At 43.0% G+C, this 256,194-nt stretch overlaps 3 long non-coding RNA genes, 1 pseudogene and 12 gene segments (V, D, J or C); 9 read left to right on the forward strand and 7 right to left on the reverse strand.

The window, feature by feature from the left end:
* The first annotated feature begins 5,081 nt into the window (after positions 1-5,081).
* LOC125738401 (Ig kappa chain V-VI region NQ2-6.1-like) lies at positions 5,082-6,191 on the forward strand. The segment is given in 2 exon segments: positions 5,082-5,225; positions 5,402-6,191. Coding segments are annotated over 2 exon segments (363 nt in total).
* An 870-nt stretch (positions 6,192-7,061) lies between these two features.
* Positions 7,062-8,617, reverse strand: LOC125738653 (uncharacterized; annotated as a pseudogene).
* Positions 8,618-9,276: 659 nt separating this feature from the next.
* On the forward strand, positions 9,277-20,351 carry LOC125738403 (Ig kappa chain V region K16-167-like). The segment is given in 3 exon segments: positions 9,277-9,581; positions 9,758-9,933; positions 19,910-20,351. Coding segments are annotated over 3 exon segments (363 nt in total).
* A 3,766-nt stretch (positions 20,352-24,117) lies between these two features.
* On the reverse strand, positions 24,118-73,549 carry LOC125738387 (Ig kappa chain V region Mem5-like). The segment is given in 5 exon segments: positions 24,118-24,524; positions 63,495-63,619; positions 65,228-65,264; positions 72,995-73,308; positions 73,446-73,549. Coding segments are annotated over 5 exon segments (714 nt in total).
* Positions 44,608-108,282, forward strand: LOC125738402 (Ig kappa chain V region 3381-like). The segment is given in 3 exon segments: positions 44,608-44,704; positions 58,758-58,889; positions 107,945-108,282. Coding segments are annotated over 3 exon segments (363 nt in total).
* Positions 58,399-112,969, forward strand: LOC125738404 (Ig kappa chain V region 3374-like). The segment is given in 2 exon segments: positions 58,399-58,581; positions 112,044-112,969. Coding segments are annotated over 2 exon segments (360 nt in total).
* On the reverse strand, positions 63,087-145,972 carry LOC125738393 (Ig kappa chain V-III region MOPC 321-like). The segment is given in 5 exon segments: positions 63,087-63,443; positions 105,770-105,945; positions 122,414-122,449; positions 145,391-145,705; positions 145,830-145,972. Coding segments are annotated over 5 exon segments (717 nt in total).
* LOC125738399 (immunoglobulin kappa variable 4-1-like) lies at positions 78,151-79,301 on the forward strand. The segment is given in 2 exon segments: positions 78,151-78,272; positions 78,449-79,301. Coding segments are annotated over 2 exon segments (363 nt in total).
* On the reverse strand, positions 92,439-148,382 carry LOC125738388 (Ig kappa chain V-III region MOPC 321-like). The segment is given in 5 exon segments: positions 92,439-92,846; positions 138,624-138,748; positions 140,334-140,369; positions 147,792-148,115; positions 148,240-148,382. Coding segments are annotated over 5 exon segments (726 nt in total).
* LOC125738400 (Ig kappa chain V region 3374-like) lies at positions 116,046-116,949 on the forward strand. The segment is given in 2 exon segments: positions 116,046-116,154; positions 116,331-116,949. Coding segments are annotated over 2 exon segments (363 nt in total).
* On the reverse strand, positions 120,645-160,178 carry LOC125738394 (Ig kappa chain V-III region MOPC 63-like). The segment is given in 5 exon segments: positions 120,645-121,177; positions 122,049-122,080; positions 150,198-150,516; positions 150,656-150,759; positions 160,160-160,178. Coding segments are annotated over 4 exon segments (714 nt in total).
* On the reverse strand, positions 143,238-143,843 carry LOC125738397 (Ig kappa chain V region 3381-like). The segment is given in 2 exon segments: positions 143,238-143,593; positions 143,721-143,843. Coding segments are annotated over 2 exon segments (384 nt in total).
* Positions 160,179-172,288: 12,110 nt separating the features above from the next.
* LOC125738390 (Ig kappa chain V-III region MOPC 63-like) lies at positions 172,289-186,585 on the reverse strand. The segment is given in 4 exon segments: positions 172,289-172,833; positions 174,357-174,392; positions 175,983-176,306; positions 186,506-186,585. Coding segments are annotated over 4 exon segments (723 nt in total).
* A 12,063-nt stretch (positions 186,586-198,648) lies between these two features.
* On the forward strand, positions 198,649-214,545 carry LOC125738405 (uncharacterized). 2 transcript variants are annotated; one of them, XR_007396825.1, is made up of 3 exons: positions 198,649-198,820; positions 213,778-214,247; positions 214,469-214,545. It is a non-coding gene; the product is annotated as an uncharacterized LOC125738405 (long non-coding RNA). The 2 variants fall into 2 exon arrangements; XR_007396826.1 differs by lacking the exon at positions 198,649-198,820 and adding an exon at positions 213,627-213,693.
* On the forward strand, positions 208,495-209,413 carry LOC125738407 (uncharacterized). The gene is made up of 3 exons (XR_007396828.1): positions 208,495-208,561; positions 208,646-209,115; positions 209,337-209,413. It is a non-coding gene; the product is annotated as an uncharacterized LOC125738407 (long non-coding RNA).
* An 8,322-nt stretch (positions 214,546-222,867) lies between the features above and the next one.
* On the forward strand, positions 222,868-225,794 carry LOC125738406 (uncharacterized). The gene is made up of 3 exons (XR_007396827.1): positions 222,868-223,288; positions 225,029-225,138; positions 225,720-225,794. It is a non-coding gene; the product is annotated as an uncharacterized LOC125738406 (long non-coding RNA).
* The last annotated feature ends 30,400 nt before the right edge of the window (positions 225,795-256,194 follow it).

Raw genomic sequence — 256,194 nt, forward strand, 5'->3', positions numbered from 1 at the left:
AAACAGGACCACAATCCTACTGGCTAGTAAAAACATTGCACGTTGGACGACATTTTTAACTGAACTAGCCCAGTTGGCTAGTAGCAAAAGTTAGTCTTTAGCAGATGCATTTAGAAAATTTCATTTATCCCAAACATGGTTGATGGGCCAAATGGCCTCTGTCACGATCGGTCGCGGAGGTAACGGCAGCGAGCAGCGATCGTGCAGGTAAGGAGCAGGCAAGCAAGCGGGATACGGGAAAACGGGGGTTTATTTGGAGGACAACGAGGTGCAGGGAACATCAGACGCTGACTTACATCAGGAAACATCAATGACGGACCAAGGACTAAGGTAAGACATGGACTGAAATACACTGGACTGATTGAAAAGAAGCAGACACAGCTGGGTACAATCGGGAAAGAACACGTGGGTAATCCGGGGGCGTGGCACACAGGAGGAGCGGACGAGCCGGGCATGACAGGCCTCCTCTCGTTTGTAAATTTCTTATGTTTTTATGTTATCGTGCTTCTCATGTTTACAACACCAGTACTGAATATTTCCCCTGAGTGGAATATATTATTAATGCTAATCTCAACATTCCCCAAGATGAGATTTCAGAATCTGCAGGAAGAAATTGATTAGAGAGCAAAAGGTCCATGGTCACCAATGTAGGTCAGAGAGTGAGCAATGAGGAAAACCTAAAAAGAAAAGAAATCATTTACCTGCCACTGCATCACGACACATCACATGTGGTGCAGTGGTTAGAACCTGGGATGTATTGCTATTTGAAATTCTGCATGTTGCCTGTAAATCACTTTGAAGAACAGTATGAGTCAAAAGATTTGACACACCTAGTCTTAGAATAGTTTATTTGTACTATTCACTACATTTTAGAATAATTATAAAAAAAGCATATATGGAATTATGTATTAACCAAAGAAGTATTAATCAAAAAATTAATAGTAATCTATTGGGGAAGGGGGCAGCTCTGTGATTTGGGACTCAGAAGGTTGCCGGTTCAAATCCGATGGTTGGCAGAGGGATCCCACCATTGGGCCTTTGAGCAATGTGAAGTGTGCAACATTCAAGAATACAATACTAATCTAGAGGGCTCCTGACTGAGTGGGGTGAGGGTCAGGGGGGATTCTTATTGTAGCATTTGATGGCTGCTGAATGTGCTTCTCTGTTTGACCAGGGTGTGATGCAGAGGGTATAAGGCATTGTACAGTATGGAGCAAATCGTATTAATTGTTCTCTGGGAAAATTCTGCTGCTATAGATAAATACATAACAACATAACATCATATAGCATCATAAAACATGCAGACAATATTAGTGCAGTTAATGAGATCACCCAGTTAATGAGTCAACCAGTTCCAGTAGTAATTGAGGTTAAGGCCTTGCTCAAGGGCCGAATGGTGAGATGACTTTGCTGACCTTGTGATTTGACCTGGCAACATTCTGAGTCCCAACCCACAGAGCTGCCCCCACTGTAAATGCAACAAATATAAATATATATAAATATAATTTGTTAATTGTGGCAAATAAGAATGGGACTAATGAGATGTTGTTGTCCTTCAGAATAGTGGTCTACTCAGCCTTGCAGTCTATCAAGACAACACCAGAGGTCATTACCAGAACAGGCCTGGTGTCCTCAGCCTATAGGCCTATCTAAAATTCCACTTGATTTTTTGCTTGTTAATTTTGCTTTTTTCTTATGTTAAATTAGTTACCTTGATTGTCTGACTGGGGAAACTATGAGGTCAACTCTTCTCCTGTTGGAGGTCACATTGGCTCAGGAAAGGCAGCTAAAATGTAACCATTTTTATGGATTATATTTTGTGAGTCTTCCCAGCAGGCAGACACTATGGACACCTAGGGTGGAGTGTTAGCCCAAAATGGACCCTTGGTCCTTAATGCTTTATTTGCACATCCTGGCAAAACTGGACCCATTACCTTAAAGAGGTGGAGGCCAGTGCTGTAGTGAGGCGACCAAGCCCCTATGATTGGATGCTGCCCGCATATCGATGGGGCACGCAGTCCCCCGGGTCAACACCACCTGGCAGAGTGAAGCACTCGGACTGCACACATTAGCATATATTTCACTCTGAGCTACACATTACATGGCTTTCCTTTCTAGCTGTGCTCTCATGCCAGATCGTACAGCAGTATCAGAAAAAGGAGCCTCAAAAACTGCATGTCCTACTCAAGGTATGAAAGCATTCAAGCCCAAATGCTTATAAATAGTAAACATGTCGGTTATATAGGTGTCATGGGTGATTTTTGACCCATTTTGCTGTCTCACAGCTCTAAGAAATAAATCTCATGGGTTGTCAGGAACATCTAATAAATTTCTTATAAATGTATTTTTTTTTAATATTATAAAGAAAACCAGAAGAGGGCACAGTGGAGCAGTTCCACCTAGCTCCCCAAACCAGTCTAACCAGTCTCTGGCAGACCACCTGCAAACCATGACCACCCGAGATTTTTTTGCAGAACCGAAGGGGTTCCTCGTGAGAAGTTCCGGAGTTAGTCCAGGGGTTCTCAAAGTGGGGGTCAAAGATGCCCGATACCGATGTGGGGGTCAGGGAGTGATTTTCGCAGTGTATAAAAATATTCCATTTTATCAATAATTGCGATTGTGATATTTCTACCTGTAAAATTAAGTTTGGGTCAGAAACCAAAGGCAGCAGCTGTGATAAATCAAGACCTAAGATCATATCTTTCTTGTTTAAGTATGCAGTGTGCAAAAGCATACTTGATAATGGAGACAAAGGCAAGCATGCTTAGTATTCTCAGTTACACACCAACAATACCTCATAGTATGTGAGAGGTAGCCCGGGGTTTTAAAGGCAGAGAACAGGTGTTGGTATTCAGCCGTTTGACATGCTCATGAGGGGGGTGTGACAGAACCCCCTCCCGCCCAAGGGTCACCTCGTGGAGGCCGAAGAAGATGCCTGGAGCAGCCCCAGGGCCGAACGGCCAGTTGTCGGAGTGGTCGCAGTGGAATGGGCTGCCAGTGAGGGGGTCGAGCCTGACCCCCACAGGTACCCAGGTTTGCTCCGAAGCCTTCCTAATCCACCAGGTACTGCAGGTTACCCTGCCGGTGTCAGGAGACCAGGAGTGGCATAGACATAAAGTCCATGCAGGAAAGAAAGCGGGACAGTGGAGAGGAGAACCAAAGGGCCTGGAGACAATGCTAGTCAGCATACTGTGAATGTTGGGGGGTGACTGCCCTAAAAGAACGGACACCTCCAATCTACCCCCCATACATATTTATGTATTTTTTCTCCTGTATCTTTGCTAATAAACTTGCCCTGAGGGGGGCTTTTCTACAGCTTTCTCTCTGCAGCCTTTTTGTCCATGACAACACCGTTCATTTGTCCTTCTGCCGCAGTATAAATATCTCTGCACTTGAAGCACCTCGCTTTGACTTTCCCACTGGGGCATATTAAGCACATGATTTTAACACAAAACACTAACACTGGATGTTGTCGTTTTTCTGCCAGACCAGTACATCGTACATTTTTTGCTCTGTATGTCTGATTTTGATGAGAATTCTTATTTTTTTCAGTAATAATTGAGTCTATCGAGGAAGTAGTGTTGACTGTCCATGACAGATCCTGTGAGATGTGCAGTTATTTGAAGTTACTTACTCTCTCTGCCACAGTCATGCTTTTGTTTGGAAGGCAGATATTACATTAAAGGGAGGTGCATTATCAAAGAGTTTTGGCGCCATCTTGGCCTGCTTACCTGTTACTGTAAGCATCAAAGTTTGAATACTTTTTTCCAAAGGCACTGCGCAACAACACAGTACACTCTAGTGCTTCAGTTGTACATTACTAACAAATTTTAGTTTTTTCTCTAATTACTTTTTTTTCAGATTGTATTAAAAAGTTCACTTAGGGAATGCTTTAACTACTAGATCTCCATCCTCTGGTAATTCTGATCTATACACTAATTTGATTGTTTTTTGCTATTTGACCCTATCTGGAATAATCAATTAATCCCATCATATGCTTTTCACTGCCCCCCAGCACGGCAGATATATATGCTATGTGCTGCCAGTCAGATACCTCTGTGAGTTCCAATGTAATGCAATGACATTCGCAGTCGCAGTAGAGTAATGGGAGAAAGACCAGCTGCCTCATCAACATAGACGAATGCAAGCCGCTTTCTGCTGAATTGGTTTATTTGTGTTTATGTTATGATTTTTTTAAGACTCTTCAGGATATACAGTAAAGGTCTTTTTTTCCATGAGAATTCCCATGAAAATTGGATAAAACCTTCATTCTAGACTGATCGGTTTTATTATAGAATAATCCATATTTAAATTAATATTAAAAATAAGTAAGCAGAAGCTTACAGACCACAGTAAGGACATTGGTAATATTCCTTAGAAGCCGTCGGGTCCCATGAGCAGCACTTTTTGCATAAAACAGCATTTATATCATCATAGCAACAGTATTCATGGAGTCCAATGAGACAAAAAGATAAGTGTGATTTCTGGTGAACTGTGCAGTCTGACTATCGAAGCCAAGCTTTAATGATGAGGGAGGGACCATATTGGAATTGAATGAATCAGCATTTTCTGCACGGGAGTGTATATGTTTATGGTGTATGTATTTTCTTCCCATAGTATTTTCATTATGTTTTCATTCTCTGCTCTTTCTTATTTTGAAAGGTTCTGTTAGTGAAAGATCGTAATTCAGCCATCAGTGGTTGTGCTGTTGGAGAGCCCCAGCCCAAGTTATCTCACACAATATTCCAAATGTCATAAAATGAAACGTTCTTGAGTTGCCAAATTGTCCATAGGCATGAATGTGTGTGTGAATGGTGTGTGTGCCCTGCGATGGGTTGTATCCATAGCTTCTGAGAGCTATGGATTCCTCTGACCCTGCAAAGGACAAACAGATGCAGAAAACGGATGGATGGATGGATGGATGGATGGATGGATGGATGGATAGATGGATGGATGAATGGATGGATGGATGGATTAATAGCTACAATAATAGATGCTCTTTAGTCCTACTTGTATTCTCAGTTCTCAGTTTTCCTGCTGGGTAGAGTGGTTACATACAGGAAGTAGATTTGCAAGATTGTGCTGCTTGACTGCATTAAACAGCAGCTGCGTGAATCTCAGAGAGGATTAAAGAGGGACATTCGAGTCACTTCACAGTCACTGCCGCACAGACATGATGGCTTTACTGGGAATGTTCCTCTGGACACTGGCCCTGTCTGTTCAAGGTGAGTGTCCTCACTATGAGACCAAGACAATGTCTCTCCTTTAAGAACTCATTCTAACTTATTGTACTTTAGTTCTGTGCTATTGTGTTAATCTCTAAATATTTTCACCAAGATATATAATTGTGCAGAGATATTTGTTATGATACAAAAAGATGATTCTCATGCTTTATTTGCAGGCTCTGGGGCTCAGATCATCCTGACTCAGAGTCCAGCAGTGGAATCGGTCACTGTAGGAGTCACTGTCACTCTGAACTGCCAATCCAGCAGCTCTTCAGTTGGGAGCTACATAGCCTGGTATCAGCAGAAACCAGGAGAAAGTCCCAAACTTCTCTTCTATTCTGTGGGTAACAAGGTGTCTGGGATTCCAGGTCGTTTCTCCGATAGCCGTGATGACACAAATTACAGGCTGAAAATCAGTGGCGTGCAGGCTGAAGATGCAGGAGATTATTACTGTCAGCAGGGTTATAGCCGGCCGTACACACAGTGACACAGGCCAGTACAAAAACCTCACTCAGTTCAAGCTCTTGGCTATTATAATTTACTGAATTTTGATAAGTCTTTAAACCCTGAGACCCTGTACTGGATATTGAGCATTCATTATTTTTTATTTGTTAATTATATTTTTTATTTGTTAACATTATAAAATGTTTACATCCTTAATTTATTGTGATGTACAGTATGCTTTAACTGAAACGAAACACCAATACTTTTTCCACTTTTAATTTCTGTGCTGAAAAAAATACTTTTAAAAGTATTAAAAAATTATTGCTGGCTTGACTGGTCTATCGATTTTTGTCTATCTTTGCAATTTATGCAGAGGTTTAGTCAACCGTTTAAAGGTGATATTGATACAGAATAGCATAACATATGTCAGCTTTGTACATATAATAGTTGTGTGGTAGAAATATCAAACTGATAAGTTACATCTTCCTTTGGAGACAAAATTAAAATACATTTTTTGTCAACCACGTACAGTATTGCTCCTCTGATTGGATATTTAATGGTTCAATGGAATTTCCTTTATATGCTTGTATGATTGTTATTATCATAGCTATTTTTAGTATTGGTGTTTGGAGGTGGGATACTGTGATTTTAGATGTTTTTAATCACAATCAGAATTCATTTTGTCAGGTTTACCTACATGTACTGGATTAGTTTTTTGCCACTATCATTAAATGCATCCAACAAAGAACATACATTTAAAAATGAAACAGATTTAAAATATAAGCGAAAGTGTAAATGAGTACAGATTTTAGTCAGTAACTCAGTATTTAATACTAATCAGAAAATTACCTGTTCATTGCTATTAAATTGATAAGTGTGTTATACCTACAGTATTAGACATTATCCCTTGGGCACTGGCTATCGGTTGGTAGTGCATTCTGATCACATCTAAGCTAGGAAAAAAAATCATGTGTAATGCTTGATCACCATTGTTTCACTAGATGGCGCACTTTTCAAACAATTATGATTGTGGGAGGAACTGTCCAGAGGAGACCCATGTGGACCCCGAGAGAACATGCAAACTAAAGTGGTTCCAAAAATCCTGTAATAAACACTAATATATGTACTATTTTCATTACAGCTATGTGTTGGTTTGTTTTCTTCCTTGTTACTTTATTGATGATGAGGCACTTCTGTGAAGATGAGATACATTTATAGAGGAATGATTAGGTGAGTGTGGGTTACTGTCAGTGAGGAAATCTGTGAACCAACCACCCACTGTAGATTAGCAGGTCTTTCCTAGATGATCCAGTAGGGCCAGACTAGCAATTAGCATCTTCCCGCTGAGTCTGACACAATGCAGAATTAGATGTAAAAATATAACCTGCCACAGAGTCAGCTGCTTGAGGTAATGTAGACATAATGCTACCCATCATCCAATGCAGCTGGTGAGTAGATAGATCTGCGGATGCGCTGGGACACATTATCAGTGATGTTTCCTGATATCCTCGGGTGTTTCGGGTCTCACAACATCAGACACCCTCCCTCAGGCGACCCAGCCGGGGCTGATCAGACCCCGAATTGTGTCCCAGCAACATTGGCCCACGTTTTGGACCTTTTTATCCAAATCCACCTGGAGGCTTTCTCTGCAGCCTCTGAGGTGGACTTGATGGCTTTCCTCTCTGCTGCTCCTGTGATGCCGAGGAGAGTGTAGGTTTTGCACAGGGAGTGGGCCGCAAAGCCCCGACATCCGACCTCTATTGGCTCACAACAGGTTTTCCAGCCTCTCCTCCGGCATTCCTCTATGACCTCGTTGTATTTGGGCCGCATGCGCTCATTGGCCTCTTCCATGTGGTCCTCCCAGGGGACTGTTAATTCCAATACAAGGACTTGCTTAGAAGAGGCAGATGTCAGCACCCTGTCTGGTCTCAAAGAGGTTGGTGTAACATACTCTGGGAACTTGAGCTGCCTGCCCAAGTCAACCCGCAGTTCCCAGTCTGATGCCGATGAAAGTAGGCCGGCTGCTGGTATTGGCTGTGCTCATGGCTTCTCTCCAGCTTTCACAAAAGGTACTGCCCTCTGGCTGCAGATGCATTTGTTAGCCACTGATTTGGAGATGGTCTCGGCCACTGTCTTCAGAACCTGGTCATGGCGCCAGCGGTAGCATCCTCCTCCGTGGGCTGCTGGGCAGCTGCTAAGGATGTGTTCCAATGTGCCCCTTCCTGGGCATTGAGGACATGTTGGACATGGCTTGGTAGCACGTCCTACACAGCATGGACCATGAACTTTATACGTTGTGGCGCTGCCTTCCACGCGTCATTCCAGGTCAGCTTCCTCTCCAGCGCTCCTTCCCACCTTGTTGATTCTCCCTGCTGCCGCATGCTCAGCATCCTGCTAGTCCTCACCTCCTTAACACCTGCCCGCACCTCCTCCGGGACAAGATGGCGTCTGTCCTTTCCCTGGGCCAGGTCGCACCGTGGCTGTGGGAAGGCCCCCAATCCTGCTTGTCCGATGGCTACCGTTCCCAACAAAGCCCTGTGTCTTAGTTGAGATTCAGCCAGCTGCAGCCCCTCTTCAGCTCTGAACTTCCTACCAGTCCTCACCACAATGCCTGCTGATGCAACTCTGGAGTCGCTAGATTCTCCATAGGCAAGTGCTTCTCCTATGCGCGCAACTCTGAATTCCTCTTCCAGGCTGCTAAAAGAAAGCTGAAGTTTGCTGCTCTTGCCATACAGCACTAGTAAGACTGCGTGGCAGGCCCAGCTTAGTGCCTATATGAAAAGTGTCCCACCATGAGCGAGAGTGAGTGCGTGTGAAAGGTGTGAGAGGATTACTGTAGGCTTATCCCTAACCCATTAAACATGCCAGAAAGCAGACAGCACCTGACTTTTATTAGTTAATTGTGCATAAATGACCTTTACATATTTCATACTTATATCCTGTACCATATTCTGTATGCACTACATGCAGTGTCTTTGCACTTTGTTTCTGCAGTATGTGTCTGTATCTCTGTACTACATGCAAATGAATGTCCACCTTGGGTCAATGAAGAATATATTATCTTTAAAAAATTCTGGAAAACTGTAGAACTTCATTTAGGTTAAATGAGTTGCATTGTTTAGCATCATTTAGGTCCATCTTTACATTAATAATTGAACATACAGACATTGGTTTGCATTTGTTTATTTGGGAGTGAAAAAAATGTTTTGTATGCTCTTGGGTGATTAATGCTACTTAGTGTTCACATTACATAGACAGGCAATATTTTTCAAAATCATATTTTGCATTAATTTGAATATAATTAAATTATAAACTCCGGATTAATACTGCAGACATCCCACATCTCCCAGAATTTCCCGGAATCTTCTGCAAATTAACAGCAGCTACCTGACACCTGCGAACGATGCACAGTGTCCTAGAAATATGTCTTTACATAATTCAGCGGCGGTAAGCAGGACTCTTATTGAATGAACATGAAGTGATACACAGTATGACCATATCACCTGGCATGCACCCCCATCCACCACCACCTCCTGCTTGTCCCTAATCCTCCTTCCCGAAATCAATATACTGTAACTAAGGCGGGGTGTCTGCAAATGGGTGTACAAAATGGATGGATGGATGGATGGATGGATATCTTTAATAATTGATAGTTAGTGGTTCAATAGCTGGTATATGAGATGTTCTTTAGTCCTACTTGTATTCTCAGTTCTCAGTTTTCCTGCTGGGTAGAGTGGTTACATACAGGAAGTAGATTTGCAAGTTTTTGCTGACTGACTGCATTAAACAGCAGCTGCGTGAATCTCAGAGGGGATTAACGAGGGACATTCGAGTCACTTCACAGTCACTGCCGCACAGACATGATGGCTTTACTGGGAATGTTCCTCTGGACACTGGCCCTGTCTGTTCAAGGTGAGTGTCCTCACTATGAGACCAAGACAATGTCTCTCCTTTAAGAGCTCATTCTAACTCATTGGGCTTTAGTTCTGTGCTATTCTGTTAATCTCTAAATATTTTCACCAAACTATATAATTGTTCAGAGATATTTGTTATGATGCAAAAAGATGATTCTCATGCTTTATTTGCAGGTTCCGGGGCTCAGATCATCCTGACTCAGAGTCCAGCAGTGGAATCGGTCGCTGTAGGAGGCACTGTCACTCTGAACTGCCAATCCAGCAGCTCTGGATTTACGAGCAGCTTAGCCTGGTATCTGCAGAAACCTGGAGAAAGTCCCAAACTTCTCTTCTCCTCAGTGGGTAGCAAGGTGTCTGGGATTCCAGACCGTTTCTCAGATAATCGTGATGGCACAAATTTCAGGCTGAAAATCAGTGGAGTGCAGGCTGAAGATGCAGGAGATTATTACTGTCAACAGCATGCTAGCTGGCCGTACACACAGTGACACAGGCCAGTACAAAAACCTCACTCAGCTGTGCATGCGCTCAGTCTAGGAAAACTACTATCAAAACTGGCAAGATATATTCAGACTACTGTAATTCACTGGATGCTAATGCTCCTTTTTACCCTGAGACACTGTATTGGATGGTGGGTGCTTATATATTTATTTTATTTATTTTTATTTGTCATTTTCATTGGGAGATGGTTTCATACTTCAATTTATTGGACTATGCAGCATACTTTTTAGCATTTATCTCCTATAATTTCTATGATGTAAAAATACTTTTATAAATCTGAATATTTATTACTGGTTTATCTGTTGAATTTTATTCATCTTTGCAATATACACGGAAGTTTATTGAACTGCTAAAACATGATACATACTGATACAGAATAACATAACGTGTATCAGCTTTTTGTACAGTATATAATAATTGTGTGCTAGAATGATCAAACTGATAAGTTATGTCTTCCTTTATAGACACACCTTCTTGTCATCCTCTTATTGAATATTTAATGGTTCAATGGACTGTCCTTCATATATGTTTGTTAATCTACTATAATATAATACAATGTAATAGTTATTTGTGTTATTGTTGTTTGAATCTGGGACATCGTGATCTTTGGTTTAATCACAATCAGGATTCCCTTTGCCAGGTATCCCTACATATACTGTAAATGTTTTTTGCTACTCTCATTGCATGCAACCAACAAAGAACATACATTTAAAAACGACATAAATTCAAAATACACGGTACAAACAAAAGTGTAAATCAGTACAACTTACAGTCAGTAAACCAGTAATTAATACTAAGCTAAACTGGAAAAAAATGTGTTTTCACTATTGGGTTGTGTGTTTGTTCTCACCATGTCATCGTGGGGTTTCCTCTGGTTTCCCACCACAGTCCAAAAACATGCTGAGGGACTGAATGTGAGTGAATGGTGTGTGAGTGTGCCCTGCGATGGGATGGTCCCCCATCCTGGGTTGTTCCCTGCCTCGTTCCCGTTGCTTCCGGGATTGGCTCTGGACCCCCCGCGACCCAGTAGGATAAGCGGTTTGGAAAATAGATCGATGGATGGAGTTGTATTTTATCCGCATTTCACTCTATCCCTCGTACAGTGGATGCCGATCGTTAATGCTGTGCAATCCCTGATGGATTCTGATCTCGGCTAAGCTTGGAACAAATCACATATTATTGTTGATCACAGTGTCTTTCACTAGATGGCGCACTTTTCAAAAGATTATTATTAAAGTTAAAACATGTTTTAACAAACATTTTCTTCGAAACGAAGAACCAAAAGAAAATGCGTTGCAGGCAAAGATAATACCACATGCAGCTATAAATAATTCCATTAGGGAAATAATAATCAAACTTTTAATTAGAAAAAGAATGTAGAGGTCGATAGATACTGACATACTGTATTATATAATAAGGAATTAAATATCCCTGTCGCTGTGTATACTGTATATTATTAATATACACTCAGCTGCCAGTGAATCTATACACAGCATCGCTATTTATCATCTATTAAATTGCATGTTTCCTTCCTGGCACTTTCAAGGAACAGCCAACTTCTTTCAAATGATGGTTTTAAGTTTTAATTTGCGTTTTGGTTTAAGGACATTTGTGAAAATGACTGTCGCTGCTGTAACTAAGATATATACTGAACAAAAATATAAACGCAACACTCTTGTTTCTGCTCCCATTTTTCATGAGATGGACTTAAAGACCTACAATTCATTCCAGATACACAATATTACCATTTCTCTCAAACATTTCTCACAAATCAGTCTAAATGTGTGATAGTGAGCACTTCTGCTTTGCTGAGATAATCCATCCCACCTCACAGGTGTGCCACATCAAGATGCTGATCTGACATCATGGGTAGTGCACAGGTGTACCTTATACTGCCCACAATAAAAGGCCACCCTGGAATGTGCAGTTTTTTGCTTTATTGGGGGTCTGGGGACTCAGAACCGGTCAGTATCTGGTGTGACCACCATTTGCCTCATGCAATGCAACACATCTTCTTCGCATAGAGTTTATCAGATTGTCAATTGTGGCCTGTGGAATGTTGGTCCACTCCTCTTCAATGGCTGTGCGAAGTTGTTGGATATTAGTGGGAACTGGTACACGCTGTCGTATACGCCGGTCAAGCACATCCCAAACATGCTCAACGGGTGACATGTCCGGTGAGTATGCTGGCCATGCAAGAACTGGGACATTTTCAGCTTCCAAGAACTGTGTACAGATCCTTGAAACATGGGGCCGTGCATTATCTGTCTGAGTGGCTGGTCTCAGACGATCTTGGAGGTGAACCTGCTGGATGTGGAGGTCCTGGGCTGGTGTGGTTACACGTGGTCTGCGGTTGTGAGGCCGGTTGGATGTACTGCCATATTCTCTGAAACGCCTTTGGAGACGGCTTATGGTTGAGAAATGAACATTCAATGCACGAGCAACAGATCTGGTTGACATTCCTGCTGTCAGCATGCCAATTGCACGCTCCCTCAATGCTTGTGGCATCTGTGGCATTTTGCTGTGAGACAAAACTGCACATTCCAGGGTGGCCTTTTATTGTGGGCAGTATAAGGTACACCTGTGCACTACCCATGATGTCAGATCAGCATCTTGATGTGGCACACCTGTGAGGTGGGATGGATTATCTCAGCAAAGCAGAAGTGCTCACTATCACACATTTAGACTGATTTGTGAGAAATGTTTGAGAGAAATGGTAATATTGTGTATCTGGAATGAATTGTAGATCTTTAAGTCCATCTCATGAAAAATGGGAGCAAAAACAAAAGTGTTGCGTTTATATTTTTGTTCAGTGTAGATTAATTCATTAATTCATAACCATGTCTTCAGTGCAGGGTTGAAGCGATAAGCCAATCCCAGGAATTACAGGACATGTGGCCGGGATCCCTGGAAAATGTCACTCCATAGCAGAGCACAGACACTCAGAGCGATTCAGAGACACCAGTTCAGCTAACTACATGTTTTTGGATTGTGGGAGGAAGGACCTAGAGGAGACGCATGTGGGACCAGAGAGACCATGCAAACTGCACACACTCAGGACTGCAGTCAGGAACGGACCCCGCAGCCTGGGAGGCCTCACTGCTGATTACTGAGCTAATGTGGTTTAAAAACCCTGCAGTATTTCATGTACTATTTGCAGTTAACCTTATGTATCTGCTTGTTTCTTCATTGGTTATGAGGCACTTCTGTGAAGATGAGACACATTTATAGAGGAATGATTAGGTGAGTGTGGGTTACTGTCAGTGAGGAAATCTGTGAACCAACCACCCACTGTAGATTAGCAGGTCTTTACTAGATGATCCAATAGGGCCACGCTAGCATTTAGCATCTTCCTTCTGATTCTGACACAATGCAGAATTAGAACTGAATATCTACCCTGACACACGGCCAGCTGCATGATGTAATAGAGACATAATGCTACCCATCATCCTGAGCAGCTAATTGCCCATGTGAATAGTGTCCCACCATGAGAGAGACTGAGTGCATGTGAAAGGTGTAACAGACTCAGGCTGTGATTGAGACAGATACAACACAGGAGTGTTAATTCTGCATTGTTTATTGAAACATTAAAAATTCCACATTTCCATCTTCAGGTATTGCCTTCATTTTTTTGTCATTGTCTGTCTCTAATATTAACATGTAGTCTGGTCCCTTTACATAAAATTGACTGTCCCTTTACAATTACTTAAAATGAATGTACTTTATACAGTAGATGAAGAATAACGATTTAGTGTGCTAATAAACGAGGCAAGTATTTTTAGTATTCTTAAAAGTATTTACTTCATCACTTGAGCACAACACGAAATATAACATAGTAGTATAACTCATACTTTCCCCAGGAGCCCGCGGCTCGTCTCCACCACTTTGCTGTTACCGTCCACCTTCCAGCTCAGCTTCCAGTCGGAGGGGAAGCCCCTGTTGGCCAGGCACATCAGGGTGGCCGTGTTCTTGCTGGACACCTCCACACTGGAGGGGGGCAGGACCGTCAGGGTGGGGGCTCTGTTACCTAGGGGACACCAAGGGACACAAATTTAGTTGAATATAACATGACATACAAAGTGCAGCATGACAGTCAGGACCGGATCTAAGGGGGGGGGGGGGGGGGGGGACCATGGACAGAGCTAGTAGAAATGTCGCCACCCCTGTTGCCACTGTACGGTATATAAAAATCATGAACATGAAACATGCATTAGTCATATGATGCGAACGATGCACAGTGTCCTAGAAATATGTCTTCACGTTATTCAGCGGCGGTAAGCAGGGCTCTTATTGACTGAACATGAAGTGATATACAGTATGACCATATCACCTAGCATGCACCCCCATCCACCACCACCTCCTGGTTGTCCCTAATCCTCCTTCCCGAAATCAATATACTGTAACTAAGGTGGGGTGTCTGCAAATGGATGTTAAAAAAAATGGATGGATGGACAGATAGATGGAAAATGTAAGATGTCTTTAATAACTGATAGTGAATGGATTAATAGCTACAATAGTAGATGATCTTTAGTCCTACTTGTATTCTCAGTTCTCAGTTTTCCTGCTGGGTAGAGTGATTACATACAGGAAGTAGATTTGCAAGTTTTTGCTGCCTGACTGCATTAAACAGCAGCTGCGTGAATCTCAGAGGGGATTAAAGAGGGACATTCGAGTCACTTCACAGTCACTCCTGCACAGACATGATGGCTTTACTGGGAATGTTCCTCTGGACACTGGCCCTGTCTGTTCAAGGTGAGTGTCCTCACTATGAGACCAAGACAATGTCTCTCCTTTAAGAACTCATTATAACTCATTGTACTTTAGTTCTGTGCTATTGTGTTAATCTCTAAATATTTTCACCAAGCTATATAATTGCGCACAGATATTTGTTATGATACAAAAAGATGATTCTCATGCTTTATTTGCAGGCTCCGGGGCTCAGATCATCCTGACTCAGAGTCCAGCAGTGGAATCGGTCACTGTAGGAGTCACTGTCACTCTGAACTGCCAATCCAGCAGCTCTTCAGTTGGGAGCTACTTAGCCTGGTATCTGCAGAAATCAGGAGAAAGTCCCAAACTTCTCTTCTCCTCAGTGGGTAGCAAGGTGTCTGGGATTCCAGGTCGTTTCTCCGATAGCCGTGATGGGACAAATTACAGGCTGAAAATCAGTGGAGTGCAGGCTGAAGATGCAGGAGTCTATTACTGTCAGCAGTATGCTAACTGGCCGTAGACACAGTGACACAGGCCAGTACAAAAACCTCACTCCACTGTGCATATGCTCAGTCTATCTACTACTATCAAAACTACTACCAAAATTGGTAGATTTCCCAAGATAGATCCTGACTACAGTAATTTACTGGATTCTGATGATCTTTTATACCCTGAAACCCTGTACTGGATGGTGAATGCTTATTTTATTTATTTTTTTTGTCCAATTTCATTCTGACATTTGGTAATGATTAATTTATTGTGCTAAGCAGTTTGCTTCAATGGATACAAAACACCACAACTTTTTTACTTTTAATTTCTATTTTGAAAAAATACTTTAAAAAGTCTGACTATTTCTTACTGGTTTGACTAGTCTATCTATTTTTGTTCATCTTTGTAACATGCAGAGAAGTTCATTGAACTGATTAAACATGATACGTATTGACTGACAGCATAACATGCTGTATATCCGCTCTGTGAATATCCTCCTGAGTCCCAAGGCAGAAACGTGTCCTTCAATTCTACATTATTTGTGATTTTCTATGTCTTTGGAGGAAATAAGACATCTAACAATTTAGATTTTTTCAAATTTATTTTTATTTTTTATTTCACAGCATGTCCTCTTTAGTGTACAACAGGAATAAATATGTTTCCTTACATCAGTGTCTTCATTTTTTCCACTGTCTTCCTCTCCCACTCACCTGTAGTGCAACCATATATTTCTGGGTATTTGGTTACTAAAAACCTTATGAAGATGATCTTCCTGAAACCTCACTTGTTTATTCCCATTGATAGAGTGAGACAGCGGACAGAACCACATTGCACAGGGCTGCATGGGCAGCGGATGGGATCTTTATTTGGGGATCATAAGGTTTTTTTTTTCACAGAGAACAGCCTGGGGTAGGGACTGGACAGACAGCACAGACTATGGGCGTATGAACGGGAGCTGCTGTTTCGCCAGGGGCTGAAATGGAAACCAAACGGGCAGGTGGGGGGCAGGAAGAGCTCAGACCATCCGGGGTTTCGGAAAGGATTGGCAGGGCTGTGAGGCCTGAGGTTTCGTCTGGTTCACTAGAGACGAAGGGCGAAAACAGAACAGAGCAATTTGAAGCCGTTACAGCAGGACAGGCAGTTATTTTCTGTGGTGGGTCAAAGCCGAGCTTCACCATGTCAGTGGGGGCCGTTCTTGACTGATTATTTTCATGTCCCTTCAATGCTATAATAGAAGACTCGGAGGGGCTCTTTTTGTGTGCCGGTATGGAAGTAGCAGTTGCAGTTTTTGATTATTCATGGGCAGGTGGAAGTAAAGAGTCACCCAAAGTGTTGCCTGATCGCACCTCCCAAGACTGGCATGCCCCCCTCCCACACTGGGAGTCCTCTGCGGTCTCAATGCATGAAATTGGCTTTGCCTTCACATTCAATTATTTTAAATAAACATGGCTTATAAACAAGGAAAAGTAAAACTTTTCTGTACTCATAAACGAGGCAAAGGACAGTCATGCTTCTCAGAAAATGTTATTAAAATTCTTAAATGCATTTAATTCATCATTGAGCGCCACACAAAACATGACACAGAAACAATCTAATCAAGGATATAAACATATTATATATAAAGGGAAACTAGTAAAAATTTATACTTTATGCATTTAAAGTACTTCATAGAAGCGTGTAGCAGAGCACAGTAAAAACACAGTAATCAGCCACTCATCACAGGTGACACTGAGCTCATCTGCTCTGAACAGTCGGCCCTCTGTAGTCCTGCAGGCAGACACCTTTCAATCTGACTCCGTAAAGCAAACAAGGATGCGAAAAAGCAACTCAGCGTAACAGTGGGGAGCAGAAAGGCGTCACCAGAGGCACAAGCCTTGATATGGTTCTGGGGACTAAAGGTGGCTCTACTTGGTACCATATAGGGGGACTTAATACAGTGGCTATTAAGAGCTGGACCCTGTTTGGACCTTTTTGAGTTCCATGAAAGCCTGGACTCAGGAGAAGGAAAGCAGTTGATGATTAGCAGACAGACCATCTGATTCTTATAACGTGTAATACAGCCATACAGTACATTGTAAAATCATGTATATATACAATATCCTTGACTGTGAAGTGACACGTAATGATCCAGTCGTTTAACCAGACTGCTGTGTGCTTAAAATGACCACATGGTGGAGCCAGAGTGCCGCAGCAACCCATCTCAGTATATCTATTTAGAATATTGGTGGATGATATATAATTAAATATTGTTGTAACTTCATCCAAAAGGAAGGGCGACTTAACGGACAGAACTGACATGACACAGGGAGAATATACAAGTGCCTCAGGTGAGAATTGAACTTCCAACTCTGAAAAAAGGAGGCAAGAATGTTATCCACAGAATTACTGTGTTGTCCATTTTAAAATAATACTAAATTATTTCCTTAGTGAGGTTCTGAAGCCCCCTGACCCTGCATTGAACAAGCAGGTATCAAATATGGATGGATGGATGGATGGATTACAACAAACAACAAACAAACAAATTTATTTTTATATAGCGCATTATCACAACATTACATTGTCTCAAAGCGCTTTACAGTATCCTCACCCAAAGCCCCCAGTGAGTAAGCCATAGGCGACAGTGGCAAGGAAAAACTCCCTAGAAGGAAGAAACCTTGAGAGGGACCAGACTCAAAGGGGGAGCCCATCCTCCAGGGGCCGGCAGGGATAGTCAAATAGAGAGAGGAGAGCAAGGAAGATAAGCCAATGCCGAAGCCGAGTCTTCTTCCAATTGCCAGGCAACCAGAGGTAAGGCAGCGGTCATACATGGAAGATCAGAACGGCGAGCTGGATGCAGGGACGTCACTGGTGGTGGTCGGGTGTGCTGGATATCTTGATAGATTGAGGTCTCCAGGCATCACCCCCCAGGAGGAGTAGGGGAATTACGGGTGTGTTTGTGTATAGTACATGTGCGATAGACATATAGTCACATCTCTCAGAAACGTCGGAGGGAAATTACACAATAGATAATCCCCAATCCTTGTGATTATTGATATTTTTGCACCAGTGGATACCAATCTCATGAACGTGCATCAAGCATAATGACATGAAGTAATTTGCCAAACTCTCAACCTAGGACACTCACTTAACCTGGAGTGTAACAGACTGATAAATGAACAGTTTGATTGTTATGTCCTCTTTATAGCTTTTATAATTTTTAAATACAGTATCCCACCTTAATTGGAACTCGAACGCCTCTTAACTTTACCAACTCAGACACCAAATGGATCTGTTGAATTTTTTTCACCTTGTACCTCGACTGAGATCGACAGTTCCTGCTAAACTTGTATGGGTTAAGAAGCGTTCAACTCTACTAATTCAGACCTAAAATGGGTTGGTTGAGAAGAATCTAACCGCAACTTGACCGAAAACTCAGAACACAACAAGACAAAACAGACCTGCTAGAAATTGTATGGATCGAGACACGTCTCCCCTCCAAACAATAACCCCCCCCCATCCCCTCCCTCCCCACCTGCCACTTCCAGTGTGCGATAAGGTCACCCCAATACTGGGAAATTGCTCATAAAAAGTGATATTTCTCATGATTATTGCTTTTGTATGTGTGTTTTCTCACATGTGTATTAGTTGATTGTGGATTGTTAATGCTTTTTAGTATTAGGTAGCTGGATGAGTTTGAATAGGCAATCATTTGTGACTCATGAATGGATGAAATTTCTTTACATTATTTCTTTAAATTCGACTTGGACCTCGACTAATCGCAACTCAACCAGCCATCTGGAAGGAATTAAGTTTGTGTTCCAAGGTACCACTGTATTTACAACAGTTTGCTGCATCACTAAATAGCCCATAATTGTGTGGGTGTCTGTCCTACAGTGGATTAGCCTCCCATTCAGGGTGTCCCCATTCTTGTGCCCTGTTGTTTCTTGGATAAGCTGTAGGAATCCTATTCACATAAATGAATGATAGATGCATCAATGATGGATGGATGGATGGATAGATGGATGGGTATCTTTAATAACTGACAGTAAATGGTTCAATAGCTACAATACTAGATACTCTCTGTCCTACTGGTGTTCTCAGTTTTCCTGCTGGGTAGAGTGGTTACATACAGGAAGTAGATTTGCAAATTTGTGCTGCCTGACTGCATTAAACAGCAGCTGCGTGAATCTCAGAGAGGATTAAAGAGGGACATTCGAGTCACTTCACAGTCACTGCTGCACAGACATGATGGCTTTACTGGGAATGTTCCTCTGGACACTGGCCCTGTCTGTTCAAGGTGAGTGTCCTCACTATGAGACCAAGACAATGTCTCTCCTTTAAGAAACTCATTATAACTCATTGGCCTTTAGTTCTGTGCTATTCTGTTAATCTCTAAAAATTTTCACCAAGCTATATAATTGCGCACAGATATTTGTTATGATACAAAAAGATGATTCTCATGCTTTATTTGCAGGCTCTGGGGCTCAGATCATCCTGACTCAGAGTCCAGCAGTGGAATCGGTCGCTGTAGGAGTCACTGTCACTCTGAACTGCCAATCCAGCAGCTCTTCAGTTGGGAGCTACTTAGTCTGGTATCAGCAGAAAACTGGAGAAAGTCCCAAACTTCTCTTCTACTATGTGGGTAACAAGGTGTCTGGGATTCCAGGCCGTTTCTCCGATAGCCGTGATGGTACAAATTATAGGCTGAAAATCAGTGGAGTGCAGGCTGAAGATGCAGGAGATTATTACTGTCAACAGCGTTATGAAACACCGTACACACAGTGACACAGGCCAGTACAAAAACCTCACTCAGCTGTGCATGCGCTCAGTCTAGGAAAACTACTATCAAAATTGGCAAGATATATTCACACTACTGTAATTCACTGGATTATAATGGTCATTTATACCCTGAGACCCTGTACTGGATGGTGGGTGCTTTTGTATTTATTTATTTATTTAATTAATTAATTTATTTATTTTATTTATTTAATTTGTTCATTTTCATTGGGAAATGGTTTAATCCTTTAATTTATTGGACTATGCACCATACTTTCTATAATTTCTATGATGAAAAAATACTTTTATAAATCTGAATATTTATTACTGGGTTTCTCTGTCGAATTTTATTCATCTTTGCAATGCACACAGAAGTTTATTGAACTGTTTAAACATGATAACCAGTATCATTGCATGCAACCAACCAAAAACAAAATTTCAGAACAATACAGATTCAAAATATAACGTACAAACAAAAGTGAAAATCGGTACAATTTACAGTCAGTAAACCAGCAATTAATACTATGCTAAACTGGAAAAAAATGTTTTCACTATTGAGTTGTGTGTTTGTTCTCACCATGTCATCGTGGGGTTTCCTCCGGTTTTCCCACCACAGTCCAAAGACATGCTGAGGAGTTGCTAAATTGCCCGTAAGTGTGCATGTGTGAGTGAATATTATGTGTGTGAGTGTGCCCTGCGATGGGCTGTCCCCCCATCCTGGGTTGTTCCCTGCCTCATTCCCGTTGCTTCCAGGATTGGCTCCAGACCCCCCACGACCAGTAGGATAAGCGGTTTGGAAAATGGATCGATGAATGGATGGATGTTTTAATGGATCGATGGAGTTGTGTTTTATCGCATTCACTCTATCCCTCGTACAGTGGATGCCGATCTTTAATGCTGTCCAATCCATGATGGATTCTGATCACGGCTAAGCTTGGAACAAATCACATATTATTGTCGATCACGATGTCTTTCACTAGATGGCGCACTTTTCGAAAGATTATTATTAACGTCAAAACATGTTTTAACAAACATTTTCTTCGAAACGTAGAACCAAAAGGAAATACTTTGCAGGCAAAGATGACACCACATGCAGCTATAAATAATTCCATTAGGGAAATAATAACCAAACTCTTAATTGGAAACAGAATGTAGAGGTCGATTGATACTGACATGCTGTGTATAGTCAGGAATTAAATATCCCTGTCGCTGTGTATACTGTATATTATTAATATACACTCAGCTGCCAGTGAATCTACACACATCATCAATATTTATCATATATTAAATTGCATGTTTCCTTCATGGCACTTTCAAGGAACAGCCAACTTCTTTCAAATGATGGTTTTAAGTTTTAATTTGCATTTTAGTTTAAGGACATTTGTGAAAATGACTGTCGCTGCTCTTATTAAGATATAGATTAATTAATTAATTCATAACCATGTCTTTAGTGCCGGGTTGAAGCAATCAGCCAATCCCAGGAATTACAGGACATGTGGCCCGGATCCCTGGAAAATGTCACTCCATAGCAGAGCACAGACACTCAGAGCGATTCAGAGACACCAGTTCAGCTAACTACATGTTTTTGGATTCATGCACTTTTGGAAAAAGTGCAGAAAATATGGGACAACCTGACCGTTACCAAGAACTTGATATCCATCCAAAATTGATTAAACAACAAGATGAAATCTGGTCAGGGAGGCCACCAGGAGGCCTAGAGCAACACTGAAGGAGCTGCAGGAATTTCTGGCAAGTACTGGTTGTGTATCATGTGACAGCCGACATGTGACAGCAACCTCCCGTATTCTCCGTATGTCTGGACTATGGGGTCGGGTCACAAGCCTTTCCTTACAAAGAAGAACATCCAGGCCTGGATAGATTTTGCAAAAAAAAAAAAAAAAAACACCCTGTCCGAAAATCATGTGGGAAAATACGTTATGGTCTGATGAAACCGAGGTTGAACTTTTTGGCCACAATTCCAAAAACAACACTCCGTATCACCAAAAGACCCCAGACCCACAGTGAAGCACGGTGGGGGCAGCATCACGCTTTGGGCTTGTTTTCTTCAGCTGGAACTGGGACTTTTGTCGAGGTGGGGGGACTTGTGGACAGTTCCAAAGATCAGTTTATTTTGGCACAAAACCTTCGGGTGTTTGCTAGAAAGCTGAAGATGATGATTATTTTCACCTTTTGTCTATATCAGTCCACGTCTCGCCTTGTCCAGTGTCCGTCATTGATGTGATGTGATGTGATGTGATGTTAGTTGATGTCAGTAATGTTCTGTCCTGCTCCTAGCCATTTGCTCTCTAATAAATCCCCAGTTTTCCCCTTATTCCGCTTGCCTGCTTCGTCCTTCCCTGCCTCCTGCCCGCCAGCCTGCCCGTCTCCACCCGCAAAACCTGACACAGTACACTTTTTATATCAAGTGCATAAATAATAAAAGGCTCCCATTTCTCTTCGCAAACCTGAGTGCTGTTGACTTGTTGTCATTATAACAAACCCACCTTTAGTGTGAAGCAGCAGTGATGCTCAGCAGTCTGATTCTTGTATAACTCATTTTCCTGAAAACAACTGTTAATTTACGTTGCATATTCACAAGCTACTACGACCAGTGCTTAAGGGCCTGACTCACATGGTTTTTTTATAGCTGATTACATGTTTTACATTGTATACTGGTATTATACTAATATTATAACTGAGGTTATTGCTGCGGGATGTGTGGCTGAGTGGGTTACGCCTCTGTGTCTGTGTTCAGCCGTTCGAGTCTTAGCAGAATCTCAGCTGGACCATTGAGCAAGATCTTTAACCCCCCCGAAGTACATCAGGGACACTGGATAAATTATAATTTACTCGCACGAATGGGAAATGATTTTTATATTTATACTAGTACTTTAATGATATTATACATAAATTATGATGATACCATAACTGATATTCAGGTGTCATACTGATTCTGAAGACTGATATTATATTCTAGTATAATTCTGATACTGTAGCTGTCATTATAGGCTGGTATGGCTGTGCAGGGCAGAATGGAAACGAAAGCACAGGAAGGCTGGTTTTAAATGCTGTCGGGTGCGTTTCCCCTTTTCACCACTGAGAAACGGAACTGAGACCAGCCCCACCCCCACACAGCTGTTCCAGCTTATTTTAAACCCTAAAACTGCACCGTGAGCCGTTAGGAGGCTGAAACTAAAATTTGCATGGACTGGCCAGGACCCGTGTGTCACCCCCAGAGGGGAGCATGCAAATGATCAGCCCCCCAAGGGAGAAGTGAGACCTCAACTGGCAACAGGAAGATGGCAATCGGTTCAGTATGGTTACAGTGAAATACTCCAGTAACATCCATGTAGAATAATATAATATAATATAATATAATATAATATAATATAATATAATATAATATAATATAATTGTGAAAATAGGTATAATAGGATTTAAAATATAAATTTAATAATTTGCTAAAAACCAAATGATTTTATGCATTTTCGTAAGTGAAATATCTATAAGCCATATAAATGATTAAATGTTGCACTTTACTGTTGTTTGTGACTGAAGAGTGATTCTGATCACAGCCAGTCAGCATGGGCTGCGAGGCCAGAGGCCTCATCTGACTCATTAAACTGGAAGGTGAAAAACGGAATACAGCAATTTAAACATTACAGCAGGACAGGCAGTTATTATTGAGGTGGGGGGGGGGGGGCAAATTCAAGTCAGCAAGAGCCATTCTGTCATGATCATTTTTATGTCCCATTAATGTTATAATAGAAGACTTACTGAGGCGTTTTTGTGTGCTGGTATGGGAGTAGCAGTTGTGTTTGTGATTATTTATGCGACATTATAGAGCGGCATTGGCCCCGGTCTGCATTAGAGGGAATGAGGGGCAGGTGGATGTAAAGAGTCACTCAAAGTGTCGCCTGACTGCACCTCCCAAGACCGGCATGTCCCCCTCCCACACTGGGAGTCCTCTGTGGTCCCTTTGCATAAAAATCATCTTTGCCTTCACCTAAAATATTTTTTTATAAATATACTTCATAAATGAAGAATAAAACTTTTGTAAATGAGGCCAAGAACAGGCGTGCTTCTCTGGAAATGTTTTTATTGTTCTTAAATGCATTTAATTCATCACTTGAGCACAATACGAAACATAACATGGATGCAATCTAATCAAAAACAGAAGCTACATTATGAATGAAAAGGATGCTAATAAAATGTTTAGTTTCTGCATTTAAAAGTAGTTTTTGGAAGAGTGTAGCACAGCACAGTACAAACACAGTAATCTCATCAGTGAGCTCATCTACTCTGAACAGTCGGCCCTCTTCAGCGTTTGAGTGACAGTAGCCTGGGAGCCCTGATTGGCCTCACAGACCACTGAGCCCGCCTTCTTCCACTCCTCCGCAGTGAGGCTCAGGCTGCTGCTCCAGCTGTACAGGCCGTCCTTCTCCAGGAGCCCGCGGCTCGTCTCCGCCACTTTGCTTTTACCGTCCACCTTCCAGCTCAGCTTCCAGTCGGAGGGGAAGCCCCTGTTGGCCAGGCACATCAGGGTGGCCGTGTTCTTGCTGGACACCTCCACACTGGAGGGGGGCAGGACCGTTAGGGTGGGGGCTGTGTTACCTAGAGGACACAAAAGAGGCTTTAGGTCAGAGTCCAATATAAACTTTGTTAATTATATATACTGCAATAACACACTGGGTGCAATAACACACTGGGTGCAAAAGCCACACTGGGCTCAATCAGTGTCGACAGCATTGCTGCTCCATAAATATGTAAAGCAGTGGTTCTCAACATTTTTTGCACTGCCATCCAGTTTTTTTACCATGCCAGCTCACCCTGATATAACTAAAAGGACTAAATTAACGCTATGATCAAACGGGCAGTGCACTCTGCAATTTACGCCAATCAATGAACATCACACAAATCTGATTGAATTTGCCAGTGAATTTTAAATGAAATAAATTACATGAAGTAATTTAAATTAATACGTGGTTTAGCTTCTTGGATTGGTTGAATATTCATTAGTTTTGCGCTAAACATATGCAGACCCAAAACCCGTTTACTCTGGTTAATTCTATAGGATTGGTTTTAAAATGCGTACGTTAAGTATTATCACCCGTAATTATGTTCAACTGATTAAACTTCATTAAACCGCATTTATAATCATTCAGATATATTTTCCGACCGTCGTCGTTGATCCACACATTTATCCACGATTTAACATAATGCGAAGTATATTACGCAACATAAAAACCATGTACAGTAAGTTGAACAAGTAAAGAAAATGCATCGGAAATATTTAAGTACAAATTAGTATCAACGCAACAACGATAATCGATATTATCCGCTCGCATTTTCCCCACCTGTCAGAATCGCATTATTTCGTTTACTCTTCTATATGTTAGTGTCGACATGCTATTGCTCATCCAGAGTTCCGACTGATCTCAATTAATTCCAGTATTCAAAGATTAATATAACAGAGAGACACACTTACTTCCAACATCCAGCCTGGTACCGCCGCCGAAAGTGAACCACAGTGATTCAGGACGCATTAGTCGCCGTACAAAAACCTCAGAGCAGCGCAGTACAGGCAACTAACAAACCGACATACCTAATATTTGTCTACTATATGCGTATAAATCTACCCAGATAAAATAGTATTTCCTGGCACGTAGGCAAACTAAAAATGCTTAAAATTGGCTGAAAACGTATTTATATTATTATATTATCAGCTTACATTATCTGATCATTACAAGTACTTCTTAGCATTAACAATAATAAAACTTAAGTGTATGTGTGTGTGTATATTAAATATTAATTTCTACTTGCATATTATAGATAAAAAGCTGGATACTTACTGCCAACATCCAGTCTGGTCCCGCTGCCGAAAGTCCACCACAGTGATTGAACCTGATTGAGACGCCGTACAAAAACCTCCCAGCGCTACAGCCGCGTCTCTAATTACATGTGCAGTAAAGGCATTAATGGGTCAATTAATACGCTATGAATACCCATAGTTAACAAGGAATCATGATAGTTATTTTTCTCAATTTTTGAACGCAGGAACAACTGTAACACTTTGACTGTTAAAACCAGTATTTCTTTTCATAACCGTAAACTGTGAATCTTGAAACGAATTCGGTAGATTAAAGTAGTTCCTGGTGTTCCGGTATTTCTTGATAATATCCTCTAAACTGATGCTTTATACTAATTTTATGCTATGCGTGGAGCCTCTCGGCTGCACCTTCAAACTAATATGCTATATTATTTCCTCGCTGACTTGCATATATTACATATTACACAGGAGGGAAATTGAATCTACTGTAGTCATCCAGTGGTCAAACCCTGACCCCTGGTGATCGGAGAGATTATAACACCAACGTAAGAACATAACTGGGTGTGCAAGATTTAAAAATCCATCCATCCATCCATACATCCATCGATCCATCCATCCATCATCTTCCGCTTATCCGAGGTCGTGTCGCAGGGGCAGCAGTTTCAGCAGGGAAACCCAGACTTCCCTCTCCCTGGCCACTTCGTCCAGCTCTTCCGGGGGAATCCCGAGGCGTTCCCAAGCCAGCCAAGAGACATAGTCCCTCCAGCGTGTCCTGGGTCTTCCCCGGGGCCTCCCCCCAGTGGGACATGCCCAGAACACCTCACCAGGGAGGCATCCAGGAGGCATCCTAATCAGATGGCTGTGCCACCTCATCGGGCTCCTCTCAATGCGGAGGAGCAGTGGCTCTACTCTGAGTCTCTCCTGAATGACTGAGCTCCTCACCCTATCTCTAAGGGAGAGCCCAGCCACCCTGCGGAGGAAACTCATTTCAGCCGCTTGTACTCGCGAACTCGTTCTTTTGGTCGGTACCCATAGCTCCTGATCATAGGTGAGGGTAGGAACGTAGATCGACTGGCAAATCGAGAGCTTCGCCTTTTGGCTCAGCTCTTTCTTCACCATGACAGACAGATACAGCTCCCGCATCACTGCTGACGCCGCACCGATCCGCCTGTAGATCTCCCGCTCCATCTTTCCCTCACTTGTGAAGAAGACCCCGAGATACTCAAACTCTTCCACTTGGGGAAGGACCTCCTCCCCGACCCAGAGAGAGCACTTCACCTTTTTCCGGCTGAGGACCATGGTCTCGGATTTGGAGGTGCTGATTTTCATCCCAGCCGCTTCACACTGGGCTGTGAACTTCTCCAGTAAGAGCCGAAGGTCACGGTCCGATGAGGCCAACAGAACCACATCATCTGCAAAAAGCAGAGACCTAATCCTGAGGTCACCAAACCGGACACCCTCAACACCCTGGCTGCACCTAGAAATTCTGTCCATAAAAGTTATGAACAGAATCGGTGACAAAGGGCAGCCCTGGCGGAGTCCAGCTCTCACCAAAAACGAGACCACTCATGTGGACCAAGCTCTGACACCGGTTGTACAGGGACCGAACAGCCCTTATAAGGCAGCCCGGCACCCCATACTCCTGGAGCACTCCCCACAGGACTCCCCAAGGGATGCGGTCGTATGCCTTCTCCAAGTCCACAAAGCACACTGGTTGGGTAAACTCCCACGCACCCTCCAGGACCCTGCTGAAAGTATAGAGCTGGTTCACTGTTCCAAGGCCAGGGTGAAAACCACACTGCTCCTCCTGAATCCGAGGTTCGACTATCCGACGGACCCTCCTCTCCAGAACCTTACCAGGGAGGCTGAGGAGTGTGATCCCCCTATAGTTGGAACACACCCTCCGGTCCCTCTTCTTGAAGAGGAGGACCACCACCCTGGTCTGCTAATCCAGAGGTACTGCCCCCGATGTCCACGCGATGCTGCAGATGTGTGTCAACCAGGACAGCCCCGCAACATCCAGAGCCTTAAGGAACTCCGGGCGGATCTCATCCACCACAGGGGCCCGGCCACTGAGGAGCTTTTTAAACAGCTCAGCGACCTCCGCCCCAGAGATAGGTAAGTCCACCCCCCAAAAAAATCACGTATCTCAGATTTCGCTGGCTCCATTTTAGCGGGATATTGAGATCCAATAGACCCCACTGCCACTGTCCAAATGAGCGAGAGTAGTATGCAAGATGTGTCAGTGAACCTAACTGGGCAATATGCAGACTGAATCGGATCAATGGTATATGCCGTAGCACCGAGAGTATTCATCGGACAGGGCAGCATGCTGGACTGGTGCCACCCTTGCAAATAATGTAAAAAAGTATGCAGGGCTGGCTGGGTTGGAGGGCGTCGAGAAGCTGACAGGACTGGAGGACTCTAGGCTGCAAGCAGAACCGAGGTGAAGGTAGAGCCGGAGAGGAAAGAAGAGGCCGAGGGGATTGCAGAGCAGGCGGGAGACGAGAGGATTGTATGACTGGAGAGTGATGAGGAGACTCATGGACAAGAACAGGTGGATGACAAAAACCCTGCAGGATGAGAGCATGGACGGGGGCAGGAACAGAAATGACGACTGGAACGACCGCCACAGCAGTCTCCCCTGGGCTGAGTTCCCCTGGACAGATGGGGAGCGCATCCAGGCCGAGTTCCCCTGAGCAGATGGGGAGCGCATCCAGGCCGAGTTCTCCTGGACAGATAAGGAGCGCATCCAGGTCGAGTTCCCCTGGACAGATGGGGAGCGCATCAAGACCGAGTTCCCCTGGACAGATGGGGAGCGCATCCAGGCCGAGTTCCCCTGGACAGATGGGGAGTGCATCCAGGCCGAGTTCCCCTGAGCAGATGGGGAGCGCATCCAGGTCGAGTTCCCCTGGACAGATGGGGAGCGCATCCAGGCCGAGTTCCCCTGGACAGATGGGGAGCGCATCAAGACCGAGTTCCCCTGGACAGATGGGGAGCGCATCCAGGCCGAGTTCCCCTGAGCAGATGGGGAGCGCATCCAGGCCGAGTTCTCCTGGACAGATAAGGAGCGCATCCAGGCCGAGTTCCCCTGGACAGATGGGGAGCGCATCAAGACCGAGTTCCCCTGGACAGATGGGGAGCGCATCCAGGCCGAGTTCCCCTGGACAGATGGGGAGTGCATCCAGGCCGAGTTCCCCTGAGCAGATGGGGAGCGCATCCAGGTCGAGTTCCCCTGGACAGATGGGGAGCGCATCCAGGCCGAGTTCCCCTGGACAGATGGGGAGCGCATCAAGACCGAGTTCCCCTGGACAGATGGGGAGCGCATCCAGGCCGAGTTCCCTTGGACAGATGGGGAGCGCATCAAGGCCGAGTTCCCCTGGACAGATGGGGAGCACATCCAGGCCGAGTTCCCCTGGGCAGATGGAGAGCACATCCAGGCCGAGTTCCCCTGAGCAGATGGGGAGCGCATCCAGGCCGAGTTCCCCTGGACAGATGGGGAGTGCATCCAGGCCGAGTTCCCCTGAGCAGATGGGGAGCGCATCCAGGTCGAGTTCCCCTGGACAGATGGGGAGCGCATCCAGGCCGAGTTCCCCTGGACAGATGGGGAGCGCATCAAGACCGAGTTCCCCTGGACGGATGGGGAGCGCATCCAGGCCGAGTTCCCTTGGACAGATGGGGAGCGCATCAAGGCCGAGTTCCCCTGGACAGATGGGGAGCACATCCAGGCCGAGTTCCCCTGGGCAGATGGAGAGCACATCCAGGCCGAGTTCCCCTGAGCAGATGGGGAGCGCATCCAGGCCGAGTTCCCCTGGACAGATGGGGAGCGCATCCAGGCCGAGTTCCCCTGGGCCAGGTGTGGCAGCAGCCTCTAAATTATCCAGTTCCAGGGAAGCGACAGGCACTGTGACCAGGATTATGGATACGACGGCAGTCTCACCGAGATCGGCTTTGAACAGCATCCTTTCCTTTTTGCCTTTGAATCACCTGGCAGATGCAGGCTCCCCCGGTAGCAGAGAGTTACTCAGTTGAGGGGGAGAGAGCAGTGTCCATCTTCCTCATCATAAGGATCATCTATCTCATTCTCTCCATGATCTCTTCAACTTCCTGAATCTGGAAATTTTCAGGCAAGCTGAGTTAGCAGCGCGGTCGCTTTGGAAGAAGCCTGAACATCAGGACTCTCCAGTAGCTTCCAGCACAGCCCCTGGAGGGTGAAGAGCTTCTTAGCTAAGGTGCTTGAGGATGGACTGGTTATACCGAGGGAGGAAGGCAGGGGGAGAGGCATCATAGGAGCATGGGAAGTTGCGGGCTAAAGCAGCTCACAGACCACGTCTCCCAAACAGCACAGGCTCGGATCGTCCAACTCTCCTTCCTGCTGCCTGCACCAGTTGGACTGAAATACCAGCTGTAATTCCCCAAAGGTAGAAGACTAACCGTTAAGGTTTCAGCTTGTGCGGGGGTCTGCCCAGTAGAGTCGCTGAAATGGGCATCCTCAGGGATCAGTTTAGGGACTCACTGGAAGGTTTATGACCGCTGCCTGCATGATCACATGTCAATGCTAGATGCCATGAATTTTGTATGTCAAGATATTTCTCCAGAGCAATGTCAAGGACGGATCAGGCATGCCAAGAGATACTACCCTAGATGTATCACTAGAGAGGACATTTGGAAAATCCAACTGCACCATTTGCTGTATGCAACCAGACTAGTAATTTCTGCTGCTGGTACACTGTACCTCGTGTGACGACTCCGGAAAAGGGCGGAGCTGGAGAAAGGTACACCAGTATAAAACTGCATTTTTAATTAAATATGTATGTGCTGCATAACTGAGAGGTTAATGAAATCAGATTGTTATTCAGCACTACTTGTGAATATCTCTGTGGTGATTAACTGCTTAAAATGAACAGAATGGCAGCTGTTTGGCAGAATGGCAAGACATGCAAACTCCACACACATGGAACTCTGAACTCTCGTCTCAGTACTAACCACTGCACCACCATGCCATCCTGTGTTTATATTATATTATATTATATTATATTACATTATATTATATTATTTTTTATTATATTATATTATATTATATTATATTATATTATATTATATTATATTATATTATATTATATTATACTAATTACAAATACACTTGAGTTTGGATTGGGTCCAGCGTGGCCCATTAACCTTCAGTCTATGGGCCTGATGGCCCAGGATGGTCATTTGCATAGAGGAGACACTTTGCATAAGCAGCACATGCTTCAGTGCCTTGATGGTGCTTATAATCCTCTTCATAACACTTCATGACTGACAGCTGTCTGTACTTCACAGCGACAGACACCAACAAGCTATGGCGTCTATCAGCATCTTCATTGTGGTCTTTGCCTTTTTCTATAAAGGTAAAATTCTGTGCTTTTTATTTGGAAATATATCACAGTTTTAGTTACCCATTTAGAAATTCAAAAATTACAGGTACAGCTCAATATACCTATCAAACCCGCTGTTTTCAGGCTAAATGCATTTGTTTATTCATTTATTGTTGAAAATTTAAGTTGATCATTCACATGTTTAGATATGCAAAAGCTAATATACAGGTTGCTTGGTATTACTTGCTGTAATTGTTTTTACATGTTTACATTTTAATCTTACTTTCAGAATCCAGTGGTCAGGTCACTGTGACTCAGACTCCTGCAGTAAAGGCTGTTCTCCATGGACAGACTGTCACTATGAGCTGTAAAGTCAGTCCTGCTGTGTATGGCAGTAGTCATTTAGCCTGGTATCTACAGAAACCTGGAGAAGCTCCTAAACTCCTAATATATCTAGCTAAATAACCGTTACTCTGGGATTCCGTCTCGATTCAGTGGCAGCGGATCTAGTACTGACTTCACTCTGACCATCAGTGGAGTCCAGACTGAAGATGCAGGAGATTATTACTGTCAGAGTTTACATAACATTGGTAGCAGCTGGCTGATCACACAGTGATACAGAGCCGTACAAAAATTGGTAGTAAAATTGGACATTGGTAGCCCGGGAGGTTGGCATATTGGGTCTGTTATGTCTTAGGCCTTATGCAAGAAGAGATTGTTTTGAATACTGTGTGACCTCGCTTCGCGATAGCTGCCTGCAGTAAGTTCTGCAGACCCAGAGGAAAGCTCGGACCTTGGAGAGGCAGACAGCGGAACCAAGGGGGGGAAGAAACCAATTGCAGGAAGAGATTCGAAGCTGCCCCAACTGGTGCACAGCCTGTTATAGCTTTATAAAATAGTTGTGGCGGACAATATATAGCAAGCTATGTGGTAGTGCAAATGTATAAGTAATTATGTTAATCATATTAATCATATGTTAACCATGTATTTGCAGTGATTCAATGACAACATGTCAATACGTTAATCATTAATCAAAGGACAACCAAGTATTTGCAGTGATTCAATGTCATGTAATCAATATCTATATTCACATCTCAAGTAGGAGCCTAGCATTCGAGACATGAGCTAGATGGGTGGATTTTACCTTGCCACCAAGGTTAACCAATAGAGCAGGAGAATTGTGTTTGTTATACGTCTGAGCTCGGTTTGTTGGTGTTTTGTGACCAATCAGGACTTAGAACTTATGGTTTATCAACTGGTTGCTCTGTGAGCTCTGTGTGACTTGGTAGCAAGTGCCAGAGTGTGACGGGAGCGATTTGCTGAGTTGCTAGAATAAAAGAGATTTCCTTTACCTCATCAAACTGAGAGGTCCGACTTTTATTCTAAGTGTTATATTTAAAATTTTTCTACCACACTGGCTACAGCCCTGAATCCATATATCAGAAACACTTCCCATCTCTACCTAGTTAAAACACATATGCAACATATAAAACACAACCAAGCATTTAACCATAGGCTATTTTTGTTTGAGAGACGCTTGAGAGATTTGATGATACTAGATCGTGAAGAATATAAATGTCTCCATGATTTGCCGTTCTGAGAGATTGCTACAGTGTACGTTATACTACTTGCAGTTCCATGGCTCATACATACTACAGGTGGGGCGTCTGATTTCCGGCAATCAGTGTTCTGAAGTAATGGCCGTGTCAAAAGGTGGCATGTCCAGTAGAGGAGACGCGCCCAAAGGTTATTTCTGTTGGCACTAAATACTGTCACTTACACATGCAATTTAGCATGACGTACAACAAAAATTACAACAATGCATTTAATTTATTCTAGGCATTTATACACTAATGCTACTAGCTAGCAAACTAATATTACAGTCACTTAGCTAGCGTTAGCATTTCAGGCTAGTTCAGCTATCTCTTTAACACCTTTCAGCACACAGGAGGTACATGTCATTTCAGAAAGAGGCCAGATATTCACCAGACATTGGTTAGGCTCAGGGTTGATCATATTGAGTATCATTAGCAGATATCTATAATTAAATGCCTGTTTCATACTTATTCATATACCATTAGAAGTTTTCCATACTTCTTGACATGAGCCACCATACTTGTAGAAAGTGCACAGGAAATTATTTGTGTGTTTCCACCTAGTTTGCAACACTCTCTCCTTGGCAACACACCCACCTTTTGACCTACCTACTGACCTTTCCATACGCCCATCAAACTTTCGACGTGCCCGGTACTCTGTTCTTCAGAGACGCACGTCTCAATCAACATCGCAATAACAAATGTTATATTGCTTTGTATAGCTCATAGATCATATTGTTTTGGATTTAACATAGAACATGTATTAGTTATCTGCTTTATAAGAACATAAGAACTATACAAACGAGAGGAGGCCATTCGGCCCATCAAGCTCGCTTGGGGAGAACTAAACTAATAGCTCAGAGTCGTTAAAATCTTATCTAGCTCTGATTTAAAGGAACCCAAGGATTCAGCTTGCACTACATTATCAGGAAGGCTATTCCATACTCTGACTACACGCTGCGTAAAGAAGTGCTTCCTTAAATCCAGCTTGAAATGTTCTCCCGCTAATTTCCACCTATGGCCACGAGTTCGTGTATTTAAACTAATGCTGAAGTAACTATTTGGTTGAACAGCATCCAAACCTGTTAGAATCTTATATACCTGGATCATGTCCCCCCTCAATCTCCTTTGCTTGAGACTGAACAGATTTAGCTCAAGTAACCGTTCCTCGTATGACATTCCTCTAAGACCAGGAATCATTTTTGTGGCCCTACGCTGCACCTTTTCTAAGGCCACAATGTCCTTTTTAAGATATGGTGACCAAACCTGCACACAATATTCTAGGTGAGGTCTCACCAAGGAATTGTATAATCTTAGCATTACCTCCCTTGGCTTATACTCCACACACCTGGAGATATACCCCAACATCCTATTGGCCTTTTTTATTGCTTCCCCACACTGGCGAGAATGGGACATGGAAGCATCAACATACACACCAAGGTCTTTCTCATGATCAGCTACCTTTATTTCAGTGACACCCATGAAATACCTGTACTTTATATTTCTGCTCCCTAGATGGAGTACCTTACATTTATCGACGTTAAATTTCATCTGCCAGGTATCGGCCCAGTCACTAATTAAATCAAGATCCCGCTGTAGCTGCTGAGCCACTAATTCAGTATCTGCTACACCACCCACCTTGGTGTCATCTGCAAATTTCACCAGTTTACTGTATATATTGGTATCCATATCATTTATGTAAATTAGGAACAATAGTGGTCCTAAAATCGAACCCTGCGGTACCCCACTATGAACGCAAGCCCACTGTGACATTGTGCCTCTTATAACTACTCGCTGTTTCCTATCTGTTAACCAGTTATCAATCCAGGTCGCTACGGTACCTAAAATACCAGTCGCTTTGAGTTTAAGTAGGAGCCTCTTGTGGGGGACAACATCAAAAGCCTTTTGGAAATCTAAGTAGATGACATCATAGGCCTTCTTATCATCAACTTCCTGAGTAGCTTCCTCAAAAAACTCCAACAGATTTGTTAAACAGGATCTACCTCTTCTAAATCCATGCTGGCTATCCCGCAAAATGTTATTGGAGTCCAGGTAATCTATCATTTTCTCTTTGATTATAGCCTCCATAACTTTACCAGTTATACAAGTTAGACTGATTGGCCTATAGTTAGACAAATTACTTCTATCCCCTTTTTTGAAAATAGGCGTTATGAAGGCGTGCTTCCAATCAGAAGGTACCACACCTTCAGATAAGGATTTTTGAAACAGTAAAGTTAAGGGTCGGCAAATAATATCCCTCATCTCTTTTAACACTATAGGTAAGATGCCATCAAGGCCCTGTGATTTATTTATTTTGAGCTTAGCTAGGCTTTGCAAAACATCTGCTTCAGTTATATATATATTAGCTATAGACAATGCTGGATAGGTAATAACTGGTAAATTACTAAGGTCCTCAACAGTGAATACCCGTGCAAAACTATCATTGAACTCATTTGCTATATCAATGTCGTTTACTATTATAAGAATGCCTCAAGCCATTATCTTCCCCCTCAGCACCTGCAGTGAGTGCAGCAGTGCAGTCACTGTACAGTCTGACTGAGGGAGGTTTTTGTACGGCTCTGTATCACTGTGTGAACACACCACCACTATGGTAACTCTGACAGTAATAATCTCCTGCATCTTCAGTCTGGACTCCACTGATGGTCAGAGTGAAGTCAGAACTAGATCCGCTGCCAGTGAATCGAGACGGAATCCCAGAGTTACGGCTATTTGCTAATAATATTAGCAGCTTAGGAGCTTCTCCAGGTTTCTGCTGGTACCAGGCCATGCGCTCGCCAGAGCTAGTACTATATACTGGGCTGCTGGTTTTACAGTTTATAGTGACTGTCTGTCCTGAGGAAGCTGATATCAGTTCTGGAGTCTGAGTCACAGTGACCTGACCACTGGATTCTGAAAAGAAATACAAAATAAAAGACATTTAAAGTTGAATTAACATACAAGACTGAGTGACACCAAGATGTCGCTGTCTAATGTTTCACAATTCATCAAGGAATTTGTTGCTAAATAGTCATCCTTGTTCTGTTTTACCGTGAGTGAGGATGAAGAGCAAGATGCTGAGGCTGATCAAAGTCATGTTTGTTTGGAGTCTGTTGTGATGAAGGGCAGCTGTCAGTCATGAAGTGTTAAACCTCCTGGAATATAAACCCTCCCAGAGCACTGAGGCATGAGGTGAGAATGCAAAGTATCGTCTGACTGACATCATAACTGCAGAGGTAACATGAAACGTGTTTTGTTTGAATTCATGAAAACCTCTCAATATGCCCATAGTAGAACTGTAGGTGAAATGGGTGTAAGAGACAAACAAGCAGAATAAATGCATTAAACTACAAACTTTGTGCTTTAATATTATAGAAGATCTTCTCAGACCTTTTAAGGCTGAAGGGATGATACCTGTAGATGGAATTATTGTTTTTTGATCGTCAAATGTCTTTATATTACATTGAAGACTCGACCTTGATCGTGACCAGTAATAACAGACCATTAATGATATTTCGATGTTTGTTGTCCAAATCAGCTGTTTTTTAACCACACATAGTTTAAAGCAGAGCTGAGACCCTGGACAGTCACAGAATCGGTAGGTTTCTGGGTCTGAACCTTTCAGTCCAATAGACTTTCTTCCAGCAGGAGTTACTAAATGATATGTAACAGTTGTTAATGTTATCGGATGATGATTGTTATACTTTTACATTATACCTTAAAATGGAGACAGTGAAAATGTATGTGTCTGAGCGCTGCTTGAAGCTGGTCGAAAGCTGTAGTGCAGGTGTCCGTCCATTCGAAACCGTTCCCCTTCTCTGTAAGATGATGAAGAGGCTTCACGTACGCATGGGCGATCGTCAGTGGATTTATTGCTTTTTGGAGCTACAAACGTTCCTGTTAACTTTAGGGATAACAAAAGAATAATGTCATGAGATTTACTGTAATAAAAATCACTTTCAAATAAAACGAAATGGGTCGCCATTTCCATAATGTTACAGCGCCTTTTAAACCAGATATTTCGGAGGTCCGTGGTGCATTGCAAACCTGTTTTTTTTAGATCGTTTATGAGATATTGTTTAAACAGAGACCGATCGTCCTAAAAAACTCTGTGTCCGTGTAAAAGCTAGACATGATGTGGGGAAGCTCCGACGTGGTCGTTTTGTCTGACGGCGTTTGCACTTGCCGCCTTAAAGTCTTAAACTCGGACCCATTGTCATTTGTAACGTTGCATTAGGGGCAATGGGGCGCGGCTGTAAGAGAGTGGTAATTTATAACAGAATAAAAATAACGTCAAACTTTCTATTCAACTTGGATTTATACGAATATGTATGTCAGGCGAACAGTTGTTACAGACAATAATAATAATAATAATAATAATAATAATAATAATAATAATAATAATAATAATAATAATAGTAATAGTGCCCTGCGATGGGCTGGCCCCCCATCCTGGGTTGTTCCCTGCCTCGTGCCCATTGCTTCCGGGATAGGCTCCGGACCCCCCGCGACCCAATAGGATAAGCAGTTTGGGAAATGGATGGATGGATAATAATAATAATAATAATAATAATAATAATGGTTAGTGTTGCATGCTTATAATTCTGCTTGCGTGTTGATTCGATGTTGATGGACTATCCGCCGGCCGGCAGGTTGATGATCGGGAGATTAACTAAAGATGTTTTGAATTATATGCACGTATGGAATGCAATCCAGCAGGTCAGGTATCGTGAACGAAACACTTAATTCTTAAAATTCTCAAGTTGATTCACCCCCCACCCACTCTAGCATACGCACACGTACGCAAAATTCGGTCAAATTGTTAGACCCCCCTCCGTGCGTACGTACTAAAAGTATGGCCCCTAATCAGGAATTAAATATCCCTGTCGCTGTGTATATATTATTAATATACACTCAGCTGCCAGTGAATCTATACACAGCATCGCTATTTATCATCTATTAAATTGCATGTTTCCTTCATGGCACTTTCCTGAAGCAGACATTTTCTCTCAAACGATGGTTTTAAGTTTTAATTTGCGTTTTGGTTTAAGGACATTTGTGAAAATGACTGTCGCTGCTCTTATTAAGATATACATTAATCAATCAATCAATCAATCAATCAATTAATTAATTGATTCATATCCTTGTCTTCAGTGCAGGGTTGAATTACGCGAGCCGGGAGCCAATTCCAGGAAATACAGGACATGATGTAATGGAGACATAATGCTACCCATCATCCTATGCAGCTAATTGCCCATTTAAAAAGTGTCCCACCATGAGTAAGACTGAGTGCATGTGAAAGGTGTAACAGAATCAGGCTATGACTGCGACATGCAAAGCAGGAGTGTTAGTTCTACGTTGTTTATTGAAACATTTAAAATGCCACATTTCTATCTTCAGGTTATGTCTTTTTTTCCAATGTCTTTCTCTCCTACTCACCAGTAGTTCAACCATATACTTCTGGGTATTTGTTTACTAAAGCCCTTATGAAGGTGATCTTCCTGAAACCCATCCATTCATCCATTTTCCAAACCACTTATCTTACTGGGCCGCTGGGGATGGAATGGGCACGAGGCAGGGAACAACCCAGGATGGGGGGCCAGCCCATCGCAGGGCACACTCATACACCATTCACTCACACTTGCACACCTATGGGCAATTTAGCAAGTCCAATTAGCCTCAGCATGTTTTTGGACTGTGGGGGGAAACCGGAGTACCCGGAGGAAACCCCACGATGACATGGGGAGAACATGCAAACTCCACACGCATGCAAATCCAAGCTTCACCATGTCAGTGGGGGCCATTCTTTAATGATTATTTTCATGTCCCTTCATTGCTATAATAAAAAACTCAGAGGGGCTCTTTTTGTGTGCTGGAATGGAAGTAGCAGTTGCACTTTTTAATTATTCATGGGCAGGTGGAAGTAAAGAGCCACCGAAAGTGTCGCCGGACAGCACCTACCAAGACCGGCATGCCCCCCTCCCACATTGGGTCCCTCTGCGGTCCCTTTGCATAAAATCGCCTGTGCTTTTATATACAATTACTTAAAATTAATGTACTTTATACATGAAGAATAATGATTTTGGATATTAATAAACGAGGCAAGAATTTTTAATATTCTTAAAAGTAATTACTTCATCACTTGAGCACAACACGAAATATAACATAGTAGTATAACTCATACTTTCTCCAGGAGCCCGCGGCTCGTCTCCACCACTTTGCTGTTACCGTCCACCTTCCAGCTCAGCTTCCAGTCGGAGGGGAAGCCCCTGTTGGCCAGGCACATCAGGGTGGCCGTGTTCTTGCTGGACACCTCCACACTGGAGGGGGGCAGGACCGTCAGGGTGGGGGCTCTGTTACCTAGGGGACACCAAAGGGACTTTAGCTCAGAGTCTGAAACAAATTTAGGGCAGCATGACAGTCAGGACCGGATCTAAGGGGGGGGGGGGGGGGGGGGACCATGGACAGAGCTAGTAGAAATGCCGCCACCCCTGTTGCCACTGTACCGTATATAAAAATCATGGACATGAAACATGCATTAGACATATTTGAGATATATAAGTAGACATTGTACCTCCTGCCTGCTCCCTCCACAGTTGCTGCCTGTACTAAAATGGCTAGAACAGATTCTACTTTCTGAGGAAGTTCTGCTCTTTGGATGTGTGTAGCCAGCAGGTGAGGATGTTTTACCTGCCCACAGTGGCCAGTACTTTGCTACCTTACGAAACCCATTAGGAGACCAGTTCCATCACAGGACTGACCGTAGACCCACTGGGGGCAGCTGCAGAAAAACAGATGCTGGAAAAATTGGTGAGCATCATGACCAATTCTGGACACACCCTCCAGGGGGCGCTCTATTGAAGCGCCATTAGCCAGCAGCTCATTCCACCACAGTCTGCTAAGAAGCTCTACTGAAGATCCTTCTTACCCGCTGACACCAGGCACTACAATGCCTCCTTCCTACCTGTCAGCCGCATCCCTACCCATTAAACATGCCAGAAAGCAGACAGCACCAGACTTTTATTAGTTAATTGTGCATAAATGACCTTTACATATTTCATACTTATATCCTGTACCATATTCTGTATGCACTACATGCAGTGTCTTTGCACTTCGTTTCTGCAGTATGTGTCTGTATTTGTGTGCTACATGCAAATGAATGTCCACCTTGGATCAATGAAGAATATATTATCTTTAACAGATTCTGGAAAACTGTATAAAAGGACATTATTTAGGTTAAATGAGTTGCATTGTTTAGCATCATTTAGGTCCATCTTTACATTAATAATTGAACATACAGACATTGGTTTGCATTTGTTTATTCGGGTGTGAAAAGTTTCTGTTGTATGCTCTTGGGTGATAGTCATCATGCAAAAATTCATGAAATTCATGGAAATTTTTTACATAAATTTAGTATAATTAAATAATTAGCTCTGGATTAATACTGCAGACATCCCACATCTCCCAAAATTTCCAGGAATCTTCTGCAAATTAACAGCAGCTACCTGGCACCTGTGAACAATGCACAGCGTCCTAGAAATATGTCTTTGCACTATTTAGTGGAGATAAGCAGGACTCTTAATGAACATGAAGTGATATACAGTATGACCATATTACCGCCCAACCCTAGCATGCACCCCCATCCACCACTGCCTCCTGGTTGTCCCTTATCCCCCTTCCCGAAATTAATATACTGTAACTAAGGTGGGGTGTCTGCAAGTGGATGTTAAAAAAAATGGATGGATGGACAGATAGATGGAAAATGTATGGATGTCTTTAGTAACTGATAGTGAATGGATTAATAGCTACAATGATAGATGCTCTTTAGTCCTACTTGTATTCTCAGTTCTCAGTTTTCCTGCTGGGTAGAGTGGTTACATACAGGAAGTAGATTTGCAAGTTTTTGCTGCCTGACTGCATTAAACAGCAGCTGCGTGAATCTCAGAGGGGATTAAAGAGGGACATTCGAGTCACTTCACAGTCACTGCCGCACAGACATGATGGCTTTACTGGGAATGTTCCTCTGGACACTGGCCCTGTCTGTTCAAGGTGAGTGTCCTCACTATGAGACCAAGACAATGTCTCTCCTTTAAGAACTCATTATAACTCATTGGCCTTTAGTTCTGTGCTATTGTGTTAATCTCTAAATATTTTCACCAAGCTATATAATTGCGCACAGATATTTGTTATGATACAAAAAGATGATTCTCATGCTTTAATTGCAGGCTCTGGGGCTCAGATCATCCTGACTCAGAGTCCAGCAGTGGAATCGGTCACTGTAGGAGGCACTGTCACTCTGAACTGCCAATCCAGCAGCTCAGTTGGGAGCAGCTTAGCCTGGTATCAGCAGAAACCTGGAGAAAGTCCCAAACTTCTCTTCTACTATGTGGGTAACAAGGTGTCTGGGATTCCAGGCCGTTTCTCCGATAGCCGTGATGGTACAAATTATAGGCTGAAAATCAGTGGAGTGCAGGCTGAAGATGCAGGAGATTATTACTGTCAGCAATATTATGAAACACCGTACACACAGTGACACAGCCCAGTACAAAAACCTCACTCAGCTGTGCATGCGCTCAGTCTAGGAAAACTACTATCAAAACTGGCAAGATATATCCAGACTACTGTAATTCACTGGATTCTAATGCTCCTTTATACCCTGAGACCCTGTACTGGATGGTGGGTGCTTATTTATTTATTTTATTTATTTTTATTTGTCATTTTCATTGGGAGATGGTTTCATACTTCAATTTATTGGACTATGCAGCATACTTTTTAGCATTTATCTCCTATAATTTCTATGATGTAAAAATACTTTTATAAATCTGAATATTTATTACTGGTTTATCTTTTGAATTTTATTCATCTTTGCAATGTAAACAGAAGTTTATTGAACTGCTAAAACATGATACATACTGATACAGAATAACATAACGTGTATCAGCTTTTTGTACAGTATATAATAATTGTGTGCTGGAATGATCAAACTGATAAGTTACGTCTTCCTTTATAGACACACCTTCTTGTCATCCTCTTATTGAATATTTAATAGTTCAATGGACTGTCCTTCATATATGTTTGTTAATCTACTATAATATAATACAATGTAATAGTTATTTGTGTTATTGTTGTTTGAAGCTGGGACATCGTGATTTTTGGTTTAATCACAATCAGAATTCCCTTTGCCAGGTATCCCTACATATACTGTAAATGTTTTTTGCTAGTCTCATTGCATGCAACCAACAAAGAACATACATTTAAAAACGACATAAATTCAAAATACACGGTACAAACAAAAGTGAAAATCAGTACAATTTACAGTCAGTAAACCAGTAATTAATACTAAGCTAAACTGGAAAAAAATGTGTTTTCACTATTGGGTTGTGTGTTATCCGCATTTCACCTTGTCGCTCGTACAGTGGATGCCGATCGTTAATGCTGTCCAACCCCTGATGCTTTCTGATCACTGCTAAGCTTGGAACAAATCACATATTATTGTCGATCACGATGTCTTTCACTAGATGGCGCACTTTTCAAAAGATTATTATTAAAGTCAAAACATGTTTTAACAAACATTTTCTTCGAAACGAAGAACCAAAAGAAAATGCGTTGCAGGCAAAGATAATACCACATGCAGCTATAAATAATTCCATTAGGGAAATAATAATCTTAATTAGAAAAAGAATATAGAGCTTGAATGATACTGACATGCAGTACTAAAGTATATAATCAGAATTAAATATCCCTGTCGCTGTGTATACTGTATATTATTAATATACACTCAACTGCCAGTGAATCTATACACAGCATCGCTATTTATCATCTATTAAATTGCATGTTTCCTTCATGGCACTTTCAAGGAACAGCCAACTTCTTTCAAATGATGGTTTTAAGTTTTAATTTGCGTTTTGGTTTAAGGACATTTGTGAAAATGACTGTCGCTGCTCTTATTAAGATGTATATTAATTCATAACCATGTCTTCAGTGCAGGGTTGAAGCGATCAGCCAATCCCAGGAATTACAGGACATGTGGCCGGGATCCCTGGAAAATGTCACTCCATAGCAGAGCACAGACACTCAGAGCGATTCAGAGACACCAGTTCAGCTAACTACATGTTTTTGGATTGTGGGAGGAAGGACCTAGAGGAGACGCATGTGGGACCAGAGAGACCATGCAAACTGCACACACTCAGGACTGCAGTCAGGAATGGACCCCGCAGCCTGGGAGGCCTCACTGCTGATTACTGAGCTAATGTGGTTTAAAAACCCTGCAGTATTTCATGTACTATTTGCAGTTAACCTTATGTATCTGCTTGTTTCTTCATTGGTTATGAGGCACTTCTGTGAAGATGAGATACATTTATAGAGGAATGATTAGGTGAGTGTGGGTTACTGTCAGTGAGGAAATCTGTGAACCAACCACCCACTGTAGATTAGCAGGTCTTTACTAGATGATCTGATAGGGCAACGTTAGCATTTAACATCTTCCTTCTGATTCTGACACAATGCAGAATTAGAACTGAATACCTACCCTGACACACGGCCAGCTGCATGATGTAATGGAGACATAATGCTACCCATCATCCTGAGCAGCTAATTGCCCATGTGAATAGTGTCCCACCATGAGAGAGACTGAGTGCATGTGAAAGGTGTAAGAGGCTCAGGCTGTGATTGAGACAGATACAAGAAAGGAGTGTTAATTCTGCATTGTTTATTGAAACATTAAAAATTCCACATTTCCATCTTCAGGTATTGCCTTCATTTTTTTGTCATTGTCTGTCTCTAATATTAACATGTAGTCTGGTCCCTTTACATAAAATTGACTGTCCCTTTACAATTACTTAAAATGAATGTACTTTATACAATAGATGAAGATTAACGATTTAGTGTACTAATAAACGAGGCAAGTATTGTTAGTATTCTTAAAAGTATTTACTTCATCACTTGAGCACAACACAAAATATAACATAGTAGTATAACTCATACTTTCCCCAGGAGCCCGCGGCTCGTCTCCACCACTTTGCTGTTACCGTCCACCTTCCAGCTCAGCTTCCAGTCGGAGGGGAAGCCCCTGTTGGCCAGGCACATCAGGGTGGCCGTGTTCTTGCTGGACACCTCCACACTGGAGGGGGGCAGGACCGTCAGGGTGGGGGCTGTGTTACCTAGGGGACACCAAAGGGACTTTAGATCAGAGTCTGATACAAATTTAGTTGAATATAACATAACATACAAAGTGCAACATGACAGTCAGGACCGGATGTAAGGGGGGGGGGGGGGGGGACCATGGACAGAGCTAGTAGAAATGTCGCCACCCCTGTTGCCACTGTACCGTATATAAAAATCATGAACATGAAACATGCATTAGACATATGATGCGAACGATGCACAGCGTCCTAGAAATATGTCTTCACGTTATTCAGCGGCGGTAAGCAGGGCTCTTATTGAATGAACAATGAACATGAAGTCATATACAGTATGACCATATTACCTAGCATGCACCCCCATCCACCACCACCTCCTGGTTGTACCTAATCCTCCTTCCCAAAATCAATATACTGTAGCTAAGGCGGGGTGTCTGCAAGTGGGTGTACAAAATGGATGGATGGATGGATGGATGTCATTAATATCTGATAGTGAATGGATTAATAGCTACAATAGTAGATGATCTTTAGTCCTACTTGTATTCTCAGTTCTCAGTTTTCCTGCTGGGTAGAGTGGTTACATACAGGAAGTAGATTTGCAAATTTGTGCTGCCTGACTGCATTAAACAGCAGCTGCGTGAATCTCAGAGGGGATTAAAGAGGGACATTCGAGTCACTTCACAGTCACTGCCGCACAGACATGATGGCTTTACTGGGAATGTTCCTCTGGACACTGGCCCTGTCTGTTCAAGGTGAGTGTCCTCACTATGAGACCAAGACAATGTCTCTCCTTTAAGAACTCATTATAACTCATTGGCCTTTAGTTCTGTGCTATTGTGTTAATCTCTAAATATTTTCACCAAGCTATATAATTGCGCACAGATATTTGTTATGATACAAAAAGATGATTCTCATGCTTTAATTGCAGGCTCTGGGGCTCAGATCATCCTGACTCAGAGTCCAGCAGTGGAATCGGTCACTGTAGGAGGCACTGTCACTCTGAACTGCCAATCCAGCAGCTCAGTTGGGAGCAGCTTAGCCTGGTATCAGCAGAAACCTGGAGAAAGTCCCAAACTTCTCTTCTACTATGTGGGTAGCAAGGTGTCTGGGATTCCAGGCCGTTTCTCAGATAGTCGTGTTGGCACAAATTTCAGGCTGAAAATCAGTGGAGTGCAGGCTGAAGATGCAGGAGATTATTACTGTCAGCAGCATTATGAATATCCGTACACACAGTGACACAGGCCAGTACAAAAACCTCACTCAGCTGTGCATGCGCTCAGTCTAGGAAAACAACTATCAAAACTGGCCAGATATATTCAGACTACTGTAATTCACTGGATTATAATGGTCCTTTATACCCTGAGACCCTGTACTGGATGGTGGGTGCTTATATATTTATTTAATTTTATTTCATTTGTTCATTTTTATTGGGAAATGGTTTCATACTTTAATTTATTAGGCTATGCACCATACTTTTTAGCATTTATCTCTTCTATAATTTCTATGATGAAGAAATACTTTTATACAGTAAATCTGAATATTTTTTACTGGTTTATCTGTCAAATTTTATTCATGTTTGCAATATACACAGAAGTTTATTGAACTGTTTAAACATGATACATATTGATACAGAATAACATAATGTGTATCAGCTTTATGTACAGTATATAATAATTGTGTGCTAGAATGTTCAAACTGATGAGTTATATCTTCCTTTAGAGACACACCTTCCTGTCATCCACGGACTGGTCCTCTTATTGAATATTTAATGGTTCAATGGAATTTCCGTTATATACTTGTACGATTGTTATTTTCATAGTTATTTTTAGTATTGGTGTTTGGAGCTGGGATACTGTGATTTCAGGTGTTTTTAATCACAATCAAAATTCACTTTGTCAGGTTTGCCTACATGTACTGGATTTGTTTTTTGCCACTATCATTAAATGCATCCAAGAAAGAACATACATTTAAAAATGAAACAGATTTAAAATATAAGCGAAAGTGTAAATGAGTACAGATTTTAGTCAGTAACTCAGTATTTAATACTAATCAGAAAATTACCTGTTCATTGTTAATAAATTGATAAGTGTGTTATACCTACAGTATTAGACATTATCCCTTGGGCACTGGCTATCCGTTGGTAGTGCATTCTGATCACATCTAAGCTAGGAAGAAAAATCATGTGTAATGCTTGATCACCATTTTTTCACTAGATGGCGCACTTTTCAAACAATTATGATTGTGGGAGGAACTGTCCAGAGGAGACCCATGTGGACCCAGAGAGAACATGCAAACTAAAGTGGTTCTAAAAATCCTGTAATAAACACTAATATATGTACTATTTTCACTACAGCTATGTGTTGGTTTGTTTTCTTCCTTGTTACTTTATTGATGATGAGGCACTTCTGTGAAGATGAGATACATTTATAGAGGAATGATTAGGTGAGTGTGGGTTACTGTCAGTGAGGAAATCTGTGAACCAACCACCCACTGTAGATTAGCAGGTCTTTCCTAGATGATCCAATAGTGCCACACTAGCATTTAGCATCTTCCCACTGGTTGTGACACAAGGCAGAATTAGATGTAAAAATATAACCTGCCACAGAGTCAGCTGCTTGAGGTAATGTAGACATAATGCTACCCATCATCCAATGCAGCTGGTGAGTAGATAGATCTGCGGATGCGCTGGGACACATTATCAGTGATGTTTCCTGATATCCTCGGGTGTTTCGGGTCTCACAACATCAGACACCCTCCCTCAGGCGACCCAGCCGGGGCTGATCAGACCCCGAATTGTGTCCCAGCAACATTGGCCCACGTTTTGGACCTTTTCATTCACATCCACCTGGAGGCTTTCTCTGCAGCCTCTTTGGTGGACTTGATGACTTTCCTCTCTGCTGCTCCTGTGATGCCGAGGAGAGTGTAGGTTTTGCACAGGGAGTGGGCCGCAAAGCCCCGACATCCGACCTCTATTGGCTCACAACAGGTTTTCCAGCCTCTCCTCCGGCATTCCTCTATGACCTCGTTGTATTTGGGTCGCTTGCGTTCATTGGCCTCTTCCATGTGGTCCTCCCAGGGGACTGTTAAGTCCAATACAAGGACTTGCTTAGAAGAGGCAGATGTCAGCACCCTGTCTGGTCTCAAAGAGGTTGGTGTAACATACTCTGGGAACTTGAGCTGCCTGCCCAAGTCAACCCGCAGTTCCCAGTCTGATGCCGATGAAAGTAGGCCGGCTGCTGGTATTGGCTGTGCTCATGGCTTCTCTCCAGCTTTCACAAAAGGTACTGCCCTCTGGCTGCAGATGCGTTTGTTAGCCACTGATTTGGAGATGGTCTCGGCCACTGTCTTCAGTACCTGGTCATGGCGCCAGCGGTAGCATCCTCCTCCGAGGGCTGCTGGGCAGCTGCTAAGGATGTGTTCCAATGTGCCCCTTCCTGGGCATTGAGGACATGTTGGACATGGCTTGGTAGCACGTCGTACACAGCATGGACCATGAACTTTATACGTTGTGGCTCTGCCTTCCACACGTCATTCCAGGTCAGCTTCCTCTCCAGCGCTCCTTCCCACCTTGTTGATTCTCCCTGCTGCCGCATGCTCAGCATCCTGCTAGTCCTCACCTCCTTAACACCTGCCCGCACCTCCTCCGGGATAAGATGGCGTCTGTCCTTTCCCTTGGCCAGGTCGCACCGTGGCTGTGGGAAGGCCCCCAGCCATGCTCGTCCGATGGCTACCGTTCCCAACAAAGCGCTGTGTCTTAGTTGATATTCAGCCATCTCTAGCCCCTCTTCAGCTCTGAACTTCCTGCCAGTCCTCACCACAATGCCTGCTGATGCAACTCTGGAGTCGCTGGATTCTCAATAGACAAGTGTCTCTCCTATGCGCCGCAACTCTGAATTCCTCTTCCAGGCTGCTGAAAGGAAGCTGAAGTTTGTTGCTCTTGCCATACAGCACATGTAAGACTGCGTGGCAGGCCCAGCTTAGTGCCTATATGAAAAGTGTCCCACCTTGAGCGAGACTGAGTGCGTGTGAAAGGTGTGAGAGGCTTGCTGTAGGCTTATCCCTAACCCATTAAACATGCCAGGAAGCAGACAGCACCTGACTTTTATTAGTTAATTGTGCATAAATGACCTTTACATATTTCATACTTATATCCTGTACCATATTCTGTATGCACTACATGCAGTGTCTTTGCACTTTGTTTCTGCATTATGTGTCTGTATCTCTGTACTACATGCAAATGAATTTCCACCTTGGATCAATGAAGAATATATTACCTTTAACAAATTCTGGAAAACTGTAGAAAAGGACTTCATTTAGGTTAAATGAGTTGCATTGTTTAGCATCATTTTGGTCCATCTTTACATTAATAATTGAACATACAGACATTGGTTTGCATTTGTTTATTGGGGTGTGAGAAATTTCTGTTGTATGCTCTTGGGTGATTAATGTTACTTAGTGTTCACATTAAATAGACAGGCAATATTTTTCAAAATCATTTTTTGCATGAATTTAAATATAATTAAATTATAAACTCCAGATTAATACTGCAAACATCCCACATCTCCCTGATTTTCCGGGAATCTTCTGCAAATTATCAGCAGCTACCTGACACCTGTGAACAATGCACAGTGTATTAGAAATATGTCTTCACGTTATTCAGCGGCGGTAAGCAGGGCTCTTATTGAATGAACATGAAGTGATATACAGTATGACCATATCACCTAGCATGCACCCCCATCCACCACCACCTCCTGGTTGTACCTAATCCTCCTTCCCGAAATCAATATACTTTAACTAATGTGGGGTGTCTGCAAGTGGGTGTACAAAATGGATGGATGGATGGATGGATGTCTTTGTATGTTGTACCTATTCTCAGTTCTCAGTTTTCCTGCTGGGTAGAGTGGTTACATACAGGAAGTAGATTTGCAAGTTTTTGCTGCCTGACTGCATTAAACAGCAGCTGCGTGAATCTCAGAGGGGATTAAAGAGGGACATTCGAGTCACTTCACAGTCACTGCTGCACAGACATGATGGCTTTACTGGGAATGTTCCTCTGGACACTGGCCCTGTCTGTTCAAGGTGAGTGTCCTCACTATGAGACCAAGACAATGTCTCTCCTTTAAGAACTCATTATAACTCATTGGCCTTTGGTTCTGTGCTATTGTGTTAATCTCTAAATATTTTCACCAAGCTATATAATTGCGCACAGATATTTGTTATGATACAAAAAGATGATTCTCATGCTTTATTTGCAGGCTCTGGGGCTCAGATCATCCTGACTCAGAGTCCAGCAGTGGAATCGGTCGCTGAAGGAGTCACTGTCACTCTGAACTGCCAATCCAGCAGCTCTTCAGTTGGGAGCAGCTTAGCCTGGTATCAGCAGAAACCTGGAGAAAGTCCCAAACTTCTCTTCTCCTCAGTGGGTAGCAAGGTGTCTGGGATTCCAGACCGTTTCTCAGATAGTCGTGATGGCACAAATTTCAGGCTGAAAATCAGTGGAGTGCAGGCTGAAGATGCAGGAGATTATTACTGTCAACAGCATGCTAGCTGGCCGTACACACAGTGACACAGGCCAGTACAAAAACCTCACTCAGCTGTGCATGCGCTCAGTCTAGGAAAACTACTATCAAAACTGGCAAGATATATCCAGACTACTGTAATTCACTGGATGCTAATGCTCCTTTTTACCCTGAGACCCTGTATTGGATGGTGGGTGCTTATTTATTTATTTTATTTATTTTTATTTGTCATTTTCATTGGGAGATGGTTTCATACTTCAATTTATTGGACTATGCAGCATACTTTTTAGCATTTATCTCCTATAATTTCTATGATGTAAAAATACTTTTATAAATCTGAATATTTATTACTGGTTTATCTGTTGAATTTTATTCATCTTTGCAATATACACGGAAGTTTATTGAACTGCTAAAACATGATACATACTGATACAGAATAACATAACGTGTATCAGCTTTTTGTACAGTATATAATAATTGTGTGCTAGAATGATCAAACTGATAAGTTACGTCTTCCTTTATAGACACACCTTCTTGTCATCCTCTTATTGAATATTTAATGGTTCAATGGACTGTCCTTCATATATGTTTGTTAATCTACTATAATATAATACAATGTAATAGTTATTTGTGTTATTGTTGTTTGAATCTGGGACATCGTGATCTTTGGTTTAATCACAATCAGGATTCCCTTTGCCAGGTATCCCTACATATACTGTAAATGTTTTTTGCTACTCTCATTGCATGCAACCAACAAAGAACATACATTTAAAAACGACATAAATTCAAAATACACGGTACAAACAAAAGTGTAAATCAGTACAACTTACAGTCAGTAAACCAGTAATTAATACTAAGCTAAACTGGAAAAAAATGTGTTTTCACTATTGGGTTGTGTGTTTGTTCTCACCATGTCATCGTGGGGTTTCCTCTGGTTTCCCACCACAGTCCAAAAACATGCTGAGGGACTGAATGTGAGTGAATGGTGTGTGAGTGTGCCCTGCGATGGGATGGTCCCCCATCCTGGGTTGTTCCCTGCCTCGTTCCCGTTGCTTCCGGGATTGGCTCTGGACCCCCCGCGACCCAGTAGGATAAGCGGTTTGGAAAATAGATCGATGGATGGAGTTGTATTTTATCCGCATTTCACTCTATCCCTCGTACAGTGGATGCCGATCGTTAATGCTGTGCAATCCCTGATGGATTCTGATCTCGGCTAAGCTTGGAACAAATCACATATTATTGTTGATCACAGTGTCTTTCACTAGATGGCGCACTTTTCAAAAGATTATTATTAAAGTTAAAACATGTTTTAACAAACATTTTCTTCGAAACGAAGAACCAAAAGAAAATGCGTTGCAGGCAAAGATAATACCACATGCAGCTATAAATAATTCCATTAGGGAAATAATAATCAAACTTTTAATTAGAAAAAGAATGTAGAGGTCGATAGATACTGACATACTGTATTATATAATAAGGAATTAAATATCCCTGTCGCTGTGTATACTGTATATTATTAATATACACTCAGCTGCCAGTGAATCTATACACAGCATCGCTATTTATCATCTATTAAATTGCATGTTTCCTTCCTGGCACTTTCAAGGAACAGCCAACTTCTTTCAAATGATGGTTTTAAGTTTTAATTTGCGTTTTGGTTTAAGGACATTTGTGAAAATGACTGTCGCTGCTGTAACTAAGATATATACTGAACAAAAATATAAACGCAACACTCTTGTTTCTGCTCCCATTTTTCATGAGATGGACTTAAAGACCTACAATTCATTCCAGATACACAATATTACCATTTCTCTCAAACATTTCTCACAAATCAGTCTAAATGTGTGATAGTGAGCACTTCTGCTTTGCTGAGATAATCCATCCCACCTCACAGGTGTGCCACATCAAGATGCTGATCTGACATCATGGGTAGTGCACAGGTGTACCTTATACTGCCCACAATAAAAGGCCACCCTGGAATGTGCAGTTTTTTGCTTTATTGGGGGTCTGGGGACTCAGAACCGGTCAGTATCTGGTGTGACCACCATTTGCCTCATGCAATGCAACACATCTTCTTCGCATAGAGTTTATCAGATTGTCAATTGTGGCCTGTGGAATGTTGGTCCACTCCTCTTCAATGGCTGTGCGAAGTTGTTGGATATTAGTGGGAACTGGTACACGCTGTCGTATACGCCGGTCAAGCACATCCCAAACATGCTCAACGGGTGACATGTCCGGTGAGTATGCTGGCCATGCAAGAACTGGGACATTTTCAGCTTCCAAGAACTGTGTACAGATCCTTGAAACATGGGGCCGTGCATTATCTGTCTGAGTGGCTGGTCTCAGACGATCTTGGAGGTGAACCTGCTGGATGTGGAGGTCCTGGGCTGGTGTGGTTACACGTGGTCTGCGGTTGTGAGGCCGGTTGGATGTACTGCCATATTCTCTGAAACGCCTTTGGAGACGGCTTATGGTTGAGAAATGAACATTCAATGCACGAGCAACAGATCTGGTTGACATTCCTGCTGTCAGCATGCCAATTGCACGCTCCCTCAATGCTTGTGGCATCTGTGGCATTTTGCTGTGAGACAAAACTGCACATTCCAGGGTGGCCTTTTATTGTGGGCAGTATAAGGTACACCTGTGCACTACCCATGATGTCAGATCAGCATCTTGATGTGGCACACCTGTGAGGTGGGATGGATTATCTCAGCAAAGCAGAAGTGCTCACTATCACACATTTAGACTGATTTGTGAGAAATGTTTGAGAGAAATGGTAATATTGTGTATCTGGAATGAATTGTAGATCTTTAAGTCCATCTCATGAAAAATGGGAGCAAAAACAAAAGTGTTGCGTTTATATTTTTGTTCAGTGTAGATTAATTCATTAATTCATAACCATGTCTTCAGTGCAGGGTTGAAGCGATAAGCCAATCCCAGGAATTACAGGACATGTGGCCGGGATCCCTGGAAAATGTCACTCCATAGCAGAGCACAGACACTCAGAGCGATTCAGAGACACCAGTTCAGCTAACTACATGTTTTTGGATTGTGGGAGGAAGGACCTAGAGGAGACGCATGTGGGACCAGAGAGACCATGCAAACTGCACACACTCAGGACTGCAGTCAGGAACGGACCCCGCAGCCTGGGAGGCCTCACTGCTGATTACTGAGCTAATGTGGTTTAAAAACCCTGCAGTATTTCATGTACTATTTGCAGTTAACCTTATGTATCTGCTTGTTTCTTCATTGGTTATGAGGCACTTCTGTGAAGATGAGACACATTTATAGAGGAATGATTAGGTGAGTGTGGGTTACTGTCAGTGAGGAAATCTGTGAACCAACCACCCACTGTAGATTAGCAGGTCTTTACTAGATGATCCAATAGGGCCACGCTAGCATTTAGCATCTTCCTTCTGATTCTGACACAATGCAGAATTAGAACTGAATATCTACCCTGACACACGGCCAGCTGCATGATGTAATAGAGACATAATGCTACCCATCATCCTGAGCAGCTAATTGCCCATGTGAATAGTGTCCCACCATGAGAGAGACTGAGTGCATGTGAAAGGTGTAACAGACTCAGGCTGTGATTGAGACAGATACAACACAGGAGTGTTAATTCTGCATTGTTTATTGAAACATTAAAAATTCCACATTTCCATCTTCAGGTATTGCCTTCATTTTTTGTCATTGTCTGTCTCTAATATTAACATGTAGTCTGGTCCCTTTACATAAAATTGACTGTCCCTTTACAATTACTTAAAATGAATGTACTTTATACAGTAGATGAAGAATAACGATTTAGTGTGCTAATAAACGAGGCAAGTATTTTTAGTATTCTTAAAAGTATTTACTTCATCACTTGAGCACAACACGAAATATAACATAGTAGTATAACTCATACTTTCCCCAGGAGCCCGCGGCTCGTCTCCACCACTTTGCTGTTACCGTCCACCTTCCAGCTCAGCTTCCAGTCGGAGGGGAAGCCCCTGTTGGCCAGGCACATCAGGGTGGCCGTGTTCTTGCTGGACACCTCCACACTGGAGGGGGGCAGGACCGTCAGGGTGGGGGCTCTGTTACCTAGGGGACACCAAGGGACACAAATTTAGTTGAATATAACATGACATACAAAGTGCAGCATGACAGTCAGGACCGGATCTAAGGGGGGGGGGGGGGGGGGACCATGGACAGAGCTAGTAGAAATGTCGCCACCCCTGTTGCCACTGTACGGTATATAAAAATCATGAACATGAAACATGCATTAGTCATATGATGCGAACGATGCACAGTGTCCTAGAAATATGTCTTCACGTTATTCAGCGGCGGTAAGCAGGGCTCTTATTGACTGAACATGAAGTGATATACAGTATGACCATATCACCTAGCATGCACCCCCATCCACCACCACCTCCTGGTTGTCCCTAATCCTCCTTCCCGAAATCAATATACTGTAACTAAGGTGGGGTGTCTGCAAATGGATGTTAAAAAAAATGGATGGATGGACAGATAGATGGAAAATGTAAGATGTCTTTAATAACTGATAGTGAATGGATTAATAGCTACAATAGTAGATGATCTTTAGTCCTACTTGTATTCTCAGTTCTCAGTTTTCCTGCTGGGTAGAGTGATTACATACAGGAAGTAGATTTGCAAGTTTTTGCTGCCTGACTGCATTAAACAGCAGCTGCGTGAATCTCAGAGGGGATTAAAGAGGGACAATCGAGTCACTTCACAGTCACTGCTGCACAGACATGATGGCTTTACTGGGAATGTTCCTCTGGACACTGGCCCTGTCTGTTCAAGGTGAGTGTCCTCACTATGAGACCAAGACAATGTCTCTCCTTTAAGAACTCATTATAACTCATTGTACTTTAGTTCTGTGCTATTGTGTTAATCTCTAAATATTTTCACCAAGCTATATAATTGCGCACAGATATTTGTTATGATACAAAAAGATGATTCTCATGCTTTATTTGCAGGCTCCGGGGCTCAGATCATCCTGACTCAGAGTCCAGCAGTGGAATCGGTCACTGTAGGAGTCACTGTCACTCTGAACTGCCAATCCAGCAGCTCTTCAGTTGGGAGCTACTTAGCCTGGTATCTGCAGAAACCTGGAGAAAGTCCCAAACTTCTCTTCTCCTCAGTGGGTAGCAAGGTGTCTGGGATTCCAGGTCGTTTCTCCGATAGCCGTGATGGGACAAATTACAGGCTGAAAATCAGTGGAGTGCAGGCTGAAGATGCAGGAGACTATTACTGTCAGCAGTATGCTAACTGGCCGTAGACACAGTGACACAGGCCAGTACAAAAACCTCACTCCACTGTGCATATGCTCAGTCTATCTACTACTATCAAAACTACTATCAAAATTGGTAGATTTCCCAAGATAGATCCTGACTACAGTAATTTACTGGATTCTGATGATCTTTTATACCCTGAAACCCTGTACTGGATGGGGAATGCTTATTTTATTTATTTTTTTTTGTCCAATTTCATTCTGACATTTGGTAATGATTAATTTATTGTGCTAAGCAGTTTGCTTCAATGGATTCAAAACACCACAACTTTTTTACTTTCAATTTCTATTTTGAAAAAATACTTTAAAAAGTCTGACTATTTCTTACTGGTTTGACTAGTCTATCTATTTTTGTTCATCTTTGTAACATGCAGAGAAGTTCACTGAAATGATTAAACATGATATGTATTGACTGACAGCATAACATGCTGTATATCCGCTCTGTGAATATCCTCCCAAGGCAGAAAAGTGTCCTTCAATTCTACATTATTTGTGATTTTCTATGTCTTTGGAGAAAATAAGACATCTAACAATTTAGATTTTTTCAAATTTATTTTTATTTTTTATTTCACAGCATGTCCTCTTTAGTGTACAACAGGAATAAATACGTTTCCTTACATCAGTGTTTTCATTTTTTCCACTGTCTTCCTCTCCCACTCACCTGTAGTGCAACCATATATTTCTGGGTATTTGGTTACTAAAAACCTTATGAAGATGATCTTCCTGAAACCTCACTTGTTTATTCCCATTGATAGAGTGAGACAGCGGACAGAACCACATTGCACAGGGCTGCATGGGCAGCGGATGGGATCTTTATTTGGGGATAATAAGGTTTTTTTTTTTCACAGAGAACAGCCTGGGGTAGGGACTGGACAGACAGCACAGACTATGGGCGTATGAACGGGAGCTGCTGTTTCGCCAGGGGCTGAAATGGAAAGCAAACGGGCAGGTGGGGGGCAGGAAGAGCTCAGACCATCCGGGGTTTTGGAAAGGATTGGCAGGGCTGTGAGGCCTGAGGTTTCGTCTGGTTCACTAGAGACGAAGGGCGAAAACAGAACAGAGCAATTTGAAGCCGTTACAGCAGGACAGGCAGTTATTTTCTGTGGTGGGTCAAAGCCGAGCTTCACCATGTCAGTGGGGGCCGTTCTTGACTGATTATTTTCATGTCCCTTCATTGCTATAATAGAAAACTTGGAGGGGCTCTTTTTGTGCTGGTATGGAAGTAGCAGTTGCATTTTTTGATTATTCATGGGCAGGTGGAAGTAAAGAGTCACCCAAAGTGTCGCCGGACTGCACCTCCCAAGACCGGCATGCCCCCATCCCACACTGGGAGTCCTCTGTGGTCCCAATGCATGAAATTGCCTTTGCCTTCACATTCAATTATTTTAAATAAATATGGTTTATAAACAAAGAATAATAAAACTTTTCTGTACTCATAAACGAGGCAAAGGACAGTCATGCTTCTCAGAAAATGTTATTAAAATTCTTAAATGCATTTAATTCATCATTGAGCGTCACACAAAACATGACCCAGAAACAATCTAATCAAGGATATAAACATATTATATATATAAAAGGATACTAGTAAAATTTATACTTTATGCATTTAAAGTACTTCATAGAAGCGTGTAGCAGAGCACAGTAAAAACACAGTAATCAGCCGCTCATCACAGGTGACGCTGAGCTCATCTGCCCTGAACAGTCGGCCCTCTGTAGTCCTGCAGACAGACACCTTTCAATATGACTCCGTAAAGCAAACAAGGATGCGAAAAAGCAACTCAGCGTAACAGTGGGGAGCAGAAAGGCGTCACCAGAGGCACAAGCCTTGATATGGTCCTGGGGACTAAAAGTGGCTCTACTTGGTACCATATAGGGGGACTTAATACAGTGGCTATTAAGAGCTGGACCCTGTTTGGACCTTTTTGAGTTCCATGAAAGCCTGGACTCAGGAGAAGGAAAGCAGTTGATTATTAGCAGACAGACCATCTGATTCTTATAACATGAGTAATACAGCCATACAGTACATTGTAAAATCATGTATATATACAATGTCCTTGACTGTGAAGTGACACGTAATGATCCAGTCATTTAACCAGACTGCTGTGTGCTTAAAATGACCACATGGTGGAGCCAGAGTGCCCCAGCAACCCATCTCAGTATATCTATTTAGAATATGGGTGGATGATATATAATTAAATATTGTTGTAAGTTCATCCAAAAGGAAGGGCGACTTAACGGACAGAACTGATATGACACAGGGAGAATATACAAGTGCCTCAGGTCAGAATTGACCTTCCAACTCTGAAAAAAGGAGGCAAGAATGTTATCCACAGAATCACTGTGTTGTCCATTTTAAAATAATACTAAATTATTTCCTTAGTGAGGTTCAGAAGCCCCCTGACCCTGCATTGAATAAGCAGGTATCAAATATAGATGGATGGATGGATTACGGGTGTGTTTGTGGATAGTACATGTGCGATAGACATATAGTCACATCTCTCAGAAACGTCGGAGGGAAATTACACAATAGATAATCCCCAATCCCTTGTGATTATTGATATTTTTGCACCAGTGGATACCAATCTCATGAACGTTCATCAAGCATAATGACATGAAGTAATTTGCCAAACTCTCAACCTAGGACAGTCACTTAACCTGGAGTGTAACAGACTGATAAATGAACAGTTTGATTGTTATGTCTTCTTTATAGCTTTTATAATTTTTAAATACAGTATCCCACCTTAATTGGAACTCGAACGCCTCTTAACTTTACCAACTCAGACACCAAATGGATCTGTTGAATTTTTTTCACCTTGTACCTCGACTGAGATCGACAGTTCCTGCTAAAACTTGTATGGGTTAAGAAGCGTTCAACTCTACTAATTCAGACCTAAAATGGGTTGGTTGAGAAGAACCTAACCGCAACTTGACCGAAAACTCAGAACACAACAAGACAAAACAGACCTGCTAGAAATTGTATGGATCGAGACACGTCTCCCCTCCAAACAATAACCCCCCCCATCCCCTCCCTCCCCACCTGCCACTTCCAGTGTGCGATAAGGTCACCCCAATACTGGGAAATTGCTCATAAAAAGTGATATTTCTCATGATTATTGCTTTTGTATGTGTGTTTTCTCACATGTGTATTAGTTGATTGTGGATTGTTAATGCTTTTTAGTATTAGGTAGCTGGATGAGTTTGAATAGGCAATCATTTGTGACTCATGAATGGATGAAATTCCTTTACATTATTTCTTATGCGGAAATTCGACTTGGACCTCGACTAAATCGCAACTCAACCAGCCATCTGGAAGGAATTAAGTTTGTGTTCCAAGGTACCACTGTATTTACAACAGTTTGCTGCATCACTAAATAGCCCATAATTGTGTGGGTGTCTGTCCTACAGTGGATTAGCCTCCCATTCAGGGTGTCCCCATTCTTGTGCCCTGTTGTTTCTTGGATAAGCTGTAGGAATCCTATTCCAGATAAATGAATGATAGATGCATCAATGGATGGATGGATGGATGGATAGATGGATGGGTATCTTTAATAACTGACAGTAAATGGTTCAATAGCTACAATACTAGATACTCCTCTGTCCTACTGGTGTTCTCAGTTTTCCTGCTGGGTAGAGTGGTTACATACAGGAAGTAGATTTGCAAGTTTGTGCTGCCTGACTGCATTAAACAGCAGCTGCGTGAATCTCAGAGAGGATTAAAGAGGGACATTCGAGTCACTTCACAGTCACTGCCGCACAGACATGATGGCTTTACTGGGAATGTTCCTCTGGACACTGGCCCTGTCTGTTCAAGGTGAGTGTCCTCACTATGAGACCAAGACAATGTCTCTCCTTTAAGAACTCATTATAACTCATTGTACTTTAGTTCTGTGCTATTGTGTTAATCTCTAAATATTTTCACCAAGCTATATAATTGCGCACAGATATTTGTTATGATACAAAAAGATGATTCTCATGCTTTATTTGCAGGCTCTGGGGCTCAGATCATCCTGACTCAGAGTCCAGCAGTGGAATCGGTCGCTGTAGGAGTCACTGTCACTCTGAACTGCCAATCCAGCAGCTCTTCAGTTGGGAGCTACTTAGTTTGGTATCAGCAGAAACCTGGAGAAAGTCCCAAACTTCTCTTCTCCTCAGTGGGTAACAAGGTGTCTGGGATTCCAGGCCGTTTCTCCGATAGCCGTGATGGGACAAATTACAGGCTGAAAATCAGTGGAGTGCAGGCTGAAGATGCAGGAGATTATTACTGTCAACAGCGTTATGACACACCGTACACACAGTGACACAGGCCAGTACAAAAACCTCACACAGCTGTGCATGCGCTCAGTCTAGGAAAACTACTATCAAAATTGGCAAGATATATTCACACTACTGTAATTCACTGGATTATAATGGTCATTTATACCCCGAGACCCTGTACTGGATGGTGGGTGCTTATGTATTTATTTAATTAATTAATTAATTAATTAATTTTATTTTATTCATTTAATTTGTTCATTTTCATTGGGAAATGGTTTAATCCTTTAATTTATTGGACTATGCACCATACTCTATATAATTTCTATGATGAAAAAATACTTTTATAAATCTGAATATTTATTACTGGTTTCTCTGTCGAATTTTATTCATCTTTGCAATGCACACAGAAGTTTATTGAACTGTTTAAACATGATACCAGTATCATTGCATGCGACCAACCAAAAACAAAATTTCAGAACAATACAGATTCAAAATATAACGTACAAACAAAAGTGAAAATCGGTACAATTTACAGTCAGTAAACCAGCAATTAATACTATGCTAAACTGGAAAAAAATGTTTTCACTATTGAGTTGTGTGTTTGTTCTCACCATATCATCGAGGGGTTTCCTCCGGTTTCCCACCACAGTCCAAAGACATGCTGAGGAGTTGCTAAATTGCCCGTAAGTGTGCATGTGTCAGTGAATATTGTGTGTGTGAGTGTGCCCTGCGATGGGCTGTCCCCCCATCCTGATTTGTTCCCTGCCTCATTCCCGTTGCTTCCAGGATTGGCTCCAGACCCCCCACGACCCAGTAGGATAAGCGCATTTCACTCTATCCCTCGTACAGTGGATGCCGATCGTTAATGCTGTCCAATCCCTGATGGATTCTAATCACGGCTAAGCTTGGAACAAATCACATATTATTGTCGATCACGATGTCTTTCACTAGATGGCGCACTTTTCGAAAGATTATTATTAACGTCAAAACATGTTTTAACAAACATTTTCTTCGAAACGTAGAACCAAAAGGAAATACATTGCAGGCAAAGATGACACCACATGCAGCTATAAATAATTCCATTAGGGAAATAATAACCAAACTCTTAATTGGAAACAGAATGTAGAGGTCGATTGATACTGACATGCTGTGTACTACAGTATATAGTCAGGAATTAAATATCCCTGTCGCTGTGTATACTGTATATTATTAATATACACTCAGCTGCCAGTGAATCTACACACATCATCAATATTTATCATCTATTAAATTGCATGTTTCCTTCATGGCACTTTCAAGGAACATCCAACTTCTTTCAAATGATGGTTTTAAGTTTTAATTTGCGTTTTGGTTTTAGGACATTTGTGAAAATGACTGTCGCTGCTCTTATTAAGATATAGATTAATTAATTAATTCATATCCATGCCTTCAGTGCAGGGTTGAAGCAATCAGCCAATCCCAGGAATTACAGGACATGTGGCCCGGATCCCTGGAAAATGTCACTCCATAGCAGAGCACAGACACTCAGAGCGATTCAGAGACACCAGTTCAGCTAACTACATGTTTTTGGATTCATGCACTTTTGGAAAAAGTGCAGAAAATATGGGACAACCTGACCGTTACCAAGAACTTGATATCCATCCAAAATTGATTAAACAACAAGATGAAATCTGGTCAGGGAGGCCACCAGGAGGCCTAGAGCAACACTGAAGGAGCTGCAGGAATTTCTGGCACGTACTGGTTGTGTATCATGTGACAGCCGACATGTGACAGCAACCTCCCGTATTCTCTGGACTATGGGGTCGGGTCACAAGCCTTTCCTTACAAAGAAGAACATCCAGGCCTGGATAGATTTTGCAAAAAAAAAACAAAAAAAACACCCTCTCCGAAAATCATGTGGGAAAATACGTTATAGTCTGATGAAACCGAGGTTGAACTTTTTGGCCACAATTCCAAAAACAACACTCCGCATCACCAAAAGACCCCAGACCCACAGTGAAGCACGGTGGGGGCAGCATCACGCTTTGGGCTTGTTTTCTTCAGCTGGAACTGCGACTTTAGTCGAGGTGGGGGGACTTGTGGACAGTTCCAAACATCAGTTTATTTTGGCCCAAAACCTTCGGGTGTTTGCTAGAAAGCTGACGATGATGATTATTTTCACCTTTTGTCTATATCAGTCCACGTCTCGCCTTTTCCAGTGTCCGTCATTGATGTTATGTGATGTTAGTTGATGTCAGTAATGTTCTGTCCTGCTCCTAGTCGTTTCCCCTCTAATAAATCCCCAGTTTTCCCCGTATTCCCTTCCCTGCCTCCTGCCCGCCAGCCTGCCCGTCTCCACCCGCAAAACCTGACACAGTACACTTTTTATATCAAGTGCATAATTAATAAAAGGCTCCCATTTCTCTTCACAAACCTGAGTGCTGTTGACTTGTTGTCATTATAACAAACCCGCCTTTAGTGTGAAGCAGCAGTGATGCTCAGCAGTCTTACTAACTCTGATTCTTGTATAACTCATTTTCCTGAAAACACCTGTTCATTTACGTTGCATATTCACAAGCTACTACGACCATTGCTTAAGGGCCTGACTTACATGGTTTTCTATGGCTGATTACATGCTTTACATTGTATACTGGTATTATACTAATATTAAAACTGAGGTTATTGCTGCAGGATGTGTGGCTGAGTGGGTTACGCCTCTGTGTCTGTGGTCAGCTGTTCGAGTCTCAGCAGAATCTCAGCTGGACCATTGAGCAAGATCTTTAACCCCCCCGAAGTACATCAGGGACACTGGATAAATTATAATGTACTCGCACGAATGGGCAATGATTTTTATATTTATAGTAGTACTATAATGATATTATACATAAATTATGATGATACCATAACTGATATTCAGGTGTCATACTGATTCTGTAGACTGATATTATATTCTAGTATAATTCTGATACTGTAGCTGTCATTATAGGCTGGTATGGCTGTGCAGGGCAGAATGGAAACGAAAGCACAGGAAGGCTGGTTTTAAATGCTGTCGGGTGCGTTTCCCCTTTTCACCACTGAGAAACGGAACTGAGACCAGCCCCACCCCCACACAGCTGTCCCAGCTTATTTTAAACCCTAAAACTGCACCGTGAGCCGTTAGGAGGCTGAAACTAAAATTTGCATGGACTGGCCAGGACCTATGTGTCACCCCCAGAGGGGAGCATGCAAATGATCAGCCCCCCAAGGGAGAAGTGAGACCTCAACTGGCAACAGGAAGATGGCGATCGGTTCAGTATGGTTACAGTGAAATACTCCAGTAACATCCATGTAGAATAATATAATATAATATAATATAATATAATATAATATAATATAATATAATATAATATAATATAAATATAATATAATATAATATAATAATATAATATAATTGTGAAAATAGGTATAATAGGATTTAAATGGTCCTAAAATATAAATATAATCATTTGCTAAAAACCAAATGATTTTATGCATTTTTATAACTGAAATATGTACAAGCCATATAAATGATTAAATGTTGCACTTTACTGTTGTTTGTGACTTAACCGTGATTCTGATCACAGCCAGGCCTCGTCTGGCTCACTAGACAGGAAGGTCAAAAACGGAACACAGCAATTATAGCTATTACAACAGGACAGGCAGTTATTTTCGAGGTGGGGGGGGCAAATTCGAATGTCAGAAAAAGTCATTCTGTCATCATCATTTTTATGTCCCATTAATGTTATAATAGAAGACTTACTGAGGCTTTTTTGTGTGCTGGTATGGGAGTAGCAGTTGTGTTTGTGATTATTTATGCGACATTATAGAGCGGCATTGGCCCCGGTCTGCATTAGAGGGAATGAGGGGCAGGTGGATGTAAAGAGTCACTCAAAGTGTCGCCTGACTGCACCTCCCAAGACCGGCATGTCCCCCTCCCACACTGGGAGTCCTCTGTGGTCCCTTTACATAAAAATCATCTTTGCCTTCACCTAAAATATTTTTTTATAAATATACTTCATAAATGAAGAATAAAACTTTTGTAAATGAGGCAAAGAACAGACGTGCTTCTCTGGAAATGTTTTTATTGTTCTTAAATGCATTTAATTCATCACTTGAGCACAATACGAAACATAACATGGATGCAATCTAATCAAAAACAGAAGCTACATTATGAATGAAAAGGATGCTAATAAAACGTTTAGTATCTGCATTAAAAAAGTAGTTTATGGAAGAGTGTAGCACAGCACAGTAAAAACACAGTAATCTCATCAGTGAGCTCATCTACTCTGAACAGTCGGCCCTCTTCAGCGTTTGAGTGACAGTAGCCTGGGAGCCCTGATTGGCCTCACAGACCACTGAGCCCGCCTTCTTCCACTCCTCCGCAGTGAGGCTCAGGCTGCTGCTCCAGCTGTACAGGCCGTCCTTCTCCAGGAGGCCGCGGCTCGTCTCCACCACTTTGCTTTTACCGTCCACCTTCCAGCTCAGCTTCCAGTCTGAGGGGAAGCCTCTGTTGGCCAGGCACATCAGGGTGGCCGTGTTCTTGCTGGACACCTCCACACTGGAGGGGGGCAGGACCGTTAGGGTGGGGGCTGTGTTACCTAGAGGACACAAAAGAGGCTTTAGGTCAGAGTCCAATATATCCATCCATCCATCCATTTTCCAAACCGCTTATCCTACTGGGTCGCGGGGGCTCCGGAGCCTATCCCGGAATCAATGGGCACGAGGCAGGGAACAACCCAGGATGGGGGGCCAGCCCATCGCAGGGCACACTCACACACCATTCATTCACACATGCACTCCTACGGGCAATTTTAGCAACTCCAATTAGCCTCAGCATGTTTTTGGACTGTGGGGGGAAACCGGAGTACCCGGAGGAAACCCCACGACAACATGGGGAGAACATGCAAACTCCACACACATGTGACCCAGGCGGAGACTCGAACCCGGGTCCCAGAGGTGTGAGGCAACAGTGCTAACCACTGCACCACCATGCCGCCCGAGTCCAATATAAACTTTGTTAATTATATATACTGCAATAACACACTGGGTGCAATAACACACTGGGTGCAAAAGCCACACTGGGCTCAATCAGTGTCGACAGCATTGCTGCTCCATAAATATGTAAAGCAGTGGTTCTCAACATTTTTTGCACTGCCATCCAGTTTTTTACCATGCCAGCTCACCCTATATAACTAAAAGGACTAAATTAACGCTATGATCAAACGGGCAGTGCACTCTGCAATTTACGCCAATCAATGAACATCACACAAATCTGATTGAATTTGCCAGTGAATTTTAAATGAATTAAATTACATGAAGTAATTTAAATTAATACGTGGTTTAGCTTCTTGGATTGGTTGAATATTCATTAGTTTTGCGCTAAACATATGCAGACCCAAAACCCGTTTACTCTGGTTAATTCTATAGGATTGGTTTTAAAATGCGTACGTTAAGTATTATCACCCGTAATTATGTTCAACTGATTAAACTTCATTAAACCGCATTTATAATCATTAAGATATATTTTCCGACCGTCGTCGTTGATCCACACATTTAGCCACGATTTGACATAATGCGAAGTATATTACGCAACATAAAAACCATGTACAGTAAGTTGGACAAGTGAAGAAAAATGCATCGGAAATATTTAACTACAAATTAGTATAAACGCAACAATGATAATCGATATTATCCGCTCGCATTTTTCCACTTGTCAGAATCGCATTATTTCGTTAATTCTTCTATATGTCAGTGTCGACATGCTATTGCTCATCCAGAGTTCCGACTGATCTCAATTAATTCCAGTATTCAAAGATTAATATAACAGAGAGACGCACTTACTTCCAACATCCAGTCTGGTACCGCCGCCGAAAGTTAACCACAGTGATTCAGGACGCATCAGTCGCCGTACAAAAACCTCAGAGCGGCGCAGTACAGGCAACTAACAAACCGACATACCTAATATTTGTCTACTATATGCGTATAAACCTACCCAGATAAAAATAGTATTTCCTGGCACGTAGGCAAACTAAAAATGCTTAAAATTGGCTGAAAACGTATTTATATTATTATATTATCAGCTTACATTATCTGATCATCATAAGCAATTCTTAGCATTAACAATAATAAAACTTAAGTGTATGTGTGTGTGTATATTAAATATTAATTTCTACTTGCATATTATAGATAAAAAGCTGGATACTTACTGCCAACATCCAGTCTGGTCCCGCCGCCGAAGGTTCTCCACAGTGATTGAACCTGATTGAGACGCCGTACAAAAACATCCCAGCGCTACAACCGCCTCTCTAATTACATGTGCAGTAAAGGCATTAATGGCTCAATTAACACGCTATGAATACCCATAGTTAACAAGAAACTCGTAATAGTTATCTTTCTATTTTTTTTTACATAAGAACAAGTGTAATTTTTAACACCTTGACTGTTAAAAGCAAGTATTGCTTTTCATAACCGTAAACTGTGAATCTTGAAACGAATACGGTAGATTAAAGTAGTTCCTGGTGTTCCGATATTTCTTCATGATGTCATCTAAACCGATGCTTTATACCAATTTTATGCTATGCGTGGAGCCTCTCGGCTGCACCTTCAAACTAATATGCTATATTATTTCCTCGGTGACTTGCATGTATTACATATTACACAGGAGGGAAAATGAATCTAGTCATCCAGTGGTCAAACCCTGACCCCTGGTGATCGGAGAGATTATAACACCAAAAACATAACTGGGCGTGCAAGATTAAAAAAAATCCATCCATCCATCATCTTCCGCTTATCCGAGGTCGGGACGCAGGGGCAGCAGTTTCAGCAGGGAAACCCAGACTTCCCTCTCCCCGGCCACTTCGTCCAGCTCTTCCGGGGGAATCCCGAGGCGTTCCCAAGCCAGCCAAGAGACATAGTCCCTCCAGCGTGTCCTGGGTCTTCCCCGGGGCCTCCCCCCAGTGGGACATGACCGGAACACCTCACCAGGGAGGCATCCAGGAGGCATCCTAAGCAGATGGCCGTGCCACCTCATCTGGCTCCTCTCAATGCGGAGGAGCAGCGGCTTTACTTTGAGCCCAGCCACCCTGCAGAGGAAACTCATTTCAGCCGCTTGTACTCGCGAACTCGTTCTTTTGGTCGGTACCCATAGCTCATGACCATAGGTGAGGGTAGGAACGTAGATCGACTGGCAAATCGAGAGCTTTGCCTTTTGGCTCAGCTCTCTCTTCACCATGACAGACAGATACAGCTCCCGCATCACTGCTGACGCCGCACCGATCCGCCTGTAGATCTCCCGCTCCATTTTTCCCTCACTTGTGAAGAAGACCCCGAGATACTCAAACTCTTCCACTTGGGGAAGGACCTCCTCCCCGACCCAGAGAGAGCACTTCACCCTTTTCCGGCTGAGGACCATGGTCTCGGATTTGGAGGTGCTGATCCTCATCCCAGCCGCTTCACACTCCGCTGTGAACTTCTCCAGTAAGAGCCGAAGGTCACGGTCCGATGAGGCCAACAGAACCACATCATCTGCAAAAAGCAGAGACCTAATCCTGAGGTCACCAAACTGGACACCCTCAACACCCTGGCTGCACCTAGAAATTCTGTCCATAAAAGTTATGAACAGAATCGGTGACAAAGGGCAGCCCTGGCGGAGTCCAGCTCTCACCAAAAACGAGACCACTCATGTGGACCAAGCTCTGACACCGGTTGTACAGGGACCGAACAGCCCTTATAAGGCAGCCCGGCACCCCATACTCCTGGAGCACTCCCCACAGGACTCCCCAAGGGATGCGGTCGTATGCCTTCTCCAAGTCCACAAAGCACACTGGTTGGGTAAACTCCCACGCACCCTCCAGGACCCTGCCGAAAGTATAGAGCTGGTTCACTGTTCCAAGGCCAGGGTGAAAACCACACTGCTCCTCCTGAATCCGAGGTTCGACTATCCGACGGACCCTCCTCTCCAGAACCTTACCAGGGAGGCTGAGGAGTGTGATCCCCCTACAGTTGGAACACACCCTCCGGTCCCTCTTCTTGAAGAGGAGGACCACCACCCTGGACTGCTAATCCAGAGGTACTGCCCCCGATGTCCACGCGATGCTGCAGATGTGTGTCAACCAGGACAGCCCCGCAACATCCAGAGCCTTAAGGAACTCCGGGCGGATCTCATCCACCACAGGGGCCCGGCCACTGAGGAGCTTTTTAACCAGCTCAGCGACCTCCGCCCCAGAGATAGGTAAGTCCACCCCCCAAAAAAATCACGTATCTCAGATTTCGCTGGCTCCATTTTAGCGGGATATTGAGATCCAATAGACCCCACTGCCACTGTCCAAATGAGCGAGAGTAGTATGCAAGATGTGTCAGTGAACCTAACTGGGCAATATGCAGACTGAATCGGATCAATGGTATATGCCGTAGCACCGAGAGTATTCATCGGACAGGGCAGCATGCTGGACTGGTACCACCCTTGCAAATAATGTAAAAAAGTATGCAGGGCTGGCTGGGTTGGAGGGCGTCGAGAAGCTGACAGGACTGGAGGACTCTAGGCTGCAAGCAGAACCGAGGTGAAGGTAGAGCCGGTGAGGAAAGAAGAGGCCGAGGGGATTGCAGAGCAGGCGGGAGACGAGAGGATTGTATGACTGGAGAGTGATGAGGAGACTCATGGACAAGAACAGGTGGATGACAAAAACCCTGCAGGATGAGAGCATGGACAGGGGCAGGAACAGAAATGACGACTGGAACGACCGCCACAGCAGTCTCCCCTGGGCTGAGTTCCCCTGGACAGATGGGGAGCGCATCCAGGCCGAGTTCCCCTGAGCAGATGGGGAGCGCATCAAGGCCGAGTTCCCCTGAGCAGATGGGGAGCGCATCAAGGCCGAGTTCCCCTGAGCAGATGGGGAGCGCATCCAGGCCGAGTTCCCCTGGGCCAGGTGTGGCAGCAGCCTCTAAATTACCCAGTTCCAGGGAAGCGACAGGCACTGTGACCAGGATTATGGATATGACAGCAGTCTCACCAAGATCGGTTTTGAACAGCATCCTTTCCTTTTTGCCTTTGAATCACCTGGCAGATGCAGGCTCCCCCGGTAGCAGAGAGTTACTCAGTTGAGGGGGAGAGAGCAGTGTCCATCTTCCTCATCATAAGGAACATCTATCTCATTCTCTCCATGATCTCTTCAACTTCCTGAATCTGGGAAGTCTCAGGCAAGCTGAGTTAGCAGCGCGGTCGCTTTGGAAGAAGCCTGAACATCAGGACTCTCCAGTAGCTTCCAGCACAGCCCCTGGAGGGTGAAGAGCTTCTTAGCTAAGGTGCTTGAGGATGGACTGGTTATACCGGGGGAGGAAGGCAGGGGGAGAGGCATCATAGGAGCATGGGAAGTTGCAGGCTAAAGCAGCACGTGGACCACGTCTCCCAAACTGCACAGGCTCGGATCGTCCAACTCTCCTTCCTGCTGCCTGCACCAGTTGGACTGAAATACCAGTTGTAATTCCCCAAAGGTAGAAGACTAACCGTTAAGGTTTGAGCTTGTGCGGGGGTCTGCCCAGTAGAGTCGCTAAAATGGGCATCCTCAGGGATCAGTTTAGGGAATCACTGGAAGGTTTATGACCGCTGCCTGCATGATCACATGTCAATGCTAGATGCCATGAATTTTGTATGTCAAGATATTTCTCCAGAGCAATGTCAAGGATGTATCAGGCATGCAAAGAGATACTACCCTAGATGTATCACTAGAGAGGACATTTGGAAAATCCAACTGCACCATTTGCTGTATGCAACCGGACTAGTAATTTCTGCTGCTGGTACACTGTACTTCGTGTGACGACTCCGGAAAAGGGCGGAGCTGGAGAAAGGTACACCAGTATAAAACTGCATTTTTAATTAAATATGTATGTGCTGCATAACTGTGAGGTTAATGAAATCAGATTGTTATTCAGCACTACTTGTGAATATCTCTGTGGTGATTAACTGCTTAAAATGAACAGAATGGCAGCTGTTTGGCAGAATGGCAAGATATGCAAACTCCACACACATGGAAGTCTGAACTCTCGTCTCAGTACTAACCACTGCACCACCATGCCATCCTGTGTTTATATTATATTATATTATATTATATTATATTATATTATATTATAAATACACTTGAGCTTGGATTGGGTCCAGCGTGGCCCATTAACCTTCAGTCTATGGGCCTGATGGCCCAGGATGGTCATTTGCATAGAGGAGACACTTTGCATAAGCAGCACATGCTTCAGTGCCTTGATGGTGCTTATAATCCTCTTCATAACACTTCATGACTGACAGCTGTCTGTACTTCACAGCGACAGACACCAACACAGCTATGGAGTCTATCAGCATCTTCATTGTGGTCTTTGCTTTTTTCTATAAAGGTAAAATTCTGTGCTTTTTATTTGGAATATATCACAAATATATAAATATATCACAGTTTTAGTTACCCATTTAGAAATTCAAAAATTGCAGGTACAGCTCAATATAACTATTAAACCCGCTGTTTTCAGGCTAAATACATTTATTTATTCATTTATTGTTGATAATTTAAGTTGATCATTCACATGTTTAGATATGCAAAAGCTAATATACAGGTTTCTTGGTATTACTTGCTGTAATTGTTTTTACATGTTTACATTTTTATCTTATTTTCAGAATCCAGTGGTCAGGTCACTGTGACTCAGACTCCTGCAGTAAAGGCTGTTCTCCATGGACAGACTGTCACTATGAGCTGTAAAGTCAGTCCGGCTGTATATAACAATAAGTACTTAGCCTGGTACCAACAGAAACCCGGAGAAGCTCCTAAACTCTTGATCTATTACGCAAATAGCCGTTACTCTGGGATTCCGTCTCGATTCAGTGGCAGTGGATCTAGTGCTGACTTCACTCTGACAATTGGTGGAGTCCAGGCTGAAGATGCAGGAGATTATTACTGTCAGAGTTACCACGAGATCAGTAGTAAAGCTGTGTTCACACAGTGATACAGAGCCGTACAAAAACCTCCCTCAGTCAGACTGCACAGTGACTGCACTGCTGCAGCAGGGACTCACTGCAGGTGCTGAGGGGGAAGTTAAACTAAAGTCCCCCAGAGCAGATTTAACCAGTGTGACTGAATACACACAGATATGATCTATTTCATTTATGAATTATATACTGAGGATGCTTGTATAGTATATGCATGTTCCCTGTCCTGTACCTTGCATAAAATATTGTAATTTCTTAATAAATTTTATGAAGAATTTCCACCTGGGATAAAGTTAATCTTAAGTTCTGTACAAAAATATGCAAAGTAATAATTGTTGGAGAACAAATGTAGTTAACTGAATATACTGTAGGATCCCTGCTGTAGGAGTCAAATGGAACTAAACCATCTGGAATGACATTTTGAAGTCGTCCCATTTTGATGTTTATGGAAGTTTTGCACAATTGTTTGTATGAAGTTGTTAGTTATTCATGTATTATTTGAGTAGGACAGTGTTTCGAACATCTCAGTGTTGTGCTACTATAAAAATATAACCTGTTACTAGCAGAAGGTGTAAACTTCTTAATGTTCAAAAAGACAGTCGTAAATTGAATAATCTAATGAATTCATGGGTAAAAAAGCAGGGGAAAGACAGGAGGATTGGTGTGGCATCGGCTGCATTATTCTGCTGTGGTAAAGAGAGAGCTGAGCCGAAAGGCAAAGCTAATGATTTACTGGTCGATCTATGCTCCTACCCTCAGCTGTGGTCATGAGATTTGGGGAGTGACCTAAAGAATGAGATTGTGGATTCAAGTTTCAGAAAATTGGTTTACCCTCCTTGACACATATATCCACCGGGGAGGAGACTCGACGCAGACCTGGGACACACCGGAGAGATTATATCTCTCAGCTGGCCTGGGAACGCCTTGGCATTCCCTCGGTGGAGCTGGAGAAGGTCACTGAAGAGAGAGAAGTTTGGGTATCTCTGCTTAGACGGCTGCCCCCACGACACCATCCCGGTTTGAAACCCAGACTAGTTGTTCCCTCCACTAAAACAGACATACAGCAACTCTGAACCCCAATCCTGGTAGGCCTAAATGAATAATAATATTATTAGTACTATAAGTTAGAACCTTGGCATTTAAAAAATCCTGGTGTGGAAGTAAAATTGGACATTGGTAGCCCGGGAGGTTGGCATATTGGGTCTGTTATGTCTTAGGCCTTAGGCAAGAAGAGATTGTTTTGAATACTGTGTGACCTCGCTTCGCGATAGCTGCCTGCAGTAAGTTCTGCAGACCCAGAGGAAAGCTCGGACCTTGGAGAGGCAGACAGCGGAACCAAGGGGGGGAAGAAACCACTTGCAGGAAGAGATTCGAAGCTGCCCCAACTGGTGCACAGCCTGTTATAGCTTTATAAAATAGTTGTGGTGGACAATATATAGCAAGCTATGTGGTAGTGCAAATGTATAAGTAATCATGTTAATCATATTAATCATATGTTAACCATGTATTTGCAGTGATTCAATGACAACATGTCAATACGTTAATCATTAATCAAAGGACAACCAAGTATTTGCAGTGATTCAATGTCATGTAATCAATATCTATATTCACATCTCAAGTAGGAGCCTAGCATTCGAGACATGAGCTAGATGGGTGGATTTTACCTTGCCACCAAGGTAAACCAATAGAGCAGGAGAATTGTGTTTGTTATACGTTTGAGCTCGGTTTGTTGGTGTTTTGTGACCAATCAGGACTTAGAAGTTATGGTTTATCAACTGGTTGCTCTGTGAGCTCTGTGTGACTTGGTAGCAAGTGCCAGAGTGTGACGGGAGCGATTTGCTGAGTTGCTAAAATAAAAGAGATTTCCTTTAACTCATCAAACTGAGAGGTCCGACTTTTATTCTAAGTGTTATATTTAAAATTTTTCTACCACACTGGCTACAGCCCTGAATCCATATATCAGAAACACTTCCCATCTCTACCTAGTTAAAACACATATGCAACATATAAAACACAACCAAGCATTTAACCATAGGCTATTTTTGTTTGAGAGACGCTTGAGAGATTTGATGATACTAGATCGTGAAGAATATAAATGTCTCCATGATTTGCCATTCTGAGAGATTGCTACAGTGTACGTTATACTACTTGCAGTTCCATGGCTCATACATACTACAGGTGGGGCGTCTGATTTCCGGCAATCAGTGTTCTGAAGTAATGGCCGTGTCAAAAGGTGGCATGTCTAGTAGAGCAGACGCGCCCAAAGGTTATTTCTGTTGGCTCAAAATACTGTCACTTACACATGCAATTTAGCATGACGTACAACAAAAATTACAGCAATGTCTTTAATTTATTCTAGGCATTAATACACTAATGCTACTAGCTAGCAAACTAACATTACAGTCACTTAGCTAGCGTTAGCATTTCAGGCTAGTTCAGCTATCTTTTTAACACCTTTCAGCACACAGGAGGTACACGTCATTTCAGAAAGAGGCCAGATATTCACCAGACATATTGGTTAGGCTCAGGGTTGATCATATTGACTATCATTAGCAGATATCTATAATAAAATGCCTGTTTCATACTTATTCATATACCAATAGAAGTTTTCCATATTTCTTGACATGAGCCACCATACTTGTAGAAAGTGCACAGGAAATTATTTGTGTGTTTCCACCTAGTTTGCAACACTCTCTCCTTGGCAACACACCCACCTTTTGACACACCTACTGACCTTTCCATACACCCATCAAACTTTCGACGTGCCCGGTACTCTGTTCTTCAGAGACGCACGTCTCAATCAACGTCGCAATAACAAATGTTATATTGCTTTGTATAGCTCATAGATCATATTGTTTTGGATTTAACATAGAACATGTATTAGTTATCTGCTTTATGAATGCCTCAAGCCATTATCTTCCCCCTCAGCACCTGCAGTGAGTGCAGCAGTGCAGTCACTGTACAGTCTGACTGAGGGAGGTTTTTGTACGGCTCTGTATCACTGTGTGAACACACCACCACTATGGTAACTCTGACAGTAATAATCTCCTGCATCTTCAGTCTGGACTCCACTGATGGTCAGAGTGAAGTCAGAACTAGATCCGCTGCCAGTGAATCGAGATGGAATCCCAGAGCTACGTCTATTTGCTAGATATATTAGCATCTTAGGAGCTTCTCCAGGTTTCTGCTGGTACCAGGCCATGCGGGGGCCATTACTATCAGTATACACAGAGCTGCTGGTTTTACAGTTTATAGTGACTGTCCGTCCTGAAGAAGCTGATATCAGCTCTGGAGTCTGAGTCACAGTCACTTGTCCTCTGGATTCTGAAAAGAAATACAAAATAAAGACATTTAAAGTTGAATTAACATACAAGACTAAGTGACACCAAGATGTCACTGTCTAATGTTTCACAATTCATCAAGGAATTTGTTGCTAAATAGTCATCCTTGTTCTGTTTTACCGTGAGTGAGGATGAAGAGCAAGATGCTGAGGCTGATCAAAGTCATGTTTGTTTGGAGTCTGTTGTGATGAAGGGCAGCTGTCAGTCATGAAGTGTTAAACCTCCTGGAATATAAACCCTCCCAGACCGCTGAGGCATGAACTGAAAATGCAAAGTATCTTCTGACTGACATCATAACTGCAGAGGTAACATGAAACGTGTTTTGTTTGAATTCATGAAAACCTCTCAATATGCCCATAGTAGAACTGTAGGTGAAACGGGTGTAAGAGACAAACAAGCAGAATAAATGCATTAAACTACAGACTTTGTGCTTTAATATTATAGAAGATCTTCTCAGACCTTTTAAGGCTGAAGGGATGATACCTGTAGATGGAATTATTGTTTTTTGATCGTCAAATGTCTTTATATTACATTGAAGACTCGACCTTGATCGTGACCATTAATAAGAGAGCATTAATGATATTTCGATGTTTGTTGTCCAAATCAGCTGTTTTTTAACCACACATAGTTTAAAGCAGAGCTGAGACCCTGGACAGTCACAGAATCGGTAGGTTTCTGGGTCTGAACCTTTCAGTCCAATAGACTTTCTTCCAGCAGGAGTTACTAAATGATCTGTAACAGTTGTTAATGTTATCGGATGATGATTGTTATACTTTTACATTATACCTTAAAATGGAGACAGTGAAAATGTATGTGTCTGAGCGCTGCTTGAAGCTGGTCGAAAGCTGTAGTGCAGGTGTCCGTCCATTCGAAACCGTTCCCCTTCTCTGTAAGATGATGAAGAGGCTTCACGTACGCATGGGCGATCGTCAGTGGATTTATGCACTGCTTTTTGGAGCTACAAACGTTCCTGTTAACTTTAGGGATAACAAAAGAATAATGTCATGAGATTTACTGTAATAAAAATCACTTTCAAATAAAACGAAATGGGTCGCCATTTCCATAATGTTACAGCGCCTTTTAAACCAGATATTTCGGAGGTCCGTGGTGCATTGCAAACCTGTTTTTTTTAGATCGTTTATGAGATATTGTTTAAACAGAGACCGATCGTCCTAAAAAACTCTGTGTCCGTGTAAAAGCTAGACATGATGTGGGGAAGCTCCGACGTGGTCGTTTTGTCTGACGGCGTTTGCACTTGCCGCCTTAAAGTCTTAAACTCGGACCCATTGTCATTTGTAACGTTGCATTAGGGGCAATGGGGCGCGGCTGTAAGAGAGTGGTAATTTATAACAGAATAAAAATAACGTCAAACTTTCTATTCAACTTGGATTTATACGAATATGTATGTCAGGCGAACAGTTGTTACAGACAATAATAATAATAATAATAATAATAATAATAATAATAATAATAATAATAATAATAATAATAATAATAATGGTTAGTGTTGCATGCTTATAATTCTGCTTGCGTGTTGATTCGATGTTGATGGACTATCCGCCGGCCGGCAGGTTGATGATCGGGAGATTAACTAAAGATGTTTTGAATTATATGCACGTATGGAATGCAATCCAGCAGGTCAGGTATCGTGAACGAAACACTTAATTCTTAAATTTCTCAAGTTGATTCACCCCCCACCCACTCCAGCATACGCACACGTACGCAAAATTCGGTCAAATTGTTAGACCCCCCTCCGTGCGTACGTACTAAAAGTATGGCCCCTAATCAGGAATTAAATATCCCTGTCGCTGTGTATATATTATTAATATACACTCAGCTGCCAGTGAATCTATACACAGCATCGCTATTTATCATCTATTAAATTGCATGTTTCCTTCATGGCACTTTCCTGAAGCAGACATTTTCTCTCAAACGATGGTTTTAAGTTTTAATTTGCGTTTTGGTTTAAGGACATTTGTGAAAATGACTGTCGCTGCTCTTATTAAGATATACATTAATCAATCAATCAATCAATCAATTAATTAATTGATTCATATCCTTGTCTTCAGTGCAGGGTTGAATTACTTGAGCCGGGAGCCAATTCCAGGAAATACAGGACATGATGTAATGGAGACATAATGCTACCCATCATCCTATGCAGCTAATTGCCCATTTAAAAAGTGTCCCACCATGAGTAAGACTGAGTGCATGTGAAAGGTGTAACAGAATCAGGCTATGACTGCGACATGCAAAGCAGGAGTGTTAGTTCTACGTTGTTTATTGAAACATTTAAAATGCCACATTTCTATCTTCAGGTTATGTCTTTTTTTCCAATGTCTTTCTCTCCTACTCACCAGTAGTTCAACCATATACTTCTGGGTATTTGTTTACTAAAGCCCTTATGAAGGTGATCTTCCTGAAACCCATCCATTCATCCATTTTCCAAACCACTTATCTTACTGGGCCGCTGGGGATGGAATGGGCACGAGGCAGGGAACAACCCAGGATGGGGGGCCAGCCCATCGCAGGGCACACTCATACACCATTCACTCACACTTGCACACCTATGGGCAATTTAGCAACTCCAATTAGCCTCAGCATGTTTTTGGACTGTGGGGGGAAACCGGAGTACCCGGAGGAAACCCCACAATGACATGGGGAGAACATGCAAACTCCACACGCATGCAAATCCAAGCTTCACCATGTCAGTGGGGGCCATTCTTTAATGATTATTTTCATGTCCCTTCATTGCTATAATAAAAAACTCAGAGGGGCTCTTTTTGTGTGCTGGTATGGAAGTAGCAGTTGCACTTTTTAATTATTCATGGGCAGGTGGAAGTAAAGAGCCACCGAAAGTGTCGCCGGACAGCACCTACCAAGACCGGCATGCCCCCCTCCCACATTGGGTCCCTCTGCGGTCCCTTTGCATAAAATCGCCTGTGCTTTTATATACAATTACTTAAAATTAATGTACTTTATACATGAAGAATAATGATTTTGGATATTAATAAACGAGGCAAGAATTTTTAATATTCTTAAAAGTAATTACTTCATCACTTGAGCACAACACAAAATATATCATAGTAGTATAAGTCATACTTTCCCCAGGAGCCCGCGGCTCGTCTCCACCACTTTGCTGCTACCGTCCACCTTCCAGCTCAGCTTCCAGTCGGAGGGGAAGCCCCTGTTGGCCAGGCACATCAGGGTGGCCGTGTTCTTGCTGGACACCTCCACACTGGAGGGGGGCAGGACCGTCAGGGTGGGGGCTCTGTTACCTAGGGGACACCAAAGGGACTTTAGCTCAGAGTCTGAAACAAATTTAGGGCAGCATGACAGTCAGGACCGGATCTAAGGGGGGGGGGGGGGGGGGACCATGGACAGAGCTAGTAGAAATGTCGCCACCCCTGTTGCCACTGTACCGTATATAAAAATCATGGACATGAAACATGCATTAGACATATTTGAGATATATAAGTAGACATTGTACCTCCTGCCTGCTCCCTCCACAGTTGCTGCCTGTACTAAAATGGCTAGAACAGATTCTACTTTCTGAGGAAGTTCTGCTCTTTGGATGTGTGTAGCCAGCAGCTGAGGATGTTTTACCTGCCCACAGTGGCCAGTACTTTGCTACCTTACAAAACCCATCAGCAGACCAGTTCCATCACAGGACTGACCGTAGACGCACTGGGGGCAGCTGCAGAAAAACAGATGCTGGAAAAATTGGTGAGCATCATGACCAATTCTGGACACACCCTCCAGGGGGCGCTCTATTGAAGCGCCATTAGCCAGCAGCTCATTCCACCACAGTCTGCTAAGAAGCTCTACTGAAGATCCTTCTTACCCGCTGACACCAGGCACTACAATGCCTCCTTCCTACCTGTCAGCCGCATCCCTACCCATTAAACATGCCAGAAAGCAGACAGCACCAGACTTTTATTAGTTAATTGTGCATAAATGACCTTTACATATTTCATACTTATATCCTGTACCATATTCTGTATGCACTACATGCAGTGTCTTTGCACTTCGTTTTTGCAGTATGTGTCTGTATCTCTGTACTACATGCAAATGAATTTCCACCTTGGATCAATGAAGGATATATTATCTTTAACAAATTCTGGAAAACTGTAGAACTTCATTTAGGTTAAATGAGTTGCATTGTTTAGCATCATTTAGGTCCATCTTTACATTAACAATTGAACATACAGATATTGGTTTGCATTTGTTTATTCGGGTGTGAAAAATTTCTGTTGTATGCTCTTGGGTGATAGTCATCATGCAAAAATTCATGAAATTCATGGAAAAAATTTTTTTTTTTACATGAATTTAGTATAATTAAATAATTAGCTCTGGATTAATACTGCAGACATCCCACATCTCCCAGAATTTCCAGGAATCTTCTGCAAATTAACAGCAGCTCCCTGACACCTGTGAACAATTCACAGCGTCCTAGAAATATGTCTTTGCACTATTTAGTGGAGATAAGCAGGACTCTTAATGAACATGAAGTGATATACAGTATGACCATATTATCGCCCAACCCTAGCATGCACCCCCATCCACCACTGCCTCCTAGTTGTCCCTTATCCTCCTTCCCGAAATCAATATACTGTAACTAATGTGGGGTGTCTGCAAGTGAGTGTACAAAATGGATGGTTGGATGGATGGATGTCTTCAATAACTGATAGTAAATGGTTAAAAAGCTACAATGATAGATGCACTTTAGTCCTACATGTATTCTCAGTTCTCAGTTTTCCTGCTGGGTAGAGTGGTTACATACAGGAAGTAGATTTGCAAGTTTGTGCTGCCTGACTGCATTAAACAGCAGCTGCGTGAATCTCAGAGGGGATTAAAGAGGGACATTCGAGTCACTTCACAGTCACTGCTGCACAGACATGATGGCTTTACTGGGAATGTTCCTCTGGACACTGGCCCTGTCTGTTCAAGGTGAGTGTCCTCACTATGAGACCAAGACAATGTCTCTCCTTTAAGAACTCATTCTAACTTATTGTACTTTAGTTCTGTGCTATTGTGTTAATCTCTAAATATTTTCACCAAGCTATATAATTGCGCAGAGATATTTGTTATGATGCAAAAAGATGATTCTCATGCTTTATTTGCAGGCTCTGGGGCTCAGATCATCCTGACTCAGAGACCAGCAGTGGAATTGGTCGCTGTAGGAGTCACTGTCACTCTGAACTGCCAATCCAGCAGCTCTGGACTTACGAGCAGCTTAGCCTGGTATCTGCAGAAACCTGGAGAAAGTCCCAAACTTCTCTTCTATTCATTGAGTAGCAAGGTGTCTGGGATTCCAGACCGTTTCTCCCACAGCCGTGATGGCACAAATTTCAGGCTGAAAATCAGTGGAGTGCAGGCTGAAGATGCAGGAGATTATTACTGTCAACAGTATTATGAAACACCGTACACACAGTGACACAGGCCAGTACAAAAACCTCACTCAGCTGTGCATACGCTCAGTCTCGGAAAACTACTATCAAAACTGGCAAGATATATCCAGACTACTGTAATTCACTGGATTATAATGGTCCTTCATACCCTGAGACCCTGTACTGGATGGTGGGTGCTTATTTATTTATTTTATTTATTTTTATTTGTTCATTTTCATTGGGAAATGGTTTCATACTTTAATTTATTGGACTATGCACCATACTTTTTAGCATTTATCTCCCATAATTTCTATGATGAAGCAATAGTTTTATAAATCTGAATATTTATTACTGGTTTATCTGTTGAATTTTATTCATCTTTGCAATGTAAACAGAAGTTTATTGAACTGCTAAAACATGATCCATACTGATACAGAATAACATAACGTGTATCAGCGTTTTGTACAGTATATAATAATTGTGTGCTAGAATGATCAAACTGATAAGTTACGTCTTCCTTTATAGACACACCTTCTTGTCATCCTCTTATTGAATATTTAATAGTTCAATGGACTGTCCTTCATATATGTTTGTTAATCTACTATAATATAATACAATGTAATAGTTATTTGTGTTATTGTTGTTTGAAGCTGGGACATCGTGATTTTTGGTTTAATCACAATCAGAATTCTCTTTGCCAGGTATCTCTACATATACTGTAAATGTATTTTGCTAGTCTCATTGCATGCAACCAACAAAGAACTTACATTTAAAAACGACATAAATTCAAAATACACGGTACAAACAAAAGTGAAAATCAGTACAATTTACAGTCAGTAAACCAGTAATTAATACTAAGCTAAACTGGAAAAAAATGTGTTTTCACTATTGGGTTGTGTGTTATCCGCATTTCACTCTATCCCTCGTACAGTGGATGCCGATCGTTAATGCTGTCCAACCCCTGATGCATTCTGATCACTGCTAAGCTTGGAACAAATCACATATTATTGTCGATCACAATGTCTTTCACTAGATGGCGCACTTTTCAAAAGATTATTATTAAAGTTAAAACATGTTTTAACAAACATTTTCTTCGAAACGAAGAACCAAAAGAAAATGCGTTGCAGGCAAAGATGACACCACATGCAGCTATAAATAATTCCATTAGGGAAATAATAATCAAACTTTTAATTAGAAAAAGAATGTAGAGATAGATACTGACATACTGTATTATATAATAAGGAATTAAATATCCCTGTCGCTGTGTATACTGTATATTATTAATATACACTCAGCTGCCAGTGAATCTATACACAGCATCGCTATTTATCATCTATTAAATTGCATGTTTCCTTCCTGGCACTTTCAAGGAACAGCCAACTTCTTTCAAATGATGGTTTTAAGTTTTAATTTGCGTTTTGGTTTAAGGACATTTGTGAAAATGACTGTCGCTGCTGTAACTAAGATATAGATTAATTCATTAATTCATAACCATGTCTTCAGTGCAGGGTTGAAGCGATTAGCCAATCCCAGGAATTACAGGACATGTGGCCGGGATCCCTGGAAAATGTCACTCCATAGCAGAGCACAGACACTCAGAGCGATTCAGAGACACCAGTTCAGCTAACTACGTGTTTTTGGATTGTGGGAGGGAGGAAGGACCTAGAGGAGACGCATGTGGGACCAGAGAGACCATGCAAACTGCACACACTCAGGACTGCAGTCAGGAACGGACCCCGCAGCCTGGGAGGCCTCACTGCTGATTGCTGAGCTAATGTGGTTTAAAAACCCTGCAGTATTTCATGTACTATTTGCAGTTAACCTTATGTATCTGCTTGTTTCTTCATTGGTTATGAGGCACTTCTGTGAAGATGAGATACATTTATAGAGGAATGGTAAGGTGTGTGTGGGTTACTGTCAGTGAGGAAATCTGTGAACCAACCACCCACTGTAGATTAGCAGGTCTTTCCTAGATGATCTGATAGGGCAACGCTAGCATTTAGCATCTTCCTTCTGATTCTGACACAATGCAGAATTAGAACTGAATATCTACCCTGACACACGGCCAGCTGCATGATGTAATGGAGACATAATGTTACCCATCATCCTGAGCAGCTAATTGCCCATGTGAATAGTGTCCCACCATGAGAGAGACTGAGTGCATGTGAAAGGTGTAAGAGGCTCAGGCTGTGATTGAGACAGATACAAGAAAGGAGTGTTAATTCTGCATTGTTTATTGAAACATTAAAAATTCCACATTTCCATCTTCAGGTATTGCCTTCATTTTTTTTGTCATTGTCTGTCTCTAATATTAACATGTAGTCTGGTCCCTTTACATAAAATTGACTGTCCCTTTACAATTACTTAAAATGAATGTACTTTATACAGTAGATGAAGATTAACGGTTTAGTGTACTAATAAACGAGGCAAGTATTTTTAGTATTCTTAAAAGTATTTACTTCATTACTTGAGCACAACACGAAATATATCATAGTAGTATAACTCATACTTTCTCCAGGAGCCCACGGCTCGTCTCCACCACTTTGCTGCTACCGTCCACCTTCCAGCTCAGCTTCCAGTCGGAGGGGAAGCCCCTGTTGGCCAGTCACATCAGGGTGGCCGTGTTCTTGCTGGACACCTCCACACTGGAGGGGGGCAGGACCGTCAGGGTGGGGGCTCTGTTACCTAGGGGACACCAATGGGACTTTAGCTCAGAGTCTGAAACAAATTTAGTTAAATATAACATGACATACAAAGTGCAGCATGACAGTCAGGACCGGATCTAAGTGGGGGGGGGGGGGGGGGACCATGGACAGAGCTAGTAGAAATGTCGCCACCCCTGTTGCCACTGTACGGTATATAAAAATCAGGAACATGAAACATGCATTAGACATATGATGCGAACGATGCACAGCGTCCTAGAAATATGTCTTCACGTTATTCAGCGGCGGTAAGCAGGGCTCTTATTGAATGAACATGAAGTGATATACAGTATGACCATATCACCTAGCATGCACCCCCATCCACCACCACCTCCTGCTTGTCCATAATCCTCCTTCCCGAAATCAATATACTGTAAATAAGGTGGGGTGTCTGCAAGTGGGTGTACAAAATGGATGGATGGATGGATGTCTTTAATAACTTATAGTGAATGGATTAATAGCTACAATAATAGATGATCTTTAGTCCTACTTGTATTCTCAGTTCTCAGTTTTCCTGCTGGGTAGAGTGATTACATACAGGAAGTAGATTTGCAAGTTTGTGCCGCCTGACTGCATTAAACAGCAGCTGCGTGAATCTCAGAGGGGATTAAAGAGGTGTAACCTTGGGCTGCAAGGTTACGTAACCCCGACTACGCCACCAGAGGCCCTGCCCCTCAGGACTTCAAATTAACCCCACGACTTCCCATTGCATGAACACACAGAGACACATATCGCAGGATTAAGACAGTTTATTAACAATAATTTAAAAATTAACCCTCCCAGTCAGTAAACAATTACCAGCATATGACACCACTAAAACACACAAACGGGGTTGAGAGCAACACACAGGTGCTGGTGGTCCAATACTATAATCACGCCTTAACCCCTTAGCCAGCCAGGGAAGGTGCTTACCTGGAAGAAGAAAAAGAAGGAAGGGGAAACACCACACACACATACACCCCAAGGGCACACATATCCAAGTGGGAGTTAATATCAAAATCACAGCAAACCACATCCTGGAGTTAATACTTCTCACTCACCCCACATTCACTCCATGCAGTGCAAGAATACAACCTCCAACCCCCAAACTCCAGCACCACATTCACTGGCTCTCCGCTGTAAATGGGGAAGAGACTAAACTACCCTCCAGACCTCCTACTATACCAGCCAGCACCCAGTTAGCCCCGGTAACCACGCCCCCCCCTTTATTCACAACAATGCCAGTACAACGCACAAAATCTTACAAAACGAAATCAACAACAGGCAAAACAGCAGTGACCAGCTCCTGAGCATCAGCATAGACCCGGGTCACACTTGTCACCCCAAACCCAGCCTAGGAAGAAGATCAACAGTCCTTACATACCCGGAAGAGAACAGAAATGCACTCAGCCACCCCGTCCAACCCCTATTACTCATTACCTTATGCCGCAGCCGGGACACGGAACCAACCGCTCACCACCATTTCCGTCGCTCGCAGAAGTATTGCGGCAGCAATCGAACCTCCCCCACTAGCGGCTTCCCCCCGCTTTTATCCACGCTGATCCCAATTCATTGGGTGTACCGCCGTTTTGACCCAATTAAGACGCCATCATGAACCGCCCCCCATTTACCTAATCAGCGTCTCATACATACCGCCGGATACGGGATCCGCGGATGATGTCATCCCTAGCGATCACCGGTTACAGAGGGACATTCGAGTCACTTCACAGTCACTGCCGCACAGACATGATGGCTTTACTGGGAATGTTCCTCTGGACACTGGCCCTGTCTGTTCAAGGTGAGTGTCCTCACTATGAGACCAAGACAATGTCTCTCCTTTAAGAACTCATTATAACTCATTGTACTTTAGTTCTGTGCTATTCTGTTAATCTCTAAATATTTTCACCAAGATATATAATTGCGCAGAGATATTTGTTATGATGCAAAAAGATGATTCTCATGCTTTATTTGCAGTCTCTGGGGCTCAGATCATCCTGACTCAGAGTCCAGCAGTGGAATCGGTCGCTGTAGGAGTCACTGTCACTCTGAACTGCCAATCCAGCAGCACAGCTGGGAACAGCTTAGCCTGGTATCAGCAGAAACCTGGAGAAAGTCCCAGACTTCTCTTCTACTCAGTGGGTAGCAAGGTGTCTGGGGTTCCAGGCCGTTTCTCTGATAGCCGTGATGGCACAAATTACAGGCTGAAAATCAGTGGCGTGCAGGCTGAAGATGCAGGAGATTATTACTGTCAGCAGTATTATAGCTGGCCGTACACACAGTTACACAGGCCAGTACAAAAACCTCACTCCACTGTGCATGCGCTCAGTCTAGGAAAACAACTATCAAAATTGGTAGATTTCCCAAGATAGATCCTGACTACAGTAATTTACTGGATTCTGATGATCTTTTATACCCTGAAACCCTGTACTGGATGGGGAATGCTTATTTTATTTATTTTTTTTGTCCAATTTCATTCTGACATTTGGTAATGATTAATTTATTGTGCTAAGCAGTTTGCTTCAATGGATACAAAACACCACAACTTTTTTACTTTTAATTTCTATTTTGAAAAAATACTTTTAAAAGTCTGACTATTTCTTACTGGTTTGACTAGTCTATCTATTTTTGTTCATCTTTGTAACATGCAGAGAAGTTCATTGAACTGATTAAACATGATACGTATTGACTGACAGCATAACATGCTGTATATCCGCTCTGTGAATATCCTCCTGAGTCCCAAGGCAGAAACGTGTCCTTCAATTCTACATTATTTGTGATTTTCTATGTCTTTGGAGGAAATAAGACATCTAACAATTTAGATTTTTTCAAATTTATTTTTATTTTTTATTTCACAGCATGTCCTCTTTAGTGTACAACAGGAATAAATATGTTTCCTTACATCAGTGTCTTCATTTTTTCCACTGTCTTCCTCTCCAACTCACCTGTTGTGCAACCATATATTTCTGGGTATTTGGTTACTAAAAACCTTATGAAGATGATCTTCCTGAAACCTCACTTGTTTATTCCCATTGATAGAGTGAGACAGCGGACAGAACCACATTGCACAGGGCTGCATGGGCAGCGGATGGGATCTTTATTTGGGGATCATAAGGTTTTTTTTTCACAGAGAACAGCCTGGGGTAGGGACTGGACAGACAGCACAGACTATGGGCGTATGAACGGGAGCTGCTGTTTCGCCAGGGGCTGAAATGGAAACCAAACGGGCAGGTGGGGGGCAGGAAGAGCTCAGACCATCCGGGGTTTTGGAAAGGATTGGCAGGGCTGTGAGGCCTGAGGTTTCGTCTGGTTCACTAGAGACGAAGGGCGAAAACAGAACAGAGCAATTTGAAGCCGTTACAGCAGGACAGGCAGTTATTTTCTGTGGTGGGTCAAAGCCGAGCTTCACCATGTCAGTGGGGGCCGTTCTTGACTGATTATTTTCATGTCCCTTCAATGCTATAATAGAAGACTCGGAGGGGCTCTTTTTGTGTGCCGGTATGGAAGTAGCAGTTGCAGTTTTTGATTATTCATGGGCAGGTGGAAGTAAAGAGTCACCCAAAGTGTTGCCTGATCGCACCTCCCAAGACTGGCATGCCCCCCTCCCACACTGGGAGTCCTCTGCGGTCTCAATGCATGAAATTGGCTTTGCCTTCACATTCAATTATTTTAAATAAACATGGCTTATAAACAAGGAAAAGTAAAACTTTTCTGTACTCATAAACGAGGCAAAGGACAGTCATGCTTCTCAGAAAATGTTATTAAAATTCTTAAATGCATTTAATTCATCATTGAGCGCCACACAAAACATGACACAGAAACAATCTAATCAAGGATATAAACATATTATATATAAAGGGAAACTAGTAAAAATTTATACTTTATGCATTTAAAGTACTTCATAGAAGCGTGTAGCAGAGCACAGTAAAAACACAGTAATCAGCCGCTCATCACAGGTGACGCTGAGCTCATCTGCCCTGAACAGTCGGCCCTCTGTAGTCCTGCAGGCAGGCACCTTTCAATCTGACTCCGTAAAGCAAACAAGGATGCGAAAAAGCAACTCAGCGTAACAGTGGGGAGCAGAAAGGCGTCACCAGAGGCACAAGCCTTGATATGGTTCTGGGGACTAAAGGTGGCTCTACTTGGTACCATATAGGGGGACTTAATACAGTGGCTATTAAGAGCTGGACCCTGTTTGGACCTTTTTGAGTTCCATGAAAGCCTGGACTCAGGAGAAGGAAAGCAGTTGATGATTAGCAGACAGACCATCTGATTCTTATAACGTGTAATACAGCCATACAGTACATTGTAAAATCATGTATATATACAATATCCTTGACTGTGAAGTGACACGTAATGATCCAGTCGTTTAACCAGACTGCTGTGTGCTTAAAATGACCACATGGTGGAGCCAGAGTGCCGCAGCAACCCATCTCAGTATATCTATTTAGAATATTGGTGGATGATATATAATTAAATATTGTTGTAACTTCATCCAAAAGGAAGGGCGACTTAACGGACAGAACTGACATGACACAGGGAGAATATACAAGTGCCTCAGGTGAGAATTGAACTTCCAACTCTGAAAAAAGGAGGCAAGAATGTTATCCACAGAATTACTGTGTTGTCCATTTTAAAATAATACTAAATTATTTCCTTAGTGAGGTTCTGAAGCCCCCTGACCCTGCATTGAACAAGCAGGTATCAAATATGGATGGATGGATGGATGGATTACAACAAACAACAAACAAGCAAATTTATTTTTATATAGCGCATTATCACAACATTACATTGTCTCAAAGCGCTTTACAGTATCCTCACCCAAAGCCCCCAGTGAGTAAGCCATAGGCGACAGTGGCAAGGAAAAACTCCCTAGAAGGAAGAAACCTTGAGAGGGACCAGACTCAAAGGGGGAGCCCATCCTCCAGGGGCCGGCAGGGATAGTCAAATAGAGAGAGGAGAGCAAGGAAGATAAGCCAATGCCGAAGCCGAGTCTTCTTCCAATTGCCAGGCAACCAGAGGTAAGGTCATACATGGAAGATCAGAACGGCGAGCTGGATGCAGGGACGTCACTGGTGGTGGCGACGTCACATGTGGCCGGGTGTGCTGGATATCTTGATAGATTGAGGTCTCCAGGCATCACCCCCCAGGAGGAGTAGGGGAATTACGGGTGTGTTTGTGTATAGTACATGTGCGATAGACATATAGTCACATCTCTCAGAAACGTCGGAGGGAAATTACACAATAGATAATCCCCAATCCCTTGTGATTATTGATATTTTTGCACCAGTGGATACCAATCTCATGAACGTGCATCAAGCATAATGACATGAAGTAATTTGCCAAACTCTCAACCTAGGACAGTCACTTAACCTGGAGTGTAACAGACTGATAAATGAACAGTTTGATTGTTATGTCTTCTTTATAGCTTTTATAATTTTTAAATACAGTATCCCACCTTAATTGGAACTCGAACGCCTCTTAACTTTACCAACTCAGACACCAAATGGATCTGTTGAATTTTTTTCACCTTGTACCTCGACTGAGATCGACAGTTCCTGCTAAAACTTGTATGGGTTAAGAAGCGTTCAACTCTACTAATTCAGACCTAAAATGGGTTGGTTGAGAAGAACCTAACCGCAACTTGACCGAAAACTCAGAACACAACAAGACAAAACAGACCTGCTAGAAATTGTATGGATCGAGACACGTCTCCCCTCCAAACAATAACCCCCCCATCCCCTCCCTCCCCACCTGCCACTTCCAGTGTGCGATAAGGTCACCCCAATACTGGGAAATTGCTCATAAAAAGTGATATTTCTCATGATTATTGCTTTTGTATGTGTGTTTTCTCACATGTGTATTAGTTGATTGTGGATTGTTAATGCTTTTTAGTATTAGGTAGCTGGATGAGTTTGAATAGGCAATCATTTGTGACTCATGAATGGATGAAATTCCTTTACATTATTTCTTATGCGGAAATTCGACTTGGACCTCGACTAAATCGCAACTCAACCAGCCATCTGGAAGGAATTAAGTTTGTGTTCCAAGGTACCACTGTATTTACAACAGTTTGCTGCATCACTAAATAGCCCATAATTGTGTGGGTGTCTGTCCTACAGTGGATTAGCCTCCCATTCAGGGTGTCCCCATTCTTGTGCCCTGTTGTTTCTTGGATAAGCTGTAGGAATCCTATTCCAGATAAATGAATGATAGATGCATCAATGGATGGATGGATGGATGGATAGATGGATGGGTATCTTTAATAACTGACAGTAAATGGTTCAATAGCTACAATACTAGATACTCCTCTGTCCTACTGGTGTTCTCAGTTTTCCTGCTGGGTAGAGTGGTTACATACAGGAAGTAGATTTGCAAGTTTGTGCTGCCTGACTGCATTAAACAGCAGCTGCGTGAATCTCAGAGAGGATTAAAGAGGGACATTCGAGTCACTTCACAGTCACTGCCGCACAGACATGATGGCTTTACTGGGAATGTTCCTCTGGACACTGGCCCTGTCTGTTCAAGGTGAGTGTCCTCACTATGAGACCAAGACAATGTCTCTCCTTTAAGAACTCATTATAACTCATTGTACTTTAGTTCTGTGCTATTGTGTTAATCTCTAAATATTTTCACCAAGCTATATAATTGCGCACAGATATTTGTTATGATACAAAAAGATGATTCTCATGCTTTATTTGCAGGCTCTGGGGCTCAGATCATCCTGACTCAGAGTCCAGCAGTGGAATCGGTCGCTGTAGGAGTCACTGTCACTCTGAACTGCCAATCCAGCAGCTCTTCAGTTGGGAGCTACTTAGTTTGGTATCAGCAGAAACCTGGAGAAAGTCCCAAACTTCTCTTCTCCTCAGTGGGTAACAAGGTGTCTGGGATTCCAGGCCGTTTCTCCGATAGCCGTGATGGGACAAATTACAGGCTGAAAATCAGTGGAGTGCAGGCTGAAGATGCAGGAGATTATTACTGTCAACAGCGTTATGACACACCGTACACACAGTGACACAGGCCAGTACAAAAACCTCACACAGCTGTGCATGCGCTCAGTCTAGGAAAACTACTATCAAAATTGGCAAGATATATTCACACTACTGTAATTCACTGGATTATAATGGTCATTTATACCCCGAGACCCTGTACTGGATGGTGGGTGCTTATGTATTTATTTAATTAATTAATTAATTAATTAATTTTATTTTATTCATTTAATTTGTTCATTTTCATTGGGAAATGGTTTAATCCTTTAATTTATTGGACTATGCACCATACTCTATATAATTTCTATGATGAAAAAATACTTTTATAAATCTGAATATTTATTACTGGTTTCTCTGTCGAATTTTATTCATCTTTGCAATGCACACAGAAGTTTATTGAACTGTTTAAACATGATACCAGTATCATTGCATGCGACCAACCAAAAACAAAATTTCAGAACAATACAGATTCAAAATATAACGTACAAACAAAAGTGAAAATCGGTACAATTTACAGTCAGTAAACCAGCAATTAATACTATGCTAAACTGGAAAAAAATGTTTTCACTATTGAGTTGTGTGTTTGTTCTCACCATATCATCGAGGGGTTTCCTCCGGTTTCCCACCACAGTCCAAAGACATGCTGAGGAGTTGCTAAATTGCCCGTAAGTGTGCATGTGTCAGTGAATATTGTGTGTGTGAGTGTGCCCTGCGATGGGCTGTCCCCCCATCCTGATTTGTTCCCTGCCTCATTCCCGTTGCTTCCAGGATTGGCTCCAGACCCCCCACGACCCAGTAGGATAAGCGCATTTCACTCTATCCCTCGTACAGTGGATGCCGATCGTTAATGCTGTCCAATCCCTGATGGATTCTAATCACGGCTAAGCTTGGAACAAATCACATATTATTGTCGATCACGATGTCTTTCACTAGATGGCGCACTTTTCGAAAGATTATTATTAACGTCAAAACATGTTTTAACAAACATTTTCTTCGAAACGTAGAACCAAAAGGAAATACATTGCAGGCAAAGATGACACCACATGCAGCTATAAATAATTCCATTAGGGAAATAATAACCAAACTCTTAATTGGAAACAGAATGTAGAGGTCGATTGATACTGACATGCTGTGTACTACAGTATATAGTCAGGAATTAAATATCCCTGTCGCTGTGTATACTGTATATTATTAATATACACTCAGCTGCCAGTGAATCTACACACATCATCAATATTTATCATCTATTAAATTGCATGTTTCCTTCATGGCACTTTCAAGGAACATCCAACTTCTTTCAAATGATGGTTTTAAGTTTTAATTTGCGTTTTGGTTTTAGGACATTTGTGAAAATGACTGTCGCTGCTCTTATTAAGATATAGATTAATTAATTAATTCATATCCATGCCTTCAGTGCAGGGTTGAAGCAATCAGCCAATCCCAGGAATTACAGGACATGTGGCCCGGATCCCTGGAAAATGTCACTCCATAGCAGAGCACAGACACTCAGAGCGATTCAGAGACACCAGTTCAGCTAACTACATGTTTTTGGATTCATGCACTTTTGGAAAAAGTGCAGAAAATATGGGACAACCTGACCGTTACCAAGAACTTGATATCCATCCAAAATTGATTAAACAACAAGATGAAATCTGGTCAGGGAGGCCACCAGGAGGCCTAGAGCAACACTGAAGGAGCTGCAGGAATTTCTGGCACGTACTGGTTGTGTATCATGTGACAGCCGACATGTGACAGCAACCTCCCGTATTCTCTGGACTATGGGGTCGGGTCACAAGCCTTTCCTTACAAAGAAGAACATCCAGGCCTGGATAGATTTTGCAAAAAAAAAACAAAAAAAACACCCTCTCCGAAAATCATGTGGGAAAATACGTTATGGTCTGATGAAACCGAGGTTGAACTTTTTGGCCACAATTCCAAAAACAACACTCCGCATCACCAAAAGACCCCAGACCCACAGTGAAGCACGGTGGGGGCAGCATCACGCTTTGGGCTTGTTTTCTTCAGCTGGAACTGCGACTTTAGTCGAGGTGGGGGGACTTGTGGACAGTTCCAAACATCAGTTTATTTTGGCCCAAAACCTTCGGGTGTTTGCTAGAAAGCTGACGATGATGATTATTTTCACCTTTTGTCTATATCAGTCCACGTCTCGCCTTTTCCAGTGTCCGTCATTGATGTTATGTGATGTTAGTTGATGTCAGTAATGTTCTGTCCTGCTCCTAGTCGTTTCCCCTCTAATAAATCCCCAGTTTTCCCCGTATTCCCTTCCCTGCCTCCTGCCCGCCAGCCTGCCCGTCTCCACCCGCAAAACCTGACACAGTACACTTTTTATATCAAGTGCATAATTAATAAAAGGCTCCCATTTCTCTTCACAAACCTGAGTGCTGTTGACTTGTTGTCATTATAACAAACCCGCCTTTAGTGTGAAGCAGCAGTGATGCTCAGCAGTCTTACTAACTCTGATTCTTGTATAACTCATTTTCCTGAAAACACCTGTTCATTTACGTTGCATATTCACAAGCTACTACGACCATTGCTTAAGGGCCTGACTTACATGGTTTTCTATGGCTGATTACATGCTTTACATTGTATACTGGTATTATACTAATATTATAACTGAGGTTATTGCTGCAGGATGTGTGGCTGAGTGGGTTACGCCTCTGTGTCTGTGGTCAGCTGTTCGAGTCTCAGCAGAATCTCAGCTGGACCATTGAGCAAGATCTTTAACCCCCCCGAAGTACATCAGGGACACTGGATAAATTATAATGTACTCGCACGAATGGGCAATGATTTTTATATTTATAGTAGTACTATAATGATATTATACATAAATTATGATGATACCATAACTGATATTCAGGTGTCATACTGATTCTGTAGACTGATATTATATTCTAGTATAATTCTGATACTGTAGCTGTCATTATAGGCTGGTATGGCTGTGCAGGGCAGAATGGAAACGAAAGCACAGGAAGGCTGGTTTTAAATGCTGTCGGGTGCGTTTCCCCTTTTCACCACTGAGAAACGGAACTGAGACCAGCCCCACCCCCACACAGCTGTTCCAGCTTATTTTAAACCCTAAAACTGCACCGTGAGCCGTTAGGAGGCTGAAACTAAAATTTGCATGGACTGGCCAGGACCCGTGTGTCACCCCCAGAGGGGAGCATGCAAATGATCAGCCCCCCAAGGGAGAAGTGAGACCTCAACTGGCAACAGGAAGATGGCGATCGGTTCAGTATGGTTACAGTGAAATACTCCAGTAACATCCATGTAGAATAATATAATATAATATAATATAATATAATATAATATAATATAATATAATATAATATAATATAATATAATATAATATAAATATAATATAATATAATATAATAATATAATATAATTGTGAAAATAGGTATAATAGGATTTAAATGGTCCTAAAATATAAATATAATCATTTGCTAAAAACCAAATGATTTTATGCATTTTTATAACTGAAATATGTACAAGCCATATAAATGATTAAATGTTGCACTTTACTGTTGTTTGTGACTTAACCGTGATTCTGATCACAGCCAGGCCTCGTCTGGCTCACTAGACAGGAAGGTCAAAAACGGAACACAGCAATTATAGCTATTACAACAGGACAGGCAGTTATTTTCGAGGTGGGGGGGGCAAATTCGAATGTCAGAAAAAGTCATTCTGTCATCATCATTTTTATGTCCCATTAATGTTATAATAGAAGACTTACTGAGGCTTTTTTGTGTGCTGGTATGGGAGTAGCAGTTGTGTTTGTGATTATTTATGCGACATTATAGAGCGGCATTGGCCCCGGTCTGCATTAGAGGGAATGAGGGGCAGGTGGATGTAAAGAGTCACCCAAAGTGTTGCCTGACTGCACCTCCCAAGACCGGCATGTCCCCCTCCCACACTGGGAGTCCTCTGTGGTCCCTTTACATAAAAATCATCTTTGCCTTCACCTAAAATATTTTTTTATAAATATACTTCATAAATGAAGAATAAAACTTTTGTAAATGAGGCAAAGAACAGACGTGCTTCTCTGGAAATGTTTTTATTGTTCTTAAATGCATTTAATTCATCACTTGAGCACAATACGAAACATAACATGGATGCAATCTAATCAAAAACAGAAGCTACATTATGAATGAAAAGGATGCTAATAAAACGTTTAGTATCTGCATTAAAAAAGTAGTTTATGGAAGAGTGTAGCACAGCACAGTAAAAACACAGTAATCTCATCAGTGAGCTCATCTACTCTGAACAGTCGGCCCTCTTCAGCGTTTGAGTGACAGTAGCCTGGGAGCCCTGATTGGCCTCACAGACCACTGAGCCCGCCTTCTTCCACTCCTCCGCAGTGAGGCTCAGGCTGCTGCTCCAGCTGTACAGGCCGTCCTTCTCCAGGAGGCCGCGGCTCGTCTCCACCACTTTGCTTTTACCGTCCACCTTCCAGCTCAGCTTCCAGTCTGAGGGGAAGCCTCTGTTGGCCAGGCACATCAGGGTGGCCGTGTTCTTGCTGGACACCTCCACACTGGAGGGGGGCAGGACCGTTAGGGTGGGGGCTGTGTTACCTAGAGGACACAAAAGAGGCTTTAGGTCAGAGTCCAATATATCCATCCATCCATCCATTTTCCAAACCGCTTATCCTACTGGGTCGCGGGGGCTCCGGAGCCTATCCCGGAATCAATGGGCACGAGGCAGGGAACAACCCAGGATGGGGGGCCAGCCCATCGCAGGGCACACTCACACACCATTCATTCACACATGCACTCCTACGGGCAATTTTAGCAACTCCAATTAGCCTCAGCATGTTTTTGGACTGTGGGGGGAAACCGGAGTACCCGGAGGAAACCCCACGACAACATGGGGAGAACATGCAAACTCCACACACATGTGACCCAGGCGGAGACTCGAACCCGGGTCCCAGAGGTGTGAGGCAACAGTGCTAACCACTGCACCACCATGCCGCCCGAGTCCAATATAAACTTTGTTAATTATATATACTGCAATAACACACTGGGTGCAATAACACACTGGGTGCAAAAGCCACACTGGGCTCAATCAGTGTCGACAGCATTGCTGCTCCATAAATATGTAAAGCAGTGGTTCTCAACATTTTTTGCACTGCCATCCAGTTTTTTACCATGCCAGCTCACCCTATATAACTAAAAGGACTAAATTAACGCTATGATCAAACGGGCAGTGCACTCTGCAATTTACGCCAATCAATGAACATCACACAAATCTGATTGAATTTGCCAGTGAATTTTAAATGAATTAAATTACATGAAGTAATTTAAATTAATACGTGGTTTAGCTTCTTGGATTGGTTGAATATTCATTAGTTTTGCGCTAAACATATGCAGACCCAAAACCCGTTTACTCTGGTTAATTCTATAGGATTGGTTTTAAAATGCGTACGTTAAGTATTATCACCCGTAATTATGTTCAACTGATTAAACTTCATTAAACCGCATTTATAATCATTAAGATATATTTTCCGACCGTCGTCGTTGATCCACACATTTAGCCACGATTTGACATAATGCGAAGTATATTACGCAACATAAAAACCATGTACAGTAAGTTGGACAAGTGAAGAAAAATGCATCGGAAATATTTAACTACAAATTAGTATAAACGCAACAATGATAATCGATATTATCCGCTCGCATTTTTCCACTTGTCAGAATCGCATTATTTCGTTAATTCTTCTATATGTCAGTGTCGACATGCTATTGCTCATCCAGAGTTCCGACTGATCTCAATTAATTCCAGTATTCAAAGATTAATATAACAGAGAGACGCACTTACTTCCAACATCCAGTCTGGTACCGCCGCCGAAAGTTAACCACAGTGATTCAGGACGCATCAGTCGCCGTACAAAAACCTCAGAGCGGCGCAGTACAGGCAACTAACAAACCGACATACCTAATATTTGTCTACTATATGCGTATAAACCTACCCAGATAAAAATAGTATTTCCTGGCACGTAGGCAAACTAAAAATGCTTAAAATTGGCTGAAAACGTATTTATATTATTATATTATCAGCTTACATTATCTGATCATCATAAGCAATTCTTAGCATTAACAATAATAAAACTTAAGTGTATGTGTGTGTGTATATTAAATATTAATTTCTACTTGCATATTATAGATAAAAAGCTGGATACTTACTGCCAACATCCAGTCTGGTCCCGCCGCCGAAGGTTCTCCACAGTGATTGAACCTGATTGAGACGCCGTACAAAAACATCCCAGCGCTACAACCGCCTCTCTAATTACATGTGCAGTAAAGGCATTAATGGCTCAATTAACACGCTATGAATACCCATAGTTAACAAGAAACTCGTAATAGTTATCTTTCTATTTTTTTTTACATAAGAACAAGTGTAATTTTTAACACCTTGACTGTTAAAAGCAAGTATTGCTTTTCATAACCGTAAACTGTGAATCTTGAAACGAATACGGTAGATTAAAGTAGTTCCTGGTGTTCCGATATTTCTTCATGATGTCATCTAAACCGATGCTTTATACCAATTTTATGCTATGCGTGGAGCCTCTCGGCTGCACCTTCAAACTAATATGCTATATTATTTCCTCGGTGACTTGCATGTATTACATATTACACAGGAGGGAAAATGAATCTAGTCATCCAGTGGTCAAACCCTGACCCCTGGTGATCGGAGAGATTATAACACCAAAAACATAACTGGGCGTGCAAGATTAAAAAAAATCCATCCATCCATCATCTTCCGCTTATCCGAGGTCGGGACGCAGGGGCAGCAGTTTCAGCAGGGAAACCCAGACTTCCCTCTCCCCGGCCACTTCGTCCAGCTCTTCCGGGGGAATCCCGAGGCGTTCCCAAGCCAGCCAAGAGACATAGTCCCTCCAGCGTGTCCTGGGTCTTCCCCGGGGCCTCCCCCCAGTGGGACATGACCGGAACACCTCACCAGGGAGGCATCCAGGAGGCATCCTAAGCAGATGGCCGTGCCACCTCATCTGGCTCCTCTCAATGCGGAGGAGCAGCGGCTTTACTTTGAGCCCAGCCACCCTGCAGAGGAAACTCATTTCAGCCGCTTGTACTCGCGAACTCGTTCTTTTGGTCGGTACCCATAGCTCATGACCATAGGTGAGGGTAGGAACGTAGATCGACTGGCAAATCGAGAGCTTTGCCTTTTGGCTCAGCTCTCTCTTCACCATGACAGACAGATACAGCTCCCGCATCACTGCTGACGCCGCACCGATCCGCCTGTAGATCTCCCGCTCCATTTTTCCCTCACTTGTGAAGAAGACCCCGAGATACTCAAACTCTTCCACTTGGGGAAGGACCTCCTCCCCGACCCAGAGAGAGCACTTCACCCTTTTCCGGCTGAGGACCATGGTCTCGGATTTGGAGGTGCTGATCCTCATCCCAGCCGCTTCACACTCCGCTGTGAACTTCTCCAGTAAGAGCCGAAGGTCACGGTCCGATGAGGCCAACAGAACCACATCATCTGCAAAAAGCAGAGACCTAATCCTGAGGTCACCAAACTGGACACCCTCAACACCCTGGCTGCACCTAGAAATTCTGTCCATAAAAGTTATGAACAGAATCGGTGACAAAGGGCAGCCCTGGCGGAGTCCAGCTCTCACCAAAAACGAGACCACTCATGTGGACCAAGCTCTGACACCGGTTGTACAGGGACCGAACAGCCCTTATAAGGCAGCCCGGCACCCCATACTCCTGGAGCACTCCCCACAGGACTCCCCAAGGGATGCGGTCGTATGCCTTCTCCAAGTCCACAAAGCACACTGGTTGGGTAAACTCCCACGCACCCTCCAGGACCCTGCCGAAAGTATAGAGCTGGTTCACTGTTCCAAGGCCAGGGTGAAAACCACACTGCTCCTCCTGAATCCGAGGTTCGACTATCCGACGGACCCTCCTCTCCAGAACCTTACCAGGGAGGCTGAGGAGTGTGATCCCCCTACAGTTGGAACACACCCTCCGGTCCCTCTTCTTGAAGAGGAGGACCACCACCCTGGACTGCTAATCCAGAGGTACTGCCCCCGATGTCCACGCGATGCTGCAGATGTGTGTCAACCAGGACAGCCCCGCAACATCCAGAGCCTTAAGGAACTCCGGGCGGATCTCATCCACCACAGGGGCCCGGCCACTGAGGAGCTTTTTAACCAGCTCAGCGACCTCCGCCCCAGAGATAGGTAAGTCCACCCCCCAAAAAAATCACGTATCTCAGATTTCGCTGGCTCCATTTTAGCGGGATATTGAGATCCAATAGACCCCACTGCCACTGTCCAAATGAGCGAGAGTAGTATGCAAGATGTGTCAGTGAACCTAACTGGGCAATATGCAGACTGAATCGGATCAATGGTATATGCCGTAGCACCGAGAGTATTCATCGGACAGGGCAGCATGCTGGACTGGTACCACCCTTGCAAATAATGTAAAAAAGTATGCAGGGCTGGCTGGGTTGGAGGGCGTCGAGAAGCTGACAGGACTGGAGGACTCTAGGCTGCAAGCAGAACCGAGGTGAAGGTAGAGCCGGTGAGGAAAGAAGAGGCCGAGGGGATTGCAGAGCAGGCGGGAGACGAGAGGATTGTATGACTGGAGAGTGATGAGGAGACTCATGGACAAGAACAGGTGGATGACAAAAACCCTGCAGGATGAGAGCATGGACAGGGGCAGGAACAGAAATGACGACTGGAACGACCGCCACAGCAGTCTCCCCTGGGCTGAGTTCCCCTGGACAGATGGGGAGCGCATCCAGGCCGAGTTCCCCTGAGCAGATGGGGAGCGCATCAAGGCCGAGTTCCCCTGAGCAGATGGGGAGCGCATCAAGGCCGAGTTCCCCTGAGCAGATGGGGAGCGCATCCAGGCCGAGTTCCCCTGGGCCAGGTGTGGCAGCAGCCTCTAAATTACCCAGTTCCAGGGAAGCGACAGGCACTGTGACCAGGATTATGGATATGACAGCAGTCTCACCAAGATCGGTTTTGAACAGCATCCTTTCCTTTTTGCCTTTGAATCACCTGGCAGATGCAGGCTCCCCCGGTAGCAGAGAGTTACTCAGTTGAGGGGGAGAGAGCAGTGTCCATCTTCCTCATCATAAGGAACATCTATCTCATTCTCTCCATGATCTCTTCAACTTCCTGAATCTGGGAAGTCTCAGGCAAGCTGAGTTAGCAGCGCGGTCGCTTTGGAAGAAGCCTGAACATCAGGACTCTCCAGTAGCTTCCAGCACAGCCCCTGGAGGGTGAAGAGCTTCTTAGCTAAGGTGCTTGAGGATGGACTGGTTATACCGGGGGAGGAAGGCAGGGGGAGAGGCATCATAGGAGCATGGGAAGTTGCAGGCTAAAGCAGCACGTGGACCACGTCTCCCAAACTGCACAGGCTCGGATCGTCCAACTCTCCTTCCTGCTGCCTGCACCAGTTGGACTGAAATACCAGTTGTAATTCCCCAAAGGTAGAAGACTAACCGTTAAGGTTTGAGCTTGTGCGGGGGTCTGCCCAGTAGAGTCGCTAAAATGGGCATCCTCAGGGATCAGTTTAGGGAATCACTGGAAGGTTTATGACCGCTGCCTGCATGATCACATGTCAATGCTAGATGCCATGAATTTTGTATGTCAAGATATTTCTCCAGAGCAATGTCAAGGATGTATCAGGCATGCAAAGAGATACTACCCTAGATGTATCACTAGAGAGGACATTTGGAAAATCCAACTGCACCATTTGCTGTATGCAACCGGACTAGTAATTTCTGCTGCTGGTACACTGTACTTCGTGTGACGACTCCGGAAAAGGGCGGAGCTGGAGAAAGGTACACCAGTATAAAACTGCATTTTTAATTAAATATGTATGTGCTGCATAACTGTGAGGTTAATGAAATCAGATTGTTATTCAGCACTACTTGTGAATATCTCTGTGGTGATTAACTGCTTAAAATGAACAGAATGGCAGCTGTTTGGCAGAATGGCAAGATATGCAAACTCCACACACATGGAAGTCTGAACTCTCGTCTCAGTACTAACCACTGCACCACCATGCCATCCTGTGTTTATATTATATTATATTATATTATATTATATTATATTATATTATATTATAAATACACTTGAGCTTGGATTGGGTCCAGCGTGGCCCATTAACCTTCAGTCTATGGGCCTGATGGCCCAGGATGGTCATTTGCATAGAGGAGACACTTTGCATAAGCAGCACATGCTTCAGTGCCTTGATGGTGCTTATAATCCTCTTCATAACACTTCATGACTGACAGCTGTCTGTACTTCACAGCGACAGACACCAACACAGCTATGGAGTCTATCAGCATCTTCATTGTGGTCTTTGCTTTTTTCTATAAAGGTAAAATTCTGTGCTTTTTATTTGGAATATATCACAAATATATAAATATATCACAGTTTTAGTTACCCATTTAGAAATTCAAAAATTGCAGGTACAGCTCAATATAACTATTAAACCCGCTGTTTTCAGGCTAAATACATTTATTTATTCATTTATTGTTGATAATTTAAGTTGATCATTCACATGTTTAGATATGCAAAAGCTAATATACAGGTTTCTTGGTATTACTTGCTGTAATTGTTTTTACATGTTTACATTTTTATCTTATTTTCAGAATCCAGTGGTCAGGTCACTGTGACTCAGACTCCTGCAGTAAAGGCTGTTCTCCATGGACAGACTGTCACTATGAGCTGTAAAGTCAGTCCGGCTGTATATAACAATAAGTACTTAGCCTGGTACCAACAGAAACCCGGAGAAGCTCCTAAACTCTTGATCTATTACGCAAATAGCCGTTACTCTGGGATTCCGTCTCGATTCAGTGGCAGTGGATCTAGTGCTGACTTCACTCTGACAATTGGTGGAGTCCAGGCTGAAGATGCAGGAGATTATTACTGTCAGAGTTACCACGAGATCAGTAGTAAAGCTGTGTTCACACAGTGATACAGAGCCGTACAAAAACCTCCCTCAGTCAGACTGCACAGTGACTGCACTGCTGCAGCAGGGACTCACTGCAGGTGCTGAGGGGGAAGTTAAACTAAAGTCCCCCAGAGCAGATTTAACCAGTGTGACTGAATACACACAGATATGATCTATTTCATTTATGAATTATATACTGAGGATGCTTGTATAGTATATGCATGTTCCCTGTCCTGTACCTTGCATAAAATATTGTAATTTCTTAATAAATTTTATGAAGAATTTCCACCTGGGATAAAGTTAATCTTAAGTTCTGTACAAAAATATGCAAAGTAATAATTGTTGGAGAACAAATGTAGTTAACTGAATATACTGTAGGATCCCTGCTGTAGGAGTCAAATGGAACTAAACCATCTGGAATGACATTTTGAAGTCGTCCCATTTTGATGTTTATGGAAGTTTTGCACAATTGTTTGTATGAAGTTGTTAGTTATTCATGTATTATTTGAGTAGGACAGTGTTTCGAACATCTCAGTGTTGTGCTACTATAAAAATATAACCTGTTACTAGCAGAAGGTGTAAACTTCTTAATGTTCAAAAAGACAGTCGTAAATTGAATAATCTAATGAATTCATGGGTAAAAAAGCAGGGGAAAGACAGGAGGATTGGTGTGGCATCGGCTGCATTATTCTGCTGTGGTAAAGAGAGAGCTGAGCCGAAAGGCAAAGCTAATGATTTACTGGTCGATCTATGCTCCTACCCTCAGCTGTGGTCATGAGATTTGGGGAGTGACCTAAAGAATGAGATTGTGGATTCAAGTTTCAGAAAATTGGTTTACCCTCCTTGACACATATATCCACCGGGGAGGAGACTCGACGCAGACCTGGGACACACCGGAGAGATTATATCTCTCAGCTGGCCTGGGAACGCCTTGGCATTCCCTCGGTGGAGCTGGAGAAGGTCACTGAAGAGAGAGAAGTTTGGGTATCTCTGCTTAGACGGCTGCCCCCACGACACCATCCCGGTTTGAAACCCAGACTAGTTGTTCCCTCCACTAAAACAGACATACAGCAACTCTGAACCCCAATCCTGGTAGGCCTAAATGAATAATAATATTATTAGTACTATAAGTTAGAACCTTGGCATTTAAAAAATCCTGGTGTGGAAGTAAAATTGGACATTGGTAGCCCGGGAGGTTGGCATATTGGGTCTGTTATGTCTTAGGCCTTAGGCAAGAAGAGATTGTTTTGAATACTGTGTGACCTCGCTTCGCGATAGCTGCCTGCAGTAAGTTCTGCAGACCCAGAGGAAAGCTCGGACCTTGGAGAGGCAGACAGCGGAACCAAGGGGGGGAAGAAACCACTTGCAGGAAGAGATTCGAAGCTGCCCCAACTGGTGCACAGCCTGTTATAGCTTTATAAAATAGTTGTGGTGGACAATATATAGCAAGCTATGTGGTAGTGCAAATGTATAAGTAATCATGTTAATCATATTAATCATATGTTAACCATGTATTTGCAGTGATTCAATGACAACATGTCAATACGTTAATCATTAATCAAAGGACAACCAAGTATTTGCAGTGATTCAATGTCATGTAATCAATATCTATATTCACATCTCAAGTAGGAGCCTAGCATTCGAGACATGAGCTAGATGGGTGGATTTTACCTTGCCACCAAGGTAAACCAATAGAGCAGGAGAATTGTGTTTGTTATACGTTTGAGCTCGGTTTGTTGGTGTTTTGTGACCAATCAGGACTTAGAAGTTATGGTTTATCAACTGGTTGCTCTGTGAGCTCTGTGTGACTTGGTAGCAAGTGCCAGAGTGTGACGGGAGCGATTTGCTGAGTTGCTAAAATAAAAGAGATTTCCTTTAACTCATCAAACTGAGAGGTCCGACTTTTATTCTAAGTGTTATATTTAAAATTTTTCTACCACACTGGCTACAGCCCTGAATCCATATATCAGAAACACTTCCCATCTCTACCTAGTTAAAACACATATGCAACATATAAAACACAACCAAGCATTTAACCATAGGCTATTTTTGTTTGAGAGACGCTTGAGAGATTTGATGATACTAGATCGTGAAGAATATAAATGTCTCCATGATTTGCCATTCTGAGAGATTGCTACAGTGTACGTTATACTACTTGCAGTTCCATGGCTCATACATACTACAGGTGGGGCGTCTGATTTCCGGCAATCAGTGTTCTGAAGTAATGGCCGTGTCAAAAGGTGGCATGTCTAGTAGAGCAGACGCGCCCAAAGGTTATTTCTGTTGGCTCAAAATACTGTCACTTACACATGCAATTTAGCATGACGTACAACAAAAATTACAGCAATGTCTTTAATTTATTCTAGGCATTAATACACTAATGCTACTAGCTAGCAAACTAACATTACAGTCACTTAGCTAGCGTTAGCATTTCAGGCTAGTTCAGCTATCTTTTTAACACCTTTCAGCACACAGGAGGTACACGTCATTTCAGAAAGAGGCCAGATATTCACCAGACATATTGGTTAGGCTCAGGGTTGATCATATTGACTATCATTAGCAGATATCTATAATAAAATGCCTGTTTCATACTTATTCATATACCAATAGAAGTTTTCCATATTTCTTGACATGAGCCACCATACTTGTAGAAAGTGCACAGGAAATTATTTGTGTGTTTCCACCTAGTTTGCAACACTCTCTCCTTGGCAACACACCCACCTTTTGACACACCTACTGACCTTTCCATACACCCATCAAACTTTCGACGTGCCCGGTACTCTGTTCTTCAGAGACGCACGTCTCAATCAACGTCGCAATAACAAATGTTATATTGCTTTGTATAGCTCATAGATCATATTGTTTTGGATTTAACATAGAACATGTATTAGTTATCTGCTTTATGAATGCCTCAAGCCATTATCTTCCCCCTCAGCACCTGCAGTGAGTGCAGCAGTGCAGTCACTGTACAGTCTGACTGAGGGAGGTTTTTGTACGGCTCTGTATCACTGTGTGAACACACCACCACTATGGTAACTCTGACAGTAATAATCTCCTGCATCTTCAGTCTGGACTCCACTGATGGTCAGAGTGAAGTCAGAACTAGATCCGCTGCCAGTGAATCGAGATGGAATCCCAGAGCTACGTCTATTTGCTAGATATATTAGCATCTTAGGAGCTTCTCCAGGTTTCTGCTGGTACCAGGCCATGCGGGGGCCATTACTATCAGTATACACAGAGCTGCTGGTTTTACAGTTTATAGTGACTGTCCGTCCTGAAGAAGCTGATATCAGCTCTGGAGTCTGAGTCACAGTCACTTGTCCTCTGGATTCTGAAAAGAAATACAAAATAAAGACATTTAAAGTTGAATTAACATACAAGACTAAGTGACACCAAGATGTCACTGTCTAATGTTTCACAATTCATCAAGGAATTTGTTGCTAAATAGTCATCCTTGTTCTGTTTTACCGTGAGTGAGGATGAAGAGCAAGATGCTGAGGCTGATCAAAGTCATGTTTGTTTGGAGTCTGTTGTGATGAAGGGCAGCTGTCAGTCATGAAGTGTTAAACCTCCTGGAATATAAACCCTCCCAGACCGCTGAGGCATGAACTGAAAATGCAAAGTATCTTCTGACTGACATCATAACTGCAGAGGTAACATGAAACGTGTTTTGTTTGAATTCATGAAAACCTCTCAATATGCCCATAGTAGAACTGTAGGTGAAACGGGTGTAAGAGACAAACAAGCAGAATAAATGCATTAAACTACAGACTTTGTGCTTTAATATTATAGAAGATCTTCTCAGACCTTTTAAGGCTGAAGGGATGATACCTGTAGATGGAATTATTGTTTTTTGATCGTCAAATGTCTTTATATTACATTGAAGACTCGACCTTGATCGTGACCATTAATAAGAGAGCATTAATGATATTTCGATGTTTGTTGTCCAAATCAGCTGTTTTTTAACCACACATAGTTTAAAGCAGAGCTGAGACCCTGGACAGTCACAGAATCGGTAGGTTTCTGGGTCTGAACCTTTCAGTCCAATAGACTTTCTTCCAGCAGGAGTTACTAAATGATCTGTAACAGTTGTTAATGTTATCGGATGATGATTGTTATACTTTTACATTATACCTTAAAATGGAGACAGTGAAAATGTATGTGTCTGAGCGCTGCTTGAAGCTGGTCGAAAGCTGTAGTGCAGGTGTCCGTCCATTCGAAACCGTTCCCCTTCTCTGTAAGATGATGAAGAGGCTTCACGTACGCATGGGCGATCGTCAGTGGATTTATGCACTGCTTTTTGGAGCTACAAACGTTCCTGTTAACTTTAGGGATAACAAAAGAATAATGTCATGAGATTTACTGTAATAAAAATCACTTTCAAATAAAACGAAATGGGTCGCCATTTCCATAATGTTACAGCGCCTTTTAAACCAGATATTTCGGAGGTCCGTGGTGCATTGCAAACCTGTTTTTTTTAGATCGTTTATGAGATATTGTTTAAACAGAGACCGATCGTCCTAAAAAACTCTGTGTCCGTGTAAAAGCTAGACATGATGTGGGGAAGCTCCGACGTGGTCGTTTTGTCTGACGGCGTTTGCACTTGCCGCCTTAAAGTCTTAAACTCGGACCCATTGTCATTTGTAACGTTGCATTAGGGGCAATGGGGCGCGGCTGTAAGAGAGTGGTAATTTATAACAGAATAAAAATAACGTCAAACTTTCTATTCAACTTGGATTTATACGAATATGTATGTCAGGCGAACAGTTGTTACAGACAATAATAATAATAATAATAATAATAATAATAATAATAATAATAATAATAATAATAATGGTTAGTGTTGCATGCTTATAATTCTGCTTGCGTGTTGATTCGATGTTGATGGACTATCCGCCGGCCGGCAGGTTGATGATCGGGAGATTAACTAAAGATGTTTTGAATTATATGCACGTATGGAATGCAATCCAGCAGGTCAGGTATCGTGAACGAAACACTTAATTCTTAAATTTCTCAAGTTGATTCACCCCCCACCCACTCCAGCATACGCACACGTACGCAAAATTCGGTCAAATTGTTAGACCCCCCTCCGTGCGTACGTACTAAAAGTATGGCCCCTAATCAGGAATTAAATATCCCTGTCGCTGTGTATATATTATTAATATACACTCAGCTGCCAGTGAATCTATACACAGCATCGCTATTTATCATCTATTAAATTGCATGTTTCCTTCATGGCACTTTCCTGAAGCAGACATTTTCTCTCAAACGATGGTTTTAAGTTTTAATTTGCGTTTTGGTTTAAGGACATTTGTGAAAATGACTGTCGCTGCTCTTATTAAGATATACATTAATCAATCAATCAATCAATCAATTAATTAATTGATTCATATCCTTGTCTTCAGTGCAGGGTTGAATTACTTGAGCCGGGAGCCAATTCCAGGAAATACAGGACATGATGTAATGGAGACATAATGCTACCCATCATCCTATGCAGCTAATTGCCCATTTAAAAAGTGTCCCACCATGAGTAAGACTGAGTGCATGTGAAAGGTGTAACAGAATCAGGCTATGACTGCGACATGCAAAGCAGGAGTGTTAGTTCTACGTTGTTTATTGAAACATTTAAAATGCCACATTTCTATCTTCAGGTTATGTCTTTTTTTCCAATGTCTTTCTCTCCTACTCACCAGTAGTTCAACCATATACTTCTGGGTATTTGTTTACTAAAGCCCTTATGAAGGTGATCTTCCTGAAACCCATCCATTCATCCATTTTCCAAACCACTTATCTTACTGGGCCGCTGGGGATGGAATGGGCACGAGGCAGGGAACAACCCAGGATGGGGGGCCAGCCCATCGCAGGGCACACTCATACACCATTCACTCACACTTGCACACCTATGGGCAATTTAGCAACTCCAATTAGCCTCAGCATGTTTTTGGACTGTGGGGGGAAACCGGAGTACCCGGAGGAAACCCCACAATGACATGGGGAGAACATGCAAACTCCACACGCATGCAAATCCAAGCTTCACCATGTCAGTGGGGGCCATTCTTTAATGATTATTTTCATGTCCCTTCATTGCTATAATAAAAAACTCAGAGGGGCTCTTTTTGTGTGCTGGTATGGAAGTAGCAGTTGCACTTTTTAATTATTCATGGGCAGGTGGAAGTAAAGAGCCACCGAAAGTGTCGCCGGACAGCACCTACCAAGACCGGCATGCCCCCCTCCCACATTGGGTCCCTCTGCGGTCCCTTTGCATAAAATCGCCTGTGCTTTTATATACAATTACTTAAAATTAATGTACTTTATACATGAAGAATAATGATTTTGGATATTAATAAACGAGGCAAGAATTTTTAATATTCTTAAAAGTAATTACTTCATCACTTGAGCACAACACAAAATATATCATAGTAGTATAAGTCATACTTTCCCCAGGAGCCCGCGGCTCGTCTCCACCACTTTGCTGCTACCGTCCACCTTCCAGCTCAGCTTCCAGTCGGAGGGGAAGCCCCTGTTGGCCAGGCACATCAGGGTGGCCGTGTTCTTGCTGGACACCTCCACACTGGAGGGGGGCAGGACCGTCAGGGTGGGGGCTCTGTTACCTAGGGGACACCAAAGGGACTTTAGCTCAGAGTCTGAAACAAATTTAGGGCAGCATGACAGTCAGGACCGGATCTAAGGGGGGGGGGGGGGGGGGACCATGGACAGAGCTAGTAGAAATGTCGCCACCCCTGTTGCCACTGTACCGTATATAAAAATCATGGACATGAAACATGCATTAGACATATTTGAGATATATAAGTAGACATTGTACCTCCTGCCTGCTCCCTCCACAGTTGCTGCCTGTACTAAAATGGCTAGAACAGATTCTACTTTCTGAGGAAGTTCTGCTCTTTGGATGTGTGTAGCCAGCAGCTGAGGATGTTTTACCTGCCCACAGTGGCCAGTACTTTGCTACCTTACAAAACCCATCAGCAGACCAGTTCCATCACAGGACTGACCGTAGACGCACTGGGGGCAGCTGCAGAAAAACAGATGCTGGAAAAATTGGTGAGCATCATGACCAATTCTGGACACACCCTCCAGGGGGCGCTCTATTGAAGCGCCATTAGCCAGCAGCTCATTCCACCACAGTCTGCTAAGAAGCTCTACTGAAGATCCTTCTTACCCGCTGACACCAGGCACTACAATGCCTCCTTCCTACCTGTCAGCCGCATCCCTACCCATTAAACATGCCAGAAAGCAGACAGCACCAGACTTTTATTAGTTAATTGTGCATAAATGACCTTTACATATTTCATACTTATATCCTGTACCATATTCTGTATGCACTACATGCAGTGTCTTTGCACTTCGTTTTTGCAGTATGTGTCTGTATCTCTGTACTACATGCAAATGAATTTCCACCTTGGATCAATGAAGGATATATTATCTTTAACAAATTCTGGAAAACTGTAGAACTTCATTTAGGTTAAATGAGTTGCATTGTTTAGCATCATTTAGGTCCATCTTTACATTAACAATTGAACATACAGATATTGGTTTGCATTTGTTTATTCGGGTGTGAAAAAATTCTGTTGTATACTCTTGGATGATAGTCATCATGCAAAAATTCATGAAATTCATGGTAAAAAAAAAGAATTTTTACATGAATTTAGTATAATTAAATAATTAGCTCTGGATTAATACTGCAGACATCCCACATCTCCCAGAATTTCCAGGAATCTTCTGCAAATTAACAGCAGCTACCTGACACCTGTGAACAATGCACAGCGTCCTAGAAATATGTCTTTGCACTATTTAGTGGAGATAAGCAGGACTCTTAATGAACATGAAGTGATATACAGTATGACCATATTACCGCCCAACCCTAGCATGCACCCCCATCCACCACTGCCTCCTGGTTGTCCCTTATCCTCCTTCCCGAAATTAATATACTGTAACTAAGGTGGGGTGTCTGCAAGTGGATGTTAAAAAAAATGAATGGATGGACAGATAGATGGAAAATGTATGGATGTCTTTAATAACTGATAGTGAATGGATTAATAGCTACAGTAATAGATGCTCTTTAGTCCTACTTGTATTCTCAGTTCTCAGTTTTCCTGCTGGGTAGAGTGGTTACATACAGGAAGTAGATTTGCAAGTTTTTGCTGACTGACTGCATTAAACAGCAGCTGCGTGAATCTCAGAGGGGATTAACGAGGGACATTCGAGTCACTTCACAGTCACTGCCGCACAGACATGATGGCTTTACTGGGAATGTTCCTCTGGACACTGGCCCTGTCTGTTCAAGGTGAGTGTCCTCACTATGAGACCAAGACAATGTCTCTCCTTTAAGAACTCATTATAACTCATTGTACTTTAGTTCTGTGCTATTGTGTTAATCTCTAAATATTTTCACCAAACTATATAATTGTTCAGAGATATTTGTTATGATGCAAAAAGATGATTCTCATGCTTTATTTGCAGGTTCCGGGGCTCAGATCATCCTGACTCAGAGTCCAGCAGTGGAATCGGTCGCTGTAGGAGTCACTGTCACTCTGAACTGCCAATCCAGCAGCTCTGGATTTACGAGCAGCTTAGCCTGGTATCAGCAGAAACCTGGAGAAAGTCCCAAACTTCTCTTCTCCTCAGTGGGTAGCAAGGTGTCTGGGATTCCAGACCGTTTCTCCGATAGCCGTGATGGCACAAATTTCAGGCTGAAAATCAGTGGAGTGCAGGCTGAAGATGCAGGAGATTATTACTGTCAACAGCATGCTAGCTGGCCGTACACACAGTGACACAGGCCAGTACAAAAACCTCACTCAGCTGTGCATGCGCTCAGTCTAGGAAAACTACTATCAAAACTGGCAAGATATATCCAGACTACTGTAATTCACTGGATGCTAATGCTCCTTTTTACCCTGAGACCCTGTATTGGATGGTGGGTGCTTATTTATTTATTTTATTTATTTTTATTTGTCATTTTCATTGGGAGATGGTTTCATACTTCAATTTATTGGACTATGCAGCATACTTTTTAGCATTTATCTCCTATAATTTCTATGATGTAAAAATACTTTTATAAATCTGAATATTTATTACTGGTTTATCTGTTGAGTTTTATTCATCTTTGCAATATACACGGAAGTTTATTGAACTGCTAAAACATGATACATACTGATACAGAATAACATAACGTATATCAGCTTTTTGTACAGTATATAATAATTGTGTGCTAGAATGATCAAACTGATAAGTTACGTCTTCCTTTATAGACACACCTTCTTGTCATCCTCTTATTGAATATTTAATGGTTCAATGGACTGTCCTTCATATATGTTTGTTAATCTACTATAATATAATACAATGTAATAGTTATTTGTGTTATTGTTGTTTGAAGCTGAGACATCGTGATCTTTGGTTTAATCACAATCAGGATTCCCTTTGCCAGGTATCCCTACATATACTGTAAATGTTTTTTGCTACTCTCATTGCATGCAACCAACAAAGAACATACATTTAAAAACGACATAAATTCAAAATACACGGTACAAACAAAAGTGTAAATCAGTACAACTTACAGTCAGTAAACCAGTAATTAATACTAAGCTAAACTGGAAAAAAATGTGTTTTCACTATTGGGTTGTGTGTTTGTTCTCACCATGTCATCGTGGGGTTTCCTCTGGTTTCCCACCACAGTCCAAAAACATGCTGAGGGACTGAATGTGAGTGAATGGTGTGTGAGTGTGCCCTGCGATGGGCTGGCCCCCCATCCTGGGTTGTTCCCTGCCTCGTTCCCATTGCTTCCGGGATAGGCTCCAGACCCCCCACGACCCAGTAGGATAAGCGGTTTGGAAAATAGATCGATGGATGGAGTTGTATTTTATCCGCATTTCACTCTATCCCTCGTACAGTGGATGCCGATCGTTAATGCTGTGCAATCCCTGATGGATTCTGATCTCGGCTAAGCTTGGAACAAATCACATATTATTGTCGATCACAGTGTCTTTCACTAGATGGCGCACTTTTCAAAAGATTATTATTAAAGTTAAAACATGTTTTAACAAACATTTTCTTCGAAACGAAGAACCAAAAGAAAATGCGTTGCAGGCAAAGATGACACCACATGCAGCTATAAATAATTCCATTAGGGAAATAATAATCAAACTTTTAATTAGAAAAAGAATGTAGAGGTCAGGGGCGGCATGGTGGTGCAGTGGTTAGCACTGTTGCCTCACACCTCTGGGACCCGGGTTCGAGTCTCCGCCTGGGTCACATGTGTGCGGAGTTTGCATGTTCTCCCCATGTCGTCGTGGGGTTTCCTCCGGGTACTCCGGTTTCCCCCCACAATCCAAAAACATGCTGAGGCTAATTGGAGTCGCTAAATTGCCCATAGGTGTGCATGTGTGAGTGAATGATGTGTGAGTGTGCCCTGCGATGGGCTGGCCCCCCATCCTGGGTTGTTCCCTGCCTCGTGCCCATTGCTTCCGGGATAGGCTCCGGACCCCCCGCGACCCAATAGGATAAGCGGTTTGGAAAATGGATGGATGGATGGATGTAGAGGTCGTTAGATACTGACATACTGTATTATATAATAAGGAATTACATATCCCTGTCGCTGTGTATACTGTATATTATTAATATACACTCAGCTGCCAGTGAATCTATACACAGCATCGCTATTTATCATCTATTAAATTGCATGTTTCCTTCCTGGCACTTTCAAGGAACAGCCAACTTCTTTCAAATTATGGTTTTAAGTTTTAATTTGCGTTTTGGTTTAAGGACATTTGTGAAAATGACTGTCGCTGCTGTAACTAAGATATAGATTAATTCATTAATTCATAACCATGTCTTCAGTGCAGGGTTGAAGCGATCAGCCAATCCCAGGAATTACAGGACATGTGGCCGGGATCCCTGGAAAATGTCACTCCATAGCAGAGCACAGACACTCAGAGCGATTCAGAGACACCAGTTCAGCTAACTACGTGTTTTTGGATTGTGGGAGGGAGGAGGGACCTAGAAGAGACGCATGTGGGACCAGAGAGACCATGCAAACTGCACACACTCAGGACTGCAGTCAGGAACGGACCCCGCAGCCTGGGAGGCCTCACTGCTGATTACTGAGCTAATGTGGTTTAAAAACCCTGCAGTATTTCATGTACTATTTGCAGTTAACATTATGTATCTGCTTGTTTCTTCATTGGTTATGAGGCACTTCTGTGAAGATTAGATACATTTATAGAGGAATGATTAGGTGAGTGTGGGTTACTGTCAGTGAGGAAATCTGTGAACCAACCACCCACTGTAGCTTAGCAGGTCTTTACTAGATGATCTGATAGGGCCACGCTAGCATTTAGCATCTTCCTTCTGATTCTAACACAATGCAGAATTAGAACTGAATATCTACCCTGACACACGGCCAGCTGCATGATGTAATAGAGACATAATGCTACCCATCATCCTGAGCAGCTAATTGCCCATGTGAATAGTGTCCCACCATGAGAGAGACTGAGTGCATGTGAAAGGTGTAACAGACACAGAGGCTGTGATTGAGACAGATACAAGACGGGAGTGTTAATTCTGCATTGTTTATTGAAACATTAAAAATTCCACATTTCCATCTTCAGGTATTGCCTTCATTTTTTTGTCATTGTCTGTCTCTAATATTAACATGTAGTCTGGTCCCTTTACATAAAATTGACTGTCCCTTTACAATTACTTAAAATGAATGTACTTTATACAGTAGATGAAGAATAACGATTTAGTGTGCTAATAAACGAGGCAAGTATTTTTAGTATTCTTAAAAGTATTTACTTCATTACTTGAGCACAACACGAAATATATCATAGTAGTATAACTCATACTTTCTCCAGGAGCCCGCGGCTCGTCTCCACCACTTAGCTGCTACCGTCCACCTTCCAGCTCAGCTTCCAGTCGGAGGGGAAGCCCTTGTTGGCCAGGCACATCAGGGTGGCCGTGTTCTTGCTGGACACCTCCACACTGGAGGGGGGCAGGACCGTCAGGGTGGGGGCTCTGTTACCTAGGGGACACCAAGGGACACAAATTTAGTTGAATATAACATGACATACAAAGTAATATACAGTATGACCATATCACCTAGCATGCACCCCCATCCACCACCACCTCCTGGTTGTCCCTAATCCTCCTTCCCGAAATCAATATACTGTAACTAAGGTGGGGTGTCTGCAAATGGATGTTAAAAAAAATGGATGGATGGACAGATAGATGGAAAATGTAAGATGTCTTTAATAACTGATAGTGAATGGATTAATAGCTACAATAGTAGATGATCTTTAGTCCTACTTGTATTCTCAGTTCTCAGTTTTCCTGCTGGGTAGAGTGATTACATACAGGAAGTAGATTTGCAAGTTTTTGCTGCCTGACTGCATTAAACAGCAGCTGCGTGAATCTCAGAGGGGATTAAAGAGGGACATTCGAGTCACTTCACAGTCACTGCTGCACAGACATGATGGCTTTACTGGGAATGTTCTTCTGGACACTGGCCCTGTCTGTTCAAGGTGAGTGTCCTCACTATGAGACCAAGACAATGTCTCTCCTTTAAGAACTCATTATAACTCATTGGCCTTTAGTTCTGTGCTATTGTGTTAATCTCTAAATATTTTCACCAAGATATATAATTGTGCAGAGATATTTGTTATGATACAAAAAGATGATTCTCATGCTTTATTTGCAGGCTCTGGGGCTCAGATCATCCTGACTCAGAGTCCAGCAGTGGAATCGGTCGCTGTAGGAGTCACTGTCACTCTGAACTGCCAATCCAGCAGCTCTTCAGTTGGGAACAGCTTAGCCTGGTATCAGCAGAAACCTGGAGAAAGTCCCAAACTTCTCTTCTCCTCAGTGGGTAACAAGGTGTCTGGGATTCCAGGCCGTTTCTCCGATAGCCGTGATGGTACAAATTACAGGCTGAAAATCAGTGGAGTGCAGGCTGAAGATGCAGGAGATTATTACTGTCAGCAGTATTATAGCGGGTACACACAGTGACACAGGCCAGTACAAAAACCTCACTCCACTGTGCATATGCTCAGTCTAGGAAAACTACTATCAAAATTGGTAGATTTCCCAAGATAGATCCTGACTACAGTAATTTACTGGATTCTGATGATCTTTTATACCCTGAAACCCTGTACTGGATGGTGAATGCTTATTTTATTTATTTTTTTTTGTCCAATTTCATTCTGACATTTGGTAATGATTAATTTATTGTGCTAAGCAGTTTGCTTCAATGGATACAAAACACCACAACTTTTTTACTTTTAATTTCTATTTTGAAAAAATACTTTAAAAAGTCTGACTATTTCTTACTGGTTTGACTAGTCTATCTATTTTTGTTCATCTTTGTAACATGCAGAGAAGTTCACTGAAATGATTAAACATAATATGTATTGACTGACAGCATAACATGCTGTATATCCGCTCTGTGAATATCTTCCTGAGTCCCAAGGCAGAAAAGTGTCCTTCAATTCTACATTATTTGTGATTTTCTATGTCTTTGGAGGAAATAAGACATCTAACAATTTAGATTTTTTTCAAATTTATTTTAATTTTTTATTTCACAGCATGTCCTCTTTAGTGTACAACAGGAATAAATATGTTTCCTTACATCAGTGTCTTCATTTTTTCCACTGTCTTCCTCTCCCACTCACCTGTAGTGCAACCATATATTTCTGGGTATTTGGTTACTAAAAACCTTATGAAGATGATCTTCCTGAAACCTCACTTGTTTATTCCCATTGATAAAGTGAGACAGCGGACAGAACCACATTGCACAGGGCTGCATGGGCAGCGGATGGGATATTTATTTGGGGATCATAAGGTTTTTTTTTCACAGAGAACAGCCTGGGGTAGGGACTGGACAGACAGCACAGACTATGGGCGTATGAACGGGAGCTGCTGTTTCGCCAGGGGCTGAAATGGAAACCAAACGGGCAGGTGGGGGGCAGGAAGAGCTCAGACTGTCCAGGTTTCGGAAAGGATTGGCAGGGCTGTGAAGCCTGAGGTTTCGTCTGGTTCACTAGAGACGAAGGACGAAAACAGAACAGAGCAATTTGAAGCCGTTACAGCAGGACAGGCAGTTATTTTCTGTGGTGGGTCAAAGCCGAGCTTCACCATGTCAGTGGGGGCCGTTCTTGACTGACTATTTTCATGTCCCTTCAATGCTATAATAGAAAACTCGGAGAGACTCTTTTTGTGCCGGTATGGAAGTAGCAGTTGCATTTTTTGATTATTCATGGGCAGGTGGAAGCAAAGAGTCACCCAAAGTGTAGCCGGACTGCACCTCCCAAGACCGGCATGCCCCCCTCCCACACTGGGAGTCCTCTGCGGTCTCAATGCATGAAATTGGCTTTGCCTTCACATTCAATTATTTTAAATAAACATGGCTTATAAACAAGGAAAAATAAAACTTTTCTGTACTCATAAACGAGGCAAAGGACAGTCATACTTCTCAGAAAATGTTATTAAAATTCTTAAATGCATTTAATTCATCATTGAGTGCCACACAAAACATGACCCAGAAACAATCTAATCAAGGATATAAACATATTATATATAAAAGGATACTAGTAAAAATTTATACTTTATGCATTTAAAGTACTTCATAGAAGCGTGTAGCAGAGCACAGTAAAAACACAGTAATCAGCCGCTCATCACAGGTGACGCTGAGCTCATCTGCCCTGAACAGTCGCCCCTCTGTAGTCCTGCAGACAGACACCTTTCAATCTGACTCCGTAAAGCAAACAAGGATGCGAAAAAGCAACTCAGCGTAACAGTGGGGAGCAGAAAGGCGTCACCAGAGGCACAAGCCTTGATATGGTTCTGGGGACTAAAGGTGGCTCTACTTGGTACCATATAGGGGGACTTAATACAGTGGCTATTAAGAGCTGGACCCTGTTTGGACCTTTTTGAGTTCCATGAAAGCCTGGACTCAGGAGAAGGAAAGCAGTTGATGATTAGCAGACAGACCATCTGATTCTTATAACATGTGTAATACAGCCATACAGTACATTGTAAAATCATGTATATATACAATATCCTTGACTGTGAAGTGACACGTAATGATCCAGTCATTTAACCAGACTGCTGTGTGCTTAAAATGACCACATGGTGGAGCCAAAGTGCCCCAGCAACCCATCTCAGTATATCTATTTAGAATATTGGTGGATGATACATAATTAAATATTGTTGTAAGTTCATCCAGAAGGAAGGGCGACTTAACGGACAGAACTGACATGACACAGGGAGAATATACAAGTGCCTCAGGTCAGAATTGAACTTCCAACTCTGAAAAAAGGAGGCAAGAATGTTATCCACAGAATCACTGTGTTGTCCATTTTAAAATAATACTAAATTATTTCCTTAGTGAGGTTCTGAAGCCCCCTGACCCTGCATTGAATAAGCAGGTATCAAATATGGATGGATGGATGGATTACGGGTGTGTTTGTGTATAGTACATGTGCGATAGACATATAGTCACATCTCTCAGAAACGTCGGAGGGAAATTACACAATAGATAATCCCCAATCCCTTGTGATTATTGATATTTTTGCACCAGTGGATACCAATCTCATGAACGTGCATCAAGCATAATGACATGAAGTAATTTGCCAAACTCTCAACCTAGGACAGTCACTTAACCTGGAGTGTAACAGACTGATAAATGAACAGTTTGATTGTTATGTCTTCTTTATAGCTTTTATAATTTTTAAATACAGTATCCCACCTTAATTGGAACTCGAACGCCTCTTAACTTTACCAACTCAGACACCAAATGGATCTGTTGAATTTTTTTCACATTGTACCTCGACTGAGATCGACAGTTCCTGCTAAAACTTGTATGGGTTGAGAAGCGTTCAACTCTACTAATTCAGACCTCAAATGGGTCGGTTGAGAAGAATCTAACCGCAACTTGACCGAAAACTCAGAACACAACAAGACAAAACAGACCTGCTAGAAATTGTATGGATCGAGACACGTCTCCTCTCCAAACAATAACCCCCCCATCCCCCCCCTCCCCACCTGCCACTTCCAGTGTGCGATAAGGTCACCCCAATACTGGGAAATTGCTCATAAAAAGTGATATTTCTCATGATTATTGCTTTTGTATGTGTGTTTTTTCGCATGTGTATTAGTTCTTTGTTGATTGTTAATGCTTTTTATTATTAGGTAGCTGGATGGGTTTAAATAGGCAATCATTTGTGACTCATGAATGGATGAAATTCCTTTACATTATTTCTTATGCGGAAATTCGACTTGGACCTCGACTAAATCGCAACTCAACCAGCCGTCTGGAAGGAATTAAGTTTGTGTTCCAAGGTACCACTGTATTTACAACAGTTTGCTGCATCACTAAATAGCCCATAATTGTGTGGGTGTCTGTCCTACAGTGGATTAGCCTCCCATTCAGTGTGTCCCCATTCTTGTGCCCTGTTGTTTCTTGGATAAGCTGCAGGAATCCTGTTCCAGATAAATGAATGATAGATGCATCAATGGATGGATGGATGGACAGATGGATGGGTATCTTTAATAACTGACAGTAAATGGTTCAATAGCTACAATACTAGATACTCCTCTGTCCTACTGGTGTTCTCAGTTTTCCTGCTGGGTAGAGTGGTTACATACAGGAAGTAGATTTGCAAATTTGTGCTGCCCGACTGCATTACACAGCAGCTGCGTGAATCTCAGAGAGGATTAAAGAGGGACATTCGAGTCACTTCACAGTCACTGCCGCACAGACATGATGGCTTTACTGGGAATGTTCCTCTGGACACTGGCCCTGTCTGTTCAAGGTGAGTGTCCTCACTATGAGACCAAGACAATGTCTCTCCTTTAAGAACTCATTATAACTCATTGGCCTTTAGTTCTGTGCTATTCTGTTAATCTCTAAATATTTTCACCAAGCAATATAATTGTGCAGAGATATTTGTTATGATGCAAAAAGATGATTCTCATGCTTTATTTGCAGGCTCTGGGGCTCAGATCATCCTGACTCAGAGTCCAGCAGTGGAATCGGTCGCTGTAGGAGTCACTGTCACTCTGAACTGCCAATCCAGCAGCTCTGCATTTCAGAGCAGCTTAGCCTGGTATCAGCAGAAACCTGGAGAAAGTCCCAAACTTCTCTTCTCCTCAGTGGGTAACAAGGTGTCTGGGATTCCAGACCGTTTCTCCGATAGTCGTGTTGGCACAAATTTCAGGCTGAAAATCAGTGGAGTGCAGGCTGAAGATGCAGGAGATTATTACTGTCAACAGCATTATGATTTTCCGTACACACAGTGACACAGGCCAGTACAAAAACCTCACTCAGCTGTGCATGCGCTCAGTCTAGGAAAACAACTATCAAAACTGGCAAGATATATTCACACTACTGTAATTCACTGGATTATAATGGTCCTTCATACCCTGAGGCCCTGTACTGGATGGTGGGTGCTTATTTATTTATTTATTTATTTTATTTTATTTTATTTACTTAATTTGTTCATTTTCATTGGGAAATGGTTTCATCCTTTAATTTATTGGACTATGCACCATACTTTCTATAATTTCTATGATGAAAAAAATACTTTTATAAATCTGAATATTTATTACTGGTTTCTCTGTCGAATTTTATTCATCTTTGCAATGTACACAGAAGTTTATTGAACCGTTTAAAGATAATACCAGTATCATTGCATGCAACCAACCAAGAACAAAATTTCAGAAAAATACAGATTCAAAATATAACGCACAAACAAAAGTGAAAATCGGTACAATTTACAGTCAGTAAACCAGCAAATAATACTAAGCTAAACTGGAAAAAAATGTTTTCACTATTGAGTTGTGTGTTTGTTCTCACCATGTCATCGTGGGGTTTCCTCCGGTTTCCCACCACAGTCCAAAAACATGCTGGGGCTAATTGAAGTTGCTAAATTGCCCGTAGGTGTGCATGTGTGAGTGAATATTGTGTGTGTGAGTGTGCCCTACGATGGGCTGGCCCCCCATCCTGGGTTGTTCCCTGCCTCGTTCCCGTTGCTTCCGGGATTGGCTCCAGACCCCCCACGACCCAGTAGGATAAGCGGTTTGGAAAATAGATCGATGGATGGAGTTGTGTGTTATCCGCATTTCACTCTATCCCTCGTACAGTGGATGCCGATCGTTAATGCTGTCCAATCCCTGATGCATTCTGATCACGGCTAAGCTTGGAACAAATCACATATTATTGTTGATCACAATGTCTTTCACTAGATGGCGCACTTTTCAAAAGATTATAATTAACGTCAAAACAAGTTTGTAGTTAATCTTGCTTTTAACAAACATTTTCTTCGAAACGTAGAACGAAAAGGAAATACATTGCAGGCAAAGATGACACCACATGCAGCTATAAATAATTCCATTAGGGAAATAATAATCAAACTCTTAATTAGAAACAGAATGTAGAGGTCGATTGATACTGACATGCTGTACTACAGTATATAGTCAGGAATTAAATATCCCTGTCGCTGTGTATACTGTATATTATTAATATACACTCAGCTGCCAGTGAATCTATACACAGCATCGCTATTTATCATCTATTAAATTGCATATTTCCTTCATAGCACTTTCCTGAAGCAGACATTTTCTGTCATACGATGGTTTTAAGTTTTATTTTTCGTTTTGGTTTAAGGACATTTGTGAAAATGACTGTCGCTGCTCTTATTAAGATATAGATTAATTCAGTGGAGGGTTGAAGCAATCAGCCAATTCCAGGAATTACAGGACATGTGGCCCGGATCCCTGGAAAATGTCACTCCATAGCAGAGCACAGACACTCAGAGCGATTCAGAGACACCAGTTCAGCTAACTACATGTTTTTGGATTTATGCACTTTTGGAAGAAGTGCGGAAAATATGGGACAACCTGACTGTTACCAAGAACTTGATATCCATCCAAAATTGATTAAACAACAAGACGAAATCTGGTCAGGGAGGCCACCAGGAGGCCTAGAGCAACACTGAAGGAGCTGCAGGAATTTCTGGCACGTACTGGTTGTGTATCATGTGACAGCCGACATGTGACAGCAACCTCCCGTATTCTCTGGACTATAGGGTCGGGTCACAAGCCTTTCCTTACAAAGAAGAACATCCAGGCCTGGATAGATTTTGGAAAAAAAAAAAAAAAAAACACCCTCTCCGAAAATCATGTGGGAAAATACGTTATGGTCTGATGAAACCGAGGTTGAACTTTTTGACCTCAATTCCAAAAATAACACTCCGCATCACCAAAAGACCCCAGACCCACAGTGAAGCACGGTGGGGGCAGCATCACGCTTTTGGCTTGTTTTCTTCAGCTGGAACTGGGACTTTAGTCGAGGTGGGGGGACTTGTGGACAGTTCCAAACATCAGTTTATTTTTGGCCCAAAACCTTCGGGTGTTTGCTAGAAAGCTGAAGATGATGATTATTTTCACCTTTTGTCTATATCAGTCCACGCCTCGCCTTGTCCAGTGTCCGTCATTGATGTGATGTTAGTTGATGTCAGTAATGTTCTGTCCTGCTCCTAGCCGTTTGCTCTCTAATAAATCCCCAGTTTTCCCCGTATTCCGCTTGCCTGCTTCGTCCTTCCCTGCCTCCTGCCCGCCAGCCTGCCCGTCTCCACCCGCAAAACCTGACACAGTACACTTTTTATAACAAGTGCATAAATAATAAAAGGCTCCCATTTCTCTTTGCAAACCTGAGTGCTGTTGACTTGTTGTCATTATAACAAACCCGCCTTTAGTGTGAAGCAGCAGTGATGCTCAGCAGTCTTACTAACTCTGATTCTTGTATAACTCATTTTCCTGAAAACACCTGTTCATTTACGTTGCATATTCACAAGCTACTAGGACCAGTGCTTAAGGGCCTGACTCACATGGTTTTCTATGGCTGATTACATGTTTTACATTGTATACTGGTATTATACTAATATTATAACTGAGGTTATTGCTGCGGGATGTGTGGCTGAGTGGGTTACGCCTCTGTGTCTGTGGTCAGCCGTTCGAGTCTCAGCAGAATCTCAGCTGGACCATTGAGCAAGATCTTTAACCCTCCCGAAGTACATCAGGGACACTGGATAAATTATAATGTACTCGCACGAATGGGCAATGATTTTTATATTTATACTAGTACTATAATGATATTATACATAAATTATGATGATACCATAACTGATATTCAGGTGTCATACTGATTCTGTAGACTGATATTATATTCTAGTATAATTCTGATACTGTAGCTGTCATTATAGGCTGGTATGGCTGTGCAGGGCAGAATGGAAACGAAAGCACAGGAAGGCTGGTTTTAAATGCTGTCGGGTGCGTTTCCCCTTTTCACCACTGAGAAACGGAACTGAGACCAGCCCCACCCCCACACAGCTGTTCCAGCTTATTTTAAACCCTAAAACTGCACCGTGAGCCGTTAGGAGGCTGAAACTAAAATTTGCATGGACTGGCCAGGACCCGTGTGTCACCCCCAGAGGGGAGCATGCAAATGATCAGCCCCCCAAGGGAGAAGTGAGACCTCAACTGGCAACAGGAAGATGGCGATCGGTTCAGTATGGTTACAGTGAAATACTCCAGTAACATCCATGTAGAATAATATAATATAATATAATATAATATAATTGTGAAAATAGGTATAATAGGATTTAAATGGTCCTAAAATATAAAAATAATCATTTGCTAAAAACCAAATGATTTTATGCATTTTTATAACTGAAATATGTACAAGCCATATAAATGATTAAATGTTGCACTTTACTGTTGTTTGTGACTTAACCGTGATTCTGATCACAGCCAGGCCTCGTCTGGCTCACTAGACAGGAAGGTCAAAAACGGAACACAGCAATTATACCTATTACAACAGGACAGGCAGTTATTTTCGAGGTGGGGGGGGGGGGGGGGGGGGCAAATTCGAGTGTCAGAAAAAGTCATTCTGTCATCATCATTTTTATGTCCCATTAATGTTATAATAGAAGACTTACTGAGGCGTTTTTGTGTGCTGGTATGGGAGTAGCAGTTGTGTTTGTGATTATTTATGCGACATTATAGAGCGGCATTGGCCCCGGTCTGCATCAGAGGGAATGAGGGGCAGGTGGATGTAAAGAGTCACCCAAAGTGTTGCCTGACTGCACCTCCCAAGACCGGCATGTCCCCCTCCCACACTGGGAGTCCTCTGTGGTCCCTTTACATAAAAATCATCTTTGCCTTCACCTAAAATATTTTTTTATAAATATACTTCATAAATGAAGAATAAAACTTTTGTAAATGAGGCAAAGAACAGACGTGCTTCTCTGGAAATGTTTTTATTGTTCTTAAATGCATTTAATTCATCACTTGAGCACAATACGAAACATAACATGGATGCAATCTAATCAAAAACAGAAGCTACATTATGAATGAAAAGGATGCTAATAAAACGTTTAGTATCTGCATTAAAAAAGTAGTTTATGGAAGAGTGTAGCACAGCACAGTAAAAACACAGTAATCTCATCAGTGAGCTCATCTACTCTGAACAGTCGGCCCTCTTCAGCGTTTGAGTGACAGTAGCCTGGGAGCCCTGATTGGCCTCACAGACCACTGAGCCCGCCTTCTTCCACTCCTCCGCAGTGAGGCTCAGGCTGCTGCTCCAGCTGTACAGGCCGTCCTTCTCCAGGAGCCCGCGGCTCGTCTCCGCCACTTTGCTTTTACCGTCCACCTTCCAGCTCAGCTTCCAGTCGGAGGGGAAGCCCCTGTTGGCCAGGCACATCAGGGTGGCCGTGTTCTTGCTGGACACCTCCACACTGGAGGGGGGCAGGACCGTTAGGGTGGGGGCTGTGTTACCTAGAGGACACAAAAGAGGCTTTAGGTCAGAGTCCAATATAAACTTTGTTAATTATATATACTGCAATAACACACTGGGTGCAATAACACACTGGATGCAAAAGCCACACTGGGCTCAATCAGTGTCGACAGCATTACTGCTCCATAAATATGTAAAGCAGTGGTTCTCAACATTTTTTGCACTGCCATCCAGTTTTTTTACCATGCCAGCTCACCCTATATAATTAAAAGGACTAAATTAACGCTATGATCAAACGGGCAGTGCACTCTGCAATTTACGCCAATCAATGAACATCACACAAATCTGATTGAATTTGCCAGTGAATTTTAAATGAATTAAATTACATGAAGTAATTTAAATTAATACGTGGTTTAGCTTCTTGGATTGGTTGAATATTCATTAGTTTTGCGCTAAACATATGCAGACCCAAAACCCGTTTACTCTGGTTAATTCTATAGGATTGGTTTTAAAATGCGTACGTTAAGTATTATCACCCGTAATTATGTTCAACTGATTAAACTTCATTAAACCGCATTTATAATCATTAAGATATATTTTCCGACCGTCGTCGTTGATCCACACATTTAGCCACGATTTGACATAATGCGAAGTATATTACGCAACATAAAAACCATGTACAGTAAGTTGAACAAGTGAAGAAAAATGCATCGGAAATAATTAACTACAAATTAGTATAAACGCAACAATGATAATCGATATTATCCGCTCGCATTTTTTCACTTGTCAGAATCGCATTATTTCGTTAATTCTTCTATATGTAAGTGTCGACATGCTATTACTCATCCAGTTCCGACTGATCTGAATTAATTCCAGTATTCAAAGATTAATATAACAGAGAGACGCACTTACTTCCAACATCCAGTCTGGTACCGCCGCCGAAAGTTAACCACAGTGATTCAGGACGCATCAGTCGCCGTACAAAAATCTCAGAGCGGCGCAGTACAGGCAACTAACAAACCGACATACCTAATATTTGTCTACTATATACGTATAAACCTACCCAGATAAAAATAGTATTTCCTGGCACGTAGGCAAACTAAAAATGCTTAAAATTGGCTGAAAACGTATTTATATTATTATATTATCAGCTTACATTATCTGATCATCATAAGCAATTCTTAGCATTAACAATAATAAAACGTAAGTGTATGTGTGTGTGTATATTAAATATTAATTTCTACTTGCATATTATAGATAAAAAGCTGGATACTTACTGCCAACATCCAGTCTGGTCCCGCTGCCGAAAGTCCACCACAGTGATTGAACCTGATTGAGACGCCGTACAAAAACCTCCCAGCGCTACAGCCGCGTCTCTAATTACATGTGCAGTAAAGGCATTAATGGCTCAATTAACACGCTATGAATACCCATAGTTAACAAGAAACTCGTAATAGTTATCTTTCTAATTTTTTTTACATAAGAACAAGTGTAATTGTTAACACCTTGACTGTTAAAAGCAAGTATTGCTTTTCATAACCGTGAACTGTGAATATTGAAACGAATACGGTAGATTAAAGTAGTTCCTGGTGTTCCGATATTTCTTCATGATGTCATCTAAACCGATGCTTTATACCAATTTTATGCTATGCTTGGAGCCTCTCGGCTGCACCTTCAAACTAATATGCTATATTATTTCCTCGGTGACTTGCATTTATTACATATTACACAGGAGGGAAATTGAATCTAGTCATCCAGTGGTCAAACCCTGACCCCTGGTGATCGGAGAGATTATAACACCAACGTAAGAACATAACTGGGTGTGCAAGATTTAAAAATCCATCCATCCATCCATCCATCCATCCATCCATCATCTTCCGCTTATCCAAGGTCGTGTCGCAGGGGCAGCAGTTTCAGCAGGGAAACCCAGACTTCCCTCTCCCCGGCCACTTCGCCCAGCTCTTCCGGGGGAATCCCGAGGCGTTCCCAAGCCAGCCAAGAGACATAGTCCCTCCAGCGTGTCCTGGGTCTTCCCCGGGGCCTCCTCCCAGTGGGACATGCCCAGAACACCTCACCAGGGAGGCATCCAGGAGGCATCCTAATCAGATGCCCGAGCCATCTCATCTGGCTCCTCTCAATGCGGAGGAGCAGCGGCTCTACTCTGAGTCTCTCCTAAATGACTAAACTCCTCACCCTGTCTCTAAGGGAGAGCCCAGCCACCCTGCAGAGGAAACTCATTTCGGCCGCTTGTACTCGCGAACTCGTTCTTTTGGTCGGTACCCATAGCTCATGATCATAGGTGAGGGTAGGAACGTAGATCGACTGGCAAATCGAGAGCTTCGCCTTTTGGCTCAGCTCTCTCTTCACCATGACAGACAGATACAGCTCCTGCATGACTGCTGACGCCGCACCGATCCGCCTGTAGATCTCCCGCTCCATCTTTCCCTCACTTGTGAAGAAGACCCCGAGATACTCAAACTCTTCCACTTGGGGAAGGACCTCCTCCCCGACCCAGAGAGAGCACTTCACCTTTTTCCGGCTGAGGACCATGGTCTCGGATTTGGAGGTGCTGATCCTCATCCCAGCCGCTTCACACTCGGCTGTGAACTTCTCCAGTAAGAGCCGAAGGTCACGGTCCGATGAGGCCAACAGAACCACATCATCTGCAAAAAGCAGAGACCTAATCCTGAGGTCACCAAACCGGACACCCTCAACACCCTGGCTGCACCTAGAAATTCTGTCCATAAAAGTTATGAACAGAATCGGTGACAAAGGGCAGCCCTGGCGGAGTCCAGCTCTCACCAAAAACGAGACCACTCATGTGGACCAAGCTCTGACACCGGTTGTACAGGGACCAAACAGCCCTTATAAGGCAGCCCGGCACCCCATACTCCTGGAGCACTCCCCACAGGACTCCCCAAGGGATGCGGTCGTATGCCTTCTCCAAGTCCACAAAGTACACTGGTTGGGTAAACTCCCACGCACCCTCCAGGACCCTGCCGAGAGTATAGAGCTGGTTCACTGTTCCAAGGCCAGGGTGAAAACCACACTGCTCTTCCTGAATCCGAGGTTCGACTATCCGACGGACCCTCCTCTCCAGAACCTTACCAGGGAGGCTGAGGAGTGTGATCCCCCTATAGTTGGAACACACCCTCCGGTCCCTCTTCTTGAAGAGGAGGACCACCACCCTGGTCTGCTAATCCAGAGGTACTGCCCTCGATGTCCAAGCGATGCTGCAGATGTGTGTCAACCAGGACAGCCCCGCAACATCCAGAGCCTTAAGGAACTCCGGGCGGATCTCATCCACCACAGGGGCCCGGCCACTGAGGAGCTTTTTAACCAGCTCAGCGACCTCCGCCCCAGAGATAGGTAAGTCCACCCCCCAAAAAAATCACGTATCTCAGATTTCGCTGGCTCCATTTTAGCGGGAAATTGAGATCCAATAGACCCCACTGCCACTGTCCAAATGAGTGAGAGTAGTATGCAAGATGTGTCAGTGAACCTAACTGGGCAATATGCAGACTGAATCGGATCAATGGTATATGCCGTAGCACTGAGAGTATTCATCGGACAGGGCAGCATGCTGGACTGGTGCCACCCTTGCAAATAATGTAAAAAAGTATGCAGGGCTGGCTGGGTTGGAGGGCGTCGAGAAGCTGACAGGACTGGAGGACTCTAGGCTGCAAGCAGAACCGAGGTGAAGGTAGAGCCGGTGAGGAAAGAAGAGGCCGAGGGGATTGCAGAGCAGGCGGGAGACGAGAGGATTGTATGACTGGAGAGTGATGAGGAGACTCATGGACAAGAACAGGTGGATGACAAAAACCCTGCAGGATGAGAGCATGGACGGGGGCAGGAACAGAAATGAGGACTGGAACGACCGCCACAGCAGTCTCCCCTGGGCTGAGTTCCCCTGGACAGATGGGGAGCGCATCCAGGCCGAGTTCCCCTGGACAGATGGGGAGCGCATCCAGGCCGAGTTCCCCTGGACAGATAGGGAGCGCATCCAGGCCGAGTTCCCCTGGACAGATGGGGAGCGCATCCAGGCCGAGTTCTCCTGGACAGATAGGGAGCGCATCCAGGCCGAGTTCCCCTGGACAGATGGGGAGCGCATCCAGGCCGAGTTCCCCTGGGCCAGGTGTGGCAGCAGCCTCTAAATTACCCAGTTCCAGGGAAGCGACAGGCACTGTGACCAGGATTATGGATACGACGGCAGTCTCACCGAGATCGGTTTTGAAGAGCATCCTTTCCTTTTTGCCTTTGAATCACCTGGCAGATGCAGGCTCCCCCGGTAGCAGAGAGTTACTCAGTTGAGGGGGAGAGAGCAGTGTCCATCTTCCTCATCATAAGGAACATCTATCTCATTCTCTCCATGATCTCTTCAACTTCCTGAATCTGGAAATTTTCAGGCAAGCTGAGTTAGCAGCGCGGTCGCTTTGGAAGAAGCCTGAACATCAGGACTCTCCAGTAGCTTCCAGCACAGCCCCTGGAGGGTGAAGAGCTTCTTAGCTAAGGTGCTTGAGGATGGACTGGTTATACCGGGGGAGGAAGGCAGGGGGAGAGGCATCATAGGAGCATGGGAAGTTGCAGGCTAAAGCAGCTCGCAGACCACGTCTCCCAAACTGCACAGGCTCGGATCGTCCAACTCTCCTTCCTGCTGCCTGCACCAGTTGGACTGAAATACCAGCTGTAATTCCCCAAAGGTAGAAGACTAACCGTTAATGTTTGAGCTTGTGCGGGGGTCTGCCCAGTAGAGTCGCTAAAATGGGCATCCTCAGGGATCAGTTTAGGGACTCACTGGAAGGTTTATGACCACTGCCTGCATGATCACATGTCAATGCTAGATGCCATGAATTTTGTATGTCAAGATATTTCTCCAGAGCAATGTCAAGGATGTATCAGGCATGCAAAGAGATACTACCCTAGATGTATCACTAGAGAGGACATTTGGAAAATCCAACTGCACCATTTGCTGTATGCAACCGGACTAGTAATTTCTGCTGCTGGTACACTGTACTTCGTGTGACGACTCCGGAAAAGGGCGGAGCTGGAGAAAGGTACACCAGTATAAAACTGCATTTTTAATTAAATATGTATGTGCTGCATAACTGTGAGGTTAATGAAATCAGATTGTTATTCAGCACTACTTGTGAATATCTCTGTGGTGATTAACTGCTTAAAATGAACAGAATGGCAGCTGTTTGGCAGAATGGCAAGATATGCAAACTCCACACACATGGAAGTCTGAACTCTCGTCTGAGTACTAACCACTGCACCACCATGCCATCCTGTGTTTATATTATATTATATTATAAATACACTTGAGTTTGGATTGGGTCCAGCGTGGCCCATTAACCTTCAGTCTATGGGCCTGATGGCCCAGGATGGTCATTTACATAGAGGAGACACTTTGCATAAGCAGCACATGCTTCAGTGCCTTGATGGTGCTTATAATCCTCTTCATAACACTTCATGACTGACAGCTGTCTGTACTTCACAGCGACAGACACCAACAAGCTATGGCGTCTATCAGCATCTTCATTGTGGTCTTTGCCTTTTTCTATCAAGGTAATATTCTGTGCTTTTTATTTGGAAATATATCACAGTTTTAGTTACCCATTTAGAAATTCAATAAATACAGGTACAGCTCAATACAACTATTAAACTCACTGTTTTCAGGCTAAATACATTTATTTATTATTCATTTATTGTTGATAATTTAAGTTGATCATTCACATGTTTAGATATGCAAAAGATAATATCCAGGTTTCTTGGTATTACTTGCTGTAATTGTTTTTACATGTTTACATTTTTATCTTATTTTCAGAATCCAGTGGTCAGGTCACTGTGACTCAGACTCCTGCAGTAAAGGCTGTTCTCCATGGACAGACTGTCACTATGAGCTGTAAAGTCAGTCCGGCTGTTTATAGCAATGATCGTTTAGCCTGGTACCAACAGAAACCCGGAGAAGCTCCTAAACTCCTGATCTATTACGCAAATAGCCGTTACTCTGGGATTCCGTCTCGATTCAGTGGCAGCGGATCTAGTACTGACTTCACTCTGACCATCAGTGGAGTCCAGGCTGAAGATGCAGGAGATTATTACTGTCAGAGTTACCACTACATCAGTTCTAGCTGGGTGTTCACACAGTGATACAGAGCCGTACAAAAACCTCCCTCAGTCAGACTGCACAGTGACTGCACTGCTGCAGCAGGGACTCACTGCAGGTGCTGAGGGGGAAGTTAAACTAAAGTTCCCCAGAGCAGATTAAACCAGTGTGACTGAATACACACAGATATGATCTATTTCATTTATGAATTATATATTGAGAATGCTTGTATAGTATATGCATGTTCCCTGTCCTGTACCTTGCATAAAATATTGTAATTTCTTAATAAATTTTATGAAGAATTTCCACCTGGGATAAAGTTAATCTTAAGTTATGTACAAAAATATGCAAAGTAATAATTGCTGGAGAACAAATGTAGTTAACTGAATATACTGTAGGATCCCTGCTGTAGGAGTCAAATGGAACTAAACCATCTGGAATGACATTTTGAAGTCGTTGTCCCATTTTGATGTTTATGGAAGTTTTGCACGATTGTTTGTATGAAGTTGTTAGTTATTCATGTATTATTTGAGTAGGACAGTGTTTCGAACATCTCAGTGTTGTGCTGCTATAAAAATATAACTATAAAATATACTATAAAAATATAATAATGTTACTAGCAGAAGGTGTAAACTTCTTAATGTTCAAAAAGACAGTCGTAAATTGAATAATCTAATGAATTCATGGGTAAAAAAGCAGGGGAAAGACAGGAGGATTGGTGTGGCATCGGCTGCATTATTCTGCTGTGGTAAAGAGAGAGCTGAGCCGAAAGGCAAAGCTAATGATTTACTGGTCGATCTATGCTCCTACCCTCAGCTGTGGTCATGAGATTTGGGGAGTGACATAAAGAATGAGATTGTGGATTCAAGTTTCAGAAAATTTGTTTACCCTCCTTGACACATATATCCACCGGGGAGGAGACTCGACGCAGACCTGGGACACACCGGAGAGATTATATCTCTCAGCTGGCCTGGGACGCCTTGGCATTCCCTCGGTGGAGCTGGAGAAGGTCACTGAAGAGAGAGAAGTTTGGGTATCTCTGCTTAGACGGCTGCCCCCACGACACCATCCCAGTTTGAAACCCAGACTAGTTGTTCCCTCCACTAAAACAGACATATAGCAACTCTGAACCCCAATCCTGGTTGGCCTAAATAAATAATAATATTATTAGTACTATAAGTTAGAACCTTGGCATTTAAAAAATCCTGGTGTGGAAGTAAAATTGGACATTGGTAGCCCGGGAGGTTGGCATATTGGGTCTGTTATGTCTTAGGCCTTAGGCAAGAAGAGATTGTTTTGAATACTGTGTGACCTCGCTTCGCGATAGCTGCCTGCAGTAAGTTCTGCAGACCCAGAGGAAAGCTCGGACCTTGGAGAGGGAGACAGCGGAACCAAGGGGGGGAAGAAACCAATTGCAGGAAGAGATTCGAAGCTGCCCCAACTGGTGCACAGCGAGTTATAACTTTATAAAATAGTTGTGGCAGACAATATATAGCAAGCTATGCGGTAGTGCAAATGGATAAGTAATTATGTTAATCATTTTAATCATATGTTAACCATGTATTTGCAGTGATTCAATGACAACATGTCAATACGTTAATCATTAATCAAAGGACAACCAAGTATTTGCAGTGATTCAATGTCATGTAATCAATATCTATATTCACATCTCAAGTAGGAGCCTAGCATTCGAGACATGAGCTAGATGGGTGGATTTTACCTTGCCACCAAGGTAAACCAATAGAGCAGGAGAATTGTGTTTGTTATACGTTTGAGCTCGGTTTGTTGGTGTTTTGTGACCAATCAGGACTTAGAAGTTATGGTTTATCAACTGGTTGCTCTGTGAGCTCTGTGTGACTTCGTAGCAAGTGCCAGAGTGTGACGGGAGTGATTTGCTGAGTTGCTAGAATAAAAGAGATTTCCTTTACCTCATCAAACTGAGAGGTCCGACTTTTATTCTAAGTGTTATATTTAAAATTTTTCTACCACACTGGCTACAGCCCTGAATCCATATATCAGAAACACTTCCCATCTCTACCTAGTTAAAACACATATGCAACATATAAAACACAACCAAGCATTTAACCATAGGCTATTTTTGTTTGAGAGAAGCTTGAGAGATTTGATGATACTAGATCGTGAAGAATATAAATGTCTCCATGATTTGCCGTTCTGAGAGATTGCTACAGTGTACGTTATACTACTTGCAGTTCCATGGCTCATACATACTACAGGTGGGGCGTCTGATTTCCGGCAATCAGTGTTCTGAAGTAATGGCCGTGTCAAAAGGTGGCATGTCTAGTAGAGCAGACGCGCCCAAAGGTTATTTCTGTTGGCTCAAAATACTGTCACTTACACATGCAATTTAGCATGACGTACAACAAAAATTACAACAATGCATTTAATTTATTCTAGGCATTTATACACTAATGCTACTAGCTAGCAAACGAACATTACAGTCACTTAGCTAGCGTAAGCATTTCAGGCTAGTTCAGCTATCTCTTTAACAACCTTTCAGCACACAGGAGGTACATGTCATTTCAGAAAGAGGCCAGATATTCACCAGACATATTGGTTAGGCTCAGGGTTGATCATATTGAGTATCATTAGCAGATATCTATAATAAAATGCCTGTTTCATACTTATTCATATACCATTAAAGGTTTCCAGATTTGTTTCATGTGTGTTTCTACGTAGTTTGCAACACTCTCTCCTTGGCAACACACCCACCTTTTGACACACCTACTGACCTTTCCATACGCCCATCAAACTTTCGACGTGCCCGGTACTCTGTTCTTCAGAGACGCACGTCTCAATCAACGTCGCAATAACAAATGTTATATTGCTTTATATAGCTCATAGATCATATTGTTTTGGATTTAACATAGAACATGTATTAGTTATCTGCTTTATGAATGCCTCAAGCCATTATCTTCCCCCTCGGCACCTGCAGTGAGTGCAGCAGTGCAGTCACTGTGCAGTCTGACTGAGGGAGGTTTTTCTACGGCTCCATATCACTGTGTGAACACCCAGTTAGTACTGAAAATACTACTAATGTCATGTAGACTCTGACAGTAATAATCTCCTGCATCTTCAGCCTGGACTCCACTGATGGTCAGAGTGAAGTCAGAACTAGATCCGCTGCCACTGAATCGAGACGGAGTCCCAGAGTAACGGTTATTTGCGTAATAGATCAGGAGTTTAGGAGCTTCTCCAGGTTTCTGTAGATACCAGGCTAATCGATTATTGCTATGCACAGCCGTACTGAATTTACAGCTCATAGTGACAGTCTGTCCATGGGGAACAACCTTTACTGCAGGAGTCTGAGTCACAGTGACCTGACCACTGGATTCTGAAAAGAAATACAAAATAAAAACATATTTAAAGTTGAATTAACATACAAGACTTAGTGACACCAAGATGTCGCTGTCTAATGTTTCACAACTCATCAAGGAATGTGCTGCAAAACAGAGAAGCTTGTTCTGTTTTACCGTGACTGAGGATGAAGAGCAAGATGCTGAGGCTGATCAAAGTCATGTTTGTTTGGAGTCTGTTGTGATGAAGGGCAGCTGTCAGTCATGAAGTGTTAAACCTCCTGGAATATAAACCCCCCCAGAGCACTGAGGCATGAGCTGAAAATGCAAAGTATCTTCTGACTGACATCATAACCGCAGAGGTAACATGAAACGTGTTTTGTTTGAATTCATGAAAACCTCTCAATATGCCCATAGTAGAACTGTATGTGAAATGGGTGTAAGAGACAAACAAGCAGAAAAAATGCATTAAACTACAGACTTTATGCTTTAATATTATAGAAGATCTTCTCAGACCTTTTAAGGCTGAAGGGATGATACCTGTAGATGGAATTATTGTTTTTTGATCGTCAAATGTCTTTATATTACATTGAAGACTCGACCTTGATCGTGACCATTAATAACAGAGCATTAATGATATTTCGATGTTTGTTGTCCAAATCAGCTGTTCTTTAACCACACATAGTTTAAAGCAGAGCTGAGACCCTGGACAGTCACAGAATCGGTTGGTTTCTGGGTCTGAACCTTTCAGTCCAATAGACTTTCTTCCAGCAGGAGTTACTAAATGATCTGTAACAGTTGTTAATGTTATCGGATGATGATTGTTATACTTTTACATTATACCTTAAAATGGAGACAGTGAAAATGAATGCACACACACTGAGTTATCATGTGGACTCTGGCAGAGTAATGTTATGTGGAAGGGAGCGATTTACTTTACTTACCACCAGATCCAGGGATGTTAGTTTAACTCGCGAGTTTTACTCACAGATTCAGTCGATACTACACACTTCAGTCATTATTGTCAGTTATTTAAATAAAAAGGGCACTTATTTATTGAATACAGTCATATATTTAGAGACAACAACATAATTTTTTGTTTACAGTAACTTATTTCTCAACTTGTGGTTGTGCATCTGGGAATAATATATATTTTTTGCAAACTCTTCTTTCCTTCTTATTAATGAAGACCTTTCACTCACACACCAGTCACTCACACATGCACACCTATGGGCAATTTGGCAACTCCAATCAACCTCAGGATGTTTTTGGAATGTGGGGGGAACCAGAAAACCCAGAGGAAACCCCACAACAACACATGGAGGACATGCAAGTTCCACACACGGAACCCAGGTCTCAGAGGTGTGAGGCAACAGTGCTGTCCACTGCACCACCATGCCGCCCCCTTCTGTTAGACCAAGATTTTAAAATGCAGATTTGTTTAAATGTGTAGAGTGAGCTCATTTTTTCCCCACGGCTGTATATTTCAACATAACGCAGGAAATTTTTAGTAGTGTATTCATTTAAACTAGTGTTTCCAAGGCCAGTCCTCGGGGAAATCCGGACAGTTCACATTTTTGCTCCCAGCCAATCAGGAACAGCGAATACCTGGTACAGATGCTGGGAGCTGAGAGGAAGCAAAAACATAGACTGTCCAGGGTTCCCCAAGGACTCGGCAGGGAATCGCTGGTTTAAACAATCAATGCATATAACATTCATTCCTAACTTTAGCCAACATTTTAAAGTTATTTTTTCTTCTGAAAGACCAAAGATCTGAGATCATCAAGAGCAAAATGACTAATGAAACTCACATTTATTTATTCATAAAAAAACACTTAAAATTCTGACATTGTGATGTCATTGAAGGCTAACGCTGTGAAGAGCGTCATCCTGTCTTCCACAGACATGCTACAGCTAATATCCACATGGTGACCAGTGAAAGCTCCCCAGTGAGTATCTGTGCTGTTTTCCAGTGTCTTAGGCTACTTCCCATCACACATTGTTGCTGATTATCCAACAAAGGTATAAGATTTTTATTTGCACACTTTATGTCTCATTGTTTTATTGGAATATTTTAATTGTAGGTTTTGTCCTTTTATTGGCTGTACTGTTGAATGAGCAAGTCTGTATGCTTAATGAAGTTACTTGTTATGTACGATTTAATATTCTTTAATTTAACTGAAGACATTATCTGTGCTGAGACTTAATCTCACTGATAATAGAAGAATTTGCAGTGTGTTGATAAATTATATCATTAACCTTTATTGTTATGCATTATTGTAACTGCAAAGTGAACACCTTGTTTCTGCCAAAAATTAATGTATGTTTGCGTTGCATGACAATTTAAAAAAATATTTTTAAATGCAATTTTATTTCCCTCTAGTGGTTGCAGTTAGCACTCTATTTCTCTTAAGTTTTCGACATTTTTAGTAAAAATGTGTTCTTTTGCTGCCATCTAGTGGTAGTATCTGGCATTCTTTTTTTATTCTAAATTACTATGTTGTCTTTACAGGTTTTGCTCCAACAGCCATATACTTACCAGCCCATGTTATTAAATAGTGCATTAGTTGTTGTCTTTGCTACAGGTTAGTAACTACAGGTGCATCAGGAGTAAAATGTATTAATTAAGATGTTGAATTGTGAGAAGAGCCAGAGATCGATCGATCGTATCACTCGGTGCAGTGTGGAGTTCCATCCATCCATCCATCCATCCATTTTCCAAACCGCTTATCCTACTGGGTCGCGGGGGGTCCGGAGCCTATCCCGGAAGCAATGGGCACGAGGCAGGGAACAACCCAGGATGGGGGGCCAGCCCATCGCAGGGAACACTCACACACCATTCACTCACACATGCATTCCTACGGGCGATTTAGCAAGTCCAATTAGCCTCAACATGTTATTGGACTGTGGGGGGGAAACCGGAGTACCCGGAGGAAACCCCACGACGACACGGGGAGAACATGCAAACTCCACACACATGTGACCCAGGCGGAGACTCGAACCCGGGTCCCAGAGGTGTGAGGCAGCAGTGCTAATCACTGCACCCCTTTTTATTTTATTATATTATATTATATTATATTATATTATATTATATTATATTATATTATATTATATTATATTATATTGTATTGCATTGTATTGTATTGTATTGTATTGTATTGCATTACAAATCCACTTGAGTTTGGACTGGGTCCAGCGTTGTTGATAATTTTAGTTGATCTACTACATAGGGAGTCATTCACAATCAGGGTTTATTAGTATCTGAACTGCTGTAATTTGTTTTACTAACATGTTTACTTTTTAATCTTATTTTCAGAATCCAGTGGTCAGGTCACTGTGACTCAGACTCCTGCAGTAAAGGCTGTTCTCCATGGACAGACTGTCACTATGAGCTGTAAAGTCAGTCCGGCTGTTTATAACAATGATCGTTTAGCCTGGTATCTACAGAAACCTGGAGAAGCTCCTAAACTCCTGATCTATTACGCAAATAACCGTTACTCTGGGATTCCGTCTCGATTCAGTGGCAGCGGATCTAGTACTGACTTCACTCTGACCATCAGTGGAGTCCAAGCTGAAGATGCAGGAGATTATTACTGTCAGAGTGAACATAACATTGGTAGTAACTGGCCGTTCACACAGTGATACAGAGCCGCACAAAAAACCTCCCTCAGTCAGACTGTACAGTGACTGCACTCATTGTTGGTGCTGAAGGGGAAGTTTTGCAAGATAGTTTATATGAAGTTGTTATTCATGTATCATTTGAGTAGGACAGTACTTTGAACATCTGTGTTGTGCTACTACTTAACAGAATATAACCTCAGTTACATCTAACTGTAGACCCACTGTGCCTGGATGCAGGAAGGGCCCCCAGTGATGCTGTGACAGGTTTCCTGGGCCTGGATAAGAAAGCGAGTTTTACATCCACAGACTTAACTTGACAAAGCCAGGTTAGCAAACCCCGATTGCTGCATTTAGCATAAAATGGTAGTATGGAGGTGATTACCAGCCTGATACTGTAAGCTGACTTGGGATGTCAATTTTAGTTTTTACACATTCACATAAACATGGTGGTGTCAGTATCACAAACTAAGGATGCCAACCCTGAGGAAAAGACAATCAGAAAACGAGATCTCAAAGCTGTTTATCTCTCCTAGGTAACTGTGAGGTCTGTGTGAAACCAAAATCAGACTATGACTAGTTTCTCCTGTCTCTCATTTTTTCCCAAGCAAAAAGAGACACACAATCACATTGTCAGCCTCCATTTAAGAGATCTTGGCTTTTGCATTCCATTTTGATGAATGGAAGGAATCAGAGAGCTCTCTTTGTGAACTCAATCTACTCTCATTCCAGCCAGTTTCAAATACCTGCATGACACTGGCACCCATATGATCATAAAGTAATAAAACACCTTCTGTTTGTTTGTCCTGGTTTGTGCAGCAACAATGAATGTTTGTGCTTTACTGCTGCAGTACTGCGGCAACTATGCATTCAGCAGTAGTGAAGTTTATCCTTTTCCTTATCCTTTTGTCACCATTGCTTTCAGTCTGTTGGCACAACACAAGGCCCCACTAACCTTTCTGCGAGACTTTGTTGTTAGATAATATAATAATTTTGATTTGGCTTTATTCATTTTCAACTCCTAAAAAAACTACAACCTTTTTCAGTATTGTTCATCCCTAACACACAATACGTTTGCAAAAAAATAATGGATATTAATTAATAACCTTAGTTTTCAGTGATTATTTTGATATACGGAAATCATAGAAAGTAAGTTAAGCAAAATAATTTATGTCAAAGTGATGACAAAGACAGGCTGGGTTACATGAGGGCGATGGGGGGTGTAGCTGGCGCTGTCTTGCACTGCTGCCCGAGAAGCTCACAGGACCAGGGGAAGGTGGGCGACCCAGTCGTGCCGGTGGTCGGCAATGAGGATCGCCAGTTGTATGGCCATGGTGTGATGGAATTGCTCCATCAGCCAGTTGCTCTGAGGATGGAGGGGTTGGTGCGGGTCTTCATGATATCGAGCTGCTCACTGAGCACCTGCGGCTCAAAGCTTCTCCTTTAATCGCTGTGCAGCTCCTCCAGAGCCCCGAAGCAGCAGATAAACTCCTCCCTGAGCTTCACTGCTGTGGTGGTGGCGCTTTGGTCTGGACATCCCTGCGCCTCAGGCCATGTCCTGAAATAGTCCGTGACTATGAGTTTGCAGTGATTCCTGGCATCACTGCAGGGAATGGGGTCCAGGATGTCTTCTCCCCACTCCAGTGATCTCACTGCTTCCAGCCATTCCTATATCCTCATCAGTCTTTGGCCGGGCATTCAGGGCCAATTTGACCTGCCAGTACCCAATCCAGAGGTCCAAGGAGCTGAACTTTGTTGCCCCAGTGATGTAATCCAGCTCATCATCAATTCATGGCACCGGGTAGGAATCCTTCAGAGTGAATGTGTTTAGCCACCAATAGTCGACGGAGAAATGCCATGACATCTTTCTTCCTGGCAAGAACTGCGATGCTGTGTCACACGACTGAGGTGGGGAAGCAGCCTTTGTCCCTGGCAGAGAAGATGTCCTGATAAGGGCTCAGGAGGGTTTTGAGCTGGTTCTGCTGCGGCGCCATCAGGTCCTCACTGCTCCTCTGCCACAGCTGGTGGGCAGCCTGCACTGTCTTGGGAGACGGTCCCATGGCTACGCTGCTGTCTGGCCCCCTTTTGGGCGAAGCTGCTGCTGCACTGCAGGGGGGTCTTGGCACTGCAGGGGGGTCTTGGCACTACAGGGGGGAAACGGAAACAGGTGGCGTCTTCTCCTAGGGACTGGGACCACTCTCTTCTGGACAAATCCTGGTAATGATGGATCCTGTGTGAATCAGGGCTCAGCAGGGGATGCCTTCCACTAGGCAGTTGATATATAACCCATGGTTCTGAGTCGGCCCATCTGGTTTGTCTACACAGGGGCTGAGATATTGTGTGATATGGGTGACACCCCCCTCACAGCACCTCCTACTTGTGTTTCCTGACTGCTGTGCAGGGCATGGCTGTGGAGCGGGACGGGACAGTCAAGGGGTATGTGTACTGGTTCTCCATAGCAACAGCAGAGGGTGCTCCACTGGGGGTGGCGCCATGGTCGAGCTGCCGGTAATGTAGTACCCATGGTCTCCCTGTCATACACTTCTGGACACTCCCTGATGCCAGCATGACTCCATGGTGCACAGCGTGACACAGTCAGGATCTCCTCTGCATCTTCTGCCTCCTCCACCACCTCAGTCAGCGTGGCTGATTTCTGCAGGTACACTTGGGGTAGCAATGCTACACTCAGCTCTGGAGATCAGCTGCAAATGAAGCCAGAATTTAACCCAGGGAAACGAAGGCGGTCAGAAATGGCGCAGACAGTGAGCGGCCTGGAGTTTTGCACGCAGCTGGGGAGTGGTTACATGCGTTGTGAAAAATGCAAAAATAAACCGGCGTGACATAACAACAGGATGTGCATGAAAGTGTGTTTGAATCAGAAACGCCTAGATGCCTCGGCGAGTTCTGTGAGATTATTTCGGTTAGCTTGAGAGTTACCTTTAGTACAGTAATAGTACCTACTTTTCAGTTTTGTTGTTTTGTCTTGAAAAGAAGCCTTTTTTCAACAATTCACTTCCTAAAATAACTATTAGGCAAATCGAATATCAAAATATTTGATACTTGCACCTCTACTGGAAATCAGAACTGATCAAACAAATCCAGATCACAGAAGAAGTGAACCGACTAACCAGGAGTAGATATAAAATCCACAAAGCATGGATTACATTAGGGTTTGGTTTAGCTTGAAAAATACACAGAATTTCAGGGGTGCGTAATTAAACAACAGTATCCTCTGGAGGTGGGCGTGTCCATGGGGGGGGGGGGGGGGACTACACATGCTGCAGGTAACTACTGAACTGCATTCTGGGACTGATCTTACAAAAAATATTTGTTCCTATTTAATAAGTTAAAACGTACTGATGTACCCACTGAGTAGCTGACATTTCCGCTTCCTGTCCCCTGATCAGAAATGGGGTGAGTCCCACCCCCTCACAGCTGCCCCAGTCCAGCCTGTTTTAAACCTTGAAACTAAACTCTCAGCCGTTGGAGCGAAACTCATATTTGCATAAACTGAGCAGGACGGTTCCGCTGCCCCCAGAATAGAGCAGGCAAATGTCCCCCAGTCCCCCTGGGGTTACAGTGAGGTGGGGGCTCAGCCCATGTCACAGAGCAGCAGATTGTCTCACATGATCATTGAACGTCTTTGATGTTTAATTAACTATTTATTTTATTTTGGACAATACATTAATTTTACAATTTGACAATATACTTTTTGAGAAGGTATACCTTCCGTTTTAAATAATTATGGTATGTGAAATGAGTTGAATTAAAATTGTTTTCAAATCTGTTTTATAAGGAATGATTTATGGTTTATAAACTCAGTATAGAGGAACTGCACAGTATGAAACATTTCAAACCCAAAGTCTCTCAAAGGGATGATTTTGTATTTTTGACAGAAAAAAACAGTGTTTATATTCAGGCTTTAAAAGTTTTTAAAGTTATTCAAAAGTTCAAGATCATGTCCTCACAACAGGGTCATGATGACATCACTGTCTGCTTGTTAAAATAACCAGCACTGATGACAGTTAGTTTGTCAGACAGAATGAAAAATTTATTTATCTCTGCAGCATTCAGGTATAAAACACAAAAGATAATACAGGGAGACACAAAGACTAATAAAACATCAGTAATAATTTTCACTCAGGAATCAAGCAAAGCACGTTATTTTCTCTATGTAATCAGTAAATCAGAAGCGTGTAGCACAGCACAGTAAAAACACAGTAATCAGCCGCTCATCATAGGTCATGCTGAGCTCATCGACTCTGAACAGTCGGCCCTCGTCAGCGTTTGAGTGACAGGAGCCTGGGAGCCCTGATTGGCCTCACAGACCACTGAGCCCGCCTTCTTCCACTCGTCCGCAGTGAGGCTCAGGCTGCTGCTCCAGCTGTACAGGCCGTCCTTCTCCAGGAGCCCGCGGCTCGTCTCCGCCACTTTGCTTTTACCGTCTACCTTCCAGCTCAGCTTCCAGTCGGAGGGGAAGCCCCTGTTGGCCAGGCACATCAGGGTGGCCGTGTTCTTGCTGGACACCTCCACACTGGAGGGGGGCAGGACCGTCAGGGTGGGGGCTGTGTTACCTAGGGGACACAAAAGGGACTTTAGGTCAGAGTCCAAGGCAAACTTTATGTGCTGTATAAGAACATATACTAACTGCAGTATAACATAGTGGACTGAGTCTCTGACTTCATAAATATTTCTGCATATGATGACAGACATTTCTGTAAATTCTAAAGTAAATAATGTTGCCTTCCTACTGTAACACAGTGTATTAATCTTTATGTGGGGCTTTCAAATGAACGTTTTAAACACATGTGAGGTATGTAAATGTCTATCAATGATTATTATGTTCAACTGGTTTCAATAATACAACTTTATATAATAACTACAGTGTTTATATAGATTAAGATCTATTTTCCATGTTTGATCCTTTATTTACTCACTTAGACACTGGTTGAAATAATGCAAACTATCCTACTGAACACACTATGAAAAATATATCGCAAATTTTTAATTACCAAGTTGTATCTACAGAAGAACGATAATCGTTATTAATCATAATGGTAACACTTAGATAAATACTTAATAATTATTTGTAATAATTCTGTTACTACTGCATTAAAAAATTATGAATAAATCATTAAGAAATATAGTTCCTACTTTAAATAAAAGATATGTCACGATTCAGAAATGATAAACAAACGTGAGGTCAGTATTTCACTTCTGTTAGTCGATCATTATGTATTCCTTCAGCAGTTTATAAAGATTTAGAGAATTAATAGGTATAGTACGAAATATAGTAGCTGCTTGGAGTAAAAGATGCGTTACGATTCTTTAATGACTAACAAATATGAGATCAGTATGTAACTAAGATTTAGTTTGTGGTTCATTAATACATAAGTAAAAGCATAATACTATTATTTATGCCGGGTCAAATAAAGTCTTACCGGTATAATGAGTTGATTGTTTTTTTCCTCCGAACGAGATCAGAATCACTTTATCTCGTTAAAACTATATATCGATATGATGTTAGTACTAATATCCAAACATTAATATTACAGAGAGACGCACTTACTTCCAACATCCAGTCTGGTACCGCCGCCGAAAGTTAACCACAGTGATTCACGGCGCATCAGCCGCCGTACAAAAACCTCGCAGCAGCAACTAACAAACCGCTTTAAGTATATAGGCCTACCTAACATTTGTTTATGGGTATAAAACTAATGAGTCAAAAAATAGTATTTTCTGTCACTCAGATAAAGTATGTTGGTAAGGCAATGCTGTTCGATATCTATACAATCTAATCAAATCAATAGCCTTCAGCTCTAGGACTATATTATATTACTAACAATCAGGCTAACAAGTTACAACGTATATGATATTTGACCTAAATGGGTATAAAATGGATGGTTTAAATATGTATATCTTGCATTGACTCATCCAATTCATATTCTTATGAGGGCTACCAAGTCTGACGCATTGACAGTGAAAGGTCTTTCGCCCGTAACAGATGTAATTTTTGATGAAACTTGAGATATTTATTTTTACTAAGTAATGGATCTCCACGATGAAACGAGAAATTTTATCATTTGCAGTAATAACGAAAGTGAAGTGTTTATAAAATATTTCTACGTGCATATAATAGATTAATAGCTGGATACTTACTGCCAACATCCAGTCTGGTCCCGCTGCCGAAAGTCCACCACAGTGACTGAATCTGTTTGACACGCCGTACAAAAACCTCCAAGCGCTACAGCCGTATTTCTTGTTGCAGTAAATATATTAACGGACGGTTAATTCCCTACCTACACCCACAATTAATAACATAAAGAATCACTGCAATTTATATCATTCTGACTGTAAAATCCAGCATCGATTTGCAGAAATAACAGTAATTTCTGCCTCTGATTCTGTTAAATGCCGTAGATTGGCGAAGTTCCAGGTTTTCCGGTATTTCTTCACAATCTCTTTCAAACTGATCTAGTGTCTTGTAAAATAATGTGTGAATTTAAACCCAGGTAACAGAAACTGCAAAGATTTAAAATTACTGGGTTCCGAAATGTCAACTGAGATCACAGCATCGTCTACATAATGAGAAACTATGTACAGGAACCTACTGTATCCAGACGGAGTATTTGCATAGAAACGATATTGTGTTGTAATGGAATCACGTGTTTGATTGATTCCCTGTTGTGGTTTGTGATCAATGTTACCCTTAAGCTCCGCGTTTGCGCGATCGCGCAGTACTCCGGGGCACGCGCTCATAATGATAAAATGCGCGCCCACAACAACATGGTTTGTATTTGTGTTTATACTCTGATATTCATTTAAAACTGTGATTGTTGTATATTGTAGGAAAAAAACATTTGGAATAGTAATTATGAACTATTAAGCAACCTCTGTTACTCTTAAAATGTATCTTTCCACCTGAGTGACAGGTATAAAATCTGAAAGGGGGGGTCACTGGGGTGGGGGGTCATTACCCACCAGCCCCGGCCAATGGTTGCCGCTGTGCAAACACCCCCACACACTGCTGCTGGCTGCCGGCTCAGTGACACACCTGCCTGTACCGACATTAATCTTCCTGGTTCGCCTCTGTCTGCCAAATGTAACACTTCAGGAATTAATGTGTCACAGCATTTATCTGCCGTCTTAATGGTGAAATCTGATATTCCCCTTCCAGCTCAGTAACAATGTGTGAACAAATCATTCCTCACAATAATGATCTTCTGTATCTTCTGCAAGAATCCAACTACTGCACTTCACCTAATGTTCTGTTAACTTAATGACAGAGTATAATTATAGCCTACATTGGCTTTTTGCTGTGCTGTGTATAGCAGACATGTAGCCTTCACTTTCTCCTTTAATAAAATACAATTGGGTTAAAGTAATATTATATTGTTTCATGTTTATGATATTCAGCCTAGACACTGAAACTATAGTGAAAGGTGTCAGTTATGTAATTTTGCAGGTATGATGTCAGTATGACTGTCAACAGATCTTTTGAGTGTCTGTTTCTGCTGGGAACCACTTACACGCGTGATAAATAGGCGTCACTCCGACGCCCTCGATGAGGCGCAGCTGCTGTGAGGCCTGAGACACGCGTCTCAGCCAGCAGTGTGGCTACTCTAATCTGTTAACTTGGGGGCCGAAATCAAAATCAAAAGCTGTGACTCTGACGCCATACATCCAGTGTGGCCGGGGGCACAGAAGTACCAGCCAGGATCGGAAAGCCGAAAGGTCCGTCCTGGTAGTACAGGGAAAGTTCGGGACATGAGCAGGCAGGAGAAAGCGGAGTGAGGGGTCGGGAAACACACTCACACCGAGTGGGGGTCGGGAAACACACTCACATCAAGTGAGGGTCGGGAAACACTCACACCGAGTGGGGGTCGGGAAACACACTCACACTGAGTGGGGGTCGGGAAACACACTCACACCGAGTGGGGGTCGGGAAACACACTCCCACCGAATGGGGGTCGGGAAACACACTCACACCGAGTGGGGGTCGGGAAACACACTCACACCGAGTGGGGGTCGGGAAACACACTCACACCGAGTGAGGGTCGGGAAACACACTCACACCGAATGGGGTTCGGGAAACACACTCACACCGAGTGGGGGTCGGGAAACACACTCACACCGAGTGAGGGTCGGGAAACACACTCACAGGGCAGCAAACGGGAGGAAACTCCGGTACTCTGGAGAAAACAGGGAGGTAGAGCAGCACTCGGTATCTGTACATGGGTCAGGTCTACATACAAAAATGTGGTATTTGTCTTAAATCTTTTAACAGGTAGATTATTTAAACAACAGAAGTTGCTCATCTTTACATGCAAATAAATTGAAGTGTGAAAATATTCTTCCCTATAAAATCCATCCGTTCATCTTTCAGTCCATCTTTTCAGCAAATGGTCACTGACAGGGGTGGGGGGAGTGGGGTTTGGGGGGTTTGGAGGCCATCCCAGGCATTAGTGGACCCGGGGGGGGGTACACCCCTGCATATACACTCTCACTAAAACACTACATGCAGGTTACAGAAGGAGAGGAGCTCAACTGCATGTCTTTGGGTGGCTGAGGAAACTGCAGACCCCAGAGGAAACTCAGCATGGGGGGAGCAAGCAAACTCCCCCACCGCCTGCACAAAGACATGAGGCAGAATAAGAACCCCAACCCTGCAGCTGTGAGGTAAAAGTGTTACAGACTGAGGTGCCCCCCCCCCCCACCCCTTCACATGATTTATTTTTATTTTTTAATATAAAATACATTCCCTCCATTCATCTATATTCTGTACCCACTGGCCTATTCAGGATTGTTGGAGGACTGAAGCCTATTCCGGAAGCTATGGGCGCAAGGCTAAAATATATACTATATGTAAATATACCAAATACTATTGAATTCTATTGTAGACATCAGCAGCACCATAAGGGTGTAAACACTTATTTTACTGGTGCAACTGTTTCTGTGAAATGTATGAATCACTTCAATGGCCTAAAGTAAATTTCTTCCCCCTCAGCACCTGCAGTGAGTCTCAGCTGCAGCAGTGCAGTCACTGTGCAGTCTGACTGAGGGAGGTTTTTGTACGGCTCTGTATCACTGTGTGAACACAGCTTTACTACTGATCTCATGGTAACTCTGACAGTAATAATCTCCTGCATCTTCAGCCTGGACTCCACTGATGGTCAGAGTGAAGTCAGACCCATAGTTAGATCCACCTCCAGTGAATCGTCCTGGAGTCCCAGACTGACGGCTGTTTATATAGTAGATGAGGAGTTTAGGAGGCTCTCCAGTCCTCTGTTGGTACCATGACACACAACTGCTGCATCCTGATATAGGGCTGCTGGTTTTACAGCTCATGGTCACAGTTTCTCCTACAGTAACAGCTTTTACTGCAGGTGTCTGAGTCACAGTAATCTGGCCTCTGGATTCTAAAAAACAAAAACAACATTATTTAAATTATTGAAAAAATATGATCATATCATTACCCTAGTTCTAGGTTCTATTAAAATACCTTATTTTCAGTATGAATACTGATGATGATTCACTCAGACTGACCTTGGATGCAGAGGATGAGCGTCCAGATGAAGATGGTGATTAAAGTCATTGTCCCTGTGGACTGTGTTACTGTGAAGGACGACTGTGAGTAACAGAGTGTTAATCTCACAGGTTTATAAGCTGCCACAGGTCACTGAGTGACGTGCTGCAATGCAAAGTGTGTCTTTCATGCAAATGCATGTGATGCATCTGTTTCCATGGCAATGGGAAGGCAAACCTTGGTGCTCATTCATGCTGTGAGGTCACAGTTTCTATTACCTCTAATTTAATCCCTATTTCATTAGTTTTAATTAAATGAATGAACCGGAATTAAATTCATATGCTGCTTATCAAGACACCCAATACACTTTACAAAGGCAATGGGGAGCCACTTCAACCCCCACCACTGTGTAGCCCCCACATGGATGATGTGACGGCAGCCATTCTGCACCAGTACAGTCACCACACAGCAGCTAAGGTGGTGAAGGGACAGGAGAGAATCCGCCAATCAGATATAGGGGATGATTAGGAAGCCAGATCTGATAGGTCCACAGTGGGCAGGTTTAGCCAGGACATTGGGGTACCACCCCTACTCTTCCGAAAGATGCCCAGGAGACTTTATTTAGGTTCTCTGAAAATCAGGATCTCGGATTTCTGTCTCACCAGAAGGACGGCACCATTTTTACAGCACAGTATCCCAGTTACTGTACTGGGGCATTGGGATCCACACTGACCACAGGATGGGCTCCCCCTGCTGGCCACACCAACACCTCTCCCAGCAGCGACCCAGCTTTCCTAGTTGGTCTCCCACCCAAGTACTGGCCAGGCCCAAACCTGCTCCAGATGGTTTACTTAGTCTGAACCTCTTGCTCTTCATAAGCTGCACTTGTGTTCACCAGAAAAATCTTCTTTTTCTGCTGTGAATGTGTGGATGATTTGGATATTTATCACCAAAATTAATATTAAAAACATTATATTTTTACATTCAACTTCAGTAAAGAAAAATAAGGCCTTGTGCCCTGTGATGGACTGACATCTTATACAAAGTGTCTCCTGCCCAGTGCCCTCTGCTTCCAGGCCAGAGTGACCCTCCACTGGATCAGCAGCTATAATGTATGGATGGATGTTTGGATGTAGGACAAAGTGATGAACATGTGTTATTATGTAATGGATGAATGGTGAACATGTGTGCTTATGTAACATCTGATGTTTTATCTTCTAAAATTTAAGCTAAATGGACAGACTGGAGGAATCAGATCTTGATCCTCTCTTGGGTTTAATTCTAAAAAGAACATAAAAAATCTTCAGTTTCGTTTCTTTTCGATCAGTGTCTCTGACAATCTGCTCCATCTTCCCATCTGAGGACAATCTGGGTTCCCTGCTGGACAATTGAAGGGGCAGGAAATTAGAGGAGCAAACTAAGTACCCGCAGTTTTGTGATGCTTCAATGTCACTATATGTATCTAAATAAAAAGAAAGGCGTTTATGTAAATAATGAGAGTTCTTTTTGGGGAAAATGATAATATTTTATAGATACATTTTAACCCTGTTACACTTACAGGAAAGTGAACTTTACAAAGCTTTGGTTTAACTTCCCCCTCAGCACCTGCAGTGAGTCCCAGCTGCAGCAGTGCAGTCACTGTGCAGTCTGACTGAGGGAGGTTTTTGTACGGCTCTGTATCACTGTGTAAACACACCACCACTATGGTAACTCAGACAGTAATAATCTCCTGCATCTTCAGCCTGGACTCCACTGATGGTCAGAGTGAAGTCAGACCCGTAGCTAGATCCACCTCCAGTGAATCGTCCTGGAGTCCCAGCCTGACGGCTGCTTATTCTATAGATGAGGAGTTTAGGAGGCTCTCCAGTCCTCTGTTGGTACCACGACACACAATTGCTGCATCCTGATATAGGGCTGCTGGTTTTGCAGCTCATGATCACAGTTTCTCCTACAGTAACAGCTTTTACTGCAGGTGTCTGAGTCACAGTAATCTGGCCTCTGGATTCTAAAAAAGAGAAACAACATTTTTTGTAATATTAAACAAATATTATATCGTTGATATAGTTCTAGGTTATATGAAGGCACCTGATTTTCAGATTGAATGCTGATGATGATTCACTCAGACTGACCTTGGATGTAGAGGATGAGCGTCCAGATGAAGATGGTGATTAAAGTCATTGTCCCTGTGGACTGTGTTGCTGTGAAGGACGACTGTGAGTAACAGATGTGTTAATCTCACAGGTTTATAAGTTGCCACAGGTCACTGAGGGACGTGCTGCAATGCAAAGTGTGTCTTTCATGCAAATGCATGTGATGCATCTGTTTCCATGGCAATGGGAAGGCAAACCTTGGTGCTCATTCATGCTGTGGGGTCACAGTTTTTATTAACGCTAATATAATTCCTATTTCATTAGTTTTAATTAAATGAATGAACCGGAATTAAATTTATATGCCGCTTCTCAAGATACCCAAAGCACTTTACAGAGGCAATGGGGAGCCACTTCAACCACCACCACTGTGCAGCCCCCACCTGGATGATATGACGGCAGCCATTCTGCACCAGTACAGTCGCCACACAGTAGCTAAGGTGGTGAAGGGGCAGGAGAGAATTCACCAATCAGATATGGGTGATGATTAGGAGTCCACATCTGATAGGGCCACCGTGGGCAATTTTAGCCAGGGCATCAGGGTACCAGCCCTACTCTTCCGAAAGATGCCCAGGAGAATTTATTTAGGGTCTTTGAAAATCAGGATTTCGGATTTCTGTCTCATCAGAAGGACGGCACCATTTTTACAGCACAGTGTCCCAGTTACTGCACTGGGGCATTGGGATCCACACTGACCACAGGATGGGCTCCCCCTGCTGGCCACACCAACACCTCTCCCAGCAGCGACCCAGCTTTCCTAGTTGGTCTCCCACCCAAGTACTGGCCAGGCCCAAACCTGCTCCAGATGGTTTACTTAGACTGAACTTCTTGCTCTTCATAAGCTGCACTTGTGTTCACCAGCAAAATCTTCTTTTTCTGCTGTGAATGTGTGGATGATTTGGATATTTATTACCAAAATTCATTTAAAAAATATTATACTTTTACATTCAACTTCAGTAAAGAAAAATAAGGCCTTGTGCCCTGTGATGGACTGGCATCTTATACACAGAGTCTCCTGCCCTCTGCTTCCTGGGATGTGATCCAGGCCAGAGTGACCCTACACTGGATCAGCAGCTGTAATATATGGATGGATGTTTGGATGTAGGACACAGTGATGAACATGTGTTATTATCCATCCATCCATTTTCCAAACCGCTTATCCTACTGGGTCGCGGGGGGTCCGGAGCCTATCCCGGAAGCAATGGGCACGAGGCAGGGAACAACCCAGGACGGGGGGCCAGCCCATCGCAGGGCACACTCACACACCATTCACTCACACACGCACACCTACGGGCAATTTAGCAACTCCAATTATCCTCAGCATGTTTTTGGACTGTGGGGGGAAACCAGAGTACCTGGTGGAAACCCCACGACGACATGGGGAGAACATGCAAACTCCGCACACACGTGACCCAGGCGGAGACTCGAACCTGGGTCCCAGAGGTGTGAGGCAACAGTGCTAATCACTGCACCACCATGCCGCCCCGATGTGTTATTATGTAATGGATGAATGATGAACATGTGTGTTTATGTAACATCTGTTGTTTTATCTCCTAAAATTTAAGCTAAATGGACAGACTGGAGGAATAGGTTCAGCTCTTGATCCTCTCTTGGGTTTAATTCTAAAAAGAACATAAAAAAATCTTCAGTTTCGTTTCTATGCTATCAGTGTCTCTGACAATCGGCTCCATCTTCCCATCTGAGGACAATCTGGGTTCCCTGCTGGACAATTGAAGGGGCAGGAAATTAGAGGAGCAAACTAAATACCTGCAGTTTTGTGATTTATCAATGTCACTTTTAAACATGTTACACGGGAAAGTGAACTTTATAGAGCTTTGGTTTAACTTCCCCCTCAGCACCTGCAGTGAGTCCCAGCTGCAGCAGTGCAGTCACTGTGCAGTCTGACTGAGGGAGGTTTTTGTACGGCTCTGTATCACTGTGTGAACACATCTTTACTACTGATATAGTGGTAACTCTGACAGTAATAATTTCCTGCATCTTCAGCCTGGACTCCACTGATGGTCAGAGTGAAGTCAGACCCGTAGCTAGATCCACCTCCAGTGAATCGTCCTGGAGTCCCAGCCTGACGGCTGCTTATTCTATAGATGAGGAGTTTAGGAGGCTCTCCAGTCCTCTGTTGGTACCACGACACACAATTGCTGCATCCTGATATAGGGCTGCTGGTTTTGCAGCTCATGATCACAGTTTCTCCTACAGTAACAGCTTTTACTGCAGGTGTCTGAGTCACAGTAATCTGGCCTCTGGATTCTAAAAAAGAGAAACAACATTTTTTGTAATATTAAACAAATATTATATCGTTGATATAGTTCTAGGTTATATGAAGGCACCTGATTTTCAGATTGAATGCTGATGATGATTCACTCAGACTGACCTTGGATGTAGAGGATGAGCGTCCAGATGAAGATGGTGATTAAAGTCATTGTCCCTGTGGACTGTGTTGCTGTGAAGGACGACTGTGAGTAACAGATGTGTTAATCTCACAGGTTTATAAGTTGCCACAGGTCACTGAGGGACGTGCTGCAATGCAAAGTGTGTCTTTCATGCAAATGCATGTGATGCATCTGTTTCCATGGCAATGGGAAGGCAAACCTTGGTGCTCATTCATGCTGTGGGGTCACAGTTTTTATTAACGCTAATATAATTCCTATTTCATTAGTTTTAATTAAATGAATGAACCGGAATTAAATTTATATGCCGCTTCTCAAGATACCCAAAGCACTTTACAGAGGCAATGGGGAGCCACTTCAACCACCACCACTGTGCAGCCCCCACCTGGATGATGTGACGGCAGCCATTCTGCACCAGTACAGTCGCCACACAGTAGCTAAGGTGGTGAAGGGGCAGGAGAGAATTCACCAATCAGATATGGGCGATGATTAGGAGTCCACATCTGATAGGGCCACCGTGGGCAATTTTAGCCAGGGCATCAGGGTACCAGCCCTACTCTTCCGAAAGATGCCCAGGAGAATTTATTTAGGGTCTTTGAAAATCAGGATTTCGGATTTCTGTCTCATCAGAAGGACGGCACCATTTTTACAGCACAGTGTCCCAGTTACTGCACTGGGGCATTGGGATCCACACTGACCACAGGATGGGCTCCCCCTGCTGGCCACACCAACACCTCTCCCAGCAGCGACCCAGCTTTCCTAGTTGGTCTCCCACCCAAGTACTGGCCAGGCCCAAACCTGCTCCAGATGGTTTACTTAGACTGAACTTCTTGCTCTTCATAAGCTGCACTTGTGTTCACCAGCAAAATCTTCTTTTTCTGCTGTGAATGTGTGGATGATTTGGATATTTATTACCAAAATTCATTTAAAAAATATTATACTTTTACATTCAACTTCAGTAAAGAAAAATAAGGCCTTGTGCCCTGTGATGGACTGGCATCTTATACACAGAGTCTCCTGCCCTCTGCTTCCTGGGATGTGATCCAGGCCAGAGTGACCCTACACTGGATCAGCAGCTGTAATATATGGATGGATGTTTGGATGTAGGACACAGTGATGAACATGTGTTATTATCCATCCATCCATTTTCCAAACCGCTTATCCTACTGGGTCGCGGGGGGTCCGGAGCCTATCCCGGAAGCAATGGGCACGAGGCAGGGAACAACCCAGGACGGGGGGCCAGCCCATCGCAGGGCACACTCACACACCATTCACTCACACACGCACACCTACGGGCAATTTAGCAACTCCAATTATCCTCAGCATGTTTTTGGACTGTGGGGGGAAACCAGAGTACCTGGTGGAAACCCCACGACGACATGGGGAGAACATGCAAACTCCGCACACACGTGACCCAGGCGGAGACTCGAACCTGGGTCCCAGAGGTGTGAGGCAACAGTGCTAATCACTGCACCACCATGCCGCCCCGATGTGTTATTATGTAATGGATGAATGATGAACATGTGTGTTTATGTAACATCTGTTGTTTTATCTCCTAAAATTTAAGCTAAATGGACAGACTGGAGGAATAGGTTCAGCTCTTGATCCTCTCTTGGGTTTAATTCTAAAAAGAACATAAAAAAATCTTCAGTTTCGTTTCTATGCTATCAGTGTCTCTGACAATCGGCTCCATCTTCCCATCTGAGGACAATCTGGGTTCCCTGCTGGACAATTGAAGGGGCAGGAAATTAGAGGAGCAAACTAAATACCTGCAGTTTTGTGATTTATCAATGTCACTTTTAAACATGTTACACGGGAAAGTGAACTTTATAGAGCTTTGGTTTAACTTCCCCCTCAGCACCTGCAGTGAGTCCCAGCTGCAGCAGTGCAGTCACTGTGCAGTCTGACTGAGGGAGGTTTTTGTACGGCTCTGTATCACTGTGTGAACACATCTTTACTACTGATATAGTGGTAACTCTGACAGTAATAATCTCCTGCATCTTCAGCCTGGACTCCACTGATGGTCAGAGTGAAGTCAGTACTAGATCCACTGCCACTGAATCGAGACGGAATCCCAGACTCAAGGTATGTTGCACTATAGATTAAGAGTTTAGGAGCTTCTCCAGGTTTCTGTTGATACCAGGCTAAATTATCATCGTCATACACAGCCGGACTGACTTTACAGCTCACAGTGACAGTCTGTCCATGGAGAACAGCCTTTACTGCAGGAGTCTGAGTCACAGTGATCTGACCACTGGATTCTGAAAAAAAATACAAAATAAAAACATATTTAAAGTTGAATTAACATACAAGACTAAGTGATAGCAAGATGTCACTTTCTACTGTTTCACAACTCATCAAGGAATTTGTTGCAAAACAGAGAAGCTTGTTCTGTTTTACCGTGAGTGAGGATGAAGAGCAAGATGCTGAGGCTGATCAAAGTCATGTTTGTATGGAGTCTGTTGTGATGAAGGGTAGCTGTCAGTCATGAAGTGTTAAACCTCCTGGAATATAAACCCCCCCAGAGCACTGAGGCATGAGCTGAAAATGCAAAGTATCTTCTAACTGATATCATAACCGCAGAGGAAATATACATTTTCTAGTGCAAAATAAAAATAAATAAACTTCTTTATACCTGAGAGAAAGGCTAATCTTTTGTGATCTTTAAATGGCTTCCTTTAGCTTGACATGTTCATATATCGAAGCTGGGGAATGAGGGGCTTTATTAACAATAAAGATGAGTGTGGTGCTCTAACTGAAGGCAGGCTGCTTGAGGACAGTGCTGGTCTTGGGACGGAGCCCTGGTGTCCCAGTCTGCCTGGGGGGGGGGGGGGGGGGGGGGGGGGGGGCGGGCAGTAATGACAGTAACAGTCCAGCGCAGAGCTGATTTACACAGTGAACATGGATTATGTTGCTTTCTCCAGGATCAAGTTAAAAGTTAAAGTTAGAATAAAGCAGCAAATTGTCACACCTTTGTTATGAGAAGGTAACGCATTTGATTACATAATTATTTGTTCTCCTAGGAACCTAATTTTATCAACATTAACAATAGCTATGGAATTGGATTCCTGCCTAGTGCATTGTAGGGTTACCATATTTGGTGAGACAACAAGACGATGTGTCAGGGGATCCGAATATTAATGAGTTTTCAGATTCACCGCCCAATCAGACAGTGCTCTTCTTATGAATATTAACGAGTGTTAACGAAAATGAAAATGTGTGGCAACCTTACAGTTAACTCTCATTTTACAATCTTCACAAAATTGACACAATATACGTGTATGCAAGTCTTCAACAAAAGTTACAAAAAACTATGCTAAAGTTTGTTAAACTACAAACTGCAAACAACGCAATTCACCGTTCACGCGAATACAGAGTGAATACTGAGTGACTGCCGTATATTGAAAATCGGAGCCTCTAAGCTTGGTACTCCGCTGTAACCTACAACACTGGGTCACGCGGCTTGCAGCGTTAAACCCGGAAAAACTGCAGACTTTTGAAAAAAATACCCGGACATTGGCCCAGAAATTTGACGTCTTCGGGGAAACTCAGACATCTGGTAACTCTAGTGTACTGGCTCACTGTTAGCTCTGCATCTGGGTCTCCTGTTCATAACACATTTTATGACAAATATCCACTCAGTCGGCCAATTAATTTTGTTCCCCTACAAATAGGAGCCTCTTATGTCTGTAGAACCTGACGGGTTTGTGTGTTTGGAGATGCATTTCTGCACACTGCAGTTGTACTGAGCTGTTATTTGTGCACCTGCGGTTCTCCTGTTAGCTCTGAGGAATCTGGCCGCTCTCCTCTGACCGTCTCATTAAGCAGGTGTTTTCAGCAGCAGACCTGCCGCTGCCTGGATGTTTTGTTTATCACACCATTGTCTGGACACTGCAGTAAGTGAGGATCTCAGGAAGGTGCCTGTTTCTGTGATGCAGGAACCACCAAGTCTGGCATCAGTTATCAAATCACGTTAAAAATCACACCTTAGCCATTCTGACGCTTAAAGTAAAAATCACTCAGACTGATCTAATATTTAAATGCATAGTAACTGCACCTCGTAACCCTGTGTGCATGCTGTACGTATTGAGTTGCAGCTACATGATTCGCTGTTGAGCAGGCATACCTAATAAAGTGCACAGTAACTGTGCATGCTGTGTGTTTAAACCAGATAAAAAGACTTGATGGATATACAGTTATAGGTGAAATTATTGAGCTGTGTTTTCCCAGCATATCACAACTGATTTCTGTGTTTAGATAGAAGAGCTCTACTGCCCCTCAAAGGCAAAACACAGTAACTACGCTGACACTGACACTGAGGGAAAAGGGTGTTTCACCTTGGTGTAGAAAGTGTGGATTTTATACTTGCTGTAACTTTCACTGTCCATTTTCTTAAATGCTGAGCATAGCTGAAGTAAGATATTTTGTGACGACATAAAAGAGATTAAGAGACCAGATTTTGGTCATAGGTGAATTTTGCTAAAATCTGCAGTTACCGTGTGTTGCCTCTGTAGGGCAGTATAGCACAACTTTACCATCAGTGTATTTCCAGACCGCCGGCTGTAGGCGCTTCAGTGATTAAAGTTATACATGATATTCCCCAAATATCTATGGCCACTAATACTGCCATTAATCCTAAAATAAATAAAAGAATTAGATAAATAGCTAAATATATGCACATAACTTGTGCCGTATATCATTAACAATTTATATTTACACTTGTAGAGGAAATATTTATGTACTCTGTATTTTAGAATTGTAAGTATATTGTGAAATTTCATCAAAAAATAAATGAAACAGGCTGAAGCTGGGAGGGTATATTAGCCATCAGCCGTTGGCAGCTGGGTGGGTATATTAGCTGTCAGCTTTGGGCAACTGGGAGGGTATGTTAGCTGTCACCTTTGGGCAGCTGGGAGGGCATATTAGCCATCAGTCATGGGCAGCTGGGAGGGTATATTAGTTGTTGGCTATAGGCAGCAGGGACAGTAAATTAGCCATCGGCTGTGGGCAGCTGAGGGGGTATATTAGCCATCAGGTATGGGCAGCTGGGAGGGTATATTATCCGGGGTTATCAAGCAAAGATACCCATCTGTTTGTATCTGGATTTTGTCTGGATTTTGTACAAATCATTCATTTTCCAAACCCACTTGTTCTATGCAGCATCACAATGGTCCATGTTGTTATATTTGATTATGAAATTATTCTAAAATCAGACATCAGAAAATGACTCTGTTCCTCATACAGAATAAATGATCGTCCATGTACTGTAGAATAATTTAAAACAGTACTGATGTAGCCAGTGAGTAGCTGACATTTCCGCTTCCTGTCCCCTGGTCAGAAATGGGGTGAGTCCCACCCCCTCACAGCTGCCCCACTCCAGCCTGTTTTAAGCCCTGAAACTAAACTTTCAGCCGTTGGAGCGAAACTCAAATTTGCATAAACTGAGCAGGACGGTTCTGCTGCCCCCAGAATAGAGCAGGCAAATGTCCCCCAGTCCCCCTGGGGTTACAGTGGGGTGGGGGCTCAGCCCGTATCACAGAGCAGCAGATTCTCTCACATGATCACTGACCGTCTTTGCTGTCTAATTAACTACCCATCCATCAGTCATTATGACCATTTAATCCCCACTGGGGTCACAGAGCATATCCCAGGAACAAGTACCAACCGTGGGCGGAACCAGCACACCACAGGGAGCACACACTCACCCAGCCACACTCACACGACTACAGGGCCAAATTAGACACGCCAATCAGCCTACCGTGCACACTATTGGACCGTGGGAGGAAACCGGAGTCCCCAGCGAAAACCCACGCGAAGACAGGGAGAGCGAGCGAACTGCACACAGAGAAGACCCAGGATCAAACCATTGCGCCACCATGCCACCCATGGATAATTAACCATTCATTTTATTTTGGATACAATGTGACAATATACTTCTTGAGAAAGTATACTTCCCCTTTTAAATAATTATGGTATGTGAAATGAGTTGAATTAGAATTCTTTTCAAATCTGTTTTATAAGGAATGATTTATGGTTTATAAACTCAGTATAGAGGAACTGCACAGTATGAAACTTTTCAAACTTAAATTAAAAGTCTCTCAAAGGGATGATTTTGTACTTTTGACAGAAAAAACAGAACAATGTTTATATTCGGGCATTAAAAGTCTTTAAAATTATTGAAAAGTTCAGGATCATGTCCTCACAACAGGGTCATGATGACATCACTGTCTGCTTGTTAAAATAACCAGCATTGATGACAGTTAGTTTGTCAGACAGAATGAAATATTTATTTATCTTTGCAGCATTCAGGAATAAAACACACAAGATAATACAGGGAGACACAAACGTTTATAAAACATCAGTAAAGATTTTCACTCATGGATCAAGCAAAGCATGTTATTTTCTCTATGTAATCAGTAAATCAGAAGCGTGTAGCACAGCACAGTAAAAACACAGTAATCAGATGCTCATCACAGGTGATGCTGAGCTCATCTACTCTGAACAGTCGGCCCTCTTCAGCGTTTGAGTGACAGGAGCCTGGCAGCCCTGATGGGCCTCACAGACCACTGAGCCCGCCTTCTTCCACTCGTCCGCAGTGAGGCTCAGGCTGCTGCTCCAGCTGTACAGGCCGTCCTTCTCCAGGAGCCCGCGGCTCGTCTCTGAGTATTTGCTGTTACCGTCCACCTTCCAGCTCAGCTTCCAGTCGGAGGGGAAGCCCCTGTTGGCCAGGCACATCAGGGTGGCTGTGTTCTTGCTGGACACCTCCACACTGGAGGGGGGCAGGACCGTCAGGATGGGGGCTCTGTTACCTAGGGGACACCAAAGGGACTTTAGGTCAGAGTCCAAGGAAAACTTTAAGTACTGTATAGGAACATATACTAACTGCAGTATAACATAGTGGACTGAGTCTATGACTTCATAAATATTTCTGCATATGATGACATACATTTCCATAAAATCTAAAGTAAATGATGACGCCTTTCTATTGTATTACAGTGTATTCATATTTATGTGGATCTTTCAATTGAACATTTTAAACACATGTGAGGTATGTAAATGTGTAACACTGATTATTATGTTCAACTGGTTACAATAATCCAACTTTACATAACAACCACATTGTTTAGAAAGATTAAGATCTGTTTTCCATGTATGGACATTTATTTACTCAGACACTGGTTGAAATATTGCTACTCACTTTGAAAAATGCATCGCAAATGTTAAACTACCAAGCTGTATCTACAGAACAACGATAATCGTTATTAATCATAATGGCAACACTTACACAAATACTTAGTAATAATTCTGCTACTACTGCATTACAAATTATGAACAAATCATTAACAAATATAGTCGCTACTTTAAAAGGTGCGTCACTTTCAGAAATGACGAACAAACATGAGATCAGTATGTAACTAAGACTTAGTGGTTAATTACTACATAAATAAAAGCATAATGGTATCATTTATGCCGGGTCAAATAAAGTGTTGCCGGTATAATGAGTTGATTGCTTTTCCCCCGAACGAGATCAAACTCACTTTATCTCGTTAAAACTATATATCGATATGATGTTAATACTAATATTCATACTAGTTAATACTAGTTAATTCATACGTTAATACTAGCTTTAATATTACAGAGAGACGCACTTACTTCCAATTTCCAGCCTGGTACCGCAGCCGAAAGTGACCCACAGGGATTCACGGCGCATTAGCCGCCGTACAAAAACCTCACAGCAGCAACTAACAACCCGTTTTAAGTATATTGGCGTACCTAGCATTTGTTTATGGGTATAAAACTTAGTCAAAAATACTATGTCCTGTCGCTTAGATAAAGTATTAATGTGCTGTTTGATATCTATACAGTGTAATCAAATCTATAACTTCAATTAAGACTATTATATTATTAACGATTAGGTTAACAAATTATAATTTATATATCATTTGACCGAAGTGGATATAAAATGATGGTTATAAGGGCTCTCAAGTCTGACGCATTGACAGTGAGACGCGTTTCGCCCGTAACAGATGTAATCTCACGCCAAACTTTGATGAAACTTTTGATCCCTGTTCTTACTGAAGTAATGGATCCTCACGATGAAACGATAAATACTGTCATTTGCAGTAATAACGAAACTGAAATGTTTATAAAATGTTTCTACGTGCATATTATACATTAAAACCTGTACACTTACTGCCAACATCCAGTCTGGTTCCCCCGCCGCAAGTCCACCACAGTGATTGAACCTGATTGACACGCCGTACAAAAACCTCCCAGCGCTACAGCCGCATTTCTTGTTGCAGTAAATACATTAATGGACGGTTAATTCCCTACCTACACCCACAATAAATAACATAAAGAATCACTGCAATTTATATCATTCTGACTGTAAAATCCAGTATCGATTTGCACAAATAACTGTAAATTCTGCCCCTGATTCTGTTAAATACGTAGATAAGCGAAGTTACAGGTTTTTACGGTATTTCTTCATAATCTCCTTCAAATTGATCCAGTGTGTTGTAAACATAATGTGTGAATTTCGACCCAGATGACAGAAACGGCAAAGCCTTAGAATTACTGGGTTCCCAAATGTCCATTGAGATCACAGCATCGTCTTCATAATGTGTAACTATGTACAGGAACCTACTGTATCCAGGCGGAGTATTTGCATAGAAACGATATTGTGTTGTAATGGAATCACGTGTTTGAGGGATTCCCTGTTGTGGTTTGTGATCAATGTTCCCTTTAAGCTCCGCGTTTGCGCGATTGCGCAGTACTCCGGGGCACGCGCTCATAATGACAAAAACCGCGCCCACAACAACATGGTTTTTATTTGTGTTTATACTCTGATATAAATTTAAATTTAAATCGGCATTGTATTTTATAGAAATAAAACACATTTGGAATAGTAATTATAAACTACTAAGAAACAACTGTCACTCTTAAAATGTATCTTTCCAAAGGTACTGCCTGCCTGTACAGTGTCACTCCCTGCTGGTGGACCGGCAATGGGAGGCAGCTGGCCCTGACTAATACCTGGAATCCACATTACAAAAAAGCCCGACAACACCGTAGCCCAGTGCGAGGTATTGTTGATGCAAAGATATATACTAAGCTTTCATTTCCCTGTCTTCCGTCTAAGCTCTGTTCCGCCCTGCTTGCCCTGCCCGACTCTCTCTGCAATCCATCTCTACCTCCCTCCTGCCCTTCCTCCCCTCGCCCTTCCTCCTCGTGAGTTCCCCGTGTGCCTTGTCCGTGTCTTCGGATGGACCCTCCGGTGATCGACCCCCCTTGCCTGCGACCCCGATTACGGAACCGGATACTGATCCTGGCCTGTCGCTTGTTCCCGATCTCCTGGTTTTCGACCCTGCCTGCACGACCACGTCTCTGCCCGCTCCCAGTTTCTATTTCATCTGCCAAGTCAAATAAAGGCTCTGTGAGCAAACCCTCTGTTAGTCTGAGCAGGTTCATGGAATAGCATGCCAGCAACACGAACCCCAAGGAGCTACAAGCCCAGCTTGTGAAAGATGCCCTCTACGAAATTGCGCAACTCACCGATGCAGTTGGTGAAACGCAGGAAGGGATGGCCGCCGCTGCCCCGCTTCCCACCACTCCTCCGCCATGTACCTCTGGCCTCCGGACTGCCTGGAGGTTTTATACCGACGAGCACTCAACCCGCAACTACAGGTGGAGATCACATGCCGGAGAGCTGCCCGCTCGTTTGAAGAGCACGTCCAGCTTTCTATAACACTAGATAACATCGTCCGGGTGAGGCACCGCCCCGGCTCAGAGGTCTGACTCAGAGGTCTGAGGCTATGCCCTCCTCGGTCTCTGCGACTGATCAAGACTGAACCCAAGCAGAATGGACGCATGCCGTTGTCGCAATCCGAGCGCCTCCGTCGTCTCCAGCAGCGGCTCTACCTGTACTGCGGAGAGGCTGGGCATGTTCTATGGACCTGCCCAACCCGACCAGCCCGGACTCCCCCGATTTCGATACAAGTAAGGGTCTTTTCGCTGCCTATGGTTACCCGCACTCAGATGTCAGTCCCTTTTTCCTTCTGTTGGGAGAATGTACAGGCCACAGGACACGCCCTCCTGGATTCAGTGGCCACCGGCCACTTTATGGACATTCATTATGCCACTAAACATCAGGTGCCCCTGGAGCCTCTCCCGACCCCACTTACAGCGAGAGGAGTCGATGGATCTCCCTTATCCTCTGGTCAGGTGGCCCATCAAACTGTGCCCCTGTGGATGCAGGTAGGACTTTTTCATACAGAGATTTTGAACTTTCTGGTAATACCCTCAGTGCGTAAGCATGTCATACTTGAACACCCTTGGCTTTGACTACATAACACCCGGATAAACTGGAAGGTAGGAGTAATTCAGTCCTGGTCTGAGGAATGTATCTCCAAGTGCCTTAACCCTGCCATGCAGAGTTTCATCCGTTGAAAGTCTGCAACCCAACGATGTGTCTATCATACCTCCTCAGTATCAGGACTTCTGAGATGTCTTCAGCAAAGCCCAGGCACTTGGGCTCCTGTCTCATGGCTGGTCTGATTATTTCATCGAGCTGGTGGAAGAGTCAGTCCTTCCTAACGTCTTTACCCTCTTGCACGACCCGAGGATGAGGCCATGCAGGATTATATCAGAGAGGTTCTACACCAAGGTATTATCCGTCCTCCTACAGTACCTCCCCCATTTCTGCCAGGTTTTTCTTTGTCAAGAAGAAGGATGGGGGCCTCCATCCCTGCATAGATTACCGGGAATTGAATTCAATTACCAAGAAATGCAGAGAGCCCCTTCCACTCACCCCTCCGCATTTAGAACTGCGATCAGTTCGGATCTTTACTAAATTAGACCTGCGGAGTGAGTACAATTTAATCCGAGGGGGATGAGTGGAAGACCTCGTTTATCACCACGACAGGGCAGTATGAATATTTCGTGATGCCCTATGGGCTGGCTAACAGTCCATCGATATTTCAGTCCTTCATTGGGGAGGTTCTGAGGAACATGTTGAATCGCTTTGTCATTGCCTATATAGATGATTATTTTAATTTATTCTAAGTATCTGGAGCAGCACATGTTCCATGTACGCCTGGTTCTACAGAGACTTCAGGACCATCAGTCATATGTTAAAGGAGAGAAATGTGAGTTTCATTGCACCTCAGTGAAATTCCTAGGTTATGGATGAAGATAAGGTGAAAGCAGTGTGTGAATGGCCAAAGACCTACAACACTTTGGCTGTGCTCCTTATGGACCTTCCCAAGGTCCAAGGCTCTATGCTGCGGTGGACAACCTCCGCTATTTCCACATTCCAGCTACTGAAGCACCTGTTCTGCTCAGCCCTGATTCTGCGCCAACCCGACCCTTCGTCACCCTTTCCAGTAGAGACCGACACCTCAGAGGTGAGGGTTGGAGCCATCCTGTCCCAACAGGACCCCGATTCAAGTAAGACCCATCCGTGTGCCTACTTTTCCTGGAAACTCTCCCCAGCCGAGGATAATTACGATATAGGGAACTGAAAAGGAATACAAAATAAGAACATATTTCATACTGAATTAACATCTACAATTGAGTCACACAAGGAAGCTCAAGATGACTACTTTAAATGTTTAGCAACATGCATCAAGCAATATGTTGATAAATCTGTTAGGTTAGTTCTGTTTTACCATAAGTGAGGATGAAGAGCAAGATGCTGAGGCTGATCAAAGTCATGTTTGTATGGAGTCTGTTGTGATGAAGGGCAGCTGTCAGTCATGAAGTGTTAAACCTCCTGGAATATAAACCCCCCCAGAGCACTGAGGCATGAGCTGAAAATGCAAAGTATCTTCTGACTGATATCATAACCGCAGAGGAAATATAAATTTTCTAGTGCAAAATAAAAATAAATAAACTTCTTTATACCTGAGAGAAAGGCTAATCTTTTGTGATCTTTAAATGGCTTCCTTTAGCTTGACATGTTCATATATCGAAGCTGGGGAATGAGGGGCTTTATTAACAATAAAGATGAGTGTGGTCCTCTAACTGAAGGCAGGCTGCTTGAGGACAGTGCTGGTCTTGGGATGGAGCCCTGGTGTCCCAGTCTGCCTGAGGTGGGGTGGGGGAGGGGGGCAATAGTGACAGGGGTCCTTTCACGGGCAGCCTCTTCGAGGGGGTCTGTGTTACAGAGAGATGCACACAGCTATTGGCTCCTTTTTCCCAGAAAGTACAGTAGATGTAGAAAAACACGCTGGTCACTCTGGATTGATAAAACATCCTCAGCAGTCTGCTGCACACACTGAAAGATCAGAGCTTCCTCAGACAGTAGGGTCTGCTCTCTGTGAGTCTGCCCAGTCCAGTCTGCTGTTCAGGTGGACCCCCAGGTATTTAAAGCGCTAATCTTTTTGAGTACATGCATGCTAAATGCTGCAGACATCTGTAATTCTGGTGAAAAATTATGGTTACAGATGATATTTCAAATCTCACCTATTTTCATTGTTTTCTTTAGTCAGCGTCACTTAGTGATTAATTCCAGGGTGATTAACTGGACATATATATACATCAGACTGGGACCAGCGCGGCCCATTAACCTTCAGTCTATGGGCCTGATGGCCCAGGATGGTCATTTGAATAGAGGAGACACTTTGCATAAGCAGCACATGCTTCAGTGCCTTGATGGTGCTTATAATCCTCTTCATAACACTTCATGACTGACAGCTGTCTGTACTTCACAGCGACAGACACCAACACAGCTATGGCGTCTATCAGCATCTTCATTGTGGTCTTTGCCTTTTTCTATCAAGGTAATATTCTATACTTTTTATTTGGACATATATTACAGTTTTAGTTACCCATTTAGAAATTCAAAAATTACAGGTACTGCTCAATATAAATATTAAACTCACTGTTTTCAGGCTAAATACATTTTTTCATTTATTACTTATTATTTAAGTTGATCTATTACATATGGAGCCATTCACAATCAAGATTTATTAGTTTTTGAACTGCTGTAATTTGTTTTTACTAATACGTTTACATTTCAATCTTATTTTCAGAATCCAGGGGTCAGATCACTGTGACTCAGACTCCTGCAGTAAAGGTTGTTTCACATGGAGAGACTGTCACTATAAACTGTAAAATCAGTCCGGCTGTACATAACAATAATTTTTTAACCTGGTATCTACAGAAACCTGGAGAAGCTCCGAAACTCCTAATATATCTAGCAAATAGCCGTTACTCTGGGATTCCGTCTCGGTTTAGTGGCAGCGGATCTAGTACTGACTTCACTCTGACCATCAGTGGAGTCCAGGCTGAAGATGCAGGAGATTATTACTGTCACAGTTACCATAGTAGTGTTGTGTTCACACAGTGATACAGAGCCGTACAAAAACCTCCCTCAGTCAGACTGTACAGTGACTGCACTGCTGCAGTTGGGACTCACTGCAGGTGCTGAGGGGGAAGTTAACCTAAAGTCCCACAGAGCAGATTAAACCAGTGTGACTGAATACACACAGATATGATCTATTTCATTTTGAATTGTATATTGAGGATGCTTGGATAGTATATTTATGTTCCCTGTCCTGTACCTTGCATAAAATATTCTAATTTCTTAAGAAATTTATTGAAGAATTTCCCCCAGTATAAAGTTAATCTAAAGTTATGTACAAAAATATGTAAAACGATAATTGTAGGAGAACAAATGTAGTAAACTGAATATAGGATCCCTGCTGTAGGAGTCAAATGGAACCAAACCATCTGGAATGACATTTTGAAGTCGTTGTCCCATTTTGATGTTTATGGAAGTTTTACACGATTGTTTGTATGAAGTTGTTAGTTATTCATGTATTATTTGAGTAGGACAGTGTTTCGAACATCTCAGTGTTGTGCTACTATTTAACAAAATATAACCTGTTACTAGCAGAAGGTGTAAACTTCTTAATGTTGAAAAAGACAACATTAAATTGAATAATCTAATGAATTCATGGGTAAGAGAAATAATGAGAATCAGAATAAAACTGAACTGTCAGATGAAACTGACCGTCAGCAGTTTCCACAGCGGCCACATCTAACTGTAAACCCACTGTGACTGGATGCAGCAAGAACCACCAGTGATGCTGTGAGGATTCCTGGCCCTGGGTAAGATTACTGCTGATCCCATCTGCAGTAAAAATTCTTCATAGACAGCATCCATCAGCAAACCTCCTGAGGACTGGACCACTGCAGCTCTCTCTCTTTTTCTGTCTTCATAATCTTGCTCTGGTTGCTCGCAGGTGTGGAGATGGGCTAGATCCCTGACCTCAACTTTCCACACCCCCCTGAACTACAAAGTGAGTTTTACATCGACAGACTTAAATTGACAGAGCCAGGTTAACAAACCCTGATTGTTGCATTTAGCATCTGGTTATCTGAATTATGTGGTAAATAATAAAGATAAATAAATATTTCACTCAAAAACATATTTTAATAGTTTGCTGCTGATATTATAAATAATGCTGTGTCCATTTTCCAAACAATGTTAAAAAACAAAAGAGAGAACTTTTTTCTGTAAGCCAAGGACAGGCACATTAGCAGCGGTAAAACAGTGCAAAACATTTTGTAACAAGTTAAAACGTAAGGCTATTTCAATCACAGTTTATTTACACTAAGAAATGTCAGCATTTCAACGTGGTCTCGGGTAAGGCTTGCTCTCTTCTGAGAGCAGATATTCCCCGCTGCAGAAGATTCGCTCTGATGGGGTAGAAGTTGCAGGTATGCACAGAAAAGATCTTCCCAGGTTCGACAGTGTGGGAAAACACCCTTCGTTTTGTGTGTGTGTGTGTGTGTGTGTGTGTGTGTGTGTGTGTGCACATTAAACAATTACCTTCAGAAATGGTGTCTCATATTTTTGAAATGGCTTCTGGATGGGAGTATGTATACTGGGTTGAACTGACGAATCATTTCTTAAAACTCTTCATCATAAACCACGGAGATAGGTCTCATGTCTGTTAAGCCACTTAAAAAAAAAAAAAAAGGTTCTCGTCCCTGCCCGACCCACCGAAATGCCTCCGACCCGAATTTTTTTTTACTTTTTATTTCGAAAAAATCGCATGGAAAATGCCCAAGAATGACGAAATTTGAATTTCCCGCGCATTCCACATCGACAATTGATCCACATTGTGTAATCCTAGTCTTGGAATGGTTTCATGAACCTAAATTTGTCTCTACCTGAGATGGGCTGGTGCAAAGATTTAAATCTGGGGAAGTGATGTGGTACATGTTCTTAAGTACTTGTTTGTAGAGTTGCATTTCCTTGTTCAACCATTCAGGTTCCTGTATTTTGTAAATTCCTCGTGTTTTACAGTTTTTCTCCATTGGTTTGGCTCATTTCTTGAAACAGAAATTACATTCTCAAAACATTAAGATCATTTGGCAAAACACTCTTACAGTTTAGCACAACACTATAGCTCACCTGCAAAAGCTCATATCTCTTCCAAAACTGTTCACTCAGGCTTCAATCTAAATCCCTTTCTCATTTAAACAGTCAGTGTCTCCAAAATGGCAAAGATCCTTCTCAATAGCTTTGGCTCATTTCTCGACACAGATCGGACATTCTCATCATTCTTGGTGCTTTTGTCAAAATAAACCTGGATGGTTGATCACAACAACATGGTTCACCTGCAAAAGCTCATATCTCTCCTAAAACAGTTTACTCATGTGCCAAAACTACATTTCTTTCTAATCTGAATAGTCAGTGCCCCCAAAATGCATCGTCCCTTTGGCATTGTGTGAGTACTGCCACACAAAATGTTTAGATGTTTTATCACTATGGCAGAGGTCTAGCTAACAGAATACAATTACAGTTTTTCTCAATTGCTTTGGCTCAGTTCTCAAATGATTTTTTTATTTCCCAAAACATTAAGTTCAGATCTCTGAACAATTCGCACCTTTTTCACATCAGATTGGAATTTCTTATTGATTTGAGCAAATTGCAAATGCTTTGGCACATGTGTGCAAAGAGTACATACAACTGTCTGCAGTTTGGACAACAAATAATTGCATATGGCTTGTTGATCAAAACTGATGACTCGATTCTCACTTACACTGTCAAACACTTCAGAACTTCTCAGACATTTTTTATTGTGTAAGCCATCACATTCAAAACGATCTATTCAATTATCATAATTAGTATACATGAATGTATATTCTAAAATATATCTAACATTGACATTGTTTGTAATGTCTGCTACATTGGCACATGCCCTGTAATTGCAATCGCAATCTAATTGCAAAGTACCTCTAATATGACTCAACCATTTAACCATTTAACCAATCAACGTTGGGAGTATATATATGTAGATTGCCCACAGCACAATCACTGCTGTAGAATGTTTTGAGAATGGAGGACGTTCACAACGCTGAACTGCAGCAACATGCTCGTGGAAGAGCAATTGGAAGGCGTGTAAGAATACGTGGTGGTGGTAGAGGAAGAAATAATCGAGGAAGAGGTGGAAATAGAAGAGTCAGAGTCTCTGATGAAATCAGAGCCACACTTGTGGATCATGTCATAAATCATGGTTTTACAATGGAAGAGGCTGGTCGAAGAGTACAGCCTAATGTAAACAGGTCCACAGTGTCATCAATTGTGCAAACCTTTCGTAGGGAAAACAGGTACATATGTATTTTTTTGTTTTACAGTATGTAAAGTATGTTTACAGTATAAACAACAATATTGTAAAGGTAAATGCAAGTCTATTTGTTCATTCTATAGAACTGCACGACAACCTCACGCTGGTGGCAGAGCAGCAGTATTTAACCAACTGCAAGAACAAGAAATTTGCAACATGGTCATAGCCAACAATTCCATCAGGCTAAGAGAGATCCAAAGTGCAATCATAAATGGCAATGAGGTCTTTGCAAATATAAATTCTGTCAGCATTTCCACCATAGACAGAGTTTTAGAAAGACATCAGATGACTATGAAACAGCTCTATAAGGTGCCATTTGAGAGGAACAGTGAAAGAGTCAAGGCATTGCGGTACCAGTATGTCCAGGTAAACCATTGGTGTGCACTTAGTGAGTTTTCCTGTATTTCTAAGATGCCTGTATTACTTTACTGTAAGTTTCAGAAACCCATAAGAAAATACATTTACTGTTACATTTTTTCCTGTGTTCCTTCATAGAGAATCATGGAGTTAGAACTACATGAAACGACCCACATTCTTGTTTTTGTGGACGAGGCTGGGTTTAATCTGTCCAAAGGCCGGAGACGTGGTCGCAATCTCATTGGACACCGAGCCACAATTGACACACCAGGCCAACATGGGGCCAATATTACAATGTGTGCTGCCATTTCAGAGAACGGTGTGAGCACACATATTCCACACATTGGGCCCTATAATACCCAACTTCTCCTGGCCTTCCTAAATGCACTTTACAGGGACCTGATTCCAGAACAAGAAAGAGGTTTGGTTAGACCACATTTGCCTAATTATGTTGTTGTCTGGGATAATGTCAGCTTCCACCGAACCAACAGTGTTAGTGACTGGTTTGCTGCACATGAAAGGATAACAGTGGAATTCCTTCCACCATACTCTCCGTTCCTAAATCCAATAGAAGAGTTTTTTTCAGCATGGAGGTGGAAAGTGTATGATCATAGACCACAAAATCAGATGTCTTTGTTGGATGCCACGAATGCTGCATGTGAGGACATCACAGCTGACCATTGCAGGGGATGGGTGCGGCATTCAAGGAGATTTTTTTCCACGGTGTGTGGCAATGGAAACCATCAGATGTGATGTTGATGAAAATCTTTGGCCTGACCAACGTGAGCGACAAGATGTTCACCAAGAATAATTTGTTTTTTTTTTCCCCATGAATGTTATTTGTTGTTTTTGTGTATTTGTGGTAATACACAAATATGAAATGTAAAGTGAAATCTTGTTACTCTTGTCAGTTACTTCACATGTACAGTAATACACTTGTATTGTGTATATACACGTGAAGTACAAAACTAAACACTATACAAATACAAATGTTCATAGATTTTTTCTTTTCTTTTCTACATACTATTGACTTTTCTCAACAAATATGAGTTTTTTGTTTAAACCCTTAATTTTCATGGTTGACTGTTGTGGTGAAAAAACAACTAAACATTTTGACCAGTGTGGCTCACACAATGACAAAAATACTTTAGATTTTGGTGGCCTTGGCCAAATTATTGACACAATAACTAGGTTTTGAAGCATGAATTAAATGTTTTGGGTGAGTAACTACATTTTGCAGACATGCTATAAAGTTTTGAAGTTCCTGCAAACAGTTGTGACATTTGCACTCACAGTTTAGAGAATGTTAAGACGAAGTTAAGTCGAAAAATGTGCCAAAGCAATTGAGAAAAACTGTAATCAAGTTCAAATTTCACCTGACTGTCAACTATTGTCATGAATTTATCAAATGTTCCAAGAAATTCATATATGATGTTCATGGTATTATATTCTTGACTAATTTTGACAATTGAACAGACTATTGTGCATATGATGACTTACAGAATGAAATCATGCTGACATGTTTTGGAGAGAACAACCATTAGACTGAGAATCAACTAATCAGTTTAGATCAACAAGATCTATTTATTTGGAAAATGTGCTAAATGTGAGCTCATTGTGCTAACTGTAGGCTACTTGTACATAACTGTTTGCAAAGATGCAATGAGACACTTGAGACATGTACTAAGACATTTGCAGTTTGATGACATCAATGAGAAATGCCATTCTGTTGTGAACAATTGCAAGGTGGTTTGGAGATTTGTCCATGTTATTTTGAGAATGTCATTTCTGTTTCAAGAAATGAGCCAAACCAATTGAGAAAAACTGTAACATGTTTTAATACACTTTCTTTCTAGATATATATTTTAAAATCTTGGTTGTTCATTTAGAATGGGAATGACAAACAGAATATTGGTTTCAAATAGTATCATTTTTATATTCACGAATGAAACATCAGGATAAAGTATCCAAATCCATAGTTGGGAAGGCATTTATGAGATACACACGGATCAAGGAATTTACATTCTTGTATTTTCTTACATTTAATATATTTGAAACGCAACAAACGAAGAACTGAGGAGGCGTACTAAGTAGGTCTGCTCTCTTCGGTATGTATTTTCAAATATGTATTTTCTTACATATTTGAAAGTCCAAACAGTCAATCAAAATTTGTAAAAAAAAAAATAATAAAAATCCCGCCCGCCCGACCCACCCCCTCCAAAAAAAAGGACGAGAACCAATTTTTTTTTTTAAGTGGCCTTATCAGCATGTTTAGTATTGATTCGGTGAGGGCAGTTGCCTGCAGTGGAGTACACGTCTGCTTCTTTCGCAAAAAAACCATCCATGGTACATTCGGTCTTCTTTGTACTGCATAAATGTCGTAAAATGTTTTTTTCAAAAACAAAATACGTCTTTAAAAACAATCACGCCGCAAGTTAGCTTACAAGCTTATACGCGTATCTTACCGTGGCGAGTCCAATTCCGATTCGTCCAGATGTCCGACGTGCCTCCTCATCAAATGCTCATGCATTACTGAAGTACTCCCATGATAAACAAGGTTCGCTTTGCAAATGTTGCAAATAAGTTTTCTTTGCCTTATCTAGGGTGAAATTGTCCCAGACTTTATAGCGTTAATACGTGACGATGCCTGATTTGTGGCTACCATTCTTCTACCTGTCGCTGAATGCTATTGTGCAAGAACGAATCCCACCAGAGTATGGTGTATTGGTGCACTCTATTGGAAAGCGGTAGTATTGCACAGGTAGAAAAGAAGGAATTTAAAAATACGTCGGCCGACAATTATCGACAATCAAATTCGTCGGCGACTTTTTTATTGTCGATTTTTGTCGACAGTGTGGAATAATTGTTGCACCCCTACTGCTCACAAGAAGACATTTGTCTTCTGTTGTATGGAAATATTCTGTATTACACAGAGACAATATTGAGCATTAGCAGGTTTTTTTAACTAAGTTTTTTTGTGAGGTTTTGTTAGATAGTAATTTTCTTTTTGGCTTTATAATTAATTTTCAACTCCTAAATAATCTCAAAAACTACAAATATTTAAATGTTAACTTTTTTCAGTATTGTTCATCCGTAGTACAGAGGTAGGAGTCCTTCTGAGTGACAGTGTTTATCCTCCTATAGTCGACGGAGAAATGCCAGGACATCTTTCTTCCTGATGAGGATTGCGGGTTCTGCCCATGGGCTGTTAGAAGGCTTGATCGCTCCTAGCACTGCAGCCTCTTTTTGATCCACTGCTCTAGTCCTTGTCGATGAGGTCACAGGCAGATGGGCAGGGCACTTGCTCCTCTGCCACAGGTCGTGGGCAGCCTATACTATCTTGGGAGACGATCCCATGGCTGCACTGCTGTCTGGCCCCATTTGGGCAAAGCTGCTGCTGAACTGCTGGGGGGTCCTGGCATGTTGGAGGAAACGGAGTGGCGTCTTCTCTTACAGACTGGGACCACTCTCCTCCCCTGCCACATCGCTTCCCATTCTTCCACCATGGCTGTTTTACCACGCTGCCCTGCTGAGGAGCCACCATCTCTACACCAAGATTGACTGCTGCACCCGGCACATGGATGGCAGACCCCAGATGGAACAGCAAGTCCAGCCCAATGATGCAGGGGTCACTAATGTCCCTGGGCCTGATATCCTGCTCCACTGTTTGCCCCGTCAGCATGATTCGCAGCTGCCTTTTTCCCTTCCTGGGGGTTCAGATGCCCGTCACTGGGGCAACCCAGACCTTTTTTTGCGGAGAAGAGTCTGGCTGCAGTATGTGCACTCTCAGCCATGTCACGCTCTGCCTCTGACATCACATGCACGCTCTACCACAACGGGAAATGTATCTGTGTAATCGCTTACTGATTGAAATATGACACGATATTTTGAATACGTTTTACATTTGACTAGGTATGTCCATTTTGAATTATTTCGTCAACCATAGTTGACACTCATTAATTGACTATTAAGGTTAACGATAAGAAAAAAATGTACTGTTTAGAATGGATGCGTGTCCATCACCAAATACCAAAATACCAATACAAAAAAAATTAGAAATGCTTTATTATTTTTTTTAAGTGCAAACATTTCAGGACTTATGTAAAAACTCTTCAGCAAGTTGCCAAACTTTGCAATTGTAATGAGGTGGAACTGGAGGGTGCGATCTTGTTGGGACATGGTAATTTCATTAACCTGATTGCTTAATTGTTGCAGCCAGCGCGTGTATATAGGACCCGGTTGTGGTTGCGTGTGTGACTGCTTTGTAATCGGTGACGTGACTCTCCGTGCGCCAGTATCTCATTTTCTTGAAGTTGTGGCTATATCCAACGCTGCAGGTAGGGTACCAGTGGACGGTGTAGTTTGCTTGCTTTATGGGTGGTTGTAATGTGCTTCGGTATTTTTCTTTACAGGAACCTATTCCAGAGGCTAGGGGAACAACCCAGGATGGGGTGTCAAACCTATCGTAGGTATTTGTAATAATTATATAAAATGTTTAGAATATAAAAACAATTTAATATGAAATCAAAAAAATAAACCGAAGCTGAGAACCTGGGCTGCAGCAAATATTCATAACTTTGATCAATTTAATTATTTGATTTGAAGTCATTTTAATGTTTAATGGCGACTTGAACAGTCTGTACTACACTGAACAAAAATATAAACGCAACACTTTTGTTTTTGCTCCCATTTTTCATGAGATGGACTTAAAGATCTACAATTCATTCCAGATACACAATATTACCATTTCTCTCAAACATTTCTCACAAATCAGTCTAAATGTGTGATAGTGAGCACTTCTGCTTTGCTGAGATAATCCATCCCACCTCACAGGTGTGCCACATCAAGATGCTGATCTGACATCATGGGTAGTGCACAGGTGTACCTTATACTGCCCACAATAAAAGGCCACCCTGGAATGTGCAGTTTTGTCTCACAGCAAAATGCCACAGATGCCACAAGCATTGAGGGAGCGTGCAATTGGCATGCTGACAGCAGGAATGTCAACCAGATCTGTTGCTCGTGCATTGAATGTTCATTTCTCAACCATAAGCCGTCTCCAAAGGCGTTTCAGAGAATATGGCAGTACATCCAACCGGCCTCACAACCGCAGACCACGTGTAACCACACCAGCCCAGGACCTCCACATCCAGCAGGTTCACCTCCAAGATCGTCTGAGACCAGCCACTCAGACAGATAATGCACGGCCCCATGTTGCAAGGATCTGTACACAGTTCTTGGAAGCTGAAAATGTCCCAGTTCTTGCATGGCCAGCATACTCACCGGACATGTCACCCGTTGAGCATGTTTGGGATGTGCTTGACCGGCGTATACGACAGCGTGTACCAGTTCCCACTAATATCCAACAACTTCGCACAGCCATTGAAGAGGAGTGGACCAACATTCCACAGGCCACAATTGACAATCTGATAAACTCTATGCGAAGAAGATGTGTTGCATTGCATGAGGCAAATGGTGGTCACACCAGATACTGACCGGTTCTGAGTCCCCAGACCCCCAATAAAGCAAAAAACTGCACATTCCAGGGTGGCCTTTTATTGTGGGCAGTATAAGGTACACCTGTGCACTACCCATGATGTCAGATCAGCATCTTGATGTGGCACACCTGTGAGGTGGGATGGATTATCTCAGCAAAGCAGAAGTGCTCACTATCACACATTTAGACTGATTTGTGAGAAATGTTTGAGAGAAATGGTAATATTGTGTATCTGGAATGAATTGTAGGTCTTTAAGTCCATCTCATGAAAAATGGGAGCAGAAACAAGAGTGTTGCGTTTATATTTTTGTTCAGTATATATACACGGGGTGCCACCTAGTGGCAGGTCACCTCTAACGGAGAGGAAAAGGCAGGGAAATTAAGGCGGTGAGAAATGGCGCAGACAGTGAGCGGCCTGGAGGTTTTCACATAGCTGGTTAAATGCGTTGTGAAAAGTGCGCAAATAAACCGGCGTGACATAACAGCAGGATGTGCAAGGAAGTGTGTTTGAATCAGAAACGTCCAGGTGCATCGGCGAGTTCTGTGAGATTATTTCGGTTAGCTTGACAGTTATCTTTAGTACAGTAATAGTACCTACTTTTCAGTTTTTGTCTTGAAAAGAAGCCTTTTTTTCAATAATGCACTTCCTAAAACTATTAGGCAAATCGAATATCAAAATATTTGATACTTGCACCTCTACTGGAAATCAGAACTGATCAAACAAATCCAGATCACAGAAGTGAACCGACTAACCAGGAGTAGATATAAAATCCACAAAGCATGGATTACATTAGGGTTTGGTTTAGCTTAAAAAATACACAGAATTTCAGGGGTGCGTAATTAAACAACAGTATCCTCTGGAGGTGGGCGTGTCCATGGGGGGGGACTACACCTGCTGCAGGTAACTACTGAACTGCATTCTGGGACTGATCTTACAAAAAATAAGTTAAAACATACTGATGTAGCCAGTGAGTAGCTGATATTTCCGCTTCCTGTCCCCTGATCAGAAATTGGGTTAGTCCCACCCCCTCACAGCTGCCCCAGTCCAGCCTGTTTTAAACCCTGAAACTAAACTCTCAGCCGTTGAAGCGAAACTCATATTTGCATAAACTGAGCAGGACGGTTTCGCTGCCCCCAGAATAAAGCAGGCAAATGTCCCCCAATCCCCCTGGGGTTACAGTGAGGTGGGGGCTCAGCCCGTATCACAGAGCAGCAGTTGTCTCACATGATCACAAAGACTGACTCTCTTTGATGTTTAATTTTTTTATTTTATTTTGGATACAATGTGACAAAATACTTCTTGAGAAAGTATACTTTCCCTTTTATATAATTATGGTATGTGAAATGAGTTGAATTAGAATTCTTTTCAAATCTGTTTTATAAGGAATGATTTATGGTTTATAAACTCAGTATAGAGGAACTGCACAGTATGAAACTTTTCAAACTTAAATTAAAGTTCAAGATCATGTCCTCACAACAGGGTCATGATGACATCACTCTCTGCTTGTTAAAATAAGCAACATTGATGACAGTTAGTTTGTCAGACAGAATGAAATATTTATTTATCTCTGCAGCATTCAGGTATAAAACACACAAGATAATACAGGGAGACACAAAGACTAATAAAACATCAGTAATGATTTTCACTCAGGAATCAAGCAAAGCAAGTTATTTTCTCTGTTTAATTAGTAAATCAGAAGCGTGTAGCACAGCACAGTAAAAACACAATAATCAGCCGCTCATCACAGGTGACGCTGAGCTCATCTACTCTGAACAGTCGGCCCTCGTCAGCGTTTGAGTGACAGGAGCCTGGGAGCCCTGATTGGCCTCACAGACCACTGAGCCCGCCTTCTTCCACTCGTCCGCAGTGAGGCTCAGGCTGCTGCTCCAGCTGTACAGGCCGTCCTTCTCCAGGAGCCCGCGGCTCGTCTCCACTACTTTGCTGCTACCGTCCACCTTCCAGCTCAGCTTCCAGTCGGAGGGGAAGCCCCTGTTGGCCAGGCACATCAGGGTGGCCGTGTTCTTGCTGGACACCTCCACACTGGAGGGGGGCAGGACCGTCAGGGTGGGGGCTCTGTTACCTAGGGGACAACAAAGGGACTTTAGGTCAGAGTCCAAGGAGAAACTTTAAGTGCTGTATAAGAACATATACTAACTGCAGTATGACATAGTGGACTGAGTCTATGACTTCATGAATATTTCTTCATATGATAAGACAGACATTTCTGTAAAATCTAATGTGGGGCTTTCAAATGAACGTTTTAAACACATGTGAGGTATGTAAATGTGCATCAATGATTATTATGTTCAACTGGTTTCAATAATCCAACTTTATATAATAACTACATTGTTTATAAAGATTAAGATCTCAATCTTAAGATTAAGATTTTCAATTTATGATCCTTTATTTACTCACTTAGACACTGGTTGAAATAATGCAAACTATCCTAATGAACACACTATGAAAAATGCATCGCAAATGTTAAACTACCAAGTTGTATCTACAGAACAACTATAATCGTTATTAATCATAATGGTAATACTTACATAAATACTTAGTAATAATTCTGTTACCACTGCATTACAAATTATGAACAAATCATTAACAAATATAGTTCCTACTTTAAATAAATGATATGTCACGATTCAGAAATGATAAACAAACATGAGATCAGTATTTCACTTCTGTTAGTTGATCATTATTTATTCCTTCAGCAGTTTATAAAGATTTAGAGAATTAATAGGTATAGTACGAAATATAGTAACTGCTTGGATCTGTCATGATTCCTTAATGACGAACAAACATGAGATTAGTATCTAAGACTTAGTTTGTGGTTAATTAATACATAAGGAAAAGCAAATATGCCGGGTCAAATAAAGTGTTACCGGTATAACGAGTTGATTGTTTTTTTCCTCCGAACGAGATCAGAATCACTTTATCTCGTTAAAACTATATATCGATATGATGTTAGTACCAATATCCAAACATTAATATTACAGAGAGACGCACTTACTTCCAACATCCAGTCTGGTACCGCCGCCGAAAGTTAACCACAGTGATTCACGGCGCATCAGCCGCCGTACAAAAACCTCACAGCAGCAACTAACAAACCGCTTTAAGTATATAGGCCTACCTAACATTTGTTTATGGGTATAAAACTAATGAGTCAAAAAATAGTATTTTCTGTCACTCAGATAAAGTATGTTGGTAAAGCAATGCTGTTCGATATCTATACAATCTAATCAAATCTATAGCCTTCAGCTCTAGGACTATATTATATTACTAATAATCAGCCTAACAAATTACAACTTATATGATATTTGACCTAAGTGGGTATAGAATGGATGGTTTAAATACGTATATCTTGCATTGACTCATCCAATTCATATTGTTAACAGGGCTACCAAGTCTGAGGCATTGACAGTGAAACGCGTTTCACCCGTAACAGACGTAATTTTTGATGAAACTTGAGATCTTATTTTTACTGAAGTAATGGATCTCCACGAGGAAACAAGAAATTTTATCATTTGCAGTAATAACGAAAGTGAAGTGTTTATAAAATATTTCTACGTGCATATAATAGATTAATAGCTGGATACTTACTGCCAACACCCAGTCTGGTCCCGCTGCCGAAAGTCCACCACAGTGATTGAATCTGATTGACACGCCGTACAAAAACCTGCCAGCGCTACAGCCATATTTCTTGTTGCAGTAAATATATTAACGGACGGTTAATTCCCTACCTACACCCACAATTAATAATATAAAGAATCACTGCAATATATTTCATTCTGACTGTAAAATCCAGCATCGATTTGCAGAAATAGCAGTATTTTCTGTCTCTGATTCTGTTAAATGCCGTAGATTGGCGAAGTTCCAGGTATTCCGGTATTTCTTCACAATCTCCTTCAAACTGATCCAGTGTCTTGTAAACATAATGTGTTCATAAACTTTGCATAGAAACGATATTGTGTTGTAATGGAATCACGTGTTTGAGTGGCTCAGCCAGCAGCCTTGAGCTTTTCCCTGTTGTGGTTTGTGATCAATGTTCCCTTTAAACTTTGCGTTTGCGCGATTGCGCAGTACTCCGGGGCACGCGCTCATAATGATAAAAAGCGCGCCCACAACAACATGGTTTTTATTTGTATTTATACTCATTCATTCATTATGATACGACGACAACCATTCTGCACCAGTACAGTCATCACAAAGTAGCTAAGGTGGTGAAGGAGCAGGAGAGAATTCACCAATCAGATATAGGGAATGATTAGGAGGCCAGATCTGATAGGTCCACTGTGGGCAATTTTAGCCAGGGCATCAGGGTACCAGCCCTACTCTTCCGAAAGATGCCCAGGAGATTTTATGTAGAATCTCTGAGAATCAGAACCTCGGTTTTATGTCTCATCAGAAGGACGACCCAGCTTTCCTAGTTGGTCTCCCACCCAAGTACTGGCCAGGCCCAAACCTCCTCCAGATGGTTTACTTAGTCTGAACTTCTTGCTCTTCATAAGATTCACTTGTGTTCACCTGCAAAATCTTCTTTTTATGCTGTGAATGTGTGGATGATTTGGATATTTATCACCAAAATTAATTTGAAAAACATCATATTTTTACATTCAACTTCAGTAAAGAAAAATAAAGCCTTATGCACTGTGATGGACTGGCATTTTATACACAGAGTCTCCTGCCCTCTGCTTCCTGGGATGTGATCCAGGCCAGAGTGACTCTACACTGGATCAGCAGTTATATAATATGGATGGATGTTTGGATGTAGGACACAGTGATGAACATGTTTTATTGTGTAATGGATGAATGATGAACATGTGTACTTATGTAACATCTGTTGTTTTATCTTCTAAAATTTAAGCTAAATGGACAGACTGGAGGAATCAGATCTTGATCCTCTCTTGGGTTTAATTCTAAAAAGAACATAAAATATCTTCAGTTTCTTTTCTGTTCTATCAGTGTCTCTAACAATCTGCTCCATCTTCCCATCTGAGGAAAATCTGGGTTCCCTGCTGGACAATTGAAGGGGCAGGAAATTAGAGGAGCAAACTAAGTACCTGCAATTTTCTGATAAATCAATTTCGCTTTTAAACATGTTACACGGGAAAGTGAACTTTATAGAGCTTTGGTTGCAGCACCTGCAGTAAGTCCCAACTGTAGCAGTGCAGTCACTGTACAGTCTGACTGAGGGAGGTTTTTGTACGGCTCTGTATCACTGTGTGAACACCCAGCTATTACTGATGTAGTGCTGACTCTGACAGTAATAATCTCCTGCATCTTCAGCCTGGACTCCACTGATGGTCAGAGTGAAGTCAGCACTAGATCCGCTGCCAGTGAATCGAGATGGAATCCCAGAGCTACATCTATTTGCTAGATATATTAGCATCTTAGGAGCTTCTCCAGGTTTCTGCTGGTACCAGGCCATGCGGGGGCCATGGCTGTCAGTATACACAGAGCTGCTGATTTTACAGTTAATAGTGACTGTCTGTCCTGAGGAAGCTGATATCAGCTCTGGAGTCTGAGACACAGTCACTTGTCCTCTAGATTCTGAAAAGGATACAAAATCAGAACATGTTTAGTACTGAATTAACATTTAAAATTAAATCACACAAGGAAGCTCCAGTTCTCTATTTCAAATTTTTAGCAAAAATACACAATAAAAACATATTTAAAGTTGAATTAACATACAAGACTAAGTGACAGCAAGATGTCACTGTCTAATTTTTCACAACTCATCAAGGAATTTGTTGCTAAATAGTCATCCTTGTTCTGTTTTACCGTGAGTGAGGATGAAGAGCAAGATGCTGAGGCTGATCAAAGTCATGTTTGTTTGTCTGTTGTGATGAAGGGCAGCTGTCAGTCATGAAGTGTTAAACCTCCTGGAATATAAACCCCCCCAGAGCACTGAGGCATGAGCTGAAAATGCAAAGTATCTTCTGACTGACATCATAACTGCAGAGGAAACATGAAACTTTTCTTATTTAAAATGATGCCATTAAAGAAGGCAGATTTTTCCATGGTCCATAAATGCCTTTTAGAGTGACATGTTTATATAGCGAGTTTAACCGTTCAGTGATGTTTTATATTGATTCCTTCAGTCATAGATAGAAACATACCAGGCAAACAAGCAATTCATGTATTACTTATTATTTAAGTTGATCTTCTACATATGGAGTCATTCACAATCAAGGTTTCTACACAATTTTGTTTTTACTAACATTTACATTTTATTTTATTTTCAGAATCCAGTGGTCAGGTCACTTTGACTCAGACTCCTGCAGTAAAGGCTGTTCTCCATGGACAGACTGTGACTGTGAGCTGTAAAGTCAGTCTGGCTGTATATAACAATGATCGTTTAGCCTGGTACCAGCAGAAACCTGAAGAAGCTCCTAAACTCCTGATCTAATATGCAAGTAACCGTAACTCTGGGACTCCATCTCGATTCACTGGCAGCGGATCAAGGACTGACTTCACTATGACCATCAGTGGAGTCCAGGCTGAAGATGCAGGAGATTATTACTGTTAGAGTTACAATAATATCAGTAGTAAAAATATGTTCACACAGTGATACAGAGCCGTAGAAAAACCTCCCTCAGTCAGACTGCACAGTGACTGCACTGCTGCAGCAGGGACTCACTGCAGCTGCTGAGGGGGGAGTCTCATATCAGCCTCCTTTAAGTTTCAAGAGACCTAGTCTCAGCTTTTGCATCTCATTTTGATCAATGGAAGGAATCAGAGAGCTCTCTGTATGAACTCAATCTACTCTCATTCCAGCCAGTTTCAAATACTTGCATGACACTGGCACCAATATGATCAGAAAGTAATAAAACACCTTCTATTGTTTGTTCTAGTTTGTGCAGCAACAATGAACGTTGTTCTTTGTTGTGCTTTACTGCTGCAGTACTGCTGCAACTATGCATTCAGCAGTAGTGAAGTTTATCCTTTTCTAGTTTGTCCATTTTCTCTTTATCCTCAAATTCCAGGCCAAATTCAGCCATAGTTTCTGAAGTGCCTGGACCACATATATCAGCTCTATCATGGACGGCCATGCAAGACCTACGAGGTGGTGCTGCAGTGAGCAAACATCAGTGAAGAGGAGAGAAGGAAACAAGAACTGGTCAAGAACAGACGTTCATCTTCTGCTGTGGGAAATGTTCTGTATTCCACAGGGATGATATTGAGCAGAAGCAGGACATTTGTCAGCTTTGCTTTGTGTCTCAAGGCACCGTCAACTTATTTGCCAGACTTTGTTGTTAAATAAATTATTTTTGGCTATATAGAGTTAATTTTCAACTCCTAAATCAGGGGTGTCCAATCTTATCCGCAAAGGGCCGGTGTGTTTGCAGGTTTTTGGGATAACCTGTAGGTCAGCTGTTCAAACCCAGGTGAGAGATCTCTTCAGCCAATCAGACCTCTAATTAGTAATCTAATTAATGAGTTGCAGCAAAATTCCACATGCACAATGGCCCTTCCTGGGTAAATTTGGCCACCCATATCCTACATAATGTCAGAAACCTCAAATATCGTGTTGTGAACCTTTTCCCGTATCGTTCATCCTGAGGTTCATGATGCACTGGGACCAGGGGACATGAGGGAGGATGCATTACAAAGGCTGAATGGCATTGACTGGAAGTGACACAATCTTGGACCAATCATGAAGATGGTCTTGGGCCAGGCACCCGAGGTCAGTTTGTCTACCAGTACCCAACCAGGAGGTCGCAGTACTCTGGCGCACGCACTCATAATGATAAACCCCCCCCCCCCCCACAACAACATGGTTTTTATTTGTGTTTATACTCTGATATTCATTTAAAACTGTAGTTGCTGTATTTTGTAGGAAAAAAACATTTGGAATAGTAATTATGAACTGCTAAGAAACCTCTGTTACTCTTAAAATGTATCTTTCCACCTGAGTGACAGGTATAAAATCTGAAAGGGGGGGTCGCTTGGGTGGGGGGTCATTACCCACCAGCCCCGGCCACTGGCTGCCGCTGTGCAGAAACCCCCACACACTGCTGCTGGCCGCCGGCTCAGTGACACACCTGCCTGTACCGACATTAATCGTCCTGGTTTGCCTCTGTCTGCCAAATGTAACACTTCAGGAATTAATGTGTCACAGCATTTATCTGCCGTCTTAATGGTGAAATCTGATATTTCCCTTCCAGCTCAGTAACAATGTGTGAACAAATCACTCCTCACAATAATGATATTCTGTATCTTCTGCTAGAATCCAACTACTGTACTTCACCTAATGTTCTGTTAACTTAATGACAGAGTATAATTATAGCCTACATTGGCTTTTTGCTGTGCTGTGTATAGCAGACATGTAGCCTTCACTTTCTCCTTTAATAAAATACAATTGGGTTAAAGTAATATATTGTTTCATGTTTATGATATTCAGCCTAGACTCTGAAACTATAGTGAAAGGTGTCAGTTATGTGATTTTGCTGGTATGATGTCAGTATGACTGTCAACAGATCTTTCGAGTGTCTGTTTCTGCTGGGAACCACTTACATGCGTGATAAATAGGCGTCACTCCGACGCCCTCGATGAGGCGCAGCTGCTGTGAGGCCTGAGACACGCGTCTCAGCCAGCAGTGTGGCTGCTCTATTCTGTTAACATGGGGGCCGAAATCAAAATCAAAAGCTGTGACTCAGACACCATACATCCAGTGTGGCCGGGGGCACAGAAGTACCAGCCAGGATCGGAAAGCCGAAAGGTCCGTCCTGGTAGTACAGGGAAAGACCGGGACATGAGCAGGCAGGAGAAAGCGGAGTGAGGGGTCGGGAAACACACTCACACCGAGTGGGGGTTGGGAAACACACTCACACCGAATGGGGGTCGGGAAACACACTCACACCGAGTGGGGGTTGGGAAACACACTCACACCGAATGGGGGTCGGGAAACACACTCACACCGAGTGGGGGTCGGGAAACACACTCACACCGAGTGAGGGTCGGGAAACACACTCACACCAAATGGGGGTCGGGAAACACACTCACACCGAGTGAGGGTCGGGAAACACACTCACACCAAATGGGGGTCGGGAAACACACTCACAACGAGTGAGGGTCGGGAAACACACTCACACCTAAAGGGGGTCGGGAAACACACTCACACCGAATGGGGGTCGGGAAACACACTCACACCGATTGGAGGTCGGGAAACACACTCACACCGAGTGGGGGTCGGGAAACACACTCACACCGAATGGGGGTCGGGAAACACACTCACACCGAGTGGGGGTTGGGAAACACACTCACACCGAATGGGGGTCGGGAAACACACTCACACCGAGTGGGGGTCGGGAAACACACTCACACCGAGTGAGGGTCGGGAAACACACTCACACCAAATGGGGGTCGGGAAACACACTCACAACGAGTGAGGGTCGGGAAACACACTCACACCTAAAGGGGGTCGGGAAACACACTCACACCGAATGGGGGTCGGGAAACACACTCACACCGATTGGAGGTCGGGAAACACACTCACACCGAGTGGGGGTCGGAAAACACACTCACACCGAATGGGGGTCGGGAAACACACTCACACCGAATGGGGGTCGGGAAACACACTCACATCGAGTGAGGATCGGGAAATACACTCACACCGAAAGGGGGTCGGGAAACACACTCACACCGAGTGGGGGTCGGGAAACACACACACACTGAAAGGGGGTCGGGAAACTCACTCACATCAAATGAGGGTCGGGAAACACACTCACACCGAATGGGGGTCGGAAAACACACTCACACCGAGTGAGGGTCGGGAAACACACTCACACCGAATGGGGGTCGGGAAACACACTCACACTGAATGGGGGTCGGGAAACACACTCACATCAAGTGAGGGTCGGGAAACACACTCACACTGAAAGGGGGTCGGGAAACACACTCACATCAAGTGAGGGTCGGGAAACACACTCACACCGAATGGGGGTCGGGAAACACACTCACACCGAGTGAGGGTCGGGAAACACACTCACACCAAATGGGGGTCGGGAAACACACTCACACCGAATGGGGGTCGGGAAACACACTCACACCTAGAGGGGGTCAGAAAACACACTCACACCGAGTGGGGGTCGGGAAACACACTCACACCGAATGGGGGTCGGGAAACACACTCACATCGAGTGAGGGTCGGGAAATACACTCACACCGAATGGGGGTCGGGAAACACACTCACACCGAATGGGGGTCGGGAAACACACTCACACCGAATGGGGGTCGGGAAACACACTCACACCGAATGGGGGTCGGGAAACACACTCACACCTAGAGGGGGTCAGAAAACACACTCACACCGAGTGGGGGTCGGGAAACACACTCACACCGAATGGGGGTCGGGAAACACACTCACACCGAGTGAGGGTCGGGAAACACACTCACACCGAATGGGGGTCGGGAAACACACTCACATCGAGTGAGGGTCGGGAAATACACTCACACCGAATGGGGGTCGGGAAACACACTAACACCGAGTGGGGGTCGGGAAACACACTCACACCGAATGGGGGTCGGGAAACACACTCACATCAAGTGAGGGTCGGGAAACACACTCACACCGAATGGGGGTCGGGAAACACACTCACATCAAGTGAGGGTCGGGAAACACACTCACACCGAATGGGGGTCGGGAAACACACTCACATCAAGTGAGGGTCGGGAAACACACTCACACTGAATGGGGGTCGGGAAACACACTCACACCGAGTGGGGGTCGGGAAACACACTCACACCGAGTGAGGGTCGGGAAACACACTCACATCAAGTGAGGGTCGGGAAACACACTCACACCGAATGGGGGTCGGGAAACACACTCACATCAAGTGAGGGTCGGGAAACACACTCACATCAAGTGAGGGTCGGGAAACACACTCACACCGAATGGGGGTCGGGAAACACACTCACATCAAGTGAGGGTCGGGAAACACACTCACACTGAATGGGGGTCGGGAAACACACTCACACCGAGTGGGGGTCGGGAAACACACTCACACCGAGTGAGGGTCGGGAAACACACTCACACCGAGTGGGGGTCAGGAAACACACTCACACCGAGTGGGGGTCAGGAAACACACTCACACCGAATGGGGGTCGGGAAACACACTCACACCGAGTGGGGGTCGGGAAACACACTCACACCTAGAGGGGGTCAGAAAACACACTCACTCCGAGTGGGGGTCGGGAAACACACTCACACCGAGTTGGGGTCGGGAAACACACTCACACCGAATGGGGATCAGGAAACACACTCACACCGAGTGAGGGTCGGGAAACACACTCACACCTAGAGGGGGTCAGAAAACACATTCACTCCGAGTGGGGGTCGGGAAACACACTCACACCGAGTTGGGGTCGGGAAACACACTCACACCGAATGGGGATCAGGAAACACACTCACACCGAGTGAGGGTCAGGAAACACACTCACACCGAGATGGGGTCGGGAAACACACTCACACCGAGTGGGGGTCGGGAAACATACTCACATCGAGTGGGGGTCGGGAAACACGCTCACACCGAGTGAGGGTCGGGAAACACGCTCACACCGAGTGAGGGTCGGGAAACACACTCACACCGAGTGGGGGTCAGGAAACACACTCACACCGAGTGGGGGTCGGGGAAACACACTCACACCGATTGGGGGTCGGGAAACACACTCACACCGAGTGGGGGTCAGGAAACACACTCACACCGAGTGGGGGTCGGGAAACACACTCACACCGAATGGGGTTCGGGAAACACACTCACACCGAATGGGGGTCAGGAAACACACTCACACCGAGTGAGGGTCGGGAAACACACTCACACCGAGTGGGGGTCAGGAAACACACTCACACCGATTGGGGGTCGGGAAACACACTCACACCGAGTGGGGGTCAGGAAACACACTCACACCGAGTGGGGGTCAGGAAACACACTCACACCGAGTGAGGGTCGGGAAACACACTCACACCGAGTGGGGGTCGGGAAACACACTCACATCAAGTGAGGGTCGGGAAACACACTCACACCGAATGGGGGTCGGGAAACACACTCACATCAAGTGAGGGTCGGGAAACACACTCACACTGAATGGGGGTCGGGAAACACACTCACACCGAGTGGGGGTCGGGAAACACACTCACACCGAGTGAGGGTCGGGAAACACACTCACATCAAGTGAGGGTCGGGAAACACACTCACACCGAATGGGGGTCGGGAAACACACTCACATCAAGTGAGGGTCGGGAAACACACTCACATCAAGTGAGGGTCGGGAAACACACTCACACCGAATGGGGGTCGGGAAACACACTCACATCAAGTGAGGGTCGGGAAACACACTCACACTGAATGGGGGTCGGGAAACACACTCACACCGAGTGGGGGTCGGGAAACACACTCACACCGAGTGAGGGTCGGGAAACACACTCACATCAAGTGAGGGTCGGGAAACACACTCACACCGAATGGGGGTCGGGAAACACACTCACATCAAGTGAGGGTCGGGAAACACACTCACATCAAGTGAGGGTCGGGAAACACACTCACACCGAATGGGGGTCGGGAAACACACTCACATCAAGTGAGGGTCGGGAAACACACTCACACTGAATGGGGGTCGGGAAACACACTCACACCGAGTGGGGGTCGGGAAACACACTCACACCGAGTGAGGGTCGGGAAACACACTCACACCGAGTGGGGGTCAGGAAACACACTCACACCGAGTGGGGGTCAGGAAACACACTCACACCGAATGGGGGTCGGGAAACACACTCACACCGAGTGGGGGTCGGGAAACACACTCACACCTAGAGGGGGTCAGAAAACACACTCACTCCGAGTGGGGGTCGGGAAACACACTCACACCGAGTTGGGGTCGGGAAACACACTCACACCGAATGGGGATCAGGAAACACACTCACACCGAGTGAGGGTCGGGAAACACACTCACACCTAGAGGGGGTCAGAAAACAAATTCACTCCGAGTGGGGGTCGGGAAACACACTCACACCGAGTTGGGGTCGGGAAACACACTCACACCGAATGGGGATCAGGAAACACACTCACACCGAGTGAGGGTCAGGAAACACACTCACACCGAGATGGGGTCGGGAAACACACTCACACCGAGTGGGGGTCGGGAAACATACTCACATCGAGTGGGGGTCGGGAAACACGCTCACACCGAGTGAGGGTCGGGAAACACGCTCACACCGAGTGAGGGTCGGGAAACACACTCACACCGAGTGGGGGTCAGGAAACACACTCACACCGAGTGGGGGTCGGGGAAACACACTCACACCGATTGGGGGTCGGGAAACACACTCACACCGAGTGGGGGTCAGGAAACACACTCACACCGAGTGGGGGTCGGGAAACACACTCACACCGAATGGGGTTCGGGAAACACACTCACACCGAATGGGGGTCGGGAAACACACTCACACCGAGTGAGGGTCGGGAAACACACTCACACCGAGTGGGGGTCAGGAAACACACTCACACCGATTGGGGGTCGGGAAACACACTCACACCGAGTGGGGGTCAGGAAACACACTCACACCGAGTGGGGGTCAGGAAACACACTCACACCGAGTGAGGGTCGGGAAACACACTCACACCGAGTGGGGGTCGGGAAACACACTCACATCAAGTGAGGGTCGGGAAACACACTCACACCGAATGGGGGTCGGGAAACACACTCACATCAAGTGAGGGTCGGGAAACACACTCACACTGAATGGGGGTCGGGAAACACACTCACACCGAGTGGGGGTCGGGAAACACACTCACACCGAGTGAGGGTCGGGAAACACACTCACATCAAGTGAGGGTCGGGAAACACACTCACACCGAATGGGGGTCGGGAAACACACTCACATCAAGTGAGGGTCGGGAAACACACTCACATCAAGTGAGGGTCGGGAAACACACTCACACCGAATGGGGGTCGGGAAACACACTCACATCAAGTGAGGGTCGGGAAACACACTCACACTGAATGGGGGTCGGGAAACACACTCACACCGAGTTGGGGTCGGGAAACACACTCACACCGAATGGGGATCAGGAAACACACTCACACCGAGTGAGGGTCGGGAAACACACTCACACCTAGAGGGGGTCAGGAAACACACTCACACCGAATGGGGGTCAGGAAACACACTCACACCGAGTGAGGGTCGGGAAACACACTCACACCGAGTGGGGGTCAGGAAACACACTCACACCGATTGGGGGTCGGGAAACACACTCACACCGAGTGGGGGTCAGGAAACACACTCACACCGAGTGGGGGTCAGGAAACACACTCACACCGAGTGAGGGTCGGGAAACACACTCACACTGAGTGAGGGTCGGGAAACACACTCACAGGGCGGCAAACGGGAGGAAACTCCGGTACTCTGGAGAAAACAGGGAGGTAGAGCAGCACTCGGTATCTGTACGTGAGTCAGGTCTACATACAAAAATGTGGTATTTGTCTTAAATCTTCTAACAGGTAGATTATTTAAACAACAGAATTTGCTCATCTTGACATGCAAATAAATTGAAGTGTGAAAATATTCTTCCCTATAAAATCCATCCGTCCATCTTTCAGTCCATCTTTTCAGCAAATGGTCACTGACAGGGGTGGGGGGAGAGGGGTTTGGGGGGTTTGGAGGCCATCCCAGGCATAAGTGGACCCGGGGGGGTACATCCCTGTATATACACTCTCACTGAAACACTACATGCAGGTTACAGAAGCAGAGGAGCTAAACTGCATGTCTTTGGGTGGCTGAGGAAACTGCAGCCCCCAGAGGAAACTCAGCATGGGGGGAGCAAGCAAACTCCTCCCCCCCCCCCCCCCACAAAGACATGAGGCAGAATAGGAACCCCAACCCTGCAGCTGTAACAGTGCTATACACTGAGGTGCCTCCCCCTTCACACGATTTATTTTTAATTTTTAATATTAATTATATTCCCTCCATTCATCTATATTCTGTACCCACTGGCCTATTCAGGATTGTTGGGGGACTGAAGCCTATTCCGGAAGCTATGGGCACAAGGCTAAAATATATACTATATGTAAATATACCAAATACTATTGAATTCTATTGTAGACATTAGCAGCACCATAAGGGTGTAAACACTTATTTTACTGGTGCAACTGGTTCTGTGAAATGTATGAATCACTTCAATGGCCTAAAGTAAATTTCTTGCCCCTCAGCACCTGCAGTGAGTCCCTGCTGCAGCAGTGCAGTCACTGTGCAGTCTGACTGAGGGAGGTTTTTGTACGGCTCTGTATCACTGTGTGAACACACCACCACTATGGTAACTCTGACAGTAATAATCTCCTGCATCTTCAGCCTGGACTCCACTGATGGTCAGAGTGAAGTCAGTACTAGATCCACTGCCAGTGATTCGAGATGGAATCCCGGAGTTAAGGTTACTTGTATAATAGATCAGGAGTTTAGTAGCTTCTCCAGGTTTCTGCTGGTACCAGGCCATGCGGGGGCCATGGCTGTCAGTATACACAGAGCTGCTGATTTTACAGTTTATAGTGAGTGTCTGTCCTGAGGAAGCTGATATCAGCTCTGGAGTCTGAGTCACAGTCACTTGTCCTCTGGATTCTGAAAAGAAATACAAAATAAAAACATATTTAAAGTTGAATTAACATACAAGACTAAGTGACAGCTAGATATCGCTGTCTAATTTTTCACAACTCATCAAGGAATGTGTTGCAAAACAGAGAAGCTTGTTCTGTTTTACCGTGAGTGAGGATGAAGAGCAAGATGCTGAGGCTGATCAAAGTCATGTTTGTTTGGAGTCTGTTGTGATGAAGGGCAGCTGTCAGTCATGAAGTGTTAAACCTCCTGGAATATAAACCCCCCCAGAGCACTGAGGCATGAGCTGAAATGCAAAGTATCTTCTGACTGACATCATAACCGCAGAGGAAACATGAAACTTTTCATATTCAAAATGATGCCATTAAAGAAGGCAGATCTTTCCATGGTCCTTAAATGCCTTTTAAAATGACATGTTTATAAAGCGAGTTTAACCGTTCAGTGATGTTTTATATTGATTACGTCAGTCATAGATACAAACGTACCAGGCAAACAAGCAAAACAAATGCATTCAAAATGAAGGGGTAACACTTTACTTGAGGGAAGACAAATACTTAGTAGTAACTCAGTTACTAATGAAGTACAGATCATGATATAGTCGTTACTTGAGATAAAATATGTGTCATGAGTCATTAATGGTGAACAAACTGTCATGCCCAGCTCGTCCGTGTCTTTCATGCAAATTCATGTGATGCATCTGTTTCCATGGCAATGGGAAGGCAAACCATTGTGCTCATTCACGCTGTGGGGTCACAGTTTTTATTAACACAAATTTAATCCCCTTTTCCTCATCCATACATCCATCCATTTTCCAACTTGCTAATCCTGGGTCGCGGGGGGGCCCGGAGCCTATCCCGGAAGCCATGGGCACGAGGCAGGGAACAACCCAGGATGGGGGGCCAGCCCATCGCAGGGCACACTCACACACCATTCACTCACTCATGCACTCCTACGGGCAATTATAGCAACTCCAACTAGCCTCAGCATCTTTTTGGACTGTGGGGGGAAACCGGAGTACCCGGAGGAAACCCCACGACGACATGTGGAGAACATGCAAACTCCACACACATGTGACCCAGGCGGAGACTCGAACTTGGGTCCCAGAGGTGTGAGGCAACAGTGTTAACCACTGCACCCTACCTATTTCATTAGTTTTAATTAAATGAATGAACCGGAGTTAAATTTATATGGTGCTTTTCAGGACACCCAAAGTGCCTTACAGAAGCAATGGGGAGTCACTTCAACCACCACCACTGTGTAGCCCCCACATGGATGATGTGACGGCAGCCATTCTGCACCAGTACAGTCGCCACACAGTAGCTAAGGTGGTGAAGGGGCAGGAGAGAATTCACCAATCAGATATGGGGGATGATTAGGAGGCCAGATCTGATAGGGCCACAGTGCGCAGGTTTAGCCAGGGCATCAGGGTACCACCCCTACTCTTCTGAAAGATGCCCAGGAGACTTTATTTAGGGTCTCTGAGAATAAGGAACTCAGTTTTATGTCTCATCAGAAGGACGGCACCATTCTTACAGCACGTTTTACTGAACTTCTTGCTCTTCATAAGCTGAATTTGTGTTCACCTGCAAAATATTCTTTTTCTGCTGTGAATGTGTGGATGATTTGGATATTTATCACCAAAATTCATTTTAAAAACATTATATTTTTTACATTCCTGCCCAGTACCCTATGCTTCCTGGGATGTGATCCAGGTCAGAGTGACCCTACACTGGATCTGCAGCTACAATATATGGATGTAGGACACAGTGATTGTTACCATAATTCGTTCCAGAATCCAAAGCACTCGTATATCAAAGCAAATTAGAAATTTCCTATTAGAAATAATGGAAATTCAGGTGATTCGTTCCACAACCCAAAAATATCCATATAAAAATGATTAACACAAAATATAAAGTAAAAATACATAAAACAAATGTATGTGTGAGGGAGACGAGAGAGAGGAGGGTTATTTTGTAGGACGACTTTCACTGTAACTAACGGAATCACTGCTATCTGTTGGCTCACTGGAATCTTCTCCTTTTTGAGTGACTTTAACAAGGAACCTATCCAATGACAGCCACTTTTACCTCCTTGTCGATTTCACGGCCTGTGCCATGGTTGCAAATATAAAAAAGAAAGGAAAACCATACAGAAACGGTAGCTCTGCTTTGATGTTGGGTGCCGCCCGTTTACGAAACCAAACAGAAATGTGTGCATGCATCTTCTGAGGCTGCCATGAAAAGGTGAGTAGTGTTATGGTAAGTTTAGTTTTTGTACATCCCGATGTAAGCATGGAAGCAGGCGTATGCAACATTTTTGTGCATACGTGCCATTTATACATGAGGCCCCTGGCCTATTTGCCTCTTCTAAGCCTGGCCCAGAATGCCTCCAGATCCCTGCCCAGGAGAGACTGCCGTCCAGCCCCAGTAGCACGTCGCCAGCCCAGGGGAGATCATCGTCCAGCCACAGTCGTGAGTCACAGCTGTTCCAGGAGAACAAGGGGTTTTCCCCATCCTCTGTGAGTGGCACGTCTGGCCCCTATCCCAAGAGGAGGAAGCAGAAGAAGCTGGGTGCACCCGCTTGTCCTGATCCTCCAGACCCTGGCCCAGGAAGGCCCACTGCTCGTCCCAAGCCTGCAGAACTCAGCCCAGAAGGAGCCGCCAGACTGTAATCTCTACCTCTGTTTATACTGTCTTGTCTCCGTATGTCACTGCCCTGCCCTCACCAACTGTTGTCGTACCGCCCCTCAGCCCAGCTGATCACCCATCTATGCCCTTGGCAGTCCACTTTCCCTGTCTGTCTATGTCTTGCCCCCCACTCGGTTAAAACGCCAATGTCCCATTAACTCCAGTCTGGTTCTGCCCCTCCTAGCATACTACCCCTCTCTGTTTCCTGCCCTGTTGTCCTGCTAAGTCCCATTCCTGCCTTTATCTTTCGAATCCACTAATCTGTCATGGTCTCCATTCTTGTTCCCTGGTTGTGTGCCCCTGTCTGTTATTTGCTTTTGTGTCAATGTTAATGGTTACCCTGCTTGTGCCTTGTTTAGTTACTTTTTACTTGTTCCTTGATCTCTCTTAGTGTTGATAGCCCTCAGTAATTCTTATTGTTTCCTAGTCTCTAGTACCTGTTAATGGTAATATAGCCCACCTTGTCCTTGTTGCCTTGAGACCTTGTGATTGGTTGATTTCATTATGGTTCTCCTATGTCCTGTGTTGCATCTTGTTAGTAGTATATTTAAGTGCCTGCTCATGTTACAGGTGGTTCTAGTGGTTCATTGTGGCTGTTTCCCTATGTTGCTGTGTGATTATTAGTTGTGGTTACCCCATGTTAGTTATTGTAGCATCTTGTCTTCCTCCTTTCCTTTGGTATTATTCTTCCTGGTGTTGCTCCCGACCTTAGTTTAGTTTTAACCCCTTGTGGTCCCTTTAAATGCTGATTCACCCTATATGCCAATTTTGGTAATAAAACCCTGGTTTGTTGGAGTTGCCAAGTGCGTCATGACTCCTTCATCATGCCCCACGTAACAGTTAGCATGCTGGATGTGTTTCCAGCAGCATATATAACAGACCTGACAGACAGTCTTGGTCTAATCATCTACTCTCTCTCTTTCCAGTGCTGGTGTAATTTATTGAGAAACCTAAATGTTTTTAAACCACCCATTATGATTGACCGTAACCAGCATTAACCGAAACCTGTGTTTTTTGTGTTTAACATCTACTTGTGAATTCAGGCTCTGCCTGTGTAAAGAAATGCATTCATTTGTTACACTGTGCAAACCGAAAATTATGTACCCGAATGGCACACACTGAATCCAGCCTTACCTGGGAAGTAGGAATCACCCTGTGTGCACCTACACTGTACCTGTCCTCATCCCGCACCTTCCTACTTCTCATTTAAATGAAGGATCCAGTGGACAATTTCAGATAAAAGCAGATGAATAATCGTTTCAGCCCAGTGGAAGCATTAGATTTAATTTGGGAATAGTGTTTACCACAGAGCTCACATTTGTAAATATTATTTACATATAGTAAAGATTTCAACCAAATAACTGCAAAATCTGGGTCTTACTGTTTTTAACTAAGTAAGCTTTAGTCGACCCGCAAACTCATTGGTTTTTAATATAGCCCTTTCAGTTTAACACCACTGCCTTTGTAGAGTGGGGTGTTCAGTGGCAAGTTGCCTTTAACGATTTTTCTAAACCTGTCTAGCTGTAAATGAACAATGGAACCCTTTATAGTGATAACGTTTATTGTGCTCGCACAGCTTAAATTTGTTTTGATTTCGTTCGTTCGTTTTATTTAATCAGTGTGTGAAATCAGGTGACAAACAACGAATGTGGAAACCTTCCAAGTTCGGATTATATGGAAAACCGCAAGATAATACTGTGAGCACCTCTAGAGTTCAGACCAAAGATTTTTGATGGACAAAACCAAGCGAGGAAGCATATTTTAAGAAAATGTAGCTAATCCGGATTCATCAATTACTTTTAGTTTTGCCTTGCGTACTGAAAAATTTCAAAAACAACAATTGTATTTTCTTTTAATTTTGCATTGCACCGGGATAATTATTATTGTGGCACCAGGCAGACCGAGGCACTGCGATGGTGATGGTGAACAAACACGTGGAGAAGTGGAATTAAACAAAGTCACTATTTTAATGAAGTCCTTAAAAGGGTCACACTCAAACAGCAATACAGCAGCACACAATGGCACAGCACACAGGGAGGCTACACTAAGGACACTAAGGCACACAGGGGGGTAATTACACAACCCTAAAGCACATCAGGATCACACATACGACACAGCTAATGGCTCACACGACAGTCAGGAGCACAAGTAATCACACTAACAGATACAAGGGCTATTTACAGGACATACACAGGGCTATATACAAGGCTCACGAGTCCCACTGCCCCTTTACTATAATGTCTTATAGTAAGCAATAAGTAAAATGATTTTATATGGCACTTTTCACTGGTTTGTTTTGTTTATTCCTGTTAGTTTTGAATCCTCTGTGATTTTTTTTAATCTGTTTTCTCTATTATCTTGTTAGCTTGGCTGCTGTTAACTGTTACTCTAGTACACATGGGATTTCATGAGTCAAACTATTCACCAAAAAATTTGTACGTTTTTGATAGACTTTGCTTGGATAAACTTTGCTATGGATAAAAATAACATTCAGTCAAAAAGCTGCTTGCTCAAGTAAATCAACTGAGCAATTATAAAGAAAACCTCCTCAATACACACCTACATACAAATTACTGATTTGACTTTGAAATGTCTAATACAAATTTCTACTACAGAAACAAGGTTTTACATTCTCAGGTGCGTCATGAAGCCATGGAACTTTCCTAAGGCACTTTATTGACACGTTTTTACATATATAAAAAAATGAAGAATGTGAAGAATTGAACATAAATGGATTATTCCTCAAACAGACACTCTCTTCAATAAGAGAAGCTGTAATACTTGCATATTACCACGGTGTTTCTTGATTTAAAAAAAATATATAATAATTGATTTGTTTTTGAGACGAGAATGTCCCAGTTGTGGTTATTAGTAATTTTCATTAGCAAAAATGTGCTCACTGAGAGATGCATCGTCAGTTTACACCATGTGACACCTTAAATACCACAATGTGGCAATGATTTTCTGTGAGTCTTCTGGGACAAGTGCGGAAATCATGTGTCATACGCAAAATTGATGCAAATTGTCTCCTTTCCTGATATATAGACTCCATTTGTCAGCTTTAAGTTCCCTTGCATAAAGGATTTTTCATGCTGGACAAAAAAACGGCTTCAGGTGAGCGTGATTCAGTATTTTGTGTGTTATCGTATTATCACAACACTCTTTATGAACACTGTGCTCAAAGTGATTTTACAGTTTATAATTTTGTGTCTCAAATCTTGCAAGGGTGCAAATAATGTAGATCTGTAGAGATACGTAATTTGGTTGGATGGAAGCAAAAGAGTAAAAATTTCATTTCTTTAGTATTTGTGCAGCTGATACTTAAATGTTATGCCCCGTACAAAAAAAGTAGAATACTTCTGAGAGCGAGGCAGCTTTTGTTTTTTTCTGAAATGATTCGTATCTAAGAAAGCATGTATGAGTCATTCTGTTTTAATTCACCAAATGTCCTGTGCATCAGCATTTTTTAATTTGGCATGTGAATTACACATACCATCCATCCATCCATCCATTTTCCAAACCGCTTATCCTACTGGGTCGCGGGGTGCCATCCACAGTTCAGAAATGTTTATTGCAAACTTGACCCATCGTCTGCCTGAACTTCATCTTGCAAGACAAAGGAGAAATTCTATGAAGTCCTCCAGAGCACTTTACCAGGCCTGTCTCTGAGGAGGGGTGGAGCCCAGGGCAAACCCAACCTATTTGGGTCCTCAGCTGAGGCCAACACAAACAAAGTAATGGAAACCAGTGTGCCTGCTACTGCTTGGTCATTGTAATACAGATGCAACTACAATGAAGAATAATAACTTAAAGATTGTTGAAAATCTACAGTGTGACCTTTATTTATGACAATAAAGTTTGATTGTTAAGATGTGTCCCTTGGCCCAACTTGGTTGTTACTGTAGGCATAAAATGATATATATTGCAGTACTAGTGGGGCGCATGTCCCAGCATGCTTTGCGTGCAATTGGAAATAGCCCTTGTTGTGTTGTTGTTAATGTTAATGGTTACATTTCCCTATTGTCACGTGTGTGTTTGCCCATGTCTCGTGTGCACCCTGTCCAATCCTTGCCTATATTTATTTTGTGTAAATCTCCTACCGTCTGTGCATCTTACAGTTCAGCATCTGACAATCTTGTATTTCCTGTGTTGGTTCCGTGCTTGTTGGGTGCCTGATGTAGTCTTTTTAAGGACTGCATATAGAGAGTGAGTTCTCCTCGCCAAGTGAGTCTCCATCTCTTTCTCTCTTTAACTCCACAGTTTTGAATTATGACTGATGTGTGGGATGGGCAAGCAACCTGATTATTGGAACTGAACTAGTGCAATACTACTAAAAGTCAGCATCATGCTTGATACTTTAATTGCATGCACTAAGCCACCTCCCACCTGCAATTACTCATGTTTTCTAGTTTAAAGCAGGGGTTTTGAAAAAGGATTCAGCCTTGCAGTCTAATTCGTTACGATCATCTCGTCTGTGGGCATTTTGAGGGGGGGGGACTGGATCCCTGCTTTGCATCGTTATCATTCACTAATAAAGGATCATCTGGGTAGGTTCTTTACAAAGCGAAGGTCTGCACACCATCGACCAGGAGATCCTTTACCTTCTGCATGCAGGATCACACCTGAGCAACGACGCGTCTCCCAAAAAAGCCGGCGTTCCGCATTCCACTGCAGCTTCCCAGCGACGGCGATGCTAACGGACGGGGCAGAAGACCACGCGCGCTTCTCTATATCATGGCACCTGGGCTCACTGGAGGAGACCGTAAAATGCAGAAGGCACCAGTGACGAGCACCAGTGCACAGGACAGGCGGAGTAATGGTTCACTGCGAGGAGCAGACAGGCAGGAAGGGAACACGGAACACGGAAGGGAGGGAAGCAAAAAAAGAAAAAACACACTGCACCCACCCAACCTCACAGGCCAAGAAACGGGCTCACCCAGTCACTGCACATAAAAATGAAGGACTATAAAGCTGAATTGCTCCAGTAAAACACCCAGATGTGCATGAGCTAAACAGGTGTGTCTTCACCTCCCCATCTGTACTGCACTTATAAACGTGACTGATGCGGGTGCCCCGAGCACCTGCGATGGCGTGCGCATCCGTCCCCGTTCGTAGGCCAGCAAAGGAAGTGCCCAACTTCCCCAAATGCCTTATGCAACAAAAATTTCAACAGGAAAGCCAGATAAAATTGACCTCCTTCCTCTTTTTGGCTACAGCGGTGGAAGATTATGGGAGGCGATTCTGGATCACAAAGTCACGTCACATGTGACGCCATTGCAGCAGGAGAACGAGCGTGTGACAAGCGGAAGATGGGCCAAAACAAAGAAGAACTGGAGTGAGGGGCTCAAGTTCAAGTGCAGGACATCATGAACTGGGATGGTATCTGAATGGAGATAGGGCATAGCATTCGGGGAAGATGGTGGTGCAGGAGGTAGTGCTATTGTTCGGCAACCGGAGGGTTGCAGGTTCGAGCCCTGGTTCCTCCTGACCCCATCAAAGTGTCCTTGCGCAAAACACTGAACCACAATTTGCGCCCGGTGTGAAGGTTGGCTCCCTGAATAGCAGCCTCTGCCATTCGTGTGTGTGGATGGGTGAATATGAGGCATGAAATGTGAAGCACTTTGAGCACTCGTAAGAGTAGAAAAGCACGATATAAATGCAGTCCGTTTACCTTTTATTGGCCTTGGACCTTTAGCAGAAGATTGCAGCAGATAACTGTTGTCCACCATCACCTGGAGATCATGTGGTACGTTGCAAGCTACACCCACACTTATACAAACGAGGGATTATGAACACAGGTGAGCACACCCACAGCCTGTCTCACAGGTCTACTCAAACCAACAGGAGAAGTGTGCCTGCGAGCATCTTCAGCTCGGCCATGACCTAACACTCAACACGGCCTACCTTCTCAGAATACTCTGCAGCAGACACTGTAAGAATCAGCTAACCTGTTCCTGGGACAAAAGAGGCAGACGTGCACCATGTCCCAGTATTATCAAATGTTGTTTAAGATGTGGAAATAATTATTCAAATTAAGCTACTGAGGCAAGAAGTTTCCGGATCAAGGGTCTATCTGGCCTTCAACCTGCCCGTCAAGCCCAGTCCTCCAAACTCGAGGGACTTTTCAAGGTGCCCATCAGACACCCCCAGCCTAAAAGGGTGACTGAGAGGTCATACCAAAAACCCACACCGGCTCTCCATGGATGAGGTTCCTCACCTCTGATTCAGTGAGTGGGTATGACACTGTTCAACACAGGCCATCACTAGAGGTCTGATTCACAGCCCTGCTGGTCCCCTCCACTCTTCTCCTCTCCTCATCCCTCTCATCCCCCCTCGGCCTCCCTCTGTTGCCACGCATTCTCTGCATGCATTGCCTGCAAGCTGCCCTAGCTGTGACTCAAGTGCACCGGATGTGCAGGGAGACCCTAAGGCAGGGTGACTTTCACACTGGGCAGCGTAGAGATAAGGCCAAAGGGGACAGTATCACACAGCACAACCTGGCAACCCCAGAGACCCAAAGCTGCCACACACCACTGTGAAAATGCACACTCAGATAGCATGTGCTGAGACGACGACCACACAAAGAGGATTTCAAACAAGAGTAAGTGCAGAAAAGGACAAAAAAATGAAGCACAGGATCATCTGACAGGGTTTCTGTATGTCATCATTTTTGCTCCCAAAAAGAGGACAGGCTTGAAAGGGTGGCACGAATCAATCACCGTGCCACACCCCTCCCTTACCATTCAGGTTTTCCCAGAAACATTCACAGCTTTCATCACTGCATCAGATTTTTAAAATTTTTTCTTTATTATTTCATCACAGCAGACCGCGTAGAAGGTGACCTACATTACTTCACTGATATCCAGGGCCTCTGTTGTATTATGAGATTTAACCAACCGTAGCCAGAAACTCATAATGGCCTCTGAAAAGGCAACTAATTTCTGGAAGAATATTTATTTTTAATGCCAGGCGATTGTGGCGCCTTGGCCGCAAGGAAGCTCCGAGTTCCAAAAATGTAATTCGATGCCGAAGCGCAGGTGTTTATCTTAGAACCCTGCGACTGTGGGTTAGCGTATGTAGATTTGAGATTGTTATTTTGCCGTGGGACGGGCGGGTCAGCAGAACAGGATCTGCGGGGAGAGTTAATGGCTCGCCGAGGAGGAAGTAGGGAACCACCAATGAAGAAGCAGTTCCTAAACACGACGACACATTTCTGCGAAGAAGTGACCATTTTTCACAGCACACCTTTAGTGGGTGATGCAAGTCAGTAGCCCCTCTTTGACATCTCCATTTGTCTGTAATTATTGGATTAAACGCTCACAATACACATTGCTTGTTTTACATTGATTTGGCAATGCAGAATGAAGTGAAGCTTAGTTCAATGACTGGAAGATTCCGTCTCCTGTAGAAATGCACAGTGAGAGGCAGACAGATGTGTTATAACCCACCTGAATGGACAGTCCAGGTTTGCCCACAGGGCAGCACAGTCCACTTTGGACCAATGTAAGCATCCTCCTCATTTACATCAGTAGACTCTATACTCTAGAAATGGCTTTTAATGCTGTGTTATGATTCAAACATTCTCACTCCACCTGTTACTTTAATTTGCAATTCATATACACACCCCTGCATTTATCCAGTTTCATGCATAAAAACTAGTAAATGACACAGCAGCCATAGTCAACAAAAATTCTTAACCTGCCAATAATAACAATAATATGATAATAGTTTGAGCCAGACCCTGAAGTTCATGTTCATAAAAGAGGAAACTGAACAACAATAGGAAACGGACCAGATTTTTATCTATGGAAAATAGCTGCGTGTGTGAATATGCTCCCATGGGCCCTGGGAGGAGTCCCAGGAGACCATTTGTATTGTCATTAAACAGCTTGGCTGGTCCTTTAGGAACCTCTGCATTTAAGCATGTCACACTAATGAGTGCCGTGACTGCCACCCTCCCAAAAGAAGAAAGACACAATTGCAGAGCACCCTCAATTAAATTACTGCGTCCTGCTCTGTGCTGTATCACCCCAGTGACTAAGAAAAGACAAACCTTCATCAAACACTGAACAACCTGATTTGGGACAGGATGGCACTCAGAATTAAACACGTAAAAGTCCAAAAATTAAGCTGTTTATGGGTGCAACACCATCAGACGGTGATAAGACAGGTTGCTCTCCTGGGATTTCAGTCATCTACCCACATCCTCCACAAACCACCTGCTGTCACTGAACACTTAATTTCTGTTTCCTCACTCTATTTTGGACACAATAACCTTTTACAGTCACAGGGCACTTGTCAATGTGCATGAAATTCGAACCATCATCAGTCAGCCAAAGATCAAGGCATATAAAAGTCATGGAAACTGAAGACCTGAACAAAACCTGGTTCAGGTTCCATCACAGCAATTTAAAGTTGGTAAACCTTAATGTCACTGAAGACACCGGAAGGTTCCTCCGTGTCCATGCTTGCTTCAGCCCTCGTCAGCACTTTTTAAAGTTAAGGGATTGTATGTTTTGTGGATTTGGGGTGTTTAGTGCCATCCAGGGTGTCCCCTGCCTTGCGCCTAGTGCAATAATCTCTGGATCAGGCCATAAAAGTCAGTCTCTAAGGAACACTAGTGGAACATAGACAAAGCTGAGTTATTTATCCATCAGTGTACACAGAATAAAACAAAATTCAATTATTTGCTCTGGAGAATTGTGCCAATCTTGATATCCAGTCCTGCAATTCACAGAGGCAATTTAGTTCAGCTCCTCCATCAAACTGATCTTTCTGAATCCACCGTGCGCCCCCTGCTGGTGACAGTGGAAATTAATCCTGTACAAAAATCCCCATATGCAGTTCTCACAGAAAAAAACACATGGGATATTTCTGTACAAGGCCGGATCCGCACAGGCTTTTACTCTCTGCTGTTGGGGTGCCACACTGAGCGGACACTGTGCTGTTGATGTGTAGCGTTTGTCGTGTTGCATGCTTAGTGGTGTTGGGTTTTGCTGTTTTCTGTGTCACCAGGGGCCTCCTGAGCTGAGAGCTGTGCGTGCCGATCTGACCTTACTATCTGGAGGATAGTCAGCCGCCCCCCCCCCCCCAGCAACCTTCTTTGTCTAATTGATTTGATATTTGTAATAAAGTGGATTGAATTTTATTTTTACATGCCTCTATCTTGTTGTCCCTTTGCGGGGAGGGTTCGAACTTGGCCACGTTACAGAAGGAACATTAGGGGTTCCTCCTGCCCGTACCAGGAGGTAGCGTAGTCAGAGAGCAGTGTGGGTATTCTGTGCTTTGGGCACCACAAGAAAGCACCGAAATGTTTTTTAAAAAACTTTAGCGTTATTTTAAAAGAAAAAGAATCAAGGAATAACCCAGTTAATTCTTGTTTAAATAAATTAACGCAAGAGAGCCGGCTCTTTAAAGAAAATACTGTGTGGGTCTACGCGCATGCGCTACATGAGAGCGAGCCAGAGAGGAGAGTGCATGCGCTCATTTAAACAAGAATTAACCGCGTTATTTCTTGATTCTTGTTGAAATGCTTAGAGCGTTTTACTTTATTCACATTGGCAGAAAATTGCTTCATTACTTGAACCCCTATAACCATAATGTTTTTATTTGAAATAATAGGCGCTCCGCTGGTGTCGCCATTTTGAAACGGGCTGGCCACTTCGGTCTCAAACAGACCTGCCGATTATGGCCGAGCTCTGGGACTCGCTCATTTCGCCTTTTGGCCAATTCTGAAAGTTTGCTGTTCGAATCCTTTATTCAACCTAACACTGGTAAATACCGCTAAAGTTTTTCTTCTAATTCTTTAAGCATGTTGATTAAATGTAATGAGTTTAAGAGCTTTTAAAACGACGTGCTGTATGTTAATTGGTTTCACTTGTGCTTGTTTGAACTCAGCATTTGCTCTTTTTCTTTCGGGCATGTTTGTACTTGTTTGAATTCCGCCTGCTTTTCTTTTAAAACGACGCTAAAGTTTTGCTTAAACATTTTGGTGCTTTTTTAAAATACGCCGTGGCGCTTGTGTCTACTCCTAACACCACATGGCTGCGGCCGGACGGGTCCCCGCTGGACGTGGATCTTACATTCATCCCGTTATGTTTCATTCCTTAAACGTAATTAAAAATACAACACATACATGTAATGTTTTTTCATTCTATTAAAGTTTAAAGGCAACCCCTATCACCCAAACCATATGGCCCCCTATCGGCAACACGTGTAATAGACATTTGGAATATTCCTGATATTTAACGTCACCGACTCGCATTCAATTGAAAACACCTGTCTCTTCTTAGTTTTTAATGCTTTATTTACAAATATTTACATATTTAGTACTGCTAGTCAATATGTTCAGTCTCATCCACTACTGGCTTCCTCTTCTTGCATCATCTGCCTTGCGTTGTATTCCTCCACCAATGCCTTGTACACCTCCACCATTGCCATGTACTTCTCCACCATTGCCTTGCTCTCCTCCACCTTTTCGTTGTACTCCTCCACCGTTGCCTTGTACTCCTCCACTGTTGCTTTGTTGTACTCCACCGTTACTTTGCACTTCTCCACCGTTGCATTGCACTCCTCCTCCAATCCCTTGCACTTGCACTCCTTCTCCAATCCCTTGCACTTGCACTCCTCCATTGCCTTGCACTCCTGCTCTATTGCCTTGTACTCCTGCTCTATTGCCTTGCACTCCTCCTCCATTGCCTTGCTGTCCTCCACCATTGCCTTGTACTCCTCCATTGCCTTGCATTTCTCCTCCATTGCCTTGCACTCCTCCATCACCACTGCCTGGCTCTCCTCCTCCACCACCATTACTGCCTGGCTCTCATCCTCCACCACCATTACTGCCTGGCTCTCATCCTCCACCACCATTACTGCCTGGCTCTCCTCCTCCACCACCATTACTGCCTGGCTCTCTTCCTCCATCACCACCACTGCCTGGCTCTCCTCCTCTTCCATCACCACCACTGCCTGGCTCTCCTCCTCTTCCATCACCACCACTGCCTGGCTCTCCTCCTCTTCCACCACCACCACTGCCTGGCTCTCCTCCTCTTCCACCACCACCACTGCCTGGCTCTCCTCCTCTTCCACCACCACTGCCTGGCTCTCCTCCTCTTCCTCCACCACCACCACCACTGCCTGGCTCTCCTCCTCTTCCTCCACCACCACCACCACTGCCTGGCTCTCCTCCTCTTCCTCCACCACCACCACCACTGCCTGGCTCTCCTCCTTCATTGCCTTTTTGCCTTTCCCTTTTTTTGCAAAAAGCTTCCTTAGCCAGCATTGCTTTTTCTTCCCTTTTTTCTCCTTCCTTTTTCTTTCCTCCTCTGTTTCTGTACCTTCCCCAGCGTTATTTGGTACCGCTGGCGGCCTAATGCAGTTCAGAAAACACCAATTCATATTGAGATGCGTCTTGTCCAGTGTCTGATTTGTTTTGAAGTCGTATTAGTGCCTGCAGCTCAGTTTACACCTTCCGAATGATGACATCAGAGTTGTCGCGGTAACATTCTGTTCTAGAATTCTATTTGAAAAACAACCGTAGGTGCCATATTTGGTCAGTGGTTAAATTTTTTGTAATTCTTTGCATTTTTAATATGCTTTATTCAGCTCATATTCTGCAGCATATATTGTATGAATTTCCATATTTACCTTAATTAGTTTATGCGCAGATAATATTCTGTACTTGCAAACAATGCAGAAACCTACCAAACATTGCCGGGCCGTTCCTGTGCTCACAGAGCGTGGTGAGCTTTGCTTTACTCAGGAGGAGGACAGGCTCACATTTTCTGACCGTGGCCATGCTGTGCTATATCGTGAAAGGTGCTGAACTTAGTGATGAGACAGTTAATACCCGGATTCTGGAGATCGCCTCCTCAAAGTGTGGCCCAGCGACTTCAAGCTGGGAATCGGGGCTTGCTAAGTTTATGCAATATCACGTGACCGATGACTTCCGATTCATCCTGAGGTGTAAGAGGCTTCGAATCCTGTTGGCTCTTCAAAACTTTTATATAAGTGAGATGATTCTAATTAGCAATGGTAGTGGAGGCCAGTTTAACCAAAGAACCAGCTGCCAGGTGATGGGTCACAGCAAGGTGGGGTATGGGGTTGGATAATTATCGCTGACGAGTGTTCCGTTGTGTACCTCGGAAAGATATTTGCGTTTATTTGCCGTCCAATCATTCCCTCTAATACGAATTGCTGCTAATGTATTGTTGTGGGTATAGCCGAACTTATCAATGTTAAGGCGATATGGTACAATTATGCATTATGTTAGTGTATTATGGTAATAACCATTGTAAGCACTGTGGTAATTTGTTTTTCCTGTTTATTTGTTATAGAACCATACATAAATACAAACTTACTTACCAACCCACTTCGTCTGAGTGTGCATCCCACTGACCTCAAGTAAGATAAGCCAGAGTACAACTAATTGCTCCCCCCTCCTGATTGAGAACGTGTATCTGTTGAAATACGGTCAGCAGCCCCCCCCATCTTGTCTATCCTGAATCGTGACTGATATCCCATAGCGAGTACCACCCTCCTGCAGCAACCCCTTACAGTTTCCCAGGGGAGTGTGGCCCCCCTTTCCCACACCGCATCAAATTTTTCAGTTTCACTCATTTCTCAGTTTATGGGTTATGGGTATGAGCCTGTGTAAAATACAAATTTTTTGCAAACTCCAGCCTGGCTCTTCCCTGCTTCTCATTGATGAAGGGCTTCTTCCTTGCTTTATGGGTCTTCACCGCTGCTTCTAGGAGCCTGTCCTACCAGTACACTTCACACTTAATGTTTTCCATTCCTTTTGAAGGTCACTTGAGGTCATCCTCCGGTTTGTTAGACACTGACGGATAAGTTGATGGTCATCTCTGGCATTAGAAGGTTGCTTCTGCCCTCTACCTGGCTGGTTTTTGATTTTTCCCAGTGTCTCCTGCTTCTTCACCCTGTTCTTGTGTACTGCGGTCTTAGAAACTCACGAGCATGGAAGCAGCCTGCCTCACAGTGTAGCCTTCTGCCAGCAGAACCAGAATTAAACCAGAATTTAACAATGCAGATTTAACAAAAGTATATAGAGTGGTCTCTTCATTTTTTACGGAGCTGTGTATTGTTTATATGTATTTATTTTAGGTAATGACTGCATGTTTGAACCTGAGACCAGTTTTCAAATGGAGTCTGTTTCAGAATACTACATTCACACCCCCAAAACCTTCATATCCCAAATACTGCATCATGAAAAGTGAAAATTGGTAGGTTTATGCTGGTGAAATAATGAAGATAGATGCTGCTGCTTTTACATCATCCACAAGGTTGTTTATTGAAATGGTTAATTGAAAGGCATCTAACAATTTCAAACACATATGGAGATATAATAGACATTTGCCTCAGAATTATATTTCTGTTATGTAATTTTATCTTTAAAGTGACCTTATGAAATTTATAAATACAAAAATCCCCATAATGCAGTTCTCACAGAAAAAAACACCCTTAATCTCATTGAACTTTTCTATTTATCACCTGCAAAAGAACTCTGACATAATTTTTTGACCATTATTCCTCTCACATCATATAGAACAAATTATAAGCTTTGAAAAACTGCACAAAACAATAAGACTGTCGCATATTATGCGCTGCAACTTTTAAAAGCAGGTCTGTGTTGAAACAGCGATCCTAACAGTCCACCATCAGGAGTCATTTTCTACAAACTGATCTCTATTTCTTGCAAAAATTAATTTAAAAATAAGTTCACAAAAAAAAAAAATCACATAGTGAATATAAAAAGGAAACATTGTGCTGATTAAAGTCCTTTTGCTAGACAACTATAAAGACGGACATTAAAACTGATGTCTGTAAGTAGATTTTTTATTAGGTAATCTAATAGTAAACATATGATATATAAAAAACATTATTTAAACCTAACTTAAATGTTTTCAGGGAGTAGTGCAGGATTATATTAATCCATACTTTGCTTGTAAACACAGCAGAGACAAGCCATACTGACACAGAAAGCAAAACAGACAGGGATTGATCAGCCTCCAGACTCTTGATATGACAGTGCCCTCTAACTTCAGCATGTTTTAGAGTGTTCCATCCGGCATGCTTCCTTCCACAAGTCCATTAGAAGAAACGGTATCCCCGGGCCTATGGCCTAAGACAGAAAAACATTCTCACAATGCACCAGTATCTTCTTGCCTAAGATGGAACTACAATCCCATAATGCACCAGTATCTTCTTGCCTAAGATGGAACAACAATCCCATAATGCACCAGCATCTTCTTGCCTCAGATGGAACAACAATCCCATCATTCACCAGTATCTTCTTGCCTACGGCCTAAGACAGAGCAACAATCCGATAATGCACCCAACCCCACCTAACTTCCAATTTTTTTCTTCCACAACATGTGAAAGGATCTTTAAAGTGTTTTTCTTACTAATTACATTTCTTCAATGGACCAAGTCCACCCGCCTATCAGAATGAATTTGGTACTGTTCTAACCCATCAGCTGAGAGAGAAGGTCCATCCCTTCTGTCATGTACCTGCATACAGTAAATATCCATCCACCTTGTGTGAACATCTTATCCAACACAAGGTCACAGAGAGCCTGGAGACTATCCCAGGATGCACTATGCTTCCCACATTCACAAAACATTCAATCCCAGGATGTAAGGTTCCCCTTAACTGTACACTGAGCTGAAGTCCCATGCCAGGTCATGTGAAGAATATGTCTCTCACGAGCTGGAGGGCCTCCTCATCCCCGGAAGCCGAGTCCGCCTTTACAGTGTCACGCGTGGACCGCAGCTGGACACCTTCCCCTGCTGCTTGGCCCCAGTTCGCGATGGCTCCATATGGGACAGTCTCCTCCTCGGCGACCACTTCCGGGTCACTCTCAGAGACGTGGGTTCTTTCGTCTTCTTCAGATTTGGAGTCACCAGCCTCCTCCTCGGACAAAGCACCTGCACGGTCCTGCTTATTCCTCTCCATGTGACTACCAGCTGTCCTTCTGCTTCCCTTCTGAGAAGAGTACCACCCAAATTGAGGATTTCCTTAAAAAAAATCACACACTAGCAGAGCAGAAGGTCATTAAACACACTGAACGCACAGAACAATAATGACACATCACAATATTTACTTGTGACTTCCGCTGCTAACTTCCATCTCTTTGAGCCAGGAGGGACCTCACAGAGCCAGGGTTACATTGCTACTGAAAGCTGAGAGCCTTTTGCTGGTGATGGTGAAAGGGTATGAATAAAAATTACAAAACTGTTTGGCAAAAAACGGGTTAAGGATATTTATGTTTCATTGTAAAACTGTAGTGGGTAGGGACTGGTGAATACGGATGGATATTTTTGTTATTAATTCTCTTAAAGGTGTGATCACAGTACGAGCTTTTTCAAATAGAAAAGGGCATCTTTCATTAGCATACTGGGGCCAGAAGACAGGAAGCTGCTCTGCTTCCCAGCAGGACGGCCGCTGAGCGTGAATAACGGTGGCTGTTTAAAGGCTGTCCTGTAACTCGCTGTATTTGGTTAACAGAAATGTTTAGGACACCATGTCCTAAAATGTAATAAGCTGCTTCTATTGTGCTCCCCGGCAAGTGTTTGGCTTATTACCAAGGTTCCGGAAAGTTCCTCTTCGGAAAAACATCATTAAAATAAATCTCAGTAAAGCTGAAAGTAGACAAACTGGCGGTATTATGGTGAAAAAGTCAACCGAAGCTGGAAACACAGGCAATGTAAAAATGGCAGGTGATAGATTTTTAGCTTTTCGAAGCCGTGTGGAAAGAACATTTAACCCGCATTTTATCTCTGCTGTACACCGACTCCACGCTCTGTCTCCATCCCTACCTAACCTCTGACACCAGCATTTCTCTCAGGGCATTTCGATGTTTTGTTAACCAAAGTGGGAATATTTTGAGGGTGCTGGAATAGTGGTGGCTGATTTTCTGCTTATTTACGTGACTGTGGAGGCCATGTGGTCGAGTCCATTTCAGACCACATCATTAACACGTCATTGATGTGTTAACAAACATAGTTAGGACTGATGACTCAAGTTTGAAGACAAGTTCATCAAATTCTGATAGATCTTCTTATTTCTAGGCTACTAGTAGCATAAGGAAAGTGCATTCCTATAGTTACCTATCCACGGTGATATGACTTCCAGACTAAGGTCTTTACAGCACACATTGGAACAGGGCACCGAATCTTAATGGGGTTCTCCTCATCTAATGAGCTGTGGCTAAGATTACATCCTTCTGCAGGCAGGATTATCTCCTTAGGTTATTCAGTTTTGGAGCAAATGATGCGGCCTTGAGCAATAACAGTATGCTGGCTTTAGACTGCTCCTATTGACTTGCAGGGAGAGTACCATTCCATCAAGGAAAGGGGACAGAGGGTCATTACACACTCAGGTAGGTAATATGGTTTTTCCCAGAAGCTTTACACATTTCTTGGAATTACATGACAATTTCGAAAGACTATGAAGTCGAGAAGCTGACGAATTGCTGGAAGATGTTCTGATATTCAGTTGAAAAGGCAGCGAACATGGGTCACTGAATCCTTCTATGCAGCCCAGTGACTGTTATGTAATGGATAAAAGGGGAACATTGCCAGTTGTTCCAGGTTTTCTATTGTTTGCTATCATATTACACCTAGAATTTTGCTGCTGTAGGTTTTTGTAATGTAGGAAGGCCAGTTTAACCAAAGAACCAGCCGCCAGGTGATGGGTCACAGCAAGGAGGGGTATGGGGTTGGGCATCAGTGTTTGGGTACATTTAATGGAGGTGAGATAGGAATATAACAATGAAAAGATACAAACATCAGGATTTTACAGGGCATATTTAGGGATTTGCAATCAAATTTTCCAGAATTTTACAAAAATACCCAGAGGATGACATTCAGCGCCAGTACTGGCAGCAAACAGCCATTCAGCCTCAGTGTCCTGCCTTCCGAGTCAGACGGCCATGCTTATCATTTTTGTTACTGATTCGTGGCAGCAGGAATGATGTTCGCTTGTGTGTGTGTCAACCAACCATGGTTTGCCTTCATTACTGTGTCCCCAGCAAACTTTTTCTGTGCTGTAATTTCCTGCAGTGATTACAGCCCGCGCTACACTACGTACTAATAAAGCGTAATGCTTCAGAGTGTGAAAACATACTTCACTCGCTCTGCTCCTTCACTCCTAAGGTGGACCAGGTGAATTTTCTTTATTGAAAGCCAACTGTGGTATAGAATGAGGTCATTTTGGACCTGATTTTTAAAATGTTCTTGCATTGTGATGTAGATAGCAAATTTGGATGATTTGATGCAAGCCGAAGCCTGTGTTTGATGGCAGCCGTATTCTGCTATTCCTGTTAGACCTGTGCTTTTAAATTCCACTTGGAAACACCCATCAGCTTACAATGAATGTGCCATGATGAGGTGGACTGCTGGGTCACTTTCTGAGCTGAAATAGCCAGGATGGGGGCAAACTTTCTCAAGGAAAGTTCCTCCAGGGATGGCAGACTGAGCTCCAATGGATCAGGCAGGGCTCACAAGCTGGGCTTTAATCCCCTGGTGAAGCTGGTGGCGGATGTGATCTTGGCATGGCGAGCCAGAGTTGGAGTGACAGCAGGCCCTATGCCTGCCAAGTTTCCTTTTTACATCCCATCATAACGTGGAAACCAACCCCTCCCGACTGCAGCTTGGCCAACCAATCAGAGGCTCCAATTACTTGTGAAGGATTTCTTTTCACCACTTCTGCAAAGAAGTCTGACATCACTAAGAATCGCAGATGACCTTGGCGTGCAAACGTGGCTCTCACCATGTTTAAAACTGCAGGCCTGCTCTTCGTTGAATAAAAGATGTGAGTCAGATCTTCTACTCCTGTCTCGTCATCCTCATGGATCTTTCCATCACCCTTATTTCTGACTCTCTCCTATTTCATCTTCATTTTAGAGAATGCTGCCACAATACCTAATGGTGAAACACGCAAATTGGTGAGATGAATAAAGAATTCTGGAAGAAAACCCCAGGGATTGGGTTTGATATTATTCTGAAAATATGACATTTTCAAAATACACAATAGCAGTTCTAACTAATTCTAGTTTTTGGTAACACTTTATTTGAGGGGGCACAAATAATAAAGTATTATGCTATTACTGATGTATTAATTAACCACAATATACATCTCAGTTACACAAAGATCTCATGTTTGTTCATCATTAATGAATAAGACAAGTGAAATACTGATCTGATGTTTGCATCATTAATATATTGTGAGGCATCTCAAGCTGTTGCTATATTTGTTACTGTGTTTGTTCAGTAACCATTTGTGAGCTACTGAAGGAATTACTGAAGGTCAAATGCACAATATATGCTCATCTGTTCATCATAAAAAATCACGATGCATCATTTATCTCAAGTAGTGACTATATTTGTCCATGATTTGTACTTCAGTAGTAACTGACTTACTTCTAAGTAATTTGTGGCCCCCAAGTAAAGTGGGCCGACTTTCTTTGGGGAGGTGGCCATGACCTTATAAGAGTGTCATATTCCATTCCTGTTGGGTTTCTTATTAAACGTTAAATAAAGAGCAAGTGAATCATAGTTAATACAATCTTTAATTTATAGGCAGGTTTTACTTTATTGACAGTTTACACATGCCTCACTGTTATGCCTTCATTTGCACAAGTCACGACCCAGTTTAGACCGGAAACCCGAACTGGGCTGTGCACGAGCAGATAAGTATCATTTCCGCTCACTACGGCTTCACGGCAGCTGGGCGATTTCACAAATTGATTTATTGCAGTTTATTTAAACATAGGTTGTACTGAGCACTTATTTGAATTATTGTGTATACGTGTGTTTTTAAATTACAATGATTATTTTATTTAAAAATAGTATTTAGCACGATTTGGTTTATTACAGTTTAATAATAGCTTATAATTATGACATGTTATAATGTATTTTTAAATTATTATAATCGTATTTTTAAATAATTTGTACTTAAAACAAAGTATGTGGTACATTGGGAGGAGCTTAAATTTGGCTCCGCTTATGACGTCATAAGCGGGAGGGGGAGCGTATCCCTTATTCTGATTGGTCGAGGGGTTATCTCCATATACCGTACATTGCCGATAGGGGGCCATATGGTTTGGGTGATAAGCGTTGCCGTTAAACTTTAATAGAATAAAAATACATTACATGTATTTATTTGTGTTAATTTTAATTATGTTTTTAAGGAATAATAAAACATATGGCAGGATGAATGCAAGCTAGCGCATACACGTCTAGCGGGGCCCGTCCGGCCGCAGGCACGGGTTGTTAGGAGTAGGCACAAGCGCCACGGCGTATTTTAAAAGAATGTGGGGATCTGAACGGGCTGGTAGGAGTAGTTGCATGGCACTGATAATTACACTATATTGGCAACCACTTGAGCCAGGTCATATGACCTACCAGGAAGTTATAAAAGGCTGCCAAGATGGAATCTCATTCTCTTGCTGCTATGTCTTACAATTGGACATGGGGTGGGTTCTTCTTCCCTGTGGGTAAGGAAAGGAGGAGAGGGTTTGTTTGAGAACTTGAATGTTTGTTTAAGAACTTGAAAGTTTGTTTAATTTTAATTTTACCAGGGTGACTGCTAGCAGCATGTAACTCTTCATGGAGGACGCGGAGACGACTGCAATTTTATCATTTGACGTGATCCCCTACGGGCTGCTGGGCTACAGACATTGAGGCTCTGGTAACTTGGGTTATACTGTGACATATAAAAGGGTCTATGTTTCTTTGTTGATTGTTTCTTTGTACCTGTAGCATTGGAACGCTTCCTCTTGGTGTTGCTGTGCTGCGAGGGCATTAAGCATTCCTGCAAAGGACCAGACTAGCCACTGTTTTAGGTTTATTTGATAGGCTTTTGGTTTTGTTTTATTAGTGCCCTGGTTGTTGCTATGGGCTAAGTTGTAAGTGTCCATCCATGCATCCATCATCTTCCGCTTAATCCGGGGTCGGGTCGCGGGGCCAGCAGTCTCAGCAGGGAGGCCCAGACTTCCCTCTCCCCGGCCACTTCATCCAGCTCCTCTGGGGGGATCCCGAGGCGTTAGTTGTAAGTGTAATTGTAGTATTGTATTTTGGGCGGTGGACATCGGCTGCTACCCTCCCCTTATGTTTGTACATGGGATCTTTCTGTACAAGGCCGGATCCGCACAGGCTTTTACTCTCTGCTGTTGGGGTGCCACACTGAGCGGACACTGTACTGTTGATGTGTAGTGTTTGTCGTGTTGCATGCTTAGTGGTGTTGGGTTTTGCTGTTTTCTGTGTCACCAGGGGCCTCCTGAGCTGAGAGCTGTGCGTGCCGATCTGACCTTACTATCTGGAGGATAGTCAGCTGCCCCCCCCCCCCCCCCCCAGCAACCTTCTTTGTCTAATTGATTTTATATTTGTAATAAAGTGGATTGAATTTTATTTTTACATGCCTCTTTGTTGTTGTCCCTTTGCGGGGAGGGTTCGAACTTGGCCACGTTACAGAAGGAACATTAGGGGTTCCTCCTGCCCGTACCAGGAGGTAGCGTAGTCAGAGAGCAGTGTGGGTATTCTGTGCTTTGGGCACCACAAGAAAGCACCGAAATGTTAAAAAAAAACTTTAGCGTTATTTTAAGAGATAATCAAGGAATAACCCAGTTAATTCTTGTTTAAATAAATTAACGCAAGAGAGCCGGCTCTTTAAAGAAAATACTGTGTGGGTCTACGCGCATGCGCTACATGAGAGCGAGCCAGAGAGGAGAGTGCATGCGCTCATTTAAACAAGAATTAACCGCGTTATTCCTTGATTCTTGTTGAAATGCTTAGAGCGTTTTACTTTATTATTCACATTGGCAGAAAAGTGCTTCATTACTTGAACCCCTGTAACATAACGTTTTTATTTGAAATAGGCGCTCTGCTGGTGTCGCCATTTTGAAACGGGCTGGCCACTTCGGTCTCAAACAGACCTGCCGATTATGGCCGAGCTCTGGGACTCGCTCGTTTCGCCTTTTGGCCAATTCTGAAAGTTTGCTGTTCGAATCCTTTATTCAGCCTAACACTGGTAAATACCGCTAAAGTTTTTCTTCTAATTCTTTAAGCATGTTGATTAAATGTAATGAGTTTAAGAGCTTTTAAAACGACGTGCTGTATGTTAATTGGTTTCACTTGTGCTTGTTTGAACTCAGCATTTGCTCTTTTTCTTTCGGGCATGTTTGTACTTGTTTGAATTCCGCCTGCTTTTCTTTTAAAACGACGCTAAAGTTTTGCTTAAACATTTTGGTATTTTTTTAAAATACGCCGTGGCGCTTGTGCCTACTCCTAACACCACATGGCTGCGGCCGGACGGGTCCCCGCTGGACGTGGATCTTGCATTCATCCCGTTATGTTTCATTCCTTAAACGTAATTAAAAATACAACACATACATGTAATGTATTTTCATTCTATTAAAGTTTAAAGGCAACCGCTATCACCCAAAGCATATGGCCCCCTATCGGCAACTCGTGTAATAGACATTTGGAATATTCCTGATATTTAACATCACCGACTCGCATTCAATTGAAAACACCTGTCTCTTCTTAGTTTTTAATGCTTTATTTACAAATATTTACATATTTAGTACTGCTAGTCAATATGTTCAGTCTCATACACTACTGGCTTCCTCTTCTTGCATCATCTGCCTTGCGTTGTATTCCTCCACCAATGCCTTGTACACCTCCACCATTGCCATGTACTTCTCCACCATTGCCTTGCTCTCCTCCACCTTTTCGTTGTACTCCTCCACCGTTGCCTTGTACTCCTCTACTGTTGCTTTATTGTACTCCACCGTTACTTTGCACTTCTCCACCGTTGCATTGCACTCCTCCTCCAATCCCTTGCACTTGCACTCCTCCTCCAATCCCTTGCACTTGCACTCCTCCTCCAATCCCTTGCACTTGCACTCCTCCTCCAATCCCTTGCACTTGCACTCCTCCTCCAATCCCTTGCACTTGCACTCCTCCATTGCCTTGCACTCCTGCTCTATTGCCTTGTACTCCTGCTCTATTGCCTTGCACTCCTCCTCCATTGCCTTGCTGTCCTCCACCATTGCCTTGTACTCCTCCATTGCCTTGCACTCCTCCTCCTCCATTGCCTTGCACTTCTCCTCCATTTCCTTGCACTCCTCCATCACCACTGCCTGGCTCTCCTCCTCCATCACCACTGCCTGGCTCTCCTCCTCCTCCACCACCATTACTGCCTGGCTCTCCTCCTCCTCCACCACCATTACTGCCTGGCTCTCCTCCTCCTCCACCACCATTACTGCCTGGCTCTCCTCCTCCTCCACCACCATTACTGCCTGGCTCTCCTCCTCCACCACTATTACTGCCTGGTTCTCCTCCACCACCACCACTGCCTGGCTCTCCTCCTCCTCCTCCACCACCACCACTGCCTGGCTCTCCTCCTCCTCCACCACCACCACCACTGCCTGGCTCTCCTCCTCTTCCACCACCACCACCACTGCCTGGCTCTCCTCCTCTTCCACCACCACCACCACTGCCTGGCTCTCCTCCTCTTCCACCACCACCACCACTGCCTGGCTCTCCTCCTTCATTGCCTTTTTGCCTTTCCCTTTTTTTGCAAAAAGCTTCCTTAGCCAGCATTGCTTTTTCTTCCCTTTTTTCTCCTTCCTTTTTCTTTCCTCCTCTGTTTCTGTACCTTCCCCAGCATTATTTGGTACCGCTGGCGGCCTAATGCAGTTCAGAAAACACCAATTCATATTGAGATGCGTCTTGTCCAGTGTCTGATTTGTTTTGAAGTCGTATTAGTGCCTGCAGCTCAGTTTACACCTTCCGAATGATGACATCAGAGTTGTCGCGGTAACATTCTGTTCTAGAATTCTATTTGAAAAACAACCATAGGTGCCATATTTGGTCAGTGGTTCAATTTTTTTTTTAATTCTTTGCATTTTTAATATGCTTTATTCAGCTCATATTCTGCAGCATATATTGTATGAATTTCCATATTTACCTTAATTAGTTTATGCGCAGATAATATTCTGTACTTGCAAACAATGCAGAAACCTACCAAACATTGCCGGGCCGTTCCTGTGCTCACAGAGCGTGGTGAGCTTTGCTTTACTCAGGAGGAGGACAGGCTCACATTTTCTGACCGTGGCCATGCTGTGCTATATCGTGAAAGGTGCTGAACTTAGTGATGAGACAGTTAATACCCGGATTCTGGAGATCGCCTCCTCAAAGTGTGGCCCAGCGACTTCAAGCTGGGAATCGGGGCTTGCTAAGTTTATGCAATATCACGTGACCGATGACTTCCGATTCATCCTGAGGTGTAAGAGGCTTCGATTCCTGTTGGCTCTTCAAAACTTTTATATAAGTGAGATGATTCTAATTAGCAATGGTAGTGGAGGCCAGTTTAACCAAAGAACCAGCTGCCAGGTGATGGGTCACAGCAAGGTGGGGTATGGGGTTGGATAATTATCGCTGACGAGTGTTCCGTTGTGTACCTCGGAAAGATATTTGCGTTTATTTGCCGTCCAATCATTCCCTCTAATACGAATTGCTGCTAATGTAATGTATTGTTGTGGGTATAGCCGAACTTATCAATGTTAAGGTGATATGGTACAATTATGCATTATGTTAGTGTATTATGGTAATAACCATTGTAAGCACTGTGGTAATTTGTTTTTCCTGTTTATTTGTTATAGAACCATATAATTTCTTATTAAACGTTAAATAAAGAGCAAGTGAATCATAGTTAATACAATCTTTAATTTATGGGCAGGTTTTACTTCACTGACAGTTTACACATGCCTCACTGTTATGCCTTCGTTCGCACAAGTCACGACCCAGTTTAGACCGGAAACCCGAACTGGGCTGTGCACGACCAGATAAGTATCATTTCCGCTCACTACTGCTTCACGGCAGCTGGGCGATTTCACAAATTGATTTATTGCAGTTTATTTAAACATAGGTTGTACTGAGCACTTATTTGAATTATTGTGTATATGTGTGTTTTTAAATTACAATGATTATTTTATTTAAAAATAGTATTTAGCACGATTTGGTTTATTACAGTTTAATAATAGCTTATAATTATTATAATCGTATTTTTAAATAATTTGTACTTAAAACAAAGTATGTGGTACATTGGGAGGAGCTTAAATTTGGCTCCGCTTATGACGTCATAAGCGGGAGGGGGAGCGTATCCCTTATTCTGATTGGTCGAGGGGTTATCTCCATATACCGTACATTGCCGATAGGGGGCCATATGGTTTGGGTGATAAGCGTTGCCGTTAAACTTTAATAGAATAAAAATACATTACATGTATTTATTTGTGTTAATTTTAATTATGTTTTTAAGGAATAATAAAACATATGGCAGGATGAATGCAAGCTAGCGCATACACGTCTAGCGGGGCCCGTCCGGCCGCAGGCACGGGTTGTTAGGAGTAGGCACAAGCGCCACGGCGTATTTTAAAAGAATGTGGGGATCTGAACGGGCTGGTAGGAGTAGTTGCATGGCACTGATAATTACACTATATTGGCAACCACTTGAGCCAGGTCATATGACCTACCAGGAAGTTATAAAAGGCTGCCAAGATGGAATCTCATTCTCTTGCTGCTATGTCTTACAATTGGACATGGGGTGGGTTCTTCTTCCCTGTGGGTAAGGAAAGGAGGAGAGGGTTTGTTTGAGAACTTGAATGTTTGTTTAAGAACTTGAAAGTTTGTTTAATTTTAATTTTACCAGGGTGACTGCTAGCAGCATGTAACTCTTCATGGAGGACGCGGAGACGACTGCAATTTTATCATTTGACGTGATCCCCTACGGGCTGCTGGGCTACAGACATTGAGGCTCTGGTAACTTGGGTTATACTGTGACATATAAAAGGGTCTATGTTTCTTTGTTGATTGTTTCTTTGTACCTGTAGCATTGGAACGCTTCCTCTTGGTGTTGCTGTGCTGCGAGGGCATTAAGCATTCCTGCAAAGGACCAGACTAGCCACTGTTTTAGGTTTATTTGATAGGCTTTTGGTTTTGTTTTATTAGTGCCCTGGTTGTTGCTATGGGCTAAGTTGTAAGTGTCCATCCATGCATCCATCATCTTCCGCTTAATCCGGGGTCGGGTCGCGGGGCCAGCAGTCTCAGCAGGGAGGCCCAGACTTCCCTCTCCCCGGCCACTTCATCCAGCTCCTCTGGGGGGATCCCGAGGCGTTAGTTGTAAGTGTAATTGTAGTATTGTATTTTGGGCGGTGGACATCGGCTGCTACCCTCCCCTTATGTTTGTACATGGGATCTTTCTGTACAAGGCCGGATCCGCACAGGCTTTTACTCTCTGCTGTTGGGGTGCCACACTGAGCGGACACTGTACTGTTGATGTGTAGTGTTTGTCGTGTTGCATGCTTAGTGGTGTTGGGTTTTGCTGTTTTCTGTGTCACCAGGGGCCTCCTGAGCTGAGAGCTGTGCGTGCCGATCTGACCTTACTATCTGGAGGATAGTCAGCTGCCCCCCCCCCCCCCCCCCAGCAACCTTCTTTGTCTAATTGATTTTATATTTGTAATAAAGTGGATTGAATTTTATTTTTACATGCCTCTTTGTTGTTGTCCCTTTGCGGGGAGGGTTCGAACTTGGCCACGTTACAGAAGGAACATTAGGGGTTCCTCCTGCCCGTACCAGGAGGTAGCGTAGTCAGAGAGCAGTGTGGGTATTCTGTGCTTTGGGCACCACAAGAAAGCACCGAAATGTTAAAAAAAAACTTTAGCGTTATTTTAAGAGATAATCAAGGAATAACCCAGTTAATTCTTGTTTAAATAAATTAACGCAAGAGAGCCGGCTCTTTAAAGAAAATACTGTGTGGGTCTACGCGCATGCGCTACATGAGAGCGAGCCAGAGAGGAGAGTGCATGCGCTCATTTAAACAAGAATTAACCGCGTTATTCCTTGATTCTTGTTGAAATGCTTAGAGCGTTTTACTTTATTATTCACATTGGCAGAAAAGTGCTTCATTACTTGAACCCCTATAACATAACGTTTTTTATTTGAAATAGGCGCTCTGCTGGTGTCGCCATTTTGAAACGGGCTGGCCACTTCGGTCTCAAACAGACCTGCCGATTATGGCCGAGCTCTGGGACTCGCTCGTTTCGCCTTTTGGCCAATTCTGAAAGTTTGCTGTTCGAATCCTTTATTCAGCCTAACACTGGTAAATACCGCTAAAGTTTTTCTTCTAATTCTTTAAGCATGTTGATTAAATGTAATGAGTTTAAGAGCTTTTAAAACGACGTGCTGTATGTTAATTGGTTTCACTTGTGCTTGTTTGAACTCAGCATTTGCTCTTTTTCTTTCGGGCATGTTTGTACTTGTTTGAATTCCGCCTGCTTTTCTTTTAAAACGACGCTAAAGTTTTGCTTAAACATTTTGGTATTTTTTTAAAATACGCCGTGGCGCTTGTGCCTACTCCTAACACCACATGGCTGCGGCCGGACGGGTCCCCGCTGGACGTGGATCTTGCATTCATCCCGTTATGTTTCATTCCTTAAACGTAATTAAAAATACAACACATACATGTAATGTATTTTCATTCTATTAAAGTTTAAAGGCAACCGCTATCACCCAAAGCATATGGCCCCCTATCGGCAACTCGTGTAATAGACATTTGGAATATTCCTGATATTTAACATCACCGACTCGCATTCAATTGAAAACACCTGTCTCTTCTTAGTTTTTAATGCTTTATTTACAAATATTTACATATTTAGTACTGCTAGTCAATATGTTCAGTCTCATACACTACTGGCTTCCTCTTCTTGCATCATCTGCCTTGCGTTGTATTCCTCCACCAATGCCTTGTACACCTCCACCATTGCCATGTACTTCTCCACCATTGCCTTGCTCTCCTCCACCTTTTCGTTGTACTCCTCCACCGTTGCCTTGTACTCCTCTACTGTTGCTTTATTGTACTCCACCGTTACTTTGCACTTCTCCACCGTTGCATTGCACTCCTCCTCCAATCCCTTGCACTTGCACTCCTCCTCCAATCCCTTGCACTTGCACTCCTCCTCCAATCCCTTGCACTTGCACTCCTCCAATCCCTTGCACTTGCACTCCTCCATTGCCTTGCACTCCTGCTCTATTGCCTTGTACTCCTGCTCTATTGCCTTGCACTCCTCCTCCATTGCCTTGCTGTCCTCCACCATTGCCTTGTACTCCTCCATTGCCTTGCACTCCTCCTCCTCCATTGCCTTGCACTTCTCCTCCATTTCCTTGCACTCCTCCATCACCACTGCCTGGCTCTCCTCCTCCATCACCACTGCCTGGCTCTCCTCCTCCTCCACCACCATTACTGCCTGGCTCTCCTCCTCCTCCACCACCATTACTGCCTGGCTCTCCTCCTCCTCCACCACCATTACTGCCTGGCTCTCCTCCTCCTCCACCACCATTACTGCCTGGCTCTCCTCCTCCACCACTATTACTGCCTGGTTCTCCTCCACCACCACCACTGCCTGGCTCTCCTCCTCCTCCTCCACCACCACCACTGCCTGGCTCTCCTCCTCCTCCACCACCACCACCACTGCCTGGCTCTCCTCCTCTTCCACCACCACCACCACTGCCTGGCTCTCCTCCTCTTCCACCACCACCACCACTGCCTGGCTCTCCTCCTCTTCCACCACCACCACCACTGCCTGGCTCTCCTCCTTCATTGCCTTTTTGCCTTTCCCTTTTTTTGCAAAAAGCTTCCTTAGCCAGCATTGCTTTTTCTTCCCTTTTTTCTCCTTCCTTTTTCTTTCCTCCTCTGTTTCTGTACCTTCCCCAGCATTATTTGGTACCGCTGGCGGCCTAATGCAGTTCAGAAAACACCAATTCATATTGAGATGCGTCTTGTCCAGTGTCTGATTTGTTTTGAAGTCGTATTAGTGCCTGCAGCTCAGTTTACACCTTCCGAATGATGACATCAGAGTTGTCGCGGTAACATTCTGTTCTAGAATTCTATTTGAAAAACAACCGTAGGTGCCATATTTGGTCAGTGGTTCAATTTTTTTTTTAATTCTTTGCATTTTTAATATGCTTTATTCAGCTCATATTCTGCAGCATATATTGTATGAATTTCCATATTTACCTTAATTAGTTTATGCGCAGATAATATTCTGTACTTGCAAACAATGCAGAAACCTACCAAACATTGCCGGGCCGTTCCAGTGCTCACAGAGCGTGGTGAGCTTTGCTTTACTCAGGAGGAGGACAGGCTCACATTTTCTGACCGTGGCCATGCTGTGCTATATCGTGAAAGGTGCTGAACTTAGTGATGAGACAGTTAATACCCGGATTCTGGAGATCGCCTCCTCAAAGTGTGGCCCAGCGACTTCAAGCTGGGAATCGGGGCTTGCTAAGTTTATGCAATATCACGTGACCGATGACTTCCGATTCATCCTGAGGTGTAAGAGGCTTCGATTCCTGTTGGCTCTTCAAAACTTTTATATAAGTGAGATGATTCTAATTAGCAATGGTAGTGGAGGCCAGTTTAACCAAAGAACCAGCTGCCAGGTGATGGGTCACAGCAAGGTGGGGTATGGGGTTGGATAATTATCGCTGACGAGTGTTCCGTTGTGTACCTCGGAAAGATATTTGCGTTTATTTGCCGTCCAATCATTCCCTCTAATACGAATTGCTGCTAATGTAATGTATTGTTGTGGGTATAGCCGAACTTATCAATGTTAAGGTGATATGGTACAATTATGCATTATGTTAGTGTATTATGGTAATAACCATTGTAAGCACTGTGGTAATTTGTTTTTCCTGTTTATTTGTTATAGAACCATATAAATACTAACTTACTTACCAACCCACTTCGTCTGAGTGTGCATCCCACTGACCTCAAGTAAGATAAGCCAGAGTACAACTAATTGCTCCCCCCTCCTGATTGAGAACGTGTATCTGTTGAAATACGGTCAGCAGCCCCCCCCATCTTGTCTATCCTGAATCGTGACTGATATCCCATAGCGAGTACCACCCTCCTGCAGCAACACCTTACAGTTTCCCAGGGGAGTGTGGCCCCCCTTTCCCACACCGCATCAAATTTTTCAGTTTCACTCATTTCTCAGTTTATGGGTTATGGGTATGAGCCTGTGTAAAATACACATTTTTTGCAAACTCCAGCCTGGCTCTTCCGCTGCTTCTAGGAGCCTGTCCTACCAGTACACTTCACACTTAATGTTTTCCATTCCTTTTGAAGGTCACTTGAGGTCATCCTCCGGTTTGTTAGACACTGACGGATAAGTTGATGGTCATCTCTGGCATTAGAAGGTTGCTTCTGCCCTCTACCTGGCTGGTTTTTGATTTTTCCCAGTGTCTCCTGCTTCTTCACCCTGTTCTTGTGTACTGCGGTCTTAGAAACTCACGAGCATGGAAGCAGCCTGCCTCACAGTGTAGCCTTCTGCCAGCAGAACCAGAATTTAACAATGCAGATTTAACAAAAGTATATAGAGTGGTCTCTTCATTTTTTACAGAGCTGTGTATTGTTTATATGTATTTATTTTAGGTAATGACTGCATGTTTGAACCTGAGACCAGTTTTCAAATGGAGTCTGTTTCAGAATACTACATTCACACCCCCAAAACCTTCATATCCCAAATACTGCATCATGAAAAGTGAAAATTGGTAGGTTTATGCTGGTGAAATAATGAAGATAGATGCTGCTGCTTTTACATCATCCACAAGGTTGTTTATTGAAATGGTTAATTGAAAGGCATCTAACAATTTCAAACACATATGGAGATATAATAGACATTTGCCTCAGAATTATATTTCTGTTATGTAATTTTATCTTTAAAGTGACCTTATGAAATTTATAAATACAAAAATCCCCATAATGCAGTTCTCACAGAAAAAAACACCCTTAATCTCATTGAACTTTTCTATTTATCACCTGCAAAAGAACTCTGACATAATTTTTTGACCATTATTCCTCTCACATCATATAGACCAAATTATAAGCTTTGAAAAACTGCACAAAACAATAAGACTGTCGCATATTATGCGCTGCAACTTTTAAAAGCAGGTCTGTGTTGAAACAGCGATCCTAACAATCCACCATCAGGAGTCATTTTCTACAAACTGATCTCTATTTCTTGCAAAAATTAATTTAAAAATAAGTTCACAAAAAAAAAATCACATAGTGAATATAAAAAGGAAACATTGTGCTGATTAAAGTCCTTTTGCTAGACAACTATAAAGACGGACATTAAAACTGATGTCTGTAAGTAGATTTTTTATTAGGTAATCTAATAGTAAACATATGATATATAAAAAACATTATTTAAACCTAACTTAAATGTTTTCAGGGAGTAGTACAGGATTATATTAATCCATACTTTGCTTGTAAACACAGCAGAGACAAGCCATACTGACACAGAAAGCAAAACAGACAGGGATTGATCAGCCTCCAGACTCTTGATATGACAGTGCCCTCTAACTTCAGCATGTTTTAGAGTGTTCCATCCGGCATGCTTCCTTCCACAAGTCCATTAGAAGAAACGGTATCTCCAGGCCTATGGCCTAAGACAGAAAAACATTCTCACAATGCACCAGTATCTTCTTGCCTAAGATGGAACTACAATCCCATAATGCACCAGTATCTTCTTGCCTAAGATGGAACAACAATCCCATAATGCACCAGCATCTTCTTGCCTCAGATGGAACAACAATCCCATCATTCACCAGTATCTTCTTGCCTACGGCCTAAGACAGAGCAACAATCCGATAATGCACCCAACCCCACCTAACTTCCAATTTTTTTCTTCCACAACATGTGAAAGGATCTTTAAAGTGTTTTTCTTACTAATTACATTTCTTCAATGGACCGAGTCCACCCGCCTATCAGAATGAATTTGGTACTGTTCTAACCCATCAGCTGAGAGAGAAGGTCCATCCCTTCTGTCATGTACCTGCATACAGTAAATATCCATCCACCTTGTGTGAACATCTTATCCAACACAAGGTCACAGAGAGCCTGGAGACTATCCCAGGATGCACTATGCTTCCCACATTCACAAAACATTCAATCCCAGGATGTAAGGTTCCCCTTAATTGTACACTGAGCTGAAGTCCCATGCCAGGTCATGTGAAGAATATGTCTCTCACGAGCTGGAGGGCCTCCTCATCCCCGGAAGCCGAGTCCGCCTTTACAGTGTCACGCGTGGACCGCAGCTGGACACCTTCCCCTGCTGCTTGGCCCCAGTTCGCGATGGCTCCATATGGGACAGTCTCCTCCTCGGCGACCACTTCCGGGTCACTCTCAGAGACGTGGGTTCTTTCGTCTTCTTCAGATTTGGAGTCACCAGCCTCCTCCTCGGACAAAGCACCTGCACGGTCCTGCTTATTCCTCTCCATGTGACTACCAGCTGTCCTTCTGCTTCCCTTCTGAGAAGAGTACCACCCAAATTGAGGATTTCCTTAAAAAAAATCACACACTAGCAGAGCAGAAGGTCATTAAACACACTGAACGCACAGAACAATAATGACACATCACAATATTTACTTGTGACTTCCGCTGCTAACTTCCATCTCTTTGAGCCAGGAGGGACCTCACAGAGCCAGGGTTACATTGCTACTGAAAGCTGAGAGCCTTTTGCTGGTGATGGTGAAAGGGTATGAATAAAAATTACAAAACTGTTTGGCAAAAAACGGGTTAAGGATATTTATGTTTCATTGTAAAACTGTAGTGGGTAGGGACTGGTGAATACGGATGGATATTTTTGTTATTAATTCTCTTAAAGGTGTGATCACAGTACGAGCTTTTTCAAATAGAAAAGGGCATCTTTCATTAGCATACTGGGGCCAGAAGACAGGAAGCTGCTCTGCTTCCCAGCAGGACGGCCGCTGAGCGTGAATAACGGTGGCTGTTTAAAGGCTGTCCTGTAACTCGCTGTATTTGGTTAACAGAAATGTTTAGGACACCATGTCCTAAAATGTAATAAGCTGCTTCTATTGTGCTCCCCGGCAAGTGTTTGGCTTATTACCAAGGTTCCGGAAAGTTCCTCTTCGGAAAAACATCATTAAAATAAATCTCAGTAAAGCTGAAAGTAGACAAACTGGCGGTATTATGGTGAAAAAGTCAACCGAAGCTGGAAACACAGGCAATGTAAAAATGGCAGGTGATAGATTTTTAGCTTTTCGAAGCCGTGTGGAAAGAACATTTAACCCGCATTTTATCTCTGCTGTACACCGACTCCACGCTCTGTCTCCATCCCTACCTAACCTCTGACACCAGCATTTCTCTCAGGGCATTTCGATGTTTTGTTAACCAAAGTGGGAATATTTTGAGGGTGCTGGAATAGTGGTGGCTGATTTTCTGCTTATTTACGTGACTGTGGAGGCCATGTGGTCGAGTCCATTTCAGACCACATCATTAACACGTCATTGATGTGTTAACAAACATAGTTAGGACTGATGACTCAAGTTTGAAGACAAGTTCATCAAATTCTGATAGATCTTCTTATTTCTAGGCTACTAGTAGCATAAGGAAAGTGCATTCCTATAGTTACCTATCCACGGTGATATGACTTCCAGACTAAGGTCTTTACAGCACACATTGGAACAGGGCACCGAATCTTAATGGGGTTCTCCTCATCTAATGAGCTGTGGCTAAGATTACATCCTTCTGCAGGCAGGATTATCTCCTTAGGTTATTCAGTTTTGGAGCAAATGATGCGGCCTTGAGCAATAACAGTATGCTGGCTTTAGACTGCTCCTATTGACTTGCAGGGAGAGTACCATTCCATCAAGGAAAGGGGACAGAGGGTCATTACACACTCAGGTAGGTAATATGGTTTTTCCCAGAAGCTTTACACATTTCTTGGAATTACATGACAATTTCGAAAGACTATGAAGTCGAGAAGCTGACGAATTGCTGGAAGATGTTCTGATATTCAGTTGAAAAGGCAGCGAACATGGGTCACTGAATCCTTCTATGCAGCCCAGTGACTGTTATGTAATGGATAAAAGGGGAACATTGCCAGTTGTTCCAGGTTTTCTTTTGTTTGCTATCATATTACACCTAGAATTTTGCTGCTGTAGGTTTCTGTAATGTAGGAAGGCCAGTTTAACCAAAGAACCAGCCGCCAGGTGATGGGTCACAGCAAGGAGGGGTATGGGGTTGGGCATCAGTGTTTGGGTACATTTAATGGAGGTGAGATAGGAATATAACAATGAAAAGATACAAATATCAGGATTTTACAGGGCATATTTGGGGATTTGCAATAAAATTTTCCAGAATTTTACAAAAATACCCAGAGGATGACATTCAGCGCCAGTACTGGCAGCAAACAGCCATTCAGCCCCAGTGTCCTGCCTTCCGAGTCAGACGGCCATGCTTATCATTTTTGTTACTGATTCGTGGCAGCAGGAATGATGTTCGCTTGTGTGTGTGTCACCCAGCTATGGTTTGCCTTCATTACTGTGTCCCCAGCAAACTTTTTCTGTGCTGTAATTTCCTGCAGTGATTACAGCCCGTGCTACACTACATACTAATAAAGCGTAATGCTTCAGAGTGTGAAAACATACTTCACTCGCTCTGCTCCTTCACTCCTAAGGTGGACCAGGTGAATTTTCTTTATTGAAAGCCAACTGTGGTATAGAATGAGGTCATTTTGGACCTGATTTTTAAAATGTTCTTGCATTGTGATGTAGATAGGTTCCAATGCCTGCAGATAGCAAATTTGGATCATTTGATGCAAACCGAAGCCTGCGTTTGATGGCAGCCGTATTCTGCTATTCCTGTTAGACCTGTGCTTTTAAATTCCACTTGGAAACACCCATCAGCTTACAATGAATGTGCCATGATGAGGTGGACTGCTGGGTCACTTTCTGAGCTGAAATAGCCAGGATGGGGGCAAACTTTCTCAAGGAAGGTTCCTCCAGGGATGGCAGACTGAGCTCCAGTGGATCAGGCAGGGCTCACAAGCTGGGCTTTAATCCCCTGGTGAAGCTGGTGGCGGATGTGATCTTGGCATGGCGAGCCAGAGTTGGAGTGACAGCAGGCCCTATGCCTGCCAAGTTTCCTTTTTACATCCCATCATAACGTGGAAACCAACCCCTCCCGACTGCAGCTTGGCCAACCAATCAGAGGCTCCAATTACTTGTGAAGGATTTCTTTTCACCACTTCTGCAAAGAAGTCTGACATCACTAAGAATCGCAGATGACCTTGGCGTGCAAACGTGGCTCTCACCATGCTTAAAACTGCAGGCCTGCTCTTCGTTGAATAAAAGATGTGAGTCATCTCTTCTACTCCTGTCTCGTCATCCTCATGGATCTTTCCATCACCCTTATTTCTGACTCTCTCCTGTTCCATCTTCATTTTAGAGAATGCTGCCACAATACCTAATGGTGAAACACGCAAATTGGTGAGATGAATAAAGAATTCTGGAAGAAAACCCCAGGGATTGGGTTTGATATTATTCTGAAAATATGGCATTTTCAAAATACACAATAGCAGTTCTAACTAATTCTAGTTTTTGGTAACACTTTATTTGAGGGGGCACAAATAATATAGTATTATGCTATTACTGATGTATTAATTAACCACAATATACATCTCAGTTACACAAAGATCTCATGTTTGTTCATCATTAATGAATAAGACAAGTGAAATACTGATCTGATGTTTGCATCATTAATATATCATGAGGCATCTCAAGCTGTTGCTATATTTGTTACTGTGTTTGTTCAGTAACCGTTTGTGAGCTACTGAAGGAATTACTGAAGGTCAAATGCACAATATATGCTCATCTGTTCATCATAAAAAATCACGATGCATCATTTATCTCAAGTAGTGACTATATTTGTCCATGATTTGTACTTCAGTAGTAACTGACTTACTTCTAAGTAATTTGTGGCCCCCAAGTAAAGTGGGCCGACTTTCTTTGAGGAGGTGGCCATGACCTTATAAGAGTGTCATATTCCATTCCTGTTGGGTTTCTTATTAAACGTTAAATAAAGAGCAAGTGAATCATAGTTAATACAATCTTTAATTTATGGGCAGGTTTTACTTTACTGACAGTTTACACATGCCTCACTGTTATGCCTTCGTTCGCACAAGTCACGACCCAGTTTAGACCGGAAACCCGAACTGGGCTGTGCACGACCAGATAAGTATCATTTCCGCTCACTACTGCTTCACGGCAGCTGGGCGATTTCACAAATTGATTTATTGCAGTTTATTTAAACATAGGTTGTACTGAGCACTTATTTGAATTATTGTGTATATGTGTGTTTTTAAATTACAATGATTATTTTATTTAAAAATAGTATTTAGCACGATTTGGTTTATTACAGTTTAATAATAGCTTATAATTATTATAATCGTATTTTTAAATAATTTGTACTTAAAACAAAGTATGTGGTACATTGGGAGGAGCTTAAATTTGGCTCCGCTTATGACGTCATAAGCGGGAGGGGGAGCGTATCCCTTATTCTGATTGGTCGAGGGGTTATCTCCATATACCGTACATTGCCGATAGGGGGCCATATGGTTTGGGTGATAAGCGTTGCCGTTAAACTTTAATAGAATAAAAATACATTACATGTATTTATTTGTGTTAATTTTAATTATGTTTTTAAGGAATAATAAAACATATGGCAGGATGAATGCAAGCTAGCGCATACACGTCTAGCGGGGCCCGTCCGGCCGCAGGCACGGGTTGTTAGGAGTAGGCACAAGCGCCACGGCGTATTTTAAAAGAATGTGGGGATCTGAACGGGCTGGTAGGAGTAGTTGCATGGCACTGATAATTACACTATATTGGCAACCACTTGAGCCAGGTCATATGACCTACCAGGAAGTTATAAAAGGCTGCCAAGATGGAATCTCATTCTCTTGCTGCTATGTCTTACAATTGGACATGGGGTGGGTTCTTCTTCCCTGTGGGTAAGGAAAGGAGGAGAGGGTTTGTTTGAGAACTTGAATGTTTGTTTAAGAACTTGAAAGTTTGTTTAATTTTAATTTTACCAGGGTGACTGCTAGCAGCATGTAACTCTTCATGGAGGACGCGGAGACGACTGCAATTTTATCATTTGACGTGATCCCCTACGGGCTGCTGGGCTACAGACATTGAGGCTCTGGTAACTTGGGTTATACTGTGACATATAAAAGGGTCTATGTTTCTTTGTTGATTGTTTCTTTGTACCTGTAGCATTGGAACGCTTCCTCTTGGTGTTGCTGTGCTGCGAGGGCATTAAGCATTCCTGCAAAGGACCAGACTAGCCACTGTTTTAGGTTTATTTGATAGGCTTTTGGTTTTGTTTTATTAGTGCCCTGGTTGTTGCTATGGGCTAAGTTGTAAGTGTCCATCCATGCATCCATCATCTTCCGCTTAATCCGGGGTCGGGTCGCGGGGCCAGCAGTCTCAGCAGGGAGGCCCAGACTTCCCTCTCCCCGGCCACTTCATCCAGCTCCTCTGGGGGGATCCCGAGGCGTTAGTTGTAAGTGTAATTGTAGTATTGTATTTTGGGCGGTGGACATCGGCTGCTACCCTCCCCTTATGTTTGTACATGGGATCTTTCTGTACAAGGCCGGATCCGCACAGGCTTTTACTCTCTGCTGTTGGGGTGCCACACTGAGCGGACACTGTACTGTTGATGTGTAGTGTTTGTCGTGTTGCATGCTTAGTGGTGTTGGGTTTTGCTGTTTTCTGTGTCACCAGGGGCCTCCTGAGCTGAGAGCTGTGCGTGCCGATCTGACCTTACTATCTGGAGGATAGTCAGCTGCCCCCCCCCCCCCCCCCCCAGCAACCTTCTTTGTCTAATTGATTTTATATTTGTAATAAAGTGGATTGAATTTTATTTTTACATGCCTCTTTGTTGTTGTCCCTTTGCGGGGAGGGTTCGAACTTGGCCACGTTACAGAAGGAACATTAGGGGTTCCTCCTGCCCGTACCAGGAGGTAGCGTAGTCAGAGAGCAGTGTGGGTATTCTGTGCTTTGGGCACCACAAGAAAGCACCGAAATGTTAAAAAAAAACTTTAGCGTTATTTTAAGAGATAATCAAGGAATAACCCAGTTAATTCTTGTTTAAATAAATTAACGCAAGAGAGCCGGCTCTTTAAAGAAAATACTGTGTGGGTCTACGCGCATGCGCTACATGAGAGCGAGCCAGAGAGGAGAGTGCATGCGCTCATTTAAACAAGGATTAACCGCGTTATTCCTTGATTCTTGTTGAAATGCTTAGAGCGTTTTACTTTATTATTCACATTGGCAGAAAAGTGCTTCATTACTTGAACCCCTATAACATAACGTTTTTTATTTGAAATAGGCGCTCTGCTGGTGTCGCCATTTTGAAACGGGCTGGCCACTTCGGTCTCAAACAGACCTGCCGATTATGGCCGAGCTCTGGGACTCGCTCGTTTCGCCTTTTGGCCAATTCTGAAAGTTTGCTGTTCGAATCCTTTATTCAGCCTAACACTGGTAAATACCGCTAAAGTTTTTCTTCTAATTCTTTAAGCATGTTGATTAAATGTAATGAGTTTAAGAGCTTTTAAAACGACGTGCTGTATGTTAATTGGTTTCACTTGTGCTTGTTTGAACTCAGCATTTGCTCTTTTTCTTTCGGGCATGTTTGTACTTGTTTGAATTCCGCCTGCTTTTCTTTTAAAACGACGCTAAAGTTTTGCTTAAACATTTTGGTATTTTTTTAAAATACGCCGTGGCGCTTGTGCCTACTCCTAACACCACATGGCTGCGGCCGGACGGGTCCCCGCTGGACGTGGATCTTGCATTCATCCCGTTATGTTTCATTCCTTAAACGTAATTAAAAATACAACACATACATGTAATGTATTTTCATTCTATTAAAGTTTAAAGGCAACCGCTATCACCCAAAGCATATGGCCCCCTATCGGCAACTCGTGTAATAGACATTTGGAATATTCCTGATATTTAACATCACCGACTCGCATTCAATTGAAAACACCTGTCTCTTCTTAGTTTTTAATGCTTTATTTACAAATATTTACATATTTAGTACTGCTAGTCAATATGTTCAGTCTCATACACTACTGGCTTCCTCTTCTTGCATCATCTGCCTTGCGTTGTATTCCTCCACCAATGCCTTGTACACCTCCACCATTGCCATGTACTTCTCCACCATTGCCTTGCTCTCCTCCACCTTTTCGTTGTACTCCTCCACCGTTGCCTTGTACTCCTCTACTGTTGCTTTATTGTACTCCACCGTTACTTTGCACTTCTCCACCGTTGCATTGCACTCCTCCTCCAATCCCTTGCACTTGCACTCCTCCTCCAATCCCTTGCACTTGCACTCCTCCTCCAATCCCTTGCACTTGCACTCCTCCTCCAATCCCTTGCACTTGCACTCCTCCATTGCCTTGCACTCCTGCTCTATTGCCTTGTACTCCTGCTCTATTGCCTTGCACTCCTCCTCCATTGCCTTGCTGTCCTCCACCATTGCCTTGTACTCCTCCATTGCCTTGCACTCCTCCTCCTCCATTGCCTTGCACTTCTCCTCCATTTCCTTGCACTCCTCCATCACCACTGCCTGGCTCTCCTCCTCCATCACCACTGCCTGGCTCTCCTCCTCCATCACCACTGCCTGGCTCTCCTCCTCCTCCACCACCATTACTGCCTGGCTCTCCTCCTCCTCCACCACCATTACTGCCTGGCTCTCCTCCTCCTCCACCACCATTACTGCCTGGCTCTCCTCCTCCTCCACCACCATTACTGCCTGGCTCTCCTCCTCCACCACTATTACTGCCTGGTTCTCCTCCACCACCACCACTGCCTGGCTCTCCTCCTCCACCACCACCACTGCCTGGCTCTCCTCCTCCTCCACCACCACCACCACTGCCTGGCTCTCCTCCTCTTCCACCACCACCACCACTGCCTGGCTCTCCTCCTCTTCCACCACCACCACCACTGCCTGGCTCTCCTCCTCTTCCACCACCACCACCACTGCCTGGCTCTCCTCCTTCATTGCCTTTTTGCCTTTCCCTTTTTTTGCAAAAAGCTTCCTTAGCCAGCATTGCTTTTTCTTCCCTTTTTTCTCCTTCCTTTTTCTTTCCTCCTCTGTTTCTGTACCTTCCCCAGCATTATTTGGTACCGCTGGCGGCCTAATGCAGTTCAGAAAACACCAATTCATATTGAGATGCGTCTTGTCCAGTGTCTGATTTGTTTTGAAGTCGTATTAGTGCCTGCAGCTCAGTTTACACCTTCCGAATGATGACATCAGAGTTGTCGCGGTAACATTCTGTTCTAGAATTCTATTTGAAAAACAACCGTAGGTGCCATATTTGGTCAGTGGTTCAATTTTTTTTTTAATTCTTTGCATTTTTAATATGCTTTATTCAGCTCATATTCTGCAGCATATATTGTATGAATTTCCATATTTACCTTAATTAGTTTATGCGCAGATAATATTCTGTACTTGCAAACAATGCAGAAACCTACCAAACATTGCCGGGCCGTTCCTGTGCTCACAGAGCGTGGTGAGCTTTGCTTTACTCAGGAGGAGGACAGGCTCACATTTTCTGACCGTGGCCATGCTGTGCTATATCGTGAAAGGTGCTGAACTTAGTGATGAGACAGTTAATACCCGGATTCTGGAGATCGCCTCCTCAAAGTGTGGCCCAGCGACTTCAAGCTGGGAATCGGGGCTTGCTAAGTTTATGCAATATCACGTGACCGATGACTTCCGATTCATCCTGAGGTGTAAGAGGCTTCGATTCCTGTTGGCTCTTCAAAACTTTTATATAAGTGAGATGATTCTAATTAGCAATGGTAGTGGAGGCCAGTTTAACCAAAGAACCAGCTGCCAGGTGATGGGTCACAGCAAGGTGGGGTATGGGGTTGGATAATTATCGCTGACGAGTGTTCCGTTGTGTACCTCGGAAAGATATTTGCGTTTATTTGCCGTCCAATCATTCCCTCTAATACGAATTGCTGCTAATGTAATGTATTGTTGTGGGTATAGCCGAACTTATCAATGTTAAGGTGATATGGTACAATTATGCATTATGTTAGTGTATTATGGTAATAACCATTGTAAGCACTGTGGTAATTTGTTTTTCCTGTTTATTTGTTATAGAACCATATAATTTCTTATTAAACGTTAAATAAAGAGCAAGTGAATCATAGTTAATACAATCTTTAATTTATGGGCAGGTTTTACTTTACTGACAGTTTACACATGCCTCACTGTTATGCCTTCGTTCGCACAAGTCACGACCCAGTTTAGACCGGAAACCCGAACTGGGCTGTGCACGACCAGATAAGTATCATTTCCGCTCACTACTGCTTCACGGCAGCTGGGCGATTTCACAAATTGATTTATTGCAGTTTATTTAAACATAGGTTGTACTGAGCACTTATTTGAATTATTGTGTATATGTGTGTTTTTAAATTACAATGATTATTTTATTTAAAAATAGTATTTAGCACGATTTGGTTTATTACAGTTTAATAATAGCTTATAATTATTATAATCGTATTTTTAAATAATTTGTACTTAAAACAAAGTATGTGGTACATTGGGAGGAGCTTAAATTTGGCTCCGCTTATGACGTCATAAGCGGGAGGGGGAGCGTATCCCTTATTCTGATTGGTCGAGGGGTTATCTCCATATACCGTACATTGCCGATAGGGGGCCATATGGTTTGGGTGATAAGCGTTGCCGTTAAACTTTAATAGAATAAAAATACATTACATGTATTTATTTGTGTTAATTTTAATTATGTTTTTAAGGAATAATAAAACATATGGCAGGATGAATGCAAGCTAGCGCATACACGTCTAGCGGGGCCCGTCCGGCCGCAGGCACGGGTTGTTAGGAGTAGGCACAAGCGCCACGGCGTATTTTAAAAGAATGTGGGGATCTGAACGGGCTGGTAGGAGTAGTTGCATGGCACTGATAATTACACTATATTGGCAACCACTTGAGCCAGGTCATATGACCTACCAGGAAGTTATAAAAGGCTGCCAAGATGGAATCTCATTCTCTTGCTGCTATGTCTTACAATTGGACATGGGGTGGGTTCTTCTTCCCTGTGGGTAAGGAAAGGAGGAGAGGGTTTGTTTGAGAACTTGAATGTTTGTTTAAGAACTTGAAAGTTTGTTTAATTTTAATTTTACCAGGGTGACTGCTAGCAGCATGTAACTCTTCATGGAGGACGCGGAGACGACTGCAATTTTATCATTTGACGTGATCCCCTACGGGCTGCTGGGCTACAGACATTGAGGCTCTGGTAACTTGGGTTATACTGTGACATATAAAAGGGTCTATGTTTCTTTGTTGATTGTTTCTTTGTACCTGTAGCATTGGAACGCTTCCTCTTGGTGTTGCTGTGCTGCGAGGGCATTAAGCATTCCTGCAAAGGACCAGACTAGCCACTGTTTTAGGTTTATTTGATAGGCTTTTGGTTTTGTTTTATTAGTGCCCTGGTTGTTGCTATGGGCTAAGTTGTAAGTGTCCATCCATGCATCCATCATCTTCCGCTTAATCCGGGGTCGGGTCGCGGGGCCAGCAGTCTCAGCAGGGAGGCCCAGACTTCCCTCTCCCCGGCCACTTCATCCAGCTCCTCTGGGGGGATCCCGAGGCGTTAGTTGTAAGTGTAATTGTAGTATTGTATTTTGGGCGGTGGACATCGGCTGCTACCCTCCCCTTATGTTTGTACATGGGATCTTTCTGTACAAGGCCGGATCCGCACAGGCTTTTACTCTCTGCTGTTGGGGTGCCACACTGAGCGGACACTGTACTGTTGATGTGTAGTGTTTGTCGTGTTGCATGCTTAGTGGTGTTGGGTTTTGCTGTTTTCTGTGTCACCAGGGGCCTCCTGAGCTGAGAGCTGTGCGTGCCGATCTGACCTTACTATCTGGAGGATAGTCAGCTGCCCCCCCCCCCCCCCCCCCCCCCCCCAGCAACCTTCTTTGTCTAATTGATTTTATATTTGTAATAAAGTGGATTGAATTTTATTTTTACATGCCTCTTTGTTGTTGTCCCTTTGCGGGGAGGGTTCGAACTTGGCCACGTTACAGAAGGAACATTAGGGGTTCCTCCTGCCCGTACCAGGAGGTAGCGTAGTCAGAGAGCAGTGTGGGTATTCTGTGCTTTGGGCACCACAAGAAAGCACCGAAATGTTAAAAAAAAACTTTAGCGTTATTTTAAGAGATAATCAAGGAATAACCCAGTTAATTCTTGTTTAAATAAATTAACGCAAGAGAGCCGGCTCTTTAAAGAAAATACTGTGTGGGTCTACGCGCATGCGCTACATGAGAGCGAGCCAGAGAGGAGAGTGCATGCGCTCATTTAAACAAGGATTAACCGCGTTATTCCTTGATTCTTGTTGAAATGCTTAGAGCGTTTTACTTTATTATTCACATTGGCAGAAAAGTGCTTCATTACTTGAACCCCTATAACATAACGTTTTTTATTTGAAATAGGCGCTCTGCTGGTGTCGCCATTTTGAAACGGGCTGGCCACTTCGGTCTCAAACAGACCTGCCGATTATGGCCGAGCTCTGGGACTCGCTCATTTCGCCTTTTGGCCAATTCTGAAAGTTTGCTGTTCGAATCCTTTATTCAGCCTAACACTGGTAAATACCGCTAAAGTTTTTCTTCTAATTCTTTAAGCATGTTGATTAAATGTAATGAGTTTAAGAGCTTTTAAAACGACGTGCTGTATGTTAATTGGTTTCACTTGTGCTTGTTTGAACTCAGCATTTGCTCTTTTTCTTTCGGGCATGTTTGTACTTGTTTGAATTCCGCCTGCTTTTCTTTTAAAACGACGCTAAAGTTTTGCTTAAACATTTTGGTATTTTTTTAAAATACGCCGTGGCGCTTGTGCCTACTCCTAACACCACATGGCTGCGGCCGGACGGGTCCCCGCTGGACGTGGATCTTGCATTCATCCCGTTATGTTTCATTCCTTAAACGTAATTAAAAATACAACACATACATGTAATGTATTTTCATTCTATTAAAGTTTAAAGGCAACCGCTATCACCCAAAGCATATGGCCCCCTATCGGCAACTCGTGTAATAGACATTTGGAATATTCCTGATATTTAACATCACCGACTCGCATTCAATTGAAAACACCTGTCTCTTCTTAGTTTTTAATGCTTTATTTACAAATATTTACATATTTAGTACTGCTAGTCAATATGTTCAGTCTCATACACTACTGGCTTCCTCTTCTTGCATCATCTGCCTTGCGTTGTATTCCTCCACCAATGCCTTGTACACCTCCACCATTGCCATGTACTTCTCCACCATTGCCTTGCTCTCCTCCACCTTTTCGTTGTACTCCTCCACCGTTGCCTTGTACTCCTCTACTGTTGCTTTATTGTACTCCACCGTTACTTTGCACTTCTCCACCGTTGCATTACACTCCTCCTCCAATCCCTTGCACTTGCACTCCTCCTCCAATCCCTTGCACTTGCACTCCTCCTCCAATCCCTTGCACTTGCACTCCTCCTCCAATCCCTTGCACTTGCACTCCTCCTCCAATCCCTTGCACTTGCACTCCTCCATTGCCTTGCACTCCTGCTCTATTGCCTTGTACTCCTGCTCTATTGCCTTGCACTCCTCCTCCATTGCCTTGCTGTCCTCCACCATTGCCTTGTACTCCTCCATTGCCTTGCACTCCTCCTCCTCCATTGCCTTGCACTTCTCCTCCATTTCCTTGCACTCCTCCATCACCACTGCCTGGCTCTCCTCCTCCATCACCACTGCCTGGCTCTCCTCCTCCTCCACCACCATTACTGCCTGGCTCTCCTCCTCCTCCACCACCATTACTGCCTGGCTCTCCTCCTCCTCCACCACCATTACTGCCTGGCTCTCCTCCTCCTCCACCACCATTACTGCCTGGCTCTCCTCCTCCTCCACCACCATTACTGCCTGGCTCTCCTCCTCCACCACTATTACTGCCTGGTTCTCCTCCACCACCACCACTGCCTGGCTCTCCTCCTCCTCCTCCACCACCACCACTGCCTGGCTCTCCTCCTCTTCCACCACCACCACCACTGCCTGGCTCTCCTCCTCTTCCACCACCACCACCACTGCCTGGCTCTCCTCCTCTTCCACCACCACCACCACTGCCTGGCTCTCCTCCTTCATTGCCTTTTTGCCTTTCCCTTTTTTTGCAAAAAGCTTCCTTAGCCAGCATTGCTTTTTCTTCCCTTTTTTCTCCTTCCTTTTTCTTTCCTCCTCTGTTTCTGTACCTTCCCCAGCATTATTTGGTACCGCTGGCGGCCTAATGCAGTTCAGAAAACACCAATTCATATTGAGATGCGTCTTGTCCAGTGTCTGATTTGTTTTGAAGTCGTATTAGTGCCTGCAGCTCAGTTTACACCTTCCGAATGATGACATCAGAGTTGTCGCGGTAACATTCTGTTCTAGAATTCTATTTGAAAAACAACCGTAGGTGCCATATTTGGTCAGTGGTTCAATTTTTTTTTTAATTCTTTGCATTTTTAATATGCTTTATTCAGCTCATATTCTGCAGCATATATTGTATGAATTTCCATATTTACCTTAATTAGTTTATGCGCAGATAATATTCTGTACTTGCAAACAATGCAGAAACCTACCAAACATTGCCGGGCCGTTCCAGTGCTCACAGAGCGTGGTGAGCTTTGCTTTACTCAGGAGGAGGACAGGCTCACATTTTCTGACCGTGGCCATGCTGTGCTATATCGTGAAAGGTGCTGAACTTAGTGATGAGACAGTTAATACCCGGATTCTGGAGATCGCCTCCTCAAAGTGTGGCCCAGCGACTTCAAGCTGGGAATCGGGGCTTGCTAAGTTTATGCAATATCACGTGACCGATGACTTCTGATTCATCCTGAGGTGTAAGAGGCTTCGATTCCTGTTGGCTCTTCAAAACTTTTATATAAGTGAGATGATTCTAATTAGCAATGGTAGTGGAGGCCAGTTTAACCAAAGAACCAGCTGCCAGGTGATGGGTCACAGCAAGGTGGGGTATGGGGTTGGATAATTATCGCTGACGAGTGTTCCGTTGTGTACCTCGGAAAGATATTTGCGTTTATTTGCCGTCCAATCATTCCCTCTAATACGAATTGCTGCTAATGTAATGTATTGTTGTGGGTATAGCCGAACTTATCAATGTTAAGGTGATATGGTACAATTATGCATTATGTTAGTGTATTATGGTAATAACCATTGTAAGCACTGTGGTAATTTGTTTTTCCTGTTTATTTGTTATAGAACCATATAATTTCTTATTAAACGTTAAATAAAGAGCAAGTGAATCATAGTTAATACAATCTTTAATTTATGGGCAGGTTTTACTTTACTGACAGTTTACACATGCCTCACTGTTATGCCTTCGTTCGCACAAGTCACGACCCAGTTTAGACCGGAAACCCGAACTGGGCTGTGCACGACCAGATAAGTATCATTTCCGCTCACTACTGCTTCACGGCAGCTGGGCGATTTCACAAATTGATTTATTGCAGTTTATTTAAACATAGGTTGTACTGAGCACTTATTTGAATTATTGTGTATATGTGTGTTTTTAAATTACAATGATTATTTTATTTAAAAATAGTATTTAGCACGATTTGGTTTATTACAGTTTAATAATAGCTTATAATTATTATAATCGTATTTTTAAATAATTTGTACTTAAAACAAAGTATGTGGTACATTGGGAGGAGCTTAAATTTGGCTCCGCTTATGACGTCATAAGCGGGAGGGGGAGCGTATCCCTTATTCTGATTGGTCGAGGGGTTATCTCCATATACCGTACATTGCCGATAGGGGGCCATATGGTTTGGGTGATAAGCGTTGCCGTTAAACTTTAATAGAATAAAAATACATTACATGTATTTATTTGTGTTAATTTTAATTATGTTTTTAAGGAATAATAAAACATATGGCAGGATGAATGCAAGCTAGCGCATACACGTCTAGCGGGGCCCGTCCGGCCGCAGGCACGGGTTGTTAGGAGTAGGCACAAGCGCCACGGCGTATTTTAAAAGAATGTGGGGATCTGAACGGGCTGGTAGGAGTAGTTGCATGGCACTGGTAATTACACTATATTGGCAACCACTTGAGCCAGGTCATATGACCTACCAGGAAGTTATAAAAGGCTGCCAAGATGGAATCTCATTCTCTTGCTGCTATGTCTTACAATTGGACATGGGGTGGGTTCTTCTTCCCTGTGGGTAAGGAAAGGAGGAGAGGGTTTGTTTGAGAACTTGAATGTTTGTTTAAGAACTTGAAAGTTTGTTTAATTTTAATTTTACCAGGATGACTGCTAGCAGCATGTAACTCTTCATGGAGGACGCGGAGACGACTGCAATTTTATCATTTGACGTGATCCCCTACGGGCTGCTGGGCTACAGACATTGAGGCTCTGGTAACTTGGGTTATACTGTGACATATAAAAGGGTCTATGTTTCTTTGTTGATTGTTTCTTTGTACCTGTAGCATTGGAATGCTTCCTCTTGGTGTTGCTGTGCTGCGAGGGCATTAAGCATTCCTGCAAAGGACCAGACTAGCCACTGTTTTAGGTTTATTTGATAGGCTTTTGGTTTTGTTTTAGTAGTGCCCTGGTTGTTGCTATGGGCTAAGTTGTAAGTGTCCATCCATGCATCCATCATCTTCCGCTTAATCCGGGGTCGGGTCGCGGGGCCAGCAGTCTCAGCAGGGAGGCCCAGACTTCCCTCTCCCCGGCCACTTCATCCAGCTCCTCTGGGGGGATCCCGAGGCGTTAGTTGTAAGTGTAATTTTAGTATTGTATTTTGGGCGGTGGACATCGGCTGCTACCCTCCCCTTATGTTTGTACATAGGATCTTACTGTACAAGGCCGGATCCGCACAGGCTTTTACTCTCTGCTGTTGGGGTGCCACACTGAGCGGACACTGTACTGTTGATGTGTAGCATTTGTCGTGTTGCATGCTTAGTGGTGTTGGGTTTTGCTGTTTTCTGTGTCACCAGGGGCCTCCTGAGCTGAGAGCTGTGCGTGCCGATCTGACCTTACTATCTGGAGGATAGTTAGCCGCCCCCCCAGCAACCTTCTTTGTCTAATTGATTTGATATTTGTAATAAAGTGGATTGAATTTTATTTTTACATGCCTCTTTGTTGTTGTCCCTTTGCGGGGAGGGTTCGAACTTGGCCACGTTACAGAAGGAACATTAGGGGTTCCTCCTGCCCGTACCAGGAGGTAGCGTAGTCAGAGAGCAGTGTGGGTATTCTGTGCTTTGGGCACCACAAGAAAGCACCGGAATGTTAAAAAAAAAAAACTTTAGCGTTATTTTAAGAGATAATCAAGGAATAACCCAGTTAATTCTTGTTTAAATAAATTAACGCAAGAGAGCCGGCTCTTTAAAGAAAATACTGTGTGGGTCTACGCGCATGCGCTACATGAGAGCGAGCCAGAGAGGAGAGTGCATGCGCTCATTTAAACAAGAATTAACCGCGTTATTTCTTGATTCTTGTTGAAATGCTTAGAGCGTTTTACTTTATTCACATTGGCAGAAAATTGCTTCATTACTTGAACCCCTATAACCATAATGTTTTTATTTGAAATAATAGGCGCTCCGCTGGTGTCGCCATTTTGAAACGGGCTGGCCACTTCGGTCTCAAACAGACCTGCCGATTATGGCCGAGCTCTGGGACTCGCTCATTTCGCCTTTTGGCCAATTCTGAAAGTTTGCTGTTCGAATCCTTTATTCAACCTAACACTGGTAAATACCGCTAAAGTTTTTCTTCTAATTCTTTAAGCATGTTGATTAAATGTAATGAGTTTAAGAGCTTTTAAAACGACGTGCTGTATGTTAATTGGTTTCACTTGTGCTTGTTTGAACTCAGCATTTGCTCTTTTTCTTTCGGGCATGTTTGTACTTGTTTGAATTCCGCCTGCTTTTCTTTTAAAACGACGCTAAAGTTTTGCTTAAACATTTTGGTACTTTTTTAAAATACGCCGTGGCGCTTGTGCCTACTCCTAACACCACATGGCTGCGGCCGGACGTGTCCCCGCTGGACGTGGATCTTGCATTCATCCCGTTATGTTTCATTCCTTAAACGTAATTAAAAATACAACACATACATGTAATGTATTTTCATTCTATTAAAGTTTAAAGGCAACCCCTATCACCCAAACCATATGGCCCCCTATCGGCAACTCGTGTAATAGACATTTGGAATATTCCTGATATTTAACATCACCGACTCGCATTCAATTGAAAACACCTGTCTTTTCTTAGTTTTTAATGCTTTATTTACAAATATTTACATATTTAGTACTGCTAGTCAATATGTTCAGTCTCATCCACTACTGGCTTCCTCTTCTTGCATCATCTGCCTTGCGTTGTATTCCTCCACCAATGCCTTGTACACCTCCACCATTGCCATGTACTTCTCCACCATTGCCTTGCTCTCCTCCACCTTTTCGTTGTACTCCTCCACCGTTGCCTTGTACTCCTCTACTGTTGCTTTATTGTACTCCACCGTTACTTTGCACTTCTCCACCGTTGCATTGCACTCCTCCTCCAATCCCTTGCACTTGCACTCCTCCATTGCCTTGCACTCCTGCGCTATTGCCTTGTACTCCTGCTCTATTGCCTTGCACTCCTCCTCCATTGCCTTGCACTCCTCCTCCATTGCCTTGCTCTCCTCCACCATTGCCTTGTACTCCTCCATTGCCTTGCACTCCTCCTCCTCCATTGCCTTGCACTTCTCCTCCATTTCCTTGCACTCCTCCATCACCACTGCCTGGCTCTCCTCCTCCTCCATCACCACTGCCTGGCTCTCCTCCTCCTCCATCACCATTACTGCCTGGCTCTCCTCCTCCTCCACCACCATTACTGCCTGGCTCTCCTCCTCCTCCACCACCATTACTGCCTGGCTCTCCTCCTCCTCCACCACCATTACTGCCTGGCTCTCCTCCTCCTCCACCACCATTACTGCCTGGCTCTCCTCCTCCTCCACCACCATTACTGCCTGGCTCTCCTCCTCCTCCACCACCATTACTGCCTGGCTCTCCTCCTCTTCCACCACCACCACCACTGCCTGGCTCTCCTCCTTCATTGCCTTTTTGCCTTTCCCTTTTTTTGCAAAAAGCTTCCTTAGCCAGCATTGCTTTTTCTTCCCTTTTTTCTCCTTCCTTTTTCTTTCCTCCTCTGTTTCTGTACCTTCCCCAGCGTTATTTGGTACCGCTGGCGGCCTAATGCAGTTCAGAAAACACCAATTCATATTGAGATGCGTCTTGTCCAGTGTCTGATTTGTTTTGAAGTCGTATTAGTGCCTGCAGCTCAGTTTACACCTTCCGAATGATGACATCAGAGTTGTCGCGGTAACATTCTGTTCTAGAATTCTATTTGAAAAACAACCGTAGGTGCCATATTTGGTCAGTGGTTAAATTTTTTTTTAATTCTTTGCATTTTTAATATGCTTTATTCAGCTCATATTCTGCAGCATATATTGTATGAATTTCCATATTTACCTTAATTAGTTTATGCGCAGATAATATTCTGTACTTGCAAACAATGCAGAAACCTACCAAACATTGCCGGGCCGTTCCTGTGCTCACAGAGCGTGGTGAGCTTTGCTTTACTCAGGAGGAGGACAGGCTCACATTTTCTGACCGTGGCCATGCTGTGCTATATCGTGAAAGGTGCTGAACTTGGTGATGAGACAGTTATTACCCAGATTCTGGAGATCGCCTCCTCAAAGTGTGGCCCAGCGACTTCAAGCTGGGAATCGGGGCTTGCTAAGTTTATGCAATATCACGTGACCGATGACTTCCGATTCATCCTGAGGTGTAAGAGGCTTCGAATCCTGTTGGCTCTTCAAAACTTTTATATAAGTGAGATGATTCTAATTAGCAATGGTAGTGGAGGCCAGTTTAACCAAAGAACCAGTCGCCAGGTGATAGGTCACAGCAAGGAGGGGTATGGGGTTGGGTATCAGTGTTTGGGTACGTTTAATGGAGGTGAGACAAAACATTTGGTAAGGTTTAGCAGCGTCTGTAATGTCCCTGCATTTTAGGCAGAGCTTTCTGGATAGATTCTGGACACACACACCCTTGTATTGGACAAATGGATTCAGAAAATGGATGGATGGAATGCACTGTTTTTCATGTGTTTTCATGAGTGGAAGTGAACTTTTACAGATCTGAGTATTTGAGTAAGTAGGAGAAAAATCCATTCGTGATTAATCTTATTGCCTGTATTTTTGCCCCTTATTTTGAGCTGTTTTAAATGCTGCACTGTTCAGTTGCAAATGGTAGGTCCCTCTGAATCCCATCTTCGCATGTTCGAAAGGCTCTTGTAGCTTTAAGGAACATCGGTGCGTGCAAAGGACTGTGGGTGCATGTGAGACGAGAGCGCGCGGGAGAGCCTGAAGGAATAGGCCGCACGTCGGCGAGCTGCAGTTTATGTATAGTTAGTTTAGTTGTTCCTGGCAGTAAATACAGTCCCTGGTTTTTATGTATGCGTCACTGACGAATGTAAGTACTAAGTTTATTGATTATGAGTGATAAGTGACGCTGTACTAATTTAGTTTACTTAATTGCGCGGCTAGGTTAACGTGACCTAGCTTGCGTACTGTTATAATTATCCCTGACGAGTGTTCGGTTGTATACCTCGGAAAGATATTTGCGTTTATTTGCCGTCCAATCATTCCCTCTAATACGAATAGCTGCTAATGTAATGTATTGTTGTGGGTATAGCCGAACTTATCAATGTTAAGGCGATATGGTACAATTATGCATTATGTTAGTGTATTATGGTAATAACCATTGTAAGCACTGTGGTAATTTGTTTTTCCTGTTTATTTGTTATAGAACCATACATAAATACAAACTTACTTACCAACCCACTTCGTCTGAGTGTGCATCCCACTGACCTCAAGTAAGATAAGCCAGAGTACAACTAATTGCTCCCCCCTCCTGATTGAGAACGTGTATCTGTTGAAATACGGTCAGCAGCCCCCCCCCATCTTGTCTATCCTGAATCGTGACTGATATCCCATAGCGAGTACCACCCTCCTGCAGCAACACCTTACAGTTTCCCAGGGGAGTGTGGCCCCCCCTTTCCCACACCGCATCAAATTTTTCAGTTTCACTCCTGTCCTACCAGTACACTTCACACTTGTTTTCCATTCCTTTTGAAGGTCACTTGAGGTCATCCTCCGGTTTCTATAATTCTGGCCACTTCTATAGTTTTGTAAATAAGTGTCAGTGTTTGACACTTTTGCCTGTGCAATCAAAAACTACTGAGAAAGTCTTCTGAGAAAAACTTAATTTGGACTATATGGCTTAAAAGTACCAAGGTCATGCATCTCATCAGTGCGATTTAGCAAAGGCACAGTGCGGGAAGTGTAACTCTCATTGCTGTCAGTGCTTTGAGCAGAAATTTATCAGGCTGGTTGAGGAACACAGCATTTTAATGTCCTTCACTGTTAACTTAAAGAGGTTCCATGCCATTTTGTTTTTCAGACACTATGTGAACTATAGACCAGGTCTCACTTAGATGCAGTTCTCCTTGATGTAGCTGGGTTTGATTTGTGGCTGGTGTGTAGCTGGCCTCTGAGATGTCGCTCATGACTCTGATCAGCGCAGGAAGCATCCATCAGTGAGCAGGAAGGTGTTCCTTGCTGCGTCACGCAAGAAGGTGAGGCCGGGACATAAATACCCTGTGTCATCTGGGGCCTCGGGACGCTCCAGTGGGCCAGTCTAATTAAGAACTGAGTCCATGAGCCTCCATATTACCCGTCTCTTTAGCCCAACAGAACCTTTCTCAGCATGACACTGACATCAGGTATATGAGTTCAGCCCCCATATCTATGGCCCCTAGGAAGTAGGGGGAGGGGCAATATTCCCTGCCTAGTTTGGTTCCTTCACTCAAAGTTATTTCCCTTGATGCTTTCCGCCTCTTCTCTTTGAGCAGGTCTGTGTTATATAATGTTATAGGTGGTTTATCGCATCAAGCCTTATTCCTACCCAGTGGTTCTGTAAATTCATTAGTGTGGAAATGGCGTAGGGTGAACCGGTCTATGTGTCCACTTGTGTTTGGATTTGCTTGCAAAATGTCTTTTTGTGTATTTGGTTTTGAACACAGTACTATATTGAACAGACTTTCCTGAAGCTTTAGTGAAATAGTGGGCTTATTGTGCATATGAACTTCAGAGGTGGAGATTTTAGGTCCAGAGAGTACAAATCCAGACCAAGATTTTGTTTTAACCAACCAGTTGAGTGCTCTGTGAATGTGACTTCTTATACCACTGGTTGGTTGAAACAAAATCTTGGTCTGGATTTGTACCCCGTGGACTGGAAGTCTCCACCTCTGATGAACTTACAGTTTTGAGAACAGAGTCGCAGCCTCAGCAGATTTGCTTTGATTGTAACTCTGGATAAGAAAGATTTCACCGTGTTTAAATTTTGGTGCCTTTAAATGAAACTACAAAATATTCAGTGTTTATTCTGTTATTTTCAAACTAGCAAACAAGTGTTCGTTTTGTAGAAAGGTTACATATTTGTTAAATCAATATTTGTCAGCACCTATAAATTAAATACTTAATTTGCACAGCCCAATGGAATACTCAAAATTAAACATCAAACAAACCCATGTCAGAAATGATTCAATTTAGACTATTGATAAGCCAATATTCATGATATATCAGGAGATTTTTTAAACTGCCATATTTGAAAGATTACCTCATTGATGACATTTATCAGCACTGTTCTTACCTGAAAGATATCAGCAGAAACGCACTGTGAACAGGTATCTGCCCGCTGTGTTTACAGTGTCTTGAAGTCCTTAAATCAGCAGTGTCCTGATAAATTAAATCCAAGCCAAAGTCCCTTATATAAGGATAGACAGGCAGAAAGTACCACTGGTGCCGGTTGCTGATAATTAGCGTACAGATCCAAACAGCTGGATTTGTTACCTGGGACTGGAGGAAGACATGCAAAAACCCAGTGAAATGCTAATGCCCTGCGTCCCGTGTGTCGTCATTTATGGCATAGGATCACCTAGTGTTCCTCTCATGGTGTTTACACCAGAGTAGTGAGCAGACATGGAGGATTATTAGGGTCTACATCCTTTTTCTCTAAAGGTGATATGTTTACAGCACCAGGCCCCCAAGGTGCGCTGTACGTGCCCTCCAGCTGTGCAGGCACAGGTGTGACCTATGTCTGCAGACGGACACTGTGACTTTCTGCTGTGACACTAAGGGACACGGGAAGGAGACACAAAGTCACGCTAAAAAAACTTGTGATGGTCACACCAGGCCTGGACATCCATGTAATTCTGCGTCCCAAGAGCTTGTATGAATCAGTATTTGCAGAGGGAGCAGTGATGTGTTTGTGACACACTTCAGTAGTGACTGGATTACTGGGTGACTGCAAGGCTGCAGGTGGCCATAGCAGTAGACCATCCATCCATCTTCTATATCCACTCCTCCTATGCAGGATCCAGAGCCTAATCCTGGAAGCTGCAAATCAGGGAATAACCCAGGACAGGGCCACCAACCCATCGCAGACATATACATTCGTGTACAACAGATGCTACTTCTACTCCTGTGTCTGAGAGTCTGGCATCCTCTATATGCTGAAAGGTGTACGACTATGACTCCTGACATCCTGAAGGGGCATGGTGGCACTGGGCTCAGGCGGACAGAGCGGGGAGGGAGGGGGGCGGTGAAAAACTCCCCAATTTAAACAGTGCAGGAGTTGCTGCTATTGACCATGACCTGCCGGGGAACCACATAAACATGAAGGTGTGAAGCACCCGATATCACTGGCTGCCCGGTGCGTTAATCAGTGCTCGACTGGACCTGAGGTAACTGTCACTTTAAATATTCACCCCTTCAGTTCTCTCACACCACATCATTTACAAGCATGAAAATAACATTCCCTCCCTCTCTCTAGCACAATCAGTTTATGTGATATGTGGGGGAAATGTATTTCTTAATTAAAACATTTGTCAAATATGTGTCGCATTTACAACAGCAGTCATCCTCTCCCCCTGGAAATACTTGGCAGAAATGCATTTTGCAGCAATTACAGTCTCTGTGGACATGCCTTTGTGCACCTTGTGTATTAAGATTCACATGTTCTGATTCGGTGATTCAGCAATTTTCACGTAATAACACCAAACGTCTGATAATAAGCCATTTGACTAGTTTTCAGAATGTCTTTTGGGTCTTACCCCCATCTAAACACATATAAATGCAGGTCTCATTCTGGCTGAACTGATTTTCATATCATGAAGACTCTGGTTGGCTGTTTCCATCATGAGACCTCATTAAATTGACCATATTTATTCATCATGCAAGCGACTCAACAAAAATGTGTCCCAGATCAACAGATGGACCTTGTTTACATTTTAGTGCAGTATCATTAAAATGGGATACCTCTGGTCTAATCTCACTTGTTAAATTGAATAGTTCTTTTTTGCTTATGTTTTTGAACGTCTGTGCTATACACATGTAAATTTCTCCTATTTTGAAATTATGTGCTGTTACTCATATATGAGTATACAGTCTGTCATATATGCTGATTTTCATATATATTGATTTGACTTTGTAACAGTAAACTGAAAATCGTATGAATATTCATCAGGGTCAGTGTACTTTCTGAAGCTACGGTTTATGATCAGTGCATACAGAGGTCTTGACAGCATGCAGCTGCAGTATGAGTGCCATAAATCTGTATACCTCTGTGTACCCTGTACATACTTTAAAATCGGTCAGTTTCACAACAATCAGCAAGATATAGTGCCTATTCTGATATCCAGCTTCTTATATACTCTCAGAAAACAGCCCTTCCACGTTCCACTTATGTTAGTGCGTTACTTCATCACACTGGACTTGGACCATATGGCCTGTGGATGGGGCTTTCTGGACACATTAAACATTGATCTGGTCCCAGAAAAGAAAGCCGAAGATCTTGAATAGAGATGTGGGGCATCGTCGTCTCACGATGCTGCAGGACCCCAGCTTCTGTCTTCTGTCTCCTTTACACCATATTCCCCTCTTAGGTGCACCAGGGATGTTGAAGTCCTCCTTTTTCTCCTTTTTCATCTGCACAGGGAGAACCAACTTTGTAAGTCAGATGAGATATTTGCGGCAGGAGGAAGTGGACGAGAAGATTTTGCAGTGTAAAATGTCACACGATGGGGGTTCATTTCATCATTTGTTCAAACGGGTCGTTACTGGCTAAGGAGAAAGGAAGTGCAGTGAGCATTACTGGCCACCATTACACTGAGGATGTCCTGCACTGACATGCCAGCCTCTGGTAACATTTCTAGATGGTCTACAGGGGGCGCTGTTTTAACAGGACTAAAGGTAGCCAAAGCACAGTTACATTATTTATCAATATTCAGAAGAGGTGCGAGGCCAGACTAAAAAAACAGTCTGAAATTATTTTTAAAAGGTTACATATGAAATTTCTCATAAGAATTGCATTACAATTATTTTTATTGACTAAAGTTTTGAATTAATAATACTGCAAAGTTCTCATGGAAGAATCAATAATTGCATATTTATGTTTTTAAATCTCAAGTGAATAATAAATAAATAAATAATAATAATTGATACTTTATTGATCCCCTGTAGGGAAATTATCTTTACACCTCCCTCAACTTAAGTTGACTTTGAAGGGCTGCCACCTGTAGCGGCGCCCAGGGAGCTGGGCTATAAATAAAGTACTAATAATACTAATTACTAATTAAATACTAATAATAATAAAAATAAATACTGGGTGTATTTTGTTTGAATACTTGAGGTAGAGATTGGTAGATAAACTGTGTATGCTGAGTTTTAAGGCACATTCTTACTAATTACTTCCAAATTCAAGTCCTTGGCCAGGCCTGAATTAGGGCGGACCTGTGTGCATGTTCCTCCAAAGTCTCCTACACTGTGAGCTCACGCCTCTGGCCATGCGCTCGTATTCTCTGTTGCACCGTGGGATCACTCAGCCCAGAACTCCGTGAAAGTGTATGGGGGGGGGGGGGGGGGTTTCCACAGAGAATATGATGCCGGCATCATTAAATCCTGCCCTTTGCTTTATTCTACACAAACACACCAACTACTAAACCAGAGCAGCATTCTGGTGGAGAAAACATTGTTAGTTTGGCAGGAAAAGGAAGCCATGTGCTTTAACTCTATTTTAGTGATTTGCCACAGAGAATATTCAGTTGGGGGGTTCGATGGATGGAGGGAAAAACAAATTTCAGGTTTTAATAGTGCTGGAATAATCTTTAAGATAGAAATATTAAAACGAGAAAATCATATAGCATATGAAAATTAAATGAAAAGAACTGTAAAAACTGTGATTTGCCATACTGAATGGCTCTATGACATATTGTACATAGAAAAGTTAATTTGAAAAATGCTAATTCCTGACAAATATTCATGATTAACAGAAAACTAACCAGGATAGATGGATGATGATTTTCATAACATACCTGTCCGAGTCTAATATCATATCTCAGTCTGAGGGATTTCACGCAGTGCAGCGTGTACACTGGTGTATGACTGCAGTGTGTACACTGGTGTATTACTAGTTTCAATGCCCGTTATTTTTCTCACTATTTTGTACAATTTCTGCCGCACAGAAGATGAGAGTTGTACTCTGTGTTCCCATCCATGTGAATTATTCCACCCCCCAAGATGCTGTCCTGCAGTGCAGTGTATGCTGTGTTCTCCAGTGTACTGTTTGAACAGTGTGAATTGTATAGTGCCCTTTCTATTTGCCTCAACTATCCAGTGATGTTGAGATAGAGACAAGCTTCCCTGAACAGGGAACACTTCTGCTGTAATATTAATGTTAGTTTGAGATGCACCCAGTAGAGACACAAATGTCCAGTGAGTTAATGAGTGATTAGTCTTGTCTAGCATGGCTCATCACCCCCATGTAAAAAAAACATTAAATTAAGATACTGTACAAACTGGGACAAAGTCTGAAAGCACTTTTCGCTTGATATATATGGCCCCTTTTTCTGATGGAAACAAAAAGCCAATCCAAACAATGGCTTCATTGGGGTTTTTGTTGGTATATCCTGGTAAAAGCTGCACCCATTTTGGTGTGTGAAAACACGTCCCTTTCAGGCTGGTGTTGTTCATAATGAATATTAGCTTTAACTTGGAAATTGGTGTATTTCGTGTATAATGGCCAGGTTCCCATCCCATGCTTGGTTAGAAAGGCAGTGATAGCATTAGTGAGGCTTTGAGAGGTAACTGTAGCAAGAAACATGCTCTGCTGCATCTAGGAAGGTCATGGAGTCTGTCATTTAGCTCATTTTCTAAAAATAGGACAGTTACCAATTTATCTGTATGAAAAGAACTGCACACTGATGAGATAAAGTGATATGTATTTTTATTAGCTATTCCAGTGATCATAATTATTCTGATGTTGTAAAATAAATTGACTATATTGCAGTTTATATTGTGCGGATTGTAGTCTCCTGTAAAGTTTATGAAATACCACTTTTTGGTTAAATCATAAATAGCAATTTCAACCATTTAGCAGCTGTCAATAGCTTTTACAAAACCATAAGCAGCCAAATATGCCAAGAACTATCTACGTACAAATTAGAAATAGTTGCAAGACTGGCGCCAAATCATTGAGATCATTTTTCTGCAATAAAGCTTTGTGAGTAATTGCCTGCTAGAAACAATCTAGTTCCCTGAGAAAATTTAATTTGTAATTATAATTTGCATCACAGTAATGTACAATCAAAACGTCTCCATTTCTGAATGAAATAACCTGACATGGGCTGTTTCTGGAGTCAGTTTTCCATCAATTGACATGCTGACATCTGCAGGAATGTTCCTCCTGATATATCAGGCTGCTTGTGCAATTTGGAAGAATGCTGTTTTTAATAGTCAATACAGCAACAATAGCAGCAATATTAATACCTGGGTTAAGGTTGTGGGGATTATAACGCAAGTAGATACGGCCGGAACAACAACAATGAACTCCCAGGGCAGCCCACGTCCCCCATCTAATCCCTACTCCTCCCATACTACCCAACCTCTACAATCGCTAGAGAGATAGATAGATAGACACATACATATATACATTCTTTATTGATCCTGAAGGAAATTTAGGCATCCAGTAGCTTACCCATATAAAAAGATCTCAATGGAGAAGACCTAAGAAGAGAATAATAAGATTGACAATGCGTAGTCCCCCCCCCACACTCTCCCCACCTCTCCAAAAAATATTAGATGTTTGACTTTGTGTGACTCATCTCAGTTTAATCAGGCTGACCAGATCTGCATCTGTAGCTGTCCTATCATGTGTCATCAAAAATGATACAGCTTCAGTTTTGGTATGATTTTTCTGAAAATGAAATGGGCCCCCGGATATATGTCTTCCTGTGAAGTTTGAAAAAGATCATCAAATACTTTTAGAGTTACTGTGTTTCTACGGGTTAGGATGCATCCAAAATCGCATACTTTTTTGCTATGTAGTAGGTGAAGTATAGCATGGAACATGAGCATTATGTCCAAATTCTCAGGATAGATGATACCTGGAATAGGTAATATGCAAGATGGCAACAACAGTGTGTCCAAATGCATACATACTGCTTCATGCATGCATGCATACAGTATGTATTGCACAAATGGTGGAGAATTACAGTAGCTTGTAAGTATGGGATTTCGGACACATCACTCTTGTCTTCTGCAGCTGCTTTTTTCTTCTTTTGCTATTACCTAGCAATGCTGCTTCAGTCTTGGTATAATTTGTCTCAATTTGTCTCATGAAATCAGATCGGCATCCATATAATATTTTTGTGAAGTAGTAATAAGATCCATTAAATATTTCTTTTAGTAATCACGTTCACAAAGTCGTGTCTTCTGCAGTCACCTTTGTATATCCTGCACTAAATGGCTTGCTTCCATTTTTGTTTTTATTAAGCTCAAAATCTGAAAACTTCTATGCTCTATCTTTAACCCTACAACATGTCTGCAAAGTTTGGAAGAGATCTGTCCAATGCTTTTGAGTTATTACGATCATGAGATGAATGTCTGAAACTTCTTTTCTGACCACTATACAGAGAGGGGTTCTCCCGAATAACTCATCTTCTGTCTCTGTCGTCGTCTTTTTTCCAGGCTTGTGAATGACATGTTCATTGTTGTGATGATGAGTCCAACCATCTTGTTCCACCTGTCCTCTTCCACCTTCACTGATCCCTGGACTTGATTTGAAGTTTTTCTAAAGGACTGACAACAACTTTTCAAGGAATCGTACCTGTTGCCAGCTCTGAATATATGTTCTTTGTGATGCTGCACATTGGGTTGATATTTGTTGGGTTGATAATTTTTTTCTTTCACAGATGAAATGCCGACAAGGAAAACTGAGAAAATAACTTTTTCTGACCTGTAGAAAAGCTTCTTCTCTATCTTCTGCTTTTTGCTCTAATTCTCCCACTTCCCATATTTATTTTGTATCTCAGCTGATCACATAGCTGACAGGATGGAGACCTTAATGATAACACTCATTCTCTCAGAATACTTTGTGTTAATGTCTACAAAACTAAATTAGGGGTTTGATGGACTGCTCTAGTTACATGAGATAACTAATGTGAACATCATGAAATCACATTCAGTTACTTTTAATGCAGCAGAACATTATTCAGGATCCACTAATTAGGTGTGTCATTTTTATTAGTGCACAGTTTTACCGCCTATTTACGGCTTAGCTCATCAACCTTGAGATGTACTCAAACCATTCGGCGTCTCTTTGACTGCTAGGTAGACACCGGAATACTTTGAATTCAAAAACGTCTTTACAAGTCCAAGGAAGAAGGTATCATGGCTGTAAAATACAAGTTGTAACCTGAATGTTATTGGGCCCTGGTCCGGAAGACACTTCAGTCACTTGAAATGAGTGGAATAAAGAAGTAACAGCAATAGTTATCAGTGCCGCCAAAACAATCTCACTAGAAGTCGCTATCGGCTTTCTGAAATATCTCTAATTGCTAAATTACTTGGTGACTTTGTGCAATATGCCATCATGTCTAATTTGCACATATTGCTTTGATGAACGGCATCCCATCCTCTGTGTTCTCTGAGAGTTTGTTGCTTATGTATGCACATAGCTCAATTGGCATCATGCATCAGTTTACAACCATTATTGAAGTAAGGGAATATCTACTATTGATCATTATGAGAAAACACTAAATGTGTGGATTGTGACTATTGCTGTGATCACTTCAATTATAATTCTGCATAAACACACACTCAGCTTTTATTAGTTTTACAATTATGCGATGGACTTAATATTTTTCGGTGATGTGCGGGTAGGACAGGCAAGGTGCCATTGGTCTCCCTGCCCTAACTCCCATGTTTTTCAGTGACGTGAACATCTATTTCCATGTAATGTAGTGGCTGGTTCTACATAGGCCAATCTTTACTTTTATAATTTTGAACACTAGATCATTAGGAAGGCAAACATGATGTTATTTACAAATTGGTGAAAGGTGAGTTTTACTGTTGCTCGATAACAAGAATAGGTGACGTTGTGAGAAAGTACCAAATTTTTAGGCTTCATGCCAAAACCCTTACTTGAGTTACCCTCCCTCTCTTGCTACCTTTCCTTTGCCCCATAAATTTTTCAGAATTCCACATGTTGAAGTGTTGTTCCAATACTTTAGGGAACAAGTCATTGAGGGCTGATTTTTGCTGAAATCACCCCCTCGCCGGGGGCATGTGGGAGTCAAGTCGAGAGTACCCTTTGCGGAAGAGAAATTCCCCTTTGGTGACACCCACACATGACTTGGTATAAAAGCTAATACTTCAGTGATGACTTCATACATACAGGCGTAGCATAGTAAGTCATCGAGGATGTAAGTGTGTCCCAATACCACTACTTGACCATGCTACCTTCCTTGTTCACTTTATGAACTTTCAAAAAAAAGCAGTTCTGGGATGTAGCCTTAGTCACTAGGGAAGTAGTCCAAGGAAAATACACAAAATAGCTTTACTGAGTGAATGTCACTCGCTTCTGGCAGTCCAGCACGCCGCCATGCTGTCCAATGGCTACTCTCAGCACTACAGAGTATTATAACGTCTGCTGGACACGATGGACCAGAGGGAAATCAAGGGGGCATTTTCACCCTTAAATGTGTATGTTTATGGGTTCAGGATGAGTGTAGTTTGGGTTCTCAGGTTTGACTAATCCCTATTGTTTATTATTTCATTTAATAACTTCCAGTAATTTTGTATTCATTTACATCAAGTTGTAACGGGACTGCTAATTTACATCTATGTTAATTACTCCAACTCATTAAAGGTTGGTGTTCAGTACAAATATTTTGTTGATTATGTTTTCATTCTAGGGGCGGCATGGTGGTGCAGTGATTAGCAATGTTGCCTCACACCTCTGGGACCCGGGTTCGAGTCTCCGCCTGGGTCACATGTGTGTGGAGTTTGCATGTTCTCCCCATGTCGTCGTGGGGTTTCCTCCAGGTACTCCGGTTTCCCCCCACAGTTCAAAGACATGCTGAGGCTAATTGGAGTCGCTAAATTGCCCGTAGGAGTGCATGTGAGAGTGAATGGTGTGTGAGTGTGCTCTGCGATGGGCTGGCCCCCCATCCTGGGTTGTTCCCTGCCTCGTGCCCATTGCTTCCGGGATAGGCTCCGGACCCCCCGCGACCCAATAGGACAAGCGGTTTGGAAAATGGATGGATGTTTTCATTCTCCGATGCTGAAGAAACATAATAGAAATGGAAGAAATGGTGGATTTCCTGAGAATAGTTTTGTTATTAAACGTTTTTGAGAAATATTTAAGCAGTGGTTTGGTGTGTTCTGAGTCTTTAGAGAGACCAAAGGATGTTTTTAATTAGCCGTATGTATTAGCGGCATAAATGTTGTTTTTTTTTTTTTTTTTTTTTTTGTTAATTTCTTTTAACTGCAGAGATTTAGCAATTTTGTTCAGTTAAGAAAATCAGAGAGCTGGTTTTATTTTACGGTTTTGAACTGGAAATAAGTGAACAGCAATAGGCTTAGATGAAATGTGATAGACTTAGACTCAAATTGGGGAGTTGATAATTACTACCATTTGACGCCTTAATAATGTGTAACCACCCTTAACTGCTGTTCTTAGAGTATGAAAGCAGAGAAGCGGATCTTGGTGCATCATTTCGAGCTAAGTGTGCCAGCTTTGTAATCAAGTGCTCGGCAACTGAGTTTAGCTTTGAATTACATCTTTCAAAACAGTAACAACAAATTCAAATACAAAATAACTTTACTTGTCCCCGAGGGGCAATTAAAGGCACACAGGGCAGTTGAACAAGGACACAATGACATAAAGTACAACAGTACTTAGAAGATGCTGGGCAAAATTGCAGTCAATCAGATAGATGACAACTGACAAGGACTGTTCTTGCAATATTAATAAAGAACAAAAGCACATGGTTTTGCCAAAAAACATGTTTATTCAAAGGCTGTTGTAACTCAACTTGAACTGAAGATAGTTTCCATTATTCTTTAAATAATATCACAAGATCAAGCTTCTTTGATCTGAAATGTTATAAAGTGAAATCTACCCTATTAAAGACTTTTGGCTAATTTTGGTGATTGATCTCCTGTCCACATAAATCTTAAAAGTATCATCTGCGTTTGGCTAACAGTGTGTATTCAGTCTGGCCTTAACATGACAAACTGTATTTATCTGCTCTGAAGAAAAAACATTCATGGAAAAATTCTGAAATGTTATTGGCTGATTTCACATATAAGCCTTGTTAAGCAGTTGGTTACCGTTCCAATGTATTACAGATTATTGCTTCTACTGTGTATTTCTTGTCCCTGATGCCTGTATTTATTTATAACAGTTAACTTCGTATAGCATGAGAACTTCAGTATCTCCATTGATTCATCTGGCTTTTGCACATGAAAGTTACATAATGTGTGCAATTCATGATGAATACCACCTACTTCAGAAAGCAATAGTGGACAAAGAACTGGAGAGACAGGAATACAGAATTCTCAAAGCTAACATAGCAAAGAAACAAAGTAATTGATCCATTTTCTAAGACTTGTTTGAGTGAGAGACGCCATGTGAGGCTCTATGTTACATACTGCATAACACCTTTGGGTCTTAGACAGCCCTGATTATATTTGCTTGTTACTCTTTGGCTGCCTCCCTGACTGCCTCAAATTGAAGAGGTTTACACCGGACTCAACGCCTGAATACTGTGGAATTTCATTTTCCAACTTCAGGACTGAACATGGAATGGAGGTGTAAAGTCTATCAGCCCCAAACTAAGCCATCTAGCCCACTTAACCAGTTCACCACTTGATGGTTTCTGATTAAGCTGGAAAAGATACTGGAAGAAACAAGTAGTTGACAGGAACTAGAAGGGCTTGGGAGTTCAACAGACAAGGAATTCTGAGACAACATTCTGATGAACTAAAATGATGTACCTAAAAAATGAAACACAACATAGATCCAAACATGGCTCGTTGTTCACTGTAAGTAGACTCTGGACTCAGTGCTTCTGGGCTGGAGATGAAAGATGAAAGAGTACCAGTTGTACCCCAGCTGTAGGTGAGTATACCTTTTAGTCTAATTTAAGGTAGAGAAAGGTACAAACAACATTAATGTTCCCAAAATGGTACTATTTCTGTATCTTAAAAAGTACAATTACCTACAGCTAAGGGAACAACTGGCAGACCCACGAAGGTACAGCCCCAGTGAAAAGCAAAGGTATAAATTGGTACCATTTTTTCCTGACAGTGTAGGAAAGCTGGGTTGCTGCTGGACGAGGTGCCGGTGTGGCTGACAGGTTGGCCCAGCCTGAGGTCTGTGTGGATCCCCTGTGTCACAATGCAGTGATGGGGACACTGTGCTGTAAAAATGGTGCTGTCCTTCAGATGAGATGTAAAACTGAGGTCCTGACTCTCTGAGGTCATAAAAGACCCCTGGGCTTATTTCAAGAGAGTAGGGATGGTACCCCGATGAACTGGCTAAAACTGCCCACTGGGGCCCTTTCAGATCTGGCATCCTAATCATCACCTATATCTAACTGGTGAATCTTCCCCTCACCACCATAGCTTACTGTGTGGTGAGTGTACTGGTGCAGAATGGCTGCAAGCGCATCATCCAGGTGGGGGCTGCACAGTGGTGGTGGATGAAGTGGCTCCCAATTGCTTCTGTAAAGAGCTTTGGGTGTCTTGAAAAATGCTACAGAAATGTAACATTCATGCATTCTCATCAGCTTTCTAGGTGTAACAGGAGCCTGGTTTGGTGTTTGCAAAAGTGGAAATTTTTAAACGAAACATCCAGAGTCAGATAAAAATTATTTTATAAAAAAGGAATCGTACATGGCATGCTTCTGCCCATCTGTCTGCGACACATTGCACAGACATCTCTGTCCGCAGTGGAATCATTCCCCAGATATGAGTAATGATGGTAAACCTTCTTCAGCGTGAAAGTGCACAGTTTAAAAATCAACAACGTGTGTGACTCATTAAAGTGGGAAATCATTAGGGCTTCACCTGCTACCTGCTGTGATCTGTGATGACTTCAGATGCTTACTGAAGTAGAACGAACGGGCGTCAGAGAGACCATGTGGCAGACCTGGTGGTGGCCTGACCCCATCCGGGGGGGGGGGGGGGGACCTTTGCCTCACAGAGTCAGCTTCAGAGTGAGCGATCTCAACCCTGTGAGGTTTCATTTTCGCACATAGGTTTGGGATAAGCCCCCTTACTCATATGTAGGCCTAATAACACGTATCTGGAGTTTCTTTGTCTTGCAATGTTCTTCTGTAAGAATTTGTGGATGCCATGCATTTATGTTTTTTAATTATTCTTTCAAAATATAATAATAAAAAAGTCTTCAAAATGTCCTGGGAACCATTAGCATTGTAAAAGTACCTGATTTCTCTGAAGATGTTACACAAAAGCCTTACTGACTGATACTGGCCAGAACATGGTTATAATGAAATTAGCAGAAAGGTATGACTAGGGCAACCAGGTAATCCATGTCAGGGAGGACACTTGGACTGGGACAGGATTTGTAAACTACCATTTCGATTAAATGGACCTGGGTTTCACTTAAGCACTGAGTTAATGTGAGCCAATCAAAGCACAAGGAGAAGTGAACTAATTAGCCAAGCACAGGAGCCTTTCAGTTGTAAAGTATGTTGTAAAACCTGAAGTAGCTTAGAGTGACATGGAATATCTGGTCACCCTAATTATGACTGATGGTTCAGGAAGTGACACTGTGTCCTCATATCTCCAGGGCTGTAGGTTTGATTCCTGTCCCAAATATAACATTTATATTTAACATTTATATTTACATTTACATTTAAGTTTTGAATTTAACATTTAGATATAAGTTAACATTTGACATATTTTACTGGGTTTTATAGGTAATAAAAATTTTGTTAATAGTAACACAGGGCTCACCAAACGTTTGGAGTGAGATTACATCAGTTAGGAGTGGAGCGTGTGTCTCACGATCAATGTGTGCATCTTGAGAACCTTTCTAACAGTATCAAATGCTCTATACATATGTTTGCGTCGGCTGCAAGTTACATAGTAAATATCTATAAGCCTTTGGTACTTGGGTCTTGTAATTTTGCATCATTATGCCATCTTCACGGGAAAGACACGCAGATGAGTAAATAACTGTGATAACAATGGTGACGCCGCTGGTTCAACAGACCCTGACTCTTACCTTGATTCTTTTTATCTCTGGTGCAACTGACTTGTGTGATGCTGCAGTTCAGGTGGAATTCTGCTGGTCAGCCCTCAGGATGTTCTGGCAATGGGGGCAGCATGACAGCAGTGACCGGTGGAAGGAATGATGGAAGAAAACAGTCACACAAATAAATATTTGTAAAAGTGGCACTTATTTTAGAGATGGGACTCTAGTGCAGTGGCTGGCAGTATTGCCTCGTGCCCCCAGGATTGGGTACCTGGAACCTGCTGGCGTTTTCTGTGTTCCAAGGATAATCCAGAGATGCCAGCTTCCTGCTGCAATCCAGAGTTGCATTTAGGCTAACTGGTATCTCTGAATTGCCCCCAGTGTGTGACTAAGTGGAGGAGTTTGTGCATGTATGTCGTCCGGCTATGGACTGGGATCTCATCCTGCACATCCCTCTCCCTTGTGCTCTGTGCCTCTGAAATCCTGTATAGGATAAGCACTTGGATTACAAATGGAATAAATAATATTTCCAGAATTTCTTTTAATCTGAATGAACAAATTCACATTTTTTTGAGAACAAATTTGTTTCACGTATCCACGTGTAGGTAATTGTAGTAATAACTGGATTAATATCGTTTAATACTCAATACTTTAGAAAGAAATGAATATGTGTTTTGGTCACTTAAATTCGCCCTGCATTGAAGGCATTATATTCATTATAATTATTTCCTTGTCAGGGTCAGTGGTCATCCATCCCTGTCCTCTGTGTTGGTCCCCATTTGGCCGGCAGGTGTTGCTGGCCATCCAGTTCCCTGCTCCATCTTGTATCCCCTTAATCCCAGTATGTCTCTCCATTTCCTGGCCTGCCGTGTACCTCAATGGGTTGGGTACACAGTTTGGTGACTGTAGCCTCAGGTCATGGGTTGTTCTCTGTTTAATACTTTGGTTTCGGTTTTTCTAGTGTCTGGCTTTGTTTCTTTATATCCCTGATTTTGGTTATCCTGCTCGTGTCGTCTTTTATTATGTTCACATGTTCTTTGTGTCCTGCCCCGCTCGTCCACTCCTACCATGTGCCACGCCCCCTCATTTACCCCGTGTGGATTCCCTCGTGTTTACCAGCTGTTTGTTGCTGCTGTCATTAGTCCAATGTATTTAAGTTTGCGTTAGGTATGTTTTCCCCAGTCTGGTCATTAACATTGCTGTGTTTTGGAGTATGTTACCCTGCAATAAATCCCATTTATTGTATCCACGGCTCCCTTCTCCTGCTTCCCTGTTGCCGACGTGACAGAATGACCGAACTCCACAAGAAGACGCCTGACTGAGGCACAGTATCTTGGCCTGGTAAATGAGGTCTTTCACTGGCTAAATCAGCGCAATGTCCGCGCCGATCCCGTGGCTCGGGCTCTAGCCGACCGGAGCAGGGATATCCTAGTGGGGATGTCCTTTTCCAAGGATGCAGGAGAGGGGCGCAAAAATACACGGCAACTAAGGAGAGGGGTGGCGGAGTCCAACATGCGGCGGGTAACGCCATGGACAGCGGA

This window comes from Brienomyrus brachyistius, chromosome 3 (genome assembly GCF_023856365.1).
Source record: "Brienomyrus brachyistius isolate T26 chromosome 3, BBRACH_0.4, whole genome shotgun sequence".
NCBI lineage: Eukaryota > Metazoa > Chordata > Actinopteri > Osteoglossiformes > Mormyridae > Brienomyrus > Brienomyrus brachyistius.